The sequence below is a fragment of the Megascapheus bottae genome, chromosome 18 (genome assembly GCF_031878675.1).
Source record: "Megascapheus bottae isolate mThoBot1 chromosome 18, mThoBot2.hap1, whole genome shotgun sequence".
In the NCBI taxonomy this organism is placed as follows: domain Eukaryota; kingdom Metazoa; phylum Chordata; class Mammalia; order Rodentia; family Geomyidae; genus Megascapheus; species Megascapheus bottae.
This window is the reverse complement of record NC_143526.1, coordinates 5,085,971-5,374,328: the sequence shown is the minus strand read 5'-3', so window position 1 is coordinate 5,374,328 and position 288,358 is coordinate 5,085,971. Positions and strand designations below refer to the sequence as shown.

The window sequence follows — 288,358 nt, the reverse complement described above, 5'->3', positions numbered from 1 at the left end:
GTTAAACTCATTCCTTACTTCCAAGGTGGTAATTGGAACAATCATTATTTAGTAAATAATATTCTGAGATATTCTCTTCATCTTGGAAACTGCATAGGAACTAGCAGAAAGGGACACACTCTTTGTTTCATGATAAAGCATATGAAGCCAGTAGATTCGCATAAAATCCTTGGAATAACAGGAAAGAGTCACAGGGGCCACAGAATGGACAACAACCCACAGGAAGCCACTCTAGAAAGGCACACATGCATGGATGTCTCTGTGTTCAGAGCAGAGCACTGTAAATGGGCACAGCTTTTCTCCTGTCTTGCCAGAATAATCATGGTGGTGGAGAGATGAGGAGTCAATATTTGTGTTGCTCTTTGGAGTGGGTCGAAGGGGTGGGGGGTGAAGAGGTGGAAGTGATGACACAGATCCAGATGCATTGCACACATAAATTGCTTTGTTAAATAGCAAAAAGAAATTCTGTACATAACCTGAAATTAAGATAAGTAAGAGTAGAGGGAGTTTGGCAGGGGAGGGTGAGAATATTTAAAGGGGTGACAATCAAGACTTACTATATATGCTTTGCTGAATGGCAACTCCTTCATACAACTTCATAAAGACAATACAAATACTCAGAAAACAAAGAATTGGGGAGTTTGTCGTCAAACACATTAGAGAGAAACATGTTCTAGTTTCTTTTTCAAGCATGGAATGCATTCCCATCAATTCTCATATCTCCTTTCTATCCAATTTGTCAAAATCTGCCCTTGCACCAGTAATCTGATGACTGAGTTAATTTCCTTAAGTAGACCATCCACAAGCATCTACTGGGATTTCCTTCACTGCTTGGTCCTGTGTCTCACACAGGCAGCAGTCTGCCATCACCAGGCCTGGTAAGCTGTGGCCTAGTAGACATGTCTACAATGGAGAAGGGGAGGAAAGGAAATGCGTCAGAACTGTTCACAGAGAACAGATAAGGTTCTAATAAAGCCTTCTAGAATATGCCAGGATGGCACCTCAGGCAATACATTGGACATGCTGAAATCCTGTCTGGCACAGCCTGACACTACACCCCACCTAGGTCAGGGTAGAAGAAAAGAGAGGATGAAGCTCTAGCCATTGGACATTTCCAGAGATGGATTCAGATTTGATCAGCAAATAGAAGCCTTGGAGAGAGCTGTCAATAGAAGGGGCCATTGACAATAAGAGACCTTCCACCTAAGAAAAGCCCAGGGCCAGATGGATTCACAGCGAATTCTATAAGGTCTTCAAAGCAGAGCTCACACCAATACTCCTCAAGCTCTTCAACGAAATTGAAAATGAAGGCACTTTACCAAACTCATTCTATGAAGCCAGTATAACCCTCATCCCTAAACCAGACAGAGATTCATCAAAGAAAGAGAACTATAGACCTATTTCTTTGATGAACATCGATGCAAAACTTCTCAACAAAATACTGGCCAACCGTCTACAACAACTCATCAAAAAAATTATACACTATGATCAAACAGGATTCATCACAGGGAGGCAAAGCTGGTTCAACATACACAAATCAATTAATATAATTCAACACATCAACAGGAGCAGGGACAAAAATCACATGATTGTCTCAATAGATGCAGAAAAGGCATTTGACAAGATCCAACACCCCTTTATGTTAAAAGCTCTGGAGAAACTAGGAATCCATGGAACATAAAGGCTGTATATGACAAACCCACAGCTAGTATTATACTTAATGGCGAAAAGCTAAAAACATTCCTCAAAAATCAGGAATGAGACAAGGATGCCCACTCTCTCCACTCCTCTTTAACATAGTATTAGAATTCCTAGCCAGAACAATAAGGCAAGAAGCAAGCATAAAGGGGATCCAAGTAGGGAAAGAGGAAGTAAAACTTTCCCTCTTTGCAGATGACATGTTTCTATATTTAAAGAATCCTATAGACTCCACTCCCAAGCTTCTTGAGCTGATTCAAAACTTTGGAAGGGGGCCGGGAGTTTGGCCTAGTGGTTAAAGTGCTTGCCTAGCATGCATGAAGACCCGGGTTCGATTCCTCGGTACCACATACATAGATAAAAGCCAGAAATGGTGCTGAGGCTCAAGCGGTAGAGCTCTAGCCTTGAGAAAAGTCCAAGGACAGTGCTCAGGCCCTAAGCTCAAGCCCAGGACTGACAAAAAAAAAAAACTTTGGAAGGGTAGCAGGGTATAAAATTAACCCTCAAAAATCAACTGCCTTCCTCTACGCCAACAGTGGAAGGAACGAGGCAATAATCAGGAAAGCAACTCCTTTTGCAATAGCCTCAAAGAAAATAAAGTACCTAGGAATTAACTTAACTAAGAATGTAAAGGACCTTTTTGATGAAAACTTTAAAACCCTGAAAAAGGAACATTAAAGCAGAACTGAAGAAATGGAAAAACCTCCCATGCTCCTAGATTGGAAGAATCAACATCGTGAAAATGACAATCTTGCCAAGGGCTAGCTACAAATTCAATGCAATACCCATCAATATCCCAATGTCATTCTTTAAAGAAATAGAAGAGGCAATCCAAAATTTCATATGAAATAATAAAAGACCCCAAATAGCAAAAAGACTTCTTAGCAGAAAGAACAGCACAGGAGGAATTTCAATACCAAACTTTAGACTCTATTACAGAGCTATAATTCTCAAAACAGCTTGGTACTGGCACAAGAACAGGCCTGAAGACCAATGGAATAGAACTGAGGACCCAGATATTAACCCACAGACCTATGGCCACCTAATCCTTGATAAGGGAGCCAAAAAATAGAATGGAAGAAAGACAGCCTCTTCAACAAGTGGTGCTGGCAGAACTGGTTAAGCATCTGCAGAAAACTAAAGTTGGATCCTTATCTTTCAACCTGCACTAGGATTAACTCTAAATGAATCAAAGACCTGGAGGTGAAAGCAGATACACTGAAAACTTTACAAGAAGCAATAGGAGTTACACTAGGCCTCCTTGGCACAGGTCGAAGCTTTCTTAATAAGGACCCAGAAACACAACAAATCAAAGAAAGTCTGGATAAGTGGGACTGCATTAAACTTCAGAGCTTCTGTATGGCAAAGGACATAGCTAGCAAACTAACTAGAAAGCCTACAGAATGGGAGAAGATTTTCACAAACCATACAACGGACAAAGGCCTCATATCTAAAATATATCAAGAGCTAAAAAAAATTGAATCACTCCAAAACTAATCTCCAAAGTAACAACCATCCCATTAAAAGATGGGCCAAAGACTTAAAGAGAGTCTTCTCTGAAGAAGAAACAAAAATGGCCTATAGACACATGAAGATATGCTCAAAATCTCTGGTCATAAAAGAAATGCAAATCAAAACAACTCTAAGATTCCACCTCACTCCAGTTAGAATGGCCAGGATCAAGAAAACTAGTAACAACAGATGCTGGAGGGGATGTGGCCAGGAGGAATCACTACTACACTGTTGGTGGGAGTGCAAACTCATTCAACCACTATGGAAAGCAGTATGGCAGTGCCTCAAAAGACTAAACATAGAGCTCCCCTATGACCCAGCAATTCCACTACTTGGCATTTACCCAATCGTCCAGAAACAAGGACATACTAAATCCACTAGCACAACGATGTTCATTGCAGCACTATTTACCATAGCAAAGATATGGAACCAACCCAGATGCCCCTCAGTTGATGAGTGGATCAACAAGATGTGGTATTTGTATACAATGGAATTTTATACTGCTGTCAGAAAGAATGACATTGCCCCATTTGTAAGGAAATGGAAAGACTTAGAAAAGATCATATTAAGTGAAGTAAGCCAGACTCAAAGGAACTTAGGCTCAATGGTTTCCCTCATTTGTCATAATCAGTAGAAACCTTGGGCTCTCCTAGCAGAGATTTACAATAGAACAAAACCTAGATACATAAGGCCATATAGTATGATGCTAAATGAAAGGACCTCTAGGATATAGAAACAAAAGCTGTATAATGAGTGATTGTTGTCTTTAATGTACAATGTTATCTCTCATCTCTTTTGCTGTCTCTTGGTTATCTCATATTGTTACAGTATCTCATTTTGTTATCTGATATATTGGATATATTTGTATTTGGTTATTTGAAATTGGATAGGGAAGGGGGGGAAACAAGATGAGGGGTGGGGGTGTGGGGAGGGAAATGAGGACCAAGACATGTGAAAGGGTATCAATGTATGTGAATTAATGCACCTTCTATCTGGTGAATATAATGTAACCCTTCTATTAATTGCAATAAAAATGTATGAAAAAAGAAGGGGCCATTGATGATCTCTTAGGAGGAAAAACAGTCCAGTTTTCTTACCTAACATGGAGTAACTCTTTAATTTACCATCCAAACCAGACTACTTCAGAAGGAAGAACTCAGTAATGTTAGCCTAATAAAGTCCTGGAGAAGCTGGAAACATTTCCTTATTCTGGGGTGAGTTATATTTTTGTTGTTATGACCTTCTGCCATCTACTTGGAAATATAGCAGTATATATAGACAGTGGGATCTGATTTGTCCTCAAAGCATACTGAATCCTACAAGAGCTGCTAAAATGTATATTGCTAGACCTGGCACTGGAGATTCAGCTTTGATATGTCTTGGACAAATTTTAATTGCTCAGGAGGAAATGATAACAGAGTTTTATATTTAAAAAAATACTGGATGTTGTAGTTGGGGTTAAATGTGAATTTGAGCTTTTTCATAACTTGCTGAGTAATGTTGGGAAAATGATACGCATAAGAATGTTTATAATGTTCTCAACTACCAAATGGGCTTAGTAATGGCTACAGTATAGAGTATTTTGTGATTCAGAATAGGTCTTGGCATAGTAATTAACACCACACCCAGTACCAGTACCCACTAAGTATTCAGTATTATTTGTTCAGAATACATGAAGCTGGGTGCTCCTAGCACACAGTTGTAATCCTAGCTACTCAAGAGGCTGAAACCTAAGGAATATTGGAAGGAAAGACTTTGAGAATCTTATTTCTGGATAGTGGGGAAAAACTTAGAAAGGGAAGTAGTGTCACCCTTGAGCCAAAAAGCTAAGTGCCCTGGCCCTGAGTTCAAATCTCACTACACACACACACACACACACACACACACACACACACTTCATTTGTAGTTGAAAACATCAAGCAATGGTGACTTCATATGGTTCAACCTAATAATTCAGGAAAATTTCTCCAGGCATCTTGAACTTTAGTCCATGGAGTATTTACTTATCCTTGAGTATTGAAAGGATCATAAACATGACGGGTTCTTTAAAGAGAAGATGTGTCTCTCCAGACCTCACGCTGTTGGACTGACTCACAGTGGCATTTTACTAACTTTGGTGTGCATACAAATGACATAGTCCTTTGTTAAAATTCAGATTCACATTCAGTGGTGGGAAGGGGACAGAACCGAGAGACTATAAAGCTGCCAGGTGGCCCTGGCATGAATGCTGCTGGTCCATGGTTCCCTGCTCTGGGAAGCAAGAATCCAAGAAGCTTAAAGGGAGATCAGCGTGTAAAGCTGTCCTCGGGGTTTTGACTCTCTGATGAATAAAAATGAAATGTTTATCTTCTTAACATGAACACCTCTGGGGAATCACGATGCCCTTAAATTTAATTGCGTTTTTTGTAAGTATTTTAAGCAAACTTACTATGCATTTATCTTAACACAAATCCAGGAATTCTGATATATTCATATTCTGATTGATACCACAACTTAATATTCAAAAAGGATTTTCCGTCTCATTCTTATGCTAAGAAGCACGACAGTTTAGAGCTTAAGTGCATTTATTCATTCATCAAACATTTCTATGCTCTGCTTCCTTGTTGGTTGTAGGCTAAGAAAAAGAAAAATGCAGGAAAGGATGTGAGAGAATGTTTCAGAGCTAGCTAGGATGGAGCTAGAGCTGAATCACAGAATTCCCAAGCCACAATGTTTCCTCTGTCCTACCAGAAGAAAAGGGGCTACAAGGTACAAAGGAATTCAGTTCGGCTGGATGACTTCGATAGATAACAGATGCCAGAGAGCTAGAAATAGATGATAGGTAGATAGATGGTAGATAGATAATAGTTGGGACAGACAGATGATTGGTAGATGATTAATAACAACTCTACATTAGCTCCTGTTAGAAGAGTTGGGAAAGTAAATGTCTGTGAGACCCAAGTCTATTTTTCCATTCCTTTTCAATGTACACTTGGGAGAAATACTCCTATAGTCTGGAGACATCCACTCCCAGCACATCCATTCCTAACTATAATTTTGATCTCCATTTCTACTTCCTCTTGGGTCCTCTGAGACACTGTTTCAAGCTGGGACTTAACTCAGCTTCCCTCATTCTCATTGTAATGACACCATCGTCTCTCTAAAATAGGGAAGAGAACTTACCCTTCTGAGTAAATTGATAAAAGTCATGCTTCCCACAGACTGAACTGCATGCACACATGGGCTGAAGTTCTTCTATCTGCTCCTGGACTGATGGGTTCATAGCAGAGAGGTCTGGTAAATGTCTCGCAGTAGACAAGCCAGGCCTGAGGGCTTGGAGTAACATGTTTCTTTGAGCACAGGAAAATCAACATAGTTCCTTTGGTATTTTGAGCACCACTTGAGAGTGACATTGTACCACTGAGCTAAACTTCCACTTCTGGACTTTTCTGCTGGGGTTGGCTTTGAATCACACTCCTCAGACTTCTGTCTCTTGAGTAGCTGGGATTATAGGGATGAGCTATCAGTGCCTGGCCTTTCTCTTTCCTCTTAACACCAGCAAGTCATCACCATCCAATAGACTGAGTGAGAATCACTCAGTTAACAGATAGTAAGTATTTACTAAACGCCTCTATAATAGGACAAGGTGCCTAGTCTATCCACTAACTAGAGTTATGTTCGTGCTTTCTCTGTGACATTGTATTTTGGACACAGGCCAAGTCTTCCCAGAACAGCTAAAGCATGAAAGCCAGGACTACACACTTGGCACTGGTAGACCAGCCCAGCCAGTGTGAAAATAACAATTACACTTCAAAGCTACAACCATTCCGAAGGGCTCCATTTGGTTCCAGCTCCCAGGTCTGTGGCAATGGAGTCCTTGAACCACTCCAAATGCTGTTTTTTTCTCATCTAGGAAATAAAATTGAGATGAACACCACCTAGTCAAGATGCCATAGCCATTAAGTGATAAAAAGCATATTCAGTCCCTTGCCCAATGCCTCACTAGAGGAAATGCTCAGGAGCAGGTTTAGACTTTTGTTTTCATTCCTCTTTCTCTGCTGGAAAAGATACTGTTTTAACCCACTTTAAAATCCAGTTAGCTGATTGAACTAGTTTTGGCAGCCATTTAGATTCTTGCCTTCTGGAATTTTCTATGAGAGAAATTCCTGTGTCTGAACTTCCCAAATCCATCGATGGCAAAGTCAGGGCAAATCACAGCCATTGTACCCTCTGTACACTTGGCCTGTGGACAGGCTTTTTCCTCACCTGCTTTTACCTTGCCCTCAGTTTTACTTCCCTGTTAATAAATACTGGTAAGCTCTCAGAGGTTGCACATTGATAAGCTTTTAGGTATCAGTGATGCCATCAAAGGCATTCTAAAATAGTTCTCTGGACCTCATGTCCCCAGGCAATGAAGCCAGCACCTTATGCGTTAGAAAAGTTGGAAAAGGGGGCCTTTCAGCCTTCCATAAGGAGAGTCCCCAGCCTACTACTGGTTCCTCATAGCTCCTTCCTGAGATCAGTACCCAAGCAGCAATCATAAACCTGATTGGCTCTGCCATCATCTGAGCTACAGTCTCTACCTGATGACTAGAGAACCACAGACAAATGCACTGATGAATCCAGAGGCGTAGTATCTGTGGGTTCTCTCCAACAGGTCTGTCTGAAAGACGCGTGTGGACAACACATCTGTCCTGAGAAGGTGTGGGGCTCTTTTTCTCCCTCTTACTCCACCTCCTTCCACTTGCACCTCCTTCCTCCATTCTTTCTCCTTCCATTTCTCCTTCTCCTCTTTCTTCTTTTGTTGGTTTAACTTCCAGCATTAAAATCCTAGAATATACCTGATTGAAATGAAAATAATAAAATTAGTTTTCTGAAGTTCCTTTCATGGAGATAATCTGAATGGGACACAGCCTTTTCTGGATCACACTCTCAACCTTCTTTATTCTCCTTATCTATCCTCTTTAACCCCCCATTTTTTTCTGACCTCCTTCTATTCTTTTTCTTCTTCCTTTATTTTGCCGGTCCTAGGGCTTAGACTCAGGACTTGAGCACTGTCCTTGGGCATTCTTCAAGGCTAACACTCTACCACTTGAGTCACAATACCACTTCTGGCTTTTTTCTGAGTATGTGGTACTAAGGAATCGAACCCGGATATTCGTGCATGCTAGGCAAGCACTCTACTACTAGGCCACGCTCCTGACCCTCTTCCTTTCTGTCCATCCTTCATACTTTTCCATCTTTCGTTGCGTATCTGTTTATTTTATTTATGACCTGAAATTTAGACAATGTCAAAACACAGAATCCAGGATAGAGCAATACTGTGATATGCATAGTCCCATCTCCCAGCTTCAGGACTTAACCTCTGGCCAACCTGTTTCACCTGCACCGCATTTTGTGCCACCCCTACCATTCCAGTCCTCTGAGACCGACTTGAATGGTATCAGATTTTTTAAATTAGAGCTACTATTTCAGTAGCTCTAAAACCATATCTAAATAAACATTTTGTTATTGTGAATAATTCTTTACTAACATCTAATCAAATACCAAGTCAGTATTAAAAAGTTTTGGATTGTCTCATGAACATTTTTTTTTCTTTCCAGTTAGGTTTCCAACTATCTCCTTCCATCGTATTTGGCCAATATGTCTCCTTAAGTCTCTTTAGAGACTTCTCAGTCTCTTCTCACTTTTCAGTCCCATACATTATGTTGAAGAAATCAGTTCATGTGTGTAGAATTTCTTCCATTCTGAATTTTTCACAGCTCATGGGTATTGTTTAACAAGTTTTTTTTCACATGAGTTTCCTTCAAACTGGTGCTTCTATCTGTAGGTCTGATGGATTCAACTGTAATTTTTGGTGAGATTTTCCACATATGGTGTGGTGTACATCCTGTGCTATTGAGTCATTTCCTGAGAAACACAATGCCTCGTTGTCTGTCTTTATATAATGCTAAGAACCTGTAAGAACATTTTATGACTTTTAAAAACATGAACTCTGTTTCCCACTGCATGCACTTAGATAGATATACAAGCTTCATGTCTCAGCATTTCATGGGACAAATATGCATGGTCTTATGTGCCTCATGGAGGGATTAAAATAGGTTTTTTTTTCATTAAGTGATTAGGAGAGGGTCCAGGCATTATAGTGCCATATATGGTAAGCAATAGTATATAATTATCAGCTAGGTATTTGTGGCTGTTATCCTAGCTACTCAGGAGGTTGAGATCTGAGGATTATGGTTGGAAGCCAGGCCAAGTAGAAAAGTCCATGAGACTCTTATATACAAATAACCATTAAAACACCAGAAATGGAAGTGTGGCTCAAATGCTAGACCCAGAGCCTTGAGCAAAAAAGCTAGGGTCCTGAGTTCAAGCCCCAGTATCACCACTAAATGAACAAATATAAATAAGTAAGTAATATAATTATCAATATGCATAATTCATATATACAAACATATTACATACTATAAATATATGAAGCAAATGTGAAAACATATTACTTTAAAATATATAAATATTTTATAGATATTTGTTACTTTTTAAAGAATGTGAAATACTTTACGTAAGATATTTTAATATACTGTAGTATATGAAATAATATAATGTATAACAACATAATGTATATTATATATTGTAGTATATATAAATATACTTTAATATTTAGTATATTTAATATATTTAAGTTAGAAATACTTAAAGTTAACATGTATTAAAATACATGTATGTTGTATGATATTATTAGATTTATGCTCATTTTTACATATTATATTTCATAGTTCCTTGAAAGTGATATTTCTATGGTCATTTGGCAAACTTGTTTCTGAAGAATACTCTAGAACCCATGTCTTCTCAGCAGCAGGGCAAAAAGACAAGCTATAATACGTGAACTGGTTAGGTCATGAAGTTACTGGATGAAGCTTTCCAAAGCTCCTTTAAAAACTGTTTTGTGTAGGTTCTGGAGCTTGAACTCAGAGCCTCACATTCTCACTTGACATTTATTTACTCAAGGCTGGTATTCTTCCACTGGGAACCCCAGCACTACTTTTCTCTTTTTGTGGGTTAACTGGAGATAAGAGTCTCATGGACTTTCCTGGCCAGCCAGGTTTTGAACCACAATTCTCAAATTTCAGTCTCCTGGATCCCAGGATCCTGGAATAGTTAGGATTACAAGACATAAGCCATCACTGTCCAGCCTCAAAGCTCCTTCTTGATGCTGGTCCCAACAAGCAAGCCAAGCTCCATATCTGTTCTCCTGTGCACATATTAGCTTAGGAGCAAAGACTACTTTGGATTTTCTTGTCTCCCATCTTTTGTCTGTTTCCATCTTCATATCCTACATTCAGTATTTTGGGCTATGTTCACGCATCCTGATTTGTATCTTGAGCTGTTTTCATTTTCTTGTGCAGAACATTCGGTTTTATTACCAGGATCACAGAATCTGAGTCCCTCATTCCTCACCTGGCATGCTGCCTGACCTCTTGAAGCTCTGTGTTGAGAGGGATGGTTTTTAGAACTTGATTTCAATAGCACAGTCGATTTTTGAAATAGTATATTGAGTCGCTATTGTACATTGAAAACTCATCAAGTTTAATGGCTTGAAGCAATGATCATTTGTTTAGCTCATGATTTCTGTAAGTCAACATTTTTATGGGGCTTGGCTGGACCATTCTATTCTTGGCTGGGCTCCATCAGTCACCTGTGATTAGCTACAGGCTAGGTACACAGGTTTATGGATAAGCCTGGCTTTTGCATAATGCTAAAGGTATAACTGGGACAATTGCTCTAAGTTGATGTGACCCACATAGCAGATTAGTTTGGGCTCATTTACTGAAAAAAAGCAGGGACCAAAGCAGGCTCATGCTTTGAACTTGCACAATGTCATTTCTGCCACATTGTATTGATCAAAGCATTAAAATCCAGAAAGAATTAGAATAAATAAGACCACCTGTAAAACCACAGTGCAAGGGGAAGGCATAGAAAGAAGGATAAAGGACTATATTTTTGCAATGTTCCGTGATTTCTTCATGTGAGGAAAACAGGCTTGGAAGTGGAAAATTTCATGAATTCCTACTTACTGCCTGCTGCTTACTTCCATGAAAGTAACCTGTCCACTAGCCAGTGACCAAACACTGAAAATGAATCATTTGAGATCAAACCATTCTGAAATCTAATATTCAGAACCAAATAATATTGCAGAGCCAAAGTGAAGAGCATCTCAAGTTGAGATTCAAAGCTACATATCTTTCTCCTTCACTCTCCCAGAAATTCCAGACAATGATTAGTGAAGAGATGCAAGACTTGTCTCGTTAGATTAATCTTTAAAAAAATTTTTTATTAAAGAGTTTATTAAAATTAATTTTTACATCCTATTTCAAATTTCATGTTTAACAAACAAGTATTCAAGAAGGGAATCTCTATATACAATCACTGGCACTTAGATTTTAAAGCATAATTAAAATTAAGCTTAAGGTTTGTGTGTCATAGATACATATTAATCTATGTAATAAAACATTATGTCTATATAGTCATAATTGTAAGCAAAGCCAGGTACAGTGGCTCATACCTGTAATCCTAGCGACTCGGGAGGCTGAGATCTGAGGATTGGGGTTCAAAGCCAGCCCGGGCACTAAAGACCTAGAAACTCTTATTGCCAATTAATCACTAGAAAATGGGAAGTGGAGCTGTGGCTCAGGGGTAGGGTGGTAGCCTTGAGCTGAAGAGCTCAGGCACAGTGCCCAGGCCCAGGGGGTAGGGCAATAGCCTTGAGCTGAAGAGTTCAGGCCCAAACTTCAAGTCCCATAACCCACAAAAATAAATAAATAAATAAAAATTGTAAGCAAGTGCCACGTGAGAGTCCCCAAGCAGCTTACCACATTATTTCTCTCTAACATAATTTGCTTGTCAAAGCAGTGAGGTATTACAGAGCAACAGGGTATGGAAATTGCATGTAAAATAGCATTTCATACTTTGATGCACCGAGAGTCAAAATGAACATCATACAAACCATTTAGTTCTGAAACCAGCTCTTGTGAAGATTGTGTCATTGCTATTCGAAATTCAATTGTGCTCTCTTTAGAAGGGCTTTCTGTATCAAATGTTTTCCTCATTTGGCAGAAGGGGGACTTATTAGTGAAGGTTAAGTCTGTCCAAGAGCCTCACTTTTATATTTTCTTTCTGATAGGGCATTTGATATCTACCAATTGAGTGTAATGGCTATTTTATTATGTTATTTTGATTGGGTGAGAAATTGTGCAAATTATGTCAGAAGACATTTCTACTTTTCTTTTTACATGTATGTGTGTCAGTACTGGGACGTGGACTCAGGGCCTTGTACCCATGCTTGGCTTTTTCATTCAAGGCTGGCACTCTATCTCTTGAGCCACAGCTCCACTTTTGGGTTTTTTTCCTGGGGTGGGTAGGGGGCTTGGTAGTTTAGTGGCATTAAAAGTCTCATGAACTTACCTGCCCAGGCTGGCTTTGAACCATGATCCTCAAATCTCAGCCACTGATGCCTAAGTTAGATATAAGCTTCTTTTTTTTTTTGCCAGTCCTGGGCCTTGAACTCAGGGCCTGAGCACTATCCTTGGGCTTTAGATAGAAGCTTTTAAACCGCTACTTTTCTTATTGCCTACCTATCTACCTCCACCCAAAAAGACAGATGGATTTCATTCTGTGAGTGACTTTCATTTTGCTTTTATAAAGAAATATATATATATATATAAAGAAATATATTTTGACTTACTCAGTTCTTACAGATTTTAATGTACTTTTTATTCATTAAACTTTTAGGATTATCTCTGTGGGACCCACTCTGTTCTTCTGGATATGAACATCGACATTCACTTCTTTAGAAGACTTACTTAGATGGGGGTTTAAATTTGAATTGGGTATGAAATAGCTTTGTTTGATATCCCAGTACTCATTTTGACCTTGGCAAGTGTCTTTGCTTCTGCAAGCTTCCTTTCTCGTACATAGAATCACTGCAGTGGACTCTTTAGGTAACCAGTGATTAATGAGACCAGGCAGGGGTGTTCAGCCTGTGGCCCGGCACTAATAAAGTTCACTGAATAGCAGCTGTTGTCGGTCAATGTGACTTCAATCATGGTGCTAGCCCTGCTGATGAAATTCCTTCTTTGGTTTTTGACTGAGGTCAGCAGATGGGCTGACAGCTTAGCTGGGAGCCATCTGCAACTATTTTTGAATATGCTGTATCCACTTATCCAAAGAAAAGTTGAGTTTAATTGACAAAATGCCATACAGTTGCCAAAGAGACAGGAAAAAAAATTGCATTTTTCCCATTAGCCAATCCTTCCTTCTTCCTGTCTTTTTTCTTCTTTCTATTCTTTTTCATTGTTTTTTCTTTTTTAATTGAAGCCTTTTTTTAACTTAAGGCTGGGGGCACCCTATTGCTTGCGGCACACAACCACTTTTAGGCTTTTTTTCTGGTTTAATTGGGGCTAAGAGTCTCATAGACTTTCCTGCCTGGCCTGGTTTCAAACCACAGTCCTCAGATATCTCAACTTTCTGAATAGCTAGGGCTACAGGTATGAGCCAGTGATGCCTACATTTCCCTGGTATTTTTTTTAATTTTTACTTTTTGCCAGCCTTGGGGCTTGAACTCTAGCCTAGGTTCTGTCTCTATCCCTGAGCTTCTTCTGCTCAAGGATAATGCTCTATCTTGAGTCACATGGTCACTTCCAGCTTTTCCTGAGTAGTTTATGGGACAGTCATGGACTTTTATGCCTGGGCTGGCTTCATATGGCTATCCTCAGATCTCAGCCTTCCTGAGTAGCTAGGATTACAGGTGTGAGCCATCAGATGCTGGCTTCTCCCTGCTATTTTTTAAGGGGCTTCTCTGGAGCACAGAATATCTTAGGTACATAGACCAATATAACATGGTTCAATACGCCTTTTTGCTTCGGTTTCCCAAGGGAGCATGCAAAGAATTAACCATCACAGCCCAGTGTTTCTTTGAAGGAACAAGAGGCAGTGGTAAAGGGAGTCCCATATGTCTGAGCTTTACTGGGAAGGGATTTCAAGAGGAGTCCACGTTAAGTTGAGCAAGCAAGGTGAGGAGCATCCAGAACCCATCATCTCTAGAGTGAAGAGTGACTTTAATTGAGAAGACTCGTGGAAGGACCCAGTGAAAGATGATCTGGGAAGACAGCAGTGTGGCCTGTTAGTAGGAGGAGAAAGAAAAGCCAGATAGCTGTCTTCATCATGGTGTGTTCCTGCTTGTGCCTTGATAGCGATCAGAGCAGCCCCCAAAGCTGAGTCCTGCCTACTCCCCCCATTTCTACCTTACAGGAAACTGCTCCCCATTCCCAGCCCCTGCAGGCTGAAGAGGCAGGGGTGGGATGACATGACAGATCATGGAATGTAGAGCGGCAGAAACAGATCTGGAGGCTGGCTTCAGAATTTAGGTTGGAAAGGGGGATAAACTGAGGTCAGAGGAGAGAAGAATAGCATTTAAGAAGGAAAAGCTAAGGTTGAGTTCTGTGGAGCAGATACCTAGTGGGAGCAGAAAACTATCAACCAAGTCAAAGGAAAGTTGCAAAGCATGAGTACAACACCTATTTCTGATGCTGCTCCGGGAGCTACCATCTAAGAATCCAGGCTCAAAGCCAGCCCAGGCAGGAAAGTCTAAGACTCTTATCAACAATTAACCACTAAGAAAACCTCAAAGCAAAGAACCCAGAAGTAGAGCTATAACTCATGTAGTAGAGCGCCAGCCGTGAATAACAAAGCTTAAGGGACAGTGCCTGGGCTCCGAGTTCAAGCCCTAGTACCCACACGGTAAAAAATTAAAAACTTGCAAAGCTTGCAAGCAAAGGAAGCCCACAGCAGTTTTGACCACTTCCTGCCAGGCTCATTCCCTTGAGACTTCAAGGCCTTTGAAAAAGGTCAGAGTACAATGCAAAGCAAATTGCTGAATAAAATATGTTTAAAGCTAGAACTCCTCCGAGGAGAAAAGCTAAGCACTTTTGTTGTTCATTGGCTTATTTTTCATTTTTTTGTTGATGCCTGACCCTACACTAAAACATAGCAGGGAGTCAATGCTGGAAATGAAGAGGTAAATTACACATATTGGCAATATGTACCTGCAATGAGATACCATGGAAGGTTGAGAAGTTACCTACATGTAGGGGGGCCTTGGTTTTCATGAGATACACCAGCTGTGTGACATCAGGTGAACTGCTTCACATCTCTTAGCCTCACTGTTATCTACAACAGCAAAAATGATGCCCACCTTGTAAAGTCCTTAGGAGAATGAAAGGTGAAGGTTCATGGCCTGGAGGGTGGCTGAGTGGTAGAGTGCTTGCCTAGAATGTATGAAGACCTGGGTTCGATTCCTTGGTACCACATACATAGCAAAAAAAAAAAAAAAAGCTGGAAGTGGTGCTATGGCTCAAGTGGCAGAGCTTTAGCCTTGAGAAAGCCCAAGGACAGTGCTCAGGCCCTGAGTCCAAGCCCCATGACTGGCAAAAATGATGTTCATTTATATGTATGATGATAGCTCTAAAACAATGTTTTTAGACCCCAGATCCAAAGTTAGGTCTGGGTACTCATCCCTATATATGAAATAAAGAGGAATGGCGAAGGACAGAGAAAGGAGATTTGTTACCTAGCAGCTATAGATACATCTTCAGGCATCTTTCCAGGTACAGATCCTGGATTCAGGCTAATAGGGAGAATTGGGGTCAAGGGAAAGAAAGATATGTATAGTTAAAGTCACAGGGATGGCCTGGTTAACCATTAGATGACTTTTGGTCCTTGGAAAAGTTCCAAGAAGTTATTACTTAAGTACTGGAACAGAACAGGGGAAAATGTGGTGTCCTCAATTTTTGGCTGCTTGCTTTAAGAAAACAGGATAATATTGTTTGTTTTAAGGGACAGTTTGCCTGCCACACAAGATGTGTGTCATTATAGCTTGGCTTTTCTCCCACAAACATGTGATTTCAAAGTGAGAGCAGCAGAGGATAGTTCAGATCACAGGACAAAGATACAAAGTTAAGGGACTTTTGGCTAATTCACAGGACCCAGAAAATTATCTTTTAGGTTGCCTCGGACAGCTGCTCCCAGAGTGAAAGCTCTGATTGTTTTGTATTAAGCCTATAAAGAGCCATAGCTGTCATTCTTGAAGCTGGCAACTTCTTTTGCCTGAAACTGAAAGCCATTTAAAGAATTCAAGGACAACTTTAGAAAAAGAGATTTAAAGAGTACGTATATTTACATATATTTTAAGCTACTAAAAAACCTTCTTGTGACATTGATAAAGAAGCACTGAGCTCAGGGCTTATGGAGTCATAACCTCTTTATGGAGCTACTTAATAACAATAAAAAAAAAACCTGCTTTAAAAACAAGGATTCACACAGGGTGCTGATGACTCATGCCAATAATCCTAGATACCCAGAAGACTGAGTAAGATCTGAGGAACATAGTTTGAAGCCTGCCTGGGCAGGAAAGTCCATATGACTACTGTGCCCAATAAATGATCAAAAAGCTGAAAATGGAATTATGGCTCAAGTAGTAAAGTGCTAGCCTTGAAACATAAAAACTCAGGAACCGTGCTCAGGCCCAGAGTTGAATCCTTGGAACTGGTAGAAATAAATAAGTAAATGCATACATACATACATATATAAATACATAATAAATATGGAAGAAGGAGTCACACAGGTAGAGATCTGGCATTTTTAAAGATCTGGGCATCTTTGTATTATTTAGTTACTAAGTAGTTACTGTTCTATCAGGATCTTGAAAACCTGTCAAGAAGGTCATGGAGCACTAAGAAATTGGCTAAGCAGAGATTCAAAGAACACTTATGTCTACTTGGGAAGGGAGGGGTGATGCTCAAGGAAGGTGCAAACTTCTGGTTGGGGGAGCCTCTGTCTACAGTTGGGATTCAAGGGTATGAGTATATGTCGCTGCTAGCAGCAGAACGATCAGAGCTGTGGCTGTCCAAAGGCATCCGGATGAGGCTGGGGCTGGCAGACAGAGAACCATCTGCTGTGATGCCAAAGAAAGTCATCCCGGATGCTGCGGAGGGGGATAGGAGGGGGAAAATGTTGCCTTTTGGATTTTCTAAAAAAAAAACGTTCCTGGAAGCTGTCGGAGCTTACAGTGGGATATCCCTGACTCACCAGGAAAAAGTCACCAGCCAGGCCCACAGAAACTTATGTTCTGTGCTAGGGAGATCAGCTGAGCTCTAGCATGAGCAGGTAATTTTTGCTGCAGGCCATGGAGACTGCTTTAGTCAGTTTTCTGTTGTTATAATTGGATACCACCGAGTGGGTAATTGCTAAAGAAAGGAAATGTGTTTCTTGGTTCTGGAGGAGAGAAATGCAATATCAAGGTGAGAACATCTGCACAGCGTCATCCACGATGGTGGAGATGGAAGAGCAGGAGACCAAACATGGGAGAAAAAAAACAAACTAAAGGTTATCTCATCCTTTACACAACTTACTGGTTCCCTCAAACCACAGTACATATCCATTCATACAAGGACAAGAGCCTATGACCTCAACATATCTAAAAGGCCACACCTCCCAGTACTGTCACAGTGGTGGTTAAATTTCCATATGAGTTTTGGGAGATAGTTCAAAACACAGAAAGGATATTACCACAGAAAATCCATCTACTCTACAGCAGTACACAAAGGACCAGGGAAAATAGCAACCCAGGACCAAGAAGAGGATGCTCCCCTCCCTTCTGTGATGTCCTGCCTGCGCCCTCTGCTGGTAGCATTTAACATGGTGCTGGCAGAGGAGAACTATTTATTAGGTCCACTTCCTGTTACTGACACTGTCCCATAGAGGGAACAGATATTAGAAAAGTCAATGCCATCTTTTGTTTGTTTGTTTATTTATGCAAGGGCAGAAAGGCTGGGTTTACAGAAAGACTATTTCTTCCTCTGTCTCCAAAATGATTTCTAACAAATTTATTAATTTTCTGTAGAATCCTTGTGAAATAATAAAATCAAGAATGCTATCACTGAGCACAACTCCAAGCCATTTTGGACAATATTGCACTGAAACTATTTATCTGATTTCTTCTATGGTTCTATGAATGAATGTTAGGAAAACTATGCATTGAAGCAAATGATTGTGATTGTATTTCTTAGACTTTATGAGCTGTAGCAAAATTTCACTTTCCAGAGCCAATAATCTCATTTGTAGAAAGGTAATATAATAATCTCAAAGCTGCCTTAATGTTGCTCCATATCTTGGAAGACTTGCTTGGTGCAGTTCAGTTCCTTCAGCCTAACAAGAATTAAGTGCCTATTATTCTCAAGCTTGATTCTCAGAAGTGTGCAAGCAATTTATGGAGGGATTGGTTTCTGTGAAGACCAATAAAGGAGTAAAAGGAAGTCAAGCAGAGGATGACATAGGGCCGTTTGTCTTATGTCCCACAGGGCCAGTTTGGCTTATAAACCAATTCACAGAACGGACACTGTGTGAACAAGTGAACTGGGATGTCAGACTTAGGACCTCTGAGGAGAGGCTTGCAGTTTAGCCACCTCTAGCTGTCTGCTCAGGCATAGTGTACTCGGGTTATTGAGGTTAGTCTTCAAAAACCACATTGAAAATTAAAAGGAAAAAAAAACAAAAGCAAAAACCCACATTGATAAGCTGGGCACCATAGGTTCATATCTGTACTAACTATTTAGGAAGCTGAAATCATAATATCTAGGTTCAAAGCCAGCAGGGGCACAAAAGTCTGGGAGACTCTTATTTCAAATTAATCACTGGAAAACCAGAAGTGGCCCTGTGGCTCAAAGTGATATAGAGTGTTAGCCTTGAGCTGAAGAGCTCAGGGACAACACCAAGGCCCAGCGTTCAAGCCCCACAACCGACAAAAATAAATAGATAAAATAAAATACCCCCTCCATCATTATCTTCTGAAGTTAGAGATGTTCTAAATTCTAGCCATTAAGATGTAAGAATTGTTGGATACTATGGCTCTAGTGCCTGGATAAAGTCTGTTTTAGTGTCCCAAATCTTCTCCCTTAAAACCATTTATTTCCATCTTCCTTTCTCAAACCTGGCAAGGAGCACCCTCCTTTTGGGACTGTGGGATGCTTAGGATTTGCACGCTGTGCCTGAGTGGAATGACTGATGACTGGGTCCCTATTGCCACTGTGTAGTTGCCGAATCGTCCCGGGAATTCACAACTGCGAGTGTATCCTTCCATGAGGAAAAGAAAACCTTTGGGTGGCTTTGGGCTGTCTGTCCCAGAAACAAATGGACTTTCTTCAACAAGTTTACAGTGCAGGAGTGGAAGGATATGTGATAACGAGATAAGTACAACAAGATGTCAAGCACGGTTGTTCTGGCTTGTTTTTCTCAGAAGCTTCTTTGGAAGATGGATTCAAGTACAAGTTTATTTTGGAGAAAAATCCCAGGAATTACTTCTGGAGAACACAAAAATAGAGAAGCAAAGCAGTAAATGATATACTTTAAAGGAAGTTAGTATTTTGGAGCACCTCTTGACAGTGATACAGAATATATACCTCACAGTTTAGCCCATCTCGGGGCAGGGTGAGAGAGCCAGGGAATTTGTACATCTTTCTCCACTGAACTCTAGGGGAAGGCTACTCTGAATAGCAGAAATTCATAACTCCATGCTTGAAGGATGAAAACAGAACCAACACGTTGACCTCATGCTGCTGTGTCTTGAAATGGAAGAGGTCAAGGATGTGTTGGTGGTATACTTGTGGTACCTATCCCACAAGGGTGTGTTCTGTTTTATTTCTGAGCATGAGACACTGGAACCCTTAAATTGCCGAGAAAATGTAGAATCAGTGGAGATGAATCGTTTAAGACCTAAGTCTTCAACCATAGAGATGGGGGCCCTTGGCTTATACCTCCAATCCTAGCTACTCAGGAAACTGATATATGAGGATCAAAGTTCTTAACCAGTCTGGGAAGGAAAGTTCATCAGACTCTTATTTCCATCAACCTTAAGAAAACCAGAAGTGGCTCCGTGGTTCAAAGCGTTAGCGCTCTAGCCTTGAGCAAGAAAGCTCAGGGACAATACCCAGGAGCTGAATTCAAGCCCAAATACTACTACTGCTACTGCTAGATTTAGGTGAGAAATGAACTGATTTATGTGACAGGCTTTCAGTGGGGAGGTGGCCTGGAGAGCTGGGATGAGTATAGAGAGTGCTAAAGAATAGATGAAGGCCCATGTTAACAAGAGGAGGAAGATTCGAGATCAAAAGTTATCTTGTGTCCTGATTTCAAATTGATAACAAAGGCTGGAGTCTATTTTGGATTTTTGGTGGGTGAGGGACTTGGGTATTGTTTAGGTAATTTGAGCCTCATGGAATCACAAGGCATCTTTCCTGTGGTGATGGAACAACTGGCTGATCAATGATGGATGAAAGGGTTGCCAAAAAACTGGGTACCACGGCATCGTGACATACATAGTTGAAACTGACCTTCAAAATATTTTGATGTGTGTTGCAGTCACACTTAATCCACCATGGTTCGGGTTCAGCAATTGCTTGGGTAGATTGACTAGGAATTTTTCATGTAGAGGGCAGTGAAAGAGTAACTGTAATAAAAGATCATGGAATCAGATGGACTGATAAGAAGGAATCTGTTCCTAGAATTAGGAGTTTCCCTATATATAAATAATATGAATCTGGAAGGAAGAAATGGCAAAGTGGGAAAAGAAGAGGGTGTAGACCAAGGTGCAAAACTAGAGGAAAACAGACACAAAATGAAATACATAAAATGACCATGATATTGAAATGACAGAATTGAGTACAGATGAAAAGAATGGTGGGAGGAAAAGGCGGAGGAGGAAGATGAGAAGGAGGAGGAGGAGGAGGAGGAGGAGGAGGAGGAGGAGGAGGAGGAGGAGGAATAACTCTGGAGGCTGGCAGGGATGTGAAATCTAATGTGTATGTTCATATGTGTCTCCTACACACATGGCAGCCATTGCCGACCCATCTGCATTGGCACATATATGCATTTCATATGTCTTGTGATCATATTATGGCACTGCAGATCAAAGCCTAACCTACCCCTTGTTCAGGACTTGACAGAATAGAGAGTAACAGGACCTGGCACCTGGCAGACTGATCCATTCCAAGCCTTTCCCTATCTGTGTAATCTTGAGTGGCTATCTTCAGTGATGTGCACATTCCTAAACTCCTGAGACTTTTCAGTCTCACTGGAAAGTTGCTCTATATGAATCATGAATGCTAACTATGTAGCGAGCATCAAGTGGCACATAAAATGGTGACTATTACAAGATCACAGGGAGAGGCTGTATAGACTTGAAATGCAATGTTAGATCTGTTCATGTTCTTAAAATGGTTATGTAAAAGTGCTGTGTATATTGCAGACCACAACATTTATTCCAGAAGACTAACAGCTATCCAAGGAAAAAGGGGAGTCAAGCTATCAAAAGAACTGTTTAGAAGAAGGCTGATGGTCAGAGGGATCATGCAGAATGGCACCCCTGATTTTCTTTTCTATATTCCATGGAAGCTACTTCTCTACAAGAGATCCGGAATGTCCCATCCCATTGCTGGATTGCTCACAGTCAAGTAGGAATTAGACCTGTTGAATTTCATGGTTTGGCCATTCCCATGTTGACACAACTGCTCTCTATTCTACTTTTTCAAGGAGAAAATGAGTAGTTATTATTCATATCTTTCCTTCCAGAACTTAGAAACAAGTGGAATATTTCTCCTGCAAGCTTTGAAAGGAGTCAAGCGCCCTGCTGACGATTCCCCCTGTGGTCAAAAACAGAAAACTTGTTTGTTTTCCCTCCAATTTATTTGGAAAGGATGCTGTTACAGTGATGCTATTTGAATTATGATAGCTAACCTTCTCCAGTGTACGTGTCCAGAGGCATAATTGGATTCTCAAAATGAGCTACAGAGATGGTTCAGCTTGTTCATCTGAAAATTGATAGTTTCTTTTTTTTTGCTTAGTTGACTAGTACAGTTGTTACAAAAATAAGGTTGAAGAATAGAGATGTGGTAACAAAATGAACCACACGACCTGCCTCTCTACCTTTCCTCCATCCCTTGGTTAGTGGGTTTTATCAGGTAGAAGAATCTCCTTACTTACCAATCGCTTGTGACCCCTAAGACAAAATTTAGTAGCATCAAGTTCCAGAATTCACTTCTGTTTCAGAGGTCATTAGTCTTACAAATTGTACATCATTACACTTTTATGAGAGGCTATCGCTATACTTTTATAATGGCTCTTAAATAATAAAAGCTCAGCAGCAAACTACAGCAATAGTACAGCCAACTCCATGGACAGGAAAGCCAAAAGAAAACCAGCTGTTGCCCTGAAATACACATACCTGGTTGCTACAGGACAAGAGCCCTTCACTTTGGGAAGATGGTTATTGGTTTGGAGGCTGAGCAGGTGTGGCTTGGGTCTTGGATCTGCCACTGATAAGCAGGAGCACATTTCTGATTTCTCTGCACTTCAGTTTCTTGACCTTGAAGAAGGTCAGGCATGAGTGGGGTTCTCACCTCCTGCAGGAATGAAATGTTAAAGGCATTTTGTCCTTAATACTTTATTTAATAAATGTCTGGCAGAATCTATTAACTACCAAACTATACTTATTCTTCTAACCAAAGCTACTCTGGAATCTGCTTCATAGAACTAAGAATAACAACAGGGATCATGAGTTCTTAGAATGAAAACCATCTTCTCATGGAGGTGCTTCCTTGAACTATGACTGAATAAGAAAAGTCAGAAGGGGAATGGGTTATTTTTGTATATTTTAGTGTTTTTCTTTTTTTTTTGGGCCAGTTGTGGGGCTTGAACTTTAGGCCTGAGCACTGTCCTTGGACTTTTCCCAAGGCTAGAGCTCTACACTTGAGCTACATCACCACTTCCAACGTTTTTCTATGTATGTGGTGCCGAGGAATCGAACCCGGGTCTTCGTGTATGATAGACAAGTACTCTACCACTAGGCCAAACACCTGGCCACATTTTTGTATATTTTAAAGCCTTTCTATCTATACATGTGTATGTTTACAGTGTATATGCATTTATGTGTGTGTTTATAGTCTATGACATGGGCAGTAATGTGGAAATATGCACTCTCTTGATTACCCTAGGCATAATAGAGCTTTGTTGAGATATGGTGGTGAAAAGGAGTAGAATATTCGTAAAAGATAATAAAGGATTGGTTCCATATCTTTGCTATGGTAAATAGTGCTGCAATGAACATTGCTGTATTGAAGAGTGGATCAACAAGATGTGGTATTTATACACAATGGAATTCTATGCTGCTGTCAGAAAGAACGACATCTCCCCATTTGTAAGGAAATGGAAAGCCTTAGAAAAAATCGTATTAAGTGAAGTAAGCCAGACTCAAAGGAACTTAGGCTCAATGGTTTCCCTCATTTGCCAGAATCAGTAGAAACCTTGGACTCTTCTAGCAGAGATTTGCAATAGAGCAAAACCTAGATACATAAGGCCATATAGTATGATGCTAAATGAAAGGACCTCTAGGATATAGAAACAAAAGCCATATAATGAATGATTGTTGTTAATCACTATATCATAATGTACTATGTTATCTCTAATCTCTTTTGCTGTCCCTTGGTTATCTCATATTGTTACAGTATTTCACTTTGTTATCTGATATTTTGGATATATGCATATTTGGTTATTTGAAATTGGATAGGAAAGGGGGGAAAAGAAGAAGAGGAGTGGGGTGGGGTGGAGGGAAATGGGGACCAAGACATGAGAAAGGGTATCAATGTATGTGAATTAATGCACCTTCCATCTGGCGAATATAATGTAACCCTTCTATTAATTGCAGTAAAAAATATATGGAAAAAAAGATAATAAAGGAAAAAATGACCACATTAAAGATGTTCATGACCTCTGGTGGATTGAATGTGGCCTGTTTGCCCGTTGTCTGAGGTCTAACCCTCAGTACCTCAGATGTGATTGTGTTAAGAAATTAGGTCTTTCAAGAGGTGATAAAGTGGCCAGGAGTTTGGCCTCGTGGTAAGAGTGCTTGTCTAGCATGAACAAAGACCTGGGTTAGATTCCTCGGTTCCACAGATGTAGAAAAAAACCCTACTGTGGCTCTAGCCTTGAGAAAGCACAAGGACAGTGTTCAGGCCCTGAGTTCAGTCGCCAGAACTGGGGAAAAAAAAGGTGACAAAATTAAGAAAGTTATTGGGGATGGACCTTAAAATATTAAAAAAAAGCTAGGGTGTATTTTTGCAAGTGTATTTTTATTGCTATTACAGAAGTGATGTACGGAAGGATTATAGTTTCATAAATAATGAGTACATTTCTTTTTTTTTTTTTTGCCAGTCTTGGGCTTGAGCTCAGGGCCTGAGCACTGTCTTTGGGCTTTCTCAAGGCTAGTGCTCTACCACTTGAGCCTCAGCACCAATTCCAGCTTTTTTCTATATATGTGGTACCAAGGAATCGAACCCGGGTCTTCGTGCATGCTAGGCAAGCACTTTAACCACTAGGCCAAGTTCCTGGCCCCAGTACATTTCTTTTTGGACAATGTAACCCCTTCCTTCACTCCAGCATGCTTCAAAGAAGAGTAATTAAGACCCAATTCTGCAGAGAAGGAAGAACATGGTACTGGAAGATACTGGAGATAATCAAAAACAAGCTAAGGAGAGGGACTGAGAGGAATCTCGCTCTCTCTCCCTCTCTCTTTTTCTCTCTCTCTCTCAACTTTTCAACCATTTTATTTATCTTCTAGTAGGATTTCGCAAACTTTACAAATGCAGTAGTTCTCCTGTTCCTGTTCCTGCATGTTTCAATTTATTTTTCAATAGTGTTGGCTCTACAATTGTCTAGTTTTAAGTCCTTGGCTGACTATGTTTTAAGGAAATATTCCAGGTTTTTTCACTTTGTATGCAACCTGACCATTTCACTGAAAAGCCCATGAATTTATTGATATTATAAAAGTGACGTTCAGAGGGATGACAGTATTTCTTCTTTGTCTTTAGAGTCTGATATGTCTTTTAAAGTACAATAAGGGAGTATTTAAGTTTCATTTCCACATGAACAACATAAAATGTTTCTTTTTACTATTTCTCCCTACTTTAAACAAAAATGTTTCTTTTTACTATTTCTCCCTACTTTAAACTGAGATACTAAAATAAATCCTTACTAAAAACTTTCACAAAAATCCTATTATAATAGCTTATAGCTTGCAGTTGACAATCCTGAGTATCTGGTGGCCTTTTCAATATGTAAATTAGAGAGTTTCATTTGAACTCTTTCCTTGAACTATTTTTAAAATAGTAGTTATAGTCCATTTATTTGTTTCTTTTCTTCATAGATCTCAAGTATAACAATTCCCACAATGTTAGTACTTGTAATATAATGCTAGCTCTTGCTCTTAAATCCTGGGTTTCACTTCCTTTCTTTTAGCTGATTTTATTCATTTTCTCAATATTTCTGAATTATTATTTTGGGGGGAGAGTGCTAAGTTTGAACCAAGGCTTCATACTCTCACTCAGCTTACTTGCTTGTAGCTAATACTCTACCACTTTAGCCATATCTCCAGTCTGGTATTTTTTCTAGTTAAATAGAAATGGAATCTCACAGACCTTTCTTTCTAGGCTGGCTTTGAACTGTGATCCTTTGTTACTCAGCCTTTTAGGTAGGTGTGAGACACCAGCATTTGGTTATTAATTTTTTTTTGCCAGTCCTGGGGCTTGAACTCAGGGCCTGAGCACTATCTTTGGACTTTTCAAGGCTAGAGCTCTACCTCTTGAGCCACAGAATGACTAGTGGCTTTTTCTGGAATGTAGTACCGAGGATCAAACCCGTGTCTTTGTGCATGCTAGGCAAGCACTCTACCACTAGGCCAAACTCCCGGCCTTTTAATCTAATTTTTTTAATCAAGTTGATTTCTCCTTTGAAGATTTTGTACTATAGTTTGACATAATTTTATGTCTATATGATCTCTTTCACATAATCTTATTTTTGGCTATTTTCATTCTATACTTCTTATTTGAGGCATTCCCTTATATTTGAAAATACCGTTAATTGATTATAATTCATATTGAATGTATTACAATTTTATTCTCTTTTTCATTTTTTAGTATTTCCTTAGGTAAAACAACCAATGCCACTCTTTTGTTTTCACTGTTAAAGCTTTATATGGATGGAGCCTATGTTCTTGAAATGTCTTGGGATTTGAAATGTCTTAGATTTTACTAGGTTACCAACAAAAAAGCATAGCAGAAAATTGTTTGATTTCTCAGTTGTCAGGATAGTGAAGTGTTTTCGTGCTAGCATGTGGCATCTTTGAAATGAGGAGGTTGGTGTGCATTCTGATACTGTCATTTTCAACTGTTCTAAATCTTTTTATTTTTTCCATGTGGTCCTTTCTGTTTTTGAAGATTCTTTCCTGTTTCACATTGCCTACCTTTACTATTAAAGAAAATTCTCTCCCCACTTCCATTTCTATTACCATGAATTTCAAAACTTAGTCTTCTCCATAGCTGGTTCTCTATGCCAAAGGTAGAAGGCAATCCATGAGAGACTCATATGTTGCTTACCAGCATTAAAACTTACAGCATTTTCCAGACCAGGAAGTAGCAACATCTGTCTGCTGGGCATTTTCCATCCTTGAACATGTGAGTCTACCTATTACTGTAGGTCTTTAGCAATTGATAATGAAAATCTCCAGATTTTAGTATATGGAACTTACACATGCTTTTACAAATTTATTCTATTCTGGCAGTTGTGTTTTCATAAGTAGCACATGGAAAGCTTTTGTCTATTAATGCAGCCCAATAATACAAATTATTATAGTATTCAAGTTACTTAGCGTTAATGTAATCCTTAATATTTTCAGTTACAAATCTCTCATCTTTATTCTTTGTTTTATTCCAGAATTTTATCTTTGTTCCTTTGTTTCTTAGATTACTAAGAATAAATAAATATACAATCTCCTATTATGCTGAGATTGAATACTTTAAGCTGATTCATTTGGAGATTTGAGATATTAACAGCAAAATGTAACTATTTTTTTCAGTTAGAATATAAAATTAGGCAGGTGCCAGTGACTTATGCCTGAAATTCTAGCTATTCAGGAGGCTGAGATCCATCTAAGAATTGCAGTTCAAAACCAGTGTGGGTAGGAAAGTCCATGAGACTCCTATTTCCAATAAACTACTTAAAAAAAAAACAAACTGAAAGTAGAGCTGTGGCTCAAATAGAGTCACAGCCTGGCCTTGAGCAAAAAAAAAAATCAGGGATAGACCCTAGAACCCAGGCCCTGAGTTCAAGCCTAAGAACTAGCACCAAAATGTAAAATTAAAGTTAGTCTTCATGGTCAATAAAGGTCAATAAAAATAACAGATGTTGATTGTTTTGGGTTTTTTGTATTAGGAAAATTTCTTTGTTACTTGAATTTGTTTTGAAGGAGGCAAGAGAATTCATATTAAGGATGTTGCTTATATGGCTTAATATACTAAGTCCAATCTTGGGATAATTGTTACATGCTAGGCAGTGTGTTCTCATCACCCACTTTGAGACTTTAGTCAAGATATAATTGCAATAATAATTTTATGCTTTGGAATTGGGTTTCTGTTTGTATGTAATAGACAGTAAGGTAAATCAATTTTTTAACATCTTGGAAATTTTCCCAAGACTTGAGGATCAGTTAAGGTTCAGCCAGAAAATACAATTTATTTGGAGTAATTGAATTGAATGAGTTAGTAGGAACACCTGATGACTAAAGTACTCAAAGGATTGAAGAAGCAGAAAAGAGAATTCAGAATAACAGTGTCAGGAAGCTACCCATCCTGTGAAGAGATAAGACCCCCCCCCCCAAAAAGAGTAGTTTCTAGATGTTAGTCATCCCAAGTCAGGAGCCCTAGTCTCTGGGAGGAGCTGTAATAATGGGCTGAAACAACTTAATTTCATACCCAAAGCAAAGAAAAAGAGGTTGAAATGTATCTCCTGTGATAACATCACGATAATCTACCATAAGGCCTACCTAGTGACTAACACTAAGTAGATACCAAGAAGTAAAGAACTCTGGGAAAGGCAATTTGATAAGAATGAATCCTCTTACATGAAGAAATACCCAAATTTTCTGATCATAATGGGAATGTGAGTCAAAATAACCCTGGAATTCCATCTCATTCCAGTTAGAATGGCTAGTATCAAAAAAAAATCAGATGTTGGTGCATATGGAGGAGAAAAGAAATTCAAATATATTCTTTGTGAAATTTCTAACTGGTACAATCACTTGTATGACAGTTTGGAAATTCCTCAAAAATCTACACATAAAATTGCCATCCAGTGATCTTTCAAATTATGAGTCAGTATATAGTAAAGACACTTGCACAACCATATCCAGCATTGCACTATAGACAAGTTAGGAAACAGTCCAGAGGCCTTTCAGTAGAGGACTAGATTAAGAAAATGTTGTATGTATGTATGGAAGGTAGAAAGAATGAAGGAATTAGCCAAATTTTTTTCAATAAATCAAGTTTTATTGGAATACAGCCACTCGTTCATGAATTGTCTGTGCCTAAATGCCTAGATTCAAATGGGACCAGCTTCTCAAGTGCCATAATAGGAAGGAATGGAAAAAAGAGGGGAAGAGAGTTAGGCAAACTGGGAAGCAAGCATCAGGAGAAAAGGAGCCCAGTCATTATACTTCGTCCACATGAGGGGAGGAAGTGGCCTGCTTTCTCACTAACTATGTGTGGAGAGCCTACTTGGGGCTCTTATGCTGTTGGATCCTATGACTAATCCAGAGCAAGCCCAACATAAGCTGGACCGTGAAAAGCCTAAACACGAGAGGGGAGATAGACGTCATCAAATGTTCACCTCCTAAGTTGTAAAAGTACAATTGCAAGTGACTGAACACAAATACATCACTCTGCATGGTGCTGTGAGTTTTCTTTTCTACCAGCAAATGTGCCAAACAAGGCGGATCACAGAGAAAAGTTGCATTTATTAAAAAAAATACTTAAAAATAATACTTAGACTTGAGTGTTAGCTGCTCTCTACTCCACAAGATGAGATCCAAAGATCTTGGTTGGAAGCCAGCAGAGACAGAAATAGTTGTGACACTCTCTTTCCAAAATTAATCAGCTAAAGCCAGGGTGGAGATGTGGCCAAAGCATTTGAGACTAGTTAAGCAAGCAAGCTAAGTGAGCAATTCTAGAAAATTAAAAAAAAATAAGATAAAATAAGAAATTACAATAGAATGGCAAAAAGACAATCCTTGCTAAAAGATAAACCTTATTGGCTTTCAAAACCTTTGAGATTCTGTAGGTGGATCACTATTCCTGGGTATTTGTGTGTCTTAATATAATGAAAAAATTATTATCAACAGTTCAAAGATCTGGTCCCTTGTTTATATTCTGACTAACATTGTGGATTTACTCTCCTGTTATTCACTTTCCCCTTGGATTAAATATATTACCGTCTATGGGATCCTACCTATTCATTTTGTAGAATAATTTAAAAAGCATACATTTCTAACTTTCCTTTTTTAAAATTCTGAATGTTGTCTTTTGTATGTGTGTACCAGAACAGGGGTTGAACTGAGTGCCTAGCTTCTTTTACTTAAGACTGGCATTCCATCTCTTAAGCCACACCTCCACATAATACTTTCTGATAGGTAATTGGAAATAAGAATCTCACAGATTTTCTTGTTGATTCTGGCTTTGAAGCATGATCTTCAGACCTCAGCCTGTAATTAGCTCAGTAAGAAGAGTTGGCTTTCCCATTTTCTCAATTAGAAAGCACACTTGGCTCTAAAGGATGGTATCTTGCACAGGTGATCGGATGTGATCCATCAGTGTGGTCTGTAAGGGAAACCAAAGCCATGGCAGCTGATTTCATTTTCTGGAAGAGATTTGAGGAGCTGTTCATTATGTTTTTCTGCTTGAATCCCCATTTGAGGCACTCTTTCTCTGGACACCCATGTGGACATACACACATGCATCATTAGAACTGGAAGCCATTGGCCTATATGGGACACACAAGATAGGAGATTGACAGGTCTTATCTATTCTCCCAGCGGGGCCTGGAGAGCCTCGTGGTCCAACCACTTTTCTGAATGGATGCTATCCACCCACCAGTGTTTCTTTGTGGAGTTGAAAGTAAATTTTCAGTTTGGGACAATCCTGGGGCAATCTACTAAATTTAATCAAGAAGTGGTATGTTCAGTCAGTTTGCTATCACAAAATACCTTAACCTGAATAATTTGTATGACTTGAAAATGTATTATTCCCAAGTTCTAAGAGCCACAAGCCCAAGATCACAGGACTAGCAGATTCAGTGTCTAGTGTCTGCTTTGCTTCAAAATGCCACCTTCTTGCTGAGATCTTACAGGCAAGAAGAGCAAAAGAGCCCTGTCAATGAATTTCATTTTATCTTGGAACCAGTCTTATTTGTGAGAGGAGAACCCTCATGACTCAGTCCACCTGCTAAAAGTCTCACCTTTAAATATCATCAGCATGGGCATGAGGCATCAAGATCTGAACCCCAGGACACCCACATTCAGTTAGAGACTTTTGCTGTTTATCCCTCATCTTTTTCTGTACTATTTTAAAGCAAATGTTGTTAGTCCTTTAAGTTTACCTGTGAATAGCCTTGTACTGCTAGAAAACAAAAAATGATTATCAAAGTAGCTAAAAGGATATGATTGATAATGTTTTGTTAACATTGTCTGATGCCAGATTTTCTGAAGTTGAATCAAATACTTGTTTTCAAAATTAGTTTATTCACTGGCTGGAGGTACAGCTCATCACTAGAGCTCCTGTCTACTGAGCACAAGTTCTTTTGTTTGTTTGTTTGTTTTTTGTTTGTTTGTTTGGTTGGTTGGTTGGGGTATGCCTCTGGGAAGAACTCTCTTGTCAGGATCAGAGAGGTTGGGCTGGGTCAGGTTGCTCTTATGGTTGGGGAAAATGTGGACCTGTTAATCAGGGTACCCGATGCTAAGGGTTTTGACCTCAGCCACCTGGCATCTCAGCATTTTTGCTTTGCTAATAGGGTGATGATAATCGTCTGGCTACTTCCTGCTGGACAGGGGCTATATATGGGTGGTCTAGGATGGCAGAGGGGCAGCTGGCAGTTGAATGTATAGATGGAGAAAAAGAAGCTGATTAACTGTTCCTCTGGTCAATTCTTGGATGCGGCTCTGAATAAGCTTTAGAAGGCATGGGGCAAATCAGTGGGCTCACTCAGGGTAGCAGCCACCCAGCGAGGGGGCTCTGAAACCCAGCCAGGACAGGGACGCTGAAGTGCTGGTGTTTACGTTCTTCTTTTAGCTTATTCAGGGCCTTGGTGTTCTGTTCTACCAAGCCTGATGAATTGATTTAATAGCAGCATTGTTCCATAGGCAGGTTCTACCTTTTTTCAGCTATTAAGAAGTCCTGGGCTCAGTGATTTTGTGCTAGGGAGGTGACTAAGATGAGGGTGAAGAAGGTGGGAGCCCATTATAAAGGACAGAATATGGGGGCCGGGAGTTTGGCCTAGTGGTTAAAGTGCTTGCCTAGTATGCACGAAGACCCGGTTTCAATTCCTCGGTACCACATACATAGAAAAAAGCCGGAAGTGGTGCTGAGGGTCAAGTGGTAGAGCTCTAGCCTTGAGAAAGTCCAAGGACAGTGCTCAGGCCCTGAGCTCAAGCCCAGGACTGGCAAAAAAAAAAAAGGACAGAATATGGTGGACTGGCTGGAAATGACCAGTTGGAGACTAGGGCTGGACTGGAATGGCTAGCAACTATTTCTCTTGCTCTCCTGGTTCTGATTAATTTTTAACTGGCTCCATTTAGAATGTGACAGTGTCTCTTATTCCTCTTCATTGTTTCTCACTGTCAGGCCTGAACTTCTGGGGTTTTAGAGGCTCCTTTCTGGGATGGCTTGTCCCACTTGAGCAGGGATTTGAACTCAAGGCGTGGACATTGTCCCTGAGCACTTTTACCACTGTGAGTCACGGTCCTGCTTCCAGCATTGGGCTGGTTAGAGAAGAGAGTTTCTTGAGCCATGCTTCTGGTCTGGCTTTTTGCTGGTTAGTTGGGAGATGGGGTTTTAGAGAGGGTTTTCTCTGCCCAGGCTGACTTTGAACCGCAATCAAAGGAATCTTTGTCACAAAGCCCTTTTTATTTCCAATTAAAGCAACAAGGACACCAACAGGAATAGAGCTTACCTGTAACTTGTTAAGGATTGATCAAGAAGTTCTTGTTAGAGTTTCACAGTGACAAAACTCAGTAGATGCAAAGAGCAACTGATTATGAATTTTTAACTAAGATGACAATTTCTTACTGTAAGAGTTATAAGCATCAGTACTATGCGCACAAGTTTTTGAGATCAACTCCAGTAGCTTTTTCCCCCACCACCCCCTAAAAAATTTATTTAAAATAGTATCCAAAGGAAACCTTTATCCGCTGCATTTGGTTGACAAACTAAATATTTCAACTAAAGTGTAGGACATTTGTCTGAAGTTTTAGCTTATTTCTATTTTGTTTTTGCCAGTCCTGGGCTTGAGCTCAGGGCCTGAGCACTGTCCTTGGACTTTCTCAAGGCTAGAACTCTACCACTTGAGCCTCAGCACCACTTCCGGCTTTTTCTATATATGTGGTACCAAGGAATTGAACCCGGGTCTTCGTGCTTGCTAGGCAAGCACTTTAACCACTAGGCCAAGTTCCTGGCCCCTTAGCTTATTTCTTAATGTAACAAAATTCCTTTCAACTGAGATTCTATTTTCTAATATAATAGCTGTTGATCACATGACCTAAACATTGCATAATCATGAATGTTCATGTACCTCACTTACTGCAAACATAAACAAGAAAAAATGGTTAAAAACATTCACCAAAAAAGATCCATTTAAGCTTATCCTAAGGCATGAGTTGTCTAATCATAATACATCTACTTATGCTATCATTTAACCTTCGTCTTGGTTACTACGATACAACAGGAATCTATGTTAAACTTATTACTAAAAACAGACATTTGTCTCATAGTTCTAATGTTAAAGCTATCATTTTAGTTGAGGGGATCACAAACGTTTTAAAAACCTAAAATGGAGTCAGGCACTGGTGGCTAATACATAAAATCCTAACTACTCAGGAGGCTGAGGTTTGAAGATGGCACTTTAAAGCCAGCTCTGGTAGAAAAAGTCTGTGGGACTCTTCTCTTCAGTTAACCAGAGAAAAGCCAGAAGGGAAGCTGTGTATGGGCCTTGAGAAAGATACTGAGTGAATTCAAGGCTCTCTACTGACTTCCTTCTCCTCAGAAGAAATCTGTGGTGGGTTATCTAGTAAGGTTGACTTTCATTTCAAGTGATCAGTTTAAACATCTTCAAACAGAAGCACATGGTTCAGAATAACATATTGAAAACCCAGAAATAGTCATTTATTGGAATTATGGTGTATAAAGTCTTGGGATAAATTTAAAACCAATAAATGATGCATTCTATGGCCCTGCAATACGGAAATACAGTATGATTTGTTTTGTCTTTTGTTGTCTCTTCACTTATCCTTAATGGCTAGCCTCTTTGAGCCTTGTGAGCACTCTCTGTAGTCTGTCTCTTCCATTTTCTTTGTGTGGCTAGGGCTCGGTCACATCTCCCTGTGGGTCATCTCCTCACACCTTGCCAATAATATTCATCCTTCCACATGCCATGTCTTCTCTTTGCCATATTTTCATGGAGAATATGCTGTCTTGCTTGCATTACTGTCTCCCTCAATAAATAAAGATCTTCCTGGATGGGCACTTATTATTGTATCTACTGTTTAATCTAGAATGAACCACTGGACAAGGACATATTTTATTTATATTCATTATATTTATGTTAATATTATAATATGCATAATAGTATTGCACTTACATCCATTAAATAAGTAAAATAAGTAAGTAAACAAATAAGTGAATGGATTCCACCTAAACTAGGAAAAAGTTCTTATCAAGCTTGGTATTGTAAAATTTGCAAAACTAAAAACACTACATGTATACATAAACACTTTGGAATATCAGCTTCATCAGCGGACATCCCTGATATTCTGAAAATGTCATGCTTTGTGTGTTTTCTCACATATGTTCTCAAATACAAAATATTGTGCAATCCCACTTATAGCGATTAATGATTATTGCATTATTACGTTGTCTGCTTCTCTGATCGCTGAACTGACTTACCTCTTCAATACCTTAAAGTTTGATTTTTACTGGATCAAACTGATTTTAACCTTCCCAGCTTCAAGAAATACACTCCTTATCTGACTTACGTAACTGTAACCTCTCTGTAACCTCTCTGCTGTTTGTTTCAGCCATCTTAGCAAAGTCCATCAGAAGCCCAGATAGCCTGCAGTCATCCACCAGCATTGATAGACACACAAACACACTAACAGAGAAAGAAGGGCTGTTCAGCTGAGCCCAAACCAAACTGTCAATTCATACAACCATGAACTAAGTAATTGTCTGATATTTTAATCCACAAAAATGTACATGCTTTCTAGCTGGTCACCAGTGGCTCACACCTGTAGTCCTAGCTGCTCAAGGGGCTGAGATCTGAGAATTGAAGTTTGAAGAAAGTCCCTGAAACTCTTACCTTCAATTAATCACATAAAAAACCAGAAGTGGACTAGGAATGTGGTTTCATGGTAGAGTGCTTGCCTAACATGCATGAAACCCTGGGTTTTATTCCTCAGTACCACATAAACACACACAAAAAAGCTGGAAGTGAAACTGTGGCTCAAGTGGTAGAGTGCTAGCCTTAAGCACGAAGAGACTCAGGGATAGTGCCCAGGCCCTGAGTTAAAGCTCCAGGACTGACAAAAGCAAGTCTTTTTTTCTTACTTTCCTTCTTTCCTGCATTCCTTCCCTCCCTCCCTCCCTCCCCCTTTCCCCCTCACTTCCTTCCTTCCTTGTTTCCTTCCTTTCTCACTTTCTTTCTCCTCTCCCTTATCTTCCTTTCCTTTTTCCTTTCTTTCTTTTATCAGAACAGAAGATAACTTACATACGCCTTTATTTCTCTAAGACTTTGAAAAGCTCCATCTTCAAATCTCAAATGCATTGAACTTTGTGCTATGTAGCTCAGCTTTCCTATTTTAAACTAAAGTCAGAATACACACCTTTTGCCAACACCTCACTCCCAAGAAGACATTTTCCAAGTGGAGCAAAGATGAAACATATTGTGTTCTTCAGATAAAACACAGCATTTAGATGGAACAAACAAAAGAATGATTAAAACATCTGCTTTGGCTACAGTCAAGTTATGAGTTACGACACAATTTTCTGAAAATCACGATTCATCAAGAATTTGACACAGGCATGAATTGCCTGTAATTTAATAAAGAAAGGGATTTATTAGGTAATGAGCTTCCCAATCCCTTGATGTCCCTAATGCACAAAGGTCTATCAGCCTCTTGGCATGAGTCCATACTCTGAAGTCTGGCAACAATTATCTACCTAGATAATCTAGCATGTCTCTACTTACAAACGGTTCATGCAGCTGATAAAGCGCTTTCACTGCCAGTAAAAGAAGCATATAATATTGCCATGTTTAATTGTTGCCACTTGACCATAAGTGAATTCCAATTCTAGGGAAAATGGCAGGTGCCCATGTTACATAAAGTAGCCACATCTCCCTAGCTGGAGAATGGAGTGGGCCTTTCCAGCTGCTCTCAGTTGATATGCAACAGGGGGTTAACTAAAGATCAGACCTCATAACCATACTGATCTACTGTTTTTCCTTGATGCCAAAATGCCATTCATTGTACTCATGCTGCTGCTATTGCAGGAGTGCCTTAAAACTGCTCCTGAGAGGCCTGGAGCCTCCTGGTAAAGGGCTCACCTAACATGCACGGTACCCCATACTCAAAGCCGGAAGTAGTGCTATGGCTTAAGTGACCGAGCTCTAGCCTTGAGCAAAATGTGTTCAAGGACAGTGCCCAGTCCCTGAGTTCAAGTCCTTAGACTGGCAAAAACAAAACAAGACAAAACAATAACAAGCAAACAAAAGAACTGCTGCTGAGAAATATTGACCACTGATGTGGGCTCATAAAATAATTAGGAGAAGGATAAAAGTAGGCATCCCAGACTCCTCTATTATATATCTATGTCTTGTCTTCATCCTTTCTCTCCTCAAGTCAGTTTGCAGCCACCTGGGAATGGGAATCCAGGGGCCATAACCTGAACAGTCCCAGGAGAAAGGACTGCCAGACTACCACCATTTCTGACCACCTCTTAAGACGCTACGACTTGACACTGTTTTAACTATGCATAGTTCCCTGCACTTAATTCTCCTTGTTCAACCTAAGGCAATGCCTGTATTTCTGAAGACAGCTGAAGATGACTCAAGATGTCTTTCTGTGCCTTCCATGTACTAAATCTTTTTTTGTCCTTCATTATGTTGCTTTATTGGTGTATAGGGGCAAGTGCTGACATGTGGGACTTTGAGTAAAACTCCAGTTTTACTCTCCATTTACATCCATGTACATTCCAAGGAAGGAAGGAAAGAAGGAAGGAAGGGAGGGAGGGAAGGAGGAAAGGAAGGAAGGAAGGAAGGTTGTATTAGTTGAAGGAATCAGTGAAAAATGGAAACAATTATTTCTGAGACAATAAAATATACAAAAGAAATGCATTAAGTGGGTTCACCATATGCAAGTCAATTAATATAATTCAGCACATCAACAGGAGCAAGGACGAGAATCACATGATTGTCTCAGTAAATGCAGAAAAGGCATTTGACAAGATCAAACACCCTTTTATGCTAAAAGCTCTGGAGAAACTAGGAATCCATGGAACATTCCTCAATATAATAAAGGCTGTGTATGACAAACCCACAGCTAGCATTATACTTAATAGCAAAAAGCTGAAGCCATTTCCTCTAAAATCAGGAACGAGACAAGGATGCCCACACTCTCCACTCCTCTTTAATATAATATTAGAATTCCTAGCCAGAGCAATAAGTCAAGAAGCAAGCATAAAGGGGATCCAAATAGGGAAAGAGGAAGTAAAACTTTCCCTCTTTGCAGATGACATGATTCTGTACTTAAAGAACCCTACAGACTCCACTCCCAAGTTGCTTGAGCTCATTCAAAACTGTGGCAAGGTAGCAGGGTATAAAATTAACCCTCAAAAATCAACTGCCTTCCTCTATGCCAACATTGAGAGGAACGAGGCAACAATCAGGAAAGCAACTCCTTTTGCAATAGCCTCAAAGAAAATAAAGTACCTAGGAATTAACTTAACTAAGAATGTAAATAACATTTTTCATGAAAACGTTAAAACCCTGAAAAAGCAGAACTGAGGAAATGGAAAAACCTCCCATGCTCCTGGACTGCAAGAATTAACATCGTGAAAATGGCAATCTTGCCAAGGGCTATCCACAAATTCAATGCAATACTCATCATTATCCATGCCATTCTTTAAAGAAATTAAACAGGCAATCTAAAATTTCATATGGAATAATAAAAGACCCCATATAGCAAAAGCAATTCTCTGCAGAAAGAACAGCACAGGAGGAATTTCAATACCAAACTTTATTACAGAGCTATAAACAAAACAGCTTGGTACTGAGACAAGAACAGGCCTGAAGACCAATGGAATAGAACTGAAGACCCAGATATTAACCCACAGACCTAGGGCCACCTAATCCTTGATAAGGGAGCCAAAAAATAGAATGGAAGAAAGACAGCCTCTTCAACAAGTGGTGCTGGCAGAACTGGTTAAGCATCTGCAGAAAACTAAAGTTGGATCCTTATCTTTCAACCTGCACTAGGATTAACTCTAAATGAATCAAAGACCTGGAGGTGAAAGCAGATACACTGAAAACTTTACAAGAAGCAATAGGAGTTACACTAGGCCTCCTTGGCACAGGTCGAAGCTTTCTTAATAAGGACCCAGAAACACAACAAATCAAAGAAAGTCTGGATAAATGAGACTACATTAAACTGCAGAGCTTTTGTATGGCAAAGGGCATGGCTAGCAAACTAACTAGAAAGCCTACAGAATGGGAGAAGATCTTCACAAACCATACAATGGACAAAGGCCTCATATCTAAAATATATCAACAGCAAAAAAAACTAATCTCCAAAGTAACAACCATCCCATTAAAAGATGGGCCAAAGACTTAAAGAGACTCTTCTCTGAAGAAGAAACAAAAATGGCCTATAGACACATGAAGAAATGCTCAACATCTCTGGTCATAAAAGAAATGCAAATCAAAACAACTCTAAGATTCCACCTCACTCCAGTTAGAATGGCCAGGATCAAGAAAACGAATGACAACAGATGCTGGAGGGGATGTGGCCAGAAGGGATCAGTACTACACTGTTGGTGGGAGTGCAAACTCGTTCAACCACCATGGAAAGCAGTATGGCTGTTCCTCAAAAGACTAAACATAAACCTCCCCTAGGACCTAGCAATTCCACTACTTGGCATTTACCCAATCGTCCAGAAACAAGGCCATATTAAAACCACTAACACAACGATGTTCATAGCAGCACTATATACCATAGCAAAGATATGGAACCAACCCAGATGCCCCTCAGTTGATGAGTGGATCAACAAGATGTGGTACTTATACACAATGGAATTCTATGCTGCTATCAGAAAGAATGACATCACCCCATTTGTAAGGAAATGAAAAGACTTAGAAAAAAATCATATTAAGTCAAGTAAGCCAGACTCAAAGGAACATAGGCTCAATGGTTTCCCTCAGTTGTCATAATCAGTAGAAACCTTGGACAGAGATTTACATTAGAGCAAAACCTAGATACATAAGGCCATATAGTATCCGATTTCAAATAACCAAATACACATATAGACAATATATCAGATAGCAAGGGGGGGCGGAAATGGGGACCAAGAAGGGTATCAATGCTTATGAAGTAATGAACCTTCTATCTGGTGAAATAATGTAACCCTTCTATTAATTAAAATAAAAATATATTAAAAATAAGATGCATTAATTGGAGTCCAGAGTTTTTTATTTTAGGGTGAAAATATTCTATATGACATGGTAATCTGTGGATACCATCTGTTAGACCTTGGTTATAACCCATAGATGTTAGCGGGTACACTGGGTCAAGCCTGTAATCCTAGCTACTCAGGTGGCCAAGATCTAAGGATCGCTGTTCAAAGCCATCCTGATCATTAGTCTGTGAGAGTCTTTATCTCCAATTAACCACCAGAAAACTGGAAGTGGTGCTGTGGCTGAAGAGGCAGGGCAGTAGCCTTGAGCTGAAGAGCTCAGGGACAATGCCCAGGCCCAAGGGTAGAATGGTAGCCTTGAGCTGAAGAGTTCAGGAACAGCAGCCAGGCCCAGAGTTCAACCCCCATGATGGACAAAAAACAAAACAAACAAAAAATAACCATAGATGGTACAGCAGAAAGGATCAATCCTATATAAACTAGGGTTTCAGTTACTACAAAAGACATCAGTAGGGCTCAGAATTATAACTCAGCTCCCACACCATAAACATTATCCATCATCGAGGTGGTGCAGATGGAGTATGGGGAGAAGATACATGGGAACTTCCCACTTTCTGCTTTCCTATAAATATGCAACTACTCTCAAAAACAAAGCCAGTTAACTGCAATCCTTTATGTTAACCTAAAGGAAATATATTTAATGTATCTATCTTAATATTCCCTCCACCCAGGGAGGGTATATTGGGAGTGGTGATTGTAATCCTAACCCAGACAAATGGATGTAGAAATTGTGTCTTCCATGATATCTTTCTGGTAAGCATGGATTTCTACAGTTGTGTAGTTTCAGTGATAAAATTACAAACATACCACCTCCCATTTACGCAAGGCAAGATAAGTATTCTACAGAAGTAGTTAGACACTTAGTTTGATTCCAAACCTTTTGTTTGCTTTATGAACAAGGATACTAGAAGAATCAGTCACAGATAGTCCTACTCTTGAAGACTTAGTTTTCCTGAATATTGTCAGAACCTTGGCAGGATTACAGTTAACCAGAGTTCAAGCAAGCACAATGGGATCTGTAAGCCTGGCTTCTGCAGGCCTGGCAACTTTCAGATTTGATTTGTTCTTTAGTCTACTGAGATGGCCAATCTCAATGTCTCCCTGTGAATAGATTTTGCTGAGCAGAATAGATGGCATTCTTTGATGCTAGATAAATAATTCAATAGAGAGTCAAGAAGACAGTTTTACACAGCCAAACAGTGGTACTCTAATTTATTTGCCCTTGAAATGGCTGATCTCCAAAGATGGCCTCTGATGACCTGTTCCTCCCATATTTGTGAACTCCCTGGTCTTGTTACCTCCCGGAGAATCTGGGTTGACTCTTTTCTGAGTGTAGGAGAAAATGGATGGTAAAAAAATACTTCTGTAGCTTCTTTCTTCAGCACTCATTCTGAAGAAGGCCAGCCATGACCTAAGAGGTTCAATTGCTAACAACTACCTCCACTCCTCCTTGCTGAGATAACTGCAAAATATGATGAGGGCTGGATATGGTGATTCATTTCTGTAATTCTAGCTGCTCAGGAGGTGGAAATAGGAGGTCATAATTCAAGATTGGCTGAGGCAAAAGATTAGCTACACCTTGTCTAAAATATGAAACAAAAAGGACTACTGATGTGGTTCAGATGGTAGAGTACCTGCCTAGCAAACAAAATCCAGCATTTAAAGTCCAGAATACACAACAAAGTAAAGGTGAGTTCTTTAAAGTGTGGTTTTGTTTTTCAGCAAGATTTCTATTGCTATATAATAAACCACTTCTAAATTTAGTGTTTTGAAGATCATTTGTTTTTCTTTGGGGAGTCAGTGTGTTGACTAGCCATACCTAATCCTGTCTTGCTTCAAGATTTGTGGTCATAATAAAAAGTTGCTTAGACTGGAGCTTTCTGATAGCTCACCTGTACAAAATGTGCAAGAGGGTCTCCACAATCATATGCCTGGTCTGTCAGCCTGTATGGCTGGCCAGGATCTCTACCTCTCTCTGCTGCCTCTCCAAGTGCGTAAGTTGGACTTCCTCACAGTATGGCCATCTCAAGGTCCCAGACTGACCTCATAAGAATCTCAGGTGAGAGAAAGCTCCAAGACTCCTCTTCATCCAGCTTGAGCACAGTGCAACATCTGCAACATTCTGTAATCATACTGAACTACCGGCTCAGTCCTGATTTCCTGACAAAACATAAAAGCAAAGCAGGAATAAAAGAATATTTGTTTTCAGGGCTATCCAAAGAGTGCCATGAACCTTTTGTGTCAGTGTTATTGTTGGGGTGTTTTTGTTTGTTTCCATTATACCCTCTTATTTACTTTAAGTAGCAAGTTCAGATGACACCGAACAAGCAGCTATTTCTTAACACTTGCAGTGTTCCAAGCACTTACATATTTTATTTATTTATATATTTTGTATTTTTCCCAGAACTCTGGAGTTTTTACAAGAGAAGTGAGTGCCCAGAGAATAATGTAGCTGGCACTATGTGGTTAGTTGTAGGGCTTCTATTCACATGGCTTAAGTTTTCTCACAGCTAGCATCCACAGAAGTATGTGAAGTCCTTAGTATTTTGGATTTTCTGCTTTTTTTATTAGTTGCAGGAGAACCCAGGATAACCAATGAAACAGTTTTTGGATCTAAATGAGAAAATACTAGAGTCATCTCCAAAAAATAAATAGATAAAAGCTGAAAAGGAAGATCTTGGAGGTCCCCATTACAGAAACCTTGCTCACAGCGATATAAGGATACATGTATATCTCTGAGTCTGGATTCCTGACCATTCTCCTTCCTACCTCTCTCTCTGGCCACTAGTTTTGGTCTTTATGAGAATTTTTGTCAGTGATTCTCAAAACTGGATACACTATCTCAGAATCTCTACAAATCCTGGTGCCAGATCATACCTCAGATCAATGAAAACAGAACCTCTTGGGCTGGGAGTTTGGCCTAGTGGTTAAAGTGCTTGCCTACCATGCATGAAGACCTGGGTTTGATTCTATGTATGTACCACATACATAGAAAAAAAACCGGAAGTGGTGCTGAGGCTCAAGTGGTAGAGCTCTAGCCTTGAGAAAATCCAAGGACAGTGCTCAGGCCCTGAGCTCAAGCCCAGGACTGGCAAAAAAAAAAAAAAAACACAGAACCTCTTGGGTAGAATCAAACTTTCTGCCTTTCATAATCCTTGTTCCTTTTCAGTCAGCAAGAAAAGTTACTGTTTAACCAGAGCCACCAAACTTTCCATATGTATCTTGGTCCTTTCTACTTACCAATCCTTTTTTTTTTGCCAGTCCTGGGCCTTGTCCTTGAGTTATCTCAATGTTAGAGCTCTACCACTTGAGCCACAGCACCATTTCTGGCATTTTCCTACGTATGTGGTACCAAGGAATCGAACCCAGGTCTTCGTGCATGCCAGGCAAGCACTCTATCACATTCCCTGTGTGAAATTACCTTAGCAGCTCCCTACCACCCTTCTCCAAGGATGGTCTATGCCTCCTAGGGTATGTCACTTCCCCGCCAGAGCAACATCTAAAACACGTTACTTCTTAGCTTACTTCTCTGGTCCATGCACCTACCACCTGCCATGAATCATAATTCCCCTAAAGCAGTGAATATACTTCATTTCAGTTCTAAAACAATGCTTGGCATAGAATACGATTCTGACAAAATGTGTTCTGATTGATGATAAATGAGTGGATAGATGGGTTGCTGAATGAATGAATGAACTTCTCTGGAGATAGGGAAAGTATCCTGGATCATTATGCTCTCTACCTAAATGCTCCTTCATGAGAAGGAGACAGAAGAATGGTTCCCAGAGGCAGAGGAAGAAAAGGTAGGCAATGTTGCTGGCTCTGCAATCCAAAGGCTGAAAGCTCTTGAAGCCGGAAAAGTCAGTGTCAGATTCTTCCTTAGCCCCTCCAGAGGGACTGCTGACAGCTGAATTTTGGCCTGGTGAAACGGATACTAGGTTGTGGTTACTGTACCTGACTTTGTTACCTGGTATATTATATATACACTTATTTGTTTATTGAAATAGGGAAGGGAAAGGGGAAAACAAAGGGACCTTTTCTGAGGAACCATACTTTTACAGACTCCTTCACGTATAAAAGATTGAGAGTCCAGGAAATGGCTTGAAAGATATCGATGTTAAAGTAGGTGGTCATGGTACTCTGATTGCTAAGCAGTTCAGGGAGGCTGAGCATCCAGGGTCACCCTTGTAATCTCAGCTACTTGGGAGGTAAAAGTCCAGAGGATCATGGCCTGAGACTAGCCAGGGAAAGACGTTTACAAGTTCCCATCTCAACTTGGGTGTGCCTATCATCCTAGCTACAAGAGAAGGCTAAATAGGAAAATGGCTGCAGAGTGAAGAGAGAGCTCCATGATAACTAGGAAAAGTGGCAAGGAAAAACATTCTCAATGCCTTAGAGTAAAAGAAATTTATGTTCTTCTACCTTTAGTAAAACTACTACATTTAAGTTTACTATAGGAGAGACCTCAGGAAACCATCCAGAAAAATGAGACCCTGGTCAGTCTAGAGTTTCTGGAAACACAAGGAATTGTAGAAAGCAGGCAGGGATTGGAAGTAAACTGCAAAAAGATGTGCATGATGCGGTTATCTACAGGGTTGCATTGTACAATGTTGGAAACAGGTACATCTCAGAGCGCAGGTGACCCTGCCTGACTTTCGACTACAAATAATCTCTGAGTGCACCTTGCTAAAGACTTTCATATATGGAGCACATCACAGGTGTGACTCTGAAAAAACTGCATGCTAGCGATGGGCCTGTCTTTCATTCTATTCAACAAAGCTCCCAGGTCTATAGGGGAGACCAAATAACTCATTCTTACTTGTTCTTACTTTTCCAAAGATATTAATCATGTTGTGTGCAATCCAATATATTAAAAGGGCTGGTGTCAACATTTGATCACTATTGAAAGCATTAGTAAGATGTTTTGCCATTCCCCCCCTCGCAACAGCTTTTCCAAATCCAGCATGCATTTTTTTTTTCTGTCGACATGTGTCAGTTGGACAGATCACCTTTCAACTGTTCAAGAGCCACAGTGGAAAGGCCACTCTGCTCTTTCACTGCCATGCTCCCCCTCTGCTCACCCATAGTCATAACATTTCTTCAATTTTGTAGCTATGGCTTTTCATTTGGAAACCATGGATGGGTTTAGGTTCTACTGGGATGTCTCACCTGACTGACACCATGTGACTGTCTCAACTAGACATGCTTTTTTTTAAAAAAAAAAAAACCAGTTTCATCTTATTTTGAGTGTCCCATTTATTTCCTCTTAAACACATCCAGAATCATTTGAGGGTTCCTAAGGATCTTACTGCTGCCACCATAGGAAAAGAGAATAATCAGAAAATAACATCTTACGCTTCTAACTCACATCACAATATTCATAAAGTTCTGAGCTTTACCTCTTGGACTCCCATTTATTTTCCCCAGCAGATCATTCCTGGTCCTCTACAAATCTTACATAGCCTCTTTTAAATAGGGGAATGCTGAACACCTCCAATCTCCTCTGCCTTGCAGAAACTTCTGTGTCTATGATTTTTTGTGAAGTTTATAACAAGGACTACGAATGCAAGAACCACCTAAGTTATGCAACTTTCAGAGACTTAAAAGGACAGGGATTGAGTAGAGACAGTGAGAAGCACTCACTTTCAGATGAGATACCCACTCACCTAGTGGGAAAATGCAAAGAATGCCTTTCCTAGACAAAGGGAACCGCCTCTTCTTGGCTCCCAGTCATGGTAATTGTTATACCCGAATTCCTAGGACCCCGAAAGAACCACCAGAGGCCGAGGTCAAAGCAAAGAGGCAAGGGTCATTTATTACGAGTTTGAACTCGGACCTCCGAGTACCTGCAGCCAGCAACGCTAAGAGGCTGATTGGTAACTTTGAACCACTGGTCGCTTCAGCATTGGTCAGAGCTCAGGTGTCTAACGGCTGGGCGTTGGGCTGTTGCCACTTGGGGTTCAAGTTTGGGCTAGTTCCGGGAACAAGTGTTTTTGATTCCTAGAATATGGGCCCTGGGCAAGGGGGGGGGTCATTCCCAGAACATGGGACAATCTTGGCACATCAGTAATCATACAAGACCATAGGCATGACCCTATCCTTCCTTCTTCCCTCCCTCCCTCCTTTCTTTCTCTTGCTTTCTTTTTTTCTTTCTTTCTTTCTTTCTTTCTTTCTTTCTTTCTTTCTTTCTTTCTTTCTTTCTTTCTCTCTCTCTTTCTTTGTTTTTCTTCTTTCTTTTTGTGGTCACAGGTCTTGAACTCTGTGCCTGGGAGCTATCCCTGAGCTTTCAGCTCAAGAATACTGTCCTACCCTTTGAGCCACAGTGCCATGTCTGGTGTTCTGGTAGTTCATTGGAGTTAAGAGTCACTTAGAGTTTCATGCCTGGACTGGCTCTCAGCCTCCTGAGTAGCTAGGATTACAGGCATGAGCCTCTGTGCCTGAATGACCCTGTCTTTCTTTAAAAGCTTGAAGCATGAAGTTATAATGACCTTTCATAATTAATAGTGTGTGGGAAACTATTTAGAATATTGAGAAACACTATACAAAATGTTTTTTTTTAATGTACCTCTGTGGCCACCTATGGCTTCAGAGAACCCATTTGCAACCTCATATAGATGGTCTAGGAGCCATCGAAGCAACAAAATACAAATGTTTAAAGTCAAAACTACAAAGAGCTCTGATAATTTCCTAAGAATCTGCTCTGTGATAAAGGAGAACTGAAGCTGGGCCTGCTGGTCTTAGCTCTTCCTTAGTAGAAGGTCCTGGATATCTCCAGGACTCCCAAGAAGGGCATGCCACACAGATCAAAGTCCATGCTCACAGGGAATTACCTAAAAGTTGCTCAGAGAAGACAATTCAAATACGAGTGACTCATTTCCATGATGCACTGCAGGCCAGATATTCAATTTCTCTGTTCCGATCTAATGTCCTAATTTTACCTGCAATCATTTTTTTATTATTTTCATTTATGGAAATAAGCATAACTTTGGGCTAAAGACTGGGGCTGAAATTGGAGAACCAGTGCACCTTTGGAAAAACAAAACAAAACGAAGAACAAAAAAAACTGGTTTGCTGAACCCATTGGAAATTTTTATTGCTCTTGTCTTTTCTAATGACAAGTTTGAAACCAACCCATGCAGTATTGATTGTGCTGTAAATTTAAAAACATTTGTTTGAATGCTTTAAAAGTTCACACACACACGCACACACACCCCTCTTCAAATTGCTTTGTTACTCAAACACCAAATATAACTAAGGTCGACCAATGACTAACTTAGGTGAAAGTATTTTAGAGCTTTAAAGGCAAAATTTGTTTTTTAAAACATCTTTGTATGAGCTCTACTAGGAACTCTGTCCTTCTGACCCTCCCACAAGAAAGCGGGGCTGGGAACAGGGCACAGCCAATCTCCTGGGGCCAGTCCTTCAGAAGTATGGGGAAGCATGGTTTTGTGGTGGTTACTCACACCAAACCACCTGAGCAAAGACAGGGTCCTAGCTCACTATCAGCTCTATAAGCATCTTGGAGTAAAGACTTTTAATAAGTTTCAGCACATGCTTTGTGAGCATAATATAGACTAAGAACTATTACAATAAAAGACATGAGTTTAAAAAATGCATCCACATTTATTGGGTATTTATTCTGGGCAAGGCACACTTCATGTGTTAATTCATTTAATCCTCATAGTACCAGTCTAGGTGTTTTTCAGAGGAGGAAACTGAGACACAAAAAGGTTTTCTTAAATGAATTTCCATAGATTTTATATGTGGTCACTGGCTGAGATAAGGGTTGAAAGCAAGACATGCGGCCTTGGAAATCAGCCTTTCCATGGTGACAGCTGGGCTGCCAGTTTGCAATTCAAGTTCCCATATGCTGATCCCAGAGTTACTAGTCATGGAGATAATAATTCCAGAGAGGCTGGTTACAGAGATGCTACTCCTAGAGATGGCTAGTTTCACAGAGAAGATGATCCAGGAAAACCCTCAACATATGGCTGAAGGTGAAAGGGAATCCAGTATTGAGAAAAAGCTGTCCTGCTTCTGGGACAACATTTTGATGTTCTCTTGACTTTCTTTCAAACCAGTTTCTCTGTGGGGACTCCTCTCAAACAGGGCTACCACCTTTCCTTCACTCTGAGACTACCACCAGTGCCTCATTTGGCACAAGATCCATGATCTTCTGAAGATTTTTATCCTTTTGTACTTGTTTATTTATTTATTCATTTTATGCCAGTCCTGGCGATTGAACTCAGAGCCTGGGCAATGTCTCAATTTTCAGTCACAGCCTGACTTACAGCTTTCTGATGGCTAATTGAAGATAAAAGTCTCATAAATCTCCCTGGCCAGACCAGCTTTGAACTCTGATCTTCAGATATTAGCTTCCTGAGTAGCTAGGATGGTAGGCATGAGATACCATCTTTTTTTTGAAGGTCATGGGGCTTGAACTTGGCTTGGGTGCTGTCCCTGAGCTTTTTAGCTCAAGGCTACCACCCTACCCTTGAGCCAAGCAACATTTCCCATTTTCTAGAAGTTAATTGAGATAAGAGTCTGAGGTCTTTTTGTGCCTAGTCTGGCTTTGATCCTTGATCCTCAGATCTCAGCCTCCTGAGTAGCTAGGATTACAGTTGTAAGGCATGGCACCCAGTGTGTCTATCTTTTATAACTGGGTTTTTATTACAAACACGTGCAAGCCATCCTCAGACTGAAAACCAAGATCAGGGCCAGGAATTTGGCCTAGTGGTAGACAGGGGTTCGATTTCTCCATACCACATACATAGAAAAAAGCCCAAAGTGGTGCTCTGGCTTAAGTGGCAGAGCACTATGCCTTGAGAAAGCCTAAGGACAGAGCTCAGGCCCTGAGTTCAAGCCCCAAGACTGGCAAAAAATAAATAATTTGGGCTGGGAGTTTGGCCTAGTAGTAAAGTGCTTATCTAGCATGCATGAAGACCCAAGTTCAATTCCTCAGTGCCACATACATAGAAAAAGCTAGAAATGGTGCTGTGGCTCAAGTAGTAGAACTACAGCCTTGAGAAGGCCCCAAGGCAATGCCTCAGGCCCTGAACTCAGTCTAGCTCTCTTATTGTCCATTTGTTGTCCTTTTCTGCACCCTTTAATGCTTTTCCCATAAACTTAGGGACTCCCCGAGGTCTTGGCCCATATATCATCAGACATTCATGAAATCTCTATTCTAATGTCTCTTCACACTCTTCCTTTTGAAAGAAGAGTGGCTTACTTTCAAGCATCTTTTGGATAAATCCATTTATAAGTACCCCTAATGGTTCCAGACTTGCCCTAAACTACAATAACTACATGTAACTAATGCGCTATCATTTTACAATCTATATTGACAGTTTCATGAACTGCTCAAGCCTCCCCAGGTCAGAAATCCCAGTTTTCTTCAGTTGCTCCTGCTTTCTTCCTTTCCTAGGTGGAAACAGTCTGTTCCTAACATCTGTCTCAACCATACTTAGTTCAGATTGGCAAAGACTCTAGAACTGCTCAGTCTGATTTCAGTTTTCATTGCCCACTTCAGTGATTAATTTGCCACCAGATTTCATCATTCCAAACCACAATTGATGTAAGCTCAAGTCTGCTTACTTTAACTTAAAAACATTTAATTTCAAATACGTTCATCTTCAGGTCTTGGCCACAGTATCGGTTCAGACTCTGTTCTTGCCACACTAAACAGCTTCTCATTTATGTTGAAGAACCTCCAGTCAACTTTCATCATCTACAATCACCAATTCCTTCCCAGTTTTCCTTACCTGGAAATTCTACACTATCTTGTGAGTTTGGCTGAGATGCTCTCTCTCCTCCAGGAAGCCTGGCTCATGTTCAGTCTTTCCCAGGGTTTGATTTAGTCTCTTCAATGGCTCTTGTTCAGTTTGTGCTATTGTGTTTGGTTTTTGATATTTGGTTTTGAACTGAGGGTGTCGTACTGTGCTCTCCTGTTTGAACCATGTTCTCAGCTTCTTTTGTTTTTAATGCTATTTTGTTTAGATAGGGTCCCTTATTTTCGCCTAGGCTAGCCTGGGCTTCAATTATCTTACCTATAACCTTCTATAGCTGGGAATACATTTGTGTACTTCCACACTGAGTTATTGACTAAGACTAGCTCTCCCTGTATTTTTATCCAGATTGTGTTGAATGGTAATCCTATCAGTCTTACCCTCTTATGTAAATAGGATTTCAGGTTTGAGCCCCTATGTCTCTTTCCTTTGTACCTTTTCAACAGCTGTCTCTGTTATGTTTGTTTCGTGTTCACTGCTAGTTTAGTTAATTCTTTATTAGTAGAATTTAGGGGAGAGTCCTCGAAGATTACAAAACGGGCGAAGACTCTATACACTAACTCATGAGAGAAATTGCTGCCCACTCAGACTATTCCCATGGTTCAACTTCCAATACAGTACCCAGAAAGCTCAGGCCTGAGCATTCTGCACCCCTCTGTGGAGGCTCTCACTAGACCAGCCTCAGTTCGAGCTCATTTCCCTCTAAGTCCCACTCCTGTGAGCATTAAGGCTTCTGAGCTGTCCTCTTTCAAGCCTGGAGTGTCCTTTGCCTCATGTCACCCCAAAGCCTCTGTCACCTTCTCTCCCCAACTGTCTAGATGGATCTGCTTTGTTGGCTTAGCCCAGAGCTAGCCAGTTCCTGCTGCACGGGCCAGGAAGTGGTTAGGCACAACAGAAGAGGGCTGAAGATGGAACCACCCTTGTCAATAAGGGAGCAAAACTGACACCAAGAGGGAATGCATTCCAACTCCATGTGTGGAATGGAGTGTTTATTTTACTTTCATAGATTATATTAAATATGATGATAACACGTTGCTAGAAAAGTGAAGATAAAAGACACATAAAAGTCAAAGCTTCATTTTATTTTTTACATTATTTGATCCACAGACATAAATTTACTCTGTAAAAAGGGGCTCAGTTTTTCCCCTGAAAGTAGATACCATTTGTTGAAGAAGCCATCTTTTCTTCAAAGAAGCTTTTTTTTGTGCCAATACCATGCTGTTTGTTTTACTATGACATTGAAGGTTACTTTGGAGTGTGATATTTGTGATAATTCCAGCAGTTATTGTTAGTTAGAATTGCTTTTGCTTTCTGGGTCTTTTTATTTTTGCCTCCATATGAACTTTTGGATTGATTTCCTTAATTCTGTGAGAAATATGATATCGATTTTGATATGTTTTGCACTGAATCTATAGATTGCTTTTGGCAGTCATTTTCTTCATGCTAATTTTGCCAATCTATGAGCATGGGATGTCTTTCCTATCTACTAATGTCCTCTTCAATTTCTTTCTTCAAGGTTTTATAGCTTTCATTGTAGAGGTCTTTGGCTATTTTGGTTACTATCTAGGTATTTTATTATTTTGAACTACTTTTTTTTTTGCCAGTCCTGGGCTTGGGCTCAGGGCTTGAGCACTGTCCTTGGACTTTCTCAAGGCTAGAGCTCTACCACTTGAGCCTCAGCACCACTTCCAGCTTTTTGCTATGTATGTGGTACCGAGGAATTGAACCCGGGTCTTCGTGCATGCTAGGCAAGCACTCTACCACTAGGCCAAACTCCCGGCCCTGTTTTGAACTACTTTATCTCTCTTAAATCAGCCAATTATCCAGCATCATTGGTCATATCTGGTCTATGATGAAATATAGTAATGATAGTGACATTTTTCTATGTAAATGTTGTTGGGGCTTATTAGTTACTGAGAATAACCTAAGTTATTCTGACAACTAATAGCTACCTGGGAGTATAACCTGCCACAATTCTGTATTTCTATGGCAGCATCAACATATCACACTGTGATTGAACCACACCAACTTCCTTGCTGGACAATATTGTCTTAGGGCCAGAGGTAGAGACAGGATGTCTTATTTTCATGCCACATTGAACTCAGTGTCTGTCATCATCACGCATGATCATTGGACAAGTAAATAGCAAATACCTCTATTGTCTGTTGATCATAATAATTCTGTTTCCTTGTGAAGTGGTCTTCCAGAAGCAAGGAGAAAGAAGAATTTCTTTGATGAGACCAGCAAATACACACACACACACACACACACACACACACACACACCCGCACGCGCGTGTTTCCTGCTTCACCATCTCCCAGAGATAACGTTGTCTTTGCTTAACTTGTTAACTTATAAGTCTGATCTCTCAGCTTTCCAACCTCTAGCTAGGTCTGTGTGACCTGTGACCTGGTGATGCTTCTAGTAAATTTCTTATAGAAATTAGTAAGATAGCCAGAAGTTATTTATACTCAATAAATGTGTGGCCTCTTTCTCATTGTTTTCCTTATTTCACGTTGGTTTCTAAAAATTGCTGTAGTCTCTCTTTTTCCCTTCTCTTTCTCTCCTGGCCTGGAGTTCTTCTATAAAATATCTACATCATAATTCTTCTCAAATTTTCAGCCCCTGGGTAAGTCTATTGTAATATAAATCATGCTTCGTGGTACTTTTGACTCATCTTGAAAATTATAAAAATGAAAGAATGTTCTAATTCTCTTATGAAAAATATCTGCTGTCTTCTACTTTTCCCCTGACACTTGTGCACATTGAAACCAGTCCTATTATCAGCTTTGGCTGGGACTCTTCTTTCTTTTTTTTTTTTTTTGCCAGTCCTAGGGCATGAACTCAGGGCCTGAGCACTGTCCTTGGGCTTTCTCAGGGCTAGTGCTCTACCACTTGAATCACAGTACCACTTCTGGCTTTTTCTATGTATGTGGTACAGAGAAATGGAACACAGGGCTTCCTGCATGCTAGGCAAGCACTCTACCACTAGGCCACACTACCAGCCCTGGGACTCTTTCTTAAATTCGCTAACATCGTTACATAATTTTGGTGGGACACTTACTGGGGAAACAGCACCCAATGTTTTCTAACTATGGAAGAGACTGCCCCTTATCTACTGAATATTCACCCCACACACACACACCTTTAAAAAAAAATCCAGTACTGGAATTTTTTACTAGCCTTTTACTGAAGGCTAGCGTTCTAGCACTTGAACCACAGAACTATTTGTGGCATTTGGTTAGCTAATTGGACCTAGATTCTCAAAGTGGTTTCAAACTGCAGTTCTCAGATCTCAGCATCCAGCAGTTGGTATTACAGATATGAGCCACAGATGACAGGCATTATAACCATCTTTTCTCCCTTTCTTCCTAGCAGAACTCCAAAAAGGACCAAGTTAATATACATTCCTTTATCTCTGGAAAGTTCTTCTTGAACTTAAATGGATGCTTCTGGATAAGTGTTCTGGGAAAGCTGTTCAAATGGTCCTGACTCAACTTTCAGTGCTGCTTTTTTACTCTCCTTTCCTTTTCCTTTCCTATTTAAAAAAATGGATATGAATCAGCTGGAGTTTTCACAGACATTTTAGTGACAATGAAGAAAACCTGAATCTAGAATCCCATATATTAGATCTTGGAAACCAAAATTCAAAGGTGCCTAGGTTCCTGTAATACTGACTCTGTCATCTACCAACAAAGTCCATGTTCAACTTGAAAAGAAAAAGTTTAAAGTACTGCTAATTTAGATCTTTGATATCACACCAAACTTCCCTGAAGTGATGTAGTAATTCCGTTTTGCAGAGGGGAAGTCTTATTCTAGTTGTACGACTCCTAAATTGCTCATGCATTGCTGGTAGTCTTGGATTAAGTCTGTACTGGGTCATCATTGGTTGATTGGGTCAGCATTTGAACACCCTTGAATGGGAAATGTTGAATGGATTTACCAGTTAATGAACGCTGTTCTCAGTCAGTTGTCCTGATTCTTTCTTAAGGGTGAGGTGTGTCTCCTCTTATTGTGACAAGTAGAAGCTCCTCAGTGAAGACAGTGGCTAGGTAAGTGTAATTCATCTTCCTTCCATACCAGCTGGCCTATTTTTTTGTATATTCCAGGAAGCCATTTTTTTTTTCTGAACGACTTGGTAAGTGGAACCAACCATTGTAGTTTCGAGTTGAGCTAAAGACTGGGTTTCCTAATTACTGATCATGGTTCTGAAAAATCTTCACCTACCTGTTCTTGAACACATTAGTCAGTATAAACCTTGATGTGCCCTTCTACAAATTGGGGCAATACTAATTCCTGTCTTCCTAGAGATGATAGGAAGAAATGTATGTAAAGCCATTGGCAGAGTATCTATGTCAGAATACTATCATTAGTGGCAATTTGTAAGTATTTCCATTATCTGCCTTGAGTTGGAAGCACTTTTTAATTCCCCAGACAGAATTAGCTGCTCTCAGCTGTGGCTCCTCCACTTCCCACTTGGTCAGTAGCTGGCCCTAAGCCCATCTCTCCAAGCTACATTAGAGGTCTCTAAGTACAGGACTTTTCTTCAAATCCTGAGTAAACAGCACATGGGAACTGTGCAGGCATTGAAGTCCAGATTCAAGAATGAAATCTACTACAATGACTTTGTTATAGGAATAAATATGATAGTTGGGATAAGCCCAAGAGGTGAGTACACAAGGCCAGCTTTGGCTGCCATGTAAGGAATTTTGAAGGTCATATTCTCTGATCTGAGGGCAAAGAAGAGGGGAATCCTTGTTCAGAATTATACATGGACAATTCTGCAGTCCACTCACGACCTAATATATCCTGGATAGTCTCACACTGGGAAATTTGAGATAGATGTGAGATTCAACAGAAGCTTATGCTACTTACCCATGAGTAGGTGTGCAGGGTGCCTATAATATAAATCCTTAGCTAAACCCAAATAAAACATGACACAGAATCTTCCTACAATCTGGCTTTAGAAAGCATACTAGAAAGGATTAATTATTTGAAAAAAATTATGGCTAGAAGTATAACCCCTTTGTATAGCTACTTAATAATAATAATTTTTAAAAACCTATATCCAAGACATGTGAAAGGGTATCAATGTATGTGAATTAATGCACCTTCTATCTGGCAAATATCATGTAACCCTTTTACTAATTACAATAAAAAAATAATATTATCAATACTGGGGCTTAAACTGAGAAACCTGTCCTTTTGCTTAGCTTGTTCTTAGAAGGCTGGTGAGCTACCAGTTGAGGCACAGTTGCAGTTCTGTTATGTTGGTTGTTGTTGGTTTGGGGGTGGCTAACTAGTGATAAGAATGTCACTGGAATTCCTGCTGAGACCTGGCTTTGAACCACAATCCTCAGATCTCATGCTCTTGAGTAGGATTATAGGCATGAACTAGGATTACAGGTATGAGCCACCAGCCCCTAACAAAGATAGATGAAGGTTTTGTTAATTAGTTTGTTTGCTTATTGTTTCCATCATAGGGTTTGAAATCAGGGCCTGAGTCCTGGGTACTGTCCCTGAGAGCTTTTTTAAAAAATATATTTTTATTGTAATTAGTGGAAGGCTTACATTATATTCGCCAGATAGAAGGTGCATTACTTCACAAACATTGCTACCTTTTCTCATGTTTTTGTCCCCATTTCCCTCCCCCAACCCCTCCCCTCATGTTATTTTCCCCCCTTCCCTATCCTATTTTAAATAAACAAATAAACATATATACAATATATCAGATAACAAGGTCAGATACTGTAACAATATGAGATAATCAAGGGACAACAAAAGAGATAAGAAATAACATAGTACATTAAGAACAACAATCATATATTATATGGCTTTCATCCTTTACCACTTTGAGCCACAACTCCACTTTCACTTTTCTTGTGGTTAACTGGCTATAAGAGTCTCAAAGACTTCTCTGCTCAGGCTGGCTTTTGACTTGTAATCTGTAGATCTCAGCCTGCTGAGTAGCTAGGATTATAGCTATGAGCCACCAGTACCTGGCTTTAAATTGTTATTATTTTTTAATTGGACGGATTGCTTGTACCAGTACTTTGAATTAAGCTCAAGGCCTTCCTCTCTTGTTCAGTCTTGGCTCCTTTGTTTAGTTGCCAGCTAACTTTCTACCACTTGGGCCATGCTGAAGATAAGAGTCTCTCAGATTTGTCTATCCAGGTTGGCTTTGAACTGTGATTTTTCAGATCTCAGTTTCCCAAGTAGCTAGGATTATTGGCATCAGCAACTCGTTTTTGTTTAGAAGACTAAGTCTAGATTCTTTACTACTGGAAGAAATGGTATCTGAGTCAGTGCCAAAGGAAAGCTAATCTCAAACAATGTCTTTTTTTTTTTTTTTTTAGCATTTCTACAATCTAGTTGTCATAAATATAGCATTACTGAAATGGCCTGAATTGCTGATTCCTGTTGTAGCAACAGCTAGTCAGTAGGAGAATTCACTTTTGGATATCAGATCTGCTGGATGAAGGTAATTTAGTCATGCTCACTGACTAAATTTACAGAGGCATATGACTAACTTGAAATTTCGGGGACTTGAGTGAGCAAATAAAGTGCTGAGGAATTTTAATCAAAGGCCAGAAAAATGCGGGGTCTTTGAATCTGCCACCCATTTTTTGCCTCAGAACTGTCTGGTAACAAAATGTCCACCCATCTTCCCTGTTCCACACTTGAAATTTTGCAGAAGCTGAGGCTGAAATCTGATCGGGAAAGGAGATGGACTTGTACAACTCTTAAATGTCAAGGTAACTGCATGAATGAGGAGGAGATTCTGTGCCCAGCAGTTACCCTAAATAGGCTGTCTCAGCTGGTGGCTGAAGCATCATATTTAGCTGGAGGATTCTGCCTACCAAGTCAGCTCCTGAAAAGGGGGATTTGTCCAAATAAACAAGCGAGCAAACAAACAAACAAACAAATGCTGGGTAGTCAGTCAGGAGGCTGAGATCTGAGGAGTGCCACTGAGAGTGATCCAGGGCAGAAAAGTTCCTGGGACTCTAATCTTCAATTAACCACCAAAAAGTGGAGCTGTTGCTCATGTGTTAGGGCACCAGCTTGGAGAGGAGAAGCTGAGGGAGGGTGCCACACATACAACTGGCCCCTTCAGTGCCCTGGTTGAGGCTGGCAAAGATCCTTCTTGATTCCCCAAGATAAAATGCATGTGACCCCCCATCCTTCCCCCACCCCAGAAGGGCCTGGGGAGGGGAGGGGAGGAGGTGAGACCAGGCTCAGGGTTAAGCCTAGAGTTAGCTGCGCTCCAAGTATTAATAGAGAGCCACAGGCTGTGGCCAGCATGCCCTGGAGCCAGAGTGGCTGGCGGCGGGAAAAGAAACCCTGTGGTGTCCTCATTCCTCTCTAGGCTTGGCGAGTGCAGGCAGACCTGGCACCTGCGCGTCCCGGAGGAGGCACCGCCTCAGAGAGATTGCCTGGGTGGCCAGATCACCAGGCAGCGGGATCCGGAGCTGGAGGCCAAGCAGAGCCAGAAATGAACAGTGTCCCAGATCGCCAGAGCCTGCTAGAAGGTAAAGGCCTCCTTGGCAAGCCGCGGGGGTCCTCCCTGAGCTTCTGATTTCCTCCGGGCTTGCCAACCCGGGGATTCATGGGAAGCCCCCCCCCCCCCCCTCCGCCCGCTCTCCTGGAGTTTTGCGCCCCTGTTCTGGGCTTTCGTTTGGGTTACTTTAAGATCAGAGGAGTTTACTTTGTTGGGTCTGGCGGGGATCCTGGGGGTGAGGGGAGGGAGAGGTGTGCTTGCTGAAAATGACAGTTTTGCTTCTGCTTTGGGGACAAGAACACAGCCTCAGCCAGGACTCCACTGCGCCCCTGCGCTGCAGCCCTGTACAAAGGGCTGCCTTAGACCTTGCTGCGTGGGGACGCCAGTGATCTTCCCAAGGCATCCTGCCACACAATGGCCGAACATGATTTTTGTATCTCCCTGGCGTTCAATTCTATTTCTTTAAGGCTTACCAGCTTTTTCCAGGGAAGGGAGGATCTGGATTGCTTGGAACAGGTGATAAAGCACAGAGAGCCCCATTCAGGTCACAGTAGACCTGTCAATGTGCCCAGGTTTGATTTTAGCTGAGGATTTCAGGGCTTTCTTCATCTCTTGCCTCTTCCTCCCCCCTTTCCCCAGCATGTACCCTTCCTCTGAAAAGTTTTGGTTGCCATTCAGGCTTTCTTCCTAACTAGCTATTTGTTGACCGTTTAAGAGGAATCCTCCCCTAGGAATAACCAACTCCTCTTTGAATCAAAACCCTTTTGGATTGTACTGCACACAGCTTAATAAAGCTCTTGGGAGGTGAAATTCTCTCCCTGCTCCACAGGTAGTCAGGTAACCACAGAAGGGCTCCCCCGGGGTCTGGCAATCTTGCAGTTGGGTATTTTGATCAGAGCTGGCAAGATTAGAATCATTGTGGAGAAACATTTCATTCTTTCCTTTTATTACCCTGAGGTGAGTTCCTAACATAGTTGCCCATGATTAACATTTTTTCTAAAAGTATTTTGAAAAGTTACATCTCAGCCAACCAGGCATAGTGATACACACTTAAATCTCAGCCCTGGGTTGAAGCAGGCAGATAAGGAATCCAGGATCAATTGGGCTACATAGCAAACACTAGATAGCGTAAGAACATCATCATTTTGAACCAAAGATGCTTGTGTCAAACCACTACTTGTGGTTTGTGCAAGATTTTGTCTACTTGACAACTGATTGAGACAATTTTTTTGCCAGTCCTGGCGCTTGAACTCAGGGCCTGAGCACTGTCCTTGGGCTTTCTCAAGGCTAGAGCCACAGCACCATTTCTGGCTTTTTCTGTGTACGTGGTACAGAGGAATCAAACCCACGTCTTGGCACATGGTAGGCAAGCACTCTACTACTAAAGTAGCCAAACTCTCGCTCATGTAAATGGCTGATTTTTTAAAAAAATTCTTTGAATAGTATGGCCTCTTCATTTGAAGAAAAAGTGGAATGGACAGTTGTATCTGCCCACCTTAGCCCTGCTGTTTTGTTTGTTTTTAAACTTTGCTTGTGCGTATGTGTGTGTGGGGGGGGGGTTACTCAACACCTCATCTTCTTGCTTGGCTTTTAAACTCAAGACAAGAACTTGAACTTTAGCCACACCTCTACTTTTGTTTTTGTTTTGTTTTTCCTTTTGTGTGTGGGTTTTTTTCTGGTTAATTGGAGAGAAAGATCTCTTATATTTTTCCCCCTGATGGCTTTAAACCTTGATTCTTAGATCTCAGCTTCCTGAGCATCTGAGATTACAGGCCTGTGCCACCAGCATTGGACTTTACTTTGTAGTTTAAAGCCACACAGTCTCTAAAACTCTGAGCGAGACATTTGAAAATAGGCATCAATTTTCCTAAATCATGGGTGAGGAATGAAACATCATTCCAGGTGTGCTAAATGAAAGTCAACACCTCTGGCTGGTAATGAACTCAGCTGAGTTAATACCAGCCCTGGTAGCTGGTGTCCTCAGCAGAGGCCCAGAAAGTCAATCACAGATGATGACACATCTTCCTGCATTCTCTATAGACCTACCTCAGTGGTGAGATTACAGCAAGCCTGGAGGATAAAATACAGTGTGAAAGCTCTGGATGTTTTTTAGTACTGTGGACCCTGGGGGACAAGCAAGATCCATTAGTGTACCTAGGCAGGAAGAGACAAAGAAGTCATACCTATACCTTCACTGGATCTAGGGTATTATCCAAATAGATCTCCAGGCTGGGAACATTGCTTGGTGACCCTATAGCAAAGGAGTACAAGTTCCAGGAGTCCTGCTGTGACCTCTTAAGTGACTCTCTTAAGTTGCCTTTTTAAAGGAGGCAGAGAGAAATTGAAGCCCCTCACCTCCTAGGTGGAAGTGATGCCTCTAAATTGGAAATGCCAGATACAGGCTGGACTATTTGAGTAGGGTATGTCATTGGAAAATGTGTCAAAGGTAATACTACTCTGATCTTGGTCTTACAAAGTTAAGCTTCTGTTTTAGGATGAATGTTGAGGCCACACAAAATTGTCGGCCCTCGCTGAGCTCCTTTGGCTCACATCTGGAATTCTAGCTCCTAGGGAGACTGAGATCTGAGGATCTTGGTGCAAAGCCAACCAGGTCTGTGAGATTCTTATTTGCAATTAACCAGTAAAAAACTGGAAATAGGGGCATGGCTCAAGTGGTGGAGTGCCAGCTTTGAGTGAAAAAGCCAAATGGGAGTGTGAAGTCTTGAGTCAATCCTCACTACTCCCTACCCCCAAACTGCAAGCACCCACTGTACTAGATATGTCAATAGCCTGTAGTGACTTCACTAGCTTCTGTAAGTGAAGAAGTTTCAGGTTCAACCTTGAATGGGAATTCCTGAGGACTCTGTCAGGCTGGGGACCACATGGTCTGTCTGAAAATCTTAGAGTAAGTGCTAAGAAGATAGCAGGGATAACACCTAACTGTGCAAGATGCTTTGCTATGAACCTTTGAAAAGTGTAGGGCAGGCGCATCAGCTCCTGTGGGCTGGCAGTTCAGACATAGCCAAGTCCAAGAATCACACTTCGCACAATCAGTCCTAGAAATGTCCCAGAAATGGCATCAATAAACGTAGATCACAAAGGTATGAGTCTCTGAAGGGGGTGGACCCCAAGTTCCTGAGAAACATGCTATGAAGCGCAACAAGGGCTTTAAGAAGATTCAGGCCGGCCATGTCAAGGCTATAAGCACATGGGCCGAGACCATCAAAACCCTGGTGAAGTCCGAAATAGTGAGCAATAAGCACAAGCTCCCTGAGCAGGCCACCAGCAAACTCCAGTGACTCACCTACATTGCCCACCCCAAGCTGAGGAAGAGCTCATCTGGCCTAAGACCAGGGCTCAAGCCCTGGTTAAGACCAAGGCTAAGGTGCAAGCCAAGGCCCAGGTTCCAGCTGTCACTCCAGCTTGGGTCCTAAGAGTGCCCAGGCCCCAGCTCCTAACAGTGCCCAGGGCTCTGTGAAGGCCCCACAATGAAGACCTCTGTCTGCCAGTGTGAGGACGGGAGGACTGCAGTGGCTCCCTGGTGGCCATCTTGGGGGGGGGCTGTGGGCAGTGGCCTGTGTCATTTCTAACAATAAACCTGAGGCAGGATCTGGTTAAAAAAAAAAAAAGAGGAAAAGCATAAGGCAATTCTGTGATTAGAGTTCCAAGATCTCATAGGAGATAGTGCAAGGGGCCATTGAAAATCTATTGACTGAGATGCTTGTCTTAAACTGGCTTGTGGACCATCCATTGTGGACCTGTATTTTATGGAAGAAGGTGGCAAAGAATATTACTGATGAGATAAAATTCTTACTCTACTCTAGGCTTCCATGTAGCTCATGATCTTGTCATGGTCCATCTAAGAGAAGGTTCAGTAATGAATTATATCCAATAGTGTCTTAATTGTATGAAGAATCAAGAGTTCTCTGGGTACGAATCATTTTTTTCTAATACTTGAAATCATAGTACCATCATCTGTACAGTTTTTCATGAATCGATGTAATTCTGGATGAAATACTTTGGAAATGGAAGTACAATTTTAGTTTCTAATTTTTATAAGCTAGAATAGAAATATTTTCTACAGAAACACAGATTTTCACATACCTCTCATCCCCATACTTGAACCCGGGGCCTTAGGTACTGTTCCTTAGCTTTTCTGCCTCAAGGATGCTCTTCTACCACTTGAGCCACAGCTCCACTTTTTGCTTTTTGATGATTCATTGGAGATAAGAATCTCACAAACTTTCATGCCCAGGCTGGCTTTAAAGGGTGATTCTCAGATCTCAGCTTCCTCAGTAGCTAGGATTACAGATAGGAGCTACTGGCTTTTAGACACTTTATATAGAAGATGTGCTTCATATATAGGATAGATTGGTAGGTATGTTGTAATAAAATTGAAATCTTGATATTCGAATTTGAATATTTTGATACATTCTCATATATAATTTTTTTCAAAATATTTTGATATACAAAATTTCTGTATAACTTTTCTCTCCCTAGATCTTTTCTTACTTTCACTCCAACTTCTTCACTTGTTTTTTTGGTCACTTACGGGGTTTGAACTTGGCCTGGGCACTGTCCCTGAGCTCTTCAGCTTAGGCTATTGCTCTACCACAGCACCACCTCTGGTTTTCTGGTGGTTAATTGGAGAGAAGAGTCTCACAGACTTTTTGTGCCAAGGCTGGCTTTGAACCCCAGTTCTCAGATCTCAGCCTCCTGAAGAGCTAGGATTACAGATATGGGCCACCAGCACCTGGCTAACTTCTTCACTTTTTGTAAGACTTCTCCTCATCATCTATCTGAACACCACCACAGGCAAAATTCCACTGCTCTCCCCGCCCCTCCCCAACCTCTTGCCAAGTAGATATCTCCCTGGTGTTGTTTTTCCAGTATATTTTGTATAATGCTCAGCAAGACAGGATTGTTTTCCCCTTCTGAGATCTGAAGAGCATTGTTTACCCTGGAGTACAACCCAGGGCTTTAGCTCCAGAGTTCACATCCCCAAAACTCACCTTTGTCATGCTAGCCATGGATGTGAATGTAGGCAGGTCGCCTGGAGCAGCAATTTGCTTGCCTTTTCAGGAACCTCAGGGAGGGTCTGCGATGTGACTACATAATCACACTGCATAATTACACTGCTGAGGCAGGGAGTTGGCCTAGTGGTAGAGTGCTTGCCCCTGCATTTATGAAGACTCCGGTTCAATTCCTTGGTAGCACATACATAGAAAAAGCCTGAAATGGTGCTGTGGCTCAAGTGGTGAAGGTCTAGCCTTGAGAAAGCCCAAGGACAGCACTCAGGCTCTGAGTTCAAGGCCTGGGACTGGCAAAAAACATACAAACCCATAATCACACTGCTTTCTTTCCTCTTTCTTTTGTGTGGGAAGGTGAGAACTGGGGGAGAGGTGAGTGATTGAAGGTGTGTATAAAGACATACAGGTAAGTACAGATTCTGCCCCTGTGATAGAACTTTCTGGTTCCTAAGAATAAAAGATTTTGAGGGACAGGGCAGTATCCCAGAGGCATGCTTGCTACTAGCTGCGCTATCTGGGCAGAATCTCTATCTTCTTCCCCTGGGTCAGAATAAGTGGGAGCTCACAAACCCATGGGGCCCACAGCTGTTCTTTTGTGAGTAGCCATAGTAATGGAGAAAGTAGAAAAAGGAATAGAAAATATTCTGGACCGCAGCTTGTTTAGAGAGTGTATCTCTGGAAAGGCAATTTAACCACCATGAACCTCAAATTCTTAATCTATAAAGTAGGGACAAAAATATCCACTAGTTATGAGCAGGGAAATCAGGCAGATGAGATGGCATATAGACTGTTTCTGCTTAGAAATTTGCACATGGAAGTAAGAACTAAGTATCAGCACACGAGACTTTGCACAAAGATAGCCCACGGTGATAAAGTGAACCTTGTGTCTACTCGTGCAGAACATTTAAGCTGCTTTCAGCTTGAGAAAAGACTAAGGGAAATTAATTTATATGTTAAAACCAAATGATGAATTAAGACTCTGGGTGATTCATGGGAAGCTGAGTTGGGCCAAAGACACAGTAAAGTTACTGTCACAAATTACTTCAAGATTTCTATTCTTAACTGGGTGCTAGTGGTACATGCATGTAACCCTAGCTGCTCAGTAAGCTGACATCTGAGGGTCATGATCCCCAGCAAACCTAGACAGGAAAGTTTGTGAGACTCCTACTTGCAATTAAGCACCAAAACACCAGAAGCAGCTGTAACTTAAATGGTATAGCATCAGCCTTGGGCAAGAAAGCTAAAGGATAGCACATAGGCCCTCAATTACAGTACTACTGTGCATGCATATATGCACACATAAACACACACATGTGCACACACACACACACTTTCCTATTCTTGCTCATTATTTTTTTCTAGTGTAAGCAATTTGATTAACCCTGTATTACCAACATCACAGCTTTTTACCTAAATATTTGTCACTGTATTTTTTCTTACCTAAATTTTGTGTGAATATCTATTTACTACATCCTCAGCTTCTAGCAAAATGGCATTCATATAATATATACATATATACACATATAATGCATATATATACACATATGAGAGAAAAGGCATGTGATCCTGTGTATGTACATATATTATATATTCATATATATTTAATATGTTTGTTCTAAGAACTGGTGCATGATTGAATGAAAGAGTAGTGGGATATTTAATTAACAGTATGCTTTCCCAAATACTTAGTCCTTTACACATTTGCATTTTATATATTTAAAATGGTGCATTTACACACTCAGTTTTCCATTTAAGAGCTGTTCTTAATGCTAAAAATTTGTAATGATTTACACATTAGACAATCTGTCATTTTTTGAAACACCTAAATATCTAAGAACTGGGTAACTTAAATAAATAAGAGAAGATATAAAATGTTACATGGATGAGTTGTCTTTGGAAAGTGACTATATATTGTGCAAGGATTTAGGTGGACAGATAGCGGATTAATCACTATTAATTTCTGTCTCTGACGGGACAGGATGATGAATTAGTGCCCACTTTTTTTGCTATTTATCTTTCGTGATTCATATGGAATGAACTTCCTTTGCTCTTACAGGAATGACAATAAACACATACTTCCCAGCCCCCTAACTCCTGTTTAGTATTTAATAATTGTTTCTGTTATGGGGTCTGGACCACTCTACTCATGATGAAATTGGAAAAGATGTTTGATTGAGTGAGGAATGGTTGATGCATCAGGCTGACACTGAGGTCAGGATTTCAAAATATCATGCAAGGTTGTCTCTGTGGACTCCTTTTAACCCTGAAAACCACAGAAATTTCTCCTCTGGTCTAATTAGAGTGTTCTGCTTATTTCTTGGAAAGCTGGATGGAAAACAAGGGAGGAAACAGGTCAGAAACCATTTGGTAGCATAGTAGGAGTTGCCTCTTGGTGGGAGGGTGGGGCCAGGCTACCTAAAATGATAGAACAGTAGAACAATACAGACTCTTTCCAGTGAAAGATATGGCTCATTACCTTCTGAAAAATACCTAGTTATATACAGCCAGCATCTTACAAGTGTGGGTCATACAGAGCAAAACAGATTCAGAACAAGTACCAGTTCAAACCAAGTATGGCTACAGAGCTTTTTGGTAGGGGCTAGCTGGAAAAACTTTTAGCTTCAATCAGTAGAATAACATTGGCATTACAAATAATATTGGCAATATTAAAAATTGGAACAAATGAAAACAATAACTTGTTTACCCCATTTCATTTCCAGTTTCTGTTGCAAACCAGCATAACTGATTTAAAAGGAACTCAGGTATATTGTTGAAGCTGTTGTCTTAGTGAATGCATTGCTTCGCTGCAGACCCACCTACCTACAGCTTTCTTCCAAGCCCTTGTTGTTCCTCCCTTGGAATGGAAACATGTTGAGATAGTCCTTGAATGCCTCATTTGTAAGGCTCTCCTACTTGTTTAGAGCATAAGGTTGAGGTGTTATCAAGGTGGCCACTGTTGAGTGCTCTTCTCTTTCGGAACCATAGCCACAAGCTCTAAGCCAGCTCCTTATCTATGATTCATGAGTGACAGAACCTGCCTTGCAGAGTGCACTGGCAGACTCAATGAGATTCTCCATGTAGATGCTGAGCTTCTGGTTCATTCACTGTAAATGCTTTCTGCACCAACTGATAGAATTACAATTATCCATCCTTATGTGGAGAAGAGGACAATGCATTTGTTTTCATTCTTGTAGGGATTTTTTTTTTGGTGCCAGTGCCCAGGTTTAATTTAGGTTATTACACTCTTTCTTGGTCTTTTCATTCAAGGCTGTACTTTACCACTTGAGCCACACTTCTATTTCTGGCTTTTGAAATGGTTAGTTGGAAATAAGAGTCTGCCCAGCTGCCTTTGATCTACAATTCTCAGCTCTCCACCTTCTGAATAGCTAGGATTAGAGGCATGAGCGCCCAGCACCCAGATAGTAAGGGGACTTTGCCTTTGTGATCAACTTTCCACTTTACCAGAAAAACTCCACTGTCTCTGTCCTTGACTGCCACCTACCTTATTTATTTGTTTTTCATTTACTTGCTCATCCATTCATGCTCATGTCAATACTGGGGCTTGAACTCAGGACTGTGGCTCTATCCTTTAACATTTTCACTTGAGGCTGAGCTACACAGCTCTTCTTCCAGCTCTCTTACTGGTTAACTGAAGATAAGAGTCTTAGGAACTTTCCTACCTGGGCTGCTTTTTAACTAAGATGCTCAGATCGATAACAGGCATGAGCCACCAGTACCCAGTCTCCCCAGTGTACCTTATGTTGCTTGCTTAGGCCCTGAGAGCCCTAGGCTTTGATCTTGCAAGCAGAAGCAGGGCCCTTAAACCCTCTGCTGTCTCTGCAGAATAGCACAGAGAACACAAGGGCTGGTCCATGAATGATAGCAAGAAGGTAGGGTGGGGGGGTTACAGCCAGCCTTCTCAATACCTTTGGCATTCTCTTGGAGTAGTTAGGACTGTTGTTCATTGTCACCTTTTTCATCATTCTCCTCCATCTCTCTCAATGCCACCCAACTCCTCAAACACCTACATTTTAAATCATTGGTTGCTCCTATACATAGCTGTTTAGGGGTTCTTCTACTTTTATTTTTGGTCTTTCCAGACAACTTTTATTTGTCTCTCTCTCAGTAGTAATAGTGAAATCTTGGAATGCATTAAATATTTAGAACTTGGAATTTACTTGACAAAATGCAAATGCTAAGTTATTTAAATTACAGTTGATTATAAAATAGTGTGTACAGTAAGAGTCCATTTTGTTGAAAAGTAATAATCCACTTATGCATATGGAACTGGAACTGAAAAATACATGCCCAGGGATTAAAATCAGCTGTGCATGATTAGGTAGATAATAGAGTCTTTCCAGATTGGTTCTGCCGATCTGGATGTTCTGTAGTGAGACAGCATCCTTTCTGTGGAAAAGAAAAACAGATGTTAAAGAAGATTGTGGATAGAGCTTTGCTTTACTTAGTTGTTTTTCATTCATTGTAGGCCAGGCTTTCCACTTGTGTTCATCTGACTCATTTTCCAGTGCTCACACCTGTAATCCTACTCAGGAGGCTGAGATCTGGGGATTATGGCTTGTTCATGGTTGGTTCACAAGGCCATTTCTATTATTTCCAAGTCCTTACATTGGATTCTGAAATGCGTCCTCATTAATCTCTCATTACTGAATACTCAAGCTGTTTCAATGTTTACCACAAAAAGACAGAGGGAAAAAAGAAATTGGCTCAAAATTAATTTAAAAATGTAGACAAAGAAAGGAAATCCTGCCATTCTGAAAAAGGATTAACAGAGTTTTAAAGCAGAAAAGATAATTGAAAAATCTACACAGGAACACATCAAAATGACAAGTTCTTGAAAAATCTATTGGTGAGAAGTATTTAAGATTTTGACAAATGGGCATCTTGGCCATTGTGTCCTTTGTCACCTTGCTGAGGCAGTGGCAGAGCTCTGAACTTTGATCTCATCTTGATCAAGGTTCAGGTTGTGACACGACAAGGTCCCCTTGTCTGAACGTCATTCCCTTTACCAGCTCAATGGAGCTGTGTTCACGATGCTCAACACCTCACAGTGTTTGTAAGCATGGATGGAGAGAGCTATGCTAAGTAGCTGGTACACTGAAACAAGGATTTCTTACCTTTCTCCATCAATAAATATTTATTGCATTGAGAGTATGAATAAATAAGCATGGAACTCTATGGGGAGTATGTGTTAAAATACAGCCTAGGTTAAGTTAATCCTCCAATCCAAATAACAAATCCATCACATAATGAAATAAGCCGACCTTTCACTTCTATCATTCTTAATAGTGAAACTGGAACAAAGCCTTGATTTTTAAGATTCTTCTTGCTCAGAACTGAAGTGAACAGCACAAAAGGAGAAGGCAAAAGGAGCTGGTAGAGTGTAGGAGACAATATTTTTCCTTTCCATGGCATTTTGATAGTGGAATAGCACCTCCCTGGGCTTTGAAGGCAGGTGTATATTTTACCCTTGGGGCATTTAGGGAACCGAAACTGTTCTTGCTTTAGTCGCTAGCATATCTTGCTTAGGAGGCTGCAGATTTGTGGAGGAAATGAAGCAAAGGGATTTCTAAGAGGAGTGGCTATGATATCAAGACTTTCTCACACAGTGGCAGGCACTCCTCTACCCAAGCTGGGTGTCATGACAAATCCTCATGTGTGTCTTTTGCTTAAAGTTGTCCAGCCTGTGATTATGTTGGCTGAGTGCTTCAAGCCAGATCTGGGCTGCAGGAGGTGATTCCCAGACATGAGGGCGATGTGACCTACATCTTTACTGCTGCTTCCTGTTGGTGCAATGATAGTGTTCTGTAGAATAAGACATGGAAGCATTTGGAGTTGGCAAAAAGGATAGTTAGAGCTGTAAGACTGACAAAAAGGGGATGCCTGCTGTCTCTTCTACAGCCTACAGTCTTCTTGCTGATCAATTTGAAAGTCAAGCACTCTTTTATATTAAAAAATAATAAATAATAGTCACAGAACTCCAGTGCTCACACCTGTGATCCTAGCCACTCAGCAGGCTGAGATCTAAGGATCATGGTTTGAAGCCAGCCCAGCAGAAAAGTCCCCAGGAGACTCTCGTCTCCAATTGACTACTCAAAAACCAGAAGTGGAGCCTTGGTTCAAAGTGAGAGTGCTTTTCAGCAACAACAAAAACCCCAATGGCATATGCTTGAAAATATAAAATCTCCTAAAATTAATATGGAATTTCAAGGGACGTTATATAGCCAAACAATTTTATGGGAAAAATAAAATATCTATGAAGGAATGAAGTTGAAGCACTCACATTTCCTGGCTAGAAAATATATTAGATCCAAAGGGTCATGGTTCAAATCTAGCCCTGGCAGAGAAGTCCATTAGATTCTGTTTCTAAAACAACCTGAAAAAGATGAAAGCTGGAATGCAAAAAAAAGAAAAAAAACAACAAAAAAAAACTTGCTGAAATGATAGAGCATCATCTGATCAGGTAAGATCTGAGTTTGAAGATTGACTCTCAGTTTCAGCAAAATCAAAAGAAAGGGAGGGAGGAGGGAAGGAAAAAGGAGGGAAGAAGGAAGGAGGAAAGGAAGAAGAGAGAAATAGTGTGTGTGGTGGGGGGAAGTCCTATGATATTGGATTTGGTAATGATTTCTTGGATATGAAGCCAACCATAGGCATCAAGGGTGAAAACAGACAAATGGGGCTACATCTAACTTACAACCTTCTGTGTTCCAAGGTCACACTCAACAGAGTGAAATGGCAATTAATGGATGAGAGATAATGCTTGAAAATCATATATCTGACGAGTTAAAATTTAGAATATATAAAAGGTTCCCTGCAACTCATATAACCTGTAATCCTAGCTACTCAGGAGGCTGAAACCTGAGGACTGCAGTTCAAAGCCAGCCCAAGGACTAAAAAGTCTGTGAAACTCATCTCATTTAACCACCAGAAAACTGAAAGTGGCACTGTGTCTGAAGGGGTAGCCTTGAGCTGAGGCTTGAAGAGCTTAGGGACAGCACTCAGATCCAGAGTTCAAGTACAATGACCAACAAAAAAAAGGGAGAGAAGGATTCAGTTGAGTATTTCTCCCCAAATGATGTACAAATGGCCAAGAAATTAATGCAGAAGAGCTCAACATCACTAACCAAGAGAAAAACACAAATCCAAATGTTGATGATGCATCTCTACAATCTCAGCTGCACAAGAGGACCACAATTTGAGGCCAGCCCAGGCAAAACAATTAGTGTAATCCCACCTTAGAATTAAGTTGCTTAAGGGCCCATAGCATGGCCGAGTGGTAGAATGCTCACCTAGCCTGCACAAAGCATGGGTTCAATTCCTCAGTAGTGGCCACATACACAAGAAAAAAGCTGAAAGTGATACTCTGGCTCAAGAGAGTAGAGCTCTAGCCTTGAGAAAGCCCAAGGACAGTGTCCAGGTCTTGAGTTCAAGCCCTAGGTCTGGCAAATAAAAAATCAAGCACTATTCACCATAGCAAAGATATGGAACCAACCTAGATGTTCCTCAGTTGATGAGTGGATCAACAAGTTGTGGTATTTGTACACAATGGAATTCTATGCTGCTGTCAGAAAGAATGACATCGCCCCATTTGTTAGGAAATGGAAAGACTTAGAAAAAATCATATTAAGTGAAGTAAGCCAGACTCAAAGGAACTTAGGCTCAATGGTTTCCCTCATTCGTCATAATCAGTAGAAACCTTGGGCTCTACTAGCAGAGATCTGCAATAGAGCAAAATCTGGATACATAAGGCCATATAATGTGAAGCTAATTGAAAGGACCTCCAGGATATTGAAACAAAAGCCATATAATGAATGATTGTTGTCCTTAATGTACTATGTTGTCTCTCATGTCCTTTGCTGTCCCTTGGTTATCTCATATTGTTACAGTATCTCACTTTGTTATCTGATATATTGAATTTATTTGTATTTGGATATTTGAAATTTGATAGGGAAGGGGGGAAAACCAAGACGGTTGGGGGGTGTGGGGGGGAGGGAAATGGGTACCAAGACATGTGAAAGGGTATCAACGTATGTGAATTAATGCACCTTCTATCTGGCAAATATCATGTAACCCTTTTACTAATTACAATAAAAAAATAAAAAACAAATCAAGTCATTTATAGTGGCACATGCCTGCACTAACAGTTATGTGCAAGATGAAAATAGGTGATTCTGGTGTGAGGCCAGCCAGGGCAAAAGCATGAAAAACAAATTAAATCTGAAAGAGCCTGGGACATAGCTCATATGGTAGAGTACTTACTTAGCAAGTATGAAGACCTGAGTTCAAATTTCAGTACTGCCAAAGAAAAACATAACAGGAGATTATAAGTGCCAGTGAGGGTGCAGACAGATTAGAACACTTGGATATTGTTGGTAGAATAGCAAAGGGAGAAAACAATATAAAAATTAAATATAGAAATATAGACTACAGCTGCCATCTGCTCCTGAAACCTTACTTCTGAGTATTTACCTGAAAGAATGGAACTCATTTTCCACAGTCATTCTCATAGCAAATGCCCTTCTATGTAGGAATGAAAAAACAAATGTGGGACCTATACCCAACGAAGCATCAGTCACTGTTTACAAAGGAGGAAAGCACTGCCACATGGAGTCACAAGGTTAGCCTAGATGCCATTGCGCTAGGTGAAACAAGTCACTCCCAAGAAAAAAAATCACATGACTCCATTCATATAAGGAACCTAAATGGCTAAATTTGTAGAAATGGAATGGGAGATGGGGATTTCTAGTGGCTAGAGGTGGGAAGTGGGGAAGAGGAATTGATATAGAAATTCAACTGACATATAAATTTGATTTGGCAAGGTGAAAATGTTCTGCAGATCCAACTCATAATTTGAATTTCCTTTGCCTCCTTTTCAGTGATTTCCCAATCAGATAAACTTATATCCAAGACAAAGGGTACTCAAATAATAATTTAAAAAAACAATAACCACAGGGAATAATCCAGAGTGAAAAAGAAAGAAAGAAAAAAGAAATAATTGCAAATGATACACTAAAAACAAACAAACAAACAAAAAAGAAACAAGCTCTTATTTCGTATCTTGGAGTTCATTTCGATTGACATCATTTTATATGCTTATATGGACATAGCTTCTGACCTATTCTGATCCTCTACTTGAAATCTCCTACATATATACTAATTATTACAAATGAGGGAAACCTGTGTTTCTTTGGGTTTGGCTTACTTTGTTTAATAAAATTTTTTCCAAGACTTTCCATTTCATTACGAATGAGGCAATGACATTGTTTCTAAAGGAAGTGTGGAATTCCATTGTGTATATATTCCACATTCTCTTCATCCATTCATTCACTGATGGGCATCCGGGTTGATTCCATGGTTTTGCTATGATAAATAATGCTGCAATGAACGTAGTTGTGCTGGTAGCTTTAGTGTGGCCTTGTTTATAGTCATTTGGGTAATTGCTTGGAAGTGGGATTTCTGGATCATAGGGGAGCTCTATGTTTAATCTTTGGAAGAAACTTCATACTGTTTTCCAGAGTGGTTGAACAAGTTTACATTCCCACAAACTGTATAGTAGTGTTTCCCTTTGGACACATCCCCACTAGCATCTGTTATTATTATTTTTTTGATAATGGCTATTCTAATCGAGGTGAGGTACTACTCAATGTAGTTCTGACTTGCATTTCTTTCATGGCCAGAGATGTTGAACATTTCTTCATGTGTTTATTGGACATGTTTATTTCCTTGTCAAAGAACTGTTCCAGTCTAGCCCACTTGTTAATGGGGGTGGTTATTACTTTGAGGACTTGTTATTGTAGGGGCTGATTTTTTGAGTTCTAGGTATATTTTTGATATGAGGCTCTTATGTATTGTATAGCTACTGAAGATCTCCTGATCTGTGGGCTTTCTATTTATCTTGCAAGCTATGTCCTTTGCTATTCAGAAGTGCTAAAATTTAATTCAATCTCACTTATCCAGCCTTTCTTGGATTTGTTGTGTTTCTGGATCTTTAGTTAGGGAGTTTTTGCCTGTGCCAAGGAGACCTAGTGTAACCTTTGCCCCTTCCTGTAAAATTTTCAGGGTATCTGCTCTGGCATTGCAGTCTTTGATCCATTTGGAGTTGATTCTTGATCAAGATGATATATAAGGTTCTATTCTTGGTTGGTAGTTGTTTGTCTTTAAGGTGTAGCATAACTCATTCCAGGAACTCTTTGCTTTTCTGGTCTCTGCTGAGAAATCTGTAGTTACTTGGATTGGTTTTCCTTTATAGGTAGTTTCTACCTGACAGCTTTAAAGATCCTTTCCTTGGCCCCTATTGATCCTGTGCAGATTACAATGTAGCAGTGGATGTCCTGTTCTGATCTGGTCTGTTTGGAGTTCTAATCTTTTCTTGCATCTGAATAGGCCTATCCTTTCAGATGTTTGGAAAGTTTTCTGCTTGGATTTTGTTAAATATATTTCCTATCCCTTTGTCTTCCTTCTATACACACTTCTCAATATCTATTAGTCTTATATTAGGCCTTCTGATTGTGTTTTGAAGCTCTTGAAGGGCTCTATCTTATTTCTTGGATTTGTTTTGAATAATTACCTGTTTATATTCTATAGTCTAGACTACCTTCAATTCCAGAGATTCTAACTTCTGTGTCATATAATCTGCTATTAAGACCTTTTAATTTTTTTATTTCTTTGCCTTCTAATTGGTTATTTTTTATGACTCAATTTCTTTGTTGCAGCTTTGCTTTAAGACTTGTGTGGACTTCTTTACTTTCTCAATTTGATTTTTAGTGTTCTCTCAAATCTTTTAGCTCAGTAGCTGTATTGTCATTGAACACCTTCTGCTTCTGTTGGAATTCATTTGGATTTCTTTTTGAGGATTCCATGAATTCCTTCATTAATCATTTTTTAGCCTCATTGTGCTCATGAATAGCCATATCCAGGACTTAAATCTTTTTAAAAAATTAAAACATTATTTAATTGTAATTAATAGAGGGGTTACAGTTTTATTCACCAGATAGAAGTTGCATTACTTCTCACACATTGATATCCCTTCTCATGTTTTTGTTCCCATGTTCCTCCCTCTATCCCCTCCCCTCATTTTGTTTTCCCCCTATTCTTTTCCTATTTCAAATAAGCAAATACAATATACCAGATCACAAATCCAATACTGCAACAGAACACAATTTTAAGACAAGAACCCACCCAGAGCCCTATAGTTGCATAGACTTAAGAAGTGTGAAATCATAGGTAGGTATTTTTTGTCTACCTCTCCTTTTTGGAAACAAAAGCAAATCCAAAACTACAACAGAATACAGTTTTAAGACAAAAACCAACCCCAAGCCCTGTAATTGCACAGGCTTCAGAAGTTCAAAATTATAGATAGGTATTCTATTCTCCTATCTACCTTTCTTTTCCTTCCTTTGAGGAGTAGTATTGTGGTTCAGGACTGGGTATTATATATAGTTATGACAAGTGAACATATCTTCCCTCTTGAATTTTCTTAATGCTATTGAGCTTTACACTTAATAATGGTCAAGCTGAGTGCTGGTGGCTCACACTTGTAATTGTAACTACTTATGAGGCTGAGCACAGTGCATGAATTTCTTATCTCCAATTAACCACCAGAAAACTGGTAGTGGCACTGTGGCTCCAAATAGTAATGCACTGTCATTGACCAAAAGACCACAAGAACAGTGCACAGACCCTGAGTTCAAATCTCATGACTAACAACAACAACAACAAAAGAAAAGATGGTTAAAGTGGATCCAGGGGCTGAATCAGGAGGCTAAGATCTTAGAACTATGGTTCAAAGCCAGCCTGGACTGCAAAGACTATGAGGCTCTTATCTTCAATTTACCACAAGAAAAGCCACAAGTAGAGATGTGGCTCAAGTGGTAGAGCACCAGCCTTAAGTGAAAAAGCTAAGTGACAGATAATTGGCTCTTATTTCAGATCCCATTAATGGAACAAAAGTTAAAAATGGTTGAGATGGTAAGTTTTATTCCATGCTTATCAAGAGGAGTAAGAAGCAAAAAACTTAAAAGGTGAACTTATAGCTAAAAATTGTTAAGATCAGAAAAATGTATAAACTATTTGGAAATTTACTTGCCTCCTGTCTTAGTTCATTTTGTGCTGCTATGACATAATACACAAAACAGGGAAGTTATACTGGGCAGAAATTTCTTATTGCAGTTCTGTGCTCTAAGTGCTAGGTCTTTGTTCTGGAATTTTATGGTATCTTTCTTGATGTTTCATCCCAAGAGAAGATGTGGGGGAGGAGAAAGGTGGAACTTAACCTTTAATAATAACAGCCTCCCCATGCATAAGAAAGGCCTAATTGCCTCTCAAGGGTTCCAGCACTAGTAATGTTACAACAGCAATTAAATTTTCCTCATAGGTTTTAGAGGGGACAGACACTCAAATGATAACACTTCCTAGACAAGTTTAGCTTTTCTGAGTGTATATCTTAGCATTATGAGCACTGGTTTAATATAATACTCATAAAGTCTATTTACCCCTTCATTGAAGGATTTCAGATTGCTACATTTGTGTTCTGGTGTATTTGAGGATTTGATGAGGGGACAGATACTGAGAATTAACTCAGGGGCTCAGGCTTGCCAGACAAAAGCTTTCCCATTTGAGTGTAATAAAGTTCTAGTTCTTTTGTTTCTTCAGATCAGGTCTCCTGCTTTTACCATGCTTAGTCTTAGACCATACCACCATTTGAGGAGAAGGTGAGGTTACAGGTGAGCACTAACCTCTCTCGTTCTCTTATGTCTATTTTTGTGTGTGTGTGTGTAGGTCCTGGGTGTTGGAACTCTGGACCCTTGCTGTCCCCAAGCTTTTGTGCTCAAGATTAGCACTGCAGTGCTTGAGCCACAGCTCTTATTTCTGGCTTTTTTTTTAGTAGTTAAATGGAAACAAGAGTCTCATGGGCTTTCCAGATGTAAGATTTGCCAAAAGGGGACTATCACATGACTCAGGCAGAAGAGCTTATTGTGGGAGAGGAAACTGCCAGCCCACATGAGAGATGGAGGCATGCAGAGAGAGAACAGGAAAGAAAACGAGGGGGAACTTAGGATTGCGTGGAATTATGTAGGGAAAGTTGGGGAGGTGTGACTACAACTGAAATGACAGTGATTTCTGAGCCTGAGGAGCCTCTGACTGTCTGAAGGAGGTGTGATTGCGGTGATTCAGGATGAGTGACCTTGGAGTCTTGAGTCCTTTACTGACTCACAGTCAGGTGACTGACACTTAGGTGTTTAGTGGTTTCTGGTATGTGATTTCTGGTACAGCTATTTGCTGTCTTTTATGGGAGAGGGGGAAAGGGCTCTTCTCCTGGGAAGTCCTAATATTGACCCGGGTTAGCTTCAAACTATGATCCTCAGATCTCAGCCTCCTGAGTAGCTAGGATTATAGATATGAATTACCAGCACCTAATCCCTCTTGTGTCTTTTTTATTCTGTTACTGTTTAGGAAAACATAGTCTCTTAGGAATATCATTTCTTTGTTCCATTTTGTCTCCTCATAGTATCATCTACAGCTTACTTCCTACACTACTTATTAGCATTTTTTAAAAATGTGCTGGTTTTGGAGCTTGAATTTAGGTCTTGGGCTCTGTCTCTTATTTTCTCAAACAAACTATTGCTCTACCATTTGAGTCCACTTCTGGCTTTTTCTTGGTGATTAATTGGAAATAAGTGTCTTGTGGACTTTGTTGCCCTGGCTTGTGTTGAATTGTGATTTTCAGAGTGTAACCTCCTGAATATCTAAAATTATAGTTATAAGCCACCAGCACTGGGCTAATTTGCTCCTTTGAACAAGTGTGGTCATCATCTATTCTATCTCTAGTGTTTCAAGCTTGCAGATGATTATGATTTTATGTGACAATGAGATAGATTGCCTCTGTTTGGACTGTAAAGAGGCCCACCTAACAAGAACTATTAACAAATGTTATTTATTTACACTTGCAATCAGTTCTTTGGGGTTTTAGGGAGCTCTCAAATTCTCACTACAATCCAATTTGGGAGTTTCCCCACATGTGAGCCTTTAAAAAGCAGGCACCCGTGGCTCACATCTGTAATCCTAGCTATTCAGGAGGATGAGATGTGAGAATCACAGTTTAAAGCCAGCCTGGGCATGAAAGTTGCTTAACTTCAGTTAACCACCAGAAAACCAGAAGTGGCACTGTAGCTCCAGTAGCAGAGCATGAACCTTGAGCTGAATTGCTCAGGGCTAGTGCTCAGGTCTAGAATTCAAGCCTGACGACAAACAAACACAATTATCTTTAAATAATTGTATATAGGAGTTACCATTTAACAAATAATTTATATATAACTTGAATCTTGACCAATGTCACCTCTTTCAACACCCAATGTCTTTATAAGCTAAATGTAGCTTCCGCAACCTTTTTTCTTTGGGCCTCACTTACTTCACCTAATTTTCCCCAAGTCTTTCAATTTCTTTATAAATGATACAATATGATTCTTTTTAATAGATGAGTAAAATTCCATTATGTATATATGCCACATTTTCTTGATCCATTCATCTGCTGAAGGGTATCTCAGCTGATTACCTTTCTTGGTTGTGGTAAATAGTGATTTTTTTCAAACACAAGGCTGTGTTTTCCTCTGGCTTCCTTTCTGAGTTTCTTTGCCTTTTTCAACCACCAGTCTTCTGGAGGAGAGATTAGGAGCTTTTGTAAGTAGAATACAAAGAAGAAGGCACAGAGTGTTTACATTCCAGCAGTCTAGAAAACAGCTTCAAGCTAAATAATAGTTTCATAACCTAGACTTTGCCTTAGAATGGAGCTTTTTAAAATAGTTTTAGTTTCCCTTTAATAAAACTCAGTGATCCCAAATGGTTAAGATCATGGGACTTGGTCCACAGGACAGAGAAAATATTCTGAAGCATATTTTATGGATACCTACACATACAATGATAATGGGGAGATGAGAGGACAGAGAAGAAAGAGCTGTAAGTCACACCCTCAGTTTCTCAGTGCCTGAGATTCAGGCATGTCTTGAGGATAGCAGCCCTTCCATATAGAACTCAGAAATACCCAGGCACCCTATCAATAGCAAGGTGATGGCTCTGTGATGTTAGGTAAAAGAGATTTTGGACTGAGCTCCTCAGGGCAGGTTCAGAGGCCTACTTATCCCAAAGAATGACAGTTAAGTACCCTGTTCTTTCAGGCTTCTTCTCTGATATGGGTGGAGGCAGAGGCATATTGATAGATATGCTTCTTAGGGAATTAAGGAAGGATGTCATATGAGCTGAGTGGAAAGCTAAGGTCAGACCATCTCAGGACCATCAGTCTCTGACCATAGAGGAAAGAAATATACATGAGTATTATCCCATGGGAGAAGCATAGAAAATAGAGACAAGTAACAGTGCCCAGAGTAAGGGTCAGGACATTCAGGTCTAAGACCTCCACCACTCTTCTTCTCCCTTGCAGCTGAGGAAGACATGCTTCTCTCCTCATGTACCAAAAACCATTAGGAATAGAGGTTAGGAGAGGAGAGTAGGATTACCTGGTGACAGGAAAACAAATTGTACTAAGGAAAAAAAAAAGCAAATCAGTTACCCCTCCCCAGTAAGGGAGGTTCAGAAGAAAGGTAAGAATAATTTGAGATCAAAACAAAGATATCACATTTTCTCTTTGTATCTATGTGCCATAAAGGTAATATTACTAAAAAGAAACTATAAAGCACATGAAGGTGGCTGTATCAGCCAGGTCATTGGAATTGTCATTGTCACTGGCCTTGTCTGTGAGGAATACAGTTTCCAAATATAAAAATGTGCTAGATTGGTTCTCGGGTCTGCTGATGGAGCATCTCACAGTAAGCAATTCTTAGCAAATATGTTCTTCATTTTTAGTTTTTGGTAACATTGAGATTTGATTTTGATCCCCCAGTTGCTAGACAGGTTTTCTTCTTGCTGAGCCACAACACCAGCCCTGGACTTTGATCTTGAGCTTTGAAGCTGGATCTCATTTCCTACCTTCCTACCTGGCCTAGTTCCTAGGATGATCCATCTATGTTGAGCTTGCACAGAAGCTAAGATAACAGATGTGCGCCACCGAACTGAGCTCTTCCTTGATGAGGTAGAATGTTCTCTCAAACTGTTCTCTGCTTTTGCTGGCCTTAAAAACGTGGTGTTAGTCACTGTCCACTGCAGCTGGTCTGTTTTTCATTTTATAAAGAGTAAAGAAATGGATGGAAAAGTTACCAGCCTCCACCCCTTCCTCTTTGCCTCTCTCCTTTCTTCCCTCCCTCGCTCCCTCTCTCCCATCTCTATTTGTATACTCATATTGGGGCTTGAACTCAGGGGCTGTGTGCTGCTGTCTCTTACATTTTCCACTCAAGGCTGGTGTTTTACTAATTGAGCCTTACTTCCACTTTTACTTTTTTTTTTTGTAAATGAGAGATAACTGGATTTGTCTGTTTGGACTGACCTCAAACCATAATCCTCATATTTCAGCCTGAATTATAGGCATGAACCACTAGTGTCTATTTATTTATTAATTCACTCATTCACTTGGTGGTACTGGGATTTTGACTGAAGTTGTCCATCTTGCTACACGAAAGTATTCTATCACTTGAGTCACATCTCAGCCTCTAGAATAGTCTTTATGCACATATTGTTAAAACATATTTTAAAAAAGCATGAAACCAACCTTGAAATATGTCAGTGAAGTCAGAATTGAGATTGATGCTTGTTTTCACCAGCATTTCTTAGCAACTGGAAAAGTTTTGGCGTACGGGAACTTCTTAATGCTAAGTATGACAGAACAAGTATGAATTACTTGAAGTTCAACAAGCCATTGTTAACTATTAAAATACATTTGAGTGATTTGACATGGCTTGGATTAATTTTGAATTTGCAGATTTCAAATGTTGCCTATTAAATATCCTTCCTTTATTGGTGATAGCTGATAAGAACTTTAAAATTCAGCACTTTGAATGCTGTATGGTTTCATCTCCTAATAGTTTGTATTGACTTACAAAAATTCAGTGAAGACTTAATTGGTATTTTATGACATATTTTCTTTCAGAAATCTATGTGTGCCAAAGATTTATGTGCAAGCCACATATCTTTCATGGGGGCTTTTACATTGTGGTACATTGTTATGCTATTAGCCTCATTTTTATTTCAGTACATGATATGTATGAAGAAGTGATCAAGGAGAAAGAAAATCTATGGAAAATTGAATTTTGTAATATTGTTCAGGGTTTTTTTGTGTGTGTTGATAACACAACTGAAAGGAATTTTAGAAAGTAATTGTAGAGTGCAAATCTGATGACAGCCTTGCCCAGAAGTGTTCAATATAATGTGTCATCTTAGCAGTCAATTGTTCTTTTACTGGATTGTGTGTGTTCATCCACTTTCCCTAGGGAGAGAAGCTGCACAATTTAGTAGAATGGGAAGATACATTGCAATCATTTATGGTTTGAATATTAGCTCTGGATTTACTATCTCACTGTGTGATCTCCAGAGAGGTTAATTAACCTGTCGGATGTTCACTTTCTATTTATAGACCAAATGTAATACTCATCTCAAGGTGTTATAAAGATCTGTGCAAAAACATGTAACATGGGCGTATGGTCCGTAGCCTAACTGATTCACTGTCATTCAAAATTGGTAATTGTTCGCTGGATTTGAGCTATCTAAAAGCAGACTCTGGATCACGAATGAGTGTTAAGTGATGACTTCGTAAAGAAACTGTAGGCAGACAGCTGATGAAGACTGTGTTGTAAAACAGGTTGTCACCGAGTGTCCACAGCTTAATCTTTCTGGATGACACTGATGTGGCTGAGGAAAACATATATCAGAGTTATCTCATCTGAAGGACAAGAGAACCAGACATTTACATATTCATTTCCATCACTTATTGTGCCAGGAATGCTGAGGGATGGGAATTAACTTTGCAGAGCTTTGGGCTTGCTGTGTGAGTAGATAAAGTAGGTTCTGGCCAAAATAGAAAGGCCTCAGGCAAATGATGTGGAGGTGCTAGCAGTGGAAATTCCAACCTTGTGTCTGGACGAAATAAGACACCCGAAGAATTACCCTGTAACACTTGTATTTTCTCAGTCTTGACATTTGACATTTGTTTTCCTGGCTTCTCACTCTCAGGTATGCTGAAATAACATCTGACCACCTCATAAGAGGCATAAATATCCAGCGTTTGTGATATTCAAGATCAAACTCAAGGTCTCACATATGCTAGGCAATTTCTCTACCACTGAGCTATACTCCTCAATCTAAGCAAAATGACTATGGAATTAGCCATCATAAGAGTCTATCAAAGCCGCTGGGATCAGGTGGCTCACACCTGTATTCCTAGCTACTCAGGAGGCTGAGGTTGAAGGATCCTGATACAAAGCCAGCCCATGCATGCAAGTCTGTGAAACTCTTATCTCCAATTAACCACCAGAAAACTAGAAGTGGTCCTGTGGCTCAAGTGGTGGAGCACTAGCCTTGAGCTGAAGAGCTTAGGGACAGCGCTCAAGCCCAGAGTTCAAGCCACGATTAAAAAAAAGAAGAGTCTACATCATAAGCAAAGTATTTCCCTTAAGAGACAAGTTTCATGTCCCCACCACATCACTTTTCATAAAAGGAAAATAAATGTTACAAGAACAGACTTGGGAATCAAATAAACCTAAATTTAAATTTGAGCTCTGATACCTCTTAGCTGTCTAGACTTGGACAAGTTCCCTTTAGTCTCAGTTTCAGGGTGATGGCTATAAAAGACAGAGATTAGTATGTAGTTTGACTGGCCATTGTGAAGATTCAGTGTCATAGCATGATTGCATAGGAGCATTATGGAATAAGGAACTTATTAAATGAATTGGAACGCATCTAAATGTATTTGGATCCATAAAATCCTCTACATTGCAATTAGAAATCAGAAATAAGTCACCCCCTGATGTGTGTTGAATTGTCAGGGTACAATGGGTAGAGAAATCTTAGAATCTAGGAAGGGTGGATGCAAGTCTGTAGAAAGGACTGGGGAAAGGAAGCTGTTTACTTGTGCAGCTAGTATCTCTCAGGGTCTAGAATCAGAGATTGGGAGGAGAAGAGAGTGAGAACAGGCTGCCACTTACCTACCCATCTCTGTGTTTGACTTCCAAAGCTTTCAATGAGGCCTGGCCACTTAGCTGCTTCTGTGGACCAGGAAATCACCCTAATTCAAATGCTAACAGAGCCAGACTTTATCCACCATATATAGTATGTGCAGGCTGAGTTTAAAAACTGCTATGGGCCAGCAATTACCCTGAATCTCCTGTTTATTCTGGGCATATATGTGGTATTATCCTGTAGCACTGTTGTGTGTATGTGGTGTATCTCATTTCTTGTGTTCTTAATTTATGGTCAAGGTAGCCTTGTCTGCATGAAGACCTGGTTCAGATCATGACATCTTGGACTTCAACCATAGGTTAGGGCTTGGGGAGATTATGATAGCAATGATTATAGGTTGTCTCTAGGAAGAATATGCATAATTTGTGATCAGAAGATAGACAATAATAGAATAGAAAAAATGGTACTTTGTGCACCAGTGGTTCATATCTATAATCCTAGCTGCTCAGAAAGTCAAGATCTGAGAATTGCAGTTTGAAGCCATCTTAGTCAGAAAAATCCATTGCCAATGAACCAGCAAAAAGCCAGAATGGGAATAGTGGCTTAAATGGAAAATCACCAACATTGAGCCAAAATATTGAGACACAGTGAGCACTCAGACCCTTAGCTCAATCTTTGTGACTTGTTCTAGATTAACTCAAACTTGCATTAAAATGGGTCTCATTAAGGAATAGCCCATGCAAGTATCGTTATAACTTCTGTAGGTGCTCTACCAGTGCTCTGGTTCTCACCATTAGGGAAATTCAGAGATGTGTGTGTAGCACTCATACATAGCTCAGAATTTACTATTCAAGTGATATCACTTAGATTGTATCTTCAACCATTGTAGTTTCTCTTGGGCAAGTGAAAATTTTAGAAATTTTTGCCAGTTCTACGTAGGGATAAGGTAAATTCTGTGAGCACACAGGATGAGAAGGGCAGTATTGATGGTGGCCTTCTCCCTTTCTCAGCTTCACTAAGCAGTTTAGCTCTAGCCCTGCCTTTGCACACAGCACTCAACAGTGCATCAGCCCTGCAATTAGCAGTCATCCCTCTCTCCCTCCGTCCTTCCCTCCTTCACCCTCCCTCCCTATCTCTCTCTCTCCCCCTTCCTTCCTCTCCCTCTCTCTCTTCTCTCTGTCTTTCTCTCTAGAAGGCAGTGTAGTCTCTCCAGATTCTCTAGTTTTACTTAAAGATAAAGCTACCTTGAAGTGTTATTACTGCCATTCGAATCAGCTTCTCAGTGTGCTTTTTTCCGATCATATTTAGTAATAGGGGCTTAGTTCAGTTTAGTTTTCTGCCTCTGAAGCGATCCCATGTAAACTCTAAGTTGCATGTATGTAGGTTGAGGTACAGGAGGCCTGAGAGGAACTGCCTTCTTGTTGTCTGGAAGGTAGTGGCAGAACCCTGGGCACAGATGAATCCCATATCAGAGTTAATCAACAGATCATGCAAATGAGGCATCCATTTATAGCATTTATTTAAATTTTCATTTAAATTGCTGGGTAACTGGAATATATTTAAAATCTTGAAGTCAACACTTTAGCAAATTGATTTTAAAACTAGATATTAAATTGCAGCACATTGCAATTTAATGCGTGCTTCTTCCATAATTGCTTATTGCTCAAGGAGTACAAAATACGTGTCCAAATAGTTTAATGTGGTTGATGAGACACAGGAAGAAATCTTCTTGCTTACCTTTTTGGAAGGGAAAAGTGGTAGAGTGTAATCATTAGCAAGATATCTGGACTTTGGCTACCTGCCTACCTGGCTTTGCCACTTTTTTATTAGGTAAATGATCTGGCTAATTCTTGTCATCTTCCTGATTTCAGTATCCTGTTTGTAAGAGAGTTAATAAAAATGGTTTTATCATAAGGTTGCAACTCCATTGTAAATAACCACTAAATGTTAACTAGAAACATACTTCCCCTAGAACACTGTTGACAAGACTATCCACTAAGACTCGTTTTCTTTAATATCACCAAATTCCAAACATTCCAACCTCTAGACATTTTTATATTTACTTTTATTGTACAGAGGGGTTACAGTTACCTACATGAGGTAGTGAGTACATTTCTTATTAACATTGTTACCCTCTCCCATGGTTTTCCTCCACTTCTCCCTCATAAATTGTAAAGATCATTTCCAATGTATTTCCTTGTGATTATCATTGTTAGTTCACCCTTTGTCCTTTATCTCATCATATGTTTCTCCTCTCTGTCTAATTCAAATAAATGTATATACAATGCATGAGGTACCAAAATCAGATACAATGACAAAAGATTTTATAAGGCATCATAATTTAACTCTCTCCAGTTCTATAAGCTGTTAATTGTTATTATTTCAAAATGCAGTTACATTTTTGTTTGTAATGACAGACTACACCAAAAAAATATACCACACCCACCCCCACAATTACCAAAGAATCTATAAATTGCATTATATTTTTTGGTGGGAGATACTGTTCTAAACAGGAATATGCTCACAAAATTTTAGAGCCAGAGGTGTGGTCTAGTGGTAGATGCTTCCCTAGCAAGCATGAAACCCTCGGTTTGGTTTCTCAGTACCACATACACAGACAAATCTGGAAGTGGTGCTGTTGGTTAAGTGGCAGAGTGCTAGTTTTGAGCAAAAGTACTTAAGGACAGTGCCCAGGCCCTGAGTTCAAGCCCCAGGACTTGCAAAAGAAAATTTTTTTAATGAAAGAATTTATTAACATTGATTTTTACATCATATTTCAAATGATGTATTTAACAAACAAGTATTCAAGAAGGGAATCTCTATATAATCACTGGCACTTAGATTTTAGAACATAATTAAAATTAGGCAGAGGGTTTGTATGTCATATATACACCTTGTTATCTGATTTATTGAATTTATTTGTATTTGGATATTTGAAATTTGATAGGGAAGGGGGGAAGACCAAGACGGGTGGGGGGTGTGGAGGGGGAGGGATACGGGTACCAAGACATGTGAAAGGGTATCAATGTATGTGAATTAATGCACCTTCTATCTGGCAAATATCATGTAACCCTTTTACTAATTACAATAAAAAATAAAAAATAAATAAAAAAAGAAACCTCCACACTGCTTTCCAGAGTGGCTGAACTTGCTTACAGTTCCACCAGCAGTGCAGTAGGGTTCCTTTTTCTCCACAACCCTGCCAGCAACTGTCATTGTCTGAGTTCAAAATCTTGGCTATTCTTGTTAGGGTAAGGTGGTATCTTGGGGTTGTTTTTATTTGCATTATCTTTATGTCCATGGATGATGAGTATTTTCTCATATGCTTTTCTGCAATTTTAACCGCTTCTTTTGATAAGTCTCTCTTTGGTTCCCTTGTCCATTTATTGATTGATTTGTTGGGTTTGGGGGGGATTAGTTTCTTGAGTTCCCTGTAGATACTGGATATTAAGCATTTGTCAGATGTATTGTTGGTGAATATCTTTTCCCAGTTGGTTGGCGGTCTCTCTACTTTTGCGACTATGTTTTTATCTGTACAGAAACTTTTTATTTTTAGATAGTCCCATTTATTGAGTCTCTCTCCAATCAGTTGTGACCCTGGGATTCTGTTCAGGAATTTTTTGCCTGTGCCTATGAGTTCCAGTGTCTCTCCTACTTTATAATGTAGCAGTTTCACGGTTTCTGGTCTGACATTGAGGCCTTGATCCACTTTGAGTTAATGCTTGTGCATGGTGAAAGGCTAGGGTCAATTTATAGTTGTCTGCATGTGGCTGCCCAGTTTTGCCAGCACCAATAATTGAATAGACTGTGTTTGTTCCACTGTATAGCTTTGGCTCCTTTGTCAAATACAAGTTGCCTGTAGGTATGTGGTTCTATTTCTGGGTCTTCTATTCTGTTCCACTGATCTTCTGTTCTGTTTTTGTGCCAATACCAAGCAGTTTTTGTTATTATGGCTCTTTAGTAGAGTTTGAAGTCTGGTATTATAATACCACCAGCATTGCTTTTATGCCTAGAATTGTTTTGGCTATTCTAGGTCCTTTCTTGTTCCATACGAATCTTTGGATTATATCTTCTATTTCCATGAAGAATGTCTTTGGGATTTTGATGGGGATTATATTGAATTTGTATATCAATTTTGGCAGTATAGCCATTTTCACTATGTTGGTTCTCCCTAGCCATGAGCATGGGATGTCTTTCCATATCCTAGTGTCCTCTTTAATTTCTTTCGTTAGGCTTTTATAGTTTTCATTGAATAATTCCTTTACTTCTTTGGTTAAGTATATTCCTAAGTATTTTATTTTTGGGGGGGCTATTGCGAATGGGATCATTTTCTTGATTTGGCCTTCTGTTTGAGTATTGTTGGTGTACAAGAAGGCTACTGACTTCTGAAGGTTAATTTTGTATCATGCCACTTTGCTAAAGTAGTTTATTAATTCTAGAAGTTTGGGAGTGGAGTTTGTTGGGTCACTCAAGTAGAGGATCATGTCATCTGTGAATAGGGATAGTTTAATTTCTTCTTTCCCTATGTGGATCCCTTTGATGTCCTTTTCTTGCCTTATTCCTCTGGCTAAGGGTTCAGCACTATATTGAAGAGAAGTGGAGAGAGTGGGCATCCCTGTCTAGTTCCTGATTTTAAGGAGTATGGTTCCAGTCTTTCACCATACTGGCTGTAGGTTTTTCATATATGGATTTCACTATTTTGAGGAATGTACCTCTTATTCCTATTTTTTCTAGTGCTTTCAACATGAATGGATGTTGTATTTTGTCAAATGCCTTCTCCACATCCAGAGAAATTATCATATGATTCTTACCCTTAGCTCTATTGATGTGATGTATTACACTGATTGATTTGCGAATGTTAAACCAGCCTTGCATCTATGGGATGAAGCCTACTTGATCATAGTGTATGATTTTTTAAATTTGTTTCTGGATTCTGTTGGCTAATATTTTATTGAGGAGTTTTGTGTCTGTGTTCATTAGAGAGATAGGTCTGTAGTTTTCTTTTTTTGTTGGGTCTTTCCCTGGTTTGGGGATGAGAGTAATATTAGCTTCATAAAATGAGTTTGGTATTGCTCCTTCTGTTACTATTTCTCGGAAGAGTTTCAAGAGTATAGGTGTTATTTCATCTTTAAACGTCTTGTAGAATTCCACAGCAAAACCATGTGGGCCTGGGCTCTTTTTGGTTAGCATTTTCCTGATTGCTTCTACAATTTCATTGTAAGAGATTGGTTTGTTCAATTTACCTCATTTTTGTTCAGTGTGGGTAGCCTATATTTATTTAAGAAATCATCCATTTCTACTAGATTTTCTTGTTTCTTTGAATATAGGCCCTGGTAGTACCTATTCATTATGGACTGAATTTCTTGGGAATCAGTTGTGATTGTTCCCGTGGGGCCTCTAATCTTGTTTATTTGAGTCTCCCCTTTCCTTTTTTTGATTAATCTTGCCAGGAGTCTGTCTATATTGTTGACTCTTTCAAAGAACCAACTTTTTGATTTATCAATTTTATGTATAGTAGATCTTTTTTCAATCTCTGCTATTTCTGATTTTAGTTTTGTGATTTCTTTTCTTCTAGTTGTTTTAGAATTAACTTTTTCTTGCTCCTCTAGGTGTTTCAGGTTTTTTTTAGGTTATTTACATACTCTTCTTCTGTGTTTTTAATATGCGCTCCTAGTGCTATAAATTTGCCTCTTAGAACTGCCTTTGCTATGTCCCATGAGTTCTTGTGATGTTTCTTGATTGTCATTACCTTCAAGGAAGTTTTTAGTTTCATTTCTGATCTGATCTGTTACCCAGGAGTTATTCAGAAGTGTGTTGTTCAGCTTCCAAGTGACTGAATGTTTTTTGACTTTGACAGCGTTGTTCAGAATTAGTCTGACTCCACTGTGGTCTGATAGAATACAGGGGATTATATCAGTCCTCTTGTATTGGCTTAAGTTTTCTGTATGAACTATTATATGATCTATTTTGGAGTGTGTTCCATGTGGTGCTGAGAAAAATGTAAAAAGTTTCGCTGTTGGGGGGAAGACTCTGTGTATATCTGTTAAGCCCAGCTGGGCTATGGTGTCATTTAAGTCGATGGTGTCTTTGCTTAACTTTTGTTGAGTTGACCTGTCATTTGTTGAAAGTGGTGTATTGAGTTTGAGTCTATCTTGTTCTGTAATTCTAAGAGAGTTTGTTTGACGAATTTGGGTGTTCCCGTGTTGGGGGAGTGGATGTTTATAACTGTAATATTATGGGCATGGATTGTACCCTTTACTAACATATAATGGCCCTCTATCTTTGAGAAGTTAATTTTGTCAGAGATTAAGATTGCTACTCCTGCTTTTTTCCTTGGTGCATTGGAGTGGAAAATTCCTTTCCATCCTTTCTCTCGGGATTTGTTTCTTTCCTTGGCAGTGAGGTGGGTCTCTTGGAGGAAACATATGGATGGGTGGTGTTTCTCAATCCCGTCTGCTGCTCTGTGTCTTTTGATTGGATTGTTCAGCCCGTTCACATTTAGGGAGATTATGGAGAAGTGGTCAGTGTCCATTGTCATTATTTATTTTTACTTCTAAGTTTCTTTCTCTCTCTCTTTTCCCCCTTTTGTGTTTAGTGAATTATAGATATTTGCTTCTTGATGTGGGTTCTTGATCTTCTACAATTTGTTCTTGATTAATTAATATTTTTTGTAACACTGGTTTAGTGTGCACATATTCATAAACTTCTCTTTGGAGTGAAATATTCTTGTTTCTCCCTCAAATTTAAATGCTAGTTTTGCTGGGTATATCAGTCTGGGTTGGTAGTTGTTGGTCTTCAGGACATCAATGATGTTTTTCCAAGCTTTTCTTGCGTTTAGGTTTGTGTGGAGAGATTTGTAATACGATTTTTTTTCCCATTGTAGTATAGCTCTTTCTTTGTTTTTGCAGCATTTAAGATCAATTCCTTGGTATTCTGGTCTAGTGTCTATCTATGATATGTCTAGATGAGTTCCTTCTAGGATCTTGCCTGTTTGGAGTCCTGAAACCTTCAATAATGTGAGTATTTTCCCTTTTGAGGTTGGGGAATTTCTCTGCTATGATTTTGGTGAATAAGGGTTGCATTCCTTTGTCCTGAAATTCAGCGCCCTCATCAATCCCTATTATATGAAGATTAGAGTTCTTTGCTGCATCTGCCAGGTCCTGGAGTTCTCTCTGGTGGATTCTTACTGATTTTTCCAAGGTGGTAATTCTCTGTTCCAGCTCTTGTGTTTTATCTTCCATTCCTGATGTTCTATTCTCCACCTCAGTCAATCTGCTGCTTAATGCCTCCATTTTTGCTTGAAGTGTGGACACTGAGCTGATCATGTCTGCTGAGAGGGTATTTGAACTTTTCTTCCACTTCTCTTTTGAATTCGAAGAGTTCCTTGGAAATTTCTTGCGTATGTTTTTGGAATTCAGCCTTCATTTCGTTAGTCATTTCCAAAGTCATCTCCTTGATTTGAGTCATATTTCGTGTCTCTTCAGGTGTCATTTCTTATGATGGTGACATCTCTCTCATCCCTTCATTCTTGTTTCCTTTTGGGCTTTGTGTGGGACTTTGATTATTTAGGTATGTTGTAATTTGTCTTTGCGCTCCCCTAGGCATCTAGAACTGTTGTTGTAGTTCGCTCTGTGGTCGGTAGGTGGTGGTCTGTACTTGGACTGGGACCAATGCTTTTGGGAATCTGTGTAAACCTGTGGTTCTTGGCCAAATTGATTCCGCTGCTGGCTAGGTCAGAGTTTGCAGTTTTTGTGGGTGTTTGGCCTGTTCCCAGAGGCTGTGTGCCATTGCACGACTAGCTCTCAGCCCAACCAGTGGCCTCATAGTGGGCCGTGGGATGGGTTTACGGGCTTCAGTCTCAGCACGCTGGGCGGATGGTTGATTTTCCAGTGCTGCTTCCAGGGTCGGCCCTCGGCCAAGGGGCTGGAGTTTGGGAATTTCCAGGGGCTCTCAGCAGGACCAGCTGGTGTCCACTCTGTTCCCAGGGGTGGGGCCCAGCCGAGGTTGGGGGCTCCAAGGGCGGAGCTGCGCCTTTCTGGTTCTCAGAAGGCAAGCTTGGCTGCTGGTCGGCCCTTCAGTTCCCTGCTGTGTTTCCACTGCTTTGTCAGAGAGTCTGTGACTGTGGGGGGCCCCTTGGTGCTGTCTTGCTGGGGATTCCCAGCTGGAGGATGCCCGGCTCAAGATTTGTGTGGGACAGATGCTGGTTCCCAGACTCCTGCACACCCCACCTGCTGTTGTAAGGCAGGGTTTCAGTGCCCCCCACTCTCCAGATCCAGTGGCCTGGGAGAGGAACCTATTGGGTGGGTGAGCTGGGACACCTCTGCCCACTTTGGTAGGGTGCTGTGTCTTAGCACCCGCCCGCCTGTGAGTCTCAGGTCAAAGGCCTGGGAGAGGAACCTGTTGGGCGTGTGGGAGCAGGGAGACCTCCGCCCCCCTTGGTGGGGTGCTGGGTCTTAGCGCCTGCCTGCCTGTCAGTCTCCAGTCAATGGCCTGGGGGAGGGGGCTGTTGGGGGAAGGGACAGGATTCTAAATTCCTTGCCCCCCTGCCCTTGCTAGTCTTTCTCGGGAGGGGTGGAGGGGTCTGAGTTAACTTCTATAGCTTGGCACCAGCTCTGCTTTCCCGATGGGTTTGGGGACCCGCTGGGCTCCTTGCTGCACTACTCACGCCTCTGTGTTTGTCTCTGGGTGCTCCACAGTGTTGGGAATCATTCACTCCCCTCGGATCTCCGCCGCCATCTGTGATCCTCATCTGGGTTCCGCTCTTTGCTGGTCTGCACTGGTTCCTGTGTCTGCATCTGCCACCCGCTAGTCGGGTCTATGGTGGTTTCTGCGGGTCGGGGCTGCCCGGCCCAGCGCCCTCCGCTGCCACTTTTCCCAGCTTGGAGCCAGCAGCGAGGGGTGGGGGAGGGGTCCTCGCGTTCCGAATTCTTTGAGAAAGTTGGATGTGAGCTTTATCTGGGTTTCTTTTCCAGTTTGAGTCCTTCTCTGTTGCTTCTTGAGTTTGTTGTTGTGGATTTCTTAAGGTAGTTGGCTCGTGGGACTCCCTGGTTCCCTCTTTTTGTGGGAGAGAGCTAGGCAGCGTCCCTATTGTCTCTCTGCCATCTTCCACTCCAGTAGTGTTCCTTTTTCTCCACAACCCTGCCAGCATCTGTCATTGTCTGAGTTCAAAATCTTGGAGTTGTTTTTATTTGTGTTTCTTTTATGACCATGGATGATGAGCATTTTCTCATATGCTTTTCTGCCATTTTAATCTCTTTTTTTTTTTTGCCAGTCCTGGGCTTGAGCTCAGGGCATGATCACTGTCCTTGGACTTTCTCAGGGCTAGAGCTTTACCACTTGAGCCTCAGCACCACTTCTGGCTTTTTTTCTGTGTATGTGGGACCAAGGAATCAAACCCAGGTCTTCTTGCATGCTAGGCAAGCACTCTATCACTAGGCCAAACTCCCAGCTCCTTAACCTCTTTTGATAAATCTCTCTTTAGTTCCCTTGCCCATTTAGTGATTGGTTTGTTGGGTTTGGTGGGGGGGGTGGATTAGTTTGTTGAGTTCCCTATAGATACTGGATATTAAGCATTTGTCTGATGTATTATTGGTAAATATCTTTTCCCAGTTGAAAAAAATTTTATTAATAAAAAGTTTACTTTCAGTAGAGTGAACAATTATTTTTTCCAGGCCAAAAAGAATCCCTACAATTTTTATGTAGATGAGAGACTTGGAATTATAATTCCCTCCCCAGACCAGCCCAAGGGATGCGAACCGAGGGGAGGTTTGTAGACTTATGAAGTATAAATGAGAATTGTGGCAGATCTACCTGACCCCTTTGTTATTGCCTATAGGTCCTGGTCTTTTGATTTGTTAAGATGTACTTACTGTTCCAGGCCTTTTTTGTTGGTGACACATGAAGGCTTAAAAGCCTTTAGTTAATCCATATGTGAGCAGAGGCCTTAAAAACTCTTGTGATGTCACATGACATCCAGGGGCTATTTGATCTTAATAGAGGTTAGTCATCAGTGAAAAGGAATGCCACTTATTTACTTTTTTCCTCAAGAGAACTTGTGATATCTTCTTCCTATACTTACTTCTTCTGTCTACCTGCTAGCTGACAATATTTCCACCTCAGGGATAGAAAGAATCCTCCATTTTAGGTTTCCCCTTTTAAATCCCTTTTTATTATAAATATTTATTAATTAAGGTGACATGCAGAGGGCTACCATTTCATAAGCCAAATATTGAGAATAAGTACATATCACTAGAGTATGGCAGTCTAAGACAAAGAAGAAAAAGAAAACACACACACACACACACACACACACACGAGAAAATACGGAGTACAATTTCTGATGGTAACTGAGTGACCTCTAAATCTTAGAAAACAATAAAAATAGATGATTAGTTCTGATTGTCCCAATAATGTGGAGGTCACATTACTAAGTATTCTTAGTAAGGTATTCCAGGTTAGTTTGAACTTTTTACACATGGACATAAACTTAGAATTCAGTTACACAGAATATGAATTGTATCTCTCTACTTCACAGAACACAGAAACACTCTTACTCATTAAATGGAGTTTATTGAGAAGTTCTGGCTAACATATAAAACTGGAGAGAGAGGAAGGAGTTCTTCAAAAATTGAGAAATTAGGGGAAGTAGGGCTGTGGGTCCATAGGCGGGGCAGAGCTCAGGAACAGTGCCCAGGCCCAGAGTTCAAGCCCTATGATTCTCAAAAAAATTGGGAAATTAGCTGGTTGCCAGTGACTCATGTCTGTAATCCTAGCTACTCAGGAGACTGAGATCTGAGGATAATGGTTCAAAGCCAGTCTAAGCAAAATTGTCTGCAAGACTCTTATCTCTGATTAAGCACCAAAAATAAGTCAGAAACAGAGCCGTGTCTCAAATGGAAGAGTAGTAAACTTGAGCAAAAAAGTTCAGGAACAATCCTCCAAACCCTGCACACTGCAAGACCAGCACACACACACACACACACACACACACACACACACACACACACACACACACATCTGCAAATCAGAATGCTAGGTACTTGAAGATGCCAACAAAAGGAGTTAATGGACTGAGCTTAATGGACTGTCTTACTAAGTGTGTGTCTTGGGTGAAGGATAAGTGTGTGTCTTGTACTGGAATGCAAACTTGTCAAAAATGCCACCACGTGCTAGCGACTGATGCCTCTAATCCTAGCTATTCAGAAAGCTGAGATTTGAAGATTCAAAGCTAGCTGAGGCAAGAAACTGCTTAAGACTCTTATCTCCAATTAGTCACCAAAGAGTTGGAGACAGAGCTATGGTTCAGGTGGTAGAATGTTAGTCTTGAATGGAAAAAGAAACAGAGAGTATAAGACCCTGAGTTCAAGCCCCAATACTGGCTTGCATGTGCATGCATGCATGCACACATATGCACAGGCACAACCACACCACCAAGTTAACAATGAACTTTCATACTACTCAGAGAACATGAGTCACTGATAAAACAGTGAGGCCAATCTGAAGATTCAAAAAGATTTGTGAAGGAGGAGGAAGCTGAGAAGATGATGAATAAGAGCATAAGCAGAGGAGGAAAATACCAGCAGGAAATGTGAATACTAGAGAAACACTAAAAATCAAGAACCGACAAAAGACAGTATAAGTACAGTTACTGAAAGATGTATAGTACCAGAATGCAGTACCTACTGCTGAACCAGATTAGATTGTTTCAATCAAAGCAAAGTTTCCCAGACTGGGTCTGAAGAATGGGGAAAGAATTTTTAGAATGAAGATACCAGGTTCCATCCCTTCATGGAACCCACTGCCTTACATATCTTTCAAGCGGAGATAGTAGTCATCAGAAATGTATTGGGGTGGGGAGAGGTGAATGGGTGAGCTTCCTACCCACATGACAAACTAAATACATGATGCTAGTAATGGGATCTCAAGTGGCAGGAATAGATGTGGCTGAAAAATCTACCCTCCTGAGAAGCTTACCTAATTGCTTGTCTGGTGCCTTGTGGAAGGAAAACATTTGGAAACTAAAAGTAAGTGATTACAGGTTATGATGCCCCATGTATTTGTTGTCATTGGAGGATAATAACCAGCTGTCGAGACTGCTCAGAAGCTCCCTTATAGGGAGCTTATCCTCTCCAAAGCTGGGCTGGGTGTTGGGGGCCCATGTGTTGAAGGAGGTGACTTGGTGGTATTTCAGTTCAATATGAGTCATCTAACTGACATCCTGCCTGCTAACACTCGGATCTCATAAAACAAAACTCAGGCCAATGGCAGCATGTCACTTCCAGAAATGTTTTATGATCTTCTGTGTTCTGCAAGAGAGGAGCTGATGCACACAATAATAATCTTTTCTCTGTCTTATTCTGTCACCATGGCATCCAGTGATCATTTTTGCAATGTAGACTTGGTGAAAGATAGAAAAAACAATCTTTACCTCATACTGTAATAGTTGTAGGGCTTGGTCCAGTAATCTTACTGCAAGAAAAAGGATAAAATAAATACAAATCTGCAATCCTTGAATCCTGTTTCTGCTCTCACTACCTCATTGGGTTACATTCATTGGGTCTCCTTGCCTCTAATTCTTTTTTTAATCTTTTTTTGGTGGGTTTGGGAGAAAGGCAATACTGGGACTTGAACTTGGAACTTAGGTGTTGTCTCTCAGGTCTTTTGCTAAAGTCAAGTACCCCACTGCACGAACCACACCTCCACTTCTGGCTTAAGCTAGTTATTTACAGATAAGAGTCTCTGGAACTTCATGCCTGGCTGCCTCAGATTTCAGCCACCAGTCTAGGATTCTACTAATTGGAGGTAAGAGTCTTGTAGACATTGCCACCTGGCTAGCTACAAACTGATTCTTAGATTTCAGGCCTTCTGAGTAGCTAGGATTGGGTGTGAACCTCTGGCACGCTGCGTACCTTCACTTCTTGATTTTTCCATATAATGGCAATACTGACACTAAACTCAACTTTCAGCATCACCTCCTGGTTCTCAGGAGACCTCAACAGCCTCCGGTGCCTCCTGGGTGTCAGCTAACCTTCCTGTGCCCTGTCAACATCAATGGGGTAGGCTTCCATACTTTCTCCACAGCACCTTCTTTCATTTACAAATGCTGCTCCTGCAACAAACAAAGGTTCACGAGCAATTGGAACCCAAATATGTGCACAGGCATACTTCTCTGCTTAGTTTTTGATGCTTTCTAAATTTCAACTCTCCTTGCCATAGCCTTTGTTTCTGCCCTGTTATAACCAATGCCTAGGTCTCAGTCATACCCCTTCTTAACCTGCACACACCAGCTCTAGCCTACTAGTCTCTTTTTCAGCTTTCCCTGTGTCGGAAACAGGCTTTGTGATCACTAACTTTCTCTCATCACTCAGATTGCAATTCTAAGTTATCACTCTCGTCTTTCCTTGATCTCTGCTTCCACTTAGTGAGCAAGTTCAGAGCCAAATGCTTTCCAAATTGGACCCTTCACTCTATTGCCCTATAACTTTCTGAGCCATAGTCACTATCCCAAATTGCCTGGTCTTTTTTAGTAGCCTACTATGTATTATCATGTTTCCACATTCATCATTATATGGCCTGCAGAACCAGCTCTTATAAATGAAAATCAGTTCATGCTCTCTAAAACCCTTAGTGATTTCTGATTGCTTTTAGAGGCAAATACAAGTTAAATTGACCTCTTTCTTTTCTTTCTTTCTTTCTTTCTTTCTTTCTTTCTTTCTTGCTTGCTTGCTTGCTTGCTTGCTTGCTTGCTTGCTTGCTTGCTTTCTCTTTCTTTTCCTTCCTTCCTTCCTTCCTTTATTCCTTCCTTCCTCTTTTCTTTTTCTTCTTTCTTTCTTTCTTTCTTTCTTTCTTTCTTTCTTTCTTTCTTTCTTTCTTTCTTCTTTCTCTGTTGTGGGGCTTTAACTCTGGGCCTGGGTGCTGTCCCTAAGCTCTTCAACTCAAGGCTAATGCTCTACCACTTGAACCAGAGCACCACTTCCAGTTTTCTGGAGGTTAATTGAAGATAAAAGTTCAGAGACTTTTGTACCTGGGCTGGCTTTGAACCATTATCCTCAGATCTCAGTCTCCTGAGTAGCTAGAATTACAGACATGAGCCATGGGTGCCCAGATCCAACAATATTTTTTCTATTTCTTTTTGTTTGTTGATTTGCTTTTGCTCTGATACTGAGACTTGAACTCAGGGCCTTACTTGCTTTTCATTCAAGGCTGATGCTCTGTTAATTGAACTACCTGCATTCTGGCTTTTGTTAATTATTAGTAGTAGTATTGCCAGTCCTGGGGCTTGAACTCAGGGTCTGGGCACTGTCCTTGAGCTTTCTCAACACTAGTGTTCTACTACTTGAGTCACAGTACAACTTCCAGCTTTTTTCTGTATATATAGGACCGAGGAATCAAACCCAGGGCTTCATGCACGTCTGGCAACCATTCTACCACTAGGCCAAACTCCCAGGCAATGGCTTTTGGTAATTATTTGGAGAAGTTTCTCTCAAATTTGTCTCCCCAGGCTGGCTTTCTCATCCTTAGATCTCAGTTTTCTGAGCAGGTAGGATTAAATGTGTGAGCTACCAGCACCTAGCTTAACTTTCTATTTTTTTTTTTGCCAGTCCTGGGCTTGAGCTCAGGGCCTGAGCACTGTCCTTGGACTTTCTCAAGGCTAGAGCTCTACCACTTGAGCCTCAGCACCACTTCCGGCTTTTTTCTATGTATGTGGTACCGAGGAATCGAACCCGGGTTTTCATGCATGCTAGGCAAGCACTTTAACCACTAGGCCAAACTCCTGGCCAACTTTCTATTTTTTGAAGAAGGTAATATGCTATTTACATTTCCTAGTTCTTTCTTCTGAACCTTTCCAAATCTTTTCACATGTCTTAATTCAAACATCTCCTCTTCCAGAGACCTTTTTGTGTAGGCAAATCTCCAATAGATCTTTGTTTATTTTCTTTTACCAAATCAGGTCCTCTGAAGCATTTATGAAAAGCCGAAATTGCCTTCATTATTCATCTGTTTGTCTCATTACTAATACCCAACAACTTTCCTCAAGGAGATGTGAATTTGTGTGTCTCCTTGTTTGTGACACATCCAGGAGTGTGCCACACCCTGGTGTACTGACAGCTAGTATACTGGCAGAGTAGCTAAATGAAGAGCAACCTCTGATACCCCCTATTGTGGAGATTTTCTGAGTTTTGCATTCAGCAGCACTGAATTTCAATGTGTATTTTGCCTAACTCTATCCTTCCTGGATGGAATTTCCAGTTTTCCTCGCCATATCTTTTTTTGCTTACTGAATTTTGAAGTTATCATCTGTGTGTCTGATTTAACCCTGACATGAGAATAAGGAAATTGTATACATGTTTTTGCCACTTAACTCTTTGATTTCCTGTTTGCAATAGCACTCTACCAGCAGGAGTAATTGTACCATATTATATTGCTATATTCACATTTAGCATTTGTTGACATGATGCAGATTGTTGGTGTTTCTGCACCAACTGCCTCATGTTTGTTATTTTGTTATGATTATTATTTTTTCAGGAGTAGGACTTAATCTTAGGGCCTTTCATTTGCTAGACTGGCGCTCTACCATTTGAGCTATGACTTCAGTCCGGCATTTTGTTGGACAATTGGTGATGCAGTTTCTTGGACATTTTTGCCCATGGTTGGCTTTGAATTACAATTCTCCAGGTCTCAGCATCCTGAGTAGCTAAAATTGCAGGAACCACTGGTTTCTAGCTGTTATTGCTATTTCTTTAATATTTGTTTATTTTCTGTAGTCATCTTTTCTTTTAAATTGTTTACTTTACTTTTTAGCAGAGCTGAGATTTGAACTCAGCACCTCACGTTTACTAGTCGGGTCTTCTACCACTGGAGCCATATTATCAACCCTTAAATCATCTTCTTTGTAGATTGCTCATTGTCACGCTCACTTTCATTAGTATGTTGTTTTTCAGGCAGTAAAAGTGTCTTCTTTGAAAGGGATGCAGAAAATCTGAGGTCGGCAGTACCAGGGATATCAGTGAAATTAAGCACCTGTTCTTGAAGCCTAGGTGAGACTTCTTACCTGAAAATTTGGTACCTGGTGTATTGTATTCCCATTTATTTCTTTATTTGAATCAGGGAAGGGGAAAAACAAGATGATGAGACAAAGGACAAAGGATAAACCAGTGTAACAGCGATGCTCACAAGACAGTAGGTTGGAAATGAACTCTACAACTTGAGAGGGACTGGGGGAGGAAAGTCGGCCAAAACAAACAAACAAACAAACAAACAAACAAACCATGAAAACTGGTAATATATCACTACCTCATGAATGTAGCTGTAACCCTTCTATACATCGCTCTGATAATAAAAATTAGAAAAAACTTTTCAGAAGAAAAAGATATACTTCCAGTTTTTATACATTCAGTTTTCCCTTGCTTTATTCCCTACATGTTCTCTTTCTAAACTTAGTCATTTGAGAACAGAGACTGTGTGGCATATTTCCATACTCAGGTTTGAGTGTGAGTGCTCAGGAGGAAGTCAGTTCTTATTCATTATTACCTTTCAAATACAGTAACTGTAATGGTTAATATGGGCTGGCCCTTGAGTTTTCCAGGCTCTGACCTTTGGGCCTCCTTTGGTTCCTATGTGAAGGACCTGAAGGGTTCTTTCTGAAGGGCTTCTTCACCTTCCAACCAGGTGCTTGGATTTATTTTTTGATTCCTTGTACTTCCATTTCTGTACATTGGAATCAAGCCTTGTTTTTCTCCTACTAATTTTGACTTAGCAATGAGGGGCCCAGATAGGATACTTTGTTCTCACTGGCAGACTTTCTGCCAAAAACGTGATGCTGTTCATATAACATCTACTGTGAGAGTTCACATAGACTCAGTCACATTAGCACTGTCTACTAGTTCTCCACACATTGTTGGGGGCACTTGCCATGTGCCTTAGGCTCTTATTACCATGTGACTCAAAGCAAGAGCCTTGGCTAATTCTCTATTTTGCTACTGAGAAACACAGATCACATGGCATTTCCAAATTATAGATAAGGGATGAGAAGTGTGCATTCATATTTAGAAGGAGTGAAGCTACACTTGGGGTGTTGTGCAGTGTCTCATTTTATCAATGATCCCAACTGGGGATTATGGATTTTCAGAAATGTTTAGAAATATTGTGACAATTTTAACAGGTAAAATGGCAAATCTAGGTAGGTGCTGGTGGTATGTGCCTGTAATCCTAGCTACTCAGAAGGTTGAGATCTGAGGATTGTGGTTTCTGCCTAAGAAGAAACTCCATGAGACTCTTATCTCAAATTAACCATCTAAAAACTAGAAGTAGAGCTGTGGCTCACAGTAGTAGAGAAATAGCTTGAGGTTCAGGGACAGTGCTGAGGCCCTGAGTTCAAGTCCCACAACTGCTACACACACACACACACACACACACACACACACACACACACACACACACACACACGGGGGAGGAAGGGAGAGAATTTATAGAGGCTCTCATTTACTAGGTTTGGAGTCCTATGGAAGAGAAATTTGACCTGTTTGATTGGTTGGCTCCCTTGCTGAAAATGGCACTCATGCTAATTTCAACCCCACACTCCGCTCTCCCACCCCCAGAAGCATTCCTGTGATTATCCCAGTGGTCTGTCATTGAGGTCACTGACTTAATGAGTGAAGTTTGGAAACTGCTGTTAATTGTTACTGAAGATAGCATGTGTGTGTGTGTGTGTGTGTGTGTGTGTGTGTGTGTGTGTGTGTGTGTACTGGCCATAAACTCAGGGTTTGGATGTTGTCCCTGAGTTTTTGCTCAAGCCTAGCACTCTTAAACTCGAGCCACGGCTCCACTTTTGCCTTTTTGGTAATTGATTAGAGATAAGAATCTCAGGGACCTTCCTGGCTGAGTTGGCTTTAAGCCAAGACCCTTAGATCTCAGCCTCCTGGGTAGCTAGGATTACAGACATGAGCAACTCGACGCTGGTATGTGACTGCAGATATTAAAAATTCTAAAGTAAATCTTGGGATTCAGGACAATTCTGTGTCACTCCGACTTTTCATGAAATCCTAAAATCTGGACTCCAAATGTTCACATTACTTACATTCAAAAGGTCATGTTAGCTCCATGCTGGTGGTAGCTCATCCCTGTAATCAGCACAAAAGCTCAAAGGACAGCATCCATACCCAGAGTTCAAGCTCCAGAACTAGCAAAACAAACAAATAAAACATTGTGTTTACTGGGTACCAGTGGCTTACACCTATAATGGAACTCACTTATATGTGAACTTACTGTACAGGAAATCACCATGAGATTTTGCAGTGGGTCTGTGGGAGAAGGAACTCAAGGAAGGATTCATTTCTGTCTTCTTCTCCTCACCTGGTATGTGGCACATGGTAGTGATTGACAGGTGGTTATTGAAAAGACTCAAGACCTATTAAAGAATGAGATAACCTATGCAACGGAAACACTGGGAATCTGAAAATACTTTAAAGGTCACTCACAATAATGATTTCTAGGGCTGGGAGTTTGGTCTAGTGGTAGAGTGCTTGCCTAGCATGCACGAAGACCCGGGTTCAATTCCTCAGTACTATATACATAGAAAAAGCTGGAAGTGGTGCTGTGGCTCAAGTGGTAGAGCTCTAAACTTGAGGAAAGTCTAAGGACAGTGCTCAGGCCCTGAGTTCAAGCCCTAGGACTGGCCAAAAAAGGCGATTTCTAAAGGCACTTACATATTCATGTGTCACAGTACTGATAGTCCAAATTAGAGTCCTTGCTAACAGTTCAAATTCTGGCCAGGCATGGTAGCTACCATCCTAGTTATTCAAGAGATAGAAATAAGGAGGATTGCAGTTCAAGGTCACCCTGGGCAAGATAGTGAGATCTCAGTTCATCCAATGAGATGAATGTAATGGCATGCCTCTAAAATCCCAATTATGTAGGAGATAAAGGTTGAGCAGCTGTAATTGTAGACCAGCTGAATTTGAGGAAAAACAAATGCAAGACAGGGCTTGGATAGGGGCATGACTCAAGTAGGGGAGTGTCTGATAAGCCTGTGAGATGCCCTGGATTTAGACCCTGTAGCACAGGGTAAAACAAAGTTTAAATTCAAATGATTCTGAACCAAATCATTTGGGGGAGGAATCCATGAGTATGGGTCTTTACTGGGGTATGCAGAACCTTTCTAGCAGCTAGTACACTACAATGTTACCCAGACTGTCTTTGGTTTTATAGATGATTGATAAGGGATAAGGAGGGACGATGTTACCCTGAGATCAGAGAGCCTGGAACTGAGATCAGAACTGAGCTCATTAACTCGTGTGTGTGTGTGTGTGTGTGTGTGTGTGTGTGTGTGTTATTAGGAATGTCTGAATATATTAGATAAGATGGCTTCTAAGGTAATTCCACAGCCAATCAATCACTTATATAGCTGTGGGAACCCATGTGTGCACTCTGTTTCCTGAGATGTCCAGCAAATTGACCCATGTATATTTTTCCTTGTGGCAGTTTGCAATCATCAACGAGAAATAAAACCTCTACACCATTAACTGAGTGGAAAAGAATGACGTGAGGCATGTGGCTGACAGAATCCACTGCCATCTTGTGTCCTGAGCCCCATATGACCAATAGTTCCTTCTCCAATTCTTGCACACCAGCAAAAATAGTCATGTGATCACTCCAAGCCTACCTCACTAGTAGCTTGCTGATGGTCACTCATAAGCTTCTTTATACACTGCTGTGCATTTATAGAGACAGCTAATTCCATCTGCCACTTGCTGAGACTCTGTTCCAGGTGCTGTTTTCAGGCGTTATCTCTGTTCCCTCTTTCCATACTTTGCCAAAGGGAAAGGCACTTCCACATTTACTGTTGGATAAGAGCTATTACATCTCTAACCAAGGCAAAGCCTGGGGCTGGTGTGGAATTTGGGGGAGGGCATGGGTCTGCAGCACTGGTAGGAATGCAGGAGTGAGAATTTCATTCTCTGTAGGGCTGAATGGCCTTCATCTGGAAGTGTGATCCCAGATGAGACTATGGTTGTGGGCTGTTTCAGAAGAGCAAGAACTACCACTGGGGAAAAAGAGAGAGGCCAGAAAGAAAGACGCTATGGGAGAATGAGGAAAAGAGAGCACAGGAAAGAGATCCTTTCATGTGTGGTTCCTTTAATCAGTGGCTGTGCATTGCTGCCTAGTTTCAAGCTCTTTCAGTTATCTCTTCTCTGGCCCATCATCTGTGATGCTGGTCCTAGAAGAGTTGCCAGGGGGAATGCTCCATGCAAGAGATCTCTAACAGGGAGGAGGCCAGCTTCTACCCAGTGCTCCGATACAGAGGCCTTGATATTACTTCAGAAAAGAATTTGAGAACATATCAAAATCCAAATCAAGAAAGAGTAATAGCAAAAGCAAAGGGAAGGAAAGATAGAAAGTACACACTCCAGACACGAGTATGGCCACATCTGGTAACAAATAGAGTGAGTGTTGGGGCCGGGAGTTTGGCCTAGTGGTAGAGTGCCTGCCTAGCATGCACGAAGACCCAGGTTCGATTCCTTGGTACCACATACATAGAAAAAAGGCTGAAAGTGGTGCTATGGCTCAAGTGGCAGAGTGCTAGCCTTGAGAAAAGCCCAAGAACAGTGCTCAGGCCCTGAGCTCAAGCCCAGGACTGGCAAAAAAAAAATAGAGTGAGTGCTTTAGCACCAAGTTTTTTTGTGTGTGTGATAAAAGGAGATTGGGGTTCAGCTCAAATAAAATTCCCTTTAGAATAAGTATTTTCCTTTGATGTGACATCTGGTACACTTAGTCTTTCTTGTTGTTACACTTTTAGCAATTGATCTCAGAGACTTGAAGACTGACCTGTCCATTAAGGATGTCTGGCCATCCATTCAAAGAAAGGATGGTATTTTTTTTCACTTACTTCCTTCAATACAGGTGTCCATTCTTGAAATAGGAAAAATTTTAAAACATGTTCTGTGCCAAGAGGGAACTATTTTCCCAGGTATTATTTTTTCCAGGATAAGTATCTCTAAGTCACTTATCAAGTATCTTTCATTTGTTCTTCCAGGATAAGAATCTTTAAGATACTGAGTAAGTGCAGTTTTCAGAGCATACTAATTATTTGGAACAATTAGTCCAGGCGAAAAAGGAGAAACGGCTGCTCTTTTTCCTTTTCTTTTTTTTTTTTACTAGTATTGTAGCTTATGAGGGAGTAGAAGGCTTAAAGCAAAGAAAACAGTGCTTCTGTGTTTCTGATAGAGCTATATGTTTTTAAAAATTATTTATTGTTATTGTACAGGTGATAGTTGCATAAGTTGGATAAAGAGTACATGTCTTTTGAAATGTCACCCCCCTTCTGTAGCTCTCTCTCAGGTTTTCCCTCCCATCACTGCTTATTAATTGGGTTTTGTTTCTTTGAGAAGCAACAAAAAGTAGGCTAAAAATTTAAAGGGAGACTTCTCGGAAGTTAGAATGATCAATAGACAGATGAAGAAATGTTCAGCTTCTCTGACCATAAAAGATATAGAGCTACTCTTTTTTTTTATGCCAGTCCTGGGCTTGAGCTCAGGGTCTGAGCACTGTCCTTGGACTTTCTCAAGGTTAGAGCTCAGTCACTTGAACCTCAGCACCTCTTCTGGCTTTTTCTAAGTATGTGGAATTAAACCCATGTCTTCATGCATGATAGGCAGCACTCTACCACTTGGCCAAACTCCCAGCCCAATAAGCTACTCTTAATACAGTGCTGTCTTTGAATTCCTGGCTACCATTTCTCATACCTCATTTTTCCTGATCTATCATGCCTCAGTATTCTGCCCCACTTCCTGTTCGGGTCCAGGGTCTCTTCCCTGAGTTCAGGTCAGAATCTTGTATGTAGACAGCTGACCATAGCAGTCCAGAGATACAGCCTTACCACACTGGCTGCTAAATCAGTGGGTAGCATGTCTATGAAACCCTGTAAACTGCCTTGTGTGTATTAGGGTTGGGAAGGCAATGCTGTAGCCAGCAGACACAAACTTATGTTCTTACTGAATGTGGTCTCTTGGGTGGCAGCTAAAAATGCATATAGATATATGGGTTCCTACATCTCATGGAATTATTGCTATGCAATGCAAGGAGAAAGGGAAATTAGTAGATATGATTCCTAGTAGACATGATTACTAGATGTGATTACTGAGAAAAAGACAACTTTGCCAGACTCAGTTCTTTATGGATTTCCTATGGTAGGTAGTTTGCATGCTGTGTAGGTTCATTGAAGAAGACTTCCTCAAGAAAGTGATATTTGTGGTTGTGATCAGACATCCTGGACCTGGCAGTATGGAGGGCAGAAAGAGGATAGTTTTGCTTTTGAAGCCTATGATGCTGCCTTGGGTATGAGGAATCATAGAGCAGAGCAGTTCTAGCTCATCATCTAAGAAGCACACAGGAACCACTGCATGGAGAAGAATCTAGAAGCCATGGCAGTGGCTTGGCTAGGAGCCTGCTGCAGAGATCCAAGCATTTGGTGGTTTGGTTGAGAATTCCTTAACTTTAAGCTCTCCAAGTTAGAAAGTTTCAAATGACATCCTGAGCAGACTACAGAGTCCCAAGGGTTTGGGGACTGAGTTGTTTCCAACCTGAGCAGAGGCAGGTAAATACAGGCATGTTATTAGAGTGATCCAAAGAATAAACTGTGATTATTGAGAAAAAGACAATTGAGCTAGACTCAATTCTTTATGGATTTCCTATGGTATTTTCCCCCAGATAATTGTATGAATTATAGGGATCTCTTTCATCAATTGTGTGAAGAGAGTGATGATTTAAGTTTCACTGCTATTCTAGTTTCAAGTGGCTGTTTGACATTTAAAAATCTTATTTGTGTATGTGGGGGGAGGGAGGGAGGGAGAAAGGGAGGAAGGGAGGGCGGAAGGAAGTCATACTCTGGGAGGTCTAAAAGCTATTAAAATTCCTTGGGCAATAAAAGCCTGAGATTCTATTAATGAGGTTCAAAAATAATCCCACTTTTTTAGTTGCCTAATGATATCTCTGCTTGTTGACATAACCCAGAAAATTGCCCTCTTTCCCATTCTATTTCTAAATCACAGAAAACTTTTTTTTTGGTGGGGGAATGTCCCTTCACATAAAGCACATTGTATCTCAAAGCTCAATTCTGGGGTTGTGACATTCGACTCTGTCATAAGTCATGGCAGAGACCATTCCAGTAGAAGCTGAGGGAAGGTGCCTCTGCCTGGTGGGGGGCTGAGCCTGTGTGCACACACCCCGTTCTTCTTACACACTGGTGACTGCTCTTCCTTCCTACCTCCTGTCTTCTGGGATGCCACTTGTATTTTCCAATAATTGAACCAAAGGGTTTCTCATGCTGTTCACTTTCAAGAGAAATTAATAGGAGGCAGAATAAATGTGAATACTGTTAAAGATATCAGTAAGTGTAGAAAGATTTAAAATATATAGAATCCTAGCTATTCAGGAGACTGAGATCTGAGGATAACAGTTCAAAGCCAGCCTGGGTGGGAAATTCTTGTGGTTCACTTCTGATTAACCACCAAACAGCCAGAAGTGGAGGCGTGGCTCAAACAGTAGAGCACCTGCGTTGAGTGAGAAGGCTAAGGGACGGCCCCCAGGTCCTGAGTTTACATACACACTTGATCTTTTTTTACATGTGTGTGAAAATTGTTTGACAAGTGATTAAAATGGGTTCCATGGACATTTGTGAGTCCTAAACTCTCCCTGATACTAAATAAGTTGGCACAGGAAAGAAAAATTGAATTTTACATGTAGAATTCAAAATTTTGTTGGTGGAGAAACTGACCAGAGCTACATGCACTTCCATTTAGAGAAGACCTTTGGTTCTGGAAACACCAGATAGCTCCGCCTTTGAAGCTTTCTGTACTTCCTTCCTGGAAGGTGTTCACGTGACCTCTTTCAGTTCTTTCTGTGATCCATACCCAGGAAATGCAGGGTGGGACTTACAAAATTCAATCTGGAATCCATTCCACAAATTCATTAGCGCTTTGGTAGAAAGGATAATTTATATATGGCCGAATTGTATGTTTTCCTCACTCAGGCATGGAACTGGGAACTGGCTTCTTTCTAGGCAGAAATGTTAAGTAGATTTCCATAAGGAGAGAAAGGCTTAGGCTAGCTTGCTATCTTAATCATTTGTCTACACAATGTACCAATAGAACAAATAAATATCATGTATTTATATTCAAGGACTCTCCTTCCTTTTCTCCAAATGCCTAAGACTTTGTTTGACCGGCTATATTTCCTCCTGTGGTAGGAAGAGGAACTTACTTAAGAAAGATACGTGGTAGCAACCACTGCACATTCGTGGGAATGCCAGTAAATCCTTTCTTTGGGGATGATTTTGTAAACTATCTTTAATTATGAAAGACATTCTTTCTTTTACTTTCTTTCGATGCTATTGTCTGAGGAATTGTTCTACACCATGTTAATCTTCCTGATCAGTCCTGCTCTTGTCTGCAGTCATGGGTCATCCACTTTGTGGGATAACTCAGTCCAGTTCTGAGTGGCGAGTATTACCTGCTAGATTTACTGCCCCACAAACTGGGAGCTTTGTGAAACTTCCTTAACTCTGCCATGCCATGGGGTACTATAAGAAATTCACTCCAGGGGCCAGGAGTTTGGCCTACTGGTAGAGTGCTTGCCAAGCATGCACAAAGACCTGGGTTCAATTCCTTGGTACTGCATTCATAGAAAAGCTGGAAGTGGTGCTGTGGCTCAAGTGGTAGAGCACTAGCCTTGAGGGAAGCCCAAGGACAATCCTCAAGCTCTAAGTTCAAGCTCCAGGACTGGCAAAAAGATGAAAGAAAGAAATTCCAAATAGTATCTTCATATTAAATAGTACCTTCATACTGTTTGGAGCTGAGATAGTGGTCCAGTTTTTGTCTGTAGAATGCAGTAAGATTATCTGTGGAACACAGTTTGTTCATATGATTCCAGGAGACAGTGAACAGCAAGAGAGGATGTCCAGCAAGAAGAGTGCTGTTCTGGTGGATGGAGTTGTACTGAATGGGCCTACAACCAATGTGAAAGCAGGAGAAAAATTCGTGGAAGAAGCCTGTAGGCTAATAATGGAAGAAGTGGTTTTAAAAGCTACTGATGTCAATGAGAAGGTAAATATGAAAACCTGTTACCTGGGTGTTGGAGGTTCCCAATTACTTAGGATGACTGCAATTTCAAAGCTAGCCCAGGCAGAGAAGTCCATGAAACTCTTATCTCCAATTAGCCAGCAAAAAAAGCCAGAGTGGAGGCATGGCTCAAGTGGCAGAGCACCAGCCCAGAGGAAAGAAAGCCAAACAAGAATTTGAAGCCCTGAGTTTCATGGACCTCTCTAGAGAATCATCAGTGTGTGCTAGGCACCCTTCAAGGCACTCTCTTTTACTTTCCTATTTACTTGCTGCAGTTTAGAGATGAAGAAGGAATGGGACCAGAAGGCGTCCAGGTCTTGGCAAAGATCACACACTAGCAAGTATCACAGCTGTCAAGTCCAGGCAGTCTGGCTTCAGAGTCCACGGGATTAGCCTTTTCCATGTAATCCTACAAACCACTCAGTTTTCTTTTCTTACACTCAACACTTTCCACGTTAGAGCTGAAAACAACAAATGCATGGTACATGCACCTCTGTTATATTAGTAGGGAATAAATGCCACTTGAAAAAGATTATGCATGTGGTGGTATGTAATCTAAATTTTTCGTCATATGATGCAATTAATAAAATACCATGCTCAGAAGGCCTCTGAATGTAGGATAGTTATGTTTAAGGCAAAATCACGGATGGTATTTTATTTGCTTATTTTATTATTTTACATTGTTTTATGTTTTATTTTGTAGTCCTGGAGTCTGAACCCAGGGCTTCAGGGCTTGCAAGAACTCTACAACTCTAGCTATGCTCACTAATTCCTTTCCCTTTCCTTTTCCCTTCTCCTTTTCCTTTTCCTTTTCCTTTCCTTTCCTTTCCTTTCCCTTCCCTTCCCTTCCCTTTTCCCTTCCTACCTTCCTTCTTCCCTCCCTCTCTCCCTTCCTTTCTTTCTCTTTCTTTCTTTCTTTCTTTCTTTCTTTCTTTCTTTCTTTCTTTCTTTCTTTCTTTTCAGTTTGACAGTAAAGGAATTGAATTCAGGGCCTTTTAGTTGCTCAGATTGTTTACCCTGCTCATAGTCTCTCACTTGAGCCAGGCCTCCAGCCTGAGGTTTTGCTAACACTCTGGAAATGGAGTCTTACGGACTTTTTGCCTGGTCTAGGGACCATACAAAATTATCAATACACGCCCAGGCCACAGGCAGCCAGCATGACATATAAATAGCTGTCCCATTATGTGCTGAATGATTACATGGCTGAAAGACAAACATCTGCCACCTCTAAAGGTTGGTGGACAGAGAAAAAGTAATGTGGATGCTAATTTCTGAGGTTGTTAAAGAAAGCAGAAAGGAAAGCCATACAGCGCTGCAGAAGGGCAATATGAAAATTGACCTGGCAAGGAAACATATTTTTTTAACTGGAAAGAAGGGCTCACATAAGTGAGAGGCCAAATGAGAAGGGGAGCTAGGTACTGGCGGACTCACACCTGTAATCTTAGCTACTCAAGGTGAGGGTCAGAACCAGCCAGCAAAGTCTGTGAGGTAAGATTCCGTTCTCCTTTTAAATAACTAAAAGCTGGAAGTAGAGCTTCGGTTGAATTGGTAGACTGTCATCCTTGAGCAAAAAAGCTATAGGGCCCAAGGACCTGAATTCAAAGTCTAATACCAGCAATAAAAAACAAAACAAACTAAACAAAAACCAGGAGAAACTTGTGACCCTAAACTACCAACAAGGAACCCAACCTTGCTTACAATGTAGTAGACATGCAGGCTTTCTAGGCCCCTGAAGTTGAGGTGAAAGCTATTTGGAATTGGAGAAGGTTGGGTGATGTTTATATACCTTGGGAGTTTGGCCTAGTAGTAGAGTGCTTGCTTAGCATGCACAAAGACCCAAATTTAACTCCTTGGTACTACATACATAGAAAAAGCCAGAGGTGGTGCCATGGCTCTAGCCTTGACAAAGCCAAGGACAGAGCTCAGACCCTAAGTTTAAGCCCAGAACTGGCCAAAAAAGAAAAAAGAAAAGAAAAAGAAAATCAATCCCCCCCCAGCACCCTCAAAAGTGATGTGCAGATTCATCCCATACTTCGGAAGGTGATGATTCTTAGTTTCCTTTCTAGTAGATATTCTTTCTCAGCCACTGGAAATTGTGCTATAAGTTCTTTTCAATAAAAGTAAACTTCATGAGGTCTGAGAAGTCATATGACAATCATTATGATCAATATATGAAAGTCTTGGGCTGGTAATGTGGCTTAGTGGCAGAGTTCAACCACTGAGTCATGCCTACAATCCCTTTTGCATCAGTGATTTTTGCCATGAGGCCTCCTCTCTTGTTTGGGCAGAGGTTGTACCACAATCCACCTATTTTATGCTTTCTGTCATAACTGGCATGTCAAGTTGCCACAGTACCTGCCTTGTTTCACTGAGTGATATCATGCCTCCCCCTTTTTTTGGCCTGGAACTTCAGTCCTTCCCATCTCAGCCTCCCACATAGCTGGAATAACAGGCACACCCCACCCCACTCCATCCCACCTTGGAAAGGGCTTAAGCCCAAACTGACTCCAGAAGATGACGGTCCTAATCTCAGCCTGTCAGGTAGCTGGGATTATAGGTATCTAGGATTATAGATGAGAGCCATTGGCTGATGACCACAAAGGAATATTTAAGGCCCTTTCTTTTTTTTTTAAAGGTCTTCTACTTCTTCACCTCCTATTCCCATACACTGGTCTCTGATTCTACCTCTGTGACAAACTTCTCTTTTCCTACTTGGAATGAATCCTATGCTTACTTTGTCCTTTTCCAGTCTGACTTCTCAACTGTATTTGGCAGTGGAGCTGTGAAAGGCAGCTGTTCTTCCTTTGGGCAGCATGACTTGTTGTTCAGATTCTCCTTCCTTTCTTGCCTGTCTTCTACATGCATTTCCTCAAGGTCTGGTGTTTCTGAGGACTCCTGGACCCTCCTTCACTCCCTATAGGTTCTCCGGACCACATCATTGGCCTGCTGGTACGTCACCACAGTCCAGCCTGGAACTCTGTCCTTCATGGAGCCTCACACGGACAGCTACATCTATTTTGGATGCTCAAAACTCCTCACCCTCCTAGTCTCAAATAGATCCTTCTATAGCCCCAATGCCATCAGCAAAGCCTGGATCAAAGATAGAAGACACAGGGACAGCCTTGCCCATTCCTCTAGTCCCACCGTCAGCATTGAATTGATTTTATTTCCAAAGGTTATTTATTCTGCAATTTTAATACTTCTTGGAATTCTATACTTTATGTCTATGTGCCTTCTCATTCAGATCACCACCACTGTCCAAATTTATTATAGCTATTATAGTTTTATTTGGAATTTCCACATAGAAAAGAAAGTTAACCTCCAAAACACAGACATAACCATCTTATTCCTCTGTTCTAAGCATTACTGTGGCTTCTTTAGAAATTCCAGCTATGTTCCCATAAAGCCTACTACAATACAACTTGCTATCTTTCTCCATTTACTTCTTCATTTATTCTACATATCTCAATGAGTTTGTGAACATAGCAGAATGTGTTAGATATTGGGATCTATGTTTGAGCAGACAGACCTCTGCTCTCTGGGACATTATATAGAACTAATCGACAAGTGAGTATCATACTACATATCTGAGTATGAAAAAGACTATGGCAAAAATGAGAGCGAAGAAAGCCAGGGAGATAGAGATCAGGTAGGTAGTAGATTGTTGTGTGGGTTTTCCAAAACATTTTTATTGTTATTGCGAAGGTGATATACAGAGGAATTGCCATTTCAAGTAGTCACTTTTAAGTAAGAGGCTCTGCTGTAGTTGAAGAAAGCAACACATAATTGAGCAAGTCTGGAACAAAGAGAAGGAGTTAACTATAAAGACATTTAAGGGAGAAGCATTCTATGCCAGGGCCCAGCTATATGAATACCCTAAGATGCGAATTGTACAGTGTGCTCAAGGCAATGGAAATGACTTTTCCAAGGAGTAAATGGAGCTCAATAAGACTGGAGGGGTCCTGTAGCAGGGGAAGGCAGCCATGTGGGATTCTTGGGTGTACCTGTGAAGACTTCAGCTCTTTTCTTGAAGAAGTCAGTGGTGTGTTTGGCCAGAGATAGCTGGTAGATTTCATGGGGTAAGGGTTCGTGCAGAGAACAAACTTAGGAAATCATACAAGTGACCAGCTCTGCTAATAAGCATCTCTCTTTTTAAAAGGCCATGCTCCTGGGGCCGGGAGTTTTGCCTAGTGGTAGAGTGCTTGCCTAGCATACACGAATACCCGGGTTCGATTCCTCGGTACCGCATACATAGAAAAAAGGCAGAAGTGGTGCTGAGGCTCAAGTGGTAGAGCTCTAGCCTTGAGAAAGTCCAAGGACAGTGCTCAGGCCCTGAGCCCAAGCCCAGGACTGGCAAAAAAAAGGCCATGCTCCAGCCACACCAAACATAAACATACTCAGTTTCCCAGAGTTGCAGCAAGCTCCCTGTTTTACAGCCTCTTGTCCCTGTATCCTCTGAATCTGTGTCACAGGTCAGACATGGGTCCTCCAGTGGTCCTTCTCTGACCATGCCCAGCTCAAGTGGCCTCTCACTGGTCCCCAACAATCGCTGCCCCATGTCATAATTCTTTTTGGGTCTCTCACTCTCTGGCGCTTCATAAGGTTGAGTCTCAGTCTCAGATGCTTACCCCTTCTGCGTCCTGGGCTGGACTGGGTGTGTGGGTAACAGTGTTTTGTGCTCACCTTCTAGGTGTGTGAATGGCAGCCTCCTGAACAGCTGAGACAACTCCTGGACTTGGAGATGAGGGACACAGGAGAGCCACATGACCGACTCCTGAAACTCTGCCAAGACATCATCCACTTCAGTGTCAAAACCAGTAAGAACTCCAGCTTATTCCCTGATGTGTGCCTGAGAAACCCTGGCATGTTTAATAACTCAAGGATAATATTGTTTATGGGATACCAAGACTGGATAAAAAAGTAGTGGCTCTGGGCCTAGAGTTTGGCCTACTGCTAGAGTGCTTGCTTAGCATGCATGAAGACCGGGGTTCAATTCCTTGGTACCAAATACATAGAAAAGCCAGAAGTGGTGCTGTGGCTCAAGTGGTGGAGCACTAGCCTTGAGAAAGCCCAAGGACAGTGCTCAGGCCCTGAGTTCAGTCCCTAGGACTGGTGAAAAAATTAGTGGTTCTGGTATTTTTCCAATGGTCCATTTAATCCTTAATTCAGATTTCCTCCAAGGACTATGATGCCTAGATAAGAAACCGTTTGCGTGTGTGTGTGTGTGTGTGTGTGTGTGTGTGTCTGTGTGTGTGTCTGTGTGTGTGTGTGTCTGTGTGTGTGTGTTTGCCAGTCCTGAGCTTGAGCTCAGGGCCTGAGCACTGTCCTTGGGCTTTCCTCAAGGCTAGTGTTCTACCCTGAGCCACGGCACCACTTCTGGCTTTTTCTATGTATGTGATACCGAGGAATCAAACCCTGGTCTTCGTGCATGCTAGGCAGGCACTCTACCACTAGGTCAAACTCCTGGCCCCTGTGTGTGTGTGTGTGTGTGTGTGTGTGTGTGTGTGTGTGTTTTAATTTAATTTGTATAGTACTAGAGTTTGAACTCAGTGCCTTATACCTGTTCAGCAAGTTCTCTAACTACTTGAGTTACTACCCCATCCCTTTTTACTTTATTTTTCAGAAAGCATTTTATACTTTTGACTGGGAGCCATCTTGGATCACGATCTGCTTATCAGTGCCTCCAGCATAGATATTCTAGATGTGTGCCATCATGTTGGCTTAGAGAGTGTTTTTCTTATAAGCAGTACTATTTTTATTCAGGAGATATAGGTTAACTCTTGGCAGTTACTAATTTCTAAACCAGTGTATCAAATCTGGTAGGACAAAAGAAATACTCAAGGCAGATATAAGAAAAACATGTAGAAGGTAAATTTTGCATTCCTGTCTCACAATACCCACAACCACTATGAATATGCTGATGTGATGTCAGCCACACACTGAAATACAAATCCAGCTTGGCTAAAGTACCCTCTTCACCTGGAGAACAAGTCTTAACAGCGAGAGTAACTTACCAAAATATTCATGGCTGGGCTATGCGTAGATGGGTCACAGCTATAATTCTAACTACATCAAAGGCTAAGAACTGGAGGATCACAAGTTTGAGCCCAGCCAAGGAAGAAAGTTTGTAAGATAGCCACTGAAAAGGGTAGGTGGTGTGGCATTAAGTGGTAGAAGGTCAGCCCGGAAAACATGAGGTCTAGAGCTCAAGACCCAGTACCTGGGAAAAAAAAATCACATTTTAGTGTGCTGTGAAGGTGATCCATTACTTAAAACTATGCAGGCATTATGCTTCCTGAATTTTGACACTGGATTAAATTTAGTGGAAAGAGTATCATAAAGTCCTGACTAAAAATAATTGGATTAAGTTCCCCCGGGAAAGCCTGATATATATTTCACAAATTCAGCCTTTCAAAAGCAGAGATACATATCTTACTATTATAGTGCATGTCAGAAGTGGAGAATGACATTTAATGCAGTAGATTTTTCAGTTTACTGGTTATTTTCCATAATGTTACCATGGAAATCAATCATAAATTAACACAGAACTAAAAAAAAAATCTTATTAAAATTACTTGCACAGGCAAAGTCTGGCTTCCTTTGCCAGATGAGAATTTTCTGTTTTAATGGAAAATATATTTTCTTGATCTATTAGTGTTGAGAGAGAGAGGGAGTGGAGTGAATGAGGTGGGAAAAGGAAAAGCAAGAGTGGGAGAGAGAGAGAGAGAGAGAGAGAGAGAGAGAGAGAGAGAGAGAGAGAGAGAGAGAGAGAGAGAGAGAGAGAGAGAGAGAGGAGGGAGAGAGAGAGCGAGTGGGAGGGAGGGAGGGAGACAGAGAGAGACAGAAAGCTACACTCAATTTTATAATTTGTATTAAAGGGTCACTAGTTAAGTGATTCCAAAAATACTAAAATTATCATTAACTTGAAGGAGGAAAAGAATGTCAAATCATGCCAGTTGATCTGTTATTGGTGGGAATGTTTGTACTGTGTAAAACCAAGAACTTACGAGACCTTTTCCATGAGAGGAAAAAAAGTAAGACAACTGGAATTTGACAATGGTTGTTGGAAGGAGGCTGTGCTTGAAGTAAGCCTAATCAGAAAGCCCGTGTACACTAAGCACCAGTGGCTCATGCCTGAAATCCTAGCTAGTCAGGAAGCTGAGATCTGAGGATATTAGTTCAACGTCAGCCTGGGCAAACAAATCCATGAAATTCTTACCTTCAGTTAACTAACAAAAATGCAGAAATGGAGATGTGGTTTCAGTGGTAGGATGCTATCCTCAAGTGGGGAAAAAAAACAGAGTGAGAACTCCAGGCCCCTGAGGCCCTACTCCTAGCATCCACTCCAAAAAAATTATATGGAAGATGTGGAGTGAGTCCCATGTCACTCCATCTTCCCCACAGTCACATGGCTCAGGATCCAAAATACAAAGGCCATTCACGTCTGCGATCTCAGCATTGTCACAGTAATTTACAATCCCACCATCAATGTGTGAGGGTTTCTTTTCTTCCACATTTCCACTAGCATTTGTTGTTGTCCATTTTCTTTATGATGGCTGGGGTGAAATGGAATCTTTGCCATTTTGTTTTTAACGTGTTCATTAGCCATTTGTGCTTCTACTTCTGAAAATAGTTCATGTGTCCGTTTCTTTAGTTGGATTATTAATCATTTTGGTGTTTAATATGTGGAAACTGAATACTTTGTTTTAAATTTATAGATCACCCAAGATTTTTTAACCAGTTGTATGCTGGCCTTGATTATTATTCTTTGGTGGCTCGTTTCATGACGGAAGCATTGAACCCCAGCATGTAAGTGCCAAGTAATTGGAATTTCACTGGGAATATGGGTTAGAGATGCTTTCTAAGTAGATGGAATTTTATTTCACCATTTTAATCTATGTTTTCTTTTGCATACTTTCAACATTAATAGTAGTCTTAGTAGTAGTGCTAGACCCCCGAGAGATAATTGAGGAGCTGCTTGATGGAGACTGTTTTTATGCACTGACTGGTATAGTAGCATTGCCACCTCCATTTCACAAATAAGAATGTGATTTAAGGAAGTGATGCTATGGCTCAAGTGGAAGAGTGCTAGCCTTGATCTGAAGAGCTCAGGGACAGCGCCCAGGCTCAGAGTTCAAGCCCCACAACTGACCAAAAAAAAAATGATTTAAGCAGCTTTCTGTTCATTCCTGCAGGCAAAGCTGTGCAATTATTAAATATTAGAGACTTTGAATAAAATAGATCTTGATTCTTCATTTTGAAACAGAATCTAGCAAAAGAGACAATCTAGACTCCTGGAATTAATATAAAATTATTATGCAATTCACACTCTTATATGATGGAGAGGTGCCTGATACTGTAAATAAGAAAAACGTTTTGTAGCTGGTAGTTCAGAAATGTCTTCTCTAAAAATGTGACAAGCATGAGCTGAAGGATGGGTGAGCGTGAAACAGGTGAAAAGAAGGGAAATGAGTTCTAAGTAATGGGAGGCACATATCCCAATGGCCTATAGTGGGAAGCAGTAGGCTGTACACCATGAACCAAACTGTCGGCTGACAGAGTAATAGAGTATAGCAGAGGACACAAAGAGAGAGGTAGAGAAAATCCAGGCATTCAGTGCCTCAGTGATCTCATTTAGTCCAAATACATTGGAGATTGTTAGTCGTTTTGGTGAAATTTGTTGTTATAAAAGTTTCTGAAAATTATGGCAAGTATACTGAAGGGACCAAGTAGAAGGTAGCTATCTTTGTTAAGTAGTTTGTACTCAGATGGAAGTGAGAAAGAATAGGAAAAGCAGTGACTGTAGAAGATAAAACATAAAAGAAAACCCCTAGGTATATGTTGGGCCTTGGAAATGAGAACAGCTGGGACATGAGAACATGGGACATAAGGACAGGAAGTCCATTGCTGTGAATGTCCATAGACATTCACTGACATAAAAAGCATTAGGCAAGAGGACCAGAACTCAGACAGGCAGTGGATGAGACCAGTTCATTTTCAATTACAGGTGCTTGAGTTCTCAGGGACTTTGAGATATCCAAGAATATATATATATTATATATATATATATATATTAACTAGTCTGAGGGATACCTGGGCCTGGCATTCTGGTCTCCATAGGAAAGCTATGTAGTTGACTTGTGTCATGAAGTAAAGGTTGTAGAAATGGTGGCGTGCATGAGTTCTCCAAGGCAGTAGTTTCCAACATTGATTACTTTGTGGAATCAGCCTGAGAGCTACAAATAAAAATATTGGTTCCCAACTGGGCACGGTGGCTCACACATGTAATCCTAGCTACTCAGGAGGCTGAGAGCTGAGGATTGCTGTTCAGAGTCAAACCAGTCACTAAAGACCATGAGATTCTTACTTCCAATTAACCAGTAGAAAACTGGAAGTGGTGCTGTGACTCCATGGGTAAATGTGTCCCTGAGCTCAAGAACTTAGGGACAACACCCAGGTCCAGGGGTAGGGTGGTAGCCTTGAGCTAAAGAGCTCAGGGATAGTGGCCAAGCTCAGAGTCCAAGTCCCACAATGGAAAAAAATGGCTCCTGGGCCCCAACCCAGTTCAGTTTAATATGAATGCTGTAGGTGCACTCCATGTTTTGATATCTTGACAAAGCCCAACTAATGGCTTTCATGAGCAGTCTGGCTGGAGAACTACTATAAGGGCAGAAAGGGGATCAGGACTGGGCTTTGGCACCCAGCCTTTAATGGTTAGAAGACTAGAGAAAAGGGGAGGAGCAGGAGGGGATGGAGGAAGAGAGAAGTAAAGGCATAGAAACTGGGAAGAGCATGTCCAGAACTTCATGAGGGTGAGTGTTTTACTAAAGTGAAGACTGAGAAATGATATTGGTTTACCAAAATGGGTGTTATTGGCAAGGTCAGCCAGGAAAGCAAACAGCCAAGTTAAACTCTAACATCTTCCCTTCTATACCACAGGTTTTATAATTCCTTGTGTGGGTTATTTAATTGGAAATATGGTGTCTTGAATATTCAATTGAAACTAAACTGGGCCATCTATTCAAATGTGGCCATATTTTCCCTAGTGTTGTATTGAGTTTATTTTCAGTGACAGGTTTCAAACTAACTCTTTCTGGATACAAAAAAAAAATGATTGCGTTATTTATATTTTACATATACATAAAATACACTTTCCCCTACATTTCTGGTGTGTATAAACTGATATCACAGCATGGTTGAGATATGGAGCCTGTCTAGGCTTTGAAAGGATCTATCATGTGTATGGTGCTTGATCCACAGGCAATCGATTCTTTTGTTCCATCCCTAAGATTTCCCTTCCAGATGTTAAAATAATTGCATCAAATGCTCTGACCATAAATCTAAGTGCATTTGCTTGGCTTCCATTAATTCGGGAGTATATCTACTTCTTCTCATACAGTGAAATGCAATTGCCTCATTGGGGACACTGGTGACGCTTTGTCACCCTCAGTTATCTAACAAGACAACCAGATGCAATCATTTGGAATCCCTGGGAAGGCATTGAGGTAGACTTCTGTAAACAGGCTGCTTATTAAGAGCTACTCCAGGGGTTAACACGGGTGACATGGAGGATGCAGGATGGTAGCTTTGGGAGATAAGCTACTCTCAAGGCTTAGTATCAATCTCCATTGGCTTCCAGAGATTTTTTGCAATGACCTATCATCCAGTGTCAAGCCACAGGAAGGGCTTTGGCATTAGGACAGGTATCTCCCTGCAACTGAGGCAATCCTAACAGAGCTAGCATAGCTCTCTGACATCTGTGTTCCTGCCTGTGACAGGGGGCTGGGACACTGCCTGTGGCGGATATACAGAATCTCCATGCCCTGCCCTTTTCTCTCCTCCTGGAATTGAAGATGTCTTCTAAACTGGACGTGACTTGCCTATCCCTAAGACCTCCAGCTATTAGTGGTACTTATCTGATTATGACTAGCACAGTCATAATCAGGGAGATAACCCTTTTCCAGTGGATACATGTCCAGAGACTTCCTATACCTCTGCAGCCACTGGGTGAAATAAAACTCGCTGTGCATTTTCTTGGGACACCAAAGGGATGTTTTGACTCCAGCCATAGAAGTGAAGTGTTTTTTATATCTGTCTAGTTATACGTATGAGGTGTCCCCAGTGTTTCTGTTAGTGGAAGAAGCGGTTCTGAAGAAAATGATTGAATTTATTGGCTGGAAAGAAGGGGATGGAATATTTAACCCAGGTGAGTGCAAACAGTTATTTCCATCCCCCATCCACCATGAACATCTAAAAACTTATTTCCGAGGGGGACAACGCCTTGCAGGTTTACACAGTCCACAAAGTTAGAAATTAATAATGCTACTTGGTAAGTTGGTAGCCGGCATTTCTCTAAAGGGATTATACTTTGCCTAATGCTAATTTAATGGCATGCATACTGAATGAGTGAGAGATGTCTACAATTTGGGAGTTACATATCTACATTCTCAGATTTAAATCGAACATAAATGAAGCTTTCTGCTATTGGGAATTTGGAAAGACACAGATAAATCCTTCAAGTTTTGGAGTCCATTTTATTTAAGAAGGTTCCTAAATCACATTTGTTTATCTTATAATCCTTTTGTAGAGCCATGAACACGTATTGTGATCTCAATTTTATTGTTCAGACAACAGATGCGGGGGGGAGACTTAATTATGGAGTGTTGGCTATTAAGTTTGGAGCTGTTAAATTAAAACTTTTAGTTCAGAAAAAAATTGCAATGAGGGAATAGAGCAGAAATTGCTAGGATGGAAAAGTTTTAGAATTAGAGATTAAGGAGTAGGTAAGTGACGTATTAAGGATAATGAGTGGTCATATCTGGATGACTTTCAGTGATGTTCCACTAGACTAGAAGAGTTGTGACCATTCATGTTTTGCATTGTATTTGGTGCCAAAACTTCATGTAATAAATATGACATTTTAATTTTGTTTTTGTAGGCGGTTCAGTGTCCAATATGTATGCAATGAATTTAGCTAGATACAAATATTGTCCTGATGTTAAGGAGAAGGGTCTGTCTGGATTACCAAGATTCATGCTTTTCACGTCTACAGAGGTAAAATCGTATTCTTGTTGACAGATACATTGCTTTTGCCAAGAATGCATTATTTTAAAAAAGCTTGTTTATTTGAGAAGTCTTGCTGTGACTTTCTCCTATCCACGTGTGATTAATATGCCTGAATATAATCTAAGTTTGCATTCCAAGAGAGATTCTGATGAGACTGGAAGCAGCACCCCTGAACTCCAATTTCCACTTTACTCAAAATGTATAGTTTGTAACATTTTAAGGAGAGAGCAGTTCACTTGAAACTCCTCTCTCCTGTGAATTTTTTCTTCGTGTGTTTATTAGAAAAACCATCACTGCTGAGCTGAGATGCTTGCTCCTCTTGATACCTTGTAAATTTGCATTGATTGTCTAGCATAAATAATTTCTATCTTTCTTTTCAAGGGGACAAGAAGATATTGAATAACAGTCAACATCATACATACACATACTCCCTTATACACACAAGCTCCTATCACTTATTTTACTCTTCACTAAATGCGGTGTGGTCAAGTGTAGCTAAAAGCATTTATATGGAGTTACACTTCTCAGACTCAAGTTCCATCTTTGTACTACCTCAGTAACCTTTGATAAACTGTCTCTGTAATTCAGCTTCCACATCTATGTCTATATCTGTTGATCTTTGGATCTGATACTTTATCCTCAAACACAGTAGCTTTATATTAGTGCTTACAAGTTCGAAGACAACTAGCCCCAGGTCAGCTAACTTCGCTGGCTAGACTTACCTACCCAGATCATAGCTGACCAATGGCTTGTACAGGAGTTGCTCTTCTGGGGACCTCCAGTGATTTCTCTGTGTTCCATATGACACTGAGCTTGTGCTTTCATGTCCATGGTGAAGCACAAAACAGGATTTGAGATGTAGGACCTGTCTGAAAGGGTTCGTCTAGGAAGTATCTGTCAGCTCGATTCTTATCTGAGACTTGGTTCTTCTTTGTAAGTAAGATGCAATTGATGCACTTTCTATTGCTTTGAAATGTGGATAACTGGGAAAATATTACCTTATTTGAGAGTATTATGGAATGAACAATCCATCCCTGTCTGTTATTATTTGATGGACCTCAGAGGACCAGAAACACAAAGGGCTTTTCTGTGTTTCTACTGCAGAGCTGAGGAAACCCAGCTCCTGATGTCTACTTTGTGCTGTTCTTTGACTTTTTTTCATTCTTCTTTGGAGTTCAAATTTGATGGAATTACTTGATGCAATAGTCAGTCACCTTGGGAAGAGGGAAGGAATTCCATTGAGGCTAAGAATAAAGATCTTACCTAGAGAAGATTTATGGCACGGGACTGACTCGTGAATGGAACAGTGAAAAGGCTGAATTCTTATGTCATTGTGAAATCAGAACTAAGTGACTTTTTTTCCAGTTCCCCCCCAAAAGGGCATAATATATCCTTGCTAACAGATTAATTGAAGCTGAAGCCAGAAAATCAAAAAATAGAATGGAAATTACATGGGGGGAAAAATCTACCTTGGGAACATGCTGTAGATTTGAATATATATTTCTACCCTATCCATCCAGACCCTTTTTTGTAGCTCAATCATTTCCAGCTCTTTGAAGATACTTTAGTATTTCTCTGTTTATGCACATTTCATCCATTATTTAGTTAAAGAAATTATCGACTGGGCATTGGTGTCACACACCTGTAGCTGTAGCTACTTTGATCAAAGTTCATAGTCAGCCAGGGCAGAAAAGTCCATGAGACTCTCTAGTTAACCACCAAAGAACCAGAGTGGTGCTGTGGCTCAAGCAGTAGAATGCTAGCCTTGATCAAAAAAATAAAAAAGAAGAAAAAGAAAGAAAAAACAAAACACTAAGGGACAGTGTCCAGGTCCTGAATACAGGCATTAAAAAAAAAAAGAATCAACAAAATAGTCTTACCCTAACCTTTATGGTAGTCTTTCTGTTACTCTTTCTATGTTCTTGACAACTTGAGCAGGTGAATCTTTTGTCTTTTTGCTTTTCCAGACCAGCTAAACTCTAGCTGTACCACCAAATAGAGAATGCATGCCCTCACAATGTGGTGTTTTTGTAAACTCCAAGTTTTGATTGTAATTTGGCTATGAGAAGAGACCCGGGAGATCAGAATTCCCTCTACTATCTATATATCTCATGCAGCCTCTCCAGGAGTCTGTCACTAGGAAAGACAAGGAGATTTTGGGAGAAAAGGAATAAATGATCAGTACTATGGCACACACTTCTTGGGCATGTAGAAAACCTAAGTGTGTCCATCAAACCTAAGATTCAAATTATCTTTGGTATCAGAATACAGCAGTGATCATTGCAACTACAAGGTAAAGATTAAAAAGAAACTATCCTTTGGGAATAATTTTTTCTTTCCCAGGGCCTTGTGTTCTAGGATGCCCATCTTTGGGTTCTGTCTTATTAATCCTTGCATCTTAGGAAGGTAGCTCAGGTCTCCCTGACAGGCTAATATGTACCTTAGGGCCTCTTGCAAGAGGATGCCGTTGAAGGCTGCCTTATCTAGATTCTAGTTTTGGACTCCTGGGATGGAAGCTGTTATGTGTTATTGGAGAAATCTGCTGGATGTTTCTGTTGTGACATTTGGAAACTCTGCTGTATCTGTTTGTGAATTTCAACATGAAGACAGACAGAAAAAAAATGGAGTCCAAATGTTTGGGGCACAGGACCCTCTTGAGGAGAAAGTCAAGGTCACTGACAAAACATCCTTTCAGGAACCAGGAACGAAAAGTTCAGCTCAGTGCTGTCTTTTGTATGAGCCTTTTCTGTTTTATCCTTATAGAGATGAACACCTGCTGGGACCAGGGTACCTTCTGTAGATCTGAGGTTGGGTCTTAAACAGGCTTACTTTATCTTTTGCCAGTGTTGGGAACAAGTACCATTTGTTTCTGAATACAGTTGTTCCTTCTGAATTGCAGCTTTTTAGGTTTTCTCCTTTCCTTAAAACTACTCAGCATGTTTGTTGGAAGCATTGCCATTTTTTCTTTCATCCCCTTCCAGGGCCCCTTTCCTTCTTGGATGCTCTGAGATGTTTTAAGCTTCAGTTCTGAAGACTTTTTTTTTAATCTGTCTCTATCCTTCTGCATTGCCATTGGGCTGTACTTTGCCCCGAGGTACTTAGAGTTTCACGGAAGCTCTTCCTTCTATGGTTATAAGATTTCCCTTAACTCTATCATCTTAGCTGTGTCAGAGCTTTTTCCTCCAGCCAGAGTAGGTTGATCTAGCAAGTAGAGAATTAATTAAACTTGTTTTGTGTACATTATTACTCTTCAGCATGCATATGTTCTTGTGACATAAATGAAATAAATGCATCTTTCAGGCAGTTTGGATGGGTTCTATTTGATATTTGGAAATTAATTATTTAAGATGGCTTCATTTTTTTGTGGTGGCATTATTTCTGCATCCTATTTTTACAGTTAAAAAAAGTTTCCAATAAAACTCCCTTGACAAAAGAAGGGTAAAAGAATGACCACATTTGAGGGACTATATCAAGTCAAGTATGAAGGCATGACTACTCTAATGTATTCATAAAAACAAATTAAATTACAAAGGGTTTTTTTGTAAAAATAATGTCCTTTAGCGCCTTCATTTTTCTGGCATGACAAAGAATTAATTGGCCACCTGTCCTCTAGTACTAATATATAAAGAATGGTCTGAATGGTATCTGCAGTGTTTGAATGGTAATTATTTTATGGGCCCCACAGGATGGTGCAGGGGAGGGTAACAATCTGAAGTCTGGACTGCTATTTGCCAATGAAATAGTCCAGACCTAATTCTAGAAACTTTTATTAGCCTCCATTGGTAATACCACGGCTGACTGAAGCAGCTATTTATAAACTGATATTTCTTTTGTTCTTGTGGTTTTAGCCACATTCCTATATATTTAATTTGTTTTGCATGTAGCATTAAATAAGATTAGTCCAGTATCTTATCAGCAGTTAGAACCCATTGTTTGCTCTTGGAAATAATTAAGGTCTTCTCCAGTCTGTGATTGCAATCTTTGAGACCAAGCCTTGCTGTCTCTCTAGGGGGTTTTGAATCAGCAGTGGACTAGATTCTAAGTTTCCATTAATGTGCAACCCTATTCATTAGCAGCACAGGGAGAAGCTTTCCTCCTGTTCTGTAAAACAACAACTTCCGGTGACTAACTTTGATCTCTATAGCAAGTCTGTCACATAATTTAACCTATTCATTCTATGATAAGCTGCTGGTAATAGACACTGACTATTATCAATTAGCAGACTGGGCCTTCAGTGTGTCATTCATCCAACATCACATCCGATTATCCGACCCCTGGATCAAAGTTCTCTGCCATTGTAATAAGAAGCTCAATCAAAATCTATCTAGTCGTATTTCCAAGATGTGTTGAACTACAAGGGCACATACCATTTAGATAATCAGTGCTGTGTTTTCTGTTCCCTGCATTCAACCAACTCTCTTCCTCCTTCTTTTTTAATTCAGTGTCATTACTCCATGAAGAAGGCAGCTTCCTTCCTTGGGATTGGTACGCAGAATGTGTGCTTTGTGGAAACAGATGGAAGGTAACTGGGGCAGGATCTGGAAGCCTGGTGGGAGGAGGGGGAAATCAGAGTGTTTAAAAAATATTATTCTTGCCTGGGAAATCCTAAATGTAACTGAAATTCTTAAATCTGTATTCCTTAGAGGTAAAATGATACCTGAAGAGCTGGAGAAGCAAATCTGGAAAGCCAGAAAAGAGGTGAGAGGGATGAGAACAAGAGAGAGAGAGAGAGAGAGAGAGAGAGAGAGAGAGAGAGAGAGAGAGAGAGAGAGAGAGAGAGAGAGAGAGAGAGGAGGGGGAGGGGGGAGGGAGGGAATGAAAAGAAGAGAATGCAATCTATCAAAAGCCAATGTTGTGTGTGGAGAGAGGAGAAAGTGTTTTGGGATTAAAACCAGAGAAATTTGTTTACAGATGTTTTATTTCCAGGTGTTGACTCTCCAGGCCCTATGGGATTTCTTGGATGTTCTCATTCTCAGACAATTAGAGCAAGTGAAAAAAAATAAAATATCGGCATCACCCTATTCAGAACTCTTGGCTAGAGCAAGCCCTAAAGATGAACCTAGACTATTCTCGTGGTCTCCTGCAAAACGTTTCCCTCTGGAGTCCGACTATTTGTGTCTGGCTGCCTTCAGGGCAGTTCTGGATTTGGATTTCTTCTTTCTTTTCATTTCTTTACCCCCCCCCCTTATTTTGTGTACTGGGGCTTATACAGGGCCTGTGCACTGTCCCTTGGCTTTTTTTTTCTCACAGCTGGTGTTTTATCACTTAACCATGGCTCCACTTCTGGCTTTTTGTCTTGTCAATTTGAGATACTAGTCTCAGAATTTTCTGCCTTGGCTTGCTTTGAACAATGCTTCTCAGATCTCAACCTTTGAAGTAGTCAGAATTATAGCCATTGGTGCTTAAAAGTTTTAATTTCTTGATCAATCCATCCCCCTATTTGCTTCTAAACCCCTAGTCCTCTCGGTTATTGCCAGCTATATTGGCCCTGGGTCTAGTCTGTGAGTGGCAGAATGTCTTGTCTTTATTAGTTTTCAGAACCAATTAAAGCTGAGATTTCAAGGCATGGCCCCTGTTTTCCTGCTGTAATCCAGTGAGGCTTTTAAAAAGTGGTTCATTATTTTGTGCCAGCCATTTTTGCTTCATGAAAGTCACCTCATTCTGAGTCATGATAGATGGGAATTGTATTTTTTCTAGAGTCTATACATTAAAACTATATTATGATTGTGATGAATTTTTCTTTCTTGCTATTTCTCTGTCTCATCTCTATTTCCATCTCTGTCCTTCTCTTTGTCTCTCTCTTTTGTAGCTCTGGAAATTGAACTGTGAACCTAAAGTGTATTAGATCACTTCTTATTACTTGAGCTATATCTCCGGTGCCTTTGATCTTAGTTTGTTTTCTAGATAAGTTGTCATGCTTTTGCCTGGGCTTGTCTTGGATCCAAATTCTTCTACTTCTGCCTCCTGAGTATCTGGGATTATAGGCATGCAACACAATTCTTGCATTGCTTTCTGGAAATAGAATCTCACTCATTTTTTGCACAGTTGGCTTCAGATCACTATCCTTCTGTCTTTACCTCCTGATTACCGGGGATTAAAGGCATGAGTCACTGTGGTGCACTCTGTTGTCAAGTTATTACCTTAGAATGAGTATTATTAAGTCTATAATCATCTTTAAAATATGAATAGTAAAATGATATGTAGACTTGGTAATTGCCTGATGGTTCATATTAATGTATTTATTTGGCTTTGGTTATAAAATTCTGACTGGGAGGAATTTATTTTGCTATGAACCATAGACATTAATCGAATTTCATCTTTTTCCATTGATGCTCCTATAAAAGAAAGAACTCTCATTATGACATTAATGCTTGCCAGTGAAGAGTACTGTGCACTTTGTTGTATTACACCTGCCTGCTTTCCTCCTCCCTACTCTCTGTGCCTTCCTTTTCTTCCCTTATTCTTTCTCCTCCCCATCCTCTCTCCTTCTCTTCCCTACCCTACCTGTATATTTTTCATTTGTTTTTGAACTTGAAACTTTTCACTACAGAAAATTTCATACATCTACAAAGCTAATACGATGAGCCTCCACACACCACCCACCATTTTCAGTATTCTGGTGGCTTTCTGTTTCACCTGTACCTCAGCTGCTTCCTTGATCACTAGACAGCCCTGAAGCAAATCCCAAACCTTACATCACTTGTTACATACTTTTTTTTAGTAAGACATACTATCATTACATTTAAAAACTAAGCCTTTTTAAATACCATTAAATATTCAGTATATGTTGAAATTTCTCTCACTGCCTTTTAAATAAATAGTTGGCTAATTTAAGTAAATCTTTAAGCATTTGATTGTTAGGGCCCATGAACAACATAACCGATAGCTTTATCCTCTTATTTTCCCCACCAAAGCATTTGCCAAAGAAGCCAGGTTCATTGTTTTATTGAGGTTTCTACCTTTGCATTTTGTAGATAATAGGAAGGATCCAGGCTCTACCTGTGCCACTTCCAGCCTATGCTTGTCTGTTCTATTTGCCTGGGATGTGGTACTCAGATCTCTGGACTCCAGAACTGCAGGTCGGATGTTTTACCAGGAAGGAGACATTTTCCTCCATCCATTTTATACCTTGGTGATATTGGTCAAAGATATAGTTGGTCCATTCATTAACTGTCACATCATCTCAGCTTCTAGCCTCATAGATATTTTTTTTTCCATTTTAACTTTAGTGCCAGTACTGGGTTTGAACTCAAAGCCTGGAAGCTGTTCACTACCACTTAAGCCACAACTCCACTTCCGGCTTTTTGCTGGTTAATTGAAAATTGGGCCCCCAGAGATTTTTCTTCCTGGACTAGCTTTGGATCCTGAGTAGCTAGGATTAGAAATGTGAACTAACAGTGCCTGACTTACCTCATGGGTTTTGCTGACCTAAATGATCTTTGTCCACACCAATCAATCCATTAAGTGATGTTGTAATTCATTCTTCCATTTCTTCTTTTTTTGATTGGCAGACATCCTACTATAGAGAAAATCCTTTCCTCATTCCTATTTGATTTCCCTATGGAAGTAGTTTTCACACACAAAGCGGGATAAATGTTTTATGTTTCTCCCATTTACCAATTTTCAAAGTACTGAGTTTCCTAGACTTCCATAAACATAGCTCCCCATCTTAAGTATCATTAACAATTCATATTTCTAGCATGATGGATTTTATTCCATTGAGTCATTATTATATTCTTTGCTCAATTTTTTTGTTTGTTTTGACAATGCAAGCATACAAAATTGACATAATTCTACACTTGAGAACTTGGAAAAATAAAAATTGCTGAAGGCACATTTGAAAGTAGGGCAATAGGCTTAGAGTTGGCCTGTCTCCCCAGTTTTCTTTCAAGTCAGCTAATATTTAAGCCTGGATTTACTATGAACAAAGCTTATATCCATTCTGCTATAGTAAGAGTGAGTAGTTTATTTTTGTCAGTAGCTCAGACCTAACTGTTTTGTTTCAAGCTTTTAACTCTTACTGCTTCAGATACAGGAATCAACACATCAAAATATGGCACTGGGATTCAGTGCCTTGGCTGATGATAATCCACTTTAAAAAAAATCTTTAAATCCAATGACCTTTCCTTGATGTCATTATAAAGTGACAATCACAAGGCATCAGAAGTTTGACAGTGATTACTGGCAAGCCTAAACTGGCATGATGACTGAATCAATATTGGGTATGCTTAATTTTATTGTTAACAGCAAGAGATTTGAGAAAACACCAGCGAAGGTTAAATCCAGATAGTAAAAGTTTAATATCTGGGCTTGATATTTGTAACAAGATTGTTTTGTGTATGTGTAAGTAGTGGGATTTGAACTCGGGGCCTCCAGTTTTTACTTGGCTTTTTCACTCAAGGCTGCTGCTCTACCACTTCAATGACCCCTCCACTTTCACTTTTTTGGGGACTGGTTAACTGGAGATTTGTCTTCCTGTGCTGCTTTTGAATCAGAATCCTCTCAGATCTGAGACTCCTGAGCAGTTAGGATTACAGACATGACTCATGAGTGCCTGGCTTATAGTAATATTTTTTTAAGAGGTGAGGAAAACTCATTAGTAAATTATCATCACTTGCATAGGTGTTTTCTTCAGACTGTCAAGATATCAGACAGTTTAACAGGGAAAACCTAGCCATAAAGACACCTTCAGTTTTTTCTGATGTTTGTAATAATTGATGTAAATTTGTTCTCATTTCATTTAGGTCACTGACATGATAAAGACTTAATCTGTTGTGGTTGAGTACAGGGAAGAATTTGCAAAGCCTGTGGTTTGCCAGAGGCTCTGTCACCTACCTTCTGGCCTGGCTCTGAGAGGTTTGGGGGTAGCCCCCAGCCTATGTGTTACAGCTGTCTTCCCATATGGCAACTGGATTCATTATGTTCCATCACTTTGATTCCTGGGCATCTCAATTTGGAGATGTGGGACCGAGTGGTCTTGCTGTGCCCCACTTTCTGTTGAGAAATACCATCTTTCTATAAAAGGTCAGTTAAATTGGAATGAGTTTGGTTCAAACACAACAACCTCTGACATCAAAGGCTATTAAAATATATTGCCATAACAATGCACTTCAAGGTAAAACTGAGGGGGAAAATGACATCATGCTACGTGGAGGTAAAATGTCTTTGTGAGTAATGATAACCTGACAGGACTCACTGATTCCTCAGGTGGTCTGGAATCCTGGGATGCTAAGTGCTCCTCACCACTTCATGGTTGTAAGTTTTCCTGATGGATACTTCTATGGAAAGCAACCCATCACAATACCATGGTGTTGACATGTTTGGAACGTTCTCCTTTATTGTTCCTCTACTTGGTTGGCTTGAAATCCCATCATGGGGGACTAGTTTTTCCTGTGACAGTTCTTTATCTCTTTCCTCCACTTTCCCTTTGCTGCCGTTTTTTCCACGGACGCCTGCTCACTCAGCAAGATGCAGCCATGGACTGGAAAATTCAAGTGCAGGAGTGATGTAAACTCTTGCTCCCAGAAGGGGCAGTGCATTTTCCCTGTAATACCATGAACGTGGAGCTGCCTGTAGGCAGCCAAAGCCAAGTTCCTATTCAGATCTTGCTGAGTCTCTATCTGAGCATCTTGTGGCATGGTAACCACACTTACTTTACCAGAAGACACACAGGGCTGAGGAGTTTGTCCTCTTGTCTCTTCTTCCCTGTAATTTTTTTCTAGAAGGTGGAGAATGCAGACACTATGGAAGTCCTAGACACTCCTCCAGGAAGGAGTTAGGAATCCTACGGAATGTCAGGTTACCATTCCTGTGAAGTTACTCCACTTTATACCTGGGTCATCTTTATTTATTTGTTTGTTTGTTTGTTTGCCAGTCCTGGGCTTGAGCTCAGGGCCTGAGCAATGTCCTTGGACTTTCTCAAGGCTAGAGCTCTACCACTTGAGCCTCAGCACCACTTCCCAGCTTTTTTCTATGTATGTGGTACCGAGGAATCGAACCCGGGTATTCGTATATGCTAGGCAAGCACTTTAACCACTAGGCCAAACTCCCAGCCCCTGGGTCATCTTTAGAACAGAACAGTTCTACAGAAAGCAAATGAAAGCAATAGTAATGAAGCTCTATATTGAACCAGGACAAATGTTTCTAAACATGTTTACCATGACAGGGGCTTACACAATGTGGAAGTTAAAAAAAAAAAAAAAACCACCCAATTAAGTTAACAATTGTCTTCTAAGACTCCTGTCAACCTCTGGATGCATTGCCTTTTATGTTTCTCAACCTACTGCAGAGTAAGTTTGGGGTGGACAGTGACAATTGTCTTTGTGTGTGGCTCACAGGGGGCAGAGCCATTCCTCGTCTGTGCCACGGCAGGTACGACTGTTCTGGGTGCTTTCGATCCTCTGGATGAAATAGCCGATATTTGTGAGAGACATGGGCTGTGGCTTCACGTGGATGTAAGTTCATCTATGGAACATAACACGCTAACGTCCTCCTCCTTTTCTATCTTTTCACACAAGTAGATGTGAAGCTCTACTCCTTCTAATCATGCCTTTAACCCAAGGACTACATATGACATTTCCTGGAAGATTAAAGGACAGTCTAGGAGTTCATGTATATTTTTTGATTTAGTCATTTCTTTTCTCCCATGACCCATCTTCATATAACTTATGTGATCAGAATTATAAACCATATAATTAGCATACCATTTATATAATACCTTAATTTTACATTATTTATTGGCATACATTGATTTCATGAGGAATATTTTTGGTGACACTTCCAAACAAGATATCTCAATTAACCACTCCCCTCTATCTCTCTTCCTCATCCCCTTCTTCCTTCTTAAACCAAGTTGAACAAGTTTCATTGCTCCATGTTCATACGTGCAGTAAATGACTTCAGTCCTTTCCATCCTCCTTTATGCACCTTACCACTCAGACAGTTTCCTGCTAGGACCCACCCTGAAACGGACCTTGATTTAAAGTCCCATCATGGATTTTAGTTTTGTTATTATTATCTTTAAATAGGTGTACAAAGGTGTTGCCATTTTACAAATCAGTCTATGAGCACAATGCATCATGACCAGGGTCGTCCCCCTTTCTCTCCCCTTCCCTTACTTTTCTCAATTTTGTAGTATATACAACGGATTCCTGATTACTTTCTCCCCTCCATTCCCTCTTCATTCATCTACCCCTTTCCCCATGGCCCCAGCCCTCTTTGCAGGTACCTATTTTCTGGTGCGTACTTTGTTGGGCCTTGACTCTGTCATTCATTTCTAAAGTGTCTACTAATTGCACCGAAGGGCTTCCTCATATTATTGCATATATATAATCTGCCTTTTATCCATTGTAATCTAAGCATTTGGGAAGGGAGATGGCTAATGCGGTAGATAAAGAATTTTTTAGCTCTCAAACCGTATGATTCCAATCAGCTAGAAAATGCAAAAAAGAAAAAAAAAACTTGCATTACTTAATTGCATTTTATAATTAAATCAGATCTTTCTCAGTATCTATCATATATAATTATTTGAGGGGGATTGAGATCATTTATATTCTTTATAACTTTCTAACTTAAAGTGTTGGCTTTATTTTCTAATTAATTTCTTAAATCCTGGGGGCTATTCATAATAAAATTTTCCATAAATTAAAGGTAACTGCTATTATCAATTTGCTTATCTGGGGCTGAAATGTTGAACTCAGACAGCTATGAATACTTGTAGAACTTGGTGGTTTCCTTTCATCCTTTTATTTTCCTTTTTCAAATTTTTGGTTCATTTGTTTCATTATACCTAAGAATAGGGACCAGTGAACAGAGAATTTGGCAATAGCCCTGAGGGTCTCAGAGCCTCCTGACAAGTTAAATACATTTGAACTTGCTAAGTAGAAACAATGGAGAATTCTGTATTTTCAAAACATGTCCAGCCAGGTGCCACATGGTTCACACCTTCAATCCTAGCTACACACGATGAGGCGACTCGAGGGATGTGGGTCCAAGCCAGCTCAGGCAAGAAAGTCTGTGAGATCCTTATCTCGGTGACCAGCAAAAGGCTGGAAGTGGAGCTGGAGCTCATGTGGTAGAGCACCAGCTTTGTAACAAATAGCTAAATGAGAGCTCCTTGGCCCTGAATTCAAGCTACAGTACTGACATTAGAAAATAAACAAATGTCCCAAGTTGATGTTGCTCAAATATGTTGTTAAAGGAAATGTTTCTTAACAAGTTCCACTTTTACTTTTTTGCCTGTCCTGGGCTTGAGCTTAGGGCCTGAGCACTGTCCTTGGACTTTCTCAAGGCTCAGCACCACTTCTGGCTTTTTTCTATGTATGTGGTACAGAGGACTTGAACCCTGGTCTTTGTGCATGCTAGGCAAGCACTCTACCACTAGGCCAAACTTCCAGCCCAACAAGTTCCACTTTTAATTAAAAGAAAAAAAGTAAAGAGATTTTCTTTCATATTTCTAAATCATAATTCTCTCTAAGCCCCATAAATCTTTAAAAATCACTCCCAATTTAAAAACTGCCACAGGAGCCTCATTTTACACAAACTATATAATCCATAGTTGATATTTCTTTTATGAGAGTAGAATACCTAAGTATAAACGGTGATATATTTGATTGTTCCTCTTTATTTCCACAGTTATAAAAGAACACAACTTCATATTATCTTTTAGGACATAATGCATTGTTATGCTTTTAAGTCTATAAAAATCAATACAATGCATGTTGAAATGTGAGCAGATACCAGCACTGAAACTGCCCTTGAACCATCTAACTGAAGTGCTACCTTTGGTTAGTTAAGAGAGTCTCACTTCAGTCAGCTTTATATAACCATTACTTCCACTAAATATCAGGTATATTTTAAAAACACTTTGAACTGCTAAAAACAAACAAAAATGCTTTGTTCATATCATATGCTAGACTATTTTGGAAATTTATAGGCCCTTTAAAATACTAAAATATATTTATCCATCTTCAAAAATGCAATTATGATTGCTTATTTTCCTTGGTTTTCTATGAAACCCAGATTGCCATACATTTGTATCATATATTATTAAGATTAATATGAATTTTGAAAAATGCTTTTGTAGGAAGTGAGCTGTAGCTGAGGTGGTCGAGGTGGTAGAGCATCAGACTGAGCAAAAATCGCCCCACCTCTGCCTCAAGACTCCTGTCCTCTCCATCAATTCATGGAAGAGAAAAAAAGTATAAAATAAATTGAGTTCAGGTAGCTCGCACCTGTAGTCCTAGCTACTCAGAAAACTGAGATCTTAGTGAGGATTGATATTCAAGACCATCCTGGGAAGGAAAGTTTCTGAAAGTTTTAGCTTTAACTAACCAGCAAAATGCCAGAATAGAGCTATGCCGCAAGTGGTAGAGCACTAGCCTTGAGCAAAAGTACTCAGAGACTGTGTCCTGACTCTAAGTTCAAGCCTCAGGACTAGCACCCAAAAAAAAAAATTCATAGTGTTACCTTGCATATAGAAATAACACAATAAATGACAGTCCTTATTGAGATAGAAAATCAACCTCCTTCACCATTTAGAGAATGGGTTGATATTTTTGCAAATTTTAGAGTTAGGAAAAATGGAAGTGATAATAACTCCATTCTCAGAAGATGTAGAGAGCCTTCAGCATGGCTCAAGACAGTCCCTCCCTGCTTTCTCACTATGCTATCATTTTTTCTACAGATTAAAACTCACACCAATGGACATATTTTCTGGATTGATTACTTTGCCTTGTCTTCCACATGTCTTTTTTTCCATATATGTTTTTATTGTAATTAATAGAAGGGTTACATTATATTCACCAGCCAGCTGTCTTTTTTATGGACTTTCCTTCATTTCCTTTTCCCTAACTCTTCTCTCCTATGTGTAGAGAACTTACCTCTCCAATGAATTATTTCCTTAAGTCACAAAACTCCCTTCTTCCACCTATGGTTTGCCAATATTTCAGGGAACATTAAGACTGAAGGGATCAAATTACTATCAAAAGATGTTTCCCTTCATCCTATTTGAGTAGGCCTTCCAACCATGTCATCAACAACATTAGCTCATTCATTATATAGAATGGCAGACCCCCAGCTGTGACTCCTAGTACAGTATGTATGGCAACTGTCAGCATTGTGAAAATATTGTCTGCTTGCGTGTGTGTGTGTGTGTGTGTGTGTGTGTGTGTGTGTGTATACTCATACTGGGGATTGAACTCAGAGCTCTTGTTTTTATGCTTTTTTTTTCTGAAAGATAGTGCTCTACCACTTGAGCCACAGCTTCACCTCCAGCCTTTTTTCTTGTTAACTAGAGACCAACATCTTTCATATTTCTCTGCTCAGTCTGGTTTCAAACTGTAGTGTTTAGATCTCAGCCTCCTGAGTAAGTAGGATTATAGGTATAATTACTGACTTCTGGTACCATTTTCATCCATATATCTGCTCATCAGTGGAGGGCCTGTGACACCTCTGAGGAATTTCTGGTTGTTGGAGTACTATCACTGGATAAGACTCCTGGCATATTAATTGGTTAACAAAACAAAGTACCAGATAGCATAGGTTAAAATTGTCACTGAGAGTGATCTGTAAGAGTGCTGCTGAAATAATGTTCTTGTTATATAAATATCTCAACAGGCTTCCTGGGGTGGCTCAGCTTTGGTGTCTAGGAAGCACTGCATACTTCTACGTGGCATTCACAGGTAAATGCTCTTTTCTATTTTGTAGCTTACTTTCATTTAGGCAAACAAGTTTCTTTGAAGTTTTCCCTGGCAAGTGATGCTTTAAATATAGATAAAACCAAAGTAATTATTTTGTGGGCAAAAAAAGAAACAGCAAAAAAAAAAACCCAAAACAAAACAAAATGGAAAAACATAAAACCAGAACAATGGAAAACCATCCAAATTGCTTCAAACTCCACACACAAAGCATCTTACAGAACAATGATGTGTGAGTGAAGACTGAATGCAAATACTGCTAAAGCCAGATTGCCTTCTGCCTTGGAGAAATTAATCAAGTGTCCTGCCTGCTTTGTCTTTTTTCTTTCTTTCTTTCTTTTTTTTTTTTTTTTTTTTTTTTTTTTTTGGTTTAACACAATAGGGCCGATTCAGTGGCCTGGAACCCTCACAAGATGTTGATGGCTGGAGTCCAATGTTGTGCTCTACTGGTGAAAGACAAATCTGTAAGTTTTCCTCTGTGGTTTCTGAGAAACTGTGGGGTTGAATCAGTGATTATAGAGGCTTCCTTGCTGCTGATCCACTGTTTCCATTCAGGTGTAGGTGCAGTTCTTTGGGAAATGGTGTTGGCCTTGAAAAATAGACTCAGATAAAAGATCTAGACATTTTGGTCCAGTGTGATTTAGATCAACTGTCACTTTTTGTTGTTATAAAAAATGTTCTCTTTCATCCGCATTTGGATTATATTTTCACACTCAGTTTTAACTGTTACTAAGTGGGGATTTTTTTTCTTCTTCTTGATTATGTCTGGAATTTGAGTGATCACAAGATTCCCCACTGAGACAGTGTAACAGGTTTAGGTCACACATGAAATTGAATGTTTGGGATGCTTGGCTGGATCTCAGCAGCCATTTGCATGCAAGCCAATGGTGGCAGGCTAATTTATTAGGAAATTGCTTTTTCTCAAGTGGCTAGTGCTTAGTCCCTTTTAGAAGGAGGTGGAGGGGTGAAAACTTTTCTGGATGGAACAGGAGTATCGGAGTCCTGTTGACCAGCGGCATCAACTCTATGCTTTCCATAATTAACTGAGGATCCTGGTGGGAAGTCGCCTGGACTGGCAAGTGCTGCTTATTTCTTCGAAATGCTGCTTCAAGCTCTGTGTTCAGAATGTAGGCGATCCTTCCTTAGCCATCTGTTTATATTCTGTCCCTCACCGGGAACTCCCTTGCCAAAATTACAGTCATTTTATTTTTATTTTTAAGGCTATTTAAATTTACTTTTTTTTCCCAAAAAGCGCTGTGATATCCCTATGTTAATGTCCTGGGTATTCTGATATGATCAGACAACATCCACCAGAATCTTGGAATAGCTTCTGTACACATGAAGATAGACACAAAGGAAAATGAGTCTGCCTCTCAGTGTTTTGTGAAGTTAGCCATGATAGATTATACTCAATATCATTTCACTTTTCTAATTTAAGTCCTTAAGTGGCTTGATGAGTCTAAACTTTTAGATGATAGAGTTAAGTGTAAACCCTAGTCCTTTTGAACTAAATAAAAATATATAAATTCACTAAACATATTTTAAATGCCAGGCATTTGGCATTCACTTTCTTTCTTCTCAGCCAACCCAAATGACAAACTTAACTGTTGGTGTGACGTTCTCAGGAATGGAAAATTTAGATCAAAAGTTTTATGACTCTCTTTTGAATAACTTGAAAGCTTTTATAGAGTTTTCCTTCTTGAATGGTATTTGAGTAATTTAGCCAAGGACTGATTTACATTTATGTATTTAAGACAATGTAAATTGTTATGGATCATAGAACTCCTTGATAGTGGTTAACATTTTACTCTATTTATTTTTTTTTAATGAAATCATTCCTGGATCCCACTGATAACTGTAAAACCCAGGTCTACTCCCACAGTAGAAATTGAAATACCACACAAGAAATTTAGTACTTTAAAAACATATATCTATTTTTTAAAGAATAGATCATTTTTAATTCAAATGCAATTGAAAGATCAATTATGATATATGACTTATTATAACCAGGCTAGGTCTCTCCCTCTGTGTGTGTGTGTGTGTGTGTGTGTCTGTGTCTGTGTGTGTCTGTGTGTCTGTGTGTGTGTGTCTGTGTGCCAGTTCTGGGGCTCACACTCTCCCCTGGCTGGTGCTCTGCTTCTTGAGCCACTGTTAAATTTCAACTTTTTGCTGATAGCTTGATAAAACTCTCAGACTAAACTGGGCACTACTGGCTCATGCCTGCAATCCTAGCCACTCAGGAGTCTGAGATCTGAGGATGACAGTTCAAAGCCAGCCCAGACAGGAAATTCTTAACTCCAATTAACCACCAGAAAACTGGAAGTTATGCCGTGGATCAAAGTAGTAGAATGCTAGTCTTGGGCACAAAGAAGCTTAGACCTAGCACCCAGGCCCACAATTCAAATCCCCATCACTGACAGAAGAGAAGAGAGGAGAGGAAAAGAGAGAAGAGGAGAGGAGAGGAGGGAAGGGTAGGGCAAAGGAGGGGAGGGGAAAGGAGAGAGGGAGAGAAAATGGAGAGAGAGGGAGAAAGAGAAAGAGAGGGGGATTAAAGGCACTATTGCAGAAAGGGACTTTAGTGGATAGTCCGTGGCTGGAACCTCAATGTTTCTCTATCTGATACAGAGAGCATTTTAGCACTGAGAGTTCAGAGAAGGAAGACGTGAGATGAAACAGGCAGATGGAACCGTTTGTGTAAATTCTCTAAGAAGGGAAAGTCCTTGTTAAGTTTGAGAAAATAAAAGAGTTTATTTTGGCTGAAAGACAGAGGGTAATATGAAATGAGATCAAAGGATAAATCTGTGAGTATATTATGTAGAATTGTAAAGAGTATTCTAATGACTTTAGATTTGATTTTTGGCAATGGAAGGCCTTTAAAGCCAGGGAGTAATCTGAAAAGATTTTCATTTAGGACAGTAAATTAGAAGGGAAGGCGAATGTATGTAAGAGTGAAGAAAAGTCTTTAGCATCTAAATAACAGTTGATGATAAGGAGTAGGAAAAATGTTAAAAACACTATGTCTAATCAAGTAGGTAGGAATAAATTCCCACTTATACATGGGAGGTGAAGGAGGAACAGGTGTTGTGATTGATTCCCTATGACTGATACAGCACTTGAGTGAGGTAGATGGAGGAGAAAGAGAATTCAGAGTGAGACATGTTTTACTTTAGAGTCGGACATATGAAATTTGAGATCCCAATGAAATATTCAAGGGAAGATGTGACATAGGCAGTTGACACAAGGACTAGTTAAATAGAACAGGAGGTCTTGGCTAGAAAAGCCTATTTACCATAGTTGACATGGAGATAATACTGGTGATAGGAGGAACCCTAGAGGGAATAATAGAATGACAAAAAGAAGAGTATCTGGAAGAACTTTATTGTCTACACAGATTGGATAAAAGAGGAAAAACTCCCTTTGAAGGCTGAACCAGAATAACCAGAATGATAGTGGCAAGATCATGAAAGAATATTTCTGATCAAATAAAGAAGATCAAATGGAGAGAAAAGTAATATCTTTGCCTTAGTAATGGCAAGCCTCAAACCTGACTTCCCTGTGACAAAAGAGATTAACAAGAGAAAGGATAACAAACATAGTTATCCACAATTGTATGTGTCAGGAGAGCCTTTAGAAACCAAAACTCAAAAACTGGGAAAACTGAACATAGAGAAGTAAGACAAAGGATTTGATCCGATGGAAATTGACTGGAGACTAGGGAGTGGGGAGTGGTTTCCAATGCCTATTCCAATTTTCACTGGTGTCTGGGTACAACGTATGGCTCTGTAGGAAGAGGGTCTTCGACTTGATTTCAAGGAGAGTTCCTCAAACAACTCTTCTGAACTGCTTGAAGAAGAAAGATGATAGCACATGAGAGTTGCCTACACTGGAATCTTGCTTTGAGCCCTGAACAATGTCAGTATTCCTTTTCTGGTAAACTTTTCTATAATCTTTACTTGGGAGTGGGAAAGAAGGCTGGAGGGAAGAGAAAGATTAGAGAAGAAAGCACCCTTTCATCAGGTTGCTTGACAGGCTAGAACCTGGTAATTCCCCACTAGTAAGGAGTATGATATTTTAAAATTTCCTTTACCTGTTTTAAGAGATTATTTTTTTGTTTTTCTCCTGGTATAAGATAGTAATTATCAGCCAGTTCATCCTTGAAGATATCTGGCACAAACTTGAATCTGACACATTTTCTCCTCATAAGGGTTGGAGGGTAAAGGCAGGTTGCTGACAAAGAGAGTACAGAAAGACATGTAATGGATAAGAGGTTATGGATTAAGGACTTGGAATTTATTTTACCTCTTGTTGCCGTGTGCATCGAGATTACATCATTCCATACCCCAGTGCCTAAAAAGAATGAACTGGGAAATCAAGGCAGAAAACTAAACAAAAAATCATTGGGAACCAAGTGTTATATTACAGCCTGTAATTCCAGCCCTCGGGAGACTGAAGAAGGAAGATTATAAATGTGAGGCCAGCCTGGACCACAAACTGAGATCCTGTCTCAATTAAAAACAAACATTTTAATGATGTTATTCAAGAATATTTTCTTTCCAGATGATGAGTGAGAAGCTAATAAAAAAAATGGTGCCAGATACCACAACAGTAATAGAGAAAAAAAGAAAAAGAAAAAAAATGAATAAAAATAAATAAAGTAAAATTGTAAATTATCAAGATTGATTAAATACATTAAAAATCTTCAAACATATCTGCTTTTATGTCAGCAAAAAAAAAAGCAAGCAGGCATTTTCAGTTTCCTCCCAATCTATATTATCCCTTTGGAGAAGTCTTAGAATGATTAACATTATAGCTAATGAGGTCATTGCTGTGCCCTACACAGGCTTGAGAGCAACCCCAGTGGCACCTGGTGAGCAGTGATTTTAATCTGGGATCACTTCTCCAGTTGATATGAGGGACAACTGTAGTTAAAAGAAAGCAAATTGCTTCGTGTTGTGTACTACAGAGAAGGGAAAACACAGTTCCCTAAGTGGTTCCCATAGCACTGACACCACAGTGTATTCTGATTGGCTCCCTGGAGCTGTGTGTATTTAAATATGTCCCTCTAGTACAAGAATTTCTTTAGGAACAAGGCCTTGCTACTGTTCTTGAAGTTGTATTGTTACTAACCCACTCTTCATTATAGACATAAAAAAAAAAGTTCTTTAAAAAAAAAATCTGAGATGATAAACAGATCAACTGTGATGTAAATGCTGTGTCTCCATAGCTGTCTTGTATCAAAGAGAGTTTTGATGCTTTGACCTAAAAGTCCAAATATTCTAAGGCTTGGTTGCTTAGATACAGAAATTCTCAATCTCCACGTTTTTATTTTTAATGTTTATTAGAAAGACTTTTTTGGTTTTAAAACCCTCCCAGACAGATGAGAACATGAAAAGTATAATCACAAGACTTTTGGAGTGTAGATCAACCCATTTGTTTCTGTCTCCCACTGTCTTCTGACTTGAATCGACAGACCTTTCTCTTGAACCTGGCAGCCAGCAGAGAATTTGACTTCTTTGCTTTTTACTATTTCAGAAAGATTGTGCTAACACACCAAACTAAAAAAAAATCATTCCACTTTTATATTTTTATTTCAGAGATAATGCATATTTATCAGAGATAAGTCAGACAATTTCAGATAGAGAAGAAGAAAAGCCACATAGAATACCAAAGGATGCACACACATCAAGGGCACTCATATAGATCACATTTGTTTCTACATGTATTCTTTCATTTGTTTGACAGTGTTGGGGCTGAACTCAGGGTCTCTCTACCACTTGAGTGACAAATGTACAAATGTCCATACCCTTTCCTTTTCCCTTTTCTCTTTTCTTTCCTTCATTCCTATCCCATCCCTCCCTCCTTCCCTCCCTTTCTCTTTCTCTTTCTCTCTTTCTCTCTCTCTCTCTCTTTCTCTCTTTCTCTCTTTCTCTCTTTCTCTCTTTCTCTTCTTTCTTTCTTTCTTTCTTTCTTTCTTTCTTTCTTTCTTTCTTTCTTTCTTTCTTTCTTTCTAACTTATTTTTCCTAAGCTGATTTCAGATAAAGAGCCTTCTGTCCCTACCCCCTAAATAGCTGAGATTATAAGCTTATACCACACCTGGCTCTATCATGCATTTGTGCTTTAAACGAACTGTTGTCACTGGACCACATTAATATATACCTATTACTTTTAATAGTGGCATTATTGTGATATACTGCAGTTAACTTTACAAGTCTTTTATTAGTGACTTGTTGGATGCTTTTAATTTAGAATGATTATACTCTGGGTTGCATCTTTGAGGATAAGTCTTTGTACACATCCTTTATTTTTTCCCTAGGGTAAAAGGACCATGATTAATTAGTCCATGACGCTTTTTCATAACTCCTTTTCATATTTGTTTTCATACTTGCTTTGTAATTAGCCTTGTAAAAGTTTTGCTTGTGTATGTGTGTGTATGTGTGTGTGTGTGTGAACTTCTGGAGGATGTAGTTACATCAATTTGATATGCAAGAGATTTGTTCATGGAGAAACACAGGTGCAAATATTTTGCTTCTAATTTTATCTACTGACATTTTATATTTCCTTCTCAGGCATTTCTTTTGCTCAGGGTATTAACGACATGAAGTTCCCTGCTACTTACGTTTCAAACATGAGACCTTGGAGATGAGTTTATATTTCCTTTCCATTCATATTCATCCCAGAGGAGGTACAGAAGGTAGACCTAGTTATTCTTTCAGACAGGAATAGGAAGAAGAGGAGTAGGAAATTCATTTAGTTCACATTCATTGACAATGAGGAACAGAGAGGAGGGAGGGATAAGGAAGGAAAGTAGAAGGGAGGGGAGAGGAAAGGACGGGTGAAAAAGAAAGGGGAGAGGAGGGGAGGGGAGAAAGGGGGAGGGGAGAAGTGGCAGGAAAGGGAGTATAGACATGCATTCTTCTAGAAGGAAGAACACTTTTACAAGAAATGTTTATCTGACAGTTGCTTTGCAGACTTATTTTATTTGTATTCTAAATAATAATTGATATTCTAGATAATCATTCATATGCCAATTAAAAATTTGTGCTAGATGGAGTTGTGGCTCAAGTAGTGGAGTACCTGCCTTGAGTGAAAATGCCAAGTAACAACTCAAAATCCTAAGTTCAATCTTTAGCATAAGCATCAAAAAAATTAAATGATATGCAAGGAAATAAATAAATATGCTGGGGCTGAGAGTTTGGCCTAGTGGTAGAGTGCTTGCCTACCATGCACGAAGACTGGGGTTCATTTACTCAGTACCACATACATAGTAAGAGCTGGAAATGGTGCTGTGGCTCAAGTGGTAGAGTTCTAGCCTTGAGAAAACCCAAGGACAGTGATCCCCTGAGCTCAAGCCAAGGACTGGCAAAACAAATAAATATGCTAACTTTTGGATAGGTGCTGGTGGCTCATTCCTATAATCCTAGCTTCTCAGGAGGCTGCTATCAAAGGTAACATTTTGAAGCTAGCCTGGACGGAGGAAAGCATGAGCCTCTTATCTCTAGGCACCAAAAAGCCTGAAATGGAACTGTCAAGTGATAAAGTGTTAGCTTTAAGCAGAAAAAGCTCAAAGACAGTGCCTAGGCATTGAGTTCAAACCCTCAAACCAGTGATCTCTCTCTCTCTCTCTCTCTCTCTCTCTCTCTCTCTCTCTCTCTCTCTCTCTCTCTCTCTCTCTCTCTCTCTCTCTCTCTCTCTCCTTCCCTCCCTCGCTCTCTCTCTTTTTATCTCTCTGACACACACACACACACACACACACACACACACACACACACACACACACAATGTACTAGAGCTGGACTCTGCTAGCTCTTGCCTATAATACTAGCTACTCAGAAGACTGAGATCTAGAGGACTGTGATTGGAGGTCAGTCTGGACAGAAAAATTCATTAGATGCCTAGAAGTCAAGGGGCACTGAGTTCAAACCGCATGCCAAGAAAAGAGAAAGGACAGAAGAGAAAACAGATTTCTCAATATAGAAACTAACACAAACTGTTTCTGTGAAGTGGATTTTTTTTTCAGCTCTGATATTTCCTGTGGTTCCTATGATTTGAAATAATCTGATCATCAAAAAATTCTTTTTTTCAAGCCCAGTGCGGCTGGTCACTCCTGTAATCCTAGCTACTCAGAAGGTTGAGATCTGAGGATCATGATTCAGAGCCCAGACACTACAACACTGTGAGACTCTTATCTCCAACGAATCACCAGAAAATGGGAAGTGGGGCTGTGGCAGAAGAGCTCAGGGACACCATTTAGGCCAGGAGTTTGAGCCCCATGACCCACAAAAAATTCTTTTTCCCTTGTGCCAGAGAATCGCCATGCTCTCTCTACATACATGATGAAATCTCTTCAGAAGGACAACCTCCCACCTCACATAGTGGAAATAGGGAGGATCATTGTTTAAAAGTGATTAGAAGAGAGGAGCCCTGTCAATTGTAGGAGTGCTATTAATCTCTGGAGCTTGAGGCTGATACAGTCACTCTTTCTCCCTCCTCTGTGTTCTCACTTCAGAGGAGAACATTTTTTCTCAATCTTTACAGCAACATTGAGATTCATGTCACCTTGACAGAATTTGCCCAATCCATACTTGGTAAACAGCCCACTTATTTTGAAATTATTCTAATAAATAGGTACTTTTGTATTCATGGATTTTCTTGACGATTTTATGTACATGCAAATGTGGGAAAATCATGTTCAAAAAGCATGAAATTAGGCAAGTAGCTCACACCTATAATCCTAGCTGCTCAGGAGGATGATTTCTGAAGATTGTTCTTCAAAGCCAGCCTGGGCAGGAACGTCTGTGAGACTCTTATTTCCAGTTAACCACCAAAACACACCCAGATGTGGACCTGTGGTTCAGGTGGCAAAGCACTAGATTTGAGAGAGAATAAAAAAGCTCAAGAACCATAAATAAGTTATCAGTAATAAATGTTTCTATCAGTTTTACTTTACTTCTCTAGGAGGAAAAGATATAATGTGTTAGATGATTATATTCAGAATTCACCAGTCATAATACTGTTGGTGATGCTACTGTTATTACGCCACTTCCTGAGTAGCTAAGACTGCCAGCATGACTACATTGGTTCTAACCATAAATCAACTGCCCTCCTATTGTTATTAATTTTAACAAGAAAATCGGTCCATTTCAAATCTATGCCCCATGTAGCCTCGTATAACAAAATTATTGTTAACTCTATTTCCTAGGCAGTTATTATTTCACAATTCGGTCTGTCATCCCAATGTTCTTTAATCATTGGTTATCAGTTAGTCACATGTTTGCTCAGGTCCTAATATGAGGTATGAGGACACCATGAGGATTTATCATCATGGCCCTTAGAATCATCTCAAGTGGGCTTTGAGGGTTTTGAGCTACTTAGGATGAAACGAGCACGCCTGTCACACTGTATTCAACCCCTGGGTTCCAGCCCCTTGGCAGGCACTCAATGATGGTCAGTAAAAATATTCCAGAAGTGATGGAATTTGTAGCTCTTTCTGGCACCACCAATGTCTTTTGCATGTGTGACCTTCAACGTAAAGGTCACCCTGCACCTAGAAACCTGCATAGGAATTTTCTTCTGATGGGGTAGAAATAAAGCCTGTTCTATCCGTGTGACTTGATACACCAGTAGCTCCTCCCATTCTATCCCTTAGGGGCACCTAGAAACAAGTCTGCATTATGCCAGTACTTGGCTCCATATCTGCATGCTTTGGGGACCTATAATAAATGGGTGACTCAGGCTCTCTACTTTTAGAAACCATATTGTTTTTCCTCTAGGAAGTTATTTTTGTTTTGGTGTCTAATGATGCTGTTCTGTTTTGGAGACTGGACAAGTGGGAGAGATAGACACTTTACTAAGGCTCCCTGAGTTCTCCCTTGACCCTTCTAATGAATAGACTGGCATTCACATATTCTGCCCCTTTGCTGGCAATGGCCAACTGTCATTTTGAATCCAGCATTCTTGCCCCACAGCTTCCCAATTTCACCCATGAATTCCTTCAGAACTCTTGGATGTCTGCCACCTGGTGCTACTGGTTAGGCTACATTTATTTCATCAGTTTGGCTGAATTGAGCTGGGCTTTTGCCCACTATTGCTTAGCCTATTTTCTGCCAGTCTATTTCTGGAATGTGTGGATGGGGCGGGAATCCCTCTGATACTCTTCCAGGTAACGAACTTGAACCTCCGGGCAGCCTGCCCATGCCTTGTGTAGAACCTTGGTCTTTATGTTTTCCTGCCAGATATCTTGGAAGACTTCGCATTTGCTAAGAAATGAGCAAAGAGGGGAAAATAGAAAATTCTCCTTTCATGTCTTCTTGTCATTGCTGATTCCACCTGAACCAGTGGCTGAAAAATATCACAGGAAGAGGATTCTGCTCATAGATCACACTTTTCTATCCTACTTAGGTCTGCCAGAACAAGAAGATAATATAAAAATGTAAATCTAGCCAGGTCCCAGTGGTTCCTGTCTGTAATCTTAGCTACTCAGAATACAAAGATCTGAGACTGAAGGAGCCAAGAATGTCAATGAGATGTTTATCCCTAATTAACCACCACCAAAAAAAACCCAAAACAAAAAAACAAAAAGGGAGCTCAAGTGGTGAAGCACCAATCTGCAGCATAAAACTTAAGGGACAGTGTCCAGGCTCTGATTTTAAGTCCCAATAACACCACCACCCTCTAAATAAATAAACAAACAAACAAACCACCACCACCACCCTCAAATAAATAAATAAATAAATAATCTAAAGAGAATGCAAAGCAGGGTAAAGTACAAAAGGAAACATATGTTATAATCAGCATGGCCCCTGATTCAGTAAGTAAGCAAAAAATTGGCTTAAGGTATTTTATTTTAAAGATCTAAGCATCAGCCTTCTGCTTTTTCTTTTACCACTAACTTGAGGCAACAAGGTCTTTCTTCCCATTTTCACTCTGCATTGTGACATCAGGGACCCCTGTGACTTCTCAGAGTAATTCCACTCCATTTGTTTTCTCTTTGCATAGTTCTGCTTGTTTCTAAGGCAGACATCTGGAAACAGACCAATAACCTTAATTGGGCTTTGTGGTGGTGTTCCAACAACAGAAGAGTCTAGGGAAGTCAGTGGTTTCCTGTAGGTGTTTTTCATAGCTATTCAAAGTATTAACATAAGTCCATATGGAAAAGTAAGTGAGAAGCAAAGAAGGATTCAGTTTTTTTAAATTACATAGAAGTTGTGATATTTTCAGTAAGGGCTGAGATGTAGGCTCAGACATAAAGTGCTTACCCTTGAGCAAAGTTTTGGGTTTAACCCTCAGCACCACAAGAAAATGAATACATTAGTAATTGTATTTCAATCATAATATATAGAAGTATATATATATTATATGTATATTGAAGAAGAGAAAAATATAGTTAGCCTTCTATGTAAATGGGATCTATATCCACAGAACCAAGCAACCACTAACCAAAAACACTTGGAAAAAAAATTGCTCCTGAGCTAGGCGCTGTGACCCATGCCTGGAATTCTAGTTACTCAGGAGGCTGAGATCTCAGAAAAGTCCCTGAGAGACTCTTACCTCCAACTAACCACTCAAAAACCAGAAGTAGCACTGTAGCTCAAAGTGGTAGAGTACTAGTTTTGACCAAAAAGAGTTCAGGGACAGCACCCAGGCCCAGAGTTCGAGCTCGGGAACTGAAGAAAAAATGCTTCTGTATTGAGCACATGCAAACTTTTTCTCTTATCCTGTATACCACACTCTTTACATAGCATTATGATGTGTTATACATTATTACTCATAACTGGTTTTTATGTTATCCAAAGGCTAACAAAAATAATTACTTTTAGTTTTTATTGGCAAATAGTTATTTGTGTAAAATTGACACAAGCAACTTAACACACACCTTTATGTATTCAGGGTGCATCACCTCCCCTATTATTCGCCATCTCTCATGCCTCCATCACCCATCAGTCAACATCAAATTTTCCATTGCCTTTTTCATGTATATTACGACTGTATTTATCCACCTTTCCCTTTTCCATTCAGACACTCTTTGCCAACATTATCCCTTATTCCAGACATATTTCAGCTTCCTGATATTCATTTTTTAAAAATCCAGTTTTTCGAAATGGCATGGGATTTCATCCTGGAAAACAAACTTGATAGTGCATATAGTTACATGATTCTATGTGTATTCTTATGCAAGTTTATTTTTTTTGCATCTAAAATTCACAAATGAAAAGAAACATTCACTCTTTGTCTTTCTAGGACTGATTTACTTCACTTAATATGATTTTTTTTCTCTTCAGATCCATCTATTTCTCTGAAAAAAAATGAGACTTTCATTATTCCTGAAAGACTGGATAAAATGTCATTGTGTGTGTGAGACACATGCACACATACACACATACACACACACATCCCCACATTGCCTTGATCTATTTGTCAGTTGTAGGGCATCTGGGCAATTTGCATTTATAAATTGGCTATTGTGAATAGAACTGCAATGAACATGTGTATGTAAGAGCCTTTATTTTATCCTGCCTTGCAACCATTCAGATAAATGCCCAAGAGGTGATAGTTGATACAAAGGGCAGTTCTCTTTTTATTTTTTTTGAGCCTTCTATAATGGTTGCACTAATAGATATAAATAAAGTTTATGAAAGGATATATATAGGCTACATGCAAATGCAGGTTGAGCATCTCTAAGATTTTAGGTTTAAAGATATTCAACTGCTGGGGCCAGGAAGTTGGCCTAGGAGTAGAGTGCTTGCCTAGCATGCACGATTCCTCAGTACCACATACATAGAAAAAAGCCAGAAGTGGTTCTGGGACTCAAGTGGTTGAGCTCTAGCCTTGAGAAAGTCCAAGGACAGTGCTCAGGCCCTGAGCTCAAGCCCAGGACTGGCAAAAAAAAATATTCAACTGCTAAAGTCTTTGCAAATATTACAGAATCTGAGGTATTCCAAGATGCAAAACACCTGAAATTGAAGCATTTAATATAAGGAGTGATTATCCTATATTATTATTGGATATCATATTATATGAGGAATTTGAGTGTGTGTAAACTGGAACTGAGAGGGGCCTTGGAACTAAATCCATGTGGATATCAAGGAATAACTGTGTACATTAAATGTAAATAAAGCCAGGTGCTATTGACTGCATGTAATCCTAGCTACTCAGGAAGCAAAGATCTAGAGAATCATATTTCAAAGCTTTTTTGAGAAGAAAAGTTTGTGAGATTCCATCTTCAAAATAGCCAGCAAAAACCCAGGCTGGAAGAGTGGTTCCAAAGGTAGAACATCAGCCAAACAAGCAAAGCCAAGCAAGTGTGAAGCCTTGAGTTTAAAACCAGGACTGGAAGAACAAAAATAGGAAGAGTACATAACTGACTAAATTTAGCATAAAAAAAGAGTAAACAAGTTCTTCCTGGATAGATTAAACAAAGAACATGACCAGATACTATTAATTCTCCCTGAGTTCCTTCCCAACCTTGATTTTCTTTTTTTCCCCTTTTTTTACTTTTTTTTATTGTAATTAATAGAATGGTTACATTATATTCACCAGATAGAAGGTGCATTACTTCACATACATTGATGCCATTTCTCATGTCTTGGTCCCCATTTCCCTCCCCTCATCTTGTTCCCCCCCTTCCCTATCCTATTTCACATAAGTAAGCATATATGCAATATATCAGATAACAATGTGAAATACTGCAACAATATGAGATAACCAAGGGACAGCAAAAGAGATGAGAGATAGCATAGTACATTAAGGACAACAATCACTCATTATATGGCTTTTGTTTCTATATCCTGGAGGTCCTTTCATTTAGCATCATCCTACATGGCCTTATGTATCTAGGTTTTGTTCTATTGTAAATCTCTGCTAGGAGATCCCAAAGTTTCTACTGATTATGACAAATGAGGGAAACCATTGAGCCTATGTTCCTTTGAGCCTGGCTTACTGTGGTATTTATACATAATGGAATTCTATGCTGCTGGAAGAAAAAACAACATCGCCCCATTTGTAAGGAAATGGAAAGACTTAGGAAAAATCATATTAACCAACCTTGATTTTCTTAGCTTCTTTATAGTTTTTCTCTGTAGTTATAGCTCCTGAACTAACACAATTTACTTTTGCCTGTTCAAGGTTTATATAATTGGAGTCCACAATATGGATGTGTGTGTGTGTGTGTGTGTGTGCATGTGTTTGAGTTTTTGTTGTTGTTGCACAATTTAATCCTGTTTTTTTTTTGTGGGTGGGGGAGTCTTTGCTATTTCACCCAAGATAGTTTAAAACTCCTCATGCCAGTGTCTCACCTCAGTCTCCAGAATAGCTGGGAAGATAGAATGCACTACCATGCATGCTGTCTTTTTAAGATCCATTCCTACTGCACCCAGCAATCTGATCGATATTTTCTCTCCTTTATACTATACCATATAAATAAATGACTAATTTGTTTATCTATTGTATTATCTGTAAGAATTTGAGTTATATCAAATTCTTATACTTTCTGGAAAAGCTTACCGGCTCAAGGCTTGGGGAGCATGTCTTTATGGCTTCTGGATCTTGGAAGTTCAATCTGGGAAAAATTTTGTTCTTGAAGACCATATTTAGGAATATGTTCCTTGGATCATAGGATGACACACTTGAAGTTGCTTTATTTTAAACTCTCTATTTCATTTTTACTGCAGACAGACTTCAATGAGTGATTTCATGATGCATACCCCCTACACATACTTTATTTTAGTCTTTTGGTATTATGTCAAAATTCAAGCTGTCGTCTCTTTGATGGGGAAATGCCTTTTTTGTCCCCTTTGATTTCTTTTAACATTTTCAAGTTCTTTTTTTAAAGTACCATGTTTTAGGTATGAATTTGGTTTGATGTATCTCTAATTGGCTTCATTAGGCTTCCTGAGACTGTGGTTTGATGCATATTCTAAGTTTGGAAACTTTTGCTTATACCTCCTTTCATTATCTGGCACTCCATCATAATATATATTAGACTTTCTCTTTAGTTTTCTCTTGCTGTCTATTTTGTGTGTTCCACATTTGTTTTTCTGTGCTTTGTTGTGAGCAATTTCTTGAAATTTGCTAATTCCTTTTTTTTTTTTCAGTCCTGGGGCTTGAATTCTGGGCCTAGGTGCTGTCCCCGAACTCTTCAGTGCATGGCTACCCCTCTGGCCGTCAAACCACAGAGCCATCTCTGGTTTTCTGGTGATTAATTGGAGCTAAAAGTCTCATGGAGCTGGACTTGGTGGCTCACGCCTGTAATCCTAATTACTCAAGAGACTGAGATCTGAGGATCAAGGTTCAAAGGCAGCCCAGACACAAAAGGACCTGAGACTCCCATCTCCAATTAACCTCTAGAAAATGGGAAGTGAGTCTTGGCTCAAGGGTAGGGTGGTAACCTTGAGCTGAAGACCTCAGGTACAGCGCCCAGGCCAAGTTCAAGCCCCATGACACACCAAAAAAACAAGTCTCATGGACTCTTGTGCCTGGGCTGATATTGAACCATGATCCTCTGATCTCAGCCTTCTGAGTGGCTAGGATTACACCACCAGCACCAGATAGACCTCCAGCACTGGTCTATCTGATACACTGTTGAAGTTGCCTTTGGGTTATAATTTTGTCATTGCCTTTCCAGTTTTTCTTTTTTTTAAGATTTTATTAACATTGATTTTTTATATCCTATTTCAAATGTCATGTTTAACAAACTATTCAAGAAGGGAATCTCTAGATACAATCACTGGCACATAGATGCCTTGCCAATTTTGAGGTTGATAGCTTGGTTTCTTTGGGTTATGTCCAGTGGAAGGACTCCCCCCCCACACACAGTCCTTTCTGACTGGTTACAATGAGCCAAACAGTGGAATTCCTCTCGTAAGACTTAGAGATAAGCAAGCGCTAATTTATTCACCTTACCATTTGAGAGACTTCCAGTGTCCAAATTTGACAGGATTCCTACCGGAGGTGAACTCACAAGCTAACAGGAATACAGGAGCTATAAAACAACTAACTGAAATTCCCTTGAGTTCTATTGTCATACAACATAGTAAAAGATAAAAGGAACTCCAGGATATAGAAACAAAAGCTATATAATGAGCAATTGTTGTCCTTAATGTACTATGTTATCTCTCATCTCTTTTGTTGTCCCTTGGTTATCTCTTTGGTTATTTGAAGTCGGATAGGGAAGGAAGGAAAACAAGATGAGGGGCGGGGGTGAGGTGAGGGAAATGGGGACCAAGACATGAGAAGGGTATCAATGTATGTGAAATATTGCACCTTCTGTCTGGTGAATATAATGTAACCCTTCTATTAATTACAATAAAGAATATATGAAAAAAGATAGATGTTTAGGAAATGTAGATTAAGTGAAAGGTGCCAAAGAGTGAGGTCAACAAAACTTTTGAAGTATTAGTTATTAGTGTTTTCTTTCTAATACTTCAAATGCATTATTTGATCACAATAGCAAATTGAATCAAGTATAATGAAGACAATTAAACCCACTGGAATTCACTAGCCAATGTTAGAACATTAAACATTTTCTTGATGCATATTAATGTAGTCATGCCTATGCATCTAATATAAATTATTCTGTTTTGCTTCTCTAATCCCCATTTTGCTCTCTGAACTCCTCCATCTTTATTTGAGAATCTAAGAAGCAGAAGTTCCTGGGCTGTATAGAATGCTGAGAATGTATTTTTCTTGTAAAATCGCAGTTTTTGTCAGGGCTGGTCCAAGTAGGATCCTCCTACTTATATCTCATATAAATCTGGGATTACACGCATGTGCTACCACCCTTGACAAACAGATGTTTTGTTTGGTGGCACTGAACTTTGAAATCAGAGCTTTGTGCTTGGCAGGTGAGCTTGCTTCACTTGAGCTACTCTCTCAAATTTACTCTTAATTCTTGGAGATTTATTTTCTTGCACTTCGTCAGAAAATGATTGTGTTTCTTTAAATTATAATTTTGTTTACTTTTGAGTATCTAAGGTACAATTACAAGACAATGTAACATTTCAAAAATAGGTTCAATAATAGCAGTAAATAGAAGGCATTGTTGTCTTTTGTTGTGATTTTATTGAGTTGCATTAAAATATCAATTTTTTTTGGTAGGTGTGGAACTTGACCTCCTGGTCTGGGCACTGTCCCTGAGCTCTGTAGCTCAAGGCTAGCACTCTACCCCTTGAACCTCAGCATTACTTAGTTTTCTGGTGGTTGGGAGTTTGGCCTAGTGATAAGTGTGCTTGTCTAGCATTCATGAAGAACCGGGTTCAATTCCTTGGTACCACATATGTAAAAAAAAAAAAAAAGCCGGAAGTGGTGCTGTCACTCAAGTGGTACAGCACTAGGCCTTGACAAAGCCCAAGGACAGTGCTCAGGCCCTGAGTTCAGGCCCTGGGACTGGCAAAACAAATAAACCAAAAACATGAGAAGTGGTATCAATGTTTGTTAAGCAATGCACCTTCTATTTGGCGAATATAATGTAACCCTTTACAATAAGAAATATATTTTTTAAAAAGTCTTGTGGACTTTTGTGCCCCAGACTGGCTTTGAACCATGATTCTCAGATCTCAGCCTCCTGAGTAGCTAGGATTACAGGCGTGGGCCACCAGCACCTGGCATGAATTCTTTATAAAACCTCTTGAGAAGTTATCTAGGAATGAGTATTCCTTCTTATTACCTAATAGGGTGGTTCTATTTTACTCCTTATACAAAGTTCAACATATGTTAATAGATTTTCTTTGTTACTAACTAGCCTCAATTTGTTATAGCACTTATGTTTAGAATTTTGATTGTATCTAAATATTATTGATCTTCTTTGTGTATAGATACTTTCTCTTGGATATTTTCCCTGTTGGGCTTTGTTTAATTACTGTAGCAATTAGATAGCTAGTTTTTGAAAATTGACCTGGAAAACTAATAATACCACTGTCTTGCTCAGAAATGTTTGGAGAGTTTTTTTATTGTGTGTTCATATTTACATTTTTGATGAATTAATAGGAATTGTTATTGTATTTGAATCAATTTTAATATTTTCTCCAATATTTAGCATGGTTCAATAAGAAGATAAACATGTTAGCATAATTTGCTGTTTCATTACATTTAAATCACTTTTATTTTATATTCTCCTACCTGAAATTTTAATTTTTTAATATTTTTGTTTTCCTCATCATTTATTTTTCTTATCTCCTCTATGAGAGAAATCACTCCTTGCTTCTAGTTTCTAATTTCCTTAATTAATATTCATTTCCCCTACTTTTGTTACGTTTTACTTCTGTAAGAATGATAATTTACATTTGGCAATTTTTGGCTTGACTCCTGAAGTTTTATTTGGGGAATGTTCTCTCAAAAACAGCACTAACTTAGTCTTTATGAAGAGTGATTTAGAAAAGTGATTAAAATCTCAAAAAATGTTTAATACGTCAGGAAATTCTGGCTTACTTTCTTGTTTTCATTTACAGATCAGAATAAAAACAGAGATCAAGAGTGCAAAATCCTTACCTTTAAAAAAATGTGAAGAATTATTCTTGGAAGGGTATCTTAGCCTAGATTCTACTTTTAGTTAATTCTTTTTCCTTAAGAGAATATTAGTCCTTAGTGTTAAAGGGGAGAGAGATATCTGCAGAGGAAGCACACATTGGATAGGACTGTAGAAATATGTGGGTCCAGTGGTGCAGAGATAGAACAGGATTTCCAGTGTGTGTAAAGTCATGTAGGCTGTTTTCTCTCTGGCTCAGGTTCTAGTTGAGGTTTCCATGAAGGAGCTTCATATCCCATGAGAAAAAGAATGAAAGAAAGATGGAAGAAGGAAGGCAGGAAGGAAGGCAGGCAGGCAGGCAGGCAGGCAGGCAGGCAGGCAGGAAGGAAGGAAGGAAGGAAGGAAGGAAGGAAGGAAGGAAGGAAGGAAGGAAGGGAGGGAGGGAGGAAAGGGAGAGGAGATGAGGGGAGAGGAGAGGCTTGGCATGGTGGGAGATTATCCAGGGGAACAATGAGCAATTCAACATAAACCAATCTGAAAACCCAGTTCATAAGAGGCAGGACTCTGAAGCTCTGCCAGTCAGAGTCATGACAGACTTCCAGCAGGGATGGGAAGACAGAAAAGTATCTTGAGAAGAATTAGTGATGGAGCAGGTTGCCAGCACACAGGCCATTCTGTTTTGTTGGGGGTTTGGCAGGGAAAGGAGTTATCCTCAAGTTTGAACTTAGCGTCTACTATTCTGATTTCACCCCCTAGTTCCAGGTTGCCAGACACAGCTATAAAAAAGAAAAAGGTGCTTACTTAAGTTTGAATTGCATGGAAATGACATATATTTTGTTATAAGTATATTTCACATATTGCACAGATATGTTTCCGCTAATTTGTGAATTTATATAAAATTTACATCTGGTTGCATATTTTACATTTTAATTGATAACCCTTGTCACTGCCTTTGTGAAATGGACAACAATGTTAGAGAGCAAAAAGAAAAACCCCATGGCTGGGAGTTTGGCCTAGTGGTGGAGTGCTTGCCTAGCATGAACGAAGACACAGGCTCGATTCCTCAATACACACATTAAAAAAAAAAAGCCCCAAATGGTGTCGTGACTCGAGTGGTAGAGCTCTAGCCTTGAGAAAGCCCAAGGACAGTGCTCAGGCCCTGAGTTCCAAGGCCCAGGACTGGCAAAAAAAGAAAGAAAAAAAAGAGAAAAACCCCTTCAGTGGACAAAGGTTGATCCAACAGGCTTAAGATTGAATGGTCTGAGGAATACTCCATTTCAGCTTTTTCCTGGACATAACCAAAGTAAATGTTATTAGAAATTGTGATGGTTCTGAGCTGGAAATCATTTAGTTATAGAAAAATAAGCCAGGTATCACTGGCTCACACCTGTAATCCTAGCTTACTAAGGAGAAAGGGATCTGAAGACTACAGATTGAAGTTAGCCTGGCCAGGAAAATCAGTGAGACTCTCACCTCCAATTTACCAGCAAAGAGCCAAGTGGAGGTGTAGCAGCCTTGAGTAAAGAACTAAAGAATAGTGACTGGGCCCTGAGTTCAAGCCCCAGTACCAACACACACACACACACACACACACACACACACACACACACACACACACACACAGAGAGAAGAAAAGAAACTATCTTTTTTTTCTCTTTTCTTCCAGTCCTGGGCTTGAGCTCAGGGTCTGAGCACTGTCCTTGACCTTTCTCAAGTCTAGAGCTCTACCACTTGAACCACAGCACCACTTTCAGCTTTTTTTTTTTTGCCAGTCCTGGGCTTGAGCTCAGGGCCTGAGCACTGTCCATGTACTTTCTCAAGGCTAGAGTTCTACCACTTGAGCCTCAGCACCATTTCCGGCTTTTTTCTATGTATGTGGTACCGAGGAATCGAACCCGGGTCTTCATGCATGCTAGGCAAGCACTCTACCACTAGGCCAAACTCCTGGTCCCAGAAATTATCTTTTTACAGATCTAAAAGGAGGCAATTTTGAAATTCAAAACAATTGCATGTGTGCTGAAGTTCTCATGTCAAATGAAATGCAAGATTTTGACTTCACAGCAAATAAGACCCCAACAACTGGATTAGGGTCTTCTCAAATTAGATTCCGATCCTAGGATTTCCCCTTTAGTCCACTTGGCTGGAGCCAGAGCCTGAGGCCAGATGGGGCTTGTTCTGTTCTCTGTAGTTGAAAAGGGAAGTTAAGGCTCGTTGTGAACTGAGCAAAGAGCCTAACTTGTCCACTGTAAACATCTTTCATCTCTTGCTGTGACAACTTCCTTGCTGAGTTTTAAACCTGGCCCAGACACTGAAGAAGAATGAGAAAGATGGAATTAATCTTTTCCATTTCTTCCTTGGTAGCACCTGTCAGAAAGTTCATGGTGTATTTTTCTAAAAGACTACTTCCTTCCCGGTGCATTCCATTATGCCCTTGTCATAGCGTAGCACACGCCACTATTCTATGGCCTTTGGATATTATCTTGACACCTTATTCCTCTGTTTTATTAGCACTTTGAGACAGCACTGTAGTGTAGATTAAACTCCTGACATTCAGTTACAGAAGCTGGGATGCATTCATTTAGAAGCCTGTCAGAATTTGCACTGTTTCCATATCCAGCTTGCCAGAAGTACACAAAAGTACCATGAAATATGTGGCTGTTTCCAGAGCTAGGAAAACCCAGGAATTGATCCATAATAAGGAAAATATTGTTTCCTATAGTGACATAACTATATCTAGGGTCAAAGTTTCAAAGTTTCAGCTGCTCTACTGGACTTTATTCCCAAATTATGAAAGTCCTAGGGCTTTACTTACAGAGTTCCATTGAAATCCCAAAGATACACTAATGGAGCACTAGAATGGAGCAAATTTCTTTCTTTCTTTTTTTTTTGTCTGGTCTTGGGGCTTGAACTCTGGGCTTCAGCACTGTCCCTGAGCTCTTCAGCTCAAGGCTAACACTCTACCCCTTGAGCCACAGCAACAACTTCCAGTTTTCTCATAGTTAATTGGAGGTATTGCAGATAAGAGTCTCAGGGACTTTCATGCACAGGCAGGCTTTGAAACATGATCATCAGATCTCATCTTCCTGAGTAGCTAGTATTATAGGCATGAAGCACTGTCACCCTGGCTTAGCGGTAGAGTGCTTGCCTAGCCTGCATGAAGCCCTGGGTTCGATTCCTTAATACCACATAAACAGAAAAAACAGAAAAATAAAAAAAAAACAAAAATGAATAAGAAAACAAGCAAACAAAGAAGCAAACAAGCAAAAAACATAGTGGATTTCTTCAAAAGCCTTTCCCTCCTGCCTGTGGGAAGTCTGGAATTAGGGAAATGGCTCCCCCATGACTCATGGTAGGGACATTCATTGAGCCAGTCTCAAGTATATCTGAGTCTCATTTTGACTGTAGAGTGGATAAATATAACTACTGGTTTACCTCTGTCTATATGAGAAATTTTGCCCTCAGTGTCCTTTTAGCTTTAAGAATGCTGTGTGTGTGTGTGTGTGTGTGTGTGTGTGTGTGTGTGTATGTGTGTGTGTGTGTGTGTATACTGGGAGTTGAACTCAAGGCCTTGCACTTTTGATCAGATTTTTTGAGTTGTAACTGATGCCCTACCACTGAGCTTCATTACCAATCTGTCTTTTATTATAGGATTATATGCGTGAGTCACCAGTGCTTGGTTGCTTTGAGTATTCTTAATAAAATTTGACACTTATATCTAAAGTATTTACCATAATTATTTTCCACTAAGACTGTCAGACACTGGTGACAAGTTGCTTGAAATCGTAGGAAGACATATCCTCATCACCTTGATCAATTTCATGAATTTTTTACCTTTGTTGATGACTGGATTTGGTATCGGCTTGTGGTGCCTTTGTAAAGGAAGGGCTGAAAAGTGACAAGGAAAAGGATTGGGAGCTGAATTTGTGGTTGGATACATGGCAGAATAGGAGTGTAGTAGGAGATAGTACATGATACTAAGAAACACAGTTATTCCTTGATTTCTGAGGAATGCTGAAAGATCAGAACTAGAGCTTATGGGCTTTGGGAGAGGCAGGTGATGAGCAGAACATGGCATTTGCCAAGTGTGTGGCTGGGACTGGGAATCCACAGTTGCTGTGTTGGAAGATGGGGCTGGGTAGAAAGCTCGGGCCACATAACAGAGGGCTTAGCTAGGATAAGGAATTTTCTGATAGGCAAGTGGACAACCATATACTCTTTGTCTACTTAGGTCCTTCTTTATTTTCACAAAACTCAGCTCAAATCAGGGATGCAACTGAGATTCAAAACCAGTCAGGCCATTCTAAGATTCATGCTTTAAAAGATGGGTGCTGATGGCTCATGCCTATAACCCTAGCTACCCAGGAAGCTGAGATACGATGATGGCAACTTGAAGCCTTCCTGGGTATGAAAGTTTGAGAGACTCCTATCCCGATTAAAACTACCCAGAAAGCTAGAAGAGGAGCTGTGGTAGAAGTGTCCTCTGTTTGCTCAAGAACGCTAGCCTTGAACAAAAAGAAGCTTGAGGACAGCATCCAGGCCCTGAGTTCAAGCTCCAAGACTGGCACAACCGTTTTTAAGTTGATAATAATAAATGTAACCTTTTAAGTAAACATTGTAGGTCACAATCCAACTGTATTTTCTGGCTAAAACTATAGACTTGAAAGCCACAGAATTAAAGAATGTCCTGTATCCAATTATTTCTATTTTTATTCTTTCCGTTTAAGTTTTCCACACTCTTTGTCTTGTATAGAAGTTTATCTGATCCATGGACGAGAAAGGTAATCACAGAAACAGCAGGACAAAGAATGAACTAATGCAACAATAATACTCACTAGACATTATGTTGGAAATTAAGTTTACAATCTGTGGTGTGGGGGTGGGAGGAGTGGAGCGTGGTAAGTGGTGGGGGGAATGAGGGAGAGGGGAACAGCATTTAAAAAGAAATGGCCTCATTATTTTACTTATGTAACTGTAACCCCACTGTTCAACACCTTGAGATATTTTTTTAAAAAAGAAACGCCTGTTAGATCTCCTCAGAATTAACAATATATGAAATATATTGCTAATGATCTTTGCTATTTTTAACCCATTTTCACATCCATAGCCAAGTAAGGGCATTAACCCAGAAATCTCCTCCTAATACAATTTGGCTTTGAGACCTTTACTTGTAGATTTTTCTTTACTGTGGTTTTCTTATTCTCACTCAGGGTGTAGAAATTCTGCAGAAGTGACCGATGGTCACTTTCATTTCTCATATACCCTGCTCTGTCCCTTTCAGAACAGGGATCTCTCTTCTGGTTTGGACACTGTAATGTGCACACTTAGCACTGGACTGGATCAGAACAAGCTAAGAAGCCTTATCTCCTGTACCCATCTGCCAGAGAGTCTGCCTTCCTTCCCTCTTTCTCTTCTGTTGTTTTTTTATTCCCTTTAACCAAGAGTAACTTCTGTTTGCATATAATGAGCTTTCAGTTTGAGATTCATAGCTCTTCCTGCCACATTCTTTCAGCAAAGATCCATTACAAGTGACATAATACAATCTTAGAATAAGGCAGAAAATAAACCCAGATATAACCAGTTTCATCATACAATAATATTTTTGCTTCTTCTTGGAGTATTGATGGATCAATGGAAATCCAAAATGAGATGCCATTGTGGGTCTCTATCACCAAATATTCTCTATGGAATATTTCTTAAACCAAAAAGGAAACTAAATCATGGTAATTATCCTTCCCCAATTCAAGTACGTCTTTTGGAAGCTGTTGGAGTGGGATTGAAAACTGGCCTTAACTAGGTGTGACAGACACCTCTAATCCTGGCTACTTGAGAGGCAGAGGCAGGAGAACAATGAATTTGAATTTTTCCTCCCCCCCCTCCTCCTCCTTCTCCTCCTCCTTCGCTCCTCCTTTTGTTCCTCCTCCTCCTCTTCCTTCTCCTCCTCCTTTTCATTCTCCTTCACACCTCTGCCTCCCCTTTCTCCTTTTCTTCTCTTTCTCTTCCTTCTCCTCCTTCTCCTTTTCTTCTCTTTCTCCTCCTCTTCCTCCTTGGCCCATTTTCTTCTTCCTCCTCCTCTTTTTTCCTTTTTACACTACTGAGGGCTAAAATCAGGGCTTCAACCATTGTGCCATCGAGTCACATCCATAGCACCCACCCACTTTCAATCAAAGAAAATGTCTCTAGTTTCATGCAAAAACTGAATGGATCTAAAAATTATGAAACTTGGTTAAAATGGCCTGTCACCCATTTTGTAAATAAAGTTTTATTGGAGCACAGTCATGGCCGATCACTTCAGTATCCTGTCTGGAGGCCTTCCAGTACTGCTGCAGTGCTAACCATTATGACAGAAATTTGAGTAACTATGGAAAAATCTAGACTATTTATGCTCTGACTCTATAAAACTTGTTATCATATTTCTCCTTTAAAAGACTTGAAGGAAGAAGCTTCGCTTGGCCTATAGTTTGAAGTGGGAGATTCTTAGTGGGCAAACACTAACTTGAACCCCATTAAAACTTTTGTTTAGATTCTGCCTCTCTCTGCGACTGCCCTATGTCTTCAAGCATTTACTTGATCTGACTGAACCTCAGCTCTTTTCCCTATAAAAAAACAGATCCCTTCCTTCTTTGAGAAACAACTTATTGCTTTAAGCAAACTACTGTATGAAAGTGCATAGTACAGCTGGTCATGGGTGCCCGTAATCCTAGCTGTTCAGGGGGCTGAGATTTGAAGATTGTGATTCAAAGCCAGATGGAGCGGACAAGTTCAAAAGACTTTTATCTCTTGTTAACCAGCACAAAGCCACAAGTGGGACTGTGGCTTAAGTGGTAGATCACCAGCCTTAAGCCTAAAAGCCATGTGAGCACATGAGTCCCTGAGTTCAAGCCCCAGTCCCAGCTCACATATACACACACACACACAGACACACACAGACACACACACACACACACACACACACACACACACACACACACACACACACAAGTGTGTGGATGCATAAGTGTAGTGCATTACCAGGCATGTAGGAGGCACTCAATGAATGATATTGCTTTATTTTGTTTTGTCCAACTTTGAGGTAAACCATATGTGAATACACAGATTTTTCTTTGAGCAATTGTCAATTGTGATGGTAGCAAATTCTTGATCATTTTTAGTACATTTCTGGAATTTTAAAGAAAGGATGTTAGGATATATAAATAGCTTTGTTGCTGTTTTATTATATATGTTATCCTTAAATAGTTGCACAGAGGGGTTTCAAATCAGTGCATCATTTTTTTCCTTTCTTATAAAAGAATTTAACATTGATTTTTACATGATATTTCAAAAGACATGTTTAATAAGCAAGTGATCAAGAATGGAATCTCTATATACAATCACTGATACTTAGAAAATAATTGAAATTAGGCTGAGGGTTTGTATGTTATAGATACATATTAATCTATGTAATAAAACACTGTCTACAGAGTCATAGGTTTTTATGTCTATGTAGTTGTGTTTATATTTCCAATACCATGTCCATAGCATTGGGTATGCAAATATTGAGTCCTCACTCTTATACTGTTTGGATCTAATAGCCACATATTAAAGATACCATGTGCCTTTTGTTCCTTTGGTTTTGACTTGTCTTACTCAACATGATTCTCTCTAGATTCATCCACTTCCCTGCAAATGTCATTATTTTATCTTGTCTGTTGGCTATGTAGAATTCCATTGTACACACACACACACACACACACACACACACACACACACATATCACATTTTTTTGTATCCATTCATCTGCATTAGGGCATCTGGATTGTTTCTATCACCTGGCTATTGTGAATAGTGCAGAGATGTTCATAGCTCAGCGGGTGTCCTTATCATATTCTGGGTTATGATGTTCAGGATAGATGCCCAGAAGTGGTATGGAAGGATCGTAGGGAAGATCTATTTTCACTTCTTTAAGAAACCTTCACACTGCTTTCCAGAGTGGTTGAACTAGTTTACAATCCCACCAGCAGTGTAGTAGGGTTCCTTTTTCTCCACAACCCCTCAAGCATCTGTCATTGTCTGAGTTCAAAATCTTGACCATTCTTGTTGGGGTAAGGTGGTATCTTAGGGTTGTTTTTATTTGCATTTCCTTTATGACCATGGATCACGAGTATTTTCTCACATACTTTTCTGCCATTTTAACCTCTTCTTTTGATAAGTCTGTCTTTGGTTCCCTTGTCCATTTAGTGATTGGTTTATTGGGTTTGGGGGGGGGGATTAGTTTCTTGAGTTCCCTGTAGATACTGGATATTAAGCATTTGTCTGATGTATTGTTGGTAAATATCTTTTCCCAGTTGGTTGACTGTCTCTTTACTTTTGTGGCTATGCTTTTATCTGTGCAGAAACTTTTTAATTTTTAGATAGTCCCATTTATTGAGTCTCTCTCCAATCTGTTGTGACCCTAGGATTCTGTTCAGGAACCTTTTGCCCGTGCCTATGAGTTCCAGTGTCTCTCCTACTCTATCAGGTAGCAGTTTCACGGTTTCCAGGCTGACATTGAGGTCTTTGATCCATTTTGAGTTAATGCTTGTACATGGCAACAGACTAGGTCAATTAATTTTTAATTTTCTGTATGTGGCTACCCAGTTTGGCCAGCACCAATAATTGAATAGGCTGTCTGTTCCAATGTGTATCTTTGCTCCTTTATCAAATACAAGTTGACTATAGGTATGTGGTTCTATTTTTGGATCTTCTGTTTTGTTCCATTGATCTTCTGATCTATCTATTTTTGTGCCAATACCATACTGTTTTTGTTATTATGGCTCTATAGTAGAGTTTGAAGCCTGGTATTGTAATATCACCTGCATTGTCCTTTCTGCCTAGAATTGTTTTGACTATTCTAGGTCTTTTCTTGTTCTATATGAACTTTTGGATAATATCTTCTATTTCAGTAAAGAACGACTTTGGGATTTTGATAGGAATTTCATTGAATCTGTATATCAATTTTGGCCATATGGCCATTTTCATTATATTGGTTCTCCCTAGCCATGAGTATGGGATGTCTTTCCATTTCCTAGTATCCTCTTTAATTACTTTCATTAGGCTTTTATAGTTTTCATTAAATAATTCCTTTACATCTTTGGTTAAGTTAATTCCTTTTGGGGGCTCTTGCAAATGGGATCATTTTGTTGATTTCGTCCTCTGTTTCTGTATTGTTGGCATACAAGAAGGCTACTGACTTGTGCAGGTTAATTTTGTATCATGCCACTTTTCTAAAATGGTTTATTAATTCCAGGAGTTTGGGAGTGGATCTTATTGGGTCACTCAGGTAGAGGATCATGCCATCTGTGAATAGGGACAGTTTAATTTCTTCTTTCCCTATGTGGATTCCTTTGACGTCCTTCTCTTGCCATATTGCTCTGGCTAAGGTCTCCAGACTATATTGAAGAGAAGTGGAGAGAGTGGGCACCCCTGTGTAATTCTTGATTTTAAAGTAAATGGTTCTAGTCTTTCTCCATTTATTATAATACTGGCTGTAGGTTTGTCATATATGGCTTTAATTATTTAAGGAATGTACCTCTTATTCCTATTTTTTTCTAGTGCTTTCAACATGAATGGATCTTGTATTTTGTCAAATGCCTTCTCCATGTTCTGAGAAATTATTATATGATTCTTATCCTTAGCTCTATTGTTATGATGTATTACATTAATTGATTTGCGAATGTAGCCCAGCCTTGCATCTGTGGGATGAAGCCTACTTGATCGTAGTGTATAATTTTTTAAATTTGTTTCTGGATTCTGTTGGCTAGTGTTTTATTGAGGAGTTTTGCATCTGTATTCATTAGAGAGATAGGTCTGTAGTTCTCTTTATTTGTTGGGTCTTTCCCTGGTTTGGGGATGAGTGTCATATTAGCTTCATAAAGTGAGTTTGGTATTGCTCCTTCTGCTTCTATTTCTCAGAAGAGTTTCAAGAGTATAGGTGTTATTTCATCTTTAAACGTCTTGTAGAATTCCGCAGCGAAACCGTCTGAACCTGGGCTCTTTTTGGTTGGCATTTCCCTAATTGCTTTCACAATTTCATTGTATGAAATTGGTTTGTTCAATTTGTTTACCTCTTCTTGGTTCAATGTGGGTAGCCTATATTTATTTAAGAAATCATTCATTTCTACTAGATTTTCCTGTTTCTTTGAATATAGGCCTGGCCTGGTAGTACTTATTCATAATGGACTGAATTTCTTGGATATCGGTCATCATTGTTCCCACAGGGTCTCTAATCTTGTTTATTTGAGTCTCCCCTCTCCTTTTTTTGATTAATCTTGCCAGTGGTCTGTCAAGTTTGTTGACTCTTTCAAAGAAAGAACTTTTTGATTTATTACTTTTGGGTATGGTATATTTTATTTCAATCTCTGATATTTCCGATTTTATTTTTGTTATTTCTGTCCTCCTAGTTGTTTTAGAATTAACTTTTTCTTGTTCCTTTAGGTGCTTCAATTTCTTCTTTAGATTATTTACATGCTCTTATTCTGTCTTTTTAACATGGGCTCCTAGTGTGATAAATTTGTTCCTTACAACTGCCTTTGATGAGTCCCATAAGTTCCTTTGTGATATCTCTTGATTGTCATTACATTCAAGAAAGTTTTGAATTTCTTCTTTGATTTGTTCTGTAACCCAGGAGTTATTGAGAAGTGTGTTGTTCAGCTTCCAAGTGTTTGAATGTTTTTTACCTTTTACTGTGTTGTTCAGAACTAGTCTGATTGCACCGTGATCAGAGAGAATGCAGGAGATTATATCAGTCCTCTTGTATCTGCTTAAGTTTTCTGTATGAATTATTATATGATCTATTTTGGAGTGTGTCCCATGTTGTGCTGAGAAAAATGTATAAAGTTTCACCGTTGGATGGAAGACTCTATGTATATCTGTTACGCCCAGTTGGGCTATGGTGTCGTTTAAGTCGATGGTGTCTTTGCTTAACTTTTGTTGAGTTGACCTGTCATTTATTGAGAGAGGTGTATTGAGGTCTCCCACTATGATTGTGTTTGAGTCTATCTTGTTTTGTAATTCTGAATGTTTGCTTGATGAATTTAGGTGCTCCCGTATTGGGGGAGTAAATGTGTATAACTGTAATTTTCTGGTTATGAATTGACCCCTTTACTAATAGGTAGTGGCCATCTTTATGTTTATGTACTAATTTTATTAAGAAGTTAATTTTGTCAGAGATTAAGATTGCTACTTCTGCTTTTTTGCACGGTGCGTTGGGGTGCAAAATTCTTTTCCATACTTTCACTTGGAGTTTGTTTCTGTCTTTGGCCACCTCACTGTTCTGTGTCTTTTGATTGGATTATTCAGCACATTCGCATTTAGGGAAATTATGGAGAAGTTTTTAGTGTCCTTTTTCATTATTTATTTTTACTTCTGAGTTTCTTTCTCTCTCTTTGTTCCCCCTTTGTGTTTAGTGTTTTATAGGTGATAGCTTCTTGGTGGAAGTTCTTGCTGTTCTGCAATTTGTTCTTGATTATTGATATTTTTTCTATTGCTATTTTAGTGTGCATGTATTCATAAAGCTTCTCTTTGGAGTGAAATATTCTTGTTTCTCCCTCAAATGTAAATGCTAGTTTCGTTGGATATATCAGACTGTTTTGGCATTTGTTGTTCTTCAGGGCATGAATGATATTTTTCCAAGCTTTTCTTGCATTTAGGGTTTGCAAGTTATTGGTTTGCGAGTTATTTTATTGATTTTCATTGTAGTATAGCTCTTTCTTTGTTTTTGTGGCATTTAAGATTAGCTCCTTAGTATTCGGGTCTAATGTTTTTACTATGAGGTGTCTTGCTGCTTGGAGTTCTGAAGCCTTCAATAATGTGAGTATTTTCCCTTTTGAGGTTGAGGAAGTTCTCTGCTATGATCTTGGTGAATAAGGGTTGCATTACCTTATTTTGAAACTCCTCCCCTTCTTTGATTCCTATCATATGAAGATTATACTTCTTGGCTGTGTCTGCCAGGTCCTAGAGTTCTCTTTGGTGAATTCTGACTGATTTCTCCAGACTGATGATTCTCTGTTCCAGCTCTTGTGTTTTATTTTCCTTTACTGATGTCCTGTTTTCCATCTCAGTCAATCTGTTGCTTAATGCTTCCATTTGTTTGCACTGTGGACACTGAGCTGATCATGTCTGCTGTAAGGGTATTAATCCTTTCTTCTAAGGAAGTATACTTTTTTTTCTATTTTTCTTTTGAGATCAAGGAACTCCTTGGTGATTTCCTGCTTATATTTGTGTTATTGTTTTTGGAATTCTGCTTTGATCTCTTTAGTTATGTCCACAATCATCTCCTTGAACAGAGTCATGTTTCATGTCTCTTCAGGTGTCATTTCTTTGGATGGTGACATCTCTCTTCCCTTCACTCTTGTTTCCTTTTGGGCTTTGTGTGGGACTTTGGTTATTTATATATTTTGTGATTTGTCATTGTGATTTCCTCCGCATTGGATTTGAGACTTGTTGTAGGTTTGTTCTGTGGTCAGTAGGTGGTGGTCTTTACTTGGTTTGGGGCTGGTGGTTCTGCCAATCTGTGTATAGGTGTGGTTCTCAGCTAGATTAGTTCCATTACTGACTGGGTCGGAGTTTGCAGCTTTTACAGGTGTGTCAGACTGTTCCCAAAGGCTGTGTGCCACTGCACAACTAGCTCTCAGCTAGTCCAACCAGTGGCCCTGCTGTAGGCCTGCAGTTTTGGGGGCTTAGGCCGTGGGGTGAAGTTGTGGTCTCGGGTATCCTGGTGGCTACTTTTCCGGCCCTCTTCTTAGGGGCAGGGCTCAGCTGAGGGCCTAGGGCTTGGAAGCTTTCATGAGATTTCAGCTAGACCAGTGGCTACTTTGTGACCCTGTTCCCAGGGGTGGGGCCCTGCAGAGGAGGTGGACTGGGAGGGCAGAGCCCTGCCTTTCTGGCTCTAGCAGTGTAAGTGCGGACCCCTGCTGATCTGCCCTTCAATACCCTGCTGTGTTTCAGGAAAGTCCTGGGCTGCTTTGGCTGAGAATCTTTGTGACTGTGGGGTCCTCCCTGGTGTTGGCTTGCCAGATACTTCTAGGAGGAGGGTGCCCCACTTAGTTTTGGTTCAGTCAGCTGCTGGCATACAGACTCATACACACCACCACCCGCTGTTGGAAGGCAGGGTTTCAGTGCCCCTCAGTCTCCAGTTTCAGTGGCCCAGGAGAGGAAGCTGTTGGACAGGTGGGAGCAGGGACACCTCTGACCCCTTTGGTGGGGTGCTGGGTCTTAGAGTCCACCCGCCTGTCAGTCTCCAGTCAATGTCCTGTAGGAGGGGGCAGTTGGGGAAGGGACAGGATTCGGAATTCCTTGCCCCCCTGCACTTTGTTAGGATCCAGCGCCCCAATATTAGGCTCCATGACCAAAGGAACAAGTCTGACACAAAACTGGAAGTTAAACAGAGTTTTATTCCTTACCTAGCATCGAGAATCATACTGACCAGTCAGGGCCCTCTCTAAGATATGAGAGAGTGTCCCCACCTAATCTTACAGGCTACTTTTATAGGCTACCAGCCATGTAGTTGGGCTTGGCCATACACAGGTGGCCAATGGAATCCGAACATACTTGAGTATGGGGCAACCTCTGACACCTTTGCTGTTTGAACTGACCTATCATCTTGGTGGGCTTCTGGTGCACTGCTCTGATGACAAAGGAAAGGGAGGGAGTTTCCTGGCAGGCCACGGGGGTTGGGTGGGGGAGGAATTCTGGTAACTCCATCTGGTTTAACTGCTCTTGTAATCTGAGCTGTTATCAGGGAATTTATAGCCCCCGCCTTGCGTCAAGCACTCCTTTGTCATGAAGACAGGAAATGCCCATAGGGGATGGATTTTAGGGGAAGTCAAGAAAAGGGTCCCTTTATTCCTCCCTCCTTTTGGAAAATGAGTCAAATCCTTGACTCTTCCTTCCACCCCATGTCATAAGGGCCATATTGAGTCCGCAGCACTGGCCTTTTAACCACTCCAATTCATTCTTATGGTGTTTACAGTGCAGGGGCCCAAAGAAACATTAGTAAAACTAGGGATTCTGCAATTGTAGATATTTGGGATGTCATCCATGGAGACCAGCTGGATAAGCTTTTATACACCATCCTTGGGACCCCTGCTTCTCTCTTGCTCAAGTCTCCTTTTTATAGCTGCCATGTTATCTTTCTTTACTCCATCATGGTTTGCCCAAAGTGACATTCTCATGCTGTCTTCATCTGGGAGTGATGAATCCAGTAGCTCTTTCCTGCTACTTTCACGGTGGTTGGAGTCCTGGGTATCACAGTGCAGGTATACTTGAGTGCCAGGATGTGAGGAACCAGACAATGAACATGTCTCCCAATCAACCTGTAAGGCCTGTAAGAACTGGATTGAATCACGGTTAATACTATCAGCTAATTCAACTTCCCCAAGTTTTAGGGGAAGGACTCCCTCCAATGGGGAGAACTTTACATGTGAAGAGCTCCCATTATTAAGACATGCTTCATACCATCTGCTATATACTCATACTCTCTGGGATCTGTCATCCTCCCTTTTTAGAACATTTAAGACAATTCCTTTCAGATCCTTCTTTTCCAGAATAAACCATTTTTTTAAAAAAAAAATCTTTCCCAAGGTTTCTTTACTGTCCTTTCTCTCTTCCACAGCCCTCATTCACATTTAGCACCTCACCCCTAGACTTCTCAGCACAAGGTGGAGAATTCCCTTCATGAAGCTAGAGGCACCAAGATGGCTGCAAAAGGCTAGGTGCAGCCTCACTTCATTTTCTCTCCCATGACCTAGGGGACTTTGAACTTAGCACAGATACAGTGTCCCACAACTAAAGGTTTAGTTCCAGTCCTCTCAAGAAGCAGCTGTAGAATTGTGGAGTTAGCCAGGATAGGATGTGTAGCAGCAGCCTTGTCTCTCTATAGCTCCAATGGAACGTCACATCTCCTGGTGAGTTGAGTCAAATCCTGCAGGCTGGATAAAGAAGCTTAACCTAAGGCCTGACTTTGGTAAATTCTCCCAATGATTTCCTAGTTTCATTTCCTGGGCACACTTGTTTTTCCAGGCTGGCACCCCATTGGTTTTCAGGACAGTAATAGGGTTGAGATTTCAAAGTAATACCAGGGTGACAACTTTTAGTGACCAGATTTCCTTTAAATGAGGCTTTCTGTAGACAGGAATAGAAGACTTGAGCCTGTAGCCATTTGCCACAAGTGCAGTCTCCACTCTTGCACATCTGTTATTACTTTTTCCCATACCTCTAATTTATCCTATCTCACTCTCCAAAAATGACTCTGGTCCCTTCATCTTAAGGGGGTTGATGGGAAACGATCCATATTCTGTAACTTCTTCACGCTGACTCAGGGACATTGTTTCTATACCTAGCTCGGGACCCTAAAAACTTAGCCTATTTTACCAGAATTACATTTCAGGAGCAATATTTTACTCTAAATTGGAGATCATATAAAACATTTAACAACTACACATGGCTTTTCTTTGGCTACAACAGTGTATTTTACTTAGCACCCATCTGCAAAAGCATTTTCGTGATTGTCCTGGGAACTTAATGTCTGTGACTCTATGCTTCAGTTGCCAGTGTGGCCTAGACAGATCAATAGGGACACAGCCTCAGGTCCACAAACTTCTTTCCTGAATTAGTGGCTGGTGTCAATTCAAAATTTGCTCAGTTAGGCTTTGAGCAACCATGGGGTTCAGGATTATAAACTACCCACTATTACAGATGACTGACAAGTTCCTGCCCAGTTATGGAGTAAATGGACATGGACATTAGTAAGGCATGCTTACAAACTATTCTATGACCTCTCAGCTCTGATTAATTTTTCAGTGGCCAAGCACAAGTGACTCTAGGATCTGACACCATCTCTGCCATCCGAGCAGTGACTTACTGCATCTGGATGCTTCATTGCTTTTGTCCCAGTAATATCCCTCCACACAGGGATAAATGTCCCATTGGCATTTCCCTCAGTCAGTTGCTGGACTTGAACTCAGGGCCTGGGCACTGTCCCTCAGCTCTCCAGCTCAAGGCTAGCACTCTGCCACTTTGAGCTCCAAAGCAACTTTGCCTCATTAGCACTCTGCTGCTGGATTAGACACCACAGTCTCACAGGGACTTTGCTTTGCCTGGGCTGGCTCAAAACTGCAGCTTTCAGATCAATAAGTCCTACAAAAGGCCACTTTACTCCAATTAGAAGCAACAAGGTGGTTAACTCAGAAATAGTCTCTAAGCATGATCTTACCTGGAACTTGGTAAGGGCCAAGGTTACATCTGAATAAGAATTGCTGTCCTTCTCCATGGGCCCAATGGAAATTGCTATAAAGTAACTTACAAGAGCAAACTGAAACAGCAATTAAGCAATCATTTTGATAGTCCTAGTTTTCCTTTTTCTCTTTCGTGAAACAAACCTTTAGGACAACTTTACTTTTAAATTTTGTTCAGAAACTCATTTCTAATTTTCTTTAAAACTTTTACTGATATTTGCTTAAACATTAAACACTTTCACCTTTATTTGCATTTGAAAAACCTTTAAGGGCTCAAGGCATTCCCTTTTCCTCCAGGCCCCCTAGAGCTCAAGTCACTCCCTTTGCCTCCAGGCCTCCTTTTAGAAGAGGCATTTTTTTTTCTCCTGCAGTTGAGGTTACTGCCTAGAACTCCAACAACAGTTTAAACTCAAATAAGTTTTTCCTTAATGCAAGAACTTCAAACATCATCAGTGCACCAAAAGTCCAGACTTAGTTTCCTTCTTTTTTCTAAAATACATCCAATTGTGAAGTAGTATGAAACCAAATCATAAGGAGACAAACTTTTAAACATTCCCAAATTTAATACATTTTAAGTGGCAGTTTAAAAAATGCTAATTACACCACCCACATTTTATTATCAGATTTCCAGTGTCAGTTTGCAAGGAAAAAGATAGGATGAAGATGGTCCATCTGACCAGGTTTAGGTGACCAGCCTTTGTGCCAGCTTACTGTTTTCACCATGTGTGGACCCTCCCTAGGGCCTGTCCCACCATGGAAACCCAGAGCTGCACCTTTGCCAGTTCACCACTCACCCCCAAAGATGGCCACACAGGACTATCCTAAGTTTTCCCTGTCCTTTCTCTTGACATTTGATTACCTAAATAGTTTTACAAGACAGTCAAAGTTTGACACTGATAAACAAATTCACATTTAAATGTTGATACTTATCTCCAAACTTAACTAAGGAAATAAATTCTAAATTCCCTAATGCCTCTAGGCTAAACAAGATACAGTGTTTACAATGTAAACAGCTCTATGCATTACAATATCAGATTTTGTTTTTAATGCAGATTTCAGAAACTTCAGAAAGATCCTTTTAAGTAGTTCCTCTTTAAAACAATGCAATGATTCTTTAAGACATTGGAAACATTCAAACCTAATCATTTTCTTGAAGTTCAGACTTAGATTTACCAATTGTGTTTCAAGTATAAACTCATCCATTGTTTTACACAGCATGCTGACAATTTAACCTTGAACATGTTCATTCACACTCATTCACACACATTCATACTTAAAGATCTTAAAGTGTGCAAAGATAATATTGGCCATTCATTTTCCAGAAGCCTTAGTGTCAAGAGAGTTTTGCCCATCTTACTCTTGTAGGTCAGAACCAGGTTCAAAACAAAACAAGGCAACTTAGTTGAAATTATTTGGTGGGAGTCTTCCACTGCCAAATCTAGCCCACCTAGGGCATGACGCTAGTCATTTTCTCAATTTTGAGTAGGCCATCTCACATGACAGTTTATAGGACCAAATTTAAACCTGGGGGGACCAAGACTGATGCCTGTGTCCTGCCACCAATTGTCTCCAGATTGCCATCTGAGTGGGAGGAGCCATACCAGGCCCCCAGGAATGTCCAAATGGATAGTAGCAAAGACACAGAAAACAAGAACCCATTAGGACTGGTTCAGATTTCAATAATGACACAGGACAAATCACCTCAGGGAAGCATAAAACAGGGGCAGAGAAACAGAGACCTTTAAATAAACCCAGAATTTTCTCTTTAGAACCTTTAAAATGTTACAAGACCAAGTCTAGGGGAAGATCCTCTGTGGATGTCGCTTGGCTCATCTCTTTATATGCACCAAACACAAGATTTTGGGGAGGGAGTGGGGGGGTATTTGACTTCTCTATGTCAGACTCCCCTTTCTCCTCCTCCTTTTCTGATTCTGGAGATGTGACGTGCCTTAGAGGGAGAGAAGCAGTTTTGTTAAGCAGGGGAAGATCCCTTTGGTGGTCATCCTGTAAAGAAATTGGGCCATTCCAGCTGGCAGAACATTTTAAGTTTTCCTGGGCAAATTTTGTCACCAACTGGGCAGCCTTGCCCTGGAAATCTTTAAAATGTTGGAGGATGAGGTTTGGGGGAGTTGCAAGCTCCTTACTCACTGTATGACCCATCTTTCTAACAATTGGTGAAAAATACTCAACAAGGGGCAAGACACATACAGTCCACACACAAAGACAGCGAGCAGCCCCTGCTAGACAAGGAATAAGTTTTAAGATGCACAAATACCAAGACAATACAACTGTCGTACAAACATAAAACTACAACAAACATAACTATCGTACCTGTGAGACTCTCACTCCCTAATCTCCAGATGTCATGCCTGGGAGACTCAAACTCCCTAACTAGCAACGACCCAGAGTTGCTGTGCCCAGGAGACCACGGCTCCCTAATCTACAACGGCCTGTCTGGAGTGATGGGGTGTCCCCGCATCCACTCCAGTCCTGGGGAACTATACTGCATCCAGTTTCTCCCTGGTGGGCCACTCCCATGGAGCTCCCCAACAGAAAGGACGAAAAAGTTCTACAAACATAAAGACCAAAGACAAAACTAGTGCTCAAGATCTTACCTCTGGAGGTTTTGTTCAAAATTCTGATCCTGGCTTAGTCCTCTCTTTTGATCCCGGGCGTGCCCCCAAATGTTAGGGTCCAGTGCCCCAATATTAGGCTCCATGACCAAAGGAACGAGTCTGACACAAAAGTGGAAGTTAAACAGAGTTTTAATCCTCACCTAGCATCGAGAATCATACTGACCAGTCAGGGCCCTCTCTAAGATGTGAGTGAGAGAGCGACCCCGCCTAATCTTACAGGCAGCTTTTATAGGCCGCCAGCCATGTGGTTGGGCTGGGTTATACACAGGTGGCCAATGGAATCCGAACATACTTGAGTGATGGCTGGGGCAACCCCTGACACCTTTGCTGTTTGAACTGACCTATCATCTCGGTGGGCTTCTGGTGCACTGCTCTGATGACAAAGGAAAGGGAGGGAGTTTCCTGGCAGGCCATGGGGGGGTTAGGTGGGGGAGGAATTCTGTTAACTCCACCTGGTTTAACTGCTCTTGTAATCTGAGCTGTTATCAGGGAATTTACAGCCCCTGCCTTGAGTCAAGCACTCCTTTGTCATGAAGACAGGAAATTCCCATAGGGGATGGATTTTAGGGGAAGTCAAGAAAGGGATCCCTTCACACTTGCCAGTCTTTCTTGGGTGGGGTGGAGGGGTCTGGGTTAAGTTCTGTAGCTCATCACCAGCTCTGCTTTCTGGATGGGTTTGGGGAAACCAGCTGGGCTACTTACTGAAGTGGTTAGATGTGAGCTGCTCTGTAGTGTTGGAGGGTCGTTCGCCTCCCCGCTGGTCTCTGCCGCTGTCTGTGCTGTCCGCGCCCCTGTCTGTGTGGGTTCCTGTGTCTGGATTCCACCCGTTCCTGGCATTGCTGGAGGTTGGGGCTTCCAGGCCCCGGTGCCCTCCTCCCTCAGCCGAGGCTTTTGCAGCTTGGAACTGGTGGCCAGGGTTGGGGAGGGGATCCTCGCATTTCGGATTCTTTGAGAACGTTGGATATAAGCTTTATCTGGATTTCTTTTCTGGTTTGAGTATTTCTCCATTGCTTGTGGATTTCTTAAGATAGTTGGCTCGTGGGATTCCCTGATTCTCTCTTTTTGTGGGAGAGAGCTAGGCTGGGTCTCTATTGTTTCAGCACCATCTTGCTTCTCCCAGTGCATCAGTTTGTAAGTACAGTGCATCATAGATCTTTGAAAGAGACCTATCCCAATTGCTTTCTGGTGTATTTTAAAATATATTTTTATTGTAACCAATAGAAGGGTAACATTATATTTGCCAGAGAGAAGGTGCATTACTACACAAACATTGATACCCTTTCTCATGTTTTTGTCCTCATTTGCCTCCCCCCACCCCTGCCCCTCATCTTGTTTCCCCCCTTTCCTACCCTTTCCTATCCTATTCCAAATAACCAAATATATATATATATATATATATATATATATATATATATGCAATATATCAGATAACAAGGTAAGATTCTGTAACAATTTGAGATAACCAAGGGATAGCAAAAAAGACTTTCTGATGTATTTTAAACTCATATTTAAGGTTAGTTTTACATGAGATTTTTTTTCTTGGTTGTATTAATATAAAAAATTTCCAATGACATATAACGAATGATTGTTGTCCTTAATGTACTATGTTGTCTCTCATCTCCTTTGCTGTCCCTTGGGTATCTCATATTGTTACAGTATCTCACTTTGTTATCTGATATATTGAATTTATTTGTATTTGGTTATTTGAAATTTGATAGGGAAGGGGGGAAACCAAGACAGGTGGGGGGGTGGGGGGGAGGGTAGTGGGTACCAAGACATGTGAAAGGGTATCAATGTATGTGAATTAATGCACCTTCTATCTGGCAAATATCATGTAACCCTTTTATTAATTACAATAAAAAATTTTAAAAAATTTCCAATGAGTCTTTGATGGGATTTACACAAAGAATAGCAGGGAAGTTGTATTTCAGAAATTGGCTTTCTATATCACACTTTTCTCCTCTATAAAATCAATCACCAACGTCTACCCCAGGTCTCAGGCCAGACCTCCTGAGGATGCTTAAACTCCAGGAAGTGTAGGCCAGAGGCCATGCTTCTGAACATGTACAACTTCTTTTGAGGAAAAATCATGCACTCATTAACAACATCAGAATAAGCTGGAGACAGATGGCTTTTATCAAATGCAGTGCTCCTGGTGTGAGACTGCTTTCCATCCTCAGTCCAAAGTACTATTCCTTGTCAATTCTTTTCAGTTTAAAATAACAGCATTTCTGGGCTGGGAGTTTGGCCTAATGGTAGAGTTCTTGCCTAGCATGCACGAAGACCCAGGTTTGATTCCTTGGTACCACATACATAGAAAAAATTTTTAAAAAGCCAAAAGTGGTGTTGAGGCTCAAGTGGTAGAGCTCTAGTCTTGAGGAAAAACCCAAGAACAGTGCTCAGGCCCTGAGCTCAAGCCCAGGACTGGCAAAGAAACAAAAAACAAAAAACAGCATTTCTTTTTTTTCCATATATTTTTTATTATAATTAGTAGAAGGGTTACATTATATTCACCAGATAGAAGGTGCATTACTTCACAAACATTGATACCCTTTCTCATGTCTTGGTCCCCTTTCCCTCCCCCCACCCCTCATCTTGTTTATCCCCCCTTCCCTATCTGATTTCAAATAACCAAATATGCATATATCCAATATATCAGATAATCAGGTGAAATACTGTAACAATATGAGATAATCCAGGGACAGCAAAAGAGATGAGAGATAGCATAGTACATTAAGGACAACAATCACTCATTATATGGCTTTTGTTTCTAAATCCTGGCCGTCCTTTCATTTAGCATCATACTATATGGCCTTATGAACAGACAGCATTTCTATATGTGTCTTCCAACCCATCTGAGAGATTCAGTTAATCCATTTGGCTTTCCTAAGCATCCACCTAAGCATTATTCCAGAAATAAAATGTCCGTAGGAGGTAGGCTGCAACAAGGTATCATTATCTTCCGTGCAAATGAATGAACTCTAGACCTTCATGGTTCATACCTGTAATACCAACTTCTCAGGAAGCTGAGCTCTGACCATTGCAGTTCCAATCCATTCAGGGCAGGAAAGTCTATGTGAATAGTCTCCAATTAACCAGGTGTGCATGCACACACACACACACGCACACACACACACAAATACACAGATGAATGATGAAGTAATAGGATGTAGTTGATCATTATAGTAAATATCCAAGGTTGAAAGGAGCATCTGCTGGATGTGTTTGGTGTGTGTGGCACCCAGTGTGCTCAGAAATTGGCATGGTTCTTCCCATTCCTTTGCCATCAATGTGAATTTTGTGTGCAGATGTCCCTGAAGGACTCACGCATCCATCTTATTTTCTCTTGATTTTGCTTTCATCTCCTCCTGTTCACCTTCTTCCCTCATTTTCCCTATCTCTTTTTTCTTTCTGTTGTGTCTCTTTTTCTCTCTGAATTCTAATCCTACCATGTTGGAAGAGGTTTTAAGATTCTAATTAAACAGGATGCGGAGTGTTTACCTGGTGGTAGAGTACTTGCCTAGCATGCACAAAGTCCTGGGTTCAATTCTTTGTTACCACATACACAGAAAAAAGCTGAAAGTGGTGTTGTAGCTCAAGTGGTAGAGCACTTGCCTTGAGAAAGTTCAAGGACATTGCCCAGGCTCTGAGTTCAAGCCCCAGGACTGGTTAAAAAAATTCTTGTAAAACAATAACAAAAAAAAAGGTTACAAGTGAATACAGATTCAGAGCAATTATAAAAGGAGTTAGAGTTAGAAGCAATGAAATAAGAGCAAAGATCACAATTCCTCTCATCAGAACTAAATGAAAAAATTCTCTCAGGTCTGTGTGGACATGGTTCGCTTCTGAGCTTTCTCCATCACAAAAACATAGTCAATCAAATAGTTGAACAGATTAAGGTTCTTAGTTTTATTTGCATATTGCCTGAATGCCATAACCCATTATATGCTTCACTGAGACTCCAGCATGCTAACTATTCAGAAGACTGAGTTCTAAGGAGTACAGTTTGAAGCCAGTCTGGCAGATGAGTCTCTGAGACTCAGTCTCCAGTTAACTAGTTAAAAAAAAAATTAAAGTCAAGTGATAGAGTGCTAGTCTTGAGGAAAAAAAAAAGAAAAAAAGCCAAGCTAGAATGTGAAGCTCTCAGCTTTCAGTTCCCAAGTGCCAGCTCAAAATAAAATTAATTAATAGGACTCGAGCATGACTTATATTTTCTTTATTTTGAGTATATAGAAATCAGCATTTTCATCAGTATGCATTCACAAAGAAGATTCATATGATGGATACTAATTGAGCAAAAAGAAACCAGATAATTACCATAGATTTACATTCTTCTAAAAGCACTTCAGCTGTCTCTGCATCCAACATGTGTGTAAGGTATTACTGCCTTAAACTGCTGCATCTGGAGTTTTCCATGTAAGGTCAAGTCTTAGGAGAGGAGTGATTTTTAATCTGTGCATATTAGCAACATGTGGAGAACTTAAAGAAATAATGTTGTACTTACTCCACACCATTAAAATCTGAGCTTTAGTCTAGAATTAAACCCTTGCTCACATTATTCTTTGTTAAAAAAATTAGATGACTCTCATGTTACTTGAGGTTATGTCCCACTCTACTAATTGGTCATGAGTTATAGAGTCAATTAGAAGTCATTCCAGCCTTTTGTATTGCCTTAATTTAAAATTGTATTTGTATTTTCATTTTAATGAATGGACCAAATTGGAATAAGTTTTTCTTTTTTAAAAGGAGTGTGTGCATTCAATGTGAGAGTGAGGTTTTCTATGACACAAGATTTGCTTTTGTTCACATATATTAGAGTAGATATTGTGTCCATTTTTAAAACTAATCTCTTACTGTGCGTTGTATTCAACGTTTGAAAAACACAATTTTAGATGATCTTTAACAGACAAGGTGTGCTGATAATTGTCCAAAGAAAATCAGAAAAAGCTCCATCTGTCCTTAGAGAGAAGTCTGATTGTAGAGGAATTGCTCAGTGATCTCTGCACTATCAAATGTTTCATGTCTATTTATAGAAGCACTTGCACATTCTCTAAGAAACTGGCTCCAACTCTCCTATCTCCTGAAGGCAATAGCATGGTATAAAATTATTAAGTTGCATTTCTTAAAAATGCTATTTTTTTAGCTAAGGCTCTTCATTTTCAAATCAGCTCAGCCTTACCTTAGTTAGGGGGTTTTAGGAAAATTTATGCTACAGGGGAAATATATGTAAGAGCTCAGCTCATGCATAAAATACTCTACCAGTTAGTTTTCTGTAAATCTCTCTTTGCAGACTTAGAACTTAACAAAGTTTCTGCAATCTTCCAGGAGGCCTTCTGGAAGAAGTGAGGTTTAGTTGTTAACATTAAATGTGCAAATATTACAAGATACTCTTGTTTTCAAAAATGGTAGCTAACTGATTCAGTTCCTGTGATCTCTAGCCTCTCATACACAACTTCCTCTTGCAAAAGTCTCTAGTTGCCATGTTTCCTCAGCCCTGTCTCTGGGTGCTATACTCCATCTCCCCTATACTTTCATTTTTGGATAGAGAACCAACTGTTCAAAGGCTATTCTCTCCTTGGGCAGTGGAGCACCTGGTAGAAGGAACTTGACAGAAAAATGGAGAAGGGAAATAAGCCAGTGGAATCTGGGTCAGGAGGAAACTGGAACCCTTTGGCAGGGGGCGGCCAGAAGGAACTGAAGAGTCTAGTCTGCTATGCCAGCAGAAGGTAAAATGGTCCTAGGGCACAGAGCTGAGGATCTGTTTATCACTGAAAGCCGTGTATACAGTGGGAAGTTGATTTTAAAACCATATCCTGTGTTGCATTAAAGGAAAACTGAATTGAACTCTTCAAAGCAGTGCAAGAACTTTCAGAAGAATACTAGTCTTAATGACAAATGCAATTAGGTACCATGTAAAACCTTGGTCCTTTAATATCCTGAATGAAAATGTCTCTTTAATGAATGTGCTTTCCTTGTTTCATTACAACAGTCATGTCTTAAGCCATTAAGGCAGAAAAGTCCATGAGACACTTATCTCCAATTAAGCAGCAAACATCCTGAAGTGGTGTGGCTCAAAAGCATAGCGCATGATGCCCTGACTTAAAGCCTCACTACTAGCGTGCACACATGCACACACATGTATGCACATGTGTGTGTACACATGTACACACACACAAATTATAATAAAGGTAAATATCTCATCCATTAAGTGAACAGGAAAGAAAATCACATTTTGGGGGCCTAGCCCATACCACCCAGACCCTTTCTGGAAGCAAGTTATGTTAGGCAGGTGGGAAAACATTTTCAGAAGATTGACAGTGTGGAAGTATTTTGCAAGAAAGGAGACTGACATGAAAGTATAAAAAGTATATTCAATGAGTAGAATAACACATATCTCCAGAAGAGAGCAGGAAGGACAGCTCTTAAGAAAGTTAAGCTCACATGCCCAAATACCAGCAAACTTGTATGCCCAAAATCTTCTAGAAAATATAGGCACCAGGGGTCAAATCTTAGCAGGAAAGAATGATTATCTTCAGGTGATACCATGACTGGGAAATGCTTCAGAGGAATGGAGAGGAGAGATGAGTTAATTGATCAGGAACAGTTCACTAGATACTTAACATCAGGGTGTGAATCTCTGCAGACATTCTCCTCACTGCGAGGTAGCCAGGGAAGCTGAGAATGTCTGGAATCTGCCTCTCATGTGGCAGAGGAGGAGTCAAGTAGGCAAATAAGAACTTGGATTTAATGGCAAGTTTAAAGAAAATGTGGCTATTTGTATAAATAAATAAATAAATAAATAAATAAATAAATAAATAAATAAATAAATAGTGATTTTTCCCCCCAACCTGGATGTAATGTTGTATGATTTTAGTTTTTTACTTTTGCAGAGAATGTAAAAGTCAGGACAGAAAGGAAGTGAATTAAGTAAATAAATACAGAACAGATCCATTGAAAAAGTGCCAGAAGAAAAGAAATGAAAGGTATCTACCCAAAGAAGTCACAAACAAGAAGAGACTTGCTTTGGAGTACAGCAGGTGAACATTCATGGAGCAAAATGCAGCAACATTATGTTTGGAGGCTCAGAAGATGAGGTCTGGGCTAGGGGAAGTTGAAAGCAGATTTATAATAATTGGCAAACAGGTGGAGATAAATCTCGGGGATTTTCTTGCCCTTTCTTGACTTGGAACTGTAATCCTCAGATCTCAGCCTCTTCAGAAGCTAAAATTACAGGTGTGAGCCACTGGCAAACCCATCTCGCAGCATAATTGAGTGGGTAAACACCCTCCCAGCATCACTGAATAGCTGCATGGTACTAAATAAAGAAGTTTCCCAAAAGAGATAGAAAACTGAGCACTATATAATTGCAATGATGACAATGTTGCGACTGGTTCTGATGATCACATTTCATTCCTACTGCGGATCTTGTAAGATATTGCTTGTGCTGTCTATATTTGGAAGCCAGAATCAGGAATAGTGCTCACACTGAAAGAAAACACAAAAGTAAATGTAGTGGTATAAGTGCCTTTAGAAATGCAAAGACAGAGGATGATGGTCCTTGCTTTCCTACTGCATTCTTGTGGATTTTCTGTTTAGGGAATAGGAATGGCAAAAGATTCCTAAGGGGGAGAGTGGTTAATACAAGTAAAATACCATAGGCTTTAGCCAATAGCTAGGGACATAGCTGTCTCACAATGACATATCCTTTCCCATTCAAAATACATCCCTATCGTTCTTTCACTTGTTATTTTTATCTCCCTCACATACTCTCCTTTCTCCTTCCTTATCATCATTTCTCTTTTTTCTGGATCATTGTGATTTCACATGATGTGTGTGTGTGTGTGTGTGTGTGTGTGTGTGTGTGTGTGTGTGTGTGTGCTGGTACTGGAGCTGAAACTCAAGGCCTGACTGGTGTTGTCCCTTAGCTATTTCACTCAATGTTAGCATTCAACCACTTGAGCCACAGCTTCACCTTTAGCTTTTTGGTGGTTAATTGGAGATAAGAGCCTCACAACATTTCCTATGTGGGCTGGCTTTGAACCAGAATCCTCAGATCTCATCTTCCAGACTAGCTAGGATTTCCAGCATGAGTCACTGGTGCCCGGTTTCATACAATGCCTTTTTGTTTCTTCTATACCTATCCATTGAGACTTGGAAATCACCACAGTCTTTAATAAGAGTGCCAAGAATGAGCATTTGCCAGGTACCAGCAGCTCATGCCTGAGCCAGATAGGAGATGTGGGAGTTAGGCACTGGGCCAGAGACTGAAGAGTGCTACCAATTATCACTCGATGATTAGATTTTTCACAAAATTCGTGTATGCTATATCTACAAAGCATCCTCATCTCCATTAGGTTGATGAGAAAAATGTAGCCTAGGAGGTTAAGTGACTTACTTTGAGATCTGACACCAAGTAGGTAAATTAAAAGCAAAATTCATGGCTGTGGATTCTCACATTATTCTGACAGAATAACCAAGTTTAATATGTAATATCTGCATGAGCCTGTGAAGGGTTTGTAACAAATCATTCCTGTCACAGCATTTAAAATTCCTGGTGCCTTGGCTCCTTTTTTTCCTTTCCTCCTCCTCCTCCTCCTCCTCCTCCTCCTCCTCCTCCTCCTCCTCCTCCTCCTCCTCCTCCTCCCCCTCCTCCTCCTTCTTCCTCTCTCTCTCTCTCTCTCTCTCTCTCTCTCTTTCTCTCTCTCTCATAGCTTACCTCATCAATTAACTCAGGCCACACTGAATGAATGAATTCCACCTCTTTTCTAGCCAGCTGCTCTTGCCTCTTAGCTCGCAGTTGATGGATTTTTTTTTTTCTGTTAAAGGCCTGTGATAGCTCTTAGTGACAGGTACACTTCTTTATGCTCTGGGAATCTTGCTCTTTCTCCTGTCCCAGTACTGTAATAGCACTGCCTGGTTTTGTTTTTCTGTCCCTGTTCCCATCTGAAGTGTGTGTGTGTGTGTGTGTGTGTGTGTGTGTGTGTGTGTGTGTGTGTGTGCGCGCGCGCGTGCATGTGTGCAGATACTGGGTACACTTCCTTCCTTACCTTTTTCAGTCAAGGCTGATGCTCTACAGTTCAAGCTACACAGCTCTTTCTGACTTTGGTTGGTTAACTGGAGATAAGACTCTCACAGACTTGCTGGCTTCAAATTATGCCCCTGAGATCTCATTCTTAATGATAGTGACTTGCAGATTCCCCATTATATTACATATATTAGTGCTCAAAAAACATGTTTTCTAAGTAAGTAAATAAAACTAATGTCAAGATCAGAATTATTGTCCAAGTTCATTTTACATTCTAGGTTATAATCACTAGGATCCAGCAAGACTTTCTTCTATGGTAGTCTTACAGGGGATTTGGTAAATATCAGTTTAGGTACTCAGCACATTCTAGAGATTGATCCTGACATCATAGTGCTTGTTATAAACTAGGATACATGATTTAGCATAAATTTATTACTACAAAGATGTTTTATATGCCCATTTGCCAAGTGCTCTAGCATTATTTTGCAAAAGCTGAGGGACAGTGTTGATGATCTGAGTTCAAGACTTAATGCCAACACACACACACACACACACACACACACACACACACACACACACACACACATGCACATAGTGACTTGGTTATATAGACAAGAAAAGTCAACCTGCCTACTCAATTATGTTTTTAAGTGGTATCTTTAAATAGCACAAGCATTCCCAGTATTTTTACATGCATATTGAAACGTTGCAGTATAGTGCACTGCTGTGTGTGAATAGTTCAAGCAGCCTTGATTTGAAAGTTAGCCCCAACATCTAATAAGATGACCTTGGATAATTAACTGAACCTTGCTTTGTCGAAAACACGTACAAGAGACTTTGCCAAAAGCAATATAGAACTTTGCTCACTGGATTCTTGTGAGATCTAAGTGAGTTGATAACCTATATCATGCCTACCATATACTATAAGTTCAATAAAAATTATCCACAGTTGTTATGATGATGGTGATGTACTAGGTTAAGTTATGAACATAGAGGTAAAGGAACATGGTAAAAATCCTCATACAATGTAGGCTAATTTCCAAGAACAGTGAGTTCATATCATGACACAAAACACTTGTGTGCTGGTTATTAGCTAACTCCTCTTGATCGTAAAAACCTATTTTCTGCCAGCTGCAGATAACATAGCCTGGCTCCTTCATGCTACATTCTCCACATACATTTGCCACTTAACTTCCTACTCAGGTTTGGCCACAGAAGGTTCAGATGGGAGATTGACTTAAGTTCTTAACTTAGGCTGTAATATTGTTGAGGTGCTAATATTATTGAAGTCATGGGAATAGTATTATTGTATTTAAGTTCCTAGAAATTAAGCATTTCTTTAGTTTGCCTTAAGAAAAGTAGAAGTGTGGCTCAAGTAATATAGTGCCAGTCTTGAGAACAAAAGAAAATCAGGCAAGAGCAGGAGGCTCTGAATTTTAAGCTGCATTACCAGCACAAAAGAGGGTAGGGGGGAAGGAAAAGGGGGAGGGGAAAAATGGAAAGGAAAGGAAAGGAAGGACAATCAAGGGACTGAGTCCCTGCTTACTTAATATTGAAGAGAACCACAGCTAGATGGTTAAGTGGATAGAGCCAAGTTCATTCCAGAACCATTAAAACACAAAGACTTCTGCAGAAAGTGGGCTCAGTTGTGGATTTGGACCAGTGAAGATCTATAACCAAAGCATAGTGCAGTGATCAGTGAAGAAAACTTAGGCAATCAAAGAGGGATGCAGGATGAGCGGACTCAACAAGACTCTTGCGGAATACAGGTTAGTGTAATCATATACTAAGTGGAAAGGATGAAGAATCTGGCCCAATGTCAAGGGTGATCACATATCAGGATGGAAGTTCTCTTCCGATGGGTTTGAAATGATCCGAATTACACCAGTATGTAGCCTAATGAGGATGGAGGCCAGGCGGGGGCCTAGATGACTTAGGTTAGCAGCAACACCAGTGGAAGTGGGCTTTCCTCCATTTCTGTCTCTTTCCGGCAATCTCTGTCCCATCTCATGGGGGACAGTGGAGAAGTCCCTTTCCTAGGCTTCCTGTCAGCTCTTTGCTTAGGGACTGAGGCCACCACAGAAGACAAAAGAACAAGAGGAAATCACACATTCCTGACATATACGATTAGACTTTTAAGTATACGAACCAAAACTATACTGTATCTCTTTACTTCAGAAATCTTTTCACTTGGTAAAAATCCTCATACAATGTAGGCTAATTCCCAAGAAGAGTGAGTTTATAGCACGACACAAACCACTTGTTATTCTCACTAGATATTTGCCATTGGAATTTACTTGGCTGGTGTGTGAACATAAGCAAGTGGTCTTTCTCTTTCCTAGCACGATAAGTAATTAAATTTTTCTGAACATGTTAACTTTTACTATACTTATTTCAAATTGCAGTTTTCTCTGGAGACCTACGCTTCTTCTCTTGGTTGATGTGTCTCCTAAAAACTAAAGGCCATTTCATCCATTTTAATATGAGGATAGAAACGAAAATGCAAAGCAGGGACTTGCAGGGGAAAGTTTTCATTTATTTTCGATAAAGTAAATCCCAAGCCTCCAGTTGTTCTTTATGAAACCTTCCCAAGGTAGGCAGATTTTTCAGTGCAGTAAAATTAACTGTGTCACTACTGCAGGACAATCCGTGCTCCTGCTGTTGTGTATTTTCTTGACTTTCTGCTTCTCCAGCAACCTATGGTGATACAATTTGCCTTCTGTTAATGGACAGATGAGGCTCTTGCAACTTGGTCACCAACATTCAGTCCCCAAAGCTGCTCCATACAAGCCCCAAAGATCACTTGCTTTGAAAGCTGTTTTGAAACTTTCCGGGTTGATGAAAGTAACTTTATAATCTCCTGTGTAGCTGTGTTGTGAATGTGTATGTGTGCTCGTGTGTGTGTGTGTGTATGTGTGTGTGTGTTGACTTTAAACTATATCCAGTGGCTTTGTAATGTGATATGGTGAGATTGTAGTTACTCTGGAAACTATCATTCTTCTGTGACCATGGAGGTAGGGAGATACAGTGGTAGGAGCTGAGAGATGGCTGCTGAAGTTGAGGTAAAAATACGAGTGAGGAGCTTTCCCCAGCTCAGTGTTCAGGCCAGAGTGATGGACAATTGAACTATTAGCACCAGACTCAAGGTTCCCTTTGAATAGTGTTTTAAGGAATTTTGTACTGTGTGTGTGGGGGGGGGGTGTGGGTATTGGAGCTTGAGCTCAGGGCCATGGGCTATCCCTTAGCTTTTTCCCTCAAAGATGGTACTGTACCACTTGAGCCACACCACCATTTGTGGGTTTTGATGATGAATTTTATGAACTTTCCTGTCTGGGCTGGCTGCGAACTATGATCCTCAGACCTCAGCCTCCTGAGTAGCTAGGATTATAGGTGTGCGAGTACCTGGTGCCTGTCCCAGTTGTATTTTGTGTATAATGTTTTACATGGTATAAAATCATGGGATTATTTTTTGTGTTGGTGAGAGAACATATTTAGACCCATATTGAAGTCTACACAGATGATACTGTGATTTGAATGGCAACTCTGCCTTTCATTTGGAGTGTGATAGCCTGGATTTATAGTTTTTATCTTCTTCCTCCTCCTCTTCCTTCTCCTCCTCCTCTTCCTCCTCCTCCTCTTCTTCCTCCTCCACCTCCTCCTTCTCTTCTCTTCTTTTGGGATAGAATATTTAATGCATTGCCTCCTGAGAAGGAAGCAATTTCTAGATTCCGTTTCTACTGGGGTATTTCTTTGTAGCTTTTGCACATATCTGACAGGGATTCCTTTTTGTTTAGTTTAGTTGGTAGGTTTTATTTGGTGTTGTTGTCTGTGTGATTTTGTGCTGGTAGTTGGACTTGAACTCTGAGCCTTATCACTGTTCCTTAGCTGTTTTGTCAAAGCTAGCACTTTATCACTTAAGCAACAGCTTCACTTCCAGCATTTTCCTGGTTCATTAGAAATAAAAATCTCACAGATCTTTCTGCCAAGACTGGCTTTGAACCTTGAAACTCAGATCTCAGTCTCCTGAGTAGCTAGGATTATAGGCATGAGTCACCAGCTCAAACCTGACAAGTAATATTTAGAGGATGCAGCTTACACGAGCCTGTGTATGTGTGAATTTTCTTTTCTTACCACATGTAAAGGGAATGTGGGAGAAGTATAGGATGCCATCATTGTTCATATTGCTTATCCAGGGCACACTGTGCCCAGCACATGGATAAGCAGCACGCACAAGAGAAAGAGAGCATATAATATGTGACCTCAAGAACCAGCTACTACCCACCTACATGACTGATTCGGAATGGGAAAATGAGGAAGGCAAGAAGGAGAAAAACCGTGTGATAGGACTCACTGGAAAAGAGACCTAGAAACTAGAGATGGGTGGCTATATTTGATCCTAGTAAACTTCAAAGGTCAAAGGTCAAGTAGCTATGGCTCCTACCTATAATTCCAGCTACTTAAGAAGCTGAGATCTGAGGATTGTGACTTGAAATCAGGGTAGAAAATTCACTGAGACTCTTATCCCCAATTAATCATGAAAAAACCAGCAGTGGAGCTATGATAGAAGCCAACAGTGATAGAATGCCAGCAAAGAAGCCAAGCAAGGGTATAGGGTCCAGAGTTCAAGCAATAATATCAGAATACATGCACATACACACACACACACAAACACACACAACTATATATATATAATATCATATATAGTATTTATAGTATTGTGTATATATATATAGAGAGAGAATATAGCAAATACTGTAAGATAATATAAACAAGCTTACGAAAGGATTTGACAATAATATAGATGAACCATGAAGGGACAATAAGCAGATGTATTGTTGTTGAAAACAGAGGACTCAAATAATTTCTCCACCAGTGAAGGTACTCAGAAATTCGTGAGCGTAGGAAGCCTGGGCTTGTGTAGCCATGTGCTGACACTGAGGGCAGCATGGCTTAAACCTGAGTAATTTGGGGGTCAAGATGAAGATTGTAGTTTGGTGATTACAGTAAATTTCCCCCTACTCCTTAGTGAGAAGTAACCAGGGACTAGAATTTGGTTGCAAATAAAATCAATGTGAAATAAACACAAAAGATCCTTTGGGCCAGTGGCTGTTACTTTGTGATTCTGAAGACTCTCTGGGTCATATCTAATTTTTTCCACAGTTGAGCTCTTTCCTCTGGGTTTTATCTCTGGGTTATTGTCACATCTGGCCTTACATTGTGGAATGGCTTGAAGAGAACAGCATTTAAAAGCCTGAAATTGTTTGCTCCTATGAAATTATATCAAATATGCATAGAGTGTCAAGGTTTTCTCCCTATCTCTGTATCTCTGTCTCTGCCTCTTTCTCTCTCTCTCATTGAGGAAACTTGGGTAAGTTACAGATTTCCTAAGAAATGGGCTCACCTTGATCTTACAGAAACAAAGACATGGTCATCTTGGCTTCTCTTTATTGGTAGTGAAATTGTGATTCTGAGTTCTGTCACTGTCAACTCTTTTTGTTTTGAACAAATTGAGCAGTCTGTGACAGCCAGAGAGCAATCATGAAGCAATGAAGTGGAATGCATCTTTGCATAAGTAGTGGATTGTCATACGCGCTTTGTTCCTGTATTTTTACCATCAAGTGTATCTTAGAAATGAATGAGCATGAAATCTCTTTCTTTTTCAAAGGGTCTCCTTAAGAAATGCTACTCTGCCGAAGCATCCTACCTGTTCCAACAGGATAAGTTCTATGACGTCAGCTATGACACAGGGGACAAATCCATCCAATGCAGCAGGAAACCCGATGCGTTCAAGTTCTGGATGACCTGGAAAGCAGTGGGAACTTTGGGCCTTGAAGAGAGGGTGAATCGTGCCCTTGCTTTATCTAGGTATGTTCATGATGTGTGTGTGTGTGTGTGTGTGTGTGTGTGTGTATGTGTGTGTGTGTGTGTGTGTGTGTGTGTGTGTGTGTTTAATAGGCATATTTGGTAAAGCTGAATAATAGAAAACAATCTATTCTGAACCTAGCTGTACTATTTACACACTGTGTGACTTGATCAAATTTCTTCAGTTTTATCCCAAAAAAGGAGCAATAATTGTGACTTTCTCAAATAGTTATAGTGGAAACTAAACTTGGGGCCACCTCTGGCATATGCTGTATATCATATGAATTGCTGTTTGTTATCTACCAGCCACCAGGAACCTCATACTTTTAGATCTCTTGGTTGAATGGTCTCAACCCCTTTAGTGGCTGTTCACATGTCACTCACCAAATCCTAAGAATATACTATTTCCTCTTCCTACACTGGGAGTAGAAGGGGTGTTCTGTCCAACAAACTGTCCAGATCCACATCTCAGAAACCCATAATACATCACCTTTCACTATGGTGGCAGGAGATGCAGTATTCACTCTGTACCAGCAGGCTGACCGAGGAAGACTCTTGTGAAAGCCATGACAGAAACTCAGGAAGGCCCACTTTAGATACTTGATTGTATTATGTCTAGCATTTCACTGGCCATAGCAAATCTTATGGCTAAGCCCTATTGCCAGCATCAGGAAGCACCTTTCCTTTGTCTTGTCAGGTGAACTGTGAATATATTTCCAAGGGCTTACAAGGATGACTTAACGGGATGACTTCAACACTTTCAGAGGCTTTTAAAAAATTAATTCTATTGTCAGGATGATGTACAGAGGTGTTACAGTTAACATACGTAAGGTAGTGAGTGCATTTCTTACCACCGCACATGTTTTTCTCAGAAGACTTTTTTTTTTTTTTGCCAGTCCTGGGCTTAAGCTCAGGGCCTGAGCACTGTCCTTGGATTTTTCTCCAGGCTAGAACTCTACCACTTGAGCCTCAGCACCACTTCTGGCTTTTTCTAAGTATGTGGTACCAAGGAATCGAACCCGAGTCTTCATGCATGCTAGCACTCTACCACTAGGCCAAACTCCCAGCCCTCAGAAGATTTAAAAGTCAGAAATCTTGGTATTCTATCAGGGACCTTTTGGCGTGACAGAAAGTTTAACTCAAGTTATTATAAGCAAAGAAAACGAACCTTATGTTACTTCCAAGATAGTTTAGAGTTAGTTTCTGTAACGGCTTGCTCAAAAGGTTTAATCGATATCACCAGGCCTCAATCTCTGTCTGTCTTTCATTCATGCTGTTTCTTGCTCGGTTTATTTTCATATGGGATGGTAGTCATAAGGAGTCAGCATTGTAATCTTCCAGATTTAAGATCAAAACAAGAGCAATTTTCTTCTTTAACCTTTTCAACAATCCCAAGAAATATTTAATTATTTGTGAGTAAGGGAGATGTCTGTCTCTGAATCTGTCATCATTTCGAGAGAACATGAGGTCACATGAAGTCACTTGGCCTGGCTTGGTCTGGAGAGTGCTTCTCTCATCTTGTAGAGAATGTGTTGAAGCTGGAGGAGAAGGGGAGTTTATAGAAGGAGACTGACATGCCTCTATTAGAAGCAGGGACCTAACCACCCAGTAGTGAACAAATGAGACTATCTACCATAAATATTTATAGTTGTCTATTAAATTAAAATAAAAATTCAGCATGCTCTCTTCCCTGCTTCATATTTTCTTGTGCTATTTAAATGTGTCAGAATAGTGCATTATTTTGCCTAATCTGCTCAGAATTCAATGGTAGGCATCTTGAAATAAGGTTAAGTATAAATATTTAATGATTATATTTATTATGAAGTTAACATTCATCTCAGGGTAGAATTTAGTTTATAGTCCAAGGATAATTTCTGATTTTTGCAAAGAAATATCACAGGAGGATAAATATTAACATTTTAATCCAATTCAACAAACACATATTGTTTGTAAATGTTTGTCAGGTTGAATTGAATTGAATTGACATTTTAGTGAGCATCACTGCAGAATCTGTGACCTATATTTACTATTTGGAAAAACCTTCCTCTTTTATATTGTTACTCCTAACAGTTTATTTCCCCTAATATTCCACCCTTTTGATCACCAACATTGTATGTCTAGGTTTGGCAAAAATCATCCTGTCCTCCAACCAATACCAAGAATTAGGAGCGATTTCGTATGCATGTCACAGGAATGAATATGAAATAAAGTCTTAGAGAAAATTTTACTAGAATTAGGAATCATGGTTAATTAAAAAAGGGTCATCTTTTTATGAGATTATTATTTATTTATGTATTTGTTGGTGCCAGTCTTAGTGCTTGAACTCAGAGCCTGGGCACTGTCCCTGAGGGTTATTTTTTATTTTTTTTGCTCAAGGCTAGTGTTATATTGCTTAAGCCCCAGTTCCACTTCTGGCTTTTTGCTGGTTAATTGAAATGAGTCTCATGTACTTCCATGCCCTGGCTGGCTTTGAACTGTGATCCTTTGATCTCAGCCTTCTGAGTAGCTAGGATTACAAGTGTGAAACACTGGCATCAGGCCACTGGGCTTATTTATTTTTAAACTTAGTGATTAGTTTCTACTTCTAATTTTTAAGACAGAATAATATCTCAATTATTGTCACTGTACTCTTTACTAGAACCTATATGCAGTGGAATATTGATAAATTGGCTTTCTGAAGAGAAAAGAAAAATAACAAATCTTTGTTTCTTAGTGTCAGCCAATTACCATGGTGTAAATACTTCTATTATATCCAATTGAAAGCTACTAACAGTTAGGGTTTGCAAAATCGCTGAATGTTTAACAATGGGCTGTCACCCACCAATTCAAGCTAGCCAGAGCACATATCTGAATGTGTGTGTGTGTGTGTGTGTGTGTGTGTGTGTGTGTGTATGTGTGCGTGTGTGGTATGTGTGTGCGACATAACCAGCTTCAAGCTCTGACGATTAGAGTCAAAATGTTATTTGTCCTCAAGCTCACTGACCTGTGGGAATTTGCTTCAGAATTTTGCTAAATCCAACAATTCTCACTCATAACTGAAAATCTGGATCTGCAACAATTTCTAAGTCAAGACAGCATTATTTTATATCCACCAAGCATAATTTGCTCAAACAGATGACAGATGTGGTTCAGTAAGGCAGCACACAATGCCTTGTGTTCCACTGGTGGTACACATCTGTTACTGGAGGCTAAATCACTTATTATCATGGTCCCTAGGTCAGGACTCTTTAAAAAACTGCAATTTCTCTCTGTCTCAGAAAGATTTATGCTAATTTCATAGAAACAGTGATCCCACGTTCCTGAATGTAAATGGAGCATCATTTTGAAATTGGTATGTTGATCTTAAAATTTATAAACCAAATGTTTATAGGCCAGTAACGACAACATTCATCACAATGCCAATGCTTTCTCTCTCTTCCCAGGAAAAGGAAGAGTGTATGCACAAAATGCACGCGCATGTGCGCGCGCGCGTGCACACACACACACACACACACACACACAGAGCCTATCTATTGTAGAACGCTGATGTGTGTGTGTACTAGGGCTTGAATTTAGAGCATTCCTGCTGACTTAGCTTTTGTATTCAAGGTTGCCATTTTACCATTCGAACCATATTTCTATTTCCAATTTTGGGTGGTTAAACGGAGGCAAGAGTTTTGATGACTTTTCTGCCCAGGCTGGCTACCTGAGTAGAGGGGATTACAGACCTGAATCAGTGGTGCCTGGAAAGAACAGATTTTTTTTTTATGTCATTCCTCATGGCCTGGGTGCTGTTCCTGAGCTCTTTTGCTCAGGGCTAGAACTCTACCACTTGACCTGCATCTCTACTTAAGGCTTTTGGGGGGCAGTCAATTGGAAGTAAGAGTCTCACAAACATTTCTGACTTGGCTAGCTTTGATCCACAGTCTCCAAAGTAGCTAGAACTACAGGCATGATGAGTCACCTGGCAAGAGTAGATTTTTTTTCTTTTTAGGAAAAGCACCAATATTTTTATTAAGGCAATAATTAAGTACAAATCACAAGTAAAAAGAAGATGACTCTAAGATAATGCTCTAAATTCTGACTTGAAAATCATTAGAAGTCACATGTGGGCTGGGAGCGTGACCTAGTGGTAGAGTGCTTGCCTAGCATGCACAAAGCCCTGGGTTCAATTCCTCAGTACTACATACACAGAAAAAGCCAGAAGTGATGTTGTGGCTCAAGTGGTAGAAAGAATGAGAAAGCTTAAGGACAATAAGAGCAGATGTTTTGGTTTTGCTTTTTGTTTGTTTTACTTTGCTTTTATCAGTTTGGGGGTGCTTGAACTCAGCCTGGGTTCTGTCCCTGAGCTCTTCTGCTTAAGGCTGGAGCTCTACCACTTTGAACCACAGCTCCACTTATAGGTTTCTTGTGGTTAATTGGATTATCTCCAATTAATCATATCCAATTATCTCAAAAGTCTCAAAGACTTTCCTGCCCAGGGTGGCTTTGAACCATGATCCTCAGATTTCAGCTTCCTGAATAGCTAGAATTACAGGTGTCCAGCAAGGGCAGATATTTCTAAGAAAGCAATGATTCTGATTTTATGGGTTGTCAGCAATCCAGCATGAAGGAAAACCTTAGTATCTATAACACCTCTAAGGAGTTTCTTCATTTCCATTTGACCCTGTCATTCCAATTGAGGAGAAAACATTTCCCTCAAGAAATACTACTGATTAAAACTTCCTCTGGCCGTGGAAAACTAGTGACTTTGACACGTGAAAGCAACTTGTGCTTATGAAGCATTATTGAAACCTGGAAATCCAAGGTTGAAAACTATATCTTCTGGCAAAAAGCAGGTGATTGATTATGCCCCCTGACATGTGCCTGAACATGTGTTTTCTGACACACAGGCTTACCTGTTACTACTGATGGTGCTTTTCAACCTTTGGTTGAGGAAATCAGGTTGACTAAAAGTGTGTGTGTGTGTGTGTGTGTGTGTACATACATACAAACGGTGAGCTCTGTTCCTTAGCTTTTTGCTCAAGAATGGTACTTTAGCGCTTGAGCTTTATTTCTACTTCTTACTTTTTGCTGATTAATTGAAGATGAGTCTCTGGTTTTCCAGCCCAGGCTGACTTCACATTGTTATTCACACACTTCAGCTTTCTGAGTAGCTAGGCCTGAACCACTGGTGCCCAGCTAAAGGGTGTTTTGTGTTGTTATTGTTGGTTTGGGGTTTTTTTTTGGTCTGTGTTTTTTTGTTGTTTGGTTTTTTGCCAGTTGTGGGGCTTGAACTCAGGGCCTGAGCACTGTCTTTTGACTTTTCTCAAGGCTAGAGCTCTACCTTTGAGCTACAGCACCACTTCCAGATTTTTTCTATGTATGTAGTGCTGAGGAATCAAACCCGGGTCTTCGTGCATGCTAAGCAAGCACTCTACCACTAGGCCAAACTCTCGGCCCCTGTTGTTTTGTTTTTAAAGCAGATATGGAATAATCATATATATGTGTTAGTCTTTCAACAACCAGCTAAATTCCCATTAAGCTACTTCACTGAGTCTCCAGTGGGTCTCTAATGTATTCTCTAGGCACACAATCTCTCCAGTCTTTCTGGTGGAATTTATTTCATGACTTGCATGCTGACTGAGCAGTTTGTTGATGTATTTTGGAAAAGATGAGCCATTGCACAGTAGCACTACCTAGGATTCCCCTACAGGGAGGAGAGGGACAGAGTCTGGAAAGGTCTATGTTTTCATTGGTTTCTTTCAATCTGTAGTTTTGTAAACAACACAACTATAGTAGAATAGAGCCTCTGGGTAAATGCAATGAATCAAAGAAGCCATGTGCTACTCTGCTGGATGTAGGGCATATAACAGGCAGATGAAAATCCTCTGGAGTTCCAAAAGGCTTTGTGCAATCATTAGAGGACATGGTAGCTGAGAAGATGAGACTGAGGGAGAAACTTGCTCCAGGGTGTTCCAGCAACCCTTAAGTGCCTGGTGAATTGAGAAAGGACATCGAAAGGCCATTTCCAGAAAGAAAATGGTACCTTGCAAAAAGAAACAAATAAAATGCAAATGAAACCCAAGTATATTTTAAGGGGACTCTTATAACAACTGGAAGAACTGAGAGTCTAACCCTGGGAACACATTTGACAGTGAAAGAAAGGGAACTGTTTTGGAATAGATTATCATTCATGTTAATGATAACTATTGAGCCAAGCCAGAATATTAATACCCCAGGAGGATTGATGAAAATGCTTGCTAATGTGTTTTCTCCTCTCTTCCATGCCAACTTTATGGAAGGGACAGTGATGAATTTAATGAACTTATTCTTTTTTAGGCCCACTTACATGAATGCTTTGGATGGAAGTAGTTTTAGGTTCTATATTATACTGCACAATTGAATGTATATCTTTTATTTTTCTTTATTGGATTCTGCCATAATAAGAATAATTTTTAACATGAACATTTATTTTGGGGGGTTGTGTGCATCTATTGAAAAAATGTGAAAAATAAATCATCATTATGGATATAGACAGAGGTGATGGAAAAACCTTATTTTCTTTTTGTACAGCACTGGGGCTTCAACTTAGGGCCTGGGCAATGTTCCTATGCCTTTTTGTTTAAGGCTGGTGTTCTGCCACTTGAACCATACCCTAATTTCTGAGAACTTTATTTATGCATGTGTTTAAGAAGAAGATAAATTTCTCTATAGCAGTCTACCTATAACTAGCATACCTGGATTTTTCCCTGTGAGATAAAGGGCAAAGAAGATCATAGGAGGTGATCTGTCAAAAAAATGATTTCCTGGTCAAACAAGTTAGGAAACATTAACCACTTTTATTTATTTTTCCTGGAGACTCTGAGTGCTCATATGGACACAAAAGGCTCTAAGAGCACTGTAGAATAGAAACTTGGTTGTTGCTGTTAACTTTGCCCCTGAACACTTAGTATTTTCACTCAAGGCTAGTGCTCTACCTCTCAAGCCACACCTCTACTTCTGGCTTTTTGCTGCTTAATCAGACATAAGAGTCTCATGGACTTTCCTGCTTGGGTTGGCTTTGAAACCAGGATTTTCAGATCTCTATTTTGTTAGTAACCAAGATTATAGGTTTGAACGACAGGCATCTGGCCAGAATGCAAACAGTTTAATTTAACTTTCACCCAGAAGCAGATAATGTTGACTATTATATACTTGCTCTTCTTTCTTGCCAATGGGAGCTTGGTTTTGTTGAGGTAGTAATGTATGAGCCAGGAACATTGCTTTGCCCACAATTGGTTTAAGGTTGAGTATAGGACTTAGTGAATTAGATAGAGAATGAATTCTGTGAAGACTGCTGGAAAAAATATTCTTCACTAAATCAAGAGAACTATATGGAAGAAAAGAAATCTTTCGTTCTTGTCTCTTAACTACTTCTGGTGACACCATTATGTGGTGTAAAATTGCAGCATGCACAGCTGTGGTAATCATGCTGTGAACTTGAGGGGAGACTTCACTAATATCCTGGGCACTTGGCCAAACTGAGTCTCATTGTCCAGCAATCCAAGTAAATCTGATAAATGGCCAGGTGAAATAAGTCAAGTATGCCTCTAATTATGGACTAAAGAAATTAGCTTGTTATTTCTTGCAGTGCTCAAACTTAATTGACAGTGGAACCATTTTATGTAGAAAGCCTATTAGCACAGTATGCCAACAGGAATTATTTGGGAATTTTTGTGTTAGACTTTGGTTTTGTAATTCTCACACCTCTTCCCCATGCCTTTACCCTCAGCTCAGCTAGACAGGGATCCTAAGGCCTCTGAGATTCTGATGGTGACTGTGGGCTGAACATAGGCCTGGTCTCTGTGGTTATCAAAAACAGAATTTTCACTTGAATCGTGAAGTTCAGATTGAGGAGGCCTTTCCCTAGGAGAGGCTGTAGGTAGTTTATTAGAAATATTTTAAATTTATACGATAGATTAGTGAGGTTCAGCTGCCCAAAGCCATTACTTGTCAGTAAAGGTTTTTACAATTTTAGTTCTACATCTCTATGACAGGCATGAGGAAATAGAGGCAGAATCACACCGTTGATTTATTGTCTCCCCACTCTCTTCCCTCCCCCTCCCCCCAGCCAAGTTGAAGGAGATGCTGAGCACTGATTGAATTTCTGGACACAGGTCAGTGACAACCACCTCCAGTCAATTCAGCTCTAGCTTCTCAGCACTAGATTCATATTTGTCACATTGGTGCCTAAATGGTGAGAAGAGGGACAGTTCTCAAAGCTTCCCTCATGTAGGGAGGTAGAGGTAGTCAATGCTTATTTAGTTATTTATTCCTTTCTTAATTACAGAACAAGTTGGGTACCGATGATCCATGCTCGTAATCCTAGCTACTCAGCAGACTGAGATCTGAAGATTGTGGTTGATTCAAAGCCAGCCCGGACAGGAAAGCCCATGATACTATCTTCTCCAATTGACCACCAAAAAGCTAGATTTGGAGCAGGGGCATAAGTGGCAGAATAACAGCCTTGAGCAAAGAATGCTTAGGGACAGAGCCCAAGCCCCAAGTTCAAACTCTAGTACAGGAACCAAAAAGATTATGAATTACAGAAGGAGCTACATCTATGAAACTTAATAGAGAGGCATAAAAAGAAAGCTGGTTATTCCTAAGCCTCATCATGCTTTCTTTCTCTCTCCTTCGAGTGAACACTGGAACAATTTATGGTGCATCCTTTTCTATTTACTCTATGCTCACTACTGCATACGATAGAGGTTATTTTTACTTTCTTTAAAAATTTCCTTTAAGGGCCGGGAGTTTGGCCTAGTGGTTAAATTGCTTGCCTAGCATGCACGAAGACCCGGGTTCGATTCCTTGGTACCACATACATAGAAAAAAGCCGGAAGTGGTGCTGAGGCTCAAGTGGTAGAGCTCTAGCCTTGAGAAAGTCCAAGGACAGTGCTCAGGCCCTGAGCTCAAGCCCAGGACTGGCAAAAAAAAATAAATAAAAAAAAATAAAAATTTCCTTTAAAATGGAATCAAATTATCTATGTCTCTCAGTACCTTGCTTTTATCTTTTACAAGTATATCAAGACCATCCCCTAGGTTTAATGGAAGTGGATCAAGTCCAACCATCCATTCATTTTACTAGTTACAACTCATTACATTGGGTTACTGTCATACATTTCAATTTGCCACCTTTTAGTTCTTAGATATTAACCCTATTTTTGGTTATTCTTTATAGAATAGATTCACATACAGAGCTTTTGTTTTTGTGCTGGTATTGGGACTTGAATTCAGAGCCTTGGTGCTATTCTTTAATGTTTTTACTCAAGGCTGGTGCTCTACCAATTGAGTCTTACTTCTACTTCTGGATTTTTTTTCTGGTAAATTGAAGATAAGAGTTTCTTGGATTTGTTTGCCCAGGCTAGACTTGAACTATGACAATCAGGTCTCAGCCTTCTCAGTAGCCAGGACTACAAACACGAGCCACTGACCCCCTGCCGCACAGAGCTATAAGTATACCATACAAACATGCAAATATATTGGTATCATTCCTGTTAAAATTTTCCTGGTAGACCAGCACAAAGTTGCTTTGTTTCATTAGAACATATGAGTATTATTCATTTTAAGAAATCTGTAGCATCTTTCTATCATATCTTCATTGGCTCCGAAAGTTGTCACTGTCTAAAGTTTGTTTCTGATACCATGTGGGGAACCTGACCTATGATTGTTTTTAGATTGGCGTTTCTTTGGGCGGCATGATCAATGATTTTAAAGCATCTTTTTCTGATTCTTATTGACTATTAGGTTATTTTTCCTTAAAATATGTTGTAGTGTGCTAAAGGTCCAAAGCTATAAGAAGTAGCTTGAAAAATATTCAGGGAAAAGAATGTATATGTAGATTATCAAATACTTTGTGACTCTGGGTTTGTATGATTATGCATGTGTTCACGTACTGCTCAGATAAAGGATTCATATTACTGGTAAATATTGGTAGCATTTTCCTAATATTTCTTTGGATTTCAAAGATGATATCTGTATATAAGAATCAACGTTTAAGCCAGGCGTGGTGACTCACACCTGTAATTCTAGCTACTCAGGAGGCTGAGATCTGATGATCATGGTTCAAAGCCAGCCCGGGCACTGAAGTCCATGAGACTCTTATCCCCACTAGAAAACCAGACGTGGTACTGTGGGTCAAAGAGTAGGGTGGTAGTACTGAACTAAAGAGCTCAGGGACAATGCCCAGGCTGAGAGTTTAAGCCCCACAAGCAACCCCAAAAAATCAACTTTTAAGTAAAAACTATGAAAGTAAATATGAAAACTATGAGATATGAAAACTATGAATGCCCACATTCTAGAATCAGCTTTAGCAAATAATATTCTTTCAAAACCCCACTTTGCTTCTTTTTTGTTGCTGTTTGTTGTGATAGGACTGAGGTAGACTCAGGGTATAACATTTGCTAGGTAATTGCTATACCACCTGAGTACCCCCAGCACAGTACTGCTTTTACACTCAAGATGGTGTCACAGAGAACCTACCTGTGTCTGTAGCCTAGTTTGAACATAACAGTGATTGTCAATCGTCTTTCCCTCTGTTTCGGCCATGGAGATGATTTTGATTTGCTTTGATATTCAGTTAAGTTTAAATTAGGCATTATACACTAAAAACTCTTCTCCACAAGCCAGCAAGGTGGTTTAAATATCTATGCCAAAACCCTATCAAGTTTATGGATGTGAAACACATGCAATGTGTCTGGCTTTTCACACTGAGGTTAAAAGCTGATGTTAGCATGTGAGATAGACATCAACTCATTAAGAAGATGTATCATTTTGCTGAGACCAGAGGATTGCAATAGGCCCAGGAATCTATTACAATCCAAAATTCTGCCTTAGAGTCAAAGTGCTCACAGTCTAAGATTTGTCTTAATATTATATAACAGTATGTAATACGTAACAGTATTAGGATTTTGCTTTTGTTTTTGTGGGATTGTTGACAGTAGTGGACTTGAAATCAGAATATCATAGGTGCTAGGCTGATGAGATATTGTCAAACGATTCTTCCAGCTCTTTTTTGCACAGATTAATTGGAGATGCTTTCTCACTTTCTACTTAGGCATATGCCTGAGCTATGATCTGCCTGTTTTAGACTTCCCATCACTGCTATGGTCAAAAGTGAATATCACATGGCCTCTGACTTATCATTGTGGAAATTGAGTCTCTTAGAGATTTTCTGCTTGAACTATTCTGGAACCATAGCCCTTCAATCTCAGAGAGCTTGTGAAGACAAGACCGTGCTACTGTATTCAGTTATATATTAAGAAGGGTCCTGTAAACCCTAGGCTGGCCTTGGACTATGGCTCTCCCATTCTTAGTCTCTCAAGTAGTACAAAGAGCAGTGTGGTCTTATATATGTCATGTTCATAGTGTTTTCAGAATGTGTATTATAAACATTCCCATGGTTTTTAACTTTTAGGTACCTAGTAGATGAAATCAAGAAAAGAGAAGGCTTCAAGTTACTCATGGAAGTAAGTGACTGCAGAATTATGCTTGTGGTTTTTCCAGTCAACCATGATGAAGGTGGTAATTTTTTAATGTGTTATATTTCATTGATTTTTGTATTGGAAACTTAGAAACAACTCATTACCTTAATTTGTAGAGTCCATTATGCTAATTTACTCTATTAGTGAGTATTTTTCCTTTGTTAGATTCACAGGGAATACACTTGCCTTTAAGTTTGAAAATTAAAAAGCTCAATAATAATTACCAAGGATAATACTGAATAAATTATGACCTCTATCTTGATGTATAAATTGCATAATGATTATACAGCAAATATTCAATTGTGCTGTAGTGGTGCCTGCATGTGAAAAATCAATTAAGGGTATGCACAATAATGCATATAGTTTTCTCTTTTCATGAAATAATGAGAGCATATTAGTTTTGGAGCCATGGGAAAATAAGTCATTTTCTTATTGGTATTGCAGGATTATTTGCAGTATTACAAAGATGGTGATTTTGATGTGGGAAATATTTTTTCAACTCCAATTTTTTAACAATATTTATTAACTTATGCTTATTGACATTATGAAATTTTTTTTGCCAGTCCTGGACATGAGCTCAGGTCCTGAGCACTGCCCCTGGTTTTTTTTCAAGGGTAGGGCTCTACCACTTGAACCACAGCACCACTTCTGGCTTTTTGCTATGTATGTGTTACCAAGGAATCGAACCCGGGTCTTCATGCATGCTGTCAAGCACTCTACCACGAGGCCAAACTCCCGGCTCCTCAACTCCAATTTTTTAAGACATAAAGTAAGCTTACCTTTGGTCTTGATAGCAATGTTTAATCTAATATAAAATCACCTAGAGATTACAATCTAGTAACTCGTGCTTCTATAAGAGAAACTCAGTTTGCTTTGTCTAATATTTTATTCCACAAAACATGTGGAAATATAACTATATACTAGGCAGTGATAGATACTGGGAATACAGGACAGGAGAGACCACTGCTCCCCAGTGCTTCATTCAGAGAGCTAGCGTGAGGTCTGAAGCAAACTTGACACTAGAAGAAAGAAGGCTGTAGAAAACAAGCAGGTCTGTGAGAGATATTCCATGGTACACACTGGTAGAGTTACCAGTGTAGAAAGTACTATAACTGCAATAAATAGTGTACAATTAATTATACAATTGGAGGGTGTGATCTGAGGGGCTAGGTTGAGATAGTAGAGTTGGGATCATATTTGTTATCTTTGAGCCAAGACCCAAAAAATGACAAAGAGCAAAGCCATGCAATGTTTGAGGGAAAGACATCCCACAAAGACTCAGTGAACAATTACAGAAGTTAAGTGCTGGAGATCTCTATGTATTTGAAATACCCAACCACAGTGGTTTAGGCAAGGAGGGTACAGTAGGAGGTGGACTTGGAATGATGGGCAGAGATCAGAACATGTGGGTCAAGGAAATCAAGGTAAGTCCTTTAGCTTTCATTTCAAATGCAGGCATTTGTTTTGAGAAGACTGATTCCAGTTTTATTTGTTTTTATTTGTTATTACCTGTCAGTATCTGTACAAAGGACTTACCATTAAACCACCCCGTTTATGAATACAATATATTTTTATCAGTGTCACCCATTTCATTATTCTGCCCCATTACTTTTAACCTTACTCCTCCCCTCAGTTTTCTTAATTTTGTAGAACATGTATTAAATTTTATGACTGTATTCTCCCCTTCCTTCCTCTCTCCATTAGGCTACCCCTCTCCCTCTACCACACATATCCTTCACCTTTCAAGTACCTACTCCCTGGTAATCATTTTGTTGGACTGTGAGCCTAAATTTCACACCCTTTGAATTCTCCCCTAAAAATACCATATTTTAGTTAATTGTGGGTAAACTAGTTAATTGTGTGGTTTTTTTCTTTTGGGGGGGGTGGGTCACAGTACTTGAACTCCACCTGGACATTCTCCCTGAGCTCTAGAGGTTAATTGGAGAAGAGTCTCAGGTCCTTTTATACCCAGGCTAGCTTTGAATCTTGATCCTCAGATTTCAGCCTCTTGAGTAGCTAGGATTACATACATGAGCTGCCATGCCTGGCTACTTTTGCATTTTAAAACTAGTTCTTGCTTCTGTAACATAAGAGAAAACACCTGTCCTTTCTCTCTCTGGGCCTTCACTTAACATGATTTTCTTTTCTAGGTCCAATACATTTCTTTACAAATTATGTAGTATAATTTTTCCAATGGATGAGTAAAATCCCATTGAGTACATATATCACACATTCTTGATCCATTCATCTATCAAGGGGCATCTGTACCAATTCCATACCTCGACTTTAGTGAATAGTGCTATAATGATCAAGATTGGACTGGTGGCCTTACTGTGTCCTAGTTTGTAATTTGTTGGATAAATGCCCACGAGTAGAACTGCTGGATTATTTGGGTAGCTCTATGCTGAGATTTTTAAGGACTCTTTATACTATTTTTCAGAGTGATTGAACAAGTTCAAGCAGTGATTAAAGGTTTATTTCTGTACCCACGTCTGGACCAGCATGTGTTATAGTTTGTATTCTTTTTTTGTAATTGTAAAAGTAATGTACAGAGGGCAGTTACATAAATCAGGTAATAAGTCCATTTCTTTTGGAACAGTGTCACTTCTTCCCTTGCTAACTCCCAGTTTTTCCCACTTGATCTCTCTCCCCGACAACTTGTACGGTTCAGTTTCAACACAGTGACCACTGAGGGTCATTGCTTGTTTATCCTTTTTCCCACCATTTCTGTGCTCCCCATTACCTGCCCTCAAACAGATAAACTTATATATAAGGCAAAAGTTACAGAAATAAAAAAAAACAATGACAAATATAACAAAAAAATCTTTCCATTTTGTAGTGCTCATTTTGAGAAACATCATGGTATATGATCACATACACATAATTATTGAGCCCTTGTGATCCTCTCCTTAAAATATCCTCCTTCTGTCTCACTATGTGAATGTTTAAAGTACTATATCATTTGTTATGCCCAAGTGTAATCTTTCTGTCTTTTATTATTCATTGTGTTTACTTATAGATTTATAGGCACATTCTAATTATCACATATGAAGGAAACCATGCAACCTATGTTTCTTTAGGTCTGGCTTACTTAATTTAATTTTTTATAGTTCTTTCCATTTCCTTATGATGGAGGAATATAATTCCATTGTGCATATATACCACACCCTGATGATCCATTCATCCACTGAGGAGCATCTGGGTTGATTCTGTGTCTTGGCTGTGGTAAACAATACTTCAATCAACATGTTGTGTGGCCTTGTTGATGTTCTATTGGATATATGCCCAGGAGTGGAATTGCTAGGCCATAGACAACCTCTATGTTTAGTCTTCTGAGGAAATTCAATTCTACTTTCCAGAGTGGTTGAACAAGTTTATATTCTCACCAACAGTGTAATAATGTTTTCTTTTGGCCATGTCCCTGCCAGAATCTGTTATTGTTAGCCAAACACATGAAGTACCTTTATTAGGAAAAGTTTAAAAATCTGAAAAAGGAAATTAAAGCAGTTATAAGGAAAGTAAAAAATCTTCCATACTCCTGGACTGGAAGGATTTACATTGTGAAAATGGCAATACTACCCAAAGTTGTCTACAAATTAAATTGCAATACTCATCAAAATCCCAACAACCTTCTTCAGTCATCTAGAGAAATCAATCCAAGCAATCAAATGGAATAATAAAGACCCATAATAGAAAAAAAAATCACTTCTAAGCAGGAAGAATAGTGTTGGAGGAATACCAGTACCAAACTCTATTACAAAGCTGTAGTACTAAAAACAGTGTGGAATTGGTACAAGAATAGGCCTGAGGACCAATGAAATCGAATAGAAGAGTCAGAGATGAGCCCATAGATGTATAGCCATATAATATTAGATAAGGGATCCAGAAACACTGGCTGGAAGAAGTAGAGCCTCTTCAACAAATGATTCTGGCAGAATTGGCTGTCAAAAATTTAAGTTCCCACAAGAAGAGGGGTGGGGGAGAGGGGAAGGGAAATTGGGACCATGACATGTGAAAGGGTATCAATTTGTGGGAATTAATGCACCATTTATCTGGCAAATATCATGTAACCCTTCTATTAATTACAATAAAAAATATTAAAAAAATTTAAGTTCCCCCCAAATAAGCCCTCAAAAAAACAACTCAATTAATAAATAGGTAAAAGACTTAAAGAGCCTTAGAAGTAAGAATGGCCTATAGACATATAAGAAATGTTCAGCATCTCTGGTCATAAAAGAAATACAAATGCAAAACATTGAGATTCTACCTCATCCCAGTTAGAATGACCATTATCAAGAAAATTAGCTATTGTTTATGTTCTTGTTCCGTATTGTTTTGATTTTTTTAGGGGGAAGGGTCATAGGGCTTGCACTCCGCCTGGCCTGCACTGCTGTCCTTGAGCTCTTCAGCTCAAGGCTACCATCCTCCCCCTGGGCCTGGGCATTGTCCCTGAGCTCTTCAGCTTAAGGCTACTGCCCTACCCTTGAGCCATCCCACTTCCACGTTTTCTAGTGGTTAATTGGAGATAAGAGTCTCAGATTTTTTTGTGCCTGGGCTGGCTTTGAGCATTGATCCTCATTCTCAGCCTCCTAAGATTACAGGCATGAGCCACCGCCCTGTTCTGATTTGTTTTTAATAGCCAGAAATGTTGAACATTTCTTCACATGTCTCTTGGTCATTTTTAGTTCTTTGGAGAAGTCTCTAGCTTATTTGCCCTTTTCTTAACTGATTTGTTAATTCTTTCAACAAATTTGTGTCTCTTAATCTTTTTGCATATTTGAATGTTAGGTCATTGTCTGATGTATATAGCTGGCAAAGATCTTCTCCCATTCTGTAAGCTTTTTATTTTGTTAACTGGATGCTTTTCTGTGAAGACACTTCTTACTCGAATGCAGTTTCATTTATCAATTCTTTCTTTGATTTGCTGAACCTCTGAAACTTTACTCAAAATGCTCATACCTGTTTGAAGTGCTCATGTTTTTCCTGCTTCTTCTTTTCTTATTTTATTTTTTATTGTGGGAGTAATGTATAGAGGGATTACAGTGTGCATTCTCACACATGATACCCTTCTCATGTTTTTGTCCCCATTCCCTCCCCTGCTCCCTCCCAATCATCTTGTTTCCTCCCTTCTCGTTCTTATTTCAAATAAACAAATAACCATACACACAATATAGCAGGTAACAAAGTCAGATACAGCAACAGTATGAGATTATCCTGCTTCTTCTTGTAGTAGTTTCATAGTTTCAGGTTTTACCTTGAGGTCTTTGATCCATTTTGAATTAATATTAGTACAAGGTGACTTTGATTTTGAAAGACTGTACTGAAAATGATGAGAGTGAGATGTGATGGTGATAAAGGTGAAGGGAGGACAAGAAATGAGCACAGGAGCCGGGTGTGGTGGCTCACACCTGTAATCCTAGCTACTCAGGAGGCTGAGATCTGAGGATCAAGGTTCAAAGCCAGCCTGGGCACAAAAGAACCTGAGACTCTTATCTCCAATTAACCTCTAGAAGTAGGGCTTGGCTCAAGGGTAGGGCAGTAGCCTTGAGCTGAAGAGCTCAGGGACAGAGCCCAGGCCGAGTTCATGACCCATTAAAAAAAATGAGCACAGGAGACATACTGCAGTGACCCACATAAGGTATGGTGATGGCCCTCCGGGAGATAGGAGAAATGTCTGCTCAGAATGTAACACGTAGCTTACTGTGCCATCTACATGGGAAGCATCTGATTAGGTTCTAAGAGCTCAGACAGATAAAGGAATTCACAAAGTAGCATAACTAAGAAACAGAGACAAAATGTACAATGTGGGTTTATTCCATAAGGTAGAGGTCCTGGTGTCTCCGACAAGCCAGTGATAGAAAGAAACATAAAGGATGGGGTGCTGATAATTGCTTAAAGATGCTCTTGGAATCCTAATGGGAACAAATAACCTATGAAAAACAATTTTTGGAAATGTTAGGGAATTTTGAATATGAACTTGCTCTCAGTGGATATTTAGGGACTATTGATACTTTTGTTAGTCATATGAATGGCATTATCACTATGACTCCTGTCTGTTACTACAGTTTATAGAGATACATACCTCGTCATGTTGACAGGCACTGTCACATGATTGTCTTAAATTAATTTACTCTATTGATCTATTGGTCTCTGTCTGTCTATGTTTAGGATATATATATATGTATGTGTGTATATATATATATATACACTGATGTATATATATATATATATACCAGTGTATATATTCATGCTGATATATATTATATATCTCTATCTATCTATACATCAGTGTTTGAACTTGCTAGGCAAGCCCCATACCACCTAAGCCAGGCTCAATCCTTTTAAATTTAGTTTGTTTTTCAGATAGTATCTCACACTTTTTCAGCCTTGTACTCTGAGACTCCTGTTTTTGCTTCCTGAGTATGTGGAATTACAAATGTATGCCAGCATGACTGGCTTAGTTCCCAAAATTTGAGTTGCTTTATTTCTCTGGTGATGGAACATAAATAGTGTTTATAGAAAGTACTCCACATTCTAAGACTGCATGATCTTTGGATACAGATGAGAGAAAAAAGTGATGAAAATAGATGAGTTATAAAACACTGTTTTCATAGTCTTCCTAAAGACTGAGACAAGTTAGAAAGAAACATGCTACCATCATTTTTACAGTTACGTTCATATCCTTATGAAGAAAGTTAAGGTAGAATTCTGTCTGGTTTTTGTGTTAGTCCTAGGGCTTGAACTCCCGACCTTTTACTCTAGCTTGACTTTTTGTTTATCATTCAATATTAGTGCTCTGTTGCTCAAGCTACACTTTCAGTTCTGTCTTTCTTGTGGTTAATTAGAGATAAGAGCCTTTTGGGTTAGTTAGTTTGGCCTGGCTTCAATTCCTGGTCCTCAGATCTCTGTTTCCTACTTAGATATCATTACAGATATGAACTATCAGGGCCCAGCCAAAGGCAGATATTAATCATTAGGAAAGCTTCTCCCCTGCATGTGCCTTTCTGAGGGAAACACCTGGCCTCTGTCAGTAAAGGTTCCTTCCTCAATGATCTTCCAGAATTACAACTACTATGGGCTTTTGTTTTGGTTTGTTTCTGTTGCTGTTGATGGAACCCAATACTTCCTACTTGCACGAGCCCTCCCACTGAATAGTATTCCTTGTCCTGGCTGTACAAATTTTTCTATTGAATCTGCAGTTTCCTCTTTTTTCATAAATAAAGACAATTCAATTTTGAATTTCAAGTTGATGGGAGGGGATGAGGTAGTGGGGAGACAGAGAAAGTTGTTTAGAAGATAATTATGAGACTATTAGGCATTACCTAGAAAACAGTAAATGAATACAATGAAAGTAATACTTGAATATCTTTTCTTAAAAAGAGTAAAAGACATATCTTCTTTTAACATGACTGAAAGTTATCATTTCAAATAAATTCTGCCTTATTTATAGTATCCTGAAACTTATTTCTGTTTTCCTCTGCTTTGGGACTAAGATCTAACAGCTGGGTACCTAGACATATATTCATTCCTGTGCCATGAGTCAAATATTTCATTTTGATCTCTTGGGAGAGATCTAATTATTCAACTTATTTTTTTTTCTTCTGAGTTCTGCAATAGAAACAGTTATTTAGAATTCACACATTTCCCAAGTGTAAAGGTTCTTCAGAGATATCTGGGTGATATCCTGCTTATGGCACAGTATTTATCTTAGTAGTGCTGTAACAGGGTGCCAGAAATTGTTTGTGGAGAACTCACTGGCTCATTCCTCTTCCAGAAAGTTCTGATTATTCATGCCAACACTTTGTGTTTCGGCCTGCTTAGTTATCTTCTTATGTAATTTTTCAGTTTTTCTTTGTTGTTGTTTATTTTTCATCTTTCTTTTTTCTTGTCAATCTTGGGGATTGAACTCAGGCCCTGGGCACTGTTCCTTTGCTACTACTTGAGCCACAGCACCATGTATAGCTTTAGCTTTTTCTGTTTATGTGATACTAAGGAATTGAACTCAGGGCTTCATTCATGCTAGGCAAGCACTCTACCACTAAGCCACATAGATTTATGAGATCACAACTTAATTGTAACCTAGCAAATAGTCTTTGATCTTCTTAGTCTTCTATAGCATTTTATACTCTTGGTTTCTTTGACCTTTCTCAGGTCTACTCAGGTTCTATCCTTCTTCTTCCTCTTCTTCCTCTTCTTCCTCTTCTTCCTCTTCTTCTTCTTCTTCTTCTTCTTCTTCTTCTTCTTCTTCTTCTTCTTCTTCTCCTTCTCCTTCTCCTTCTCCTTCTCCTTCTCCTTCTCCTTCTTCTTCCTCCTCCTCCTCCTTATCCACTTTTTTTTTTGCCAGTTCTGGGGCTTGTACTCAGCCTGAGCACTGTCCTTAAGCTTTCTCAGGGTTAACACTCTATGATTTGAGCCACAGTACCACTTCCAGCTTTTTCTGGGTATGTGGTATCAACAAGTCAAACCCAGGGCTTCGTGCATGCTAGGCAAGCACGCTAGCACTAGGCCACATTTTCGGCCCTCAGGTTCTATCTTTTCAATGGACTTCTCACCTGAATATCCTTTAGTATCCTGTACCTTTTCATCTTTTGTCCTTTATTCTGTCCATATAGTCTTCCTAAAACATTTATCCACATCTAGAGTTTCATAGCATTTTGCTGCACCCAGTCTTAATCTCTCTTTCCCTCTTTCTCCATATGTATATAAGTGTGTATATGTTTGTGCAATCATGTATACATTTGTGTACATACATGTTCACACACATATGCACATGCACATACACACATGCATACATATACACATACATATATGCACACGTATATTTGTATGCATATACACAATCAATATGCACATATGTATAATCTATACTGCTTTTTCTTATAACCTCTAGTCCTTTATACATAGGTATGTCTTGTAGATTTCACCAAAACCATAGACACCTCAATTCTGAAATATTTTGTGTGTACTAGGTCCTGCGCTCATAACTCTCACTTGAGCTTTTCAGTAATGGTTTGCACACTACTTCCAACTTTTTGCTGGTGACTTGGAGATATGAGTCTCAAAGTCTTTTATGTCTCTCCTGGCTCTCAAACTCAATATTCAGTGCTCAGAGTCCTGAATAATTAGGATTAAAAAATGAGTCACTGGGGTGGGGGGTGGGGGGAGGGAAATGGGTACCAAGACATGTGAAAGGGTATCAATGCATGTGAATTAATGCACCTTCTATCTGGCAAATATCATGTAACCCTTTTACTAATTACAATAAAAAAATGAGCCACTGATATTGATGTATCTGTATTATTTTTCTCTTGTGGAATTAAACTCAGGGATTCATGCTTGCTAGACAATTGCTCTACCACTTGAGCCACAACCTCAAGTCCAAACCTGCCAAATCTTTTCTTTCTTTCTTTCTTTCTTTCTTTCTTTCTTTCTTTCTTTCTTCCTTCCTTCCTTCCTTCCTTCCTTCCTTTCTTCCTTTCTTTCATCTGTCTTTCTTTTCCTTCCTTCCTTCCTTCCTTCTTTTTGTTGGTCATGGAGCTTGAACTCTAGGCCAGGGCACTGTTCCTGAGCTCTTCAGCTCCAGGATACCGCTGTACCCCTTGATCCACAGCTCCACTTCTGGTTTTCTAGTGGCTAATTGGAGATAAGATTCTCACAGTCTTTAGTGCCCTGGATGGCTTTAAACTGAGATCCTCAGCTCTCAGCCTCCTGAGTAGCTAGGATTACAGGTGTGAGCCACTGAGCCCAGCGAAACCTGACATTTCTTAAGGTGAAACGTGTCAGTTTTCCTACCAAATTTCTGCCTTCTTTTTGTCATTAGGATAATAATCCTTAGCATTATAATCCATCCAAGAGGTAATCTTGATATCACTTTTTTCTGTCTTCTTTTTCTATCTACCTATCTTTTCTCTCAAAGCCACCATCTAGGCTCAGGAACCCATCACTTCTCAGGCTGGCATGGTTCCCACTTCCAGTCTGACACCTCTCCAGCCATCTTCCACATTGCAACATGAGAGGCTTTCTCAAAAGGAAACAGTCCCTTGGATGCAGCTTTGTTGTGACTCCACATTGCATCAAAACCAATACCTAAACTTCCAAGGATGGCATATGAAAAAGCCCTTTGTGAAATAACTGATCTTTATTTCCAGCCTGGCCCCTCTTTGTTCTCTGTTCCAAATGGCTTTGTGCCAATCCTAGTTTCTACATTCTTTGCCAGACATCTTAGATTTTGAAAAATCTCCCCTTACCTTTTTTCACTGTGTACTGGTATAAGAAGTTGAACTCAGGAACAGGGCTTTGTCCCTTGGGGTTTTTTTCATTATTATTATGTTTTATAATTATTATTTTTAAGTAGTTGTACAAAGGGATTACCATTCAACCAATCAGTTTGTAAATGCAATGTATCTTAATCGGTCATTCCTTTCAACAGTCTCATACACTCCTCTCATCCTAAGCCCTCCCCTCAAATTTTCTAGTTTCTTCATTTTTTAAAAAATTATCTTTAAGTAGTTGTGAAAAGCAGTTGCCATTTAGCAAAGCAGTTTATGGATATACTGTGTCTTAGTGTCACCCCTTTGAACATTCTTATTCATTTGTCACAACAGGCACCCTCCCTCACTCTTCTTAATTTTTCACTTAAGGATGTTGTTCTACAGCTTGAGCCAGAGTACCACTTCAGGCTTTTCAGTAGTTCATTGAAGATCATAATCTTGTTCACTTTCCTGCTTCAGACTGCTATTCTTCAATCAATCTTCAGCTCACAGCCTCCTGAGTAGCTAGGATTACAGGCAGACACCATTGATGCCTGGCTAAAATCTTCCCATTATACATGTCCCTTCCATTGTAGCTGAATTCCCTATCACATTTATTAATTCTTCAAGTTTCTGAGGGAAAATACTGTAATTCATTTTCATTGCGATATCTAGGTCTAAAGCTTAGAAAATTTGCTGTACTATATTGAATAGTTTGGTTACCAACTTCAGACACTATATAAAATTTATGATTTTAGTGTTCTTCAAATATGGTATCCCCAAATTAGCATAGTGTTATGTCTCAACTAATGAGATGTTAATAAAGCTATTCATCTCCTTGAAAAGGAAATCTTTCCTTTAGTATATCCCAGACAACTAGGTCAGTGGAGTGCCTTTTGAGGACTGTATTTGTATCAGATACTGAAAATGAATTATGTTGTTATATAAGCCACAGTACATATAGTACCAGCTTAATACTTCTCCTTTTTCATCCAGATGTTTCTTAAACATTGTTTGTGGAAGATGCCAGAGAAGAAAGGTCTTCTTGGTCTGTTGTTGTCTAATGAATCTCCTGCAAGTTCTATGAGAACTGGGGGACAGATAGCCTCCTTAGGCAGCTCTTCTTCCCAAGGGTAACGTGGCAAACCAGCAGTAGATCAGGGCCTATAACTAACCTTCCTGGCATTTTCCCTTCAGGTGGTCTCACACATGCTCATTCATATCACCCATGTAGCTTCTCCAGTTCCTCCTATCAATAGCCTGCAGTGGCTTACAAATTAAGGAACTCCAGATTCTCCAAAGGGCACACTGCCCATGAGTCTCACCAGCAAGGCAGCCCAGGAAATTTCCTACCTTGCTGGGAAACACAGTCACACTGTCTCCACCAAGGTTTGATCTCAGCCTTACAAAGATGTGGTCTCTTCCTCAGAACCTTGGTCTCAGTCTAGAAATCTGGATGCCCTCCACTTGTGGTTGTATATCAATGTATATGGTTGTTATAAACATATAATTATATGTATTATATAACTATTATATCATATGTAATTATTATAGTGCTCATTTTTTCCTATGAGATAATCCCTTAGGACTTCAATTCTCTGTTAATATTTCTTCATCTACTTATATGTAAAGATGCACATATACACATATACATGCATAAATATACAAATGTAAACATATGCACAGGCATAGCTCATTATATATTTATACATGCATGCATATGTGCACATATGAATATACATGTATACACACATATAGTGGGAATGTATTTTTCTTTTGAATAGACTTTGAATGGACCCTGATCATGTGTTTTGTTCATCAAATATTTTATTCATCTTCATTTTCATGGAAGTACTTTAAAACAACTTTGTTTGCTGTGATAGACTCAATATTTCACATTAGAATGTAGACTTTTAAAATATGTTTCCTTTAATAGTTTCTATTGGTCTAAATATTTTAGTAGTGACATGTCTGTGATGGGTTTTGCCTAAACAGTCTCTTTCGGAATGACAAGCTGTCAGTGTTAGGATGTCTGTAAATTGGGGATGCTCTTCTGACACTTTCTTTAATTGAAAGCAATTTGATATTCCATTTTGTGAAATACCTTCATTTTCCTGGTTTCCAAAATTATCAGTGGTAGAAATGATATCTTAGAATGTTCACAAAGAAGCTGATTGAGTTTTTTCTGACTCCTCAGCTTTGTAACTTTATATTTCATTCAGTGATATTCTTCCAGACAAGTGAGTATTAATGAGTTATTTGCAGAGCAGAGCCATTCACATGCCACTTAATCTAAACTCCTCTGTATAGAAAAGTCTGACCTCCAAGGAATCTTAGCAACACATTTCATCTATATTCTCTAAAATTCATCAAGTGGATAAGGCATGGAAAGGATCTAAGTCTATAGTGAAGGATACAAAACCCTGTGGCAACAAGTATTTTGTTATCATCTCTTAAATGAGATTAAAGCTGAGTTGAAGATATTTTATCCCAATTTTCAAATTAAAAGGAAATAAAAAAGACTGCATGGTGTTTCAATGTTACTCTCATGAAAGATTATGACATAAATGAAAGGGGACAAATTGGCCAGTAAGTGAATGATCACCTAGAGGACAGTCTGTAAGACTGTGTCATTCCCTTTGTTTGCAAGGTCATTCAACCAGAATAAAAGCAATCAAAAACCTAACACAACCCATTTTAGCAAGAATCGATGAATTTCTAGCATACACATCCACATAATCAATCATGCAAATGTAGTGTGAATAAAAAGCTGGCATAGCCAGTTTTAACTAACCCCATTATCCTACGGCTTAAACATATGACAGGCTTGTTGAAAATTTTTAAGGGAGCATAGGAGTTACAAAATGTCTGGATTGGGAGTCACAAGCTCTGGATAGGGATTCCAGGTTCAAAGGTCTATTCTTGGAAGAGTGACAAATGTCCTCAGTTTCTCTTCCCTCTACTGTAAGTGGAGAGGATCTTATAAGTACTGTACTTATATGTATGAGTGTATGTGTGTATCTTTACATATATGATGGCTCATACCTGTAATCCTAGCTATTCAGGAAACTGAGATCTGAGGATCACGGTTCAAAGCTAGCCCAGGCAAGAATGTCCATGAGACTCTAATCTCCAATGAACCACCAGCAAAACGGAAGTGACACTGTGGCTCAAGTGGTAGAGTGATAGCCTTGAGCTGAAGAGCTCAGGGATAGTGCCCTGGCCTAGACTGACAATAAAAAACAAGAAAGAGAGAAAGAAAGAAAGAAAGAAAGAAAGAAAGAAAGAAAGAAAGAAAGAAAGAAAGAAAGAAGAAAGGAAGGAAGGAAGGAAGGAAGGAAGGAAGGAAGGAAGAAAGAAAGAAAGAAAGGAAGGAAAGGAAAGGAAAGGAAAGGAAAGGAAAGGAAAGGAAAGGAAAGGAAAGGAAAGGAAAGGAAAGAAGGAAGGGGTGTTTACATCACCTACCTCCTTTGTGGCAGAACTCTAAGAAAGGGTAAATTTTAGACATCATGCAGCTAAAGCTGATACAATGGTGTATGCAGAAAATGTTGATGTAAGCATATACATTTCTAAAATCTATTGGCAAATAGTTAAGAATATTTTCCTTCCACTTCCTAATCAATCATAGTTGGTTTATTTGAAGGCTTATTCACTTTAAATAGCTCAAAGAGGAAGTGGCACTGTGGCTCAAAGTGGTAGAGCACTATCCTTGAGCTGAAGCGCTCAGGGACAGTGGCCAGGCCCAGAATTGAAGCCCAACAACCAACAGCAACAATAAAAAAAATAACTCAAAGAAGCCAAATCAATTCTAAATCAGAAATCAGAATATAAACAAAACAAAACAGTGCTGTCGTCTCATGGTAAATGTGTGTGAAAATTGAGTTGTTACATAGTATTTTAACTATCTACACTTCGAAGATTTGTAGCTATTTTCATTTATCAAATGCAATAAGATTATTAAAATTTTCAGAGATGAAAAGATGAGCTGAAGAAGACCTTATCTTCTTGAGCTGCAACTGTTCCTGAGCATTCTCATGATATAAAATCCATTAAAATTGAAACTCCATATAATACCCGTCTCAATCTTAAGATAAGATATGATAGCTATTTCTTTTTTCTGAAATACTTGGAACTTTATACTTACATGGAACCATAATTCTCTGGTCAGTGGCAACTATTATAGCATTGATTATTATCTACAAACTTTATTTGTAGTGGAAAGCTCAAAGTCATTTCTAATACCGCCAGTGCTAAGTATCAGACAAGGAAGATGGTGCAGACCATAATCTTTCCTAAGTGTCATGTGTTCCATTTGTAAATTCCCACACTAATATCCTGGATCAGCTGGTTACTGAATATAAGGTTGTGATTGCCTTTGACAGGGAACATTCTGTGTTGTGCTGAAGTGAGCACAAAGCCTTGTAACAATGGCTGAGTTAAAGGTCTGTTCTAAAACATTTCCTGTCTAACTAAACATGCCTGATAGAAAAGTGATGTCATAGAACATATAGCCCAGTCATGCTCTGGCCGCTTAGCTTGTATCAGACTTTGCTACATGGACTGTACAACACCAACTTCAGAAATACTCAACAACTTTCAGGAAATAACAGTTTGCTGTTCTTTTCTAGGATGGGTTTAATTAAAATGCGGGCATAGGAAATCAGGCTCTGCAGTTTGATCAGGCTTCTGAGGGAATTATATTCAAGGTCAAGAATCAAAGTGGCAGAACTTCAGATGCACCCCAAAGCAGAAGTGGCTGGGGTTATGTCAGTGTTAGCTAGTGAATCCCCAGCTTATCATGCTTCAGAGAGGCTTTTGCATTTGTCATTCATAGATAGAAAAGAAGACCATTTGGGACTGCCTAAAGCAGAGAGAGAATGATTAGAATGAAGTGGTGGTCTAAAGAAGATCTGAAGGACCAGCGTTGAGGAGGGAGGAGCCAAGGACTCATTAAGAACATATATATAATATATATATGTATATATATATATATCATTCATTAGCTGAATAAGTGCCAAGCTTTTCTTTCCTGATCAATACCCAGTTTCTACCTAGAGGGAAGAGAACCTTTGAAGTGCAAATGATAGAGAAAAAAATTAATAAACTTTTATCAGAAGTTAGGCAGAATGGATACGTCTCCTATAGGATTCAGATCATGTGCCAAAGTTACAGATGCAGAGTAACTTTTAGAGATATTGAGGGTTTAAAAAGAATTTGTTTAATTGCTTTCTAAAATAAATCATGGACTGACCAAACAACTTTCGCATTCTTTTCTTCATCCTCAGCCTGAATTCACCAATGTTTGCTTTTGGTACATTCCACCAAGCCTTAGAGGAATGGAAGAAGGACCCCAGTTCTGGGAAAAACTTAATCTGGTGAGTAACTTATGAATTGTATTTTCCTTTTGGAAGAGATTGTTCCTGTGGGCAATTCTGTACTGGAAACATTCTCCTGAAGAGCTAGAATGATGCTGCCTAACAGAATAGGAAATGATCGCATGTATAATAGCTGTAAATAAGGGTTCCATCTAACTTGCATCCTACACCCAAGGATATCCCTTAGTAGATGACTGGATCAAGCAAATGTATTATATATACATAATAGAATTCTATGCTTCCATCAGAAAGAATGGCAATACCATTTCCATTTCCAAAGTCTTGGGCAAGATTATGTCAAGCCAAGTAAATCAGACTCAAAGAAATATAGGTTCCATGGTTTCCCTCATTTGTAATAACTAGAATATGTCTAGGATAGTCTTAGCAGAGAATCACAATAGTTCAATAGCTATATGTATATGACCATATAAAAAGATGCTTATTAAAATGAACTCCAAGAAATGGAAACAAGAGGGTTTTTTTTTACTGTACTTTTGGCAGTTATTTTCTTTTTTTTTTCTCCTTTGATTTATTCCTTGTTGTCACTGTTTTTGATGTCTGTGTACTTTGTCTTATATATAAGTTTATCTGATTTGGGGAAGTGAAGGGGAATGACAGAAAATGTGGGACAAAGGATGAACCAGTGCCACAGTGACATTCACTAGACACTGTGCTGGAAGTAAACTCTACAACTTGGGGCTGGAAAAGTAGGAGAAAATGAAAATACACTCATTAACTTACTTATATAACTGCAACTCCTCTGTACATCACCTTTACAATAAAATTTATTTAAAAAAAAAAGAGTGAAGCAGATAGGCCAGGACTGAATTTCATCTGATCTCTGAACAAATGTGTTTAGAAGTGTTGACACGCAAACAGCTGTGGTAGACTGACAGGCCAGAGTATACAGTAGCTCAGCCTCTAGAGACTGCTGTGATTCATTCACACCTTCCCTCACATGGTTCAGCCAGTTAAAATCCTGCCTCCAAGCCAGAGTTCCAAGACCTGTGAAGTCTCACAAATCTCACTAAGAGCCCTTCCTCCCCATACAGTAAAACACAATGTCTACTGAAAGTGGGAGTTTCCATGGGAATATGTGACCGGTTTGTGATAGGATGCTGCTATCTGTTAGACAAAACCTTGTCTCCAGCATCTTCTCTCCCAAGTTTAACACTGAAACATCCATTTCCTTGGTTAGTAAAAGCTATTACTTGCAATTCCCTTCTCTCCCTCAGTGGAAAAAAATAGTGTGTGTAGTGCGTGTGTGTGTGTGTGTGTGTGTGTGTGTGTGTGTGTGTGTATGCTCAATTCTGGTGCTTGAACCCAAGGCCTGGGCATTGTCCCTTGCCTTTTTGTGGTCAAGGCTCTCTTCCTCCCCCTCAAAGCACAATTCTGTTTTCCAGATTTTTGGTGATAAATGGAGATTGGAGGATTTACCTATCTGGGCTGGCTTTGAGCCATGACCCTCAGATTTCAGCCTCTTGAGTAGCTGGGATTATAGAGCTGAGCCACCAGAGACCAGCATAATAATTATTTGTGTAGCTTTTGTAGTTGGTAGTCCTTTTTTTCTTTTTGCTATGGGACTTGAATTCGTGGCCTGGGCACTGTCTTTGAGCTTTCTCAAAGCTATCCCTCTGTGCTACTTGAGCCACAGCACCACTTCCAGCATTTTCTGTGTACGTGGTACTGAAGAATCAAACCAAGGGCTTCCTACATGCTACTCAAGGACTCTACCATTAGGCCATGCTCCTGGCTTCTGTTTGGTTTTTGAAGGAAAGACTTGCCATAGAGGCATTACCGAGTGCTTACTAATGTATAAACTGGAGATACAAACATCAAAAGAACGTGGTTTCTGTTGAGACATTCATACTCAGGGAGAATGTGAGTCACAGGATATCACCAGATCCTAGTCAGTAGAAGGAAACCCAGTGCCCAGGGAAAGTGGAGAGAAGGAATATTCGCCTCAGAGTACAATGCTAGAGCCAAATTTGCACAGACACATTGCCAGTGAGGAACAATTGAGAAATCAGTTCCAAGAATGACATGAAAATCCAGAGGTTTAGGAGAGGAAGTGTATGTAAAATACTACAAGGTACAGAGGACTTCGTGGCAGATGAGATGAGAAGCACATGGCCTTTATCTTTCACGCAAAGAGCTTGGAAATGTATTTTTTTTCCCACAACCTAATAGAGGAAAGATACCTAGAGAGTCTCACCTAAGACTTTGACCTTTTAGCCTCAGGTTATTTTCTGTTTCTTGCATTCATTAACTGCTTTACATGGTAACATACTAGAGGATTCATGTATAAATATTCTACCTTCTGTCAATTCTTAAATCAGGTAGCAAAAGTTGGGAAGATGAGTGGTATTGCCCTTGCTCAGGCAAAGCCAAGTGTTTGTAAGCCATTTCAGGAAGTTAATTCAGTCCTTGGATGTGTCTTCTATTTTTGTCACAGGATGCAAATCAGTGAGTGCATGAGAATACATTTCAGATGGTAAGCAACCCATAAAATGAAACAGCGAGTGGATGACGTGAGAATTTAGTGGTGAGGTTTACAGGCACACTTTTCACTTTCATGGAATGCAGCGGACATTTTGTTCTTGTTGGTGGGGGTGGGGGAGAGACTGCTTCAAAAAGATATGGCTGCCGTTTTCCTCACCAAGATAGAAATCACTCTTTTGACTATTAGGAAAAGCAAAAAAATATGTGATACTTGTGTTCTGCTAACTCAGTACTGCTGCAGTACTATAAATTAGGACATTATGGTAGGGTTTTCTTTCTGTGTTTTTGTTTTGTGCTAATACTGGGGCTTGAACTCAATTTATGGCCTTCTTGCTTAGCTCGAGCTTTTTGCTGCTTAACAAGAGTCTTACAGACTTTACCATCTGAGCTGGCTTTGAACCTCGATCCTCAGTTCTCAGTCTTCTGAGTAATTAGATTTATAGGCATGAGCCACCAGCACCTAGCCTGGCTTGTTTTATGATATTGGGAGATAGTTTGGCTCACTCTTCCTTCCCTTTCTAACCTTAGAAAAATCTGAAATTGAAGATGAGATATATAGAGTAAAATCAGAAAACTCAAATTTTATGTTTCGCATTTTAACTGGTAATCAAACATAGATGGGGACAGTCCCTTTTGTCGCTTCTACTTGCCAACAGTCTTCTCTTAAAGTTAATGCATGATTACCCACCCTTTCATCTTGGAAATGCTTTTCTGCCAGATAGAACTACAGCTCTTATTTATCTGATCATGTTTATAATTTTAATAGTCCTGGCTGCTTATAATTAGTAAAAGTGTCTGCTCAGGAGGCTGAGATCTAAAGATCCCGATTCAAAATCAACATGGGCAGAAAAGTCTGTGAGACTCTTATTTCTAGCTAATCAGTAAAAAACCAGAAGTAGAACATGGGTTCAAGCACCAGTACACACACACACACCCACACACACACACACACACACACACACGTACAATGTATGCTGCTCACAAACTATTGTTAGTCCTGGGGTTTAAGTTCCCTCTTTCTCTGTGTACTGTATATGCTTATGAAAGGTCAGGGAAATACATACATGTTGCTCTCTGCTGTGAGAATGCAGGTATGCGATTTATAAATCTTGGGATTTACCTTGGATGGAGAATCACAAACAAATAAATAATCTGAAGAAGGTCTGCCCTTCCAATGGAGGCCAAAGTCAGGGCAAGTTGTCAGATTCATTCTACCAGCAGAGGAGGAGAAAATTTGGAGTTGAATATGGACTATAGCAGGATGTAAATGAGTGTGTGCTTGCAAGTGTGTGTGCGTGTGTGTGTGTGTGTGTGTGTGTGTATGACTTTCTGAGAACACCATTGTTCTACACTGATAAGCTAAGACAGCTATTCTAAAATGCCATCTTCACTCCCCAAGTTCCAGCAACTTCTCTTTAAACATCCTCCCCAATTGCCCTTCTTCATGATCCTTGCTAGTATTACGGGACCCAATTCTTCACTGTTTCTCTATTGTTTATTTTCTTGTCTGACAAAGGAAAGAAACTCATCAGCCAGTTGCCGGTGGCTTATGCCTATAATCTTAGCTAATCAGGAGGCTGAGATATGTGGACTGATGTTTAAAGCCAGTCCAGGCTTTGAGAGATTATTATCTCCAATGAACTAGCAAAATGCTGGAAGTAGAAATGTGGTTCAAGCCAGGCGCGATGGCTCTCAGTTGTAAATTTAGCTAGTCAAGTGGCTGAGATCTGAGAATCAAGCTTCAAAGCCAGCCTGAGCACAAAAGGACCTGAGACTCCTATCTCCAGTTAACTCCTAGAAAATGGATAGTGGGGCTTGGCTCAAGGGTAGGGCAGTAGCCTTGAGCTGAAAAGCTCAAGGACAGCACTCAGGCCGAGTTCTCCCCCCATAACACACAAACGAAAAAACGAAAGAAAGAAAGAAAGAAAGAAAGAAAGAAAGAAAGAAAGAAAGAAAGAAAGAAAGAAAGGAAGGAAGGAAGGAAGGAAGGAAGGAAGGAAGGAAGGAAGGAAGGAAGGAAGGGAGAGGGAGGGAGGGAGGGAGGGAGGGAGGAAGGAAGGAAGGAAGGAAGGAAGGAAGGAAGGAAGGAAGGAAGGAAGGTAAAAGAAAGAAAGAAAGAAAGAAAGAAAGAAAGAAAGAAAGAAAGAAGGAAAGAAGGAAAGAAAGAAGGTTCAAATGGTAGATTGTCAATCTTGAGCAAAAGCAAGTGAAAACAAAAAATACTGAGTGCAAAACTCACTCCAGGCACACACACACACACACACACACACACACACACACACACACACACACAGAAATTCCTTAATTTGCTTTCTTCTCTGCACATTTCTACCTGCATTTTTGCTCCCGCCTCACTCTCCTGCAAAAACTATCTGAATGGCTTACCATTCCTTGCTGTGGACATTTTCACCCTCACCAGATTCAATGACTATTATGTATCACAAATATAGTGAATGACCCCTCTACATTCCTACAATGAAATGGACAGAAAAATATGATCTACCTGTCCACATGATTTTATGAAGCCTATATAACAAGTTATATGTAATATGTAATTTCTGAATGTGGGCAGGACAGGGCACATGCTTCCTTCTTACCATATCTCTGCATGGGTCAGGACTGTTTATATCCATAGTTCCCACCCACACTATGCCATTAACAATCCCAAACATTGTGGAAACAGAAAACTTCTGCCCAGATTTTCAGGATATACCTGGGAATGTAGATTCTCCACTAATAAATACTGGCCACAGAATAAGAGCCATAATTATAAAATAGCAAAAGTATAAAGTAACTCTTCAACAAGAAGAAATTGGTTGGATTTTTGTACATAATTTATTTTTTCATATATTTTTTATTGTAATTAAAAGGAGGGTTACATTATATTTGCCAGATAGGAGGTGCATTGATAGTGTTCCATTAAAATTCCATTCCAGGGCCGGGAGTTTGGCCTAGTGGTTAAAGTGCTTGCCTAGCATGCATGAAGACCCGGGTTCGATTCCTTGGTACCACATACATAGAAAAAAGCCGGAAGTGGTGCTGAGGCTCAAGTGGTAGAGCTCTAGCCTTGAGAAGGTCCAAGGACAGTGCTCAGGCCCTGAGCTCAAGCCCAGGACTGGCAAAAAAAATTCCATTCCAAGTGAATATATGAAAATATGTCATTAATTAGAAACAGGTAATAGCCACTTCAGTATATGAATTTTGAAAAATTGTGTATATATGCAGACATACTTAAATATATATATATATATACGTATATATAAAATACATTGTACCTGCCTAAATGAAGGACACATGACACACCAAAATGTTTCTGGAGACAAAATTACAGAAATTTCTTTTTCCTTTACATTTCTTTGCAATTAAAACTGCAACTAGTTTATACCGGTTTTATGAAACACTGTAATTATTGTGCCAATAAAGTCACAGATGCCTGTGTACTTCTCTTGGCAAAGGCTACCAGTTTTGGTGATATACTCTCAACAATTAAAAGTCCTGAACAAACACAGAAGACCAGAAGAATAATGAAAAGGACTATGTGACCCAGAAATTAATATTCTGATAGCCATCTGACTTTTGACAAAGCGGTCCAAAAATGTATGTTGCAGGGAAAATCAACCTATTTAACAAATGGTGTGGAGAATACTGAATATCTACATTCAGAAGACTGAAACTAGACCTCCTCTATCAATTTAAAGATATCAAACTCTGAAACTACTACAGGAAAGAACAAGGAAAATACCTGAAGTTACTAACATAGCAAGTAACTTCTTGAGTAGAGCTCCAATAGCTCAGCAAATAGGGATGAGGACTGACAGCGAGATTGCATCAAGCTAAAAACTTCTGCATGGCAGAGGATAGAGTCACTGATATAGAAAGACAGTTGCAAAACGGAAGAAAATATTTTCCTACTATCTATCTAACACAGAATTAAGAACCAGAATATAGAAGTTTCTAAAAACTAAATTTCAAAAGAAAATTAATAATCCAATCAATAAATGGACAAATGTACAGATATGTGTCAGTAGAAGTACTAATATGCAAAAAATACACATTAAAAATACACAAGGGCTTGGAATGTGGCTTACTTGCATATTATGCATGAAGCCCTGATTCAGTTCCTCAATATCATATAAATAGAAAAAGCCAGAAATGGCACTGTAGCTCAAGTGGTAGAGTGCTAGCCGGAGCAAAAGAAGCTTAGAGACAGTGCCCAGGCCCTGAGTTCCAGCCCCAGGACTGATAAAAAAAAATACACAAAGTAAGTATTTCGAGGGTCATTTTTAAAATTATTAAAACATAATCTGTCTTAGCAATTCTACGGGGTGTCTTTTTTGGAAACTGAATTACACTGTACCAGTAAATTTGCAGATTATTTTCTTTCATAATGTATTTCCAGATATAGTTTTTAACTTGTCATCCTTTCCCTCTATCTGTCTCTGTTTTGTCTCTCACTCTATCTCATTCTCTCTTTCACACCTATATTGGTGCTTGAACTCAAGGCCAGGGCACTGTCCTTTAGTTTTTTTTAGCTCAAGGTTAGGTTGGCTTTCTACCACTTGAACCACAGCTCCATTTCTGCCTGTTTGGTGGTTAAATGAAGATAACAATCTCATAGACTTTTCTGCTAGGACTGACTTCAAACTGTGATTCCCCAGATCTCGGTCTTTTAAGTAGGTAGCGTTATAAGCGCCCCTCAGTTGGGCAGCAAATTTATACATTCTTAAAAGTAATTAATGGTATATCTTTTTGTTACTCATGCATGGTCATGAGTATTTACTGACCTGTATATTTGTAATACTAGTCATTTATAACTAGCTCCTTTCTCTTCAATAGCTGAGGAAGAATAAATCTTTCAGGACCCACTTGATGCATTTGTTGTTTTATTGCTTATTGGGTGATAAAATTTAATATGATATTCCAGATATCTCTAGAGAGAATTTAGTGCTCTCCTGACAGGTCTCTGATTGATGGCCCTTGAAGACAAGACTGCTGATGTGGGAAGCTTCAGCATATCCAAGCTGCTTCTGGAGACCTTGGGAAGGGATCAGAGTTTATTGTCACACCCCACTCATTTTCTGATTGTTCCTTGTCACTTCAGCTGTCCTCTCTAACTGTAGAATTGTGCATGAAGTTGTCTGGGTTCTTTGGGTATGTATGTGTGCATTCATAAGAAAAACTATGTGAGCTTTTATGTATCTTTTGTGAATTCTGATTTTCTTTCAGTCATCATCTGTGCTAATGTTATAGCTCAATCACTCAGTTTTGGATTCTTCACTAAAGACATATCTTTTCTATAAAGGTGCAGTAGTTTTAAAAGATTTAAACAAGTGCTTTTTCAGTCTTGAGATACTCAATTCATAGTGCATTCTTCAGAAATCTTGTTTTTAGTGGATTGCACTTTAAAGCTGCCCTGGTTTAAAATTTGCCTTTAAGGAGAATCTATTGCTCTTCTTTTTAATTGTTGTTTTACCTTTAGGTAGTTGTACAAAGGAGTTTCAACATGTTAACTTGTGAGGACAATGCATCTGGATCAATATCACCCCTTCCATCACTCTCCCCTATCTATCCCAACTCCAGTCATCCAACCAAGCTACCTGGTTCCATCGTCACCTTTGGACATTGAATATTATGGTTATATTGGCCATTCACTCCTCTCTCTATTCACCCAGTCTCTTTCCCCTAACCTCACTCTCTTCTGACGAATGGGTTTCTACTTCCTGATATTCATTTTATTAAACTGGAACAACTAAAATACAAAAGATCCTTTTATAGCAAATGTTTCTGAAAGCCATTTTGAAGTCTCCTTGCCCAGGATATGAATTGTTACTAAGCAATGAACTTCCTGTGCTTTGCAGATATTCAGCACTCTTATTTCACACTGTGATAACCTAACATAGAAAGCTGTGTTGTCTCCAGTGGAGAATTGGTTACATTCTCACTGTGACTAGTATTTTCAGATGTCAAGTAAGATTCTGGGAGCCACCTAGACACTTGCTGTGAGGGTGTGAATCCTCATGATTCAGCATAAGAAGCTGGGGGCTTGTTTTGGCTCAGGGGTATCTACCTTGATGAGTTATAAAATTTCAGACCACATTCCAATAAAATTATTACAGTCCAGGCACCAGTAGCTCACATCTGCAAGTTTAGCTACGCAGGAGGCTGAGAGATGAGGATCCAGATTTGATGCTGTCCAGGACATACAAATCTGAGAGACTCATCTCCAATTAACCATCAGAAAGTCAGAACTAGAGGAGTGGCTCACACACACAGCATGGCACCAATCTTGAGTGAAAAAGCTAACAGACAGTGGCTGGCCCCAATACGGGCACACACTCATACACAGACACCCAGATACACACACACATACACAAACACACACACACACACACACAGATACATACACGTTCCTGTTTGATATGCATATACAGGTGAGTCATATATGGTATTCAACAACTCTAAAACATACAGAATACATTTTAAAGTTGTTATTACTCATCTTTTTTACTTATTAGTCTTGCTTTTGGGCCTTTAATCATTGTCAGAGACATTTTTTCCATATGTAGTAACCTTAACTCCCCTGAAAAGTTAGTCAAGTAGAGATGTCCTCATTAAAATCTTTTCTTCTTTCATTTATCTTGCTCTTCTGATTTTAATAGGATCCCCTCTTTTATATCTGTGAAGTAGTCTACTTGGCTTCAAAAGGAGCTGTTGAAAATTAAATTTGTGGCATTGGAGGTATGGCTCAGTTGACAGAGTGCCAGTAAATGAACAAAGCTCCACTTCTTTTGCATGTTGGGTCAGGAGTCAACCAGGCACCAGTGGCTTAGGCCTGTAATCCTAGCTACTCAGGAGGCTGAGATCTGAGGATCAAGGTTCAAAGCCAGCCCAAGCACGAAAGTCCGTGAGATTCTTACCTGGAACTAACAAGTAGAAAACTGGAAGTGGCACTGTGCCTCAAGTGGTAGAGTGCTAACCTTAAGCTGAAGAGCTCAGGGCCAATGCCCGGGCCCAGATTTCAAGTCCCACAACCAATTAAACACACACACACACACACACACACACACACACACACACACACACACACACACACACACAGTGTATGAGTTGTCTAGTTTGATTCTGTGTCTCTGTCCCAAAAAGAAAGAAAATGAAAGTTGAGCAGGCTAGAACCAGAGCCTCTCTGTGTAGGCAGAGGCTGAGCTCTTGGGTCTGTGATCAGGAACCAGCTGACTCTTCAGGAGGAGTTTCAACGCAGGTGGTCTCCCATTCGCTATGCATTCACATCAAGAACGCAGGGCCTAGAATTGGGATGATCCATTGCGCACCTTGTGACCAGGGACAAAGCTAAAGCTCCACTTCTTTTGCATGTTGGGTCTACTATACTTCAGCCATGAACAAACTCTGTTTCAAGTCACCAACTTGGTCTACGATATTTGCATTTGAACCGGTGTGTCCCTTTTAACCTCGCAATCTCTCTTCTCTGCTCCCATCATAAGATCCATCTGAACAAATTCTAAGTTTCTGAGTTTCCCAATACATTGTGGTGGGTATTGAGGAGATAGAGACCTTTAATTAAATGCTCTTTGAACACTTACATTGCATCTCTAAACATAACTCCATGTCTTTCACTCAGTTAAGGCAGAGAAGCCTAAATTCCTACAGCATTCCAAAGAAGCTGGTCAAGTCACCTGCACAAGAGAGGTGGCCTGTGGGTAATACATGGTGGTGTGGGGGTGTTGTGGAAATGGCGGAGCACCGGCCCCAGGGAGGGAGAATATGTGTTCACAATTACATTGTCCACTATTCCCTATAGGAGAATACAGGTCTGGTTGCCACGTCTTATTGTGCACTATCTTCGTTTTTAATTATTTGTTTGATTGTTTTGTTTGTTGGGCTAGTCTAGTCTATTGGGGTTTGAACTCAGAGCCTTGTGCTCTTGTTCAACTTTTTCAAGGAAGGCTTCCTCTGTATTGGTTGAACCACATCTCTACTTCTGGCTTTTTGTGTGTGTGTGCCAGTCCTGGGGCTTGTTCCTGAGCTTCTTTTACTCAAAGCTAGTGTGCTACACCATGAGCCACAGCTCCACTTCCAGCTTTTTGGTAGTTTATTGGAGGTGACAGTCTCACAGACTCTCTTCCCCTGGCTAGCTTTTAAACATGATCCTCAGATGTCAGCCTCTGGAGTAGCTAGGATTATAGATAGGTGTGAGATACAGGTGTCTGGCCATTTTTGCCTTTTTGCTGGTTAATTGGAGGTAAGAATCTTATGGACTTCTGCCTGAGCTGGCTTCAAACCACAATCGTCAGACCTCAGCTTCTTGAGCAGCTAGTATTACAGGTATGGGCCAGCTTTTTATTTTTAATGTTTTAAATATAGGTATATGATTTTGACATAGTACACAGTATGTCTACACTTGTGTATAGTATACATAATCAGTGGCTTTAGGGCTTTGGGGGTTGTAATCTTACCTAATTTCATCAGCTTCCATCTGCCTGCCTGCATATGTGTGTTCTGAATCTTCTTGGAGATAGATGAGCATGTGTTCCTATTGTTTTCTGAGATGGTAAATCTGGTGGTCAGACCTAATCCACCATCATCATCTCTAAGGGATACTGAGCTCCATGCCCCCTATTAAGAGGAGAAAACTGTCTCTCTACTGCTGTCAGACAAGTGAAGAGACAGGAGGGGTCTTGAGGACTGCAGACTTATATTAGTACAATTGGAATTACGTGTGTGTGTGTGTGTGTGTGTGTGTGTGTGTGTGTGTGTGTGTGTGTGTGACAGCTAGAATTCCTCTGTAGGAATCACCCGCAGCCTTAAACTGGCTGAGACCCTGTGACCTTTACTTGCCTCAGTGGTGCTGTAGGTGCTGTAATCCATGACTGAGCTAGCTTTTCCTGATTTTGAACCTTGCCTTTTAGAATGGTGACTTGAGGTTGGATTTGATTTTACCTAATGGAAATCAAATACTGGGGCATTTCTCTTGCACACCTCAGTTTATGGAGTAAAATTCATCCCCACAACATAGCCATTAAGGAAATTGCTTTGGGCTTAGTGCAGTATTTATTGTTGCAAAATGAATGGATCCTGCACTGAGAAACAGCTTTTTTTTCCCCCACTCCTGTCTTTGAAGTTCCTTTGCCAGTGCCCAGCCTGCCCCCTGCTGGCCATTCTGCTTCTTGTTTCTTTGATGACTGGGAAATGACCCTGTAATGCAGGTTGGGCAGGAGCTGTGACAATATCTCAGTCACAACCTGACAACTCCCAGGATCCCTGGGTTCTGCACTTGCAAGGATTCTCATGGTATTACATGGTCCCGTCTCACACCTCAAATATGTGGCTTTCTCTTTGTCTTCACAGCAGAGGAAATTGGCCTGATCTCCACAAAGCTCTCTTCCACCCCTGCCTCTAGGGTCTGTGACTGCTCAGGACCTCATACCACCTGAGTCTCAGCCACTTCTGCCTCTTCTTTCTTTTCTCCACCCCAAACATTCGCTCTTTTTCATCAACATACTGCCTCATGCAACCGATAAGCATATCTAAGCTATGACAAAGAAGATGTTTGCATGCTATTCTCTTAAATGCTATTTTTCTCCTCCAACCAATGCACTGTTTCTTCATGCTCAAGTATACAACAATCTGCATCTTGGGTTATAAAATTGTGCCCATAATTGAAGTGTGCAGATAATTTCCTGCATTTTGTCCTTGTACACAGTGGTGGATGACATCTTTATGTTCACATCCATTTCTGCTCTTTTGTATGTGCATGCGTATCAGGACTGGGACTTGAACTCAAGGTTTTGTGCTCTCACTTAGCTTTTTTTGCTCAAGGATGGTTCTCTGCCCCTTGAGCTACACCTCTATTTGTTTGTTTTGTTTTGTTTTGCTGTTTAATTGGAGATAAAGTTCTCTTAGATTTGGCTCTCCTGGTTAGCTTCAAACTGTAATCTCAGATCTCAGCCTCTTGAGTAACTAAGATTACCATGTGACCCGCCAGTGCTCAGCTCACTTCTCTTCTTGTTTCCAGAATGTACAGTGTGCAAACTGCAAATGGGAGATTTATGCAAATCATCATTAATTGTGCCTGATTAATTTTGAATAACAGTTGCAAACCCAGGAAGGAATATGGCTATGGCTTTCAGTCTAACTTTGGGACATGAATGCTATTTGTGTGGGTGAGTGAGCTATTTAGAAAGGAAAAATAATCCATCTCAGGTTGGCTTTGCTTTGTATATTTCATACTAATTGTTGGTGAGCTGAATGCCTTTTTTAAGCTGTTTTCACTGATTATGTTTCTTTATGTATTTAGCTTTTTCTACATATTTACATATTTACATATTTGTATTTTGAGATCAGATGCTTTCCTTATAAACTTGATTAAGAGTAGAGATAGCTTGAGTTTTAGAGCTTTCTCTGTCCCACAAAAATGCAAAATATTACCCCCCAGAATGATGTTCATTTTATTTTATTCTTACTGTTTTTTTCCAATTGTACAGAAGTTTTAAATTTTTCATATATTCAAATCTGTCATTCTTTCCCTTCATGCTTTATTCCACTGCTTCAAAGCTGAAGTTACTGTTCTCTTGCAAATCTGATAAATATTCTATTCCACCTCCTGCTGGGTTTTCTGTCATTCAGTTTTTAATTTAATGTTTTAATTCCTGTGAAGGATATTTTTTGTCTAGAGTATAAAAATATTCACCTAACTTGATTATTTCCCTAAGCGGTTATCCAATTATTACAATTATTACCATTTGACTTTAAATTTTCCCCATTCTTTAGCAGTGATGACTTTGTATTATCATGTATTAAATTTTATGTCATTTGTTAATTTTTGTGTGTACCAATACAGGATTGGAATTCTCAGAGACTTAAGCTCTCACTCAGCTTTCTCACTTCCAGCTGGCACTGTACCATTTGAACCATGTTCTAGTTTAGCGTTTTTATTGTTAAGTGAAGATGGAATCTCATAGACTTTCCTGCCTGGACAAGCTTTCATCTGTAATCTTCAAATCTCAGCCTTCTGAAAAGCTAGGATTATGGACATGAACTAGCAATACTCAATTCATATATTACATCTTAGAAGGCACTATATTCGATTTCTGGACTTTCCCATTTGCTTTATTGATCTGTGCTTCTGGGTTTGTGTGAGTAACTGACAATTTTAAACAACATTGCTTAATAATCTGCCTAACACCACCTATCTGGTTCTTTTGATAGGCTTTGGTTTTTATTTTTGACATGTGTTTTTGAACCTGTAGCTCTTCGTTCAGACACTGGCAGCTTTGGTTCCAGCACCTCTGCAGATAGTATGGACAAGTTAGAAGTATCTGCCTTTTAAGATTTTGATGGGGAGTAGATGACAGAAAAAGTGTTTATCTCAGTGTCTGACATAGAAGAAATGTTGGCAAAGTGTCAGATTCATTTATTTATTATTAATCCATTACCTCATGCTTGAAGGACTCTGTGAGCCATGCATGCATGTGTTCTTGTCATCTTTCTCTGTGTTCCTCCGAAAGCTTCTTCACGACTGCAGTAACAAACCTGCTAAATCTAGGCCTGATCATGTAACTATCATCTTTCCCAAACAGAAATTCTCTGATTCTTGTTTAGTGGCCAATCTGTCTGCCTAAATTTTATCCTCTTGTCTCTTGGATAATCTTCATCCTATCTCTTCACTCTAACAAACTAGCCTCCTGCTCCTGTCTATACTTGTGGAAATGGTATACTATTCTCCCACAAATGCACTCAGTGCTCAGGAAAACCCAGGTTCAAGTCCTGTGTGTGGTTCACCCTTTGATCAGGTATCTTTCCAATTTGTACCTCAGTTTCTTTATCCATGTGAAGACTGAGAATCCTTTATCCAAAACACTTGGGACCAGATATGTTTCAGATTTATAATATGTATCCAGAAGCTTCTAGTTCAATATCCTTAACCTTAATGATTGAGATAGTGGGAGTTAAAAGTTAGGATTCTCAGGTCTGGGAAAGTGGCTTAGTGGTAGCGTGCTTGCCTAGCACACATGAAGCCCTGGCTTCGATTCCTCACTACCACATACACAGGAAAAAATGGATTGCTATCCTTGGACAAAAGAAGTTCAAGGACAGTGCTCAGGCCCTGAGTTCAAGTCCCAGGACTGGCAAAAAAAGTTAATATTCTCACTTTCTTAAACCTGCTCCCTAGAAGTGTGTGTGTGTGTGTGTGTGTGTGTGTGTGTGTGTGTGTGTGTGAGAGAGAGAGAGAGAGAGAGAAAGAGAGAGAGAGAGAGAGTACAAGAGACAGACAGAGACAGAAATAGATAACCAGATGATCATATATATAATATACATATATGTGAGTATATATATTCATATACAATGATCTAGTCTTCTCTAAGTCATTTCAATCTGATGTATAGGGAATTTTTAACTGCCAATCCCTTTGATTTATACAAGAAATATTTCCTAGTATTTAAGTGTTAGAACCCATTTTGTATACTCCTGTGACAGCTTTGCTTTCCCTGAATTGCTGCAATCTATAGCACTATGTTGGAAGGAGGATAGGGCTGGAAACGATAATGTCAGTTTATGGATAAGAGAAGCAGGCCATGAGAGGTGACCATAAGAGTAAATAGTTGCTGAATTTTGGCAGATGACTGTGTAATATAACCCCCATAGTTAGCATAGAGCCAGTCATTTGTATTTATACTGCTGATGGAAGGGGAGATGAAGACCGGGGGGGGGGGTGATATGATACTCCATAAGTAGTCATAGTGACCTTCTGTCTCCCAAGCATGACTAACCCAGGACAAAATAAAAATTCAGGGACCTTTATCCCAAAGTCATCTCAGATTTCAAGATGACAATCACAGAACATTAAGCCAAGAAGAGTATCTGAGCAGGCCCCATACATCTGAATAGGTTACCCACTCCTAAAGTGAGCATGGCTATTCTATGTTTAATAATGCAGCTAGTCGCTAATATACTTTCATTTCCTCTCATCATTACTATTACCTAGTTCATGCACACAAAAAATTACTGGATGAATAACTCAATGGATTGAGGTATGGGCTAATATGTTATTGCCTTTGAAATGGACATATAATAACCCTTCCCTTTCTTATCCCTTGTCTCACTGTAAAAATACAACCACTCCTCCTGAGTGTGATTGGCTGAACGATGGGCAGAGAAGTCTGAGGTGGTCCAGTTATGGGCTTCTGTTGTGCAGAGGGTGGGGCTGAGAGCTGTAGCGTCCTATGAACGCTCACCTGTGGGAGGAGTCTTTGTACAACTGTGACTTCTTAAAGAGGCAATTTTAGGGGGTGATACACATTTTAATAGCTTTTCTACTTTTGCCACGAGACTGTGTCAACTATCCTGGGAAAATCCAGAAGAGGGAAAGAAAGAGTTGGTATTCCAAGTTACTCCCTCGTTCTGTTTTACTGACCAAATCATCACCATTTGTTCAGAATAAGAAACAAAACAACAAAAAAACCAAACAAACAAAACCAGATGAGCCAGAATTGAGAAGTGTGACTTCTAACACCTTTGGTGTTAGTTCAGACCTTTCCCTGCCATGTCCTTGGGGCACATTAACTATATCCACCAAAGGAGATGTCTGAGCAAGCGAGCCCCTCACTGCTGGGGGTGGGGGGTGTCTGCCTGCAGCTGCAGCACCCCAGCTGTAGTGACACCTGCTTCAGTCAGAATGGAGACCATCTTTCTGTGTGCCATGGGTTGGGGGTGGCATCAAGGAGTATGCTTGGACCATGGCTGTGATGTCAATCCTTAACCCATCCCTCACGTAGCAATCTATGCCCATAGGTAAAGAGATGGGTCAGAGAGATGGAATTCCCCTGGGTATCTGCTGCCCATGCCTACCTGTCTGGGTCACAACCCTCTGGTCAAATCATTTCTCTAAGAAAATACTCCCTGTGGGGCTTAGGAAAATCATAATTTGGGACTGCAGTTTTATAAAACATTATAGGAAAGAGGGGAAGCTAATAACACAGAATTGCTTTCATTCAGTTTTTATAAAAGAAAGTTGGTTTTCAGTTTTTAATGTAATCCTAAACCTGTTTTTAGCATTAATCTTGTGTGACCTACCAGAAATATTGCAGAACCAGCTATGACTTGTTTTACTCTGTATACTAGAATCTATTGAATGGTATCTTAGAATTTAGTTTTATACAGTTATGTCTTCTTAAAATCTGAACAGATAAAATACATTGGATTAAAAATATCATACTGTAATTCTGTTAAGAGAATCTTTTCCCTTCATATCTTCAGTTATTTGAAAGAGACAAATGTTCAAAACGTTTATAGCAGTTCATTTTTAATATATTCTTTTGCTGCAAAGTTTAGGGAAATTGTTTCAAAAATTACTTGATTGAAGATAAATAGGAATATAGCAAATAAAAATTTATACAGGTCTAGGTGCTGGTGGTTCACACCTGTGATCCTAGCTACTCAGGTGGCTGAGATCTGAGGGTCGCTACTCAAAGCCAGCCTAGGCATGAAGTCCAGCGAGACTCTGATCTCCAATTAACCACCAGAAAACTGGAAGCAGTGCTGTGGCTCAAGTGGTAAAGTGCTAGCCTAGAGCTAAAGAGCCCAAGGCTTCAAGCCCCAAGACTGGTAAATATAGTCTTACTTCTTTTATTTTGTTCTGGTATTGGCTTGAACTCAGACCTGTGCATACTCATCCTTTTTCTTCACTCAAGGCTGTTACTATACCACTGAAGCCACACATACATGCCTGCTCACAGATATTCCTGCTTTGAACCATCATCCTCAGATCCCAGTCTTCAGAGTAGCTAGAATTATAGGATTATAGGCACGAAGCAATGATGCTTGGCTACATTTATTTTTTTTTCCTTTTGTTGATTGTAGGGCTTGAACTCAGGGCCTGGTTGCTATCCCTGAGCCTCTTTGTGCTAAAGGCTAGTGCTTTACCACTTTACCGCTTTAGTCACAGTTTTTAAGTGGTTAAGTGGAGATAAGAATCTCTGGGAACTTTTCTGCCTGGGCTGGCTTCACACCTTGATTCCCCAGATCTCAGCCTCCTGAGTTGCTAGGATTATAGGTGTGGGCCACCAGCCCACAGCTGAATTTACTTTTCCATAAGATATTTATTGTGAATTCTTTATGGTACTATAATAAAATCAATAGGGAATGAGATTGTGCCTGTAAATCCTGTTATCCTCATTCAAGATTTAAAGCTTAGCTTATTAGAAATACCCTGTGGAATGTGGATTCTTTTTGTCACAAGGAAAATTCAGTGAGAAGAGAAGGCAGTTTCTTTTGTATTATTGAAAATGCTTATAAAGTTGTATTTTCTAAGTGCAGAAAGTCAACAACTGAGTTGTTTTTTAAAAGGCTATTTTCTAATACTTTCAGATTTTCACACTTTAAAATTTTCTAGTCAGACAATGACTAAATATTTAACTATGGAAAATATTTCAATATGTATGTGTAAAGGTGTGCATTTATTTATTTAGCAAGTCCTGGGCTTGAACTCAGGCTTCATGTTTTCATGTGGTGACTGGTGCTCTACCACTCCATCCACAATGCCAACCACCTAGCTTTTTTTCTAGTTCTTGGGCTTGAACTCAGGTCCTTGATGCTGTCTCTGAGCTTTTTGCTCAAGGTTAGTACTGTACCGTTGGAACCGCAGAGCTTCACTTCCAGGTTTTAGTGGTTAATTGGGTATAAGAGTCTCACAAACTTTTCAGTCATAGCTTGGCTCTCATTCTTCAGCCTCAATCTCCTAAGTAGCTCAGATTATAGACATGAGACACCAACACTTCATATAACTAACTTTTCTATGGGGGGGGGGTGTGGAGAGAGCTGGTCAATTGGAGCCAGAGTTTCAAACTATGTTTCAGACTATGCTTCAGACAGAGTTTCAGACTATGTTTTGATTAGGTTCAAAACATAGTCTTCAGATAGTAGCCTTCTAAATAGCTGAATTACAAATATGAGCTATTAGCATCTGTTCCATATGCATTTATAAACACATATTCACACAAGCACATAATAGTACGCAATCAATTTGAATGTGTGCATCTGAATGCGTTTATATATACATATTTAGGAAGTATACTGAAAATGTGTTGATAAAACAGTTCATAAGCTTATAACAATATTGATAAATTTCTAATCTGAGGCCAGTCTATTGGATTCAGATATACTTGGTGTACTTTATCATGTAGGGGCAGTTCAGGGAAATTCACATGAAAAAAATGAAATGTCATCCTATAAAGGAGACTTACTTTGAAGTTCCAGATAGGAAAGAAAGCTATTTTATTTAATTTTAATTTTATATTATCATCAAGTAGTTGTACAAGGAGGTTTCCGTTCAACCTTAACAATTGATGAATAAAATGCATCTTGGGGCTGCAAGTGTGGCTTAGTGGTAGAGTGTTCATCTAGTATGCACGAAGCCCTGGGTTCGATTCCTCAGTACTACATACACAGAAAAAGCTGGAAGTGGTGCTGTGGCACAAGTGGTAGAGCACTTAGCCTTGAGAAAGCCCAAGGACAGTTCCCAGGCCCTGAGTTTAAGCCCCAGGATTGGCAATAAATAAATATATACATAAATAAAATGCATCTTGATCAATGTCACCCTTCCCAAGCTTCTCCCTTGTATCTCCTAACCCCACACACCCCCTCAAGTTACTTAGCTCCATTTGCACATACATGCCTAGGATATTACGACTGTAGCCTATCTTTCCTCTCTCCATTCACTTACCTCTCTCCTCTTAATCTCATCAAGATAACGCCTGCATCAAGATAACAGGTTTCAGCTTCCTGGTATTTCTTTTGTTAAACTATGGCTTTGTTGTGAGAAGGAGCTCCAGCCTTGCAAACCTCCCCTGTATATATCATACTTTCAACCATATGCTTCTATACGCACATGATCCCCTGTATGTTTTCATGTATGTTTATAATTTAGACTTGAATGAAAGAACTATGCAAATAATCAACAAAGCAAAAAGGTTGTTCTTTGAAGAGGGGAAAAAAAAAGGAAGCTGTTTTTAAGGGTGTTCTTCACTCTCCTTTTCTTATATAGCATAGATTCCTGCCACCCCTGCCATTTCTGCCTGGAGAGGTAACTATGGGAGCCTCTTTCTCTCCACAGCCACAGAACTGTGGCTGGAATCCTTTGACCATGGAATCCTTTGTCTTGCTGTCTAGATACTTCCTTCTCTGCTAAACAATGGAGTAGAGAGAGGCCTTGGATGATGTCAGCTATGCCTCCTCCTGCCTTCCTAGGTCACCTGACATTCAGTTCCCCAAGATAAGTGCTCCCTTTGTGCCTTAGTTCAAGGGACTCCCTTTTGTTATCGCTTGTGACTATGTTGGGGATTGAATTCAGAGCCCAGTATTCCAGTAAACAAATGTTGTACCACAGCACTGGAGCCATACTCCCAATCCTTTTGGCTTTTTTGTTTGCTTGTTTCATTTTTGTTTTGTTAGATAGTTGTCTCAGACTGGATTGGACTGGGCTGGGAAAATAGTCCTAGCTGAAATTACAGCTATACACTACCACATTTGGATTGTTTTTGAGACAAAGATATCCTAAACCTTTTGCCCAGAGATACTAAGCTACAGAACAAGGGTAAATTAGTTTTGTCTACACACACACACACACACACACACACACACACACACACACACACACACAAAAAAAAAAAAATTTAGCTTGTGCAGGAGCTAAAATCTATCAATGGTTAAAAAAGTAAAGGTATGAAAACAAGGTCTTGTGGTTAATGGAATGTGAGGAGGAAGAAGAATGTTTTGACCCTAGGAATCTCAATATCTGGGCCATTCATAGCATCACTTCCTCATGCGTTTGGTAACCTTTTTTTTTTAAATTCCAAAATCCACAAATCAGTATTCTCTGAGTGAGTTTTAACTCAGTAGCTGTCTAAGGGACTCTGATAGGCTTTAGCTGCCTTCTCCTTAGGAACTTTGCTGAGAATTCTCATTGCTGTCCACTGTAGGAGATCCCTCAACAATGTGCAAGGTTACAGAAATTCCTTCAGTTCTAAGGGAAGGCTGTGGGACTTTAGAAAATGAGTCAATAAAGCATACAATGCATTATTTGCTTCCAGGGTCTCTTCCAGGGTCCTCTGCCAAGGCCTGATTGAGAACTCATAGTGTTATATACTTTTTAAATGGAAGAAGAAACCTAGTGGCAAAATATTTTTTATGTGTTCTGCTCTGCATGGTAAATTTTAATCCCTGTTTTGCCAGTTTGAACCAATATTGCTCACATTTTTATTAGCCAATTTTTTTTGAGAAACAGCAAAGGAAAGGTAATAAAGGAAATCTACCTTAACTTTGGTAAAGTGGGGATGGATGTATCCTCTCTTCCCTTTAAAATGATGACACTCTATCACTTGTCCATCATCAACTAATTTCTAGCTTTGTGTGTGTGTGTGTGTGTGTGTGTGTGTGTGTGTGTGTGTGTGTGTGTGTGTGTTGAAGGCTTGAACTCAGGGTCTAGGTATTCTCCCTTAGTGTTTGGCTCTCTTGGCCCACACCTCCACTTTATTTATTGTTATTTACTGGCTAATTGGAGGTAACAGTCTCATGAACTTTTCTGTCCAGGCTGTCTTTGAACCGTGATTGTCAAATATCCTTTTGAGTAGCTAGGATTACAGTTGTGAGCCTCTAGGGCCTCGGTAAATTTCTAGGCACACATATGAAAATTGAAACTAGAGGATGGATTTAGGGCAAAGTCACTGTTTGCTTTACAGAAATCATTCCAACTAGTATTACCTTAACTCAAAAACACCGGTAACCTAAATAAGTTCTGTTGCAACTACAATTTATAAAAGCTGTAACTGTTTCAACTAAAAATTATTGGTTGTTATTATCATAATAATTATTTTTATTTAGTAGTATAGATTAAACTCACAGCTTTATATTTGTCAAAATAAAGTTCTACCACACAAGCCAAGCCCCCAGTTATGTGTTTTTGCTAATTATTTTTGAAATAGGGACTTACTTCTTGCATAGACACATGCCTGAGCCATGATCTTCCTATTTTAGGCTTCTCGTCATGATTAGGATCAGAGGCTCAGACTATCACAGCTAGATTTGCTCAATGGAAACAGTCTTGCAGGCTCATCTGTGAGGCTGATCTGAAAATGTGATTCTCCCAATCTCATTCTCTTTCCAGCTTTGAATGATAGATGTACATCACTGCACACTGAGAAGGGGTCTCGAGAACTTGACTGGTACACTGACTTCACACCCTAATCCTCCTAATCTCACACTCACAAGTCCCTAGGAGTCCATGGCATACTGCTGTTTGGTTAGTAAACATATATGATTTGGTGAGTGGAAAGTAGCAAGTTACTGCTGGGTTTTATGTGGAGATCGCCAGTGAAGAGACAGGTAATAGCAGATCAAAGTTTCAGAAGACATGGCAGGTTATGCCCTGGCTTTGTGTGGAGGAGACAAGAGAAAGAATCCATCTGGAGAAGGTTCGTGGGTTGCTGACACTTCAGTGGCCTGGTCTTTAAGCAGAGTTGAGGATTGGGGGTAGAGTGTAGGAATTTTGTGCTGAGTGAACCAAGTCCCTGGAAATAATACTCAAAGGAGAGAAGAGTCTTCATGAAGAGAAGTAACATCCATTCAATGCAGTGAAAAGTGTTAAGATAAAGACAGAAAACAGCTAGAACTCTAGTGGTGTGTATTGCTATGGAAACGAAAGAGATATATCTCAAGAGATATCTCAGGCTGTGAGTGACAGTGAAGAGATCGTCAATGGGGAAGTCTTCAATTTCCTACCAGGCAGTGCCTTCTCTTTCTAATACATCTTTGAAAGAGAGAATTTCTGTTTCATGTTTCTTCTTAGAAACATACTCCTTGCCACAGTTCTGTGAAATAAGCAATCACAAAATAGTAGGCATTTGAAATAGAAAGCATGGGTTGCCCACAACAGCAGGGAAGCTGGAAATGACAGATGGCTAATTTAGGGTAGACTCAGCTGGAGTAGTTCTTCTCTGTATAGCTCTTATCTTCTCCTTTGAACTTGTGGATATTCGATATATGTTCCCACACCAACAGAAAGACAAAAGCATGTGAACAATCCCTGTCATTTTGTGTCTGCTAATAGGTGATGGGCTAAAGCAAGGAGCCCAGTTGAGCCCAACACTAAAAGGGATTGAAGACTCTTCTGCCTCACTTACCCCCATGTTAGCTAACACCAGCCACGTGGTCAAACCTATCAGGAACACTACACTTCATGGAAAAGAAGAATTACTATTTAGGGTATTACCGAATCTGCCATGAACCAAGAAATAGTTGAAGTTTCTTTTTGAAACTTGGGGAATATAAAAACCTAAGTTCTTCCTGGCACTAGTGGCTCACACCTGTAATCTTAGCCACTCAGGAAGCTGAAATCTGAGGATCCTGGTTCAAAGCCAGCTTGATCTATTAAAAGAAGGAAGTGGAGGTATGGTTCAAGTGATAAGAGTAACAGCCTTGAGCTAAAAAATCAAGGAAGAACACAAGGCACCAAATTCAAGTCCAGGAACAGCATTGAGAAAAATAATTATGAATTCCTTGCAGATACTTGCAATGATAAACTACTTATTCAAAATTTTAGATTTATAATTATGGCTCCTGGCCTCAAAATGACTTCATAACTACCACACTAAGAAAAACACCTCTTCAACAGCTGTTTGGCAGAGTAGAGTGAGTTTAAATAGCTTTATTATTGATTCTGTCTTTGTTTTTCTAGTATTTCTATTTGTATTTTCATATTCTTATTTTATTGTTGGGGTAATGTATAGAGGGGTTAAGGTTACATTCATCAGGTAGTGGGTGCATTGCTTCTCACACACTGATACCCTTTCTCATATTTTTGTAACCATTTCTGTCCCCCCACAGCCACCTAATCATCTTGTTTTCTCCCCTTCCATTCCCTACTTCAAATAAACAAGTAAATATATACAATGTACCAGGTGACAAAGTTAAATATAGTAACAACATAAAATTAACCATAAGGGGAAAAACAGAGAAAATAAATAACATTGTACATTAAGAAACAACAAATCACAAAGATAAACCTCTTGTTTCCATATCCAGGAATTCATTTCATTTAGTCTCCTCTTATATGACCTTATGTACATAGCTTTTGAGCTATTGTGATCCTCTGCTAGGAGAATCCCCGATGTGTACTAATTATTACAAATGAGGGAAACCATTGAGCCGATGTTTCTTAGAGTCTGGCTTAATTCACTTAATATGATTTTTTCAAGTCTTTCCACTTCCTTCCGAATGAGGCAATGCTATTCTTCCTAATGGCAGCATAGAATTCCATTGTGTATAAGTACCAAATCTTCTTGATCCAATCATCTACTGAGGGGCATCTGGGTTGGTTCCATATCTTCGCTATGGTAAATAGTGCTCCCATGAACATTGTTGTGCTAGTGGATTTAGTATGTCCTTGTTTCTGGATGGTTGGGTAAATGCCAAGGAGTGGGATTGCTGGGTCATAGGGGAGCTCTATCTTTAGTCTTTTGAGGAACCACCATACTGCTTTCCATAGTGGTTGAACGAGGTTACACTCCCACCAACAGTGTAGTAGTGATCCTCCTGGCCACAACCCCACCAGCATCTGTTGTTCTTAGATTTCTTGATCCTGGCCATTCAAACAGGAATGAGGTAGAATTTTAAAGTTGTTTTGTATTACACTTCTTTTATGGCCAGAGATATAGAGCATATATGTCTATAGGCCACTTTATTTCCTCTTCAGAGAGTCTCTCTTTAAGTCTTTTGCCCATCTTTTAATAGGATGGTTGTTTCTTTGAGGATTTGTTTTGGAGAGATTCAATTTTTTTGAGCTGTAGGTATATTTTAGATATGAGGCCCTTATCTGTTATATGGCTTGTGGAGATCTTCTCCCACTCTGTGGGCTTTCTATTTAACTTCCTAGCTATATCCTTTGCCATACAGAAGCTCTGCAGTTTAATGCAGTCTGATTTGTTCAAACCTTCTTTCATTTGTTATGTTTCTGGGTCTTCATTAAGAAAATTTCAACTTGTGCCAAGGAGGCCTAGTGTATCTCCTATTCCTTCTTATAAAGATTTCAGGGCATGTGCTTTTACCTCAATGTCTTAAATACATTTGGAATTAATTCTGGTGCAGGGTGAAAGATAAGGATCCAGCTTTAGTTTTCTACAGGTGCTTAACCAGTTCTGCCAGCACAACTTGTTGAAGAGGATGACATTCTTCCATTCTATTTTCTGGCTCCCTTATCAAAGATTAGGTGGTTATTGGTCTGAGGGTTGATTTTTGGGTTGTCAGTTTTATTCCATTGGTCCTCAGGCCTGTTCTTGTGCCAGTAAGCTGCTTTGGTTACTTTAGCTCTGTAATGCAGTCTAAAATTTGGTATTGATATTCCCCCACTGTTGTTCTTTCTGCTAAGAATTGTTTTTGCTATACGGGGTCTTTTATTATTCCATATGAAATTTTGGATCGCCTCTTCTATTTCTTTAAAGAATGACATTGGGATATTGATGGGTATTGCGTTGAATTTGTAGATAGCCCTTGGCAGGATTGCCATTTTCACGACGTTAATTCTTCCAATCCAGGAGCATGGGAGGTTTTCCCACTTCCTCAGTTTTGCTTTAATTTACTTTTTCAGGTTTTTAAACTTTTCATCCTAAAGGTCCTTTACATCCTTAGTTAATTCCTAAGTATTGAATTTTCTTTGAGGCTATTGCGAAGAGTGCTTTCCTGATTTCTGCCTCTCTCTTCTCGTTGTTGGCATACAGGAAAGCCATTGATTTTTGAGAGTTAATTTTATACCCGGTTACTTTGCCAAAGTTTTGAATCAGCAACACGTGAGTTCTTTAAATACAGAATCATGTCATCTGCAAAGAGGGAGTGTTTCACTTCCTCTCTCCCTATTTGAATCCCCTTTATGCTTGCTTCTTGCCTTATTGCTCTAGCTAGGAAATCTAATACTATATTAAAGAGGAGTGGAGAGAGTGGGCATCCTCGTCTCATTCCTGATTTTAGGAAAAAGGGCTTTAGCTTTTCGCTAAAGATTTCTGCTTGTGGCACCGGTCTGTACTGCAGGTAAGTGAGGCGCTGAGCGTTCAGGCTCTGGCGCCTTTGTCTTGGCTCAGCTGCTCTGGGGAGCCACTGCCTCTGCCCCCACCACTGGAGTGGGCTGCCTGACTTTTTCCTCTCTGGCCGAGATCTCTGTGCTATTATAACTTACTTGGAATTATTCTTTAGCTGTAAACTTTCCTCTAGAATGCTAAAACTGGTGTCTTGGCAAGAGCTCAGTTAGGCTTACCATGAACCCCAACCATCTTCCCAGATTTCTCTATTTGTATCTTTCTGACTTTGTAAAAATGTGATTGTGGATCATCTTAGGGTTGGCAGTAAAAATGATTTTTCTAGTTGGGAAGAAAGACACTATCATTTAATTCTTTTCCCCTAGCAACATAAAATCCCAATGGCTGTGTGTGTACATAAACAGGCACCTTATTTTAATACTTTGGCTATGTTGCTGTTGTTTCAAAACAAGGGCTTTTATGCAGCATTACTGAATAAATGTTGTATAGTTCTGTGTAAAACGTTTGAAAGTAATAAGTTATCTCTTATACATCAAGAAAAGCTAAATTCAGATAGGATTCAACGAAGTATACATTGTGGGACAATAAAATCTAGCAATATTTTTAAATAAGATTATGAGAACTAAGATTTGATTCAGCGAATATTTTATGCCAAACCCTATAGGGAAAATTCAAAAATGAAATGACATAATATCTTCCATCAAGCTTTCAACTTGAGGAAAAGCAAACATGTCTAAAAATCTGTATAATAACAAATCAAGTATAACAAGAATTATGGCAATTATCTACTAAAGTGCTATAAATATAGGCAGAAGAGCAGGAAAAATTCTCCCTCCTTCCCTCCCTCCCTGCCTTCGTCCTACCCTTCCTCCCTCTGTCCCTCTTTTCCTTCTTTCCCTTCCCTTCCCTTCCCTTCCTTCCTTCCTTCCTTCCTTCCTTCCTTCCTTCCTTCCTTCCTTCCTTCTTTCCTCCCTTTCTTCCTTTCTTTCTTGTGTGTGTGTGTGTGTGTGTGTGTGTGTGTGTATGTGTGTGTGTGTGTGTGTGTGTGTGTTGGTACTCCAGCTTGTACTCAGGACCAAGGTGCTGTCTTTTAGCTTTTTTAGCTCAAGGCTGGAACTCTGCTTCTTAAACCACAACTCCTATTCTGGCCTTTTGCTGGTTATTTGGAGACAAGAGTCTGTAGGGCTTTTCTGCTTGCTTTGGCTCTAAACAAGGATCTGCTGATATCAGTCTCCCGAGTAGCTTAAGATTTCAGGTTTGAGCCACCAGTGCTTGGTTTAAGTTGCCTCTTAATGTGCATTCAGATAAAGGAATATATATCTCAACATATACAGAGATGCATAATGAATTATAGATTCCCTTAGTCACTCTGAGGAGTAAACGTGCCAGTGTCTCAAAGTAACACTTCAAACTGGGCTAGCCAGGGAGTTGCTGCTCGCCTCTTCTACTGTGTCTAAACACAGGACATATTGGGCCTATTTTGGCCTCCTTTGTCATGATCTACTCTAGAAAAAAATATATTTCTGTCATTCTTATTCTCCTGGCCCTTAAGCTTGTTGGTTAATTCTACTATATCAAACACCTCAGCTGCAAGGGAGTTTTGTGAATCCTAACTGTGGGTAAAAAGGGGCTTTGGAAGGAGCTAGAAGGTCCCTAAGCTCATCTGGTAAGAGGCCAGGGAAGGTTTGATCAGGAGGATGGGGCAATACTCTGCTGTGCTAGACCTCTATGACTTTCAGAGCAGTAGTAAATACCAAGATAGCTTCATTTAGGGAAATGCATACAAAGTCTGTCATTTTGTCAATAACCACAATCTAAGAAAAGTCATAACATTCTCCCTCACTTAATCATATATTCTCCAAAGGCCTACATTTGGATTTTATTGTATGATATACTCTGTCACGGCTCAGTCTTGTGTTTCTTTTTTTTTTTTAAAGAAATCAATTTATTTTTTGTTATCTTTAAGTAGTTGTACAAAGGGGTTTAGGTTTAACAAATCAATTAATGAGGACAATGTGTCTCGATCAATGTTGTCCCTTTCGTCTCCTAATGAGAAGAAGGGGAAGAAAGGGAGAAAAAAAAAGGAAGGTAAAACAAGGCAAAATGTAGGCCACTGAGATTTAGCAGAAGGAAGAGACAGGAGAGGCTGCACAGAAGGACATAGAAAAATAACCCATCAGCTAACAAGGGTGTCTATCAGGAAGGGGCTCTCTAGAGAGACGAGCACTGAACTTGTGCATCTGGGTGTGTAAGAACATGACACAGGCAGTCACGGGTTGCACTGGTTTTCAAAACTGATGATACAGGCTGGGGTAAGGTTTTAGAGTCCAAATGGTGATGGAGGGAAAATTCTTGGTTATTACCTAGTGTTGATTAGGCTCTGCAAAAAAAAAAAATTCTAGTTTCTAAGACTTTTGGAGTAAATTAATACATCTTGTGAAGCCTCATTTGTAACAGGAGTAATAATTCCTAACTGCCAGAATTAAATTCAGAAGACACATTTGATATAATGAATGTGCAGCATGGTGCTGGGAACAGAATCAAATCCTTCAGAAATGTTCTCTGCACTTATGCTTACTAGATACCAGCCTTCCCAGCTTCAGCTAAGATAGTTTCCTATAGTTTTGCTGTTTTTTTTTCTGAGTAACTCATCTACAGGCATCTTCCAGTAAGAAAGAAGAGTGGTATCTGGGGATCCAGAAGGCACAGTCTAGAATAAGAAATCCTTAACTTCCCAGATGAACATAGTTTTCAGAAGTAGTAACTTTGTGAACCTCATGTACTTAATCACGAGAATTGATGTTTCGAGCTCTACACCCTCCTTCTATATGTATCATACTCAGTAGGAATATGAGGAGTTATGTCCTAGAAATAAGCAAAAGGCAAACATAAAGCCCAAATCACTAATCCATGGGTCTTAGTTATGCTCAAAAATATGTATTAACACACTCATGATCATAAAACCCTATTCAGACTATTCAGGAGGCTGAGAACTGAGGATCACAGTTCAAAGACTGCCCTGGCTGAAAAGTCCATGAGAGTCTTATCTCCAATAAACTCCAAAGAAAAGGCCAGAACTGGTACTATAGCTCAAGTGGTAGAGCCCTAGCCTTGAGCAGAAGGATGCTCAGGGATAGCGCTCAGGCCCTGAGTTCAAGCCCCAGGATACACACACACACACACACACACACACACACACGAATATGGAATGAGAGATAGAATAATGTCCAGGAAGCGGTTTCCTTTTTGCCAGTGTCTTGGAAGCAAAAGCACAAATCTACAGTTACTATGCAAAGAATGTTTTTCTGCTGCAATTAGAAACTTTCAGCCCTCACAGGACCCCAGTGTTTGTGGCTGAAACAACACTGGAACTGTTGATGGCAACAGGAGGGAACGCTAGAGCATCATGTCACAGATTCACACACGTCTCCTCCTGCCGTGTAACCCCTCCTTCAACTCATGCTCCCAGGGACTGTTATTGGAGGTTACAGCATTGTATCAGCCACAGTTACCAGAACAAAACAAAACACCAACTCCGTGGTGTAAATAATGAATTTTTTATCACCCCCATATTGAAGCTGTTCCTGTAATCTTGGTTGGTCTCATGTTTATGCCTGCAGTGAGCTGTGGGTCCTAGAAGGTGCTCTGGTGATCGTGGCTATGCTTACAGCTATAGACTGCACTAAGAAGGCTGGGATCAAGCAACCAAGTGTCCCATGTGATCTCTCATCCTCTGCCAAATCATCCAGGCTTGTCATCCTGGAAGGAGAAGGATTCCATGAGAGTAAGGAAATAATTGCAAGACTTCCTCAGACCTAGGATGAGAACTTGAGCTCCCTTGTTTCTGTTGTGTTCTGTGAGCTGAAGGAACTTTGTAAGACCAGCCCAGATAGGAGGGAGTAAAGATGAGGGGAAGTAACAGACTGGATGCCTTTTCATAGTGAGAACTTGAAAGTTATGTTGTAAAAATGGCAGAAGGTTATAATGTCAGTACTATGTATCACAAAGATAGAAGTATAGCTTTTTGTTGTTCCGGTACTGAGGCTTAAAATATTCTACCACTTGATCCACACCTCCTCTTCCAGCCTTTTGCTGGTTAATTTGTTGGAGGTCAGAGTCCCTCCACTTTTTCTGCCAGGCTGGCTTTTAAACACAGTCCTCAGATTTCAACTCCTGAATAGCTAGGATTACAAGCATGAGTCACCAGTGTCCAGCTTCTCTGAATCTCTTGTTAGGTCAACAAGCAGGGTTTTTTTCCCCTGCAAAGCTTGTTCAGTGGCACTGATTTCTCTGTGGCCTGCTTTTATAATGAAACTCTAACTTGTGTTTTTGATAGTTGAGCATTTTATCAGTTACTGAAAAATTTAATTTCTTTCCAAGCACACTAGAGATAGTTTTTCAGAAAGGAATTTAAAAAAAAAAAGGAAGAGGGAAGAGGAAAATAAACCAGTGCCCTCCAATTGTCCTTTTACATCATGGAGTGAAGATCCATTTTTAGAAAAAATAATCAATAAAAAAACATGCAGGGTAATTACATCTTCTCTACTTGCCACTTTATCTTTGTTAAACATAGTAAACATCTCACTGCTTAATTTGCTCTGTCAGCCATGGCTTAAAACACGCACGCACACACACACTGGAGCTTTCAGGCAGGCAAGATATTTATGTTTGCAATATAATTTCCCAGGCAGGTTTTTTTTTAATGTTTGTATTCTTGGCTCATGTACAGTCAAATAGCTTCCACTCCATGAGAGCTTAAACACGTAGCCATTGAAGCAATGCACTCTTCATCTTCTGCCAGCTGACCTGTGGAATCTCCATACACCAGATTCTGAGATCCATAGTGTATCCTGTCATGCTGTTGACCCATCTAGGGCTCTTGAGTATTTTCTCTCTACCAAAGAAGGAATTACAAAGCAGAAAAAAAATAGGAGCAGAGGCTCATTTTATTTGACAGAGCCAAGTGCCAGAGAAACTGCAAAAAGTCTCACAGCCACTGGCTAGTTAGTAACAGTCTACATTGAGACTTCCTGTTGGGGGGCTGCCTTATGCTTTCTGATGTCTTTTCTACCTGTTTCTTGGACAAGGAGCAAGAAGAAGGTCCAGGAATTGGTGGTCTTATCCAGGCTTGAGGGATTCCTCTTTTGGGCAACTCTCAGCTGCTCTGGCATCTGCCTGGGTCACTGTATACCTCACCCTGTAGGAAGGAACACATAGTGCATCACTAGAGTTGTCAGGTGTTTTGGTTTTGTTAGAGCCTTTCTGTTGCTTTCTCACATCTTCAGGAAGAGGAAAGCACATTATCTTCACTGGCATCTATATCTGTTTCCTGGGGTGTCAGGAAGAGGAGGGGGTGTTGTTTCTACTAGGTTGTGGTCACCGTTTCCCTGTTTTCCTAGCCTTCCCCCTTTTTCTATCCATCCCTGTCCTTTCTCTGTCTGTCCCCTTAGAACCACGATTTGCTCACACTCATGGCTGCATATATTCTGAATATGGTCATGGAAACTCCCTTTGTTCTTTCTGGAAGGAATCTAGATGATCTCAGTGCTTGGTAACTTTGAGGCCATAAATTGGGCATAACTGAAGTTTGTCCTCCAAGAGACTTGCCTGTGGGGCTCTTGCATGAAATGAAAAATTGCTGAATAAGGACCCTCATGCATAGATTTATTTGTACAAGGAAATCAGCCAGTTCATAAATTAGCAAAGCAGGGTTTGAATTAGATAAAGTTTACATGGAAACACAGGTCTACAGATCTAACAGTTAAGAAGCAAGTTGAGAGTCTGGTAGTTTTTCATGGTGGTTTATATTTGGGCTACTAGTTTCTGGAAGTTTATTTTTCTTCCCGCCTGTCATTACCAAATGCCGTTTGAGATCTGCTCTAAGTCTCCTCCCACAAGTAAATATGATGTTGAGAGAGTAAATTTACAGGCCAGGCTCTGTAGTTCATTGCTGTAATTCTAGCTATATCAAGAGGCTGAGATATAAAATTCACAGTTCAAGGCCAGCCAGGGCAGACAAATCTAAGAAATGTTTATCTCTAATTAACCAACAAAAGCTAGAAGTAGAGGTGTGGCTCAAATGGTAGAGTGACAGCTTTGAGCCCAAGACCTTGATTTTAGGCACCAGTAACTACACACACATAAATAAAAAAAAATAACTTTACAGTGATCAGGAGCAAGACTGACAAGGTATATGTTCAAGTCTGTTGTTCTTTAGTTTTTCTGTCAAAAGAACATATGGAGATTGCATCAACCCTTGGTGGGAGGAAGTGACCATCTTTTCTTGACATAAGTAATTTCCTTTCTGTTTTAACACTGCATAAAAATGATGCAGAAAGAATATTAGATCTAGGTTTTTCCTGAAATTGAATTGAAGAAAATTTAACAAATAAAAAATAAACCCAAACTCCAACCAACCATGATAAATAGCCAAATGCTACTGAAACACAAACATGACGCTGTATTTATACATACACGTATAATCATATTATATATATTATATAGTTATATATTATGCATTTATACATTACTATACGTTATTTATGAATTATATAAATTTATATATGATATATTTATGTTATAAATGTATAATATACATAATGTGTTTGAAACTAGAATTCAAACCATATCTTTTGTGGATAGACACATTTTTCAAATTTTAATTTTTATTATCCAGGTGATATACAGAGGGGTTGTAGTTCCATACATAATGTAGTGAATACATTTCTTCTCGAACATCATTACCCCAACATTTTTTTCGTATGTTCTCTCCTCCCTAGCCTCCCCTGCAAGTTGTAAAGCTCATTTCACTGTGACATTGCTTTGTTCTTTGTCCTTTGTCTCACCATTTTGTTGTTCTCCTTCCCTTCCCTACTTCAAATAAACATGTACACAATATACCAGGTACCAAAATCAATTATCGTGACAAATATCTTCACATAGTGCATTAAAAACAATAACCAGCTGGGCCCTGGTGGCTCATGCCTATAATCCTAGCTACTGAGCTCTGAGGATCGTGGTTCAAAGCCAGATGGGGCATGAAACTCTGTGGGACTCTTACCTCCAATTAATCAGAAAACTGGAAGAGATGCTGTGGCTCAAAGAGCAGAACACTAGCCTTGAGCTGAAGACCTCAGGGACAGTGCCTAGGCCCAGAGTTCAAACCCCACTACTGACAAAACAAACAAACAAGCAAGCAAACAAACAAACAAAAACAGCCACAAAGAAAAAACTTTTGTTTCCTTATCTTGGAGTTCATTTTACTTAGCATCATCTTATATGGGTCATATGTGTATAGGTATTGAGCTATTGTGATCCTCTGGTAAGAAAATTCTAGACATATATTAATTATTTTTTTCCATATTTTTATTGTAATTAGTAAAAGGGTTACATGATATTTGCCAGATAGAAGGTGCATTAATTCACATACATTGATACCCTTTCACATGTCTTGGTACCCATTTCCCTCCCCCCCCCACACCCCCCACCCGTCTTGGTTTTCCCCCCTTCCCTATCAAATTTCAAATATCCAAATACAAATAAATTCAATATATCAGATAACAAAGTGAGATACTATACCAATATGAGATAACCAAGGGACAGCAAAGGAGATGAGAGACAACATAGTACATTAAGGACAACAATAATTCATTATATGGCTTTTGTTTCAATATCCTGGAGGTCCTTTCAATTAGCTTCACATTATATGGCCTTATGTATCAAGATTTTGCTCTATTGCAGATCTCTCCTAGTAGAGCCCAAGGTTTCTACTGATTATGACGAATGAGGGAAACCATTGAGCCTAAGTTCCTTTGAGTCTGGCTTACTTCACTTAATATGATTTTTTTTCTAAGTCTTTCCATTTCCTAACAAATGGGGCGATGTCATTCTTTCTGACAGCAGCATAGAATTCCATTGTGTACAAATACCACAACTTGATGATCCACTCATCAACTGAGGGACATCTAGGTTGGTTCCATATCTTTGCTATGGTGAATAGTGCTGCAATGAACATTGTTGTGCTAGTGGGTTTAGTATGTCCTTGTTTCTGGATGGTTGGGTAAATGCCAAGTAGTGGAATTGCTGGGTCATAGGGGAGTTCTATGTTTAGCCTTTTGAGGCACTGCCACACTGCTTTCCATAGTGGTTGAACGAGTTTGCACTCCCACCAACAGTGTAGTAGTGATCCCTCCTGGCCACATCCCCTCCAGCATCTGTTGTCATTCATTTTCCTGATCCTGGCCATTCTAACTGGAGTGAGGTGGAATCTTACAGTTGTTTTGATTTGCATTTCTTTTATGACCAGAGATGTTGAGCATTTCTTCATGTGTCTATAGGCCATTTTTGTTTCTTCTTCAGAGAAGACTCTCTTTAAGTCTTTGGCCCATTTTTCAATGGGATGGTTGTTACTTTGGAGATTAGTTTTGGAGTGATTCAATTTTTTGAGTTGTTGATATATTTTAGATATGAGGCCTTTGTCCGTTGTTTGGTTGGTGAAGATCTTCTCCCACTCTGTAGGCTTCCTGATTAGTTTACTAGCTATGTCCTTTGCCATACAAAAGCTCTGCAGTTTAATGCAGTCCCACTTATCCAGCCTTTCTCTGATTTGTTGTGATTCTTGGTCCTTATTAAGAAAGTTTCGACCTGTGCCAAGGAGGCATAGTGTATCTCCTATTCCTTCCTGTAAAGTTTTCAGTGTGTCAGCTTTTACCTCCAGGTCTTTGATCCATTTGGAGTTAATTCTAGTGTAAGGTGACAAAGAAGGATCCAGCTTTAGTTTTCTGCAGGTGTTTAACCAGTTCTGCCAGCACAACTTGTTGAAGAGGCTGTCTTTCTTCCATTCTATTTTTTTGGCTCCATTGTCAAAGATTAGGTGGCCATAGGTCTGTGGTTTTATATCTGGGTCCTCAGTTTTATTCCATTGGTCTTCAGGCCTGTTACTGTGCCAGTACCAAGCTGTTTTGAGAATTATAGCTCTGTAATAGAGTCTAAAGTTTGGAATTGAAATTCCTCCAGCGCTGTTCTTTCTTCTAAGAAGTGTTTTTGCTATATGGGGTCTTTTATTATTCCATATGAAATTTTGGATTGCGTCTTCTATTTCTCTAAAGAATGCCATTGGGATATTGATGGGTATTGCGTTGAATTTGTAGATAGCTCTTGGCAAGATTGTCATTTTCACAATGTTGATTCTTCCAATCCAGGAGCATGGGAGGTTTTTCCATTTCCTTAGTTCTGCTTTAATTTCCTTTTTTAGGGTTTTATAGTTTTCGTCAAAAAGGTCCTTTACATTCTTAGTTAAGCTAATTCCTAGGTACTTTATTTTCTTTGAGGCTATTGTGAAAGGAGTTTCTTTCCTGATTATTGCCTCGTTCCTCTCACTGTTGGCGTAAAGGAAGGCAGTTGATTTTTGAGGGTTGATTTTATAAAGCCTGCTACTCTTCCAAAGTTTTGAATCAGCTCAAGGAGCTTGGGCGTAGAGTCTATAGGATTCTTTAAATACAGAATCATGTCATCTGCAAAGAGGGATAGTTTTATTTCCTCTTTCCCTACTTGGATCTCCTTTATGCTTGCTTCTTGCCTTATTGCACTGGCTAGGAATTCTAGTACTATGTTAAAGAGGAGTGGAGAGAGTGGGCATCCTTGTCTCGTTCCTGATTTTAGAGGGAATGGCTTTAGATTTTCACCATTAAGTGTAATACTAGCAGTAGGTTTCTCATACACAGCCTTTAATACATTGAGGAATGTTCCATGGATTCCTAGTTTCTCCAGAGCTTTTAACATAAAGGGGTGTTGGATCTTGTCAAATGCCTTTTCCGCGTCTATTGAGACAATCATGTGATTTTTGTCATTGCTCCTGTTGATGTGTTGAATTATATTAATTGATTTGCATATGTTGAACCAGCTTTGCCTCCCCGTGATGAATCCAGTTTGATCATAGTGTATAATTTTTTTGATGAGTTGTTGTAGACGGTTGGCCAGTATTTTGTTGAGAAGTTTTGCATCGATGTTCATCAAAGATATGGGTCTATAGTTCTCTTTCCTTGATGAATCTCTGTCTGGTTTGGGGATGAGGGTTATACTGGCTTCATAGAATGAGTTTGGTGAGGAACCTTCATTTTCAATTTCATTGAAGAGCTTGAGGAGTATTGGTGTGAGCTCTGCTTTGAAGACCTTATAGAATTCAGCTGTGAATCCATCTGGCCCTGGACTTTTCTTGGGTGGAAGTTCTCTAATTGCCATTTCTATTCCAGAGCTTGAAATAGGCCTGTTGAGTTGGCTTAGTTCTCCTTGGTTCAGTGTGGGTATGTTAATATTGGCTAGGAATTCATCCATTTCATCTAGATTCTCAAATTTGTTGGTGTAAAGGTTTGAGAAGTATTCCCTCATGATACTCTGGATCTTGGTAATTTCTGTCGTGATATTACCATTTTCATCTGCGATTTTGTTTATTTCGATATGCTCTCTTCTTTTTTGGTAAGATTTGCTAAGGGCTTGTCAATTTTGTTAATTCTTTCAAAGAACCAACTCCTTGTTTTGTTGATTCTTTCTATAGTTTTTTTGGATTCCAAATCATTTAATTCTGCTTTGATTTTAATTATTTGCTTTCTTCTACTGGGATTAGGGTTGGTTTGTTGCTCTTTTTCCAGGAGCTTAAGGACATTAACTTGTTGGTTTGCAATTTTTCCAACTTGTTGTTGTAGGCACTCAGCACTATAAATTTTCCTCTGAGTACTGCCTTTGCTGTGTCCCAAAGGAGTTGGTATTTTGTGTGCTCCTTACTGTTAAATTTCATAAACTGTTGGATTTCTGTTCTGATCTCTTCGATGACCCATTGGTGATTCAACAATGTGTTGTTCAGTCTCCATGAGTTACACGGCTTTCATTGGTGGAGATGTGTGTTCAGTTCCAGTTTGATGCCTTTGTGGTCTGAGAGTGTGCATGGAATAATTTCAGTGTTTCTGAATCTGTCCAGGTTTGTTTTATGGCCTAAGATGTGATCTATTTTGGAAAATGTTCCATGTGCTGCTGAGAAAAACGTATATTGTGTTGTTGCTGGGTGGAATATTCTGCAGATGTTTGTTAGATCTAGTTGGTCTATATAGTTGTTCAGTTCTAAGGTTTCTCTTGAGTTTTTGCCTTGTTGATCTGTCCATAGGTGAGAGTAGTGTGTTAAAGTCACCGACAATCACTGTATTTCGATCTATGTATGGTTTCAGTGTAAGTAAAGTTTGCGTGATGAAGTTTGGAGCTCCGGGATTGGGTGTGTAAATATTTAGGATCGTTATGTCTTCCTGGAGGAAAGATCCCTTTAGTAGTATGTAGTAACCTTCTTTGTCTTTTTTTACTAATTTTAGTTTTAAGTCTATTTTATCTGATATGAGGATGGCAACTCCAGCCTGTTTATGGCGGCCGTTAGCATGATAGAGTTTATTCCAACCTCTCACTTTCAAAAGATGATTGTTTTTTTGGGTAAGATGTGTCTCTTGAAGACAGCAGAATGATGGCTCTTGCTTTTTGATCCAACTAGACAGCCTATGCCGTTTAATTGGAGAGTTAAGTCCATTGATATTGAGAGTTAGGATTGAGAGATATTTATAGTTCCTATCATTTTTAAAAGCTTTTATTAGGGCCTGTGTCTTGACAGTTCTTGTGGTCCTTAGATGGTATGCTGTTTAGGTGCTATTTCTTTCCCTATATTGCATTTATTTTGGTTTTCTATGTATAGAACATCTTTCAGAATTCTCTGTAGTGTTGGTTTTGTTGCGACATATTGTTGCAGCTTTTCCCTGGAATGGAATGTTTTTATTGTTCCCTCAGTTATGAATGAGAGCTTAGCTGGGTACAGGATTCTTGGTTGGTAGTTATTTGACTTAAGGGCATGACATATATGCTTCCAGTCACTTCTTGCTTGCATGGTCTCTGCTGAGAAATCTGGGGTTATTGTGATTGGTTTTCCTTTATAGGTTACTGAACCCTTTTTCCTGGCTGCCTTTAGGATCCTTTTTTTGGTTTCTATTGATCCACTTCGGAGTACGATGTGGCGGTGGGATGTTCTTTTCTGGTCAGGTCTGTTTGGGGTTCTAAAAGCTTCTTGTATCTGGATGGGCCTGCCCTTCTGATGTTTGGGAAATTCTCTGAGATGATTCCTTGAAGTATATTTCCAATACCATTGACCTCTTTCTCCAGACCCTCCTCAATACCAATTAGCCTTAAATTAGGCTTCTTAATTTTATCTTGGACCTCCTGAAGTGCTCTCTCATTTTTCCTAGATTTGGATTGACTCATTTTCTGTTCTTTCTCTATAATAACTAAATTATCTTCAGCCCCGGAAATTCTTTCCTCTGCATTGTCTAACCTGCTATCAAAGCTATCTACTTTATTTTTCATCTCCCTTGCTTCTAATTGCTCATTTTTGATGCCTTGCATCTCTTCTTTTAGATCATGTATGGATTTCTTTAGCTCCTTGATTTCCATTTGAGTGGTTAGCTCAGTAGCTTTATTTTCTTTGAACATTTGCTGGAGTTCGGTCACCTTTTTATTTGTGGATTCTATTAATTCATCCATCTTTCTTTGAAAAACCTTTATTATGGCCTCCTTTATGGCTTCTTCTTTTTCACTTATCACCTTGTTTATGGTTTCCTTTTGTTCGGCTATGGCTTCCTCCCTTATCTCTTTCTTTATATTTTCACATTTTTCATTAATGATGTTTATCAATTGCATCTGTACAGCACTTGGAAGACTCTCCTCTAGGTTTGCCAGTGACTGTTCCATTGGCTGTTTACATTGGGTGAGCGGGGTGAGGGATGTTGTTTCTTGATTTGATATTTTTCTTGAGTTTCTTGTTCTGCCCATTTGAAATTGGGAGCAAGATTAATACTAAACACAATTATAGTTTTTCAGATATAACCAACCTAGACCTCTGTAGCTGGTAGACTCTAGATGTTCACAAGTTTTGATTGGTGTTATCACTCTTTCTTTTTGTGCCGTTACCGACTAGTCTAATAACCCACTGATAAGCGATTTATACCCAAAACAATAAGCCTCTCGATCCAATCTCTATTGTCTTTAAGTCCCTCTGAGCCTAGAGAATAATTAAACACCTAGATATACAGTGTTGCTCAACAGCCATCAAGTGTAGATCCATGCAGTATAAGGGTTGAAAGACGAGCAGAGGTCCAGAGATAGAAAAATAGAATGAGAGAGGTCAGGGGGTAAGTAGGTAGTGTATTTGAGTACAAAGTTTGGAAAGTATTAGAATAAAACTTATGTGTTGCTGCATGACTAGCTCTTAGCCCAACCAGTGGCCTCACAGTGGACCATGGGATGGATCTGCGAGCTTCTGTCTGAGCACGGTTGGCGGACAACCTGTGCTGCTTCCAGGGGCGGCCCCAAGCCAAGGGTCTGGGGATTGAGAGTTTCAGGGGCTCTCAGCAGGACCAGCAGGAGACTCCTCTGTTCCCAGGGGTGGGGCCCAGCTGGGGACATGGGCTCCATGGGCGGAGCCATGCCTTTTTGGTTCTCAGAAGGGGAGCTTGGCTGCTGGTTGGCCCTTCAGATCCCTGCTGTGTTTCCACTGCTTTGTCAGTCTGTGACTGTGGGGGGCCCCTCGGTGGTGTCTTGCTCAGGATTCCCAGCTGGAGGGTGCCCCGCTCAGGAATTGAGGGGGGGCAGATGCAGGCTCCTATTTACCCGCACCCCCTACCCACTGTTGTAAGGCAGGGTCCCAACGCCCTCCACTCTCCAGATCCAGTGGCCTGGGAGAGGAGCCTGGTGGGCGGGTGGGAGCTGGGATAGCTCCGCCTCCCCTGGTGGGGTGCTGAGTCTTAGGGTCCGTCCGCTTGTTAGTCTCCAGTCAGAGGGCTGGGGGTTGAGCCCGTTGGGCTGGTGGGAGTTGGGACAGCCCCGCCTCCCTTGGTGGGGTGCTGGGTCTTATGGGTAGCCCGCCTGTCAATCTCCAGTCAATGGCCTGAGGGAGGGGGCTGTTGAGGGGAGGGACAGGATTCTAAATTCCTTGCCCCCCTGCTCCCGCCAGTCTTTCTCGCGTGGGGTGTTGGGGTCTGAGTTAAGTTCTATTGCTTGGCACCCGCTCCGCTTTCCCGATGTGTTTGGGGACACGTTGTATTACTCACGCCTCTGCGTCTGTCTGTGGGTGCTCCACGGTGGTGGGGAGTCTTTCACTCCCCTCGGGTCTCCGCCGCCGCCTGTGTTCTGCGTCTGGGTTCCACTGCTTGCTGTTCTGGTTCCGCGTCTGGGTTCCGCTGCTTCCGCCGTTCACTGGCCCGGTTCTGTGCTGGTTTCTGCAGCCGTTGGGCTCCCGGCCTGGCGCCCTCCACTGCCGCCGCTTTTCGTGGATTAGAGCCGGTGCCCGCCCCCGCTTTCCCCGCGTGGAGCCGGTGCCCGCTCAAGCCGCTTTTCGAGGCTTCGTCCAGTGCCAGCTGCCGCTTTTCGCGGCTTGGATCGGGCGGCGAGAGGTGGGGGAGGGGTCCTCCCGTTCCGAATTCTTTGAGAAAGTTGGATGTGAGCTTTATCTGGATTTCTTTTCCGGTTTGAGTCCTTCTCCGTTGCTTTTTGAGTTTGCTCTTGTGGATTTCTTAAGGTAGTTGGCTCGTGGGACTCCCTGGTTCTCTCTTTTGTGAGAGAGAGCTAGGCAGGGTCCCTATTGTCTGGGCGCCATCTTCCTTCCTTCCCCACATATATTAATTATTACAAATGAGGGAAACCATGGAGTCTGGGTTTCTTTGGTTCTGATGGACTTTACTTAATATGATTTTTTTCCAAGTCTGTGGAAATACTTTGAATCAAATGTAAGTCAGAGGAGAGAAGCTGTTATGTGCAGAGCATGTAATGTGACTTGGAACTGTCTCATTCCCTGCTCCATGGCAGTGCCTCTCTTCTGACACACAGTCAAGTATGCCTTGAAGTGGGTCTAATATTTCACAAGATGACACAGAAGCTTATTGTCACAGTAGCAGGAAATCAATTTCTCCCCAAGAGGAGGACATTGGCATTTGTTGACTGGCAATGACAGTCTCTGTTTTTAAAGAGAAGTTGATTTAAGTAGGTACTTTCAGGACTGTTGTCAGCACTTGGGTATACTTGCAGTTTCATACTTCAGGGTGTACATCGTAGACAGAGTGTTCCAAATTGGAGCAGAATAAGTGGAAATTCCGAGTTCTCTGGTTTATTATCATTCTCTCTTACAGATTTGACTTCCATTCATCCTTTTCTTGTACATGTACTAGTCTTGGGACTTGAATTTAGTACCTGGGTATTATCCCTACATATAGCTAGTGCTCTACCTCTTGAGCCATAGCTCTACTTCTGGTTTTTTTGCTGGTTAATCAGAAATAAAAGTTCCATCATGGGCTTTCCTGCTCGGGCTGACTTTGAGCCGCGATCCTCAGATCTCAGCCTCCCAAGTAGCTGCAATTACGGGCATGAGCCACCTGCTGCCCAGCTCCATCTTTGGTATAGTATCTGCCTGTTTATGAAGTGGAATATCATTTTCACTTAAGAAGAACCATCACTTTAATGTCCTCCAGTGGAGTAGGTTATTTTAATATGCCATTACTTATCAATAAACAAGATCTGAAATTCATGATTTTAATCCAGCTTATACAGGAAAGTCTTCCTGTGATACTCTTTTTTTTTTCTTTTTGGCCATGGGGTTTGAACTCTGGGCCTGAGCCCTGTCCCTGAGCTCTTCAGCTCAAGGCTAGCACTCTACCACTTGAGCCACAGCACCACTTGTGGCTTTCTGGTGGCTAAATGGAGATAAGAATCTCACAGACTTTTGTGCCCAGGCTAGCTTTGAACCGAGATCTTCAGATCTCAGCCTCCAGAGTAGCTAGGATTATAGGCGTGAGCCACCAGTGCCCAGCCTGTGAGACCCTTATGGTCAATTAACCAGCAAAAATCTGGAAGTGGAGGTATGGCTCAAATGTAGAGTGTCAGCCTTGAGTGAAAAAGCCAAGTGAGAATGTAAGTACTCATGAATGAACTAAAAAATGAAAATGTTTATAAAGCTGTGATATGGAAAGGGAGAGGTTAAGGTTAAGACAGAAAGGACTGGTATCCCATATCTATCTGGTCTGCCAAGTAATCATAAGTTAATAATAATATTGTAACTGTCAGATTATGGCACTTCATGACACTTTATAAAAGCTGAGGCTGGCTGTGCAAAGACTTTTAGCCACATACCTGCCTCACGTGTGCTAAGTGGCAGAGGCAGACTCTGTAGTTTCAGAGATGAAAGACTATCTGTCTCATGCAGGTCCTGTCAGTTCCCAGTTCCTGAACCTACCTCCCTCAAACTTAAAAGAAGCAAATTATCCCCATTCACAAATATGATCCTATACTTAACAGACCCTACAGATTCTACCAGGAGACAGAAATCAAGAAGACAACTCTTTTCACAGTAGCCTCCCCCAAAATAAAACCCTTAGTCATACACTTAGCCAAGGAAGTGAAAGACCTCTACAATAAAAAAAAGCTAGAAAATATTAAAGAAAGAAAATAAAGAAGATATTGGAAGATGAAGACATAGTCCATGCTCAGGGATTGTCAGAACTCAGTAACTCACCAATACCAAGAGAGAAATCTATAGATTCAATACAATGCTCATCAAAATCTCAGTGTCAGATGTGGAGGCATATGCTGGTGGCTCACACCTGTAATCCTAGCTACTGAGGAGGCTGAGATCAGAGGGTTGGGGTTCCAAGCCAACCGTAGGCATAAAAGTCCCCAGGAGATGCTTAGCTCCAATGAAGCACTGAAAACACAAAACCAAACAACAACAATAACAACAACAAATCCTGGAAGTGGTGCTGTGGCTCTAAGTGATAGAACCTAGCCTGGAGAAAAAGAGATCAGGAGGAGTGCCAAAGAAATGGAAAACAATAACAACAACAGCAACAAGAAGTAAAAGTGAGATTTAAGTGATAGAGTTCTGGCTAAGGAAGAGCAGGAGTCCAAGGGAGAGAAGAAAGGGGTGACATGGACCAAAGAGAATTGTACTCTTTACCTGACATGTAACTGTAACCGCTCTGTACAATATTAGTTTTTGCCAGTCCTAGGCTTGAGCTCAGGGCCTGGGCACTGTCCTTGGGTTCTCTCAAAGCTAGAACCCTGCCAATTGAGCCATAGCAACACTTCTGGATTTTTCTATGTGTGGAATCAAACCCAGGTCTTTGTGCATGCTAAGCAAATACTCTACCACTAGGCCAAACTCCTGGCCCCAGACAATATTTTTTTTAAGCTGGATAGCTTAAAAATTTAAAAAAAAGCATGAGTCCCTGAGTTTAAGCCTCAGTACCGGCACACACACACACACACACACACACACACACACACACACACACAAACCCCAATTGTCATTGTTTTCAGAGATATAAAAGGCAACGAAATAAGTCATATGAAAGCATAAAATACTTCATATAGCAAAATAATCCTGAACAAAACGGGCAATATGAGAGATATCACAATAGCAGAATTGAAATCGTACACTACAGTGTCATAGTAACCAAAACAGCACAATACTGGCATAAAAAGTCCAGTAGAACAGAATAGAAGATCCAGAAATAAAACCACACAGCTGAAGTTATCAAATTATTGACATAGGAGAGAAGAAAAAAAGTATACACCAAGGAAAAGTTAATCCCTAACAAATGGTGCTGGGAAAACTGTCTTACGTCCAATCAGGAGACTTAAATGACCCCTAGTACTCACCCTGTACAAAATTCATCTCAAAAGGATTCAAAGAACTCAAGACCTGTAACTAAATCCAACATAGAATAATGCGGAGCATTCTAAAAGTTATAAACATAGGTAATTATTTTCTGAATAAAACTCCAGTTGCCCAAAAAGCCAGGAAAAGTATTGACTATAACAAATTAGAAAGTTTATGCAAAGTAAAATAAACTATGATCACAACCAATCACCAGCCATGGGATGGAAAAAAAATCTATCCAGTGAGTAATTAATATCTAGAATATACAATGAGCTCAAAAAGTTATACAGGAAAAGATCAAATAAACCAGTTATCAAATAGACACACAAATTGGAAAAAATACTGTTGGATATTAAATACATGAAGAAATGTTCAACATTCTTAACTATAAGGTATATTTAAATCAGAGCTACACTAAAATTCCATCTACCCTGTCTGGACATGGAGTAAAAGTAACCCTCATCCACTATGAATTTACTATGGAAATCAGCATGGAGGTTTCTCAGACAACTAAAAATAGATCAGCCTGATGATTCCACCATACCATTATTGAGTATATATCCAAAGGAACTTAAATCAGGTACACAAGAAAGACACCTGCATAGCCATGTTTATTGCAGCTCTGTTCCTAATAGCTAAATGGCAGAAATAACCAAGATACCCACAAACTGATGAATGAAGAAAATATGACCATATCTCCCATTGAATGTTACATACCTATAAAGAAAAGTGAAAAAAAAATGTCATTTATAGGAAACTTGATGGAGATGTTGAGCTATCCACTCATTTGTATAATCTAAACATCAAAGACCCCTATAAATAGAACATCAGTATACATACATACATATATACATACATACATACAATGTTACTGTTTTATATGCATATATATACATACATATGTATCTGTACCTAAAATTTGATCCTAGCTATGGGACTGAGTGGGGGAATAAGGAGTGAAAAGAGGAAAAGAGAATACTAGAAGGTTAATGGTATAAAATACCTTGTGTTTATGTATGAAGATAGCATAAAAATCTCACTGGAAGCTGTTAAACAACGAAGGTGGATGGAAAAAGAGTGATAGAACTGTTCTGATTAAAATATAATATAGGTGCGTAAAATGCACCATGGAAAAATCCCTTGGTACAATTAGTACCCACGTACACAGTCACACAAACACACACACACACACACACACACACACACACACACACACACATAATGACAGGAGTGTAGACTATTCCATTGGGGGTTGGGTACTACCAGCAGAGAGGGTGAAGAAGGATGGCTATAATCAAATCGTTTGTTTGCATATATGGAAACAGAACCAGGAAACCAGGTGAAATTGTCCTAAGGAGGAGAGCTGGGGATAGGAAGAGTGGTAGAGGAGGTGAGATTGATGGGGTCCCTCATCTACATGTGTGGAAATGTCACAGTAAAACTCCCTTGCACAACTGATGAATGCTAATAAAAATCTTAGGGTGGGAGGAGAGGAGAAAGGCTTTTGGTACTCAACTTGGAATTACTTGAGAAAGTCGTGTGAGCAATACAGCCTGCTCTAGCTTTGTTCTCATGAGATCTTGAGCTGGAATGCAGGCCATCACTGAGGTAGAGGCACAATCTGTGGAGAAGGGGTGGGCTCAAGCACCTCAGGCCTCTTGTGGTCATCAGCAACTCTTTTTTGGTCTGTTACTTTATTCTTGATTATTATTCATTGTTATTCTCTTGTTATGGAAGGGATGAAGAGGAGAGCTTAGATTTAACTTTGCTCTTGACCCCTATTTCTAGATCCAGCCAAGAACAACACCTGTGTGAAGGTTTCCCCATCCTTTAAGAACTTTGGGCAGATGGCTGGGATGTAGCTCCATGGCCAAGTGCTTGCTTAGCAAGTGCAGTGTGTCTCAGGTTTCAAAAAAGAAAAGAAGAAAAAAAAGAACTGTGTGCAGTGAAATGGTTAGTCCAGTTGGGGGCACTAGTGCAACAGAAATCCAACTGAACTTTTTTATTTTGTCCCAATTTTTTAATGTCTGTGGCATGCAATTTTAGTCTGATGTGGCACATGTGATTTTCATCACAAAAGTTTTCCTACCTCACTGTTCTATTAAGGATATCCAGACACCTTCTCTTTTCTATCAGCTTCTCTTCTGCTGGTACATCCTCCAGTCTGCCTGTGCACTGACTCTCAACTTCTATCTCTCAGAGCACAATTTGCTGTGTCTTCCAAAACTAAAATATATAATACTCTACTGATTAAAGGTTCTAGCAGGGCCTAATGCTCATTATAAACTAAAAACATGAGCAAAAAATCAGGCAAATGAATAATTTTTGGACTTGGCTAAAATAAACTAGTTTGATGAAGATAGGATTGTAAAGTAAGTAATGAGAGCACAGAATGTTACATGGATGGACATATTATATGTGGTGTGTGTGTGTGTGTGTGTGTGTGTGTGTGTGTTGCCGACATTAGCAACCGTGTTATAAGATGGGATGTAGGGAGAGAGGAGAGGTGAGGATTTTATTTGGGAGGTGTTTCTACCCTTTGCAAACCTCATTTCCTTCTCTCTGGGGGGACCTAGTGTTTCACAGCCTTTCCTTTGGAGTGCTGTTTGAGCAGCTCTGTAGAGAAGGCCTTTGGGGAATATGAGCGGAAGGTAGCCAGAGGTGGTGGTGCATGGCAGTCGCCAAGGCCACATGACGTCCATTGCATACATTATTCAACCAAGCATGATAGACTGTCACCATATGGGGCTGGCAGCTGGAGTGTATCGCCCACCTCAGGATGCTTTTAAAAGAGAAATGGATGCTACAATCACAAGTATAGAATGACACCCACATATAAATCAGAGTTCCCTGGGCAAAAGAGCACCCCTGGTTACGTGTTCCTCTGGTTGTGATTTTAACCCCTCTCTCCTATTCATGAAAACATGTCAAAACAGAATTCACAGAGGGATAGTCTGGAATATTGTGTAACACTTTGAAGAGGGCAGAAACAGAGCAACAGCTGTTTGCCTATTATCATATTCTAACATTCCCCCCATAGTAAATTACTTTAAACAAACAGAATCAGGTGCCAGTGAAATCTGACTTTTTTTTTCTAAAGTACAAGTCTGCTCAGCTGTGTGCTAGAGGCTCATTCATGTAATCCCACCTTCCTAGGAGACTGAGATCCGAGGAGCATGGTTCAAAACCAGCCCACGCAGACAAATTCGAGAGACTCTTGTCTCCAATCAGCAAAATTCTGGAAGCAGAGATGTGTCTCAAGTGGCAGAGCACCAGCTTTGAGTAGAAACTAAGTAAGAGCAAGAGGCCTTGAGTTCAAGTCCCAGTACTGGGATCACATAACACAACACCAGATAATGTAACACAATGAAAATGAACAAAACATCTCCCACACAAATCCTACTTTGCTTTTATCTCTGCTCATTGTCTGTGAAATGCCTTGTCTTTTATCTCCACAACACTGTATTCTTTGGAGATGACGTCTAACCCATATACTTCATATGGTTGCTGTTCAAATGCGTTGCCAGACCCTTTGAGCAACGTGTTACCACTAAGCACTCTTTATTAGAGGATGTCAGGGACTGGGCTTGCAGGTGCTGAGAACCCAGACAACCATTTGCTAGACAGTTCTAATCCCAGCATTAGGGCCAATCGGTCTGCCTTTAGGTGACTTCTACTAGACTGACAATTGGTTACCAGATAAAAGTCTCCCTACTTTATTGCTGAATGGACTACAAAAAAAAAAGAAAAAGAAAGACAAAAGCACAAAGTGTTTCAAAACTCTTCATTCCCTCAGCTCAGGGTGGGTCCAAATGGTGTAATGTATTGGCTTCCTGATGAAATGTGTCGAGGCTCATTTGCTGCTAAAAATAGTCATAGGCATCTAGTGTCTCCCACCTGTAATTCTAGGAACTCAGGGGGCTGAGAGCTGAGAATTGCAGTTCAAAGCCAGCCCAAGGAAGAAAGTCTGTGAGACTCTTATCTCCAGTTAACCAACAGCGAACTGGAAGTGGTGCTTGGCTTGAATAAAATAACTCAGGGACAGCATCCAGGTCCTGAGTTCAAGCCCCATGACCTACCTCCTCACTCTAGAAAAAAAGTTATAGAAGAGGGTGGGAGTTTGACCTAGTGGTAGAGTGTTTGCCTAGCATGCACGAAAACCTGGGTTCAAGTCCTTGGTACCACATACATAGAAAAAGCCAGAAGTGATGCTGTGTTTCAAGTGGCATACTGGTAGCTTTGAGGAAAAAGCCCAAGGACAGTGCTCAGGCCCTGAGTTCAAGCCCCAGGACTGGCACAAAAAAAAAGTCATAGAAGACAGTGATGTCATAGAAGACAGTGATGGGCCAACAATAGACAATAGAAAAAAGTAGGAGAGATATCCAACATTCTAGTCTTCCAGTAAAGTAATAATTGAGCCTTTGGCACCGAATGGCACTCTTTCTTTCTTCACTTGAAAAGGAAACCGAGCAACATGAGCAACTCAACAGCTGCATAAAAACATGTGCTGGTGGCTCATGCCTGTAATCCAGCTACTCAGGGGACTGAGATCTGAAAATCACAGTTCAAAGCCAGCAAGACAGAAAAGTCCATGGTTCTTATCTCTAATAAACCAACCAAAAGCCAGAAGTGGAGGTGTGGCTCGAGTGGTAGAGCACTAGCCTCGAGTGAAAGGAAAACCAGCAAGAGCACAGGCCCCAAATTCAAGTCCCAGTATATAGGCACACACACACACACAAACACACACACACACACACACACACACACACACACACACAATCTACTTAGGATTGTTGTTGTTTTAAATATGCTCTTCAAGAACCGCTGGTGAAGACAGGCAAGCAAAGACTTATCTTGGCAAAATTTCATTCTGTACAGAAGGGTGAAGCATTGGGAAACAAGCTGTAGGTAGGCTGTATTTGCATTAAGTGACCATTAAAGACTTTGAGGTAAGCTTTAATTACACTCTGCTACTTTCTTGAATAACCTGAGGTGGGTCTTAATTACCCATACCCTGTGCTATTTTCTTGTTAATATTGTCCTAGCAGAAAAATCAAGGAGCCAATCTCCCAAAGCAGAAACTTTTAAGTGACCTACGTTGACAGCAAAGGCAGCTTTTCTTTTCTTTTCTTTTCTTTTTCTTTTTGTCAGTTGTGGGACCTGAACTCCAGGCCTGGGCTCTTTCCCTCAGCCCTTCAGCTCAAGGCTAGCATGCTCTACCACTTTGAGCCACATCACCATTTCTGGCTTTCTAGTGGTTAATGGAACATAAGAGTCTCACCGATTGGCTTTGAACTGTGGTCCTCAGATCTCAGCCTCCTGAGTAGCTAGGATTACAGGCAAGAGCCACTGGCGCCCTGCAAAAAGAAAAACCAGCCAGCTTTTCTCATAATAGTTTCAGAGCAGGCAAGCTGACTGTGATGTTAGAGTCACCTCTAGGCATGATCAAGTGAAGTCCTCTGAAATCAAAGTAAGATGGATGAAGGAAAAACCAGACAGAGACTCCTGATAACTAATTCCAGTAAAATTACTACAATGGTGAGCTTGTTTTGCTTTGTGCTTTCCTCTGCTGCTCAAACTTTAGAGGACATCATGGGACATTTGTCTAATACAAGAGCACATAGATCAACAGCCAAAGGGAGCGGACATTGAAATGTGGGCTGGGAAGATCAACGATCCGTCGATTTTGGGATGCAGTTTGAGAGAGAAGAGATCAAACTGTAATAGATGAATTACATTCAGCTTTCTTTCTTGAGTTAAAATTGGTGGCTGCCATTTCTAGTTATGGAACAATGTGATATTTATTGAGTGCTTTTGGTGTGCAGAACACCGTGAAATAGGTGCTGTTACTACTGATTTTCTGGTGATAAATGCTATTGAATGCTAGAAAAAAAAATAATTTTTATATTGAAGACCTGCTCATGACCATGTTCTGTTTAAGTGAACAAACACCATGGCTGAGAAATGCATGTACAGCACCGTAGTACACAGGCAGTGAGAGAAGTCATACTCTGAGGCTGGTTTTCTGGCACTAGGACACTATTGATTGTTCAAACTCCATTTGGTCTGGGGGCATTCTGCTTTGTGAATTTTTTTTCTCTTAACTTAAAAAAAATAATAAACACAAAATGAACACCATCATTCTTTTTCAGAACTATAGAAAATAGTTGGAAGGAAAGCATTAATTTACCAGTTCTATCAGAATTTGGCTGGGGATTTTCCTATGTGCCTGCACTTCCACAAATCCAGCACTAGATGGTGATCCAGATCAACCCATGACCTCCCAGCCATCTCTTTGGTCCAGGAGGTTGGTTAAGGAAAGGGTCCCCGAGTAACTGACCTAAATTCCATTTCTCTGATCTCAAGAATAACTGGACCTGTTTACCATCCTCGGATCAGTGGCAAGGTTTGCATACGGTTGAACATTTTGTGGTCCACACTGGAAAAACTGGTAGATCTTTTTGAGGTGCTTCTGGTTCTATGAGATTTTTAAATCACTGAATGGTTGTCAGTGAACCTGTCACAGCTTCCTTGGAAGCTGTGCTAGAAACATTCCTCAGTGGCCAGAGAGCTGGTGGTTCCCAGCCAGAACACAGTAACTGAGCATGAGCACTTACTCTCTGGAAATTTTTTTTTCCCCTATGCTCGTATTGGGGCTTTAACTCAGGGCCTTTAACTCAGGCTCTTGCTTAGCTTTTTCCCTTGAAGGCAGGCTCTCTATCACTTGAGCCACAGCCTCCTCTTGACTTTCAACTGATTAATTGGTAGTAACAGTCTTATATGTGTGTGCCCTAGCTGGCTTTAGAGATCATTAGATCTCAACCTTCTGAGTAGCTAGGATTATAGTTATGAGCCAGTGTTGTCTGGCTTTATGTTTTCTCCTAAATTCCTGCAATAGATTTAGGAAGTAGCTTTTTCTTTTTTAATCTTGCCAATCCTGGGGCTTGAACTCAGGGCCTGGGCACTGTCCTTGAGCTTAATTTTGCTCACAAGGCTAGCGCTCTACCACTTGAGCCACAGCACTGCTTCCAGCTTTTTCTGTGCATGTGGTACTGAGGAATCGAACCCAGGGCTTCATACATGCTAGGCAAATACTCCACACTAGGCCATACTCCAGGCCCCTAGGAAATTGCTTTTACTAACTCTATATGACAAGTCAGGCATTGGCCTGTGTCCTTTAGTGGCCACTGGTTAGCTTTAATGTTAAAACAATAAAATGTGTTATAAAACATTATATAACAGGTTTAGAATGGGGCAAGGATAGTGTTTGGTTTGGTTTTGTTGTATTTTCTTTTTTTGCCAGTCCTGGGCCTTGAACTTAGGGCCTGGACACTGTCCTTGGGCTTTCTCCAGGCTAGAGCTCTACCACTTGAGCCACAGCACCATTTCTGGCTTTTTTTTTTCTCTGTATGTGGTACCGAGGAACCGAACCCGGGTCTTTGTGCATGTTAGGCAAGCGCTCTACCACTAGGCCAAACTCCCAGCCATTGTTTTGTTATATTTTCTTACATATAGCAGGAATCAGCCTGTAAGTCAAATCTGGCCAATTTGCCAGTATTTATAAATATATTTTATATACAAATAAATATGTGGATGTTTTTGGTTTTATTCTTTCTTTTTGTTTGTTTTTATTTGAGTTGCTGCTTTTGCTCTCAACCTGAACATTGCAACATAGACTATGGAGACTATCTGCTGTCCAGTTATTTACAGACCTTCCAGACCTTCTGTTGTATATTGAACTATCTGTACATGTCACTAAACAACATTTTTCTGCCAGTCCTGGGACTTGAACTCAAGGCCTAAACACTGGCCTTGAGCTTCCCTCAAGTACCACTTCCACAGCACCACTTCCAGCTTTTGTTTTTTCTATGTATGTGGTACTGAGGAATTGAACCTGGGTCTTCATGCATGCTAGGCAAGCATTTTACCACTAGGCCAAAGTCCTGGCCCACTAAAGAACATTCTTAGCAACTACCATTAACCAATGCTTAGAATCATCAAGTTGCACCTTTGACTTTGCTTTTGGAAATCAAAGTGTTTGACATCATCCCCAAAGTTCAGGGGCTTTAGTCTCTCAGATCTAATGGAGAATATCAATTTGAGCCACAAACACCCAAATAAACTACAGTCGCCTAGGTTTCCTCTCAAGTGGAACTGCTTCTGTGTCTCACCAAAAGCACCTTGGTTGAGCCACACGTATTAGGTTTCACTTTGGTATTATGTGGAGGCCATAAATGAGTTCCCTGCTTCAGCCAATTATCCATGATGCATTCCCTTATGACATTACACATTCTGATGGCCAGTGACAGCTCTGGCCAGTATCCAAGATTCATGGAGGAGCTCCTGTCTGGGACATGCCACCCCTACCCTTGTGACAAAGGGAAAGGAAGAAGAGGCAGCCTACACAAACACATGTTGCTTTTAAAGGTCCAGAAGGGTCCAGGTAGATGGATGGAGGTGGACACTGTCCCTGTGACACAGTGGCCAGGAGTAGGATAGGATATCCCTAACATTTGAATAATGGAAAACAGTGAAATCTCACAGTCAGGGCCCTGTCTTGCAGCTAGACTATGTTCATCCACTTACACAATGTAAACTTAAAGTTTCTTTCCATTCTTTGTCTGAGTTTCCCATTGTTCTGTGGTTTGTTCTCACAGCCTCATCTTCCACCCATGTTCCTATTTTCCTTTCTGAGGTGAAAGCCTGTGACTTGATGAATAATCTCCACAACGAAATACACACAAGTCCAGCCAACAGCTTTTGATTTACCTTCAGCAATAGGTGCAGAGAACTCGAAGCAGTTCACATCCTTGCTTTCTATTTACGGCAGCTATAAAATGAAAAGTAAAATCACCTGAAAGCTGCTTTGTGATATAAGTTTCAATTTCCTTTTTAAAGAAAGCTGACCCCTTTTGTGAAGGCCAGGAGGAAAGTTGTCTGTTCTGTTTGGAGGTCAGTGTCGTAGAAGAAGATATGAAAGATATTCTCCCCAACTGGGTCAGAACTACGTTAAATGATGAGAGACTTATTTCAGGAAGCCACGCCATAATCTACTCACTCCAGCTGGAAAATTTATAGAGTGTTTTGGAGTTCTGAAAAACTGTCTGAGGAGATGGATTATTTAGCTGGTATTGCACTTAGGTTCTGTTTTTAGTACACCATTCGGCAGAATGCCATTATTGCAAAAACTAAAGCAAGAGCAGGCCTTAAAAAGCAATTTCATCATTTTCTACTTATCTCTGAACGAGTGAATCAAAAACATAATAAAAATTGCTTCTATTATTTAAATAGATCAAGAAAGAAAAATTCAAAACCTTATCAATTTACTAAAATATCCCAGAATTGATAGGAAGGCTTAGAGGTCATTCAAAGTTATATGATATACTTTTTGTATGATATATTAGGTTAATATATAAAATGTGAAAGGATTCCTTATTAAATTTCATAAGAAATTATGAATATTCTCCCTTACCATTTCAAATTAATATTGTTCTTGTCAGTAAAATGATCATAAAAGAAATGAGCTATAGACTATTTTAAAGAGCTAAAAATGTCAGTTTTGTTGTTGTTGTTTATTTTTTTTTGCCATTTCTGGGGCTTTCAGTGATGGCCTTGCTCTCTCACTTGTTTTTTTTTTTGTTCAAGGCTGAACCATACCTCCAATTCTTTCTCCTGGTTAATTGGAGATAAAGCATCTCATGGACTTTGCTATGCAAGCTGGATTCAAACCTTGATCCTCAGATTTTAGCTTTCTGAGAAAGTAGGATTATAGATATGTGGCATTAGCACTCAGGCCTAATAACATGTTCATTTTATGTTGTGTGACTTAAGGGCATCTAATTAAAATAAAACAACAATGGATAAATCTACCATAAATACTTCTTATGTAATGGGTAAGCAACTAGGAGCTAGGAAATAAATCCTCATCAGAAAGCAGCTCAGAATGATTTTACTACCATAATAACAGAAAAATGTGTTAAATAACTATAGAAAATAATTTAAAATAGATTATAAAAAGAGGAATTTGTAGATGGAGCCTAAAGAACCTTACATTTGAAAACGTCTGCACTTGTTCTAGGGAGCAACTTTTAGTTCATAGATTACCAAACATAACAGCCTTAAACACACAAGCTAGTATTCATTTAGATTTTTGTGGGTCAGAAATTTGAAAAGCATCCAGAGAGAGAATAGTGTGTCTGGGACTGTTTGTGGGAAGACTAAAATGAATAAGAAGGATTCAATGCCTGGGGCTGGAATGTTCCAGAAGCCTCTTCATTTAGCTTGGTGATCAATTAATGTCCTGGATTCCCATAGCATTCCCATAGCATAGTGCAGAAATCAGCCTAGCAGGTAGAAATGCCATATCCCTGAGAGCAATGTGGACGCTGGCCTATGGTCCCTGAACTTGCATCCAGTCTCAAACCAGGTGCTTCCAGAGTGTACTGCTGACTGCAGGCTTGCTACTCCTTTCTGTGAGAGAAATGCAAAATAACTCTCATCCATACTTTAAAAATCTACCACATTAAGAAACCGAAAAGTATATAACTTTAGGTAAGAAGATGAATTTTCTTGCTTGATATAATTCTAATCCTATTAACGAAAAGGTATCTTTTTATCTATCTATCCATTCTGTTGCTAGTATCAGGCTTGAACTACAGACTTCCTGAGCTTTCTTTTTTATTTTATTTTATTTTTTGCCAGTCCTGGGGCTTGAACTCTGGGTCTGGGCACTTTCCTTGGACACTTTTTTCTCAAGGCTAGCACTCTGCCACTTGAGCCACAGTGCCACTTCCAGCTTTTTCTGTGTATGTAGTACCAAGGAATTGAACCTAGGGCTTTGTGCACGTTAGGTGAGCACTCTACCACTAGGCCAAACTCCTGGCCCACCTCCTATGTGTTTTTGTTTGGCTGTTGCCTGGCACTCATCAACTGAGTGCCATAGCTCCACTTTTTGGTTGTTAATTAGAGATAAAGCCTTATGGAGTTGGTTGCCAGGGCTAACTTCAATTCTCGATTCTCAGATCTTAGCCTCCTGAATAGCTAGGATCATAGGAGTGAGCCAGCTATAAAAGGATTCTTAGAGCGGTGCAGTATGTGTATGCATATGTGTGTATGTGTGCTTGTGTGTATATGTTTATGTGTGTGTTTGGTTACTTACATACTGAAACTGCCCATGAAGTAACTAAAAAGCAGATCATGTGTAACATGTAAAGCAGTCAGAGACTTCATATACTTAGTAATACAATTGGTTAGCCTAAACAGAAATGGGCAAAACACATGGACAGGCATTTCCCCAAAAGTAGACATTCAGATGGCCTGTGGAGACTCTGAAATCTGGAGGTTGAAAGGGGAATTTCAGAGAGCAGAAATAAATGGTGCAAGAGCCTCTAGGAGGTGATGAGGCCCTGTGATGTAGCTGCTCTAGGAACACTGAGGTTCAATGATGTCCCTTCGATACGTATTATTATCACCACTCTAGCTGAACATGAATCTTAGCTAAAGAAGCTTGATTCTAACTAAGCAGCATGTCTTTTAGTAATCTCTCTCATGTCTTCCCCAATTTTGTAAAGAATTTAAATCTCCAAGGCTCAGTCTTTTACTGGGTTGGATAAATAGGGAACAATTCTCTTTTTCAGGTGTTCCAGAGGAAAGATTTTGAATAATAATAATAATAATAATAATGCCTATTTAATCCAAATCCTGTCTTCGCGTGTGTAGCAAAGATGGGGATGGAGAGAGTGGTGAGGCTGGGTCTTCAACTCGGGGCCTAGGTGCTCTTCCTAACTGTTTTTGTTCAAGGCTAGCACTCTACTATGTGAGCCACAACTCTACATCTGTCTTTTTGGTGGTTCCTTGTAGATAAGAATCTCACATCTTCCCAAGCTGGCTTTGAACTTCAGTTCTCAAATCTCAGCCTCCTGTGTAGTTAGAACTATAGGCATGACCCACCAGAGCCAGTTAAATCTTGTCTTCTTAAATACCAGAGTCCATTTGTCAGACAAAATTTTACAAAGAAATTCACTACATGAAAGTGGTATGGCAGAGCCTGGTGTAGAAAGAGAATGTTTCTGCCTCCATGTCTTCTTTCTCCCTCTGTACCATTAACTTCCACTCCCCCAGAACTCCATGGGACAGCATAATTTAAAGGAAAAAAGCAAGTTATACACTTGATTGAAGAGTGCCAAGTAAGTGCTATAGTCATCAGGGAAATTTAAAACGTGGGGGCCAGTGACTCAAGCCTGTAATCTCAGCAGAAGAGCTGAGGAACTAAGTACCCAGGCCCAGAGTTCAAACCTCACATTGACGGTCAAAAAAATTAAATCATTTAGATTCCATCTCACTCTAGTTAATATGCTGTTATCAAATAGTAATAATAGCAACAAATACAGGGAAAAATGAGGAGAGAAAGAAACTCTAATTTATTGTTGACAGGAGTTGCAAATTAGTATATCCACAAAGGAAATGAGTGTGGAAGGTTCTCTTAAAAACTAAAACTAAAACTACCATAGGCCAAGAATATATGCCCAAAGGAATCAAAGTGAGCAGATAGCAGAGCTAACCTGTATAATCTATGAATATTATGGCACTATTCACAAGTCAAGTCAAGGAATCAGCCTAAGTGCGCAAGAATACATGAATGGATAAAGTGCATAAGATAGATGTACATGTTCTGAAGCATTAATCACAATAAAGAATGAAATAGTTGAAAATGAAGGACTTTATGTTAAGTGAAATAAATCAGACAAGACAAATTTAACATGTTTTCTCTCATATATGGAAATTTTAAAAATATCCTAAAAGGGACTATTAGAGGAAGAAAGGACAGTATAAGCAGGGTAAGAAGAAAAATGGATAAGATTTAAGCATGATATATACATATATGGAAATTTCACAGCAAAATCCATTGATTCTTGGAGTCAATATGCATTAGCAATTACAATAATGACAAATAAAATAAAAAGTAAATGCACACTTTGAAAAAAGTGTTGAGCAAGCTGTGTAAGGAAGATTAACAAGCTCACTTTCACTAACTCTCAACATGTACAAATTAGAAGCATTCCATTACTTATATAAAATGGATTGCTGTTAAAAAGCTGTTGTGTATGTTTAGATAATAGTAGCATGCCAATGCAACTTTACAGTGTGGATCGCATTTATGAACTGCATTAATGTTGAAATATAACATGAAGAAAACTAGATGGAAGATACTGTAAGCACAAAATTAGTTATAACGTTCTAAAAAGAGAAAAATTGCATATCTATTTATCTTGCAATTTGATCTATAGAAATTTAGACTGAGGAAGTAATGAGAAAAGCCCACAGACCTAAGTGTATGTATGTATGTGTATATATATATATATATATATATATATATATATATATATGTGTGTGTGTGTGTGTGTGTCCTCATTAAAATTCAAAGTGAACAGGGATCTGATGACTCACACCTGTAATCCTAGCCATTCAGGAGGCTGCTATCTAAGGATCCTAAGTGAAAGCCAGTCCAGGCAGGAAAGTCTATGAGACTCTTATCTCCAATTAACCACCAGAAAACCAGAAGTGGCACTGTGGCTCAAAGTGGTAGAGTGCTAGCCTTGAGTGAAAAAGCTCAGGGAAGCATCCAGGTCCTGAGTTCAAGCCCTACAACGGACCAGAAAAAAAATATTCCAAGTGAAAATAAACTAAATATCCAACAAATGAATTATGTTCCCTTCACACCAAACTACATGTAATCATGAAAGTATTCCCTCCATTTAAAGCGATTGACCTAAGTAGATAAATGTCTACACTCACATTATAAAAGCTCAGTAAAATATACATATAGTACAATCTACTTGTTATTTTTATATGAATGTGTTGTTTTCCTTTTTTGAATATGTATGAAGAAATTGATCTTGAACAATTTACAACAAAATGTTAACATTAGCTTTTTCTGTGAGTTAGGATAATGAGTATTCTTCTAGTCTATATTTTCCAACAGTTCTAATAGTGTAGTTTAAAACAATAACTTGCGTGCTAGCCTTGAGCTGAAGAGCTCTAGGACAGCTCCCAGGCCCAGAGTTCAAGTCCCACAACTGACCAAAAAAAAAAAAACAGACAAAAATGGAAAAAGAAAAGAAATAATAACTTAAGAATCAGTGTGTGTGTGTGTGTGTGTGTGTGTGTGTGTGTGTGTGTGTGCGTGCGCGCGCGCCAGGCACAGTGACTCATGCCTGTAATTCTAGCTACTCAGGAAGCTGAGATCTGGGGCACAAAAGGACCTGAGACTCTTATCTCCAATTAACCTCTGGAAAATCAAAAGTGGGGCTTGGCTCAAGCCTTGAGCTGAAATGCTCAGGGACAGCGCCCATGCCCAAGTTCAAGCCCCATGACCCACAAAAATAAATAAATAAATAAATAAATAAAATCTGATGCTCAATATTCACAGCATTAATTTTAAGGACCTTTCATGAGTCCTTTCATGAGTGTGTGTGTCTGTAAGTATACATATTCACATATATTAATATATATACACCCATAAATATGTGTGCAGACATGAATACATTATTGTGCATATATTTATATGTACATGTTAACATGATTATACATATGTGCATTTATTTCCTTTTATTGTCAGTCCTGAGGCTTGAACTCAGGGCCTTGGCACTGTCCTTGGGCTTTCTCAAGGCTAGAGCTCTACCACTTGAGCCACAGCACCACTTCTGGCTTTTTCTATGTATGTGCTACTGAGGAATCGAACCCATGTCTTTGTGCATGCTTGACAAACAATCTACCATTAGGCCAACCCCCCAGCCCTCTCATATATTTTTATATATATACATATATAGATATAGATATGAGCATTGCAAGTATAATCCAACATACCTCTTGCCACTCTTTGGATGGGTGCTTATAATGATTTCAAGATGAGACACTTAACCCTGAACATATTCTCCATGTTTTTGTGAGTAATACAGAAAACGATTATTTCTAAATATGTTCTAAATGTCACTTTCTGTGATTCAGTAACAAAGCACGGTATATAAAATGTGATTTTGAAAACGCCTTTCTCCTCTGAGGCTGACACCATTGGGTGTTTTTTGAATGCACTGAACCTGAATGGAGAAATGCAGTGAGCTGTGTGCAAATGATGTAGAAATAGGGTACAAAGAAATAGAAAGGGGGAGTTATGCATGTGCTTTGTATGTCCTATCTAACTTGAGCAGAAAATGAATACTTGTATTTGATCAGACAAAGAGAAGATAGAAAAGACAATTTGGATTACAGTTTATTTTTGAGGCAAATAATTGATTTTTTTTAAAGACAACGACAAAAACCTGTCAACATGACCTGGATATAGGCAGGAAGGTGGGCACAGGGCACCTAATTCAACTGCAATCCAAACATTCTGGCAGCCTGAAATCAGCAATGTGATCATTAGCGAGAATAGCATATCAACTTGGGCTCATCTCCTCTTTCACCCCCTGCTGTGTAAGGGTTCCCAAATATACTATGAAAACCAGTGCTTCTGCATCCCAGGAAGCTGACCTTTCCATGTTCAATATGTGGCTTCTATGTCTTAACATTTCTGTCATGGCACTGGGAAGACCTTCTCCCACACCGGTGCCTGACTGCCAGGTTTACAGTAATGTCTTAGAGGTGCCTCATTACTTGCTAGAAACTTGATGGAATGGAATACAATCAAGACAACAATTTCTGCGGCCGATTGCTCAATTCCCAACAGTAGAGGGATAAGATTCTCAGGGAAGTTAACCCAAGATGCTTCTCATCTCACTGAGTGTGCAGGTGAGGTTTAAATGCAGGACCTGTGTGGCTGACACCTGGGGAATTTGACCCACATACTGTAGTAGGCATAGGAGGAAAGCACCACAGGGTCAGGTAAAGCATGCAGAGACACTGGACCACTGTCTATAGGACGTAGAGAGAAACGTGGGGTCTACTTACTTTTTGCTCCTTGATAGCCTAATACTTTATAGACATGGTAAGAATCTTAGGAAAGCAACATACAAATATTTGACCTCTGAGGATCCCATTTACTATGCTGTCCCATTAGTTCCATCTATCTATCTATCTATCTATCTATCTATCTATCTATCTATCTATCTATCTATCTATCTACCTATCTACCTATCTACCTATCTATCCTTGCCAGTATCAGGGCTTGACCTCGGGGCCGTACACTGTTACTGTCACTTAGTTTTTTTTCCCACAGTCCCAGTCCCACAGACTTTTCTGCCCAGGCCAGCTTTGAACTGTAATCCTTACATCTCAGATTCCTGAGTAGATAGGATTACAGGCAAGAGCCACTAGCACCCAAGCTGACCCATCGATTCAATTATCAACCTTTGAGTAAAACAAGGTTAATGGTTCATTAAAGGACCCAAAGGTGCCAGTGGAGGTCTTGTGGATCCTGGAAACTAGTTGTTCATAAAATACTCTTGGCATCCTGGGCAATATCAATCTTTTCTTTGGCTAGTTTCTCTCATGTCCTTGACTGTGGGACACTGAATATAAATAGCAGCCTGGTGCTTTGACACGCACCCATGGAGCTGGTACCCTTCTGGCTAACTTCTATTTACTGAGGAACTCTTTATTTAATGGAGCAAAAGAGAATCTCTTTCACAGTCTAACCTTTGGGTATTGGTCCACAACAATTACTCAGGAGCTATTAGCACGGATAGCTGCTGGGACACAACCGAGTATTAAGCTATTTCTTCATAAAGTGTGTAAAATATTTATCAGGTCCATTCTTCAGCTAAAGCTTTCAGTTCAGTTTGGCTTGCTTTTATGACTTCATTTCAGTCACCTTGAATATATGACTGACATTAGGTTTATTGGAATTGCTGTTGTTGTCATTTCTATGTCGTAAACACCAGATGTGAAGCTCACTGTATTCTTCAGATATTCTGCAATCCTATTTTTTAGTTTTTTGGTGCAGTCCTTCTTGTTTGTATTGGAAGGGGCATGAATGGGGCAGTTTTTCTAGGTAGAAGTATTCTTTATTTTGTGTATATGTGAATTTTCAGGTGTACCCTGATAGAAAATAGCAATAGAAATTCATAGCAGAAAAAAGTATGTCCTGTCAAAAATGTAGCTCATTTCTTCCTGTTCTTCCAAGCTGAATTGATTTCTTAGGTTCATATGCCTTCATAGGCCATAGACCACTGATTTTATATAACAAGCTTGAGAGACTTAGACTAATGCATCTCACCTCTAAATAATGGTGGAGAAATACCAAGAGTAGTGAGTGAGGAATATGCTAAAAATTAAATTAAGAATTAGCCAGGCAAAAAATAATGGTGCATATGTATAAATACATATATATGTATATATATGTGTATATATATATATATATATATACAGAGAGAGAGAGAGAAAATAGATTCTTCAAGTAGTCAAAACAAAGAAACTCATTCTTTCTTGGGTCCTGGTTAAGGGTTTTGAATAAGTCATGAGTTTTATAGTTAACAAAAAAACTGGCTAATAATTTGTTTGAAGATTACTAGCATTTTTCCCCTACCAATGGACATAAACAATGTGAGACAATAATTGTATTGTCTCTTCTGCTATGTCAGAATTCTGTTTCTTGTCTAGAACACTTCTCCATGTCCACCTTTGATATTCTCTTTACAAGTCCTAAAGAACATTACTGTCCATGATGTCCCAAACTTACAAAAGAAGAAGTACTTGGGTGACCTAGAGAATGAAATACCCTTTAAGACTTGTCTAATCAAATCCAGATGATCTGGCCTTCTTCATCCAGGTAATGAGCATCTTCAAGAACATTTGGGAAAGACCAATTATTATCCCACCTGTTTTGATAAAAATATAAGTAGCAGACCAGCAGTTTGGCCTAGTGGTAGAGTGCTTGCCCAGCATGCATGAAGATCCGGATTTGATTCCTCAGTACCACATACATAGACAGAGCTGGAAGTGGTGCTGTGGCTCAAGTGGTTGAGCTCTAGCTTTGAGAAAGCCCAAGGACAGTGCCCAGGCTCTGAGTTCAAGTCCCAGGACTGGCGCGCGCACGCACACACACACACACACACACACACACACACACACACACACACACACACACAGAACAAAGTAGCTAGCTGCAAAATTCTGGAGTCCACTCTTAAATTTTGAGTATGCAGCCTTTACATAGCTTTAATTAATTTATTTGTTCATTTGTTTACTTTTGTGCTAGTTCTGAGGTTTAAACTCAGGGCCTGGGCACTATCCCTGAGATTTTTTTTTTTACTCAAGTCTCACACTCCACCACTTGAACCAAAGTTCTACATCTGGATTTTTGCTGGCTAATTAGAGGTAAGTATCTTGTTCCTGGTATGGCTTTGAACTATGATCTGAAGACAATCTCCTTAGTAGGTAGGATTATAAGCATTAGTTGCTTATAATACTCAAGTACTCAAGTAGATGGAGCTTTTTACTTATAAAATATTTATTTATTCTGACAACTAACACAATGCATAGAAATTTCTAAAACATAGTAGGAACTCATCCCTGACCACAATGATAGAGATTCCTCCATAAAATATGACCAGGATAATCAGATTGTTTTACTGTTCTGGTAATGGGCATGAACTCAGTGCTTCTCACTCTTGCTTACTCAAGGCTGCCTCTCTAACACTGGAGCCACATCTCCACCTCCAGCCTTTTCTAATTAATTGGAAATAGAGTTTTGCTAACTCTTTTGCCAAGCCAGCTAAATCTCGATACGCGGATGTCAGGTTCCTGAATAGCGAGGATTACAGGTATGAACAAGTATCCAGCATTATCTTACTTTTATTTACTCATTTTATTTTTATTTTTGCCAGTCCTAGGGTGTTAACTCAGTGCCTGGACGTTGTTCTTGAGCTTTTTGAAGGCTAGTGCGCTACCACTTGAGCCACAGCACCACGTGTGGCTTTTTCTTTTTTTTTTTTTCTTTTTTTTTATTGTAATTAGTAAAAGGGTTACATGATATTTGCCAGATAGAAGGTGCATTAATTCACATACATTGATACCCTTTCACATGTCTTGGTACCCGTTTCCCTCCCCCCCCACACCCCTCACCCGTCTTGGTTTTCCCCCCTTCCCTATCAAATTTCAAATATCCAAATACAAATAAATTCAATATATCAGATAACAAAGTGAGATACTATACCAATATGAGATAACCAAGGGACAGCAAAGGAGATGAGAGACAACATACTACATTAAGGACAACAATAATTCATTATATGGCTTTTGTTTCACTATCCTGGAGGTCCTTTCAATTAGCTTCACATTATATGGCCTTATGTAGCAAGATTTTGCTCTATTGCAAATCTCTGCTAGTAGAGCCCAAGGTTTCTACTGATTATGACGAATGAGGGAAACCATTGAGCTTAAGTTCCTTTGAGTCTGGCTTACTTCACTTAATATGATTTTTTCTAAGTCTTTCCATTTCCTAACAAATGGGGCGATGTCATTCTTTCTGACAGCAGCATAGAATTCCATTGTGTACAAATACCACAACTTGTTGATCCACTCATCAACTGAGGGACATTTAGGTTGGTTCCATATCTTTGCTATGGTGAATAGTGTTGCAATGAACATTGTTGTGCTAGTGGGTTTAGTATGTCCTTGTTTCTGGGTGGTTGGGTAAATGCCAAGTAGTGGAATTGCTGGGTCATAGGGGAGCTCTATGTTTAGCCTTTTGAGGCACTGACGTGTGGCTTTTTCTGTGGATGTGATACCAGGGAATTGAATCCAGGACTTTGTGCATGCTAGGCAAGCAACTCTATCAGTAGGCCACACTCTTTGTCTCTTTGTCCTGTCTTTTTTTTTTAACAGAAAAATGAATTTACATATCAATACTGCAAAACAACTTGGACTGTCTAAAGATTTAATGTAGTAGTGGTGTACATGAGGTATAAGATTTAATTTCTGAAACTACTCACAATTTCTTTTATAAATATTTAGATACAGTTTGAGTGCTTAGAAAGAAAGGATAAATTATAAATCATGTTTTTCCATATACTTCCACATGTTTGTGTCTCAAGAGGTTACTATGAAATCATGTAACAAGACACCTGGTATGCATATAAATGGTTAAAAACAAATTAATTTTAAGACATAAAAATATCATTTCAATTTTTGAGGACTTAACAGATGTCAGGCTCTTTTTTCCATGTATTTACATACATTATTTCATCTTCATAAAAATCCTGCAAGTGATTTGAGTAGTAAGTTTTGTAGGACAATGCTAAGGATTGAACTCAGGGTCTCATGAATGCGAGACAAGTATTCTGCCACTAAGCTACATTCCCAACCTATGCGCTTTTAATAGAAAAGGAAGATGTTTCTGAGATGGGTTGTATACTTGCAAGAAGTCACATAGAATTTCAGGAATTGGGTCCTAAATCAGTCTAAACTAGCATATTCATCTACATATGCCCTATCTAAAGTATGCAATCTGTCATCAGAACTGGGCCATTTAGAAAACTAAGACAAGACTATTGATTATTATAAGACATGGGATATAAGCTGCATCAGACTTCAGTATAGAAAGTGGTCAGAGCTGGTTGATTTATGCATCAGGCAAAATAAGCATGCAAAGCAGGACTGAGGAGTTAACCAAGAACACAGAAAACAGGCTTTAGATAGATCTCTTCACTTAAATCTTGCCTCTCTTCATGCAAACCATTGAGTTCTGGTTCCCCCCTTTATTCAGTGCATCTATACCTGGCTTCAGAATCAAATGTCCCCTAATTATCTTATTTACAGTAGGGTGATTCAATGGGGAAAGGAGTTATATAAATCTCCTCAACCTTCTGTTCTCATCTGAGTAGTTAGAATTACTGGCATGAGCTAGTGGCACCCAGTTTCATTGCAACACCTCAGAGTGAAGCCCAAGAAGCATAATTTTCTATGTAATTTGTCCTTTGAAGGCATAGTTTTTATATGTAATAGTTTATTTTCCCGGTTCAGACCAAAAACTAGCAAATGATGGCCAAATCTAGCTTATTGCTTTTTTATATAACCTACAGCCTAAGAGGTAGGAAAGGGTATTCTAGGTTTGCAAAATCATCAAAAGCAATGTAATGCTTTATGATATGAGGAAATGATATGATATCAAATTTCACTGAGTATAAGTAAAGTTTTATTGGAATACGGCTGTCCTTGTTTGTGTTGTCTATGGAAGTTTTTATGCTCTAATAACAGAGTTGAGAATTTACTACTGAGGTTGTCTTGTTCCCAAAGCCTAAAAGACTGACAGTCTTGTCTTCATAGGAAAGAAGAATGCCAGGTGATAATGACTCATCCCTTGCTACTCAGTAGAATCTTGGCTACTCAGGAGACTGAGATCTAGGGATCTAGCTTCAAAACGAGCCCAGATACAGATGTCCATGAGACTCTTATATTCAGTCAGCCAGAAAAGAGACACAAATAGATCCGTTTCTCGAGTTCTAGAGAACCAGCCATGAGAGAAAGAAATATGAGCACGAAGCCCTTTCTTTAAGCCCTAGTACCAACACACACACACACACACACACACACACACACACACACACACACACAAGCTTTGCCATTCTTGGTCTAAATAAAATTCAGAAAGGTCTGCTGAATTATTCCACACCATTTTGTCTTTTGGAGATAGTTGTATAACCATAAATTGCACTGAATAGCTATGACATAACTGAACTCCGTTTAGAAGTTTGTAACGATGCATGGAATTAAAAAGAAAGAGCATTCATCAAGATTTCAAGTAACCTTTTAAGTAGAGAAAATACTGTGTACCATAATTTCCCATATTTGATATGATTAAGATAATCTTTGAAAAAAGTAGTTATGATATAGTTTGTATAATTTACTCTTCATTTTACTTATGTACTTTTTCAACTCATGAGGTGTAAACTCATTGTAAATTTTTCTTCAGTACCTGTTAGAGAAAGAAATATAACAAAGCCAAAGGTGAAAAGACAGCATTGGAATCTAGAGTCTGACGAACATATATTTGTTCAGAGCTTAGAGTAGAAATCAACTAAGCACAAGTCTCTTTGGATATATTAGAAGTTTGAAAGTCTTGTTATCTTGACTTAGGAAGGAAGTGTGTGTGTGTGTGTGTGTGTGTGTGTGTGTGTGTGTGTGTGTGTGTGTGTGTGTGTGCTGATATTGGGGCTTGAACTCAGGACCTTTGAACTTACCCTGAGAGTAAGTCACCAGCCTTACTCTTACTTGAGCCATACCTATACTTCTGGCTTTTGGGTGGTTATTTGGAGATACGAGTATCATGAACTTTACTGCCTGGACTGTTTCAAGCCAGGGTCCTCAGATCTCAGCCTCTTGAGTAGCTAGGATTAGTAGCATGGGCCACCAAGAACTCAACTAGAAGATTTTTTTCAGTCTTTGTTCCTTATATTTGCTGCAAAAGGATCACTTCCTTTTATATAGGCAATTTTTTTCGCTCGATTTCATTTAAGAATATCAGTCTGCCAGAGGCTCGCACCTATAATCCTAGCCAGTTGGGAGCCTGAGCTTGGTAGGATTGTGATTCCAGCCCAGCCTGGGGAGAAAAATCAATGGAAAAAAATAGGGCATGGTGGTATGTGCCTGTCACTTGCAACTGCTGTGGCCTAAAGTAAGAAGATCATGCTCCAGGGATGTGCCTGGACAGGACGCAAGACCCTACCTCAGAAACAGCCAGGCTCATGCCTGGAATCCTATCCATGTAGAAGGCTGAGATCCAGAGTATCACAGTTCAAGTCAAACCATACAAAAAAATCTATAAAACTCCAAAAGCTTCAAAATCATTTTTTGTTAAACTTATAAATGAAAAATTAGGTTTTATTTGTTCTTTATTTTACTTTTTCTAGTTAATTTCTCTTATATTTCACAAAAGAATTAATGTAGGACGTACTAAAAACGATATAGCTGGTACTTCGCTATTGATAGTTTGAGAAATACTTTGCATATTGAATATATATATATATGACACATATAACAACATATAAATTCTTGTTATACATATAATAATATATGTGTCCAATAGGCATAGATATTTATATAGTCTCTAGCTATATTTATATATTCTTGTGAATTAGGAGTGTATAATACACTTTTCCCACGGAAAACCACAGCACACACATTACCTCCTCATTTTCATCAAAAGCTGTGATTTTTGCCAGGTCAGTGACTTATCAAAATGAGTGTCTCTGGCTGGCCAGAGACAGCCATTTTATTTTATTTTCCCTTGAGTTTAAGCAACTTTTAAATAGAAAATGCTATCATATACAGCGGGAGTATGACAACAACATTCCATTGAAATGACTAAATCATTTCAGGAACATAATTTAAATGGAGGAACACAGAAGTCCTACAGAAATGTGTAGATGGAGTCGCTGTGCAACCAAATAGAAATGTCAGGATCTTCTTCCACTTAAGATGCAAGAACCTGTGCACGGAGGCACTAGGAAAGAATTTGATTTACAATTTGAAGACAAAGTGGCAGTAAAATAATGGAGAGCTGGAAAGGCAATCTCGCTACTGCCAAATTGCTTTCCAGCACGCATGCTCTATTTGGGGACAGAATTCAGATACTTACAGAGTTTGTGCATAGTTCCATCCCCTGTGAATTTCCAATCCCAGAAGATTAGGACAAGATCTCTGCCATAATCAGCACAAATAGAACATGCAAATTGCCCAGCACTAGATTACACCTACAGCCTTGCTAACAGAAAATGGTTTGTTGTTGTTTGTAAAAGTGCAGAGGTGTTAAACTTGTGACTAATGATACTATTCTTGGTCCCTAAATGGTTAAACTGTGTTTCCCTTTCATGTAAGATTTAAAAAATATTACAAACTGTTATCAATTGAGAGAATATTGGTTATTAGTAATTAGTTACTATGGTTCCAACAATAATAGTTTGCGATGGAGAGATGATGAGTTATCTGTTTTGAGGTTACTTTCTTTCCATGAAGTGTTTAAAAACAAAGAACAACCATTTTGCTGGAGTAACTACATCGGCAAATTAATCTTATGGACACATTGATAAGACCCTTGTACTGTCAAACCGTTGCTTAGCTAGTTCTTTGTATCATAGAGCTATTTTGTGTATTTCTGTATAACCTCAGAAAGCTGAAGAGAAAATGTGGGGTGTGTGTGTGTGTGTGTGTGTGTGTGTGTGTGTGTGTGTGTATGTTCCAGTTGAACTCAGGACCCAGCATCTTCACTTGGCCTATTCTGCTCCAAGCTAGCATTCTACCTCCACTTTCATGTGTGTCATGTTTTGTCAGTGGAAGCCCACTTCTATAACTTACCCAAGGGTGAAAATCTAAACATTCAAAATATCTTTATATTCAAGCATCTGCAACATTTTCTTCTTTATCATACTTACATTAGAAAATATTTCTAGTTGGCTTACAAGAAACAGAAACATGAGAGATTCATTTGCATTATCATTTTGTTTGAACCTTGTACATACTAGAGGTTGGGTTCAAAATTCTAATGTTTTCTAAAGATAAGGCTTTCCTTTAGGGAGAAACATAGAAACAATGGAAAGAAAACGAGATTATTTGTATTAGGTATATGTCAAGAAGTAATTTTGTTGGTGCTTGTTTGTTTTTGATTTTCTGTGCCAGTTTTGGGGCTTGAACTCATAGCCTGGGTGCTATTTCTGTGAGTAACACAGTTACTCAAAGCTAGGGCTCTACTGATTGAGTCATACTTTCACTTTTGGCTTTTTAAAAATTTTTGTGATAATTAAAGATGAGAGAGTCACAGGCATCCCTTAGCAGACTGGCTGTAATCCTCAGATTCCAGCCTCCTGTGTAGTTAGGTTCACAAGCAAAAGCTACCAGCAGATCTGCCTTTGTCCCACAAAGTTTTACAAAAAAAAGTACAAGCTATTATTATGTGTCTAGAAAGCTGAAAATAAAATGTGTGACACATTTCCAGAAATTTGTAGAAGCTGATGGTGGGCATTATTTCATTCATGTAACCTCTAATGTTATCTTATTTTTTAATCTGTTTTTCTTTTACACTGTATATTTTCTTTTTCTCTGTCTTATATATTATAAGAAACCTCCAATCTTTTGCTAATGTTGCACGATTATTTCATTTAATAGTTATTTGTTTTTGCTATAGTCTATGATTTGGAAGACTTAGGTTCTAGAACTTACCCAGCTGGGGGAAAAAATGTGTTTAATTTAAGCTGTCCTTAAACATTCCTTGAGAAGGCTCTGTGGCTAAGTACCTCTCTAGAGGTTTCATACACCCAATTTTCACATCTTGTTTGAAACAGATAAATATTGTATGGAGTGTTAGACAAAATAGATGGGTCTGCCTTCAGGTAAGGCATCTGACAAAACATGAGCATATTAAAACTGCAGTGTCTGACTGTTATATTATATGAGAGAGGGTGGATGGAATTGATAGTACCACTTCTCACCTAAGGCATTTAAAATTGCATTCTGCTTGGTGGTATTTATGTATTTCTTCTTTCCTTTTGGGTGAGTACAGTCAGTCTTATCTTTCTCAGAAAACAATGATAGAAATTCATGTCCTACATGGAGGCCATATCTAAAAATTTCCCAGTTTTATTTAATTTTTATTTTACTCAACGTTGTAGTGACAAAACTGTTTTATTAGGTTTTCAAGCTGATAGAAATGAGTTTTTAGTTTAGGGGGTTTTTTTCATCTGCAATTACTTTTCTTTTATTCAGAATGCCTTAATGATAGTAATTTGTAGGTAAGACAAATCTAAGAATGGAACACTGGGTATTTTGGAGACCAGAATGCCTAAGGACACATAACTTGATTTTGATTTTTGGTTTTGGTTTTGGTTTATTTTTGCCAGTCCTGGGGCTTGATCTCAGGGCCTGAGCACTGCCCCCTGAGCTTCCTTTGTTCATGGCTAGCACTCTACCATTTGAGTTACAGTACCATTTCCAGCTTTTTCTGCTTGTGTGGTACTGAAGAATGGAACCTAGAACTTCATGAGTCCTAGATAAGCACTCTACTCCTAAGCCACATTCCCAGCTCTACATAATTTGACTTTTATATTTGTGTGTTTGTATGCTGATATTGGGCTTGAACTCAGGACTTGGGCACTATTCCATAGCTTTTCTTTTTGCTCAAGGCTGGTGGTCTGCCCCTTGATTCACAGTTTCATTTTCAGCTTTTTGCAAGTTAATTAGAAATGAGAGTCTCACAAACTTCCTTGCTTGCTGGCTTTGAACCATTTCTTTGCTGGCTAGCTTTGAACCATGATCCTCATATCTCAACCTCTTGAATAGCTAGAGTAACACCAATGCCCTGTCATAATTTGATTTTTGTAAATCAATATTGCATCATAATTTCCATTCCAGAGGTTTGACTGGTCCAAGACTGCCTGGACCAGGAGTGTGGCCTTATGGTCAAGTACTTGCCTAGCATGAATGAAGCCTTGGATTCAATTCCTTGGTACTAAATAAACAGAAAAAGCCAGAAGTGGCACTATGGCTCAAGTGGCACAGTGTAGCAAAAGAAGCTCAGGAACAGAGCCAGGCTCTGAGTTCAAACCTCAGGACTGGCAAAAAAAAAAAGAAAAGAAAAGAAACGACTGTCTGGGATCTAGGTAGCTATTTACTCTCCATATGCCTGAGTGTCCTCATTTATAAATGAGTATGCTGTTAGTATCTTCTTTGAAGATTAAATGAACTGATAAGTCTAAAAATTCTTGAACTGGTTATCATAAGCCATGTTTTCAATGAAGCATTATCATCACAAGGCTTAGCCTGTATCTGTGTCTGTGAACGGCTTGCCCAGTGGAAATGCAACTTCACCTCTCCCTTCTCCTCCTTTGCAGGTGGCCCCTGCCATTAAGGCAAGAATGATGAAGAAAGGAAGCCTTATGCTGGGCTACCAGCCCCACAAAGGCAAGGTCAACTTCTTCCGCCAGGTGCTAATCAACCCTCAAGTGAGCCGAGAGGACCTGGACTTCCTCCTGGACGAGATAGACCTCCTAGGAAGAGATATGTAGCCATGGCTTCTGTTCCCCAGAAGCATGGATCCTGTTCTGGGGAGGAAGGCAGAGCCAAGGCATCTGGAGACGCATGGTAGATACAGCAGTTCTGATGACTAATAGGAAATATTCCAAGTTCCCACACAGAAAACACAATGTTAAGAAAATATCACATTTGGAGCTCTTTGGATGCATGGTCACTAGTGCTGTTAGAAAAAAAGGAAAAATGGACACGTGTGTGTGTGTGTGTGTGTGTGTGTGTGTGTGTGAGTGTGTGTAGGTTCTTTTTCCTCAGGACAGCCTTCAGGAAAATATAGTAAGTACCATGTAGATTATAAATATATACCACTCTTTAAAGAACTAATAAATGGAAAGTTCTCCAAGTGCAGTCCCAGTATTAGAAGTATCAGCAGCACCAAATTACTTGTTAAAAATCCAGATCAACTGAATTTAAAATTCTAGGACTAAGGCTCAGCATTCCCTCCAGGCAATTAAGAATTTCTGGTTTAAGGAAAATCTTATACTGTCTAAATAACTATTCTGATATTTTTCCACAAACAGAGATCTAATATTTCAGTAGACCCCAAGCAACTCTGAAAAAATACAACTGTGGCATTTCTAGTACAAATTTTTAAGGTCATCAGTAGAGTATCAAAACTATTTTTTAAAAGAGAATCTATATAAGGTGTTTACTTTATAAAGGTTAAATATGTATTTTCTAAAGTTAAAAATAACCATTTACCCTAACTTACTTAGGTTAGAGAAGAGAATTTAAAAAACAGACATTGCAATGTGGCCTTCTTGGTTAATAAGCAGTAGTTCTGATTCATTTCCTAAAATGATTTGTGTCATTAGCTTGGACAGACACTTTAAATGGGGGATGGAGTGAGAGGTTGTCATTCTTTCAGCTTTAGGAGCCCTTTTCTTGTTTTGTTGTGGAAATAACTAGAAAGAAATGCGGAGTTGCACAACATTCCCTTTCCCAAACTGAAAAGTTAATGTAAACTTTTAGGTAGCCGTCATTGGATATCAGAGTTTCAGGAATTAGTGACCTTTCTGGAGCAACACTTCCTCCATTTCTCTTGGAAGTACTTGATTGTCACTTCATCCCTCATTCTGATCTAGATTTCTATCTGACTAAGCAGACAGAATTCACAGATTTAGGTGTAGCATTAATGCTCTGCACTAAAAATAAAAGATCGAAGAGTGTTCCAGTGTTAGACATAATATAAACCACCTTTCCATACTGCCTCATTGACTCATGCTATTTAATAATTGAGAAATAGATGTGCCGTTTTGCTTTCCTGTCATGTTTTTGTTTTAATGTGCATGGTTTTAATATCTCCCTTGATCAAAAATGTTTTTGCTGAAGTACTTAAAATTCTCTGGTGGTAGCCATTTGTAGGTGCAGATTTCTGTGTTTTGCATGTCTTGCTGCCTTAATAAATGTCAACATAAAATGTTTTCTGAAACGGATCCTTGCATTAGTTTGGATTTCTTGAAATAAAAAGCACTTCACAATGCTCATCTTCCTTTTCCCTTCCTTTCCATTACACGAAAACATTTTAGATGTGGACTTATTCCATGTGCACTTTACTTTGACAATGGAGGAAATAAATTGGAAGCGACCCGGTTTTTAGCTAAAACCTTGAATAAAATAGCCAAAGTAAACTGTGGGTTGATCTCTGGTTCAGTCTCTGTTTCTAGTAAGCAATTCATGGGAAATTCAATAGAGAGGCTCAGCCCCTGCTGTGCCTTTTTATAAGAAAAAAATCACTTTTCTCAATCAATGAGAAATATCATTGGCACCAGATATATTGAAAATTAAACTTTTTTCTAGAAAGTTCAGATGTATACCCAGCCACTTGACTTACAGGTCATAAAAATGATCATTTGAATAAAAAGAAATTATAGTGAACATATTTGCAGTGGATCTGCTGTGTTGTAGGCAATTTATATAGGCAACAGAAATATGCAGTGGACAAAATAGACAATATTCTGGCTCTCCTAAAGCTTTCAAGAAGAGACAGACAATTAGCACATAATATTTAGCAAGAGTTGGTAAGACAGTAGGCTATTTGGTTAAGAATTAAGTGCTGTTAAATAAAACTGTTAAGAATGTTAATTGGTCTTTATTATAAAGCACCCTTTCAATGTTTGCTTTTACTTTCAGTTAGCTAAATTGTTGAGGGCTTCTATGTGACTCTTTAGTTGGTAGTTTTCAGCCTCTTTTCTCGTGCTTCGCTGCCTTAAGATAGGGAGCCAGAGAGCTATCAAGTAAGTAGTTCCTCTTTTGGAGGTGACATACCAGACTGTTTTATGGCAAGATAGCTGCTTTGAATACTCTATGGATATCTTCAAAAATAGAAGAGACAAAACTTATAATTCAGCTTCAGGGAATATTACAACTGAAGCTATGAATCCTGTTCCAAAAAACTATGCTCAAACCATGACTGCTTCAGACAACTTGTAACAGCTTTAGTCATTAAAAGCCTCAGTGCACTCTAAGGAGTCTGAAGGTATTCTCACAAACCAAAGGGGTAACATGTCCCTTAAAGACTCAACAGAAAGTGTGTGATTGGTGGAATTAGAGCCTGTGTTATTACTGGTTGAAATTACAATCATCATTTGTATTTCACACCACCGCTTGGCTGAATAGTCATGCTTTTTTTGCCCACTTTTGTGTGTGTTCAAATGATAATAGATTTGCAGACAAAGTGGACAGTGAAGACAGAAGAAGGCAGAAAGTTGTAAAGAGTCAAAAATGAGATATTGTGGGTTTCCATTACTGGATATGTTGGCCTCCAGGGCCAGAGTGCCTAATAACCAAGATATATTATAGCAATATGTGATAACTCTACCTGTTGGTAAGGGTGTCAAGGGTCTTGAAGCTTGAGGCCCAGGAGCTGGAACAACAATAAGACTGAGGATCCTGATAACAAAAGCTTTGAGCTGTCAAACCAACTTGCAGCAACAGCTGCTACCCTTGCTGCCGATCAGGGAGAAGGAGGATTATATCAACTCGTGTGGCCCAGAGCAACAAACCTGAAGCTGAGCTCCCAGAATTGTAAGTCACTGTTTTCTAATGCTTAGAGCCATAGTTTCTAGTTCTCAGGGCCCAGGGTTCTAAGTCTTTGAGTCAGTCAGCCTAGCCCTGGATCTTTGGAATTCTAGGGCCCCAGAGTTGCCAACCCTAGACAAGCTCTTCCTCATGTACTTTTGATTTTTATCTTCACAAAGTAGAAGAAACTTAGCCATCTGTTTGCTAACAGTGATATATATTTCAAAATAGTAAAGACAGTAAAGGGGTAGAGTACAGAAATGAGAAGAATAGAAAGACTTATTGTAGTAAAGTTATTAGGCAAGAACTTGATGGAGGTAACAGTGGAGTGCAGATGTTAAAGAAGTCAAGCAAAGAGTCACATGGGTAGCTAGGAAAGACTTTTCTGGATAGAGGCCCTGGTAAGGTCAGTGGTCTGAGGAGTTTGTGCTCGTGTTATGTGCAAGGAGCAATGGGACATACTATGACTGGGAAAGAGTGGGAAGGATGGAATGAGTGGTAGATGAAGAATTTAAGTTAAAGAATGGGGGGTTGGATAGGAGAATTCATTACCTGGCAAAATACTGGAACATTAGATGAGACTGGTGCAATTTAACTTTTATTTATTTATTTTTTTGAGCTTGGACTGGGACTTGGTTTCAGGGCCTTATGCTCTTACTTAGCTTTTCATTCAAGGCTGGCACGCTATCAGGTGATCCACAGCTCCACATCTAGCCATTTGCTGGTTAATTGGAGACAAGAGTTACGTGGACTTTCCTGTCCCCACTGACTTCATCAGATCTCAAGCTTCCTGAGTAGCTAGGATTACAGATGTGAGTCACCAGCTCCCAGCTTAACTTGTATTTGCAAATAAATATACTGATTGCTGTGTAGAAAGTGGAGTCTCTAGGAGCAAGAGTGGACTCATGAAGACAAAACAAATGGCAATTGAAAGAGCTAAACAAAAATATGGTCACTTGTACCTAAGTTTCAGTGAAGGTAAGGTTGAAAAGGGGTTGAATGCTAGAGGCACATAATCAGTATGACTCACTAATGGAATGGAATGTTGAAATAGAAATGAAGAATTAAGGATCGTTCTTCACAGTTTTGGACTAGGCATCAATAAGAAAGCCACTGATATGGAAATGAGCATTTCAGAACAGTTCAATGTGGTGTAGCCCATCCAAAATTTGAGCTTTAAATGGTCCAACTCTAGGTGATTTATAAGTATTTATAGTCCCAACGTCATGGAGGAAGTTGTGACTGGATATAGTCATTTACAGTCTATCAGCATGGGGATATTATTCCAAGTTATAGAAACGGGTAAGATCATATCATATAGACCATATACATAAATTAAAAGGAGGAGCACACCACAGACTAGCATACTGGAACACTGACTCACAAAGGATAAGGGGCCTTCATGTCCCCTGAAGGGAACCTCTACCGAGGCAAGAGAAGCACTAAGCGAGAGTGGCCAGCCAATGGCCATCCGGGAAGATGAGAGTTACTCTATTGATGGATAAACTGGATGCAGACTGATCCCAGGAATACAAATTTCTAAGCAATCCTGGGAAGGCTTCTTGAGCCCCAGGAAGCTCTCACACAGACCACATTGGGGAAAACATGGCATCCGTGAATGTAGTTAAGTCCACAGTAGGACTGGGAAGTGCTAACACTCAGGATGCACTTGAAGGCTGCTCTGAGACTGAGCAGGAATCAGATCCTCTGTGTTTTGGTCTCATACCTGATAGAGGGAGTGAATCATTGAGGTTTAACTGGTGAGTGTAATTGATGGCCCCAGTCTTTATATCCACATTCACAGTAAAAAAAAAACAACTCCCCTCCCTACAAGTCCTTCCAGGTAATACTGAGAAGTAAAGGTTTTTGGTATGCGTGTTGTTTTGTTTGAACTAGGTATGCCAATGCCCACAATTGTAGAAGTGGTAAGAGAATAATAAGACATGAGCCCTCTGCCGGTGGCTCACACCTGTCATCCTAGCTACTCAAGAGGCTGAGATCTGAGGATCACAGTGCAAAGCCAGCCCCGGCATGAAAAGTTCATGAGACTCTTCCCTCCAATGAATCACCAAAAGGAATAAACAGACAAATGATAAGTGAATAGAATCAGAAGTGGGTAGATGTATGGCTCAACAACACTATCTTTGAGTAGAAAAGGCTAAGGTACTGTACCTAGTCTCTAAATTGGCACATATATATATATATATATGTATGTATATGTATTTAAAGGACACTGAGAGGGAATTCACAGTCTTTTCCTCCACAGCACAAGCATGGGACAGCTCCTATTAGTTTTTGGTGGGACTAGAGTTTGAACTGAGAGACTTGTACTTGCTAGAACCTAGGATGTTTACATGAGCTATAGCCACACAATAAAAATTCAATGGGAATTTTTTTTTGCCAGTCCTGGGCTTGAGCACTGTCCTTGGATTTTCTCAAGGCTAGAGCTCTACCACTTGAGCCCCAGCACCACTTCTGGCTTTTTTTTTCTATGTATGTGGTACCGAGGAATCGAACCCGGGTCTTCAGGCATGCTAGGCAAGCACTTTAACCACTAGGCCAAACTCCTGGCCCCTCAATGGGAATTTCTACCTATGCCTTCTATTTCTACCTATGCCTTCTATTGTGAACAATGGCAACTGAGGAATAGTTCCTTAATTGAAGTATATGGTTTCTGGGACTTCTTTGCCTGGCTGTGGTTAGCTAAACCACACACACACACACACACACACACACACACACACACACACACACACACACATGTCTTGGGGACCAAGACATGAGAAAGGGTATCAATGTACATGAATTAATGTACCTTCTATCTGGCAACTATAATGTAACCCTTCTATCAATTACAATACAAATATATGAAAAAAAGAGAGAGATTTATACCAGGAACTGACTTATAGGTTGAGGATCAAGACAGAGTTATACTTGACTTCCAAATGACATGACATTGGTAAAAGGTCACTGGTCTGAACATAAGCTGATATTGTAATTTCACCTTTAAGACTGGAAGCTTGATGTAGGTGATGTTTGTGGATTGTACTACTGTAAAGGGTCAAGGTCAGGTGACTCACTTGTGAGTAAAGGCATTTGTGCAAGACTGATACAAATTCTTGATTCTCAGTAAATGGAAAAATACTTGCTGTTACCAGAAAAACTCAGAGGGAAGATAATGTAGAAGGCAAGATGGCTAATGAATTTTCATGAGCAGGTAACTCTCAATAAGAGGGATGTAATATAACTCATAACTGAAACAACCATCGTAAGT

General features: G+C 39.8%; 1 protein-coding gene across 1 annotated transcript; it reads left to right on the top strand.

Annotated features, from left to right (window-relative positions):
* The first annotated feature begins 55,391 nt into the window (after positions 1-55,391).
* Positions 55,392-282,041, top strand: Gadl1 (GAD like acidic amino acid decarboxylase 1). Its single transcript, XM_090352917.1, has 16 exons — positions 55,392-55,397; positions 56,283-56,445; positions 105,443-105,615; positions 110,321-110,447; positions 113,349-113,439; positions 116,730-116,836; positions 117,569-117,684; positions 122,139-122,218; positions 122,340-122,394; positions 128,034-128,150; positions 132,313-132,377; positions 132,775-132,856; positions 184,424-184,623; positions 196,037-196,088; positions 211,639-211,728; positions 281,868-282,041. The coding sequence occupies exons 1-16, from the start codon at positions 55,392-55,394 to the stop codon at positions 282,039-282,041; spliced, it is 1,698 nt and encodes a 565-aa protein (XP_090209043.1).
* Positions 282,042-288,358: the final 6,317 nt, after the last annotated feature.

What these genes read in the sequence shown, in the direction of transcription:
- Gadl1 (XM_090352917.1), top strand. An exon ending in TCTGGAAAGCCAGAAAAGAG is followed by an intron (nt 122,395 to 128,033) that starts GTGAGAGGGATG and finishes TGTGGCTCACAG; the next exon opens with GGGGCAGAGCCATTCCTCGT. An exon ending in TCTGGGAAAAACTTAATCTG is followed by an intron (nt 211,729 to 281,867) that starts GTGAGTAACTTA and finishes CCTCCTTTGCAG; the next exon opens with GTGGCCCCTGCCATTAAGGC.